Here is a 283,346-nt window from a genome sequence, read left to right on the forward strand (position 1 = left end):
GTTCCGCGAGGCGCGCGGGTGTCAGCTTGCAGCCGGGGCTCCTCCCTCCGGCCCCCCTGCCCAGCCCGGCGATCCCTCCTTCCTTCGCCGCTCGCCCCTCCCCGGCGGGCCAGGCGCTGGGACGCCCCGGCGGAGCAGGCGGCGGCGGCGAGTTGGGGAGCCCTGGGCTGGGCGCTGCCGGAGGGGCCCGAGCCGAGCCGCCCCCGCCCCGGCCCGGCCGCGCCGGCCCGCTTCCCGCGGGGCCACGCCCTGTCAAACTTTGTTGCTGCGGCCGCCGCGGCGGCGAGCCGAGCGGGCAGGCGAGCGGGAGGGAGGGAGGGGCGGGCGCCGGGCCGGGCCGGGCCGGGCGCGGGCGGCGAGGGGCTCGGAGAGCGGCGGCCCCGGCCCGCGGCCCCACCATGCCCCAGCTCGGCGGCGGCGGCGGCGGGGGAGGCGGCGGCGGCGGCGGCGGCTCGGGCGCCGGGGCGGCCGGCGGAGGGGACGACCTCGGGGCGAACGACGAGCTGATCCCCTTCCAAGACGAGGGGGGCGAGGAGCAGGAGCCGAGCAGCGACAGTGCCTCGGCGCAGCGGGACCTGGACGAGGTCAAGTCGTCCCTGGTCAACGAGTCGGAGAACCAGAGCAGCAGCTCGGACTCGGAGGTAAGGAGGCTCCCGGGGCCGACCCCGGGGGACCCCGGCCCCGCGCCCGCTCACCCGCCCTCGCCTTTGTGTCTCCTCCGCAGGCGGAGAGGCGCCCGCAGCCCGCCCGGGACGCCTTCCAGAAGCCGCGGGACTATTTCGCCGAAGGTACGTGCGGGTCTGGGCAGCCCCCACGCGCGGGCCCCGCTGCGCCCAGCGCCTCAGCTCAGGCCGCCCACGGTTCCCCTCGTCCCGTGGCCGTGCCCCTGCTCTCCGTCCCCCGCGGCCACAGCCGTCCTGGAGCGCGGTCCCCGCCCCGGGTCCCCTGCCGCTGCGCTGTCCCGGCGGCCCGGGCCTCACCCCCGCCTCGGTCTCACCCGCAGTGAGAAGGCCCCAGGACGGCGCGTTCTTTAAGGGCCCCCCGTACCCTGGGTACCCGTTCCTGATGATCCCGGACTTGAGCAGTCCGTACCTCTCCAACGGACCCCTGTCTCCGGGAGGAGCGCGCACGGTGAGTGCGGGTCGGGCCGCGCCAGGGCGGGTGGGGGGCCGGGCCGGCGGGATGCGCCCCCGGGCTCGGCGACGGGGTGGGGGATGGGGCCGTCTCGGGAGGATCCTGGGCAGAGCGAGTTTGCGGAGTTGAACTATTCTGTGGCTGCCGAGCGTTAGGCTGCGCTGGCCAGTGCTTGCAGGAAAGTAAAGTTCCTTTAAAATTTACCCTTCTACTGGGGAAGAGGCTTTGGGGTCCATTTCTGGGGGTCTTCCCTGGCCTCCAAAATTCTTTGCTGGTAGTAAAGGAGAACTTGGATTTGTGCCCGCTTTTGGACGGGGGTGGGGGGGGGGTGTCTCGCTTTCCTTCCTGGAAATCCGTCAGCTTTCCCTGGCAGTTGGGCAGTGGGCTGGGGGAGCTGGCTTGGCGACGTTGCCCCCGACTCCAGTTTCACTCGGCTGCTGCGAGTTCGTTCCTAAGAAACCCAGTATTCGTGGCGGATTATTCACACCCCCCTCCCTACCCCCAGCCGTCGAGCGGGGGCCTCAACTGTTCTGTGGAGCTTGGGATTTTAAACTCGCCTAGATGATTTCGAGGGTGACCCGAGGCATTCTTCAAGTTGAGGAACTTGGCTTTTTCCCCCTTTGTTGCCGGCTTTTCTCATTTAAAGCGAGCGCTGCGACACTTTAAACCTGTTAATGGGCGCGCATTGTGTGCTGTGCGCTGGCATTTAGAGCCGTGATTAAGCAAATTGACCGGGCCCCAGACGACGTGCAAATGAGGGCGGATTCCATCGCCCCCTCCCTGGCCCTAAACTCGCGCCCCCCGCGTCGCGAGGGGAGCTGCCCTGGGCAGGCAAGGCCTTTGTGTCCCCCGAGCCGCCGCCACCTCACCCCACCCCAGGGCCAGCTGCTCAGGTGCTAGGTCCGATAGCAGATTTTCGGTGAGCACCTACCTACTGAGACTGTGACTGTTGTCGGACTCTTGCGCGCCGCCGTCCCTTGGGCCCCACGAGCACCGTAGTGGCTCTCTTTGCTTGCCAGTGCACGCCAGTTCGTTCTTTTTTCGGGGGCGGGAGGTGTTGGCGCCTCAGGAGCAGGCCTGACAAACTCACTTTATGCTTAAGCTGTCCTTAAATACTGGTCATAATTAAAGGGCCGCCTGAGAAACGCTCTGTACTGAATGGGCGCTCCCTACTGTCATGGTACAGGGTCGATGGAGAGTGGAGGCGCTCTCCTGGCCGGAAGGGATGTGAGAGTGGAGGTGGGGGGCTCTGACCTGGGGAGAGGGGCGTGGGACCACACACCTTCATCTTTCTAGCCGGGAAAGCCCCGCAGCTTTGTCCCTTCTTTGGAGCACCCCGGGAAGTCCTGAGTATAAGCTGGATATGGGCGTCTGACTGGTGCCTTTTCTCATTCATATTGAAAGTGGGTAAAGTAAAAGTTGAGCAAAACAAGCTGCAGCGACTTGGTTTAGGTGTTCACTGATTCTCTTCCTTGTGCACCGATGTAGCTGAGTTCTAAAAGGGTTTTGGAAGCTCAGGTTTGCTAGGGTTCCTGTAACAAAGTCCCATTTTTCCATTTACCATTAGATGTCTAGAGAGAGGAGTCTGGGAGGCATTAACGGCTGTGAGTCAGCACTGATCCAAGTCCTGGTGCAGATCAAGTCACCAGAAGTGTCCCAAATATGACCAGTTTTTCCCTCAAGCAGCCTGTTCCTTCCACCTACCCGGTTCTCTTTGGGGTGCTTTGACTCTTCCTCTTTGAAGGAGAACTCTGACAACTGCCTGTCTTCATCTGTTGCTCCCCCCACCCCCACCCCAAGAGCCTCAGGGGGACTGGTTTTCTGTTTGTGTCGGTTCCCATCTTTCCACCATCTTCCACTGCCCTTCTTTCCTTCTTCCATCTTACATGTTCTTTTGCCTCAGAACTTCCACAGGCTGATTTCTTGCTGGTCCTGGGGATTCCTGATTACTAAATCCAGGCCTGCGTGGGAATTTTGGAGCCCTCCTTGGAGAAGCCAACCTTCTCCTCTGCATGTCTCTGACTGTCCCTGCTCATTCCTGCAGCTGTTCACTGCCCTGGCCCATGTCACTATCCTTCTTTTAAGCCTCCAGGGACACTCAAGTCCCTGTTGTCAACCTTTCCTAAAGATCTTAGTGTATCCTGTCCCACTCTCCTACATAATCTGGTCTCCCTGGTGAACTTCCCATATAGAAGTAAGTTCAATCTCCCTGTAGTTTCTGTGCCCCTTTTGTGCCTTTAATTGTGTTAGGCCTGCCTGGTTCAAAAGTTTATTGATATACTGGGGGAGTTTCCTGCAGTTAGATGAGCTCAATAGAACCTGCTAATTTTGACCCTATCCTTGAACATCATGGGCTTTTCAGAAAGCAAGTGAGGAAACACTTAAGCACTTGATTGTCTGGACTATAGGGTCAAGATGATGCTTTTCCTGTGGATGATTATATTAACGTAATTAATGTGATTTTCACAGTAGGCAAACTATAGGTGCAGACCAAGTGGTCCTCTTTTGGGGTCCAAGCCTGGTAAAATGAATGTACATAGATAAGGGTAGAAGAGGGGGGAGAGAGGTAACTGAAGCTGGACGCAGAGGGGTGCCTGGAATATATGATCTGCTCTCCCTTTTGGCATCCTGGGTCTTTTTTTGTTTTACTACTAGATTTCACAACCTTAGGCGTTCCTACTCTAAAGCCTCTAAGTAGTACAAAACTGGGTGACTTCAGTTCTCTGCTGTTCTCACACTTTCTGGAAATACCAAGCCACAAGCAAAAGTAGGGGTTGGCTGGAGGTTTTCAGGGTGTTAATTGGCCCTAGGAATAGCAAGCAAGAGGGCTGCCACACCCTCATGCACTGGCATAATTCCTGCTGGGATGACTGGGGGCTGGCCAGTCCCGCAGTTTGGACTTGTCTTCCCCATGCGTTACCTTTGCCCTCCACTCTGGTTTGGCTGGGAGGCTGGGAAGTGGCCTCTTCCTGAGGCTCTTTAGAGAAGAGGTCCCCTTAGCCTGGGGTGTGTGCCAAGCCTCCAAGCCATGATTCATTCTCCTCTGGAGCCCTGGGGACCCTGTGGCCTATGAAGAGATGAATAACTGCCACAAACCGTCTTTCACTCCCTCCAAAAGCCACCCTGAAATGACACATTCATTCATGAAAAGGCTTCACAAGTTTACTAAACCACCTTGGTGCTGTTGACTAGTTTTTTTGTTAGGAAAATGTAAGCCAACACAGAGGAAAGTGGATGTCAAAAATAGTGTAAGACTGGGGCGCCTGGGTGGCTCACTGGGTTAAGCATTCGACTTCAGCTCAGGTCATGACCTCTTGGTTCGTGGGTTCGAGCCCCACGTCGGGCTCTGTGCTGACAGCTCAGAGCCTGGAGCCTGCTTCAGATTCTGTGTCTCCCTCTCTCTCTCAAAAATAAATAAACATTAAAGAGTTAAAAAAAAAATAGTGTAAGGCTAATAAGAGCCAAAAAGAAAATGTTGAATGTGGTTCGGTGACTTAGCTATGAAATGGTAGAGGGTATTTTGACCGCGACATGTGTGCTAATGGCATTTTGGAAAAGAACACTTCTGGGTAAAGTTGTCAAGGGAGTCTATGGCTTGGGGTTCCAGTTCATGAATTTAAGAACCACTATCATGCAGCTCAAGCATCGCATTGCTGGCACCTTTCTTGGACCATCTCGACTCAGGCTTCTGTATGAAGTTGTTCTGTTCTCCAAACGTGTGCATGTTTTTCAGTCCTTCCTATCCTGTCGCTTCCCATGGGAGGTCTTGCAAGTATCCTGGATGCTCTTGTTTTCTGCCCGACATGAAGGAACCCAAGCAGAAATCTCTGTGTACAGATAGAGAAGTTGTCTGTCTTTAGAAGCTGTGTGTAAAAGCTGATAAGTAAATCTTTTTCTTCTGGAAGATCAGTATAAACATGCTGCTTTTGGTAAAATTCTTTAAAGCCATTTCATCTAAATATAACTTCTGTTCCATGTTTTTCTAAATATAACTCAGGGTTTAATGAGGGTTTTTTTTAAATGGAATGAGCTTTTGCAAGGGCCCTGCCTGTGTGGCGGAACTTTTGGCACTTGGATTGCTGGGACAAATGATGAGCAGCTCGGTGGAGGGGACTTGAACCCTGTCAGTCTTTTTTCTTTGAGTAGGTGGATCTGGCAGGGTTACCTGACTTGCTTTACTGTTGGAAAGTTATAGGCTGGTCTCATTCTTCATCGATCTCACTTCTTGGGATTCTTGAGGAGAAAGTAGGCTGGTACACTAACAAAAAGTAACCTTTAACATAGTGTTCCTGCCTTTATAGTGATGTGCAAAGTTACAAAATTGTGACCTAAAAAATGACATAATGATTAACTCATTGGAAGATGCAATAATCCAAATATATATGTAATGCAGATATCCTACTTATATTCCAATTTATTTATTTTTTAAAAATGTTTCATTTATGTATTTGAGAGCAAGAAAGAGAGGGAGCATGTGTGCACACGCGAATCAGGGTAGGGCGGAGAGAGAAGGAGGGAGAGAGAATCCCAAGCAGGCTCCATGCTGTCAGCGCAGAGCCCGACACAGGGCTTGAACCCACGAACCCACGAACTGTGAGATCATGACCTGAGCCAAAACCAAGAATTGGATGCTTAACCAACTGAGTCATCCAGGTGTCCAATATAGTCATTCCAATTTAGAGTCAACTTGACTTGCCAAACTGGGGAAATTTAGATTGGCATTCTTAAGATTAATTCATAATTCTTCAATTTCATCTGATATTTACTGAGGACCTATCATGGCAGTGGCTCAGGGATATGGGAGATATGATGAAGTAGATCCAGCTTTGCCCTAAAGGGCTTAAAAATTGAAGTAGTGTTGGGGCACCTGGGTGGCTCAGTGGGTTGAGTGTCTGACTTCAGCTCAGGTCATGATCTCACAGTCTGTGAGTTCGAGCCCCGCATCAGGCTCTGTGCTGACAGCTCCGAGCCTGGAGCCTGCTTCAGATTCTGTGCTTCCCTCTCTCTCTGCCCCTCTCCCGCTTATGCTCTCTCTCTCTCTGTCTGTCTGTCTGTCTGTCTCTCTCTCTCAAAAAGTAAATAAACATCAAAAAAAAAAATAAGCTTGTTGAAGAAAAGTTGTTTTGGGCTAACATGATCAAGGAACTTAGGGAGAAGAAATTGTTTGAAAGTAGTCCCTGAGGTGCCTGGTTAGCTGAGTTGGTAAAGCATGTGACTCCTTATCTTGGGGTTGTGAGTTCAAGTCCCACACTGGGTGTAGAGATTACTTAAAAAATAAAATCTTTAAAAACAAACAAACAACTAGTCCCTGAAACTCAGTCATTCTTTATTTTATTTATTTTTTAATGTTTATTTATTTTTGAGAGAGGGAGAGAGACAGAGCGTGAGCAGATGACAGGGATGCAGAGAGAGAGGGAGACATAGAATCCAAAGCAGGCTCCAGGTTCTGAGCTGTCAGCACAGATCCTGACACGGGGCTCGAACCCGTGAGCTGCGAGATCATGACCTGAGCCGAAGTTGGACACTTAACCGACTGAGCCACCCAGGCGCCCCAGTCATTCTTTAATTCAATGTAATTCTTGTTAATTATAAAAAAAAATTTAAACATGCAGGAGTGAGAAGTGTTAAGTCTTCCTTCACCCCAATCATGAGGTGGAAGCCAGCACTGGGAGAGCAAAGGCAAAAAGTTCAGGGCTGTCTGGGGTAATACAAGTTACTCCATTTGGCTGCATGATGAGGGGCCAGGGCATGGGATGCCTTGAATGTCATGAAAGAATCTGGGCTTACTCAGGAAGTGGCTGAGAACCATAGAAAATTACACTGGGAAGTGATGTGGCTAGTACGTTTGCCTAGACTATAGTGATTGGAGGGAGAAGATCTGAAAGGAGCTACAAGGGTTAGGAGACTCACAGGAGTCTGGGGTGATGTAAAAAGTGCTCCCAAGAGTAACTGGATGGAGAGGAAGGGTAGGATGGGAGAGACTGGAATGGTGACTTGAATTTATGCGGGGAGGGGAAGTAACCGGAGGCAGAAAGTGGCTGATGTCACACTTAACTCTTGATGTCTGAGCCTCGGTGCCTCCGAGGGAATGACTTCTTCCATGTGGGACCCTGGCATGCCATCTTTGCCCCCCCCCCCCCCCCCCCCCACACACACACACACTGAACGGATGCTCATTGACTACTTTGGCAACAGCAGAACTCACAGGCTGTGAGGGTCTTTTCATTTGGAGGAACTGCTAAGTTTCATTGGAGACACCTGGGGTGTGAGCAGGTGATGCGTGGATAGTTGAAACTGCAGCCTCGGGATGATGCAAGGGAGCCAGAGAAGAAGGGACAGGCTGCTCCGAGCAGAGAAAGAAGTCCCTGAGGCAGGATGGAAAGGAGCTTTTGCCAAGGTAAGAGGAGCACCCAGGTCCTGTGACATTATGGAAGCTGGTCCTCGCTGTCAGATGCCACAGAGAGAGGAGACAAGAAGATGGTGGAATGAAGAGGAGCTTTGGGAATTTAGCAACAGGAAGCTATTGGTGCCCACTGAGACCAGCAGTTCAGGCAATGGGAGTGATGAAGCCGGGGAGGCAGAGGTACTAGCTCAGCACTTCCCAGTCGGGTGCCCGGGTGCTGTGTTCTGGACTGGTCCCAGGTAGTGACCCGTCCCTCACTCAGTTGGAACCCCAGACCAGACTTCCCTCTCTACCCCTGTGTACCTTACACATTTCCTGTCTACTGTCACCTGGACAACCCATTTAAGATGTTTGACTATGACAAGTAGAGGGAAGGGAAGAGCCGTGGGTCTTGGAGAGGGTGTGTTTGGGATGTTGGCGTTGGAGCCTGTTTGTAGGGCAGTAGGCTAGGGTGGAAGATGAATGGAGAAGACGAGGGGGAAGGGGAAATGAGAATGGAACTGGGAAGAAGGCAGTCTTCTTTCATGGATGGAGGACGCTCAGCAGTAGACGTCCTTCCAGTTTTACAGACTCGCCCAAGAGTTGAAGATGGGGATGTATGTGCAGAGGTGGAGCTGGCCGAAATTGAGGGGCAGTGCCTTGGATGGTTGGATGGCTTTGTGTCCTCAAATCAGGGCAGGGTGGCTGGAGCGGGGGTCTTGGACATGTCGTCAGTACGGGCCCTTCCTCTTCACCCCACTGTAAAACCAAAAACGTTGGGACCCTTCTAGCTACATGTTAAATGATGAACCTTTGGGCATTGATTGGAAGATAGGACCCACCTGGTAAGTGTTTCCTCTTTTTAATGTCTGGGGCTGGCTAATTTTGAAGGATGATAAAGGTGGAATCAAAATACAACTCCTTTGCTGTCAGGAGCAGATACTGAGGTATGATAAATAATTGGGGCTGGAAAAGGACTGACTGCTTAAAAGCTTATAGAAAACTGCCCCCAATTGGCTAATCTGATCATGTATTTCAGGAGGAGGTTTTTAAATGTCTCACATGTTTATTATTATTTTTTAATGTTGATTTATTTTTGAGAGAGAGAGAGGGAGAGGGGCAGAGAGAGAGGGAAAGAGAGCATCCCAAGCAGGCTCCGCACTGTCAGTGCAGAGCCCAATGTGGGGCTCGATCTCACGAATCGAGATGAGATCATGACCTGAGCCAAAGTCAAGAGTCAGACGCTTAACCGACTGAGCCACCCAGGTGCCCCATTATATGTTCCATGTTTTATTGTTTTCTCCCAAACTGGATTGGATTTAAGGGACAGTGATATAAATGCAATTTCCCAACCCTCGGCATTCGGGGATGAAGGGAACACAGGGAAGTCAAGGGGGCTTGCCTTTTCCTCTCTACCACATGTGCTACTTAGTGAACAGCTCTGGGATGCTGTACAGTTTCTTTCTTAGACTCATAAGTTGTTAGAATGCTCTGAGTTAGCTCAGTTGACAGGTACCTTTAAGGTTCTAAAATACATTTCAGAATCTTAAATCTTTTCTTTTCATTATGTAGCCTACAGATTTTCATGGGAAGATGAACAGTTTGTTTAGAAATACATTTCAGAGTTTGAAAATAAAATCCTACAAATGTCTTCCTAAACATGGCCCTTTTCAGGACCTTTTGTGGAAGTGATAAGGGGTGCTAACTTTAGTTATCTGGAGTCCTCAGGACAGGAAATGAACTCACATTCATGCTTTCAAACTGTGCTATAGCATTTTGAAGTTGGTTTTTTTTTTTTTTTAAATGTTCATTTATTTATTTTGAGAGTGAAAGAGAGAGTGTGTGTGTGAGCAGGGGAGAGGGGCAGAGGGAGAGAGAAATCCCAAGCAGGCTCCACACTCAGCACAGAGCCCAGCATGGGGCTCCATCTCATGACCCTGGGATCATGCTCTGAGCCAAAATCAGGAGTCGGACGCTTAACCAACTGAGCCACCCATACGCCCCAGTACTATAGCATTTTAGAACTCTGTCTCATTCAAGAGGAACAAGGCGCCAAGTGTTCACCATAATTGTGGAAGGTAACCATAAAATAAATATAAACAAAGAATTCCCAAAAGAAGAAACTACAAATGACCACCACATATGTGAAACTGTGTTCAACCTCCCAGGTAGTCAAACAATGCTAGAAAAGAAAAGAATCTTTTTTGTTTTATTTTGTTTTGGTTTTTTGGCCCACCAAATTACCAGAGATTTTGTCTTAATGAGATTTTTAAATGCTGGCAAACGTATGGTAAAGTGGGTGCTCTCATTTGCTCTTCCTGAGGGGCGTTAAGAGCTCCACCCCATTTGGAAAGCGCTTGGCAGTAGCTGCTAAAACCTTAATATTTCTCATAGCTTCTGACCTGCTATGAAATAGATACTTATTCCTATTTTGCTGCTGTGCAGGCAGATTAGTAGAGGTCAAGTATCTTGTTCAAGGTCATGCTACTGATAATCGACCCGTGCAAAGATTTGAACTTGGTTGTGAGTTTAAAGTCTAGGTGTTCCCCGTTCCACCCTTGTGACTTTACCCACAGGCCTGATGTAACTAACTCTTCCTCTTGGGAGGACAGCTGACCTTTGTTTCGCAGTTCAGAAATCCTGATGTGAGTTACCAGTTGGGGTGGAGGGTGGCACATTTGTTCCGACTTTATGAACCAGACCTGGGAATGTGCCTTCCCAAATAGACGGTGTGTGAGTGAGTGGCTGGGGTTTGAGTTGTTCTATCACGACTGTGCTCCGGAAGACTTAAATAACCTTTAATGGGTGGCCCCCAGAGCTTTACCACCACTCATTACCCTCTTTGGGAGAAAAAAGTGGTTATCTACTAACATTGGAACTGTTTTGAACTTGGGACAGTTTTTCCTTGTTGAAGTGGGCGAGGGTTGGAAGATTACACAGTGTGTCTTTGGTGTGGAAGAAGGTGGGAGGCATAAACGTGCTTGCTACCCCTGCCTCTTGGATTACAACATAGTTTGGTTAATAAACCGAGCTCTGGTGAACCGCGCATGCAAATATTATTTCCCTGTTATTTATTTTATAAAATACTGTATAAATTGGTTGCCTTTTTAAAGCTAAGTTAAAAATCAGTCCCAGTCATTTATAACTATTACAGTAAATTGAGTATTAAAGAAATAAATAACTAAACATTTACACAGAATTATTTTAAGAATTGCAGAGAATGTATTAGTCTCCTCCTTACTCCCCTTTGTGTGTGTGTGTGTGTGTGTGTGTGTGTGTGTGTGTGTGTGTGTAAGATGGTTTGACATCAGGATTCAGGTAATTCAGTGCTTTTTCTTTCACTTCCCAAATTATCTTTAGGTGGTTTCTTTTTGAAAACAATAGCATGGTGGAAAGATTAATTAGAAGGGCTTCTGAGTATGGTTGATAGATGCTGGGGAAGCACTTGGGGTCCTAAGTAAGCCCTTCTTGAGATCTGGCTATTGTAAGACACTAAATCTTAGTGAGATAAATGTCTTAAACCTCATACAGTGAATGGGGTCATTATTTGTAGGAACGTCTATAAAAAAATGTGTGGAAAACAAAAAAACATAAATATGAGAGATAGAAACTGTGATTAAAAATTTTTTTTTTAATTTTTTTTTTTTAACGTTTATTTATTTTTGAGACAGAGAGAGACAGAGCATGAACAGGGGAGGAGCAGAGAGAGAGGGAGACACAGAATCTGAAACAGGCTCCAGGCTCCGAGCTGTCAGCACAGAGCCCGACGCGGGGCTCGAACCCACGGACCGTGAGATCATGACCTGAGCCGAAGTCGGATGCTTAACCAGCCAAGCCACCCAGGCGCCCCAAAAAATTTTTAAAAATAGATGGATCTAGGGCTGCCCAGCTGGCTCAGTGAGTGGAGCATGTGACTCTTGGTCTCAGGGTTGTGAGTTCAAGCTCCATACTGGGCATAGAGCTTACTTTTAAAAAAAAAAAAAAAAAAAAAAAAAAAAAGATGGATCTAACAATGAGGAAGAAAAAAGAAGTAGGAATCAATGGTGTGAAAAGCGGATCAGTTTACAAGTCCATATTTGTTGGCAGTAGTGATTTCTGATGTTTGGGACTGCATTCTTCTCCATAAATTGCAAAAAGTGTACATTGGGGTCACTAAGGTCAGATTTATAACACATACCTGCTAGGGTGGGTTGGGTGTTCTTCCCTCAGGTTCCTCTGCAAGGACCCTCTGCCTGGGTACCCTGTAGCCCTCTGAGCTGGAAGGGAGCATCCGGCCTGGCCCACCCCACCCATGAGGAGCATAAGCTCAGGATGATCGTGAACTTGCCTGGATCAAACAGTTACGAAGAATGGAAGCAGGACTAGGACTTGCTCAGCTGCATCACTGGGCTTTACTTTCTCCACTGCTCCGAGGGGTCTACAGCAAGCCCTGCAGAAAGCAGTGCTACAGGGAAAGCACACCTCAAAATACTTCTTTATTAAACTGCAACACCTGACTCATGAAAAGTGACTTACAGGGACACCTGGGTGGCTCATCGGTTTGGTGTCCAACTTCAGCTCAGGTCAGGATCTTGCAGTTCATGAGTTCGAGCCCTGTGTCAGGCTGTGTGCTGACAGCTCAGAACCTGGAACCTGCTTCAGATTCTGTGTTTCCCTCTCTCTCTGCCCCTCCCCCGCTTGCATTCTGTCTCCATCTCTCTCCCTCTCTCTCTCTCTCTCTCTCTCAAAAATTAAAACATTAAAAAAATTAAAAAAAAAGTGACTCACAGACATTTGTTGAATGTTGACAGCATGAATATTTAACATCAACATTTAAAAAAAACAGCCCTATAAGCACCTGCAGTGTTCCAGGGCACTATGTCACACTGTTTACAACCGTTACCACATGGGACACTTGCGTGACTGCTACCGGAAGCTCTCTTTTATCCCTGAGTAAGCTTCGATAGAGCCTAAGTGCGGGGCCAGGATCACCTGTGTGGGAAGTGTTAGGGCCATCATTCCAGCCACAGTCCTAGACTGTCCCTGTACTGAGAGTTGGCAACCAAGGTAATGTGAAAGTGCCATTTGGAACAATTCACAAAGCAGTAGTGTGTACAAGTAAGAGATGAGCGAGGAGTAACATCTCTGCATTTGTTCCTTTCGATGTCATTTCCAGCCCTATCACAGAGGAGGCACATTTTTTTTTTAATTTTTTTTTTTTTAACGTTTATTTATTTTTGAGACAGAGAGAGACAGAGCATGAACGGGGGAGGGGCAGAGAGAGAGGGAGACACAGAATCGGAAGCAGGCTCCAGACTCTGAGCCATCAGCCCAGAGCCCGACGCGGGGCTCGAACCCACGGACCGCGAGATCGTGACCTGAGCTGAAGTCGGACGCTCAACCGACTGAGCCACCCAGGCGCCCCGAGGAGGCACTTTTAATCCCTGCTTCTGCCTGGGATAGTCAGAACTTTAATGGCTGGTCTCTACAGTTTCAGAGATGGAGTTCATTGTTGTCTCCATCTTTCTTTGCCTTGCTCTGCGCTGCAGCTTTGCTTAATCTATTCCCTCCAATCCCCCTTGTGTTTTTCTTCTCACATCTTGAGGCAGTAAACTTGGTTCCTTAGGTACCATATATGTAAGGTCGTCATGTGCATCTGTTGACTTGGTCTGTGGTCTGTTGTCTGCTTCCTACTCCTGACCAGTACCACTTTCTTGCACATGTATGCATCTTTTCTTTCTTTCTTTTTTTTCTTTTTTTTTTTTTTTTTTAAGATTTTATTTTCAAGCAGCCTCTACACCCAACGTGGGACTCAAACCCACAACCGTGAGATGAAGAGTCACACGCTCCACCACCAACTGAGCCAGCCAGGCACCCCAGAGTATGATTTTCTGTGTATATTGGATAGAGTCTTTGCTTATCTATTTAACTGTTTTCTAGGAGGAATCCATGGAGGAGAGGTAGAGCATTAGAGCAGGAGTGTTAAAGATATGTGACACGAAAACACTTGACACCATAAGCTTTTGTGTTGTAAAATGCTTGTCAGGGAGGGAGATGCTGGTGCTGAAGCTTGGAGTTGGAAAGGGATCATGATAGCAGGGGTGTTCCCAGACCCTCCTAAGGAGAGTTAATGCAGGGAGGGGCTGGATGGTAAGAGAACCTGGAGTTTGGGAAAGCCTCTTAATGAGCAGTTGCTTTTGCTTGACATTGAAAGAAGAGAGAGGAACTTGTGTGGAGAGCAGTGCAAGGCCCGAGGGGTAGAGGAGCAAACTGACAGGCCGCTCCTTTTCCCTCTGGGAGGCAATCTGGCTAAAGGGTCTGAGACTTGAGTCTTGGCCTTGAATCTCAGCCCAGCCATGGTCTGGCTCTGTGCCCCTGTGGCCCTAGGGCACTCTTTGGCAAAATGGGGATAATGGTGTATTTGAAGGTTACTGGATTAAAATTTTGGCTATATAGACTGCATTTTAAAACCAGGGTTTGTACAAGGCTAAAACTAAATGCATCATAGAATCTCTGGGATATAAAAAGAAATGACTAATGTCATCAGAATAATTTATAGTATTATTACAACTTTATTAAGATGTTTAGTGGCCAAGACTTTTAGTCAATATCTTGATAAGTGGATGTTTTCTTGCACTATTTTAAAATATTTTTTTAAAGTTTATTTATTTATTTATTTATTTATTTATTTATTTATTTAGAAAGAGAGAGCACGAGGGAGAGAGAATCCCAAACAGGCTCTGTGCTGTGAGCGCGAAGCCTGATGCAGGGCTCTATCCCACTACTGAACCACCCAGGCACCCCTCGAAATATTTTTATAGGAAATGCTCAAATGGTATAGTCATGGGAGAACCAGGAATGCTTAAACAAAAGTAATTAGCACATCAACTTTCAATACTTAATGCAGATTTGGGGCTTACATGGTTACCAGTTGCCTTTGGAAAGAGTTACATATTACTGTAACAGAATTGCCAGTTTATGTGAATTATTAATTAGTTGTCAACAGAATGATATATACAATTAGTTCATATGTATGGAGTATATATGTTAATTAATTTTAACTTTTTATTTTGCGATAATTTCAGAAACAGAGAAAGTACAAGATAGTATGAGGAATTCCCATGTGTTTTCCTCTAGATTTCACCAAATGTTAACATTTGCTACATTTTATTTATCTTTCTTTCTATAACTTTTTCTTTGAACCATTTGGGAGTAAGTTGCAAATACAATGCTCCTTTACCCCTAGGCAACTTCATGTATAGGTCTAAAAGTGGATAAACATCACCACAATATAGTTATCAAAATCAGGAAATTTTGTCCTACTGTCTCATCTATAGACCTTATTCCAATTTTGCCGGTTGTCTTCCCAATGTCTTTTCTAGCAAAAGAAAATATTTAAAAGAATTTGGGGGCACCTGGCTGGCTCAGTGGGTGGAGCATTTGACTCTTGATCTTGGGGTTGTGAGTTCAAGACCCATGTTGGGTGTAGAGATTACTTAAGAATAAAATCTTAGGGGTGACCAGATGGCTCAGTCAAATAAGCATCCGACTCTTGATTTTGGCTCAGGTCATGATCTTGTGGTTCGTGGGAAGTAGCCCCTGGTCATATTGGGATTCTTTTTTTTCCTCTCTCTGTGCTCCTTCCCTGCTCTCTCTTTCTCTCTCTCAAAGTAAATAACATTTAAAAATAATAATAAATCCTTAAAAAAAAATTTTTGGGATGAGGTGTCCAGAATGAGCCAAGGTCATGTGGTATACTTGGTTGTGTGTCTTTAGACTCCTTCAATCTAGAACAACTCTTCAGTCTGTTTTGTGTCTCTCGTGTTCTTGACTTTTGGAGATTACAAGCCATTTATTTTCTAAAAGGACCTTGAATTCTGCTTTTCTTCAGATGTTTCTTCACGAGTAGGTTCAGGTTGTATATTTTGGGCATGAACCCTATGTAGTTGATAGCATGCCCTTCTCGGTGCTTCTCCTCATGAGACGCCATCTATTTTTCCCACTACAGTTGATGTTCCTTATGATCACTTGGTAAAAATTATGTCTGCCAGGTTTCTCCAAGGAAGTTACTATTTCTCCTCTTTGTAATTAGTAAGTGTCTTGCGGGAAGATAACTTTGTGACTATGTAAATAACCCATTTCTCATCAAACTTTCATCCATCGTTTTTAATATCCATTGGTGTTTCTTGCCAGAAATAATTATTACTCTGGTAGTGGCCAAATTGATGGTCACATTTTGAACGTTTGACATTGTAGTGGGAGAATAATAATTTCACAGCTCTGTAAGTGCCTAGATTGTTTCTGTGTTGCTGTACAGCATATTTGTGAATTCATGGTTTTGAAATCTTGTGAAATATTGAGGTAGCAACAGTGACATTCTTCTCTACATTCTTCATAGGATGTAAAGAACTTCCTAATTAGATTTTTAGGTTTTTATCTGATGACTCCTGTGGAGTTTTCTCACAGTCTGGATTTTGTTAAATGCAACCCCATGATATCCTATAACATGTTTTTCTGTCCTTCGTAATTCCTAAAAATTGTTAGCCGGATTTACATTTTTGTTTTAAAGTGAATTGGTTTTATTATTGAATTGAATTATTTATTTAGTGATTTTTGATTCAGGCAGCATCCCATCCAGCAAGTAGAGGGGAGTTGCCTAGATTTAGATTCTTGATCTGGATTTCTCTCCCTTTTTCTCCTTTTTAATTTGCAAGTCTCTTTCATAGATGTTGTCCTTATATCATGAGACACTTAATGTCTGGTTGTCTCTCTGTGAAATTAGCAGCCACCAATGATCAGTCACGTCCATTATTACTTCATTAGCAGGTTTGAAATGGTTATAGTCTGTGTCATTCCTTGTTCATCTGTCAGCTATACTATTTAAAAAATTTTTTTTAGTGTTTTATTTATTTTTGAGAGAGACGGGGGGGAGGGGCAGAGAGAGAGAGAGGGAGACAGAGGATCCAAAGCGGTTCTGCGCTAATGGCAGAGAGCCTGATGTGGGGGTTGGAACGCACAAACTGTGAGGTCATGACCTGAGCCAAAGTCAGATATTCAACTGGTTGAGCCACCCAGGTGCCCCTCAGCTATACTGTTTTTTAAAAGAGAAACTATCCCCGGGGGCACCTGGGTGGCTCAGTCGGTTGAGCATCCAACTTCAGCTCAGGTCATGATCTCACAGTCCATAAGTTCAAGCCCTGCGTCAGGCTCTGTGCTGACAGCTTGGAGCCTGGAGCCTGCTTCCGATTCTGTCTCCCTCTCTCTCTGCCCCTAACCCACTCACATTCTGTCTCTGTCTGTCTCAAAAATAAACATTAAAAAAAAGAGAGAGAGAGAAACTATCCCTTATAAACTATTAGTTAACTTAGATCAAAGGTCAGCAAACTACGGTTTACAGTCTAAATCCAGCCTGCTACTTATTTTTGTAAATAAAGTTTTATTAGAACACAGCCATGCTCGGGGCGCCTGGGTGGCGCAGTCCGACTTCAGCCAGGTCACGATCTCGCGGTCCGTGAGTTCGAGCCCCGCGTCAGGCTCTGGGCTGATGGCTCGGAGCCTGGAGCTTGTTTCCGATTCTGTCTCCCTCTCTCTCTGCCCCTCCCCCGTTCATGCTCTGTCTCTCTCTGTCCCAAAAAAAAAAAAAAAAAAAAAAAGTTGAAAAAAAAAAGAACACAGCCACGCTCATTTGTTTGCATATTGTCTATGACTGCTTTTCAATACAAGGGCTTAGGGGTGTAGTTGCCACTGAGACCATATGCAGCCCACAGAACTGAAAAGATCTATATAGCCCATTGTAGAACAAGTGTGCTGATCCCTATAGGTCATAAGGGGGAAGCAATTTACATGCTTTATTCTTTCCCTTTCTTTACTAGTTTTCCATTTGGTTTCTTATTACCTGCAAAGGTGACCAATGAAGTTATTTTTTAAAATATTATGAACTCATGGATTTCAACCTATTTCATGTATTTCAATCCATTTATAAATATTATTTTTATTGATTTCAAATTGTTCCATCTTTACCTGGTGGGAGCCTCTTCAAGTTGGCTCCAGAGTCCTTTTGATACAATTCTAGTGGTCTTTGATGTTTCCCTGTTTAGTGTTATGGCAGGATGTTCCAAGTTCATCTTGCACATTTCTCATCCCAGACCAGCTATTTCTAGAAGGAGCTCTGATTCCTTGTAGGGAAATATGTTGTTTAGACACCATAGTATGAATGCTAAGGGTGCTTATAGGTTCATTTTTTTTTAAGTTTATTTATTTTAAGAGAGAGAGAGAGAGAGAGAAAATCCCAAGCAGGCACCATACTGTCACTACAGAGCTCGACTTGGGGCTCGATCTCACGAACTGTGCATCATGACCTGGGTGGAGATCAAGAGTCGAATGCCTTACCAACTGTGCTATGCAGGTACCCTTAAGGGCGCACATATAGTTTCTGAACGTTATTCTACTTAAACTTTTTTTTTTTTTAAGTAGGCTCAATGCAGGTCTTCAACTCAAGACTCTGAGATCAAGACCTTAGCTGATATCAAGAGTCGGATACTTAACTGACTGAGCCACCCAGGTGCCCCCCTCCTTTTATAAAATTCTTAAAAATTTTTTTTGAATGTGTATTTATTTTTGAGAGAGAGTGTGTTTGTGTGCATGCGTGTGTGCGTGCATGAGCGGGGGAGGGGCAGAGAGAGAGGGAGATACAGAATCCAAAACAGGCTCCAGGCCCTGAACTGTCAGTACAGAGCCTGGTAGAGGGCTTGAACCCATGAACTGGGAGATCATGACCTGAGCTGAAGTCGGACGCTTAACTGACTGAGCCACCCAGGCACCCCTAAACTCTTTTTTTTTTTTTTTTTTTGAAGTTATTCTGTTTAATGTTACAAGCACACCAAGCAGTTCCATAGAGTTTAGAAGTAGAATGCCTATTGTAATTTAAAAACATTTATACGCACTTGTTCAGAAAGTATATACTGTTCTTTTTTTAAAAAAATTTTTTTAAGTTTATTTTGAGAGAGAGCAGAAGAGGGGCAGAGAGAGTGAGAGAAAGAGCCTGAATAGGGGCTTGAACCCATGAACTGTGAGATCATGACCTGAGCTGAAATCAAGAGTCGGACACTTAATCAACTGAGCCACCCAGGCACCCCTACTGTTCTCTTTTTTAATGTAATCTTAATGTTAGTAATGCAGTTAATTAATCCTATTTAATAATTGTAGGTGTACATTGTAATTGTTTTCTGTAAAAGATTAATATGTTTCATGCTTATATTTTATTCTTTCAATAAAAAATAACATAATTCTGCCAACAGATAACGTTTCAAGAGATAAAGCTCATAAGGAGATTTCCACTAAACTAAGCCTGTTTTTTGAACTAAGCATGTTCAGATAATGATGACGAATCCAAACATGCTTCATTTTTTTATTTTTCACCTTGTTACATTACTTAAATATGTTGGTCACCCCTGTCACCACATGATCATTGATCAGGCAGAAGTTCACCCTTCTGAAGATTGAAGCTGAAGCTAAGTAACATTTCCATTGAATGCTGAGGCCAAGGCCATATTTTGATATATTCCTAGGACCTACCTCATAGTTGCAAAGATTAATTAAGTTGTACACAAGCATGGAGAACAGTGTCTGGTACAATAAGGGCTTTGTTAAGGTAAACTCATTATTAGCATTAGCAGTTCTGAGATATTGTTAAAAAAAAACAACAACAACAAAACCACAAACTTCTTTTTAAAGTAAACTTTATGCCCAGGGTGGAGCCCAGCGCAGGGCTTGAACTCACGACCCTGAGATCAAGACCTGAGCTGAGATCAAGAGTCGGATGCTTAACCTACTGAGTCACTCAGGTGCCCATTAGCTCCTATAAAATTTAGTCTTTATACCACACCATTCGTTGGGCACTTACTGATACTCAGTTTTAGATTGCTACTTTTCTAGAATCCATATTCTTATGCACCCTGGCTGTCCTCTTTCCCTTTTGATCATTGTCACCCCTAGCACAGTACCTTGTATACAAAATCTGCACATGTGTATTTGTTATTTATTTACATTTCCTTCTTTATGCATCATGTATAATAAACAGCAAAATCTGTCTTCCTCCCGGACATTTTAGGCTAACAAGGGCTATCTTTGTTCACGCCTGGCATCTTTCAGGGTTTAATCTTTGTAAAGTTGATCATTGGTGGTTGATCATTTTTACTTTACATTTTTGAAAATTTTCTCAATTCATCCCAGTACCGAGGCTGTACATACATCTTTTCAAAAATAAAGCAGATGTCTGTGCTGGAGGTAGACCTTTGAATCTGGCCTGCTGGTTTCTAGCTGTGGATTTTCCTTCATCTGTGATACTGGGAGTGTGTCAGCAGTTGTGGAAGCCATATGTTTTTATAGGTCTGTGCCAAGGAAAATACTTTAGAATTACATTAGCAACTCCAAGGTATTTTGGCTGTTCTGAGAGGACACATAGTTTTCCAGTTCTATGAACAAGAGCTTTTGTTTTATACGGAAGGTTCTTGTAGGCTATGAGAACAATAGTGCCTCTATCAGCATTTCCCAGAGTAACATCCTTGGGATGTTAATAGGTAGGGCATGCTCAGCCTTATTTCTGCAGGACTTCTTGGGCCTTTAACATGCTGGTGTATACCATGAATCTCTTTATTTTTATTTTTATTTATTTATTTATTTTTAATTTTTGAGAGAGAGACAGAGCATGAGCTGGGAAGGTTCAGAGAGAGGGGGAGACACAGAATATGAAGCAAGCTCCAGGCTCTGAGCTGTCAGCACAGAGCCGGACATGGGGCTTGAACCCACGGACTGCGAGATCATGACCCGAGCCGAAGTCAGCCGAAGTCAGACGCCCAACCCACTGAGCCACCAGGCACCCCTACTCTCACAGGGGAGTGTATTATGCAGGATTCCTCCGGCCTTGTGTTTGGAATACTACACTCCCCCTCCCCCCACAAGCGTAAGTCTCCCCTCCTGCTCTCTGCCTCCCAGACTCAGATGTGGTTCCTTGCTGCATGTTTTCAACTCCCTGTGTATGAGCTCCCTTTACTGTTGGTAAATAGGTGGCCTAGTAATTATCTGATACTTGTCTCTGGATCCTAAACTTACTGAAGTCAGGGAGTGGCTCTGTTTTGTTCTTCATTGTAGTTATAGCACCAAGCATTTAGAAAACCCTCAATAAGTATTTGTTAGATGGGGGTACCTGGGTGGCTCAGTCGGTGAAGCGTCCAACTCTTGATTTTGCCTCTGGTCATGATCTCACAGTTCCTAAGATCCAGCCCTGTATTGGGCTCTGCACTGCGGAGCCTGCTTTGGATTCTCTCTCTCTTCTCTCTGCCCCTCCCACTCTCATTCTCCTTCTCTCTCTCTCACTCTCAAAATAAATAAATAAACTGAAAAAAGTATTTGTTGGATGGATGAAGGAATCACAGAATCCTTCATTTCCGTGTGGCATCTCCTGGGACTGGTGTTCCACAGAACCCATTTTAGGAACCCTGGATGGGTCTGTGCTATCATTATATTCTTGGTAACTTCATTTTCAGTGTGAATAACTGGAATTCTGCAGCTCTTCATAATTCTACCTAATTTACTCAGCGCACTCAGCTAGCAGGGAACTGTCAGCGTATTTAAAGTTACGAGGCTCCATACCTGGAATAGCTTGTCTCCGTGGCGCAGAAGTGAGTCCGCCAGGAGCGGGTCCTTAGTTTCCTGATACCTGTCTCAGGGCCCATTACCCACTTGCCCGGCTGCAGCCCTAGTCTAACAGTGTTCGTTACATAAATAGGAACTAGTGTTTCAGATTGTTAGGGGAGGGTGAAATCAGATGCCCCTTTGCACACTAATTAATGCAGGCAGAACAAGGTCCAGCTTGGTTTTCAAGTTCAAGTTTGGCTTATACGTGGTCCGGGGTGAAGATTATGATCGTGGGTAAATTAAAAACAAATGTTAAGTAAGTCATACTAAGGTAGAAAGAGAGTTCAGGATTCTTGTTTTTAAACACTCGGGGTAAACAGACCTCTCTCTAAGGTAGATACTTGCCTCCCCTCCTCCGCTTACCTCTCCATCTTCGTGATTATTCTTCCTTTGTACTTAGATTAGCAAGTGGGTAGGTACGTACGGATGGTCTCATGTCCGTGTACACAAGCCTTGTCTGCCACGTGGCTAGCTCTTCTGAACTGGGAAAATCGAAGTTTTGTCAAACCTGCTAACGCATGAAGTCGAAGGGAAGCATGCGTGTGGCAAGCTGCCCTCTTCCTTAAGAATGGTCCACAGCCATCTGCTGCCCCAAGGCAGCTTCCTTTTCCTCAAGTGTGCTCAAGGTGAGTGTGCAGGGAGTGAGCACACAGAACCCCCTGTGTTCTTCTCCCCGCCCAGGCCGAGTCCTGAGCACACTTTTGACTAGACCTGGGGAGCTTGCCCTGGCAAATTTATGCACTAAATAGGACTCTGTATGTGCAAGCCAAATTAAGTCTGCAGGCAATCTTTATGAGCACAGTAACTGTTTCACAGATGTAAAGACGCCCAAAAGTCCTGTGTGTGTGTGTAATCTCGGTCCCTGTAAAGTTTCCATGAACACATTACAGGGGCTGTACCTGCAAATGTGGTTCCTCTGTTCTCACCTTGCTTAACTCTTCACTATCAGCGTAGGCATCCTAGGATTCCATGTGTGTGCAAGTATGCACGTGTATCAGTGTGTTTGTGTGTACACAACTAGTTCTCAATCGGGGCAATTTTGACAAGGTCTGGAGACAGACCCTGTGGGTTGTTATGACTTGGGGGGATGCTCTTACCATCCAGTGGGTAGAGGCCGGGGCTGCTCCTTCACATCTTAAAATGTACTGATGGATGCTTCCTCACAACAAAAAATTACATTGTTCCCATGTCCTTGTGCTGTGCTTGAGAAGCTCTGGTGTACAGATACGTATTGTGTACATATAGGAAATAAACCATGTGAGTGAGAGAGTGTGTGTGTGTGTGTGTGTGTGTGTGTGTGTGCATGCGTGTGTTTTTAAGAATGGACCTTAGGGGCGTCTGGGTGGCTCAGTTGGTTGAGCGTCCGACTTCAGCTCAGGTCACGATCTCACGGTTCATGAGTTCAAGTCCCGTGTCAAGTTCTGTCCTGACAGCCTGTGCTGGAGCCTGCTTTGGGTTCCATGTTTTCCCACTCATTGCTTTGTCTCTCTCTCAAAATAAATAAACATTAAAAAAAAATTTAAGAATGGACCTTAGAGATGCTAGTTGGATTTTACTTGCAGCTAAAGAAACCGAGCCCAGAGGGGCAAAGAGAGTTGCTGATTTCATGGAGCTGGTGAGAAACACAGCAGGACTGGTCCTTGAGGCTCTCTTCTTCCGAATAGTGCTTCTTGCAGTGATAACAATTTTATTCTTTGAGTGTTCTCGGTGTCCCTGAGAATTGCATACATTCCCTCATTAATCCTCGGAATGACCCTGCGGGGACTGTGGTTATTCCTGCTTTATTCTAGAGGAAAGCAGACTTGTCTGAGGCCACCCAACAATCCAGGGGCAGGGACTGGCAGAGAACCCAGATTTGCCCAGCTCCTATTAAGTGGCACTGCCTCCCACTGGGCCTCACTTGATGGCTTGTGTGAATTTGAGGGACGTGGCATGTACAGGGAAGACGCTGAACTGGGTGACCCACAGAGTTCTTCCCAGGGGTTGCATTCAAAGGCTGCAGTTTGGAAATGGTCACCAGTGCCAGAGTTTTGTGTCCAAGAAGCCCTGAGCTGTAGAACCCTCAGCCCTGCTGAGGAGGCCTCTGGGTGGAGAGCCGGCCCCGCCTGCACCTGACCGGCCCAGGGCCCGTTGGGTGGGGCAGGATGGGAGAGACCCTGACTGGCTTTCCGGCCCTCCCCTCCTTTCTCCCTCCTTCCCTGCTCAGGGGAGGTCCTGGGGTTAGTAGGAGGTGAGGGGCAATTAGTGGGAATTACTCATCATTTGTATAGACACGGGGCCCAGCTTTAGAGCTGCCTCCTGGGACCAGAGAAGCCAGGGAACTTCTGTCAGAATGTTGCATGGAAGACCAAGAGGAAAGCAAGCCTTCTGTGGGAAGGAAGGAAGGTGAGGAGCCTTCTCCTAGGGAGGTCAACTTTAGATTCTCCCAGGTATGAGTGAGGAGCCAGCCACACAGCCGAGTGTGCACCGGCAGTGTGGGCAGAGGATGGGGACAGCGGCTGGGAGACTGGCAGGAAGCGGGGTCCAGTCCGTGACAGCGGCTCAGAGCCCTCCCTCAGCCTCGTCTGTGCAGCCGCACTGAGGAACTGACCAGTGGACAGACTTCATTTTCCTCCCTTATCCTTCTGGCAGGAGGTGCTTTAAACATAAGCCATCCGCTCCCCTCCAGGATCCCTCTGCTTTTTGGTTTGGTGTCCAGGAGACCCTCATATAGACGGAATCATATGGATTCCGTGTGAAGGTGAAACCTATCCAGAGCACCAAGATCCAGACTTTCCGTGGGCTGTTTTTGCACTTTACAGATGTGTTGTGAGGAGCTATGAGCCTGTTTAAAAATAATTTTTGACCAGGGGCGCCAGGGTGGCTCAATCGGTTAAGCATCCAACTTCGGCTCAGGTCATGATCTTGCTGTTCATGAGTTTGGGCCCTGCATCCGGCTCCACACTGACAGTGCTGAGCCTGCTTGGGATTCTCCCTCTTCTCCTCTCTCTCCACCCCTCTCCCACTTGTACACTCACTCTTTCTCTCTCTCTCTCTCTCAAAAATAAATAAATAAACTTAAAAAGAAATTCTGACCAAACTTTTTACTGAGAGAGGTTTGCGGGCTGAGAGAAGATCCATCCACATTGCAAGCCCTAAGAAAAATCATTGTGCTTTGAGTTGCCAAGATTACTGTTGTTTCAGCCAGAATAGTTCTGGGGATAATAGTTTTCCTATCTCTTTTTGGGAAAAAAACAAAAACAAAAAACAAAACAAAACAAGACTCTGGGGTTTTCTATCATTGATGTATCTTTCATCTGTGTGTCCTGCTTTAATAAAATGTTATTATGCCTCTCTGTAAGTGGATAGTTGAGCAGAATAGCAAGCTGATTTATCCCTCAGCCAGCCCTGCGATGGGGCCTGGTTCTTTGGAGATGGTCCAAAACCAAATAGCCACAGCTCACCTGCCGAAGGGCCTCCTGGCCCCGAGATGGGCTGGAGCCCCCACCCTGCCTTTCTGTCTGTCAGAAGGTTGTTCTCCATCCCAACAAAGATCTCTGTTATTGAAGAACCGTGCCTTTAAATCTGACTGTGTTTCCATCTCTGGTACAGACTGTCTTCCCTCAGGCAAGTTTCTGGCTCGGAGTTGGCTGCGAGGATGTGGAAGCACAATCGGGCTTTGTGGTGCAGGAGGGCTTTGCCGAGCCCTGCAAGGTGGGGTTCGGCCTTGTATAAATAAATAACAGCAAGCTAGCTTCAGGAAAAGGGGATTCCTGGAATGAGAGAGACTGGCGCTCGAGACAGGAAACTCTTCCTGGGGTTTCTGCAGCTTCTTGTAGCCTGTTGTCCTTTCTTAGGGCTTGCGGGAGGCCCTGGGGCCTGGTGTTCTCCTCCTGGAGCTGCCCTGACTCCCTGCATGCCTTGGACCAACCACTGACCTTCAGGAACCTGGCTTGGGCCCCTTTTGTGGTCCAAAGAGATGCACTTTGCCCCTTGCGTGGCCCAGCTGCAGCCTCGGTAGAGTGAGCTCTGGGTTACTCAGGAACAGTTAGGCAGATACCTGCCCTGTTTTGGCTTTTCTTCACTCCTTACATTTCGGTCGGTGATGTCCTCTCCAGAAGGAGCCCTGGAGACCAAGAAGGGCATACCTGGCTGCTTGCACTTTGGAAGCTCTGTTAGAGTACGAAGGGAGACCGGTTCAGGCATTCCTTCTGTTTTCCATACCATTGCCGGCCCTCTGGCTGGTTTTGAGTGTAAGCCTTTTGGCATCAGAGATGGGAGAAGCCCACAAGAAATTAAAGATCATATTTGGGCCTTCTTGGCTCAAGGCCCAGGGGCATGCTTAAGGAAAAGTGGGACATCTGGTTTCCCCCCTCACAGCAGGTCTGATCCTAGACCGAGTGTGCTGTTGGCCGAGCTGTCCCGGCAGCCTCCTCCTGCCATGGCCGGCAGTTTCCCTCTGTCCCTCACCAGGTCCTTCTTGGCCCGGTTTCTCCATCTATTGCGTAGGGGCCCAGTTTTTTCTCGAAGTGTGTCTCCTGCTCCCCGGTTGGCTCAGCTCACTCCTTTTCCCGTGGTGGTCCCTTGGTTCTCAGGTTTAAGAGCCCACCTGCCCAAAGGGCTTTCCCGAGCTGGCATACAGGCCCTGGTAGAGCCCTGCGACACTGTCACAAGAGGGAGGAAGGGCATTAGCTGCGTGTCCTATCTTCTGCCAAATCTTGCCTCCTTCTACCTAAAGACTAGGCTTGGGGGCGCCTGGGTGGCTCAGTCGGTTAAGCGTCTGACTTCAGCTCAGGTCACGATCTCGCGGCCCGTGGGTTCGAGCCCTGCGTCAGGCTCTGGGCTGATGGCTCGGAGCCTGCAGCCTGCTTCCGATTCTGTGTCTCCCTCTCTCTCTGCCCCTCCCCTGTTCATGCTCTGTCTCTCTCTGTGTCAAAAATAAATAAACGTTAAAAAAAAAAAATTAAAAAAAAAAAGACTAGGCTTGGTTTTCTTTTCAAATAAAAAAAAATTAATAAACAGGAAAATTGACTTCTTGGTATACAGTTTTATAAATTTTAACACATAAGGATTCCTGTGGCCACTACCGCAGTTCCAAATCCCTGAAAAGTCCTCGTGCTACCCCTCTGGAGGTGCCCTCCCATCCCTCTTTGCCCTGGCAACCACTGCTCTGTCTCCAGCACTCTTCCTAAGGATTTGTTGGCCAAGTTACGGGCATCTTCCCAGAAATTTCATTGGTCCATAGTGGTATAAGGGAGAAACATGAAAATCAAGTCCACTCTCTGGAAAGCACCCTAGCATCCTTTGTCCTTTTTATTCTGGCTGCACTGAGCTCTCACGCCTACTAGTGCTCCTTCAGTATGGACAAAACAGTGTTAACCCAACCTTCTTCCTCCTCAGCTGCGCCTACAGCATGACATTTTTTATCCGTTCCATCCCTGTTTCCCTGCTTATAATAAACACACCTCTCTTAGCCCAGTGCTTCAAAACTTTGATAAGAAGACACAGATGAATTCTAAGTGTAAGGAATGCCGTCAACAACAACAACCCGGAGCTAGAGATTGCCCAAGGAAGAAAGATGAGTTGAACAAAAGTACACGGGAAACTCTTGGCCGTGGATTTGAGCCCATGTTTTATTTTTGAAGTTTTGGTACATCTTGGAAACAAAAAAGTCAAAAGGCTTGCTTTTGTTCCCAAAGATCATGTGCAAACATTAGCGAGAACCTGTTTAGTTGGTGTAGGACAAGGGTGGTTGTCGAGGTCTGTCTGGGCTCCCCTTGCCTGTATGGAAGAATTAGGACCAGACGTATGATCCATCAGCCCGTAGACATGAATCCCCTTGCTGGGCTTGCTGTGGGGAATATGCCTGTGTCCTTCTAGCAAAGGATTTATCATCCCCCTTGCTCTCAGAAAAAAATCTTCCCCAACTTGCCCAAGTGCCCCTGTCTCCCTGCCCCCCTGCACTTGAACAGCTTCATCTCATGAGAGATGTTTCTCAGTTAGTGAAGTGTTGACTCCAGAATGTCCAGGATAAGTTGCAGGTGCCCAGTATCCTGGTAAAATTTCAGATTCTATGTCAGTCTGGGGACTTGAAGGAACTCAGGATACATTTTAGGGTACATAAAGTTTTTAAAATGGATTCACTCAAAGTGATTGGCCCTTGCAAGAAGGGAACAGAAGTCGGTGTGTAGTTTCCTTGCAGGTGGGGAGAGGCTGAGCTGTTAGGGAGGGGAGGTGCTCCTGAGTGGGCGGGGCCGGTCTCTCGAGCTCCAAGCCCTCCCTTGGTCCCCTCCTGCCTCCTGGCAGCAGAGGATGACCGCCTGGGGTGGTGGTCTCCAGTCTGGGGGGCCAGGTGAACATGTGAAGCACACAGGACATACAGAAGTCCCCATTCATACTCTTGTGCATATTCAGTCCATGTGAAAGGGTGAAAATGATTTTCCACACTGCGGGCTGAGCATCTGTGGTGATTAACTTATGGGGCCTGCACTCTGGGCTGACTCCTTGGCCAGATTGCGATCAAGACCCTGGCTTGAGAGTAGGAGCCAAAGCTGGAAGGGGGCCGGGCCTGGCAGTGCCCTTATAGGAACTCAAGCTTCTGGTGGCCAGCCTGAGCCTGGGCTGGGAGTCAGGTGAGCAGTCCCACGTGGGAGACAGAGGCCAAGGGTCTCACTAGGCGGGCCCGGCAAGGCAAGCTGGTGGTGGGCCATAGTCCTGGCAGACTGCCCTCAGAAACAGAAGTGTGGAGATCGAAGCTGTGAGGTACCCCAAAGGTTGAGAATTACTGGCCCACCAGAGTTCCCTGGAGCTCACCTCCTCACCCTTTTCTGAAAGTGCACATGCCCCGCCCCTGTGCCCAGAATCTCTAGGTCGTGGGACGCCGGAACTTGTATTTGTTAGAAGCTCCCCTTTAAAAGTCTGTGCATAGCTAGGTTGAGATGCCTTGCTTTGGGCAGCGGCAGGGTCGGCAGGCTGCTGTGTGGCTACAGGCGGAAGCCAGCCCCAGTCGGGAGGTCAGAGAGCAACAGAGTCAGACAGACCTCAGCTGGGCCACCCCTTGTTAAATACCAGATTCCCAAACCAGGGGTTCTCCTATTTTCTTGGTCTCTACAGATGGAGTGTCTCCTATATTTCTAGCTGAACAAAATCATTTCAGTCCATGGAGCAAGCCTTCCCGTGCTCTTTTGTTCTCACAGAAGACATTCTGGTTTCTCCTTTGAGATGATCTCTGCGGGCACTTTCTGTTGCTGTGGGGGTGGCTTGAGATCCCTGCCCCTGTGTGTACCTCAGTTGTGGTACTCCTCACTTTAATAGCTGTCAACTTGGTTCTGGATCATTTTTTGCGTTCCTGGCACGTAGGAGCTTCCTAACCAAATCTTATTAAATTTGATGTTTTAATGAAAGGCATTTTTTAACTCCCTGCCCTCTTTGCCACCATCCCCCCTGCTCATCAGAAGTATAGCTCCACTCTACCCAATAAAGGCCGCCATAGACTGGACCTGTAAGAAATCAGACCGAGGCCAGCCTCAGCACGCTCCTGAGAACCACTAAGATAAACACAAAATGCACTCTCGCCGAATTCTGAGAAGGAAAGGCCCTCAAAGGTCATAGGGTCCAGTGGCTCTCAACCCTGGCTACACATTAGAATCATCTGGGGAGCTTTTAAAAAATGTTCATGCCCAACCCCCACCCTCTGAGATTTTGATTCAGTTGGTCTGGGGTGGGGCTCAGGCTTGCGTGGAATTTTCTTAAAGCTCCCCAGGGGCTTCTAATGCACAGCCAAGTTTGTAAACCACTGCCCTAGGCCAAAACTCCTCATAGAATAGTTGAATGAAAGGATTAAAAAGATCTCTGCCTGCCGAGGTGATGGCCCCCCAGTAAGACCAGGGCTGGTGGTAGGTTGCCAGCAACGCACCCTTGGATTCCCTAAGCCCCTTATCCTCCACAAGACTTGGCCTTGGACCATCCCTCCTTCCCGGAGACCAGAAGCAGACTGAACAGAATCCAGTTTTAAACCGATTAGTGGTACATGTAAGGAGACATGGTGTGATGGGCTCTGAATTAAGAACTCCTTTTCCCAGGCCATATATTTGATTTCATATGTTGTATTAATTTGCTAGGGCTGCTGTGTCAACTGCCACAAACTGGGTGGCTTAGCACAACAGAAATGCCTTCTCTCACAGCTCTGGAGACTGAGAGTCTGAAATAAGGTGTCAGTTAGCAGGGTTAGTTCCCTCGGAGGGCTGTGAAGGAAGGCTCTGTTCTAGTCTGTCTCCTTTGCTTTCAGATGGCTGTCTTCTCTCTGTCTCTTCACATTGTCCTCCCTCTGGGTGTGTCTGTCCAAATTTCTCCATTTGATAAAGACTGCAGTCATATTGGGTTAGGGCCCACCGTGACTTCATTTTCACTTGGGTCCCTCAGTGAAAACCCTACGTCTAAGGTTACATTCTGAGGTACAGGGGGTGAGGGCTTTCACTATCTTTTTGGAGACATATACAGTTCTACCTATAACAAATATCATCCAAGCTTTCTCCTTTTTAAAAAGTTTTTATTTATGGGCACCTGGGTGGCTCAGTTGGTTAAGCAACCGACTTCGCCTCAGGTCATGATCTTGTGATTCATGAGTTCAAGCCCTGCATCGGGCTCTGTGCTGATAGCTCAGAGCCTGGAGCCTGCTTCGGGATTCTGTGTCTCCCTCTCTGTCTGCCCCTCCCCTAGTTGTGCTCTGTCTCTCTCTCAAAAATAAGTAAACATTTAAAAAAATAACAGAAAGTGTTTATTTATGTATTTGTTTCTTTTTTATTAACTTGTTTTACTTTTTATTTATTTTATTTAAAAACATTTTTTTTAATGTTTTTATTTTTACTTTTGAGACAGAGAGAGACAGAGCATGAGCAGGGGAGGGGGCCAGAGAGGGGGAGACACAGAATCTGAAACAGGCTCCAGGCTCTGAGCTGTCAGCACAGAGCCCGACGTGGGGCTTGAACTCACGGAGTGTGAGATCATGACCTGAGCTGAAGTTGGACACTTAACCGACTGAGCCACCCAGGTGCCCCTATTTTTTATTTTTTTAAGTTTACATCCAAATTAGCTAGCATATAGTGCAGCAATGATTTCAGGAGTAGATTCCTTAATGCCCCTTACCCGTTTAGCCCATCCCCCCTCTTACAACCCCTCCTGTAACCCTCAGTTTGTTCTCCATATTTATGAGTCTCTTCTGTTTTGTCCCCCTCCCTGTTTTTATATTATTTTTGTTTCCCTTCCCTTATGTTCATCTGTTTTGTCTCTTAAAGTCCTCATATGGGTGAAGTCATATGATTTTTGTCTTTCTCTGACTGACTAATTTCACTTAGCATAATACCCTCCAGTTCCATCCATGTAGTTGCAAATGTCAAGATTTCATTCTTTATGATTGCCGAGTAATACTCCATTGTGTGTGTGTGTGCGTGTGTGTGTATATATACACACACGCATATATATATGTGTGTATATATACACCACATTTTCTTTATCCATTCATCCATCAATGAACATTTGGGCTCTTTCCATACTTTGGCTATTGTTGATAGTGCTGCTGTAAAATGGCGGTGCATGTGTCCCTTCGAAACAGCACACCTGTATCCCGTGGATAAATGCCCAGTAGTGCAATTGCTGGGTCGTATGGTGGTTCCATTTTTAGTTTTTTGAGGAACCTCCATACTGTTTTCCAGAGTGGCTGCACCAGCTTGCATTCCCATATGTATTTATTTATTTAGAGCACATGAGTAGGGGAGGGCCAGAGAGAGGGAGAGAGAATCCTAAGATCATGACCTGAGCTGAAATCAAGAGTCAGACACTCAGCCGACTGAGCCACCCAGGCACCCCTCGTCCAAGCTTTCTACCTTAACTGCAGCCTTTACTGAGTAGAGCCACATATTTTTCTTTGCACCCTCAAATTGCTCAGAGCACAGAGCCCAGGGCTGGTTGGTTATCAGCATCCAGCATTAACTTGCTGACAGACTGACATCTGTTCTCCTGGTTTTGGGTATACCTGGAGGATGATAGCTTATGGTCAGGCTCCCCCAGAGATGGATAGAATTCCTCTGATTTCCTCACGGTGGCAGAAGCAGCTGAGAGCCTGAAAGGAGAGGTAAACTAATGAGGGGTGGGCCTCCCCTATCTAAGATAAAGGCCAGAGTCACACGCTGATGTTAAACAGCATTGAGTGGATGCATCTGTACTCTGGAGGAGAGTGATGGAGGTGATGCGATGGTAGGTCTTGGGAATGTACATACATTATCACTGGTAAACAGGTTAGGGAGTAACCAGCGTGTGGAGAGGAGGCAGCGTTTCATTCCCATGGAAATTCTACATCAACTGCTTACTCCAGAGGCTGTCCTTTGCATGAGCCACTGCGGACAGAATTCAGGGAGGCTTCAAACACTTGGATGGGGAAAAAAATTACATTTCATTTTCACCAACTGAAAATTTGTGTTTCCTTCGATGACGAATGGAGACAATAAACCATAGTGACCTGAGCAGTACCTGTGACTACCACCAATAGCAGCTGCAGAGATTTTTTTCCAATATGGTAGAGTTGTTGTAGATGTCTCTAAATATTGTTACCTTCATCGCTGCTTCAGAATTAAGGTGGTTATGAGGCTTATGGAAGAGTCTCACCTAATGTGTAATTAAATATTACCATGGCAAAAATTTTTAAATATTTTGATGACTGCAATTTATTGTAATTGGCTGCCTTTGTAACGTTATGTATTTCATTTGTGCATGTAATGCCATTCTACGGAAGGTCTGCAGGTTTCCCCAGGCTGCCAAGGGGTGGTCTGTGGCATTAAAGAGGTTAAGAAGCCTAGTTTTGTGTTTGTAATAACTCCTTCCTGTCCCCAGTGGGTAGGTAAATCCTATAAATGGAGATAATTCTAGATTACAGTCTTGACAGTCACTGATTTAGTTGATATTTGTATCTTTTATTTTGGGCTCCTTGGGGCTAAGCCATGTGTGTATGTGTGTGCATGTGCACTCACGTGGACTTACTTTCAAAGACGTCAAGGATTAAGTAAACATTTTAGAACAAGCCCGGCTTTAAATATGCCCTGCAGTGCTGTCGGGCCCTGTTTGGGAAAGCTGGTTCCTGCCTTCGCCAGCCAGTCTCCATTGAGCAAGTAGGGTACCACTTATTCCTCCCAGAGCCAAATGCACTGGGACATGCTCCCCTTGGTCACTCTGGAAATGTGCAAGCCTCGCACTAATGACTGAGCTGCCTGTGTTGGGACTTGAAACTTGGACTCACACAGCCAGTTCCAGGTGGCCCGGGACAATGCTGAGGGTGCCAGCTCCCAGGTCCTGGAGGGTGTGAAAATGGTCTGATGGCAAATGATTAGGTCTATGGGTTTTTTTGTGGAATTTTGTTTTTTACTTTCCTTTTGAAATAATTAGACTCACAGGTAGTTTTTAAAAATAGTATGTGAGAGTCCTGGGATCTCTCCCCAGTTTCCCCCAGTGGTGACATCTTCTGCAGCTCAAACTCAATATTAAAACCAGGTCATTGACAATGATACGTTGTTGTTACCGTCAGCTGGATTATAGACCTTAATCGGTTCTTACCATTGTTCACATGCCTTCACTTAGGTGTGTGTTTGTATAGTTCTGTGCAGTTTTATCCCATGCAGAGATTCATGTAGCTACCACCATAATCACAATACAGAACCATTTATAGAACATATTTTTAAAACTCAGTTGTGAGGCACGCAGTATAGTGAATTATTATCAGTTTTGTAAAAGCACAGCCCATCAGCCTCGAGGCTGGAGGTAGTGGTTTGATGCATCTCCAGGCCTGTGTAGCATTTGGACCCTGTGCTAGGTGTGTCTGCCATTTTCAAGGTCCAATCTGGACCTGGAGTCCATTCGGTGGAAGTTGTAGGAGGCAGTGGTGCTCGTGCTCCGTAGGCATAGCATTCTGCATCCCAGGTTTGGGATCAGGGTGTTTCTCTGAGCTGGGGAGTCGGGGGTACAGCAAAAAAGAGGCAGGACACAAGGGCAGCGTCCAACTCTTGGGGGTCCAGAGCTTCATAGGGGGTGAGAGGACAGTTAGGGAATAAAGAGATGCCCCGACTGGGTCTGGGTTGTAGGGAAAGGTCCTATCTTGGTGGGCATGGAGGTCCCCGGGAGCCCTCTCCTCCTACCCTGCATCCCTGAATTGACTGTGCTGCTGGGCGTCGCTTCCAGATGCAAAATGGGGATGATAGTTGCTCCACTGCCTGTGCCGTTGTGAGGTCTGATTACCATGGTAGAAGGGAGGACACTTGATAGAAATTCCAAGGCACCCTCCAAACTAAGGGGGTAGCTTTCTCCCAAAGCCATGTGTTTATTGTGCCTTTGGCATCGCTCCGTTTACCAGGACATCTGATTAAGTGGGAACACTCCATTCTCTAACCACATAGGATAACAATGCTTACCATGTCTGGGTTTTCTGGTTTTAGCCATTTGGGGATACTGGTGCACATGTATCTATTGTTATTTTTTTGTTTGCTGGTTTTTCCCAGTTTCTTTGGTTCAGGTTTTCAGCTAATTACATAACCTTTATGGTCAGCGGTAACACCTAGCTGTGTACCTGCAGTCACACATCCTACCCTGCTTTCCTCCTGGCTGATTCCAGCAACATGGGGCTGCCCGTGGTAAGAACTGGTACCTGGTACAAGTCCAGCTCTCGTGAGCCGGTGTTGGGACACTAGACTGAGCTACAGAGGGGCGTGGGGAAGGATGATTTAGTTAGGTAGGCCTTCTCCAGTGTCTGCAGGGGCTCAGTGAACCCAAGGAGATGTAATGCTAGTGCTGGGAAATTGGGGGAGCCTCACTGCTGCCGAGCGTGCATATCATCCACTGACTGTCTGGATGTAGACAGAGCTTAGGAGCTACAACCCTGGGCAGGTTATCAGGGGAGGGCCTCAAACCCATTTGTAAATATACTTTTTTTTAAAAGTTTATTTATTTATTTTTGAGAGAGAGAGAGAGAGACAAAGCATGAGCCAGGGAGGGACAGAGAGAGGGAGAGAGAAGAATCCCAAGCAGGCTCCGCACTGTCAGTGCAGAGCCCCACAAGGGGCTCAATCCCATGAAGCATGAGATCATGACCTGAGCTGCAACCAAGAGTCTGACGCTTAACTGACTGAGCCGCCCAAGCGCCCCTGTAAATACACTTTCCGAAACTAAGCGTGTAGCAGGAAGCCAAGGTTGCCACCATCGCAGGACAGAAATCTAATTGAAATAAAATCCTGTCTCCATTTCCGTCACTCACCTTACCCTGCCCATTATTATCCATCTTCCAAAGGCACCATCATCTTGTAACTTCATTTCTGGGAAAGCGGCAAACACCGTCTTTCACTTCACTCCCGGAGCCTGAACTTCAATGCCTGATTCTCCTGGCCTCCCACCTCTGACCTCACCTGGTCGGATCAAGCTCACTTCTGATCAGTCCTGAGCCGCACCTCTTCCCCGCACTTAGCGTGTTTCTGCTTCCCTTCCAGATGCCATCCCGCAGCCTTCGGTCCCTTTTCTAACAGTGTTGACTTGGACGACCCGAACTCCAGATTAGCCTGCTGTCACATTTTCTCCTGTGTACCTCACAGTCACACACAATTCGTTTGGCACATAATTGTATAGCCTTATGACTTGTTTTTTTATCTGTAAGTGATTAGTGAACAAGACAAAGCATATTGTGTTGTTCTCTTAATTGTTTCTGTGCTTAGTCTTCCTCTTCCTAACTAGGGGGAGGGCAGGGACCCTGTGCTACATTTTTGGTCTACTCTCGGGTACCCAGTGTGGCTGTGTGCATTCTCCATCATTGCTTGCTGAGTGAGGAATACAGCCAACTCCCATCACGAAGTGCCAGACGGCTCTAGTCTGGGTCCTTATTCTGCAGGCTCTTCCAAAGCAAACTGGGATTTATAACTATAGGCTCCCTGGTTAGTAGTCATTAGCTTGGAATGCAAGGGGCTGACAATCAGGATATTGTAGCCACTGGTTTAGTTCTACTTGAGCATGAGATAGTTAAACTCATTTTGAGAAAACTGAAAGATGAGAATTAAAAAAAGGAACAATATTGTAATTAAAAGTTGAGGTAGCTGAAACCTTACTGCCCACTTGAGCCTAGAGCACGACAAGGTAGACTTGAAAGGTAAGGACCTCAGAGGGAGGAAGATGAGGTCCCAAGGGCTAACAGCTAGCTAACTCCCTGGGAGGGCTCCCTCAGTCCCGCGAGTGGAGATGTTCCGTACCACCTTCCCTTCCGTGGGGAGACGAGCTGACTTTGCTCTCCCGAGCCGTCTTACGGTTGGGGCGGAGACCATGTGTTCCCTAAGTGGGCTTCATTTTTTAGAAGCATCAAGTCTGGCATTTTCAACAAAGTGAGCAATCTCTAACCATAGAATTGAGTCAGTTTGGGCAGGAGGTGGGCCTGTCCACCCTCCTGTATATTCATCAAAAGAAAATTGAGCAATATAAAAAAAAGAGAGAAAAAAATTTTGAGGAGCAAAAACCCGGCTCATGGTTTAGAGTGTCAATTCATGGGTCATTCCTGGCTGCCATAATACTGCTCTAAAGCAAGCCAGAATTTCTGATTACGTTTGGTAGCTCCTCTCGGTCACTTTTGCCACCGTCCTCGTGCCGCTATCCAAAGACTTATTGTAAAGGGCGAGAGTTCTCTCTGATTCTTCTTACCTCTCTGTCTGCTAACTTGAGCGACTTCTCTCTCATCCACATCTTAGCAATGAACATCCAAGAAAGTAAAACAGGGCCCAGGAAGCTCACCCAGAGTGGAGTTTTGAAAATTAGTTTTTCCCACCTACACAGGAAGCCTGGGCACAGGAGGTGTGAAAAGTCTTTCTTCTCTCCCCTGTAGTCACTCCCAGTCTGGAGCCTGAGCAGAACAATGGGCAGGCAGACTGTGGACAGAATTCCCTTGGGTTTTCTGCCTAGGAACATCTCAGAAAATGCACTCCTTGAAATTTTTTATTGGCGTTTGCCAAAGAATAGTGAGGCAGTGGGTTTTTCAGAGTTAGGGGAAGGATTGTATCAGAGTGATGTGGGGTGGGGCAGGGCAATTCTGGGTGATTCAGGTTGAGGTGGGGGGATTCTGTTTTAAAATGCAGATTCTTGGACCTCACCCTTGGATGTTCTGAGCCCGGACTGGGAATCTCTTAACTGTGACTCTGACAACAGCCAGGCCTGGAGACCTTGGGGTGTGTGCTCCCCCCTGACTGAGCCCAACAGTGGACTCATGAGAAGTTCTGCCCCCATCAAGAACCTTCAGAGCTTCTGTTGTGGGTAAATATTGGGGGTGCCAGGCCTCTCCGTATGGTCCATGGGAAATATCCCTTCTTGTAGTTCAAAAATAGTTGATGAACAGCAATCCCATGTGGTTAGACTGACAGACTCATGAAGTGGGGCTGACCGGGGCTTGTAGTTGAGCTCTCCTGTACGCTAGCTTTGCAGCTTTGGCCGAGCCATTTGGCCTTTCCAAATCTCCATCTTGTCATCTGTAGGGAGGGGATTGGGACATCACTATTGCAAGATTATCGTAATGCATGGAGATGAGACATGTCAAGTGTCTCTGGTACTCAGTAGCTGCTGTTTTTATCCTATAGGAAAAACCTTCCTTATCTCCCCCCACTCCACTTCTGGCTCCAAAACTCATCCTTTGTTACGGATTGAGTTCTGGTGGCACCTTGGAGAGACCAGTTTGTCAGTCTTCACTGCTCCTGTGTCTTCTCCTGAACCATCCAGTGAGATGGACAGTGCTATCCCTCAAGGCCTGTTTGAAATGTCTCCTTGATGTTGCCTCCAGAAGGCAGATTTTAGTCACATACCCACCATGAGACTCCCATGGTGCTTCCCATCTCAAGTCACATTCAGCTGTATGTCCAGCTAAGCACACCCAACAGAGTTGTAGGACAGGTAGGTCCCTGGTGAAATTGTTCTAGTAATGAAGTGACATTCAGGTAATAGTGAGGGCTCCTCACGTACTTTGTTCCATCCATACTTCTTGTTCCCAAACCCCGGGCACTTGCTTGTCTCAGGGCCGCTGTTCTGTGCTTCCTTCACTGAGAACATTTTTCCCCATAACCGTGTGGCTCTGGTTTAACAGTCACCTCCCCAGTTCTCTGACCACCTGTTTCAAACCACAGTACCCCTCCCCCAGCCTTTCTTATCTTCCTCCCTGGCTTTATCTTACTCTGTAACACCCACCACCATCATTTGCCTCATCGTCCACCCCATTCCCTAGGATGTCAAACCCATAAGGCTTGTTCACTGATCTGTCTTTGCACCTGAAGAGTGCTGGGCAGCGAGTAGGTGCCCAATAAACCATTTAAAATATTTTATTTATTTATTTTGAGAGAGAGAAAGAGTGTGCGGTGGGTGACAGGGGCGGAGAGAAAAGGAGAGAGAGAATCCCAAGCAGGCTTCGTGTGCTGACAGTATACAGCCCAACATGGGGCTCGATCCCACGAACCATGAGATCATAACCTGAGATGAAATCAAGAGCTGGACGCTTAACCAACTGAGCCGCCAGGCACCCCTTACCCTTTTTTTTAAAGTAACAATTTTTAATAAGTGGCAGCAGTATTTAAAAAGATTCAAATCTGCCCACTTTGCTCACACAAACCTTGTTTCCAGGGAAAAATTAAATTTGTCACGTAACTTGCCCTTTCAAAAGGAGAATGAAGATAACAAGGGGATATCTTGTTATCTTGTTATCTTGACTGGGTGGCTCAGTCGGTTGAGCGTCCACTCTTGGTTTCATCTCAGGTCATGATCCCAGGGTCATGGGATCGAGCCCTGTGTTGGGCTCTATGCTGAGCTTGGAGAATGCTTAAGATTCTCCCTCCCTCCCCCTCTCTCTCTGTCCCTCTCCCTTGTCCTCCCCCTACCTCTAAAATTAACAAAACAAGACAAAACAAAACAAGGTGATCTTCTTGGCACGTTTTTTTGCTCAGTCTCAGGAGAGGGGGCCTCACCCAGGTGCCTGATTGAAACGATGTGTTCTGAGCATTGACACAAGCACCAACCTGCACGTGCAAAGCTGAGGCGCAGTGGGGAGGAAGCACAACGATGGGGTGTTGCGTGATAGCCTGGCAGTGAGCATTGGAGGCAGGAGACAAACAAAAAAGGGCACCATACAGAGATATTGAGAAGCACTTCAGTGAGGGAGTATTATTTTTATTGTTTTATATGGTGCCCATCGGTTGACCATTGAAACAATGACTTTGAATTATTAATAAAGATTACGTTGAGTCAAATATGCTTGTATATGAGAATAGGGGAATAGCAAATACGTTGAAAAAAACTCCCATCAAGTCAGTTGTTTTTTTTTTTAATGTTCATTTTTATTTTTGAAAGAGAGAGTGCAAGCAGGGGAGGGGGAGAAAGAGGGGGACAGAGGATCCAAAGTGGGTTCTGCCCTTACAGCAGTGGGCCCAGTGTGGGGCTTGAACTCACGAACCATGAGATCATGACCTGAGCCGAAGTCAGACGCTTAACCAACTGAGCCACCCAGGCACCTTTCAAGTCAGTTTTTAAAAATAGCAGCTTCACTGAGATAGAATTCCTGTACCCTAAAATCTATCCTTTTGAGGGTACCACTCAGTGGCTTTTAGCATAGACACTGTTGTGCGACCATCACTACTATCCAAGTTTGGGACATTTTCATCACCCCATCAGCACTCACCGCCCATCCTCCTTTCCCCCCCCAGCCTCTGGCAACCACTAATCTGCTTCCTTTCTCTGTGTTAAGTGGAATAATTCAATATGCAGTCATCATGACTGACTTCTTTCACTTAGCATAATGTTTTCAAGGTCTGTCCATGTAGCATGTGTCAGTGCTTCTTTCCTTTTTATGGCCGAGTAATATTCCATTGCATGGATATGCCACCTTTTGTTTATCCATTCATGCGTTGATAAGCATTTGGGTTCTTCCTAGTGTTTGGCTACCCACTGAGCCATTTTTTTTTTTTTCCATGAAATTTATTGTCAAATTGGTTTCCATACCCCACTGAGCCATTTTGAAATGTAATGAAAGTCTTCGTGCTAATGGGGTTTCCTGGCTCCTAAAACGGAGGGGGTGCTGCCCAGGTGAGCACGAGGATCTGTAGTTGTGCAGACATCGCATCTAGCTGGCTGTTGTCCACTCTGAAAGTGGGCCTTCTCCACTGTGCTGGTGTATAATGTGTATGATTACCGAGTGTTCCTCTCCTTTGGCCAGTGAGTCACATCTGAACTCGGTGGCCTCCTTACCACCTCTCCATTCTCCACTCCTGCCCAGCTGGTTTCTTCACACTCTGCTCTTGAAGGCCTCCACCTTGCCCCCACTTTCATGTGTTCTCTCTTACAGGGGCAAAGGATTCTTCAGCAACCCCACTGTTCCTGCTCAGGACCCTTAGATTAGGCCAGCTCTTCAGGCCTTTTTAACATTACTACCCTGAACTGTGTTTAACTGTGTGTTTTCTTTTTTGTATGTGTGATTATTTTCTCCATCACTACCGCATGGCACAGACAGTGTCTTGTAATGCCCTCGTCCTTGGGCTGGCCTAGAGCGTCTCACAGTGGGCTCTCTGTGCATGCTGGCTGGTTTGGTGTCTGGGAGTTACGAGCCCTTTGCCATGTAACTGGAGAGGTGGAGGTGTGAATGGAGGCACCTGCTTAGTTGTATAATGGTCTTTGGAGCAGGGATCGGGTTTAAATCATTTCGAATCCTCTTTTCACCTCTCGTTGTTAATTCCTGGAAGTGCATGGCTGAACTAGCTGGAAAGTAACCTGAAGTTTGCTCAAAACTTAAACTATGGATTTTCTTTCTGACCATGCCTATCTGTGTATATTTCACAGAATAACAGCAGGTGCCCAGCCACCGTTCAGTGGGAACTTTGCTAACTCCCTCTCATTCCCTTTCCTGCTGGTCACAGTCTTGAGCATTTGCAGTTAGGATTGGGGGTGGGTGTGACTTGAGATAAGGAAATCAGTAACAATGAGGTGCGGCCCCATTCTGGGTGGACCTGTCATTCTCTGTTCTCCCGGTGGATCAGGTAATCTGACATGAGCAGGCACCTCGGTTGAGTGTTTTCACTGCTTCTCAGTTGTCTGTATTCATTGTCTGCTGAGATAATAGTGAACAGAGAAAGAAGAAAATTAAAATAGGAAGCTGGGAAGGGCAGGAAGAGAATCAGGAGGCCTGGTACACAAAAGTTGGCTGTAACATGAGCCAGGATATGGAAGTATGACCAAGTACTTTTGACCATCTGAGTGCAGGCCCTCCGCATTTTCATTTCGGTTGGCTTGTCTCCTTGCCTCACTGTTACCAGTCATGTTTAGCTTAGTCTTTGTTGTTGTTGTTTTTCTTTGGCTGTCATTCCTGAAGGAAAAGAAGATGGCCAGATGGATCTCTTGGAATCTGAGTTAGAGACTGGATGGGACAATGTCAACTTCCTTCTGATAAAAAATTTAGGAGTTTTTGTAGGAGACCCTCTCTTCTCTTTGCTGTAATGAGAGGTGCTCTCAGCCTTCCCCCTTTATGGGCAAGGGTGTAATATGGTGATGTTTGTAGGGCTTATTAGAGCAAATGAAAAGGCTGGAGGCAGCCAACCTTGGAGGTACTGAGAGTAGGATCTCGCTGACTGCCCCAGGCATATCCTGCCCCATTGTGGGGCCAGAAGCACCAACTGGATTGGAAGCTCTTGGTTAGCAGTCTAGGCTTTGAGATCTAGGTTTGAGGCTCCCATCCTCCACTGACCGTGTGTTTACCTCCCTTGCGGCACATAGTGCTAAGAAGTGAGATCTGGAAGCCCCTAAGCCCCACCAGTTCCTGCAGGTAGGTGTTTATTCAGTACCTCCCTCCCCGACATCTGCAGGGTCAGGAGACTGGGGGCTTGGCAGTTTCTTCCCCTGTTAGACAGCTCCACTGGTGGGGGGATTCCTCCTTCTGTTCAGCTGTTATCTTCTTCATTCCTCCCTCTGGAATCCCCCACCGTAGGTCTCACCGTCTTCCGTATTCCTGGCTGTCACGCCTTCCTGTCTCAGGGTAACTGGACCTTAGGTGGACTGTGCCCTTCTTACCTTTACATATCCTGGCGAAAATAGTGGCTTCTGCGAGTTGCATGTTCCAAAGGAGGATCAGTGGATCCTGGTAACCTGATATGTGTACCAAATACACACACACACACACACACACACACACACACACACACATATGTATATGTATATATACATATATATATGTATATATACATATATATTTTTTTAATTTGAATTCCAAAGTCCATATCCACCACATTATATTAAAAAAAACAATGGTAATCCTGTCACCTAACAAACCTGTTCTTAGTTGAGTGTTTCCTTTGTCTTTATTCTGATGAATCCATATTAATAGTTACACTCAGAGTGTGTACACAGAGTTTCGGTGGTTTCTTCATTCACTGTGCAGCCATTTGCCCCACAGCTCTTGGGCCTTTGTCTTGCCATGGCTAGAGGACAAACATCTCACAGTCATAGTAAGCACTGGGGTGACGGCGTCTCATTCTGTGGAACAGATAGAAAACCATTTATTAACCAGTGGCACAAACCAGTCAGTTCTGACTGGATCAATGATGTCGTGGTCCCCTACCCCTGAGAGGAAAGCAGGGCACGGTGTGGTGGGGGAGGGGAAGCGTGAGGTAGTGCCACATTCCAGTGTCCCAGGAACATGTCCATGTGTAGGACAATGAGCTCTTTAGAGAGGCAAGGAATACGTTTTTGAACTGTTTTAATCTTTCAGACAAAAAAAAAAAAAGAAAGAAAGAAAGAAAGAAAACAGTGCCCTTTTTACATACTTTTCAGAATTTCCTGTGTTTCATATTAGCCGGTTACTGTTTTGGCTTCCTTTCATGGTAGTAAACACAGTTTGTTTTGTTTAGCTATTTCCTTCCCCCTCAAATACCATCACTGATCAATCCTGCCTTTGCCAGAGTCACACATTCACGGGTCTCTTTCCTTCCACCTCTCACCCCTCAATTCACTCCATTTGTTGAGCTCCTGCTAAGCACTAAAGATTCCAGAAGGGGGTAGGGGGACTGGTTGTAGGAGGGCAGTGGGTGCTGGAATCCCAGCATCTGGATGCTTCCACCCACCCTTTCAGAGGGCTCACTCTCTCCAGGCCAGGAATGCTGACATTTAATGAGCACCTACTAGATAGTTATTTGTCGATTTTGTATCTAGGGAATTGAGGTCTAGTTGAGTCACTAGAATCAGGTTGGCATGGCCTGAACTAAAGCTCTGGCTTAGCTGTGGTTGCCATCACTATCCTGTTTGAGCTTTGAGAGCCATGGAGATAGTCAGGGCTACATTTTTCTTTTCTTTTCTTTTCTTTTCTTTTCTTTTCTTTTCTTTTCTTTTCTTTTAATTTGAGAGAGAGAGAGAGAGAGAGAGAGAAAATCTCAAGCAGTCTCCATCCTCAATGTGGAGCCCAACTTGGGGCTTGATCTCACAATGGTGAGGTCATGACCTGGGCCAAAGTCAAGAGTCAGATGCTTAACTGACTGAGCCACCCAGGAGCCCCTAGGGCTGCATTTTAAAACAGTTGTCTTAGATGTCTCAAGTTAGGGGTTGTAGTGGAGCCTCAGCCAGCCCTACTGGGCTTGGGCCTCCTGACTGCAGTCCTCTGTGGGTGAGTGGTGTTTGGGTGGAGGAGACCATCAAGAAGAGGGTGGATTGGAGGAGAAAGGGGCTGTTAACCCAGGATGAGAAAAAGTGGCCACCAGGAGTGTTAGGGCCTTTCAGAGTCCCCTCCTGGGAAGAGTACAGGTCCCGGATGGTTGAGATGATGTTAGTCGGACATTTTTGAGCTGCATTCTCTCCAAAGCCACCCACATTCTGCAGGCATTGTTTTCTTTTGCACCATAACAGTAAAAAGAGAATAGTTGCCTTTACTGCCACGTTAAAATCAATAGAGCCACTCACCTTGAACTCAACCCGATGTTGACCTTTCCAAAGAAATTGGGAACACCTGGAGTTTGTTTCCTCCCAGGTGGGCACAGAACAGTTTTTCATTTTCCATGGAATGAAACACAGTCTAAATGCTGGAGTAATGGTTCTCAAAAGCATCCGAATCACCTTGCTGGGCACTGCTCCCAGAGTGGGTGATGCAGTCGGTCCGGAGGGGGGCCTTGAAAAGTTCTCCAGGGATGATGGTGTTGCTGGTCCAGGACTGCACTCTGAACACCTGTCTCAGGTTTGGGCCTTGGTTCCTCCTCTTCACCTCCCAAAACCAACACAGTTAGTGTGGTAGAAAGCCATTGTCTGAAAGAGGATTTATTTGCCTTCAGCCTAGAGTAGTCAAGAGACTTTGGCTAAGCCCCAGAGCTAAGCTGTCCCCTGGCTCTGCCCCTCACCCCTACCCCCGGGGCTGACCCCCTCCCATTACCTGCCACCCAGTGAGGGGATTAGAACAGGGCCGAGTGAGCCACCCTGGTGCGGTGATGGGTTCCTCCTTTCAGCACGTGGAATTTAACAAGCTAAGTGTTTTCCATGGTAAGTGCGTAGAAAAGATTTCTTATCATTTTTTGAAAGAAAGAACTACAACTGTTCTCTTGAGTCATAACTGTTGTTAGATGTTGAATGAAAAAAAAAAGGCAGTTAATGTTCTTTTCTTCTAAACAAATTCTCTGACTTTCCTTAGCTCTCTAAGACCCCTAGAGTTAATTTTGAATGGTTTCAAGGATGTGGGGGATTCTCACTCTCCTGCTGAGCGTGTAGCTCAGCAAAGGCTCTGGGAATAGCTCCGAGCCCAAGTAACTGGCCAGGTGGGGCAGAGGGGCATCCACTGGGGAGAGGGTCAAGGACACCCCCTTTGGGGAAGTGGGGTAGAGACATGTGGCATGTGGCTGGAAATCCAATGTTGAGCCCCCAGGCTTTTGATCTGCAGAGTGCTCCTTTTGGTTAGCTTTGGGTTGGTGATGTGTTAGCCCAGAACCTGGCTGCCTATCGTGTCTGCTTGCGGGACCCTCGCCATCTCAGCCTCATATGGCCAGACTCAGGCTGTTATCATCCCCCGTCGAGTGTGCATTATAATCCCCACCCTAGTTAATCCTTGGTTGTCCATACTGCATTCCCCCTTGGCCCTCACTCCCAGTGACTCCCCAGCCTCTCAGGGTCACTGTTTCTGTTAACACCTCTGCCACCTGCTTAGTTTGCTCCTAAGTTTCTCACCTCAGCTATTACAGGAGTTCCCAGCCAGTCTCCAATCTATCCCCTTCCCAGTCTGTCCTTCCTCCCTCTGCCGTATCGCTATGCTAGCACCTGCTGAGCCCAGGCTGCTCCTCAAAGCCCTTGACAGTTTCCCATGGCCCATGAGAAAAATTTCTTGGCTTCAGAGCTTTCCCACCTGGGCCCATCCTGCCCGGCCAGAGTGAGAGCGCGGATGCGTGTGAGGGCCGTGACGGTCACGACAGCTCCTGAAAGGAGTGCGTTTGGCAAGCTGACGACTTGCCAGGGGACAGCCAGCAGTGAGAGGGTTTGCTGTTCTGGCCCCAAGCGTGAAGGGGGAAGAGTGTACCAGAGAACTGGGGGAAGAGGCTGTGTCACAGGCAGTGGGGGGAAGCCAGGGAGAAGAGCCCAGTCATAAGGAGCCTGGCTAAGAAAGGCCCCATTCCGGGCACTTGACTCTCCCTGGGGACAGCTAAATTGGCCTGGGGAGCCTCCCACATCTGCTTTTGATGGTGCTAGTTCAGGGCCCTTTGGAGCATTCTGGGATGCTAACCCTTAGGTTAACCCAGACTGCTGACAGCGTCTACAAGATTAGGTTTCAGAAGGAGTTGGGGCTTAAAAAACTTTGCCGAAGACAATAGATGGGCTTTTTAGTTTTGTTTTGAGTAAATAGAAAGGCAGTGTTCCTGATGCTTGGATCCATGATGTCTTTTTTTTTTTTTTTAACTTTTTTTTAAAGTTTATTTTTTTAGTATTCTGTACACCCAACATGGGGCTCGAACTCACGACCCTGAGATCAAGAGCCTCATGTTCTTCCCCCGGAGCAAGCAGGTGCCCTCATGTTGTCATTTTGATAGAGAAAATAGGAGCTTCCCAAAGCCTATCTCAGCTCTGTTGAGGAGTGGAATCTAAAACAACACAGAAGGGAACATGGTCTGAGTCTAGGAGGATTGTTGGAGGGGCTGCTAATGTGTTCTCCTGTCCCATCAGAGCACCTGGGTGAATATTGGGTCAATGCCATGACTCAGATGTTAAGAGAGAATTAGAACTACTGGAGCTTGCCCTGGGGGTTGGCGGGGGAGGGGGGGGCAGTGGTCAGGTCAGGGCACCCCGAGGTCCTGAGTCTTTTTTTTTCTTTTTTAAGTTTATTTATTTTGAGAGACAGAGAGAGAGCAAGCAGGGAAAGGGCAGACAGAGGGAGAGACAGAATCCCAAGCAGGCTCTGTGCTGTCAGCACAAAGCCCAGTGTGAGGCTCGAACTCACAAACTGTGAGATCATGACCTGAGCCGAGATCATGATTCAGATGCTTAACTGACTAAGCCACCCAGTGCCCTGAGGTCCTGAGTCTTACCAGAGGAGAAGACACTTTGCTGAGCTATGGAGGGAAGGAAGAGAGGGAGGGGATAGGAGCTGTGCTTTGAATAAGTTGAAGGGTGCCACAGGCTGAAAATTCAGCTCTTTAGAAGGGCAGATCTGTCTAAAGGTAGAATAAGAACCCAGCATCGATAATAATAGTTGCTTATTTTTTTATGGGACACTTTATAGTTTGCAAAGCATTCGCATGAGAGGCGGTAGGCCCTCCTTCTCTGGAGGGATTCAAGTCCGGGGAGTTATGGTGTTCAGGGCATTCCAGCCCTCCTGAGACTAAGATGGGTCCACATGGGTGTTTCCCAAATGTGTATCAGAATTGTGCTTTTAAAAATATCCAGTATCCTTCCTCTTCTCGTAAGTGGCCTGAGGCGATCTCTGTAAATGGTTGGCTATTCCCTTGACCCAGAAAACACTACAAAATCATGCAAATCAAGAGGTTCAAATCTTCATGTTCACTTTAAGAACACACATGAAACTGCCCAGGCCGCCAAGGGTATGCAGATCCGAAAAGCCATCAACTATCTGAAGGTTGTCTCTTTGCAGAGGCAATGTGTGCCATTCTGTGACTGCAATGGTGGAGCTGGTAGGTGTACCCAGGCCAAAAACTGGGGTGGGACACAGGGTCAGTGCCCCCCCCCCCCTCCAAAATAGTGCTGAAGTTTTACTGCACATGCTTAAAAATGCAGAGAGTAATGCTGAACTTAAGAGTTTAGAGGCGCCTGGTTGGCTCAATCGGTTAAGCGTACGACTCTTGATTTTGACTCAGGTCACAATCTCTGGATTGTGAGATAGAGACATGTGTTGTGCTCTGTGATGGACATTGGAACCTGCTTAAGAGTCTCTCCCTCTCCCTCTGCCCCTCTCCTGCTCTCTTTTGCTCGCTCTCTCTCTCTCTCTCTCTCTCTCTCTCAAATAAAAGGTGTTTAGGTGTAGATTCTCTGATCATTGAGCACATCCAGGTGAACAAAGTCCCCAAGATGCGGAATAGAATTTACAGAGCTCATGGTCAGATTAACGCGTACATGAGCTCTCCCTGCCACATTGAGATGATGCTTACCAAAAAAAGAGCGGATTGTTCTAAACCAGAAGGGGAGGTTGCATAGAAGAAAAACATGTCCCAGAAGAAACTGAAGAAACAAAAACTGATGGCCTGGCCGTAAATTCTGCATAAAATAAATGCAAATAAAAGTAAAAACAGAAGAAAAAAATCATTATCTTGGGGATTGCCAAGACTTGCTGAATTGGAGGGAGGGGCCTGGGAATCTGTATTGGGTACAGGTAGCTCGTTTGCCCAGCCTCCCTTGGAGAATGTCCACCACACGTGGCAGGTGGACACGTGCCTATCGTCTTCACCTCTGGATCCCCAGTGCCTGCCACACAGTAGGAGCTTGACAAATGTGTGCTGAGTCCCTGTGCTGACATTCGCCAACATGATTACCTTGATCTCTTCTGCTGCCTTCTATGTTGTCGATGGTGTGGCCGCACCAGACTCCTTCCTGCTCTTTAAACACACTGGAGGTGTGCACTCTGCCCGGCCTTTGCTCATACCACTTCCTCAGCCTGGATCTCTCTTCCACCTTTTCTGCTACAGAAGCCCCATGTTTTTGGTGCATGCGGCAATACGGTATGGTAGGCTGCATGCTAGATGTTGCTAACCTTCAAGCCAGCCCATGACATGTGCTGCCCCCCTTTCAACAGGTCTTCTTCAACCTTTTCTCCTGTGTCCCCACTAAGGAGAGAGGTCCTTGGAGCTTCTCTCAGATTGTAACATTTTTTTTTAGAGTTTATTTATTTTGAAGTGGAGGAGGAGCAGAGAGAGAGGGAAACAGAGAATCCGAAGCAGGCTCCGAACCATCAGTGCAGAGCCCGAGGCAGGGCTCCAACCCACGAACTGTGAGATTAAGAACTGAGCTGAAACCAGGAGTTGGATGCTTAACTGACTGAGCCACCCAGGTGCCCCCTAGATTGTAACATTCTTGATAGCACGTAGGTGCCCTCCCTGATGCTTATCAGTGAAAAAAAATTACTTTCCAGCTCAAAAATCTATGTATATGAATACACACACACACATCCATACATTTTTTCCCTGAAAACATAGAAATCCGCAGGATTGAAATGAATGTGTTTGAGTTTAATGCTGAATTAAATGGCTTCGCTATGTGAAGTTATCACCGCCCACTCAGTCCCTTACTCAGCTCAGGTCCTGGGTAAGGGATTTGAAAAGATGGAGCTCCACCCAGCATCATAATCCCAGAGTTTTTTGGATGCTCTTCTATGGAGGATATAGGCTAGGGAGCAGTTCTCTGGTGTGAGCACCCCTTTTTCCTTTATCTTCTGGCCCACACTGGTCTCATCTCCTTGCCTTTCACATTCTCCCAGAGGTTAGTGACCTTCTGAAGTGAGTCTTGAGGAAATAATAACCATAATAAGAGTACCAGCTGACCTCTTTGGAGTGTTTCCTATGCACCAGGAGCTGTTCCAAGTGTCTGTATGTATTCCCTCTTGGAATCTTCATAACAGCCCTAGGAGGTTAGCACCTATCAGCCCTATTAGCCCTGTTTTACAGGTAGCGAGACTGAGGTGCTGTGAAGTTTTATGATTTGCTTAACACCACGCGGCCAGCCTAGAACAAGTAGCTAGACTGCCTCCTCCCTTGCGGGTCTGGAGCACGTGATTCCCCAGGCGCAGCCCTAAGTCCCACCTTGCTAAGGGCTCATGACAGATGCTCACCTTGGAGCCACCCAGAAGAACTGCTATGGGGGGCGGTCAGCTGTTTCTCCTGCTAGAAAGCGAGAAAGGAGAGGAGGCCAGTGATTTAGGTTTCCTAAATTTCTAAGGCAGGCTGCCCTGGGGCCCCTCTGGACTTGGGGCTCTTGTAGGGAATTGGGAAGAGGGAAGTACGATGAGCAGGGGGCACCTGAGAGAGAGAGCTGGATCACCTGGTGAGCAGACCTGCCTAACAGGAGTGGCCGGCATGCTGGGGGGGTGGGGGAAGGGAGGCGAGAATGCATTCCTTGTTCAGTTTGGTGTGTGGCCAGAAATGAAGTGTAGGTAAGTAAGCCACATCCTTTAAAATTGCCCAGGAAAAGGCCCTGCTTTGGAAGGTTGAAGGAGGTCTGGGAGGCTCTCCGAGGAATGTGTGCTTCTGTGCTGGGCCCCGGGTCCTGCTTGTTGGCGGTAGCAGCAGAGGGAATAAATAGCCCGTGGGAACAAAGAATTATGTGATAGGGAGAGAGTCCACCATAGCAAGAGAATCCCGGGCAGCCCCCTGGGGCCCAGGAGAAGCATTCTCTTTGTGATGGAATAATCCTAGAGGAGCAAGAGACTGGAGGGGAAGGGAGGGAATCTGCTTGAAGGAGAAAGTTTGGGACTCAAGTGTGCCCCCAGCAAAGAGGACTGGTTTGCATCTTAAATCTAGGTTTATTGGTCCGGTGGTTATATGTACAGTGTCATCAGGGTATCACTGGTCCCCCCAGTACCTCACTCATTGATCACTAAGCAGGCATTTAGTGAGTGGCCTTTGCCTGGTGCCAAGACTGGGGGTACAGGGAAGGCATGCAAACATAGTCCCTACCCTCCAGAAGAACTGTCTCTTATGAGGAGACACAGAACTCTGGGTAACACAGCTAAACCGTGTTGGGTGAGCCCGGTGCTGTCTGAGGCCACACTGAGAGTCTCAGATATAAAATGCCTAAGGATACAGGAGAAGGGAACAGTCAGAGACACCTTGAGGAGTAAGTGGTATTTCATTTGGAAAGGAGAGGCATAGACGGCAAGGAGAGGCAAGGCCCTCAGAACTGAACTCGACTGTCACGGATGGCCAGGTGGACGTCCCAGCCTCTCAGGACAGCCTGGGACCTGCAGGAGCTACAGGCACAGGGGCCCTGATATTCGCTCTCTGTGAATTCGGGCCCAGATTTGGGCTCTGGATGCCCTTAAAAGACAAACAGGCCGCTGCTGGTCTGGGGTGGCAGGCGGCCTGTGGCAGGCAGGAGAGCCGGAGGGTGGCAGGAATGTGTTAACACCAGCAGCTGGCTGCTATCTGATCCTGGCCCTGCAGTGACTTCCGCTTCCCCCATTGTTAACATACCAGCCAGGCTCTGAACGAATGAATGAGTGGGTAGAAAGGGTTCCTGTGCGGGCTCTCACAGCCAGGATAAAATAACCCCAGCCTGCTGCTCTCCAGAGAACTTTCCCCTGGGGACCCCCAGGTGGGAAATGGCCCCAATGAGTAGAAGCCCAGTGATTATTAGTGTTTTTATTGGGACAGAATACCAGAATACATACTTTACAAAATAACCCCTCAAATGGCTTAAGTACTGCAAGTTACTTTTTATCTCCAGTGCAGGTCTGTAGCACCGTGCTTCATTCTGGGACCTAGATCTTTCCATCTAAAAGTTCTGCCATCTTTTGGAGCAGCGGTTCTCAACTTTGAGTGTGTATCAGAATCACCTTATTAAGACAGGTTGCCAGGCCTCATTTGCACGGGGTGGGCCTCAGAACCTGCATTTCTAACAAGTTCCAGCTGCTGCAGCTGCATAAACAGGGATTGCACTTTGAAAACGACTGTTCTGGGGCGCCTGGGTGGCTCAATTCGTTGGGCGTCCGACTCTTGGTTTCGGCTCAGGTCGTGGTCTCACGTTTTGTGAGTTCGGGCCCCACATCGGGCTCCATGCTGACAGTGCAGAGCCTGCTTGAGATGCTCTCTCTCCTCCTCTCTGTCTGCCCCTCCCCCACTCATTCTGTCTCTCTCGAAATGAATACACTTAAAAAAAAAGGAAAAAGACCATGAAGGAAGGAAGGAAACCATTGTTCTAGGGCTTCATGGTTCTTCACTGAAGAAGTTTCTACATCCAATCCTGGAGGAGGAATGAGAGAGCACAGAATTCAGTCATAGTGGTTCCACTTAATTCCAAGGAAGGCTGAGAAATGTAGTCTTTTTGTGGGCCCAGGAAGAAAATAAAATGGCATTGTCTCTGCCACAGCACGGGTCCTGATTGCACCTCATGTGTGCCTGAAATACTAAGTTTCAAAAAGCATTTTACATGAGTGGAGGAAGTCAACCAAGATAAGTATTTGCTCGTGGTATAAGTGCCTTTCAAGAAGACAGCATGTTCATGGAGGTCATTATTGAACTTCCAACTGGTCCCACCATGTTAGTATAGACGGGAGTCATTTGCGACTCAACTTCCTATGATGGTCCATGGTATCCCTAGTCCAACCTTTATGTCTCAGGCCTCAGGAGGAATGCTGCGCACAGTCGAGTAATTATTGTACACGATGGACTTTGTTTTGGATGATCCCAGTTCCTTCTTAGTGTCTCTTCTTCATCTCTGTTGCCTGCTGACTGTCAGACTGAAACCCCTGCTTGCTTGTATAGGGCAGAAAGTGTTATGTAGTCTGACTCTTAGGCGTGGCCGATAGGCATGTCTTTTAGTTCCAACCTGATTTGGGGTAAAATCGGTGGGTGAAGCAGTGGGTAGTTGCCACATGCCTGCCTGTGCCCAGCACTCTAGAAGATGCAAGAGGCCACGACCCCAGGCCACTTTCAGTGAACTTACCTGGTAATAGAGGCCAAAGTCAATCCAGATAGAAGGAGGGCTCGGTGAGGACAGCAAGTGTGTTTGTCAGTGGTCGCATGAGAGAGCCCAGCTCAAGGTAGAGAACGGCCCCAACAACTCTGTACAGCAGGCTTAGTTCTGGGGGCTTCAGTTTCAGCAGGTCTTAGACAAACAAATGATAGTGAGGGGTCTGTGGGAGGCCTGGGTCTGGAGAAAATGGAAGGTGATACTGCACGTTGGCCACCATGACCTTTTTGTAACGTTGTGGGAAGGGGTGTGATATAACGAGTAGTCCCAGCGGGAGGACGAGGGGAAGATGAGGTCAGAGTGGAAGCCAGATGGAGTGAGGTGGGTCTCTGACTCAAGTGTAGAAGGAGAGCTTTTGGACCACTGTCGCAGTCCAAGAGCACGGCACACTGCTACCTCGCACAGCACCAGAACGGTTCATGTGGAGTTTGGCAGACTCCATCTTAAGGCTGTGTCTTTGGGAGAGAAATTGGATTAGGAGAAAAATGAAGTGTCTGTGAGGGCTAGAAATCTGTAAGGATCTTTCTGTGGAGTAGGTCTTCAGCCAAGCTATGAAGGCCAGTCAGGACCTGGGTGGATAGAAGGGGGAGAGGGTTTCATAGCACATACACAATTAAATCATTACATTGTATACCTTAAACTTACACAATGTAATGTGTCAATTATATCTCAATAAATCTGCAAAAAAAGGAGGGGAAGGCATTCTAGTCAGCAGAAGAACCCTAAAAGTAGGGCACAGAAAGGGGCCTGAGGAATGGGCTGAGGTGGCCTTGACCACCAGGAGGAGGGGCTGGACCAGGCCTGGCAGAGGCAAAGTTACTGAAAGTAGAGTCTGGCTGAGGATCATGGGATAAATATTCCAGGGGAAGGTGACCTGAAGGTGATTTTAGAAAACTGGTGGCGAGTGCCAAGAAAACTGGGGCTAGAAAACTGGTGTTGGAGGGGAATGAAGGGACAAGGGGCACATTTAAGAGTCAGCCTGGGGGTGCCTGGGGGCTCAGTGGGTTGAGCGTCTGACTTCGGCTCGGGTCATGATCTCGCGGTCTGTGAGTTCAAGCCCCGCATCGGGCTCTGTGCTGACAGCTCAGAGCCTGGAGCCTGCTTCGGATTCTGTGTCTCATTCTCTCTGCCCCTCGCCCACTTGTGCTCAGTCTCTCTCTGTCTCTCAAAAATAAAATAAATGTAAAAAATTAAATTAAAAAAAGAGCCAGCCTGCAGGAAAAAGGTCTATATAAGTCTTTGGTAGTTCTGGCATCTTCATGATGGTGGTTATGAAGAGGCTTCCTTACAACCCCAGCCCTCAGAGTGTGAAGGTAGGAGGTCAGCTTCCTTACTTGGAGAGCCCAGTGGAGGATGATCTCATTCGTCCGTCCTTTCCTGGCCCATCCTTGCCAGGCGTAAGCACAGGGCTGCAGTTCTGGTCCTCTCCCAGTGATACCCTGTGCTTGCTCTTGAGATGGGGGTGGGATGGGGCAAGGCAGGCTCTCAGCAGCTGTGCTTCCCTCTGTTTGAGAGCCCGGTCCTCCGCTGCTCTGCCTGGGCCCACCCATGTCATCAGGAAGCGGGCTTTTGCCGGTCGACTTGGCCCAAGAGCTCCTGTTATGGCCAGTTGTGAGGTCTCTCGCGTGAGCCCTCCCTGCTGATCCCCACAGCGAGGTGAAGACTCTTATCATCTCAGAGAGGTCAAGGGCCTGTTCCAGATGTCACAGCAAAGTTGAGTGACAGGGTCTGCCTGTGTCTCAGTTCTCTGAGTCCACATTTAGAGCTCACGCCAGCACTCAGAATCTTTCTTAGGCTTGGACGAAGAATTTCACGTTCCTTAAGACTGTGACTACCTAGGCAGGGAGCAGGAGACGCCTGGGAAATCAGCTTTAGGTGAGTGTGCATTAGGAACAAGACAGATGATCATAATACTTAGCCTGCACTGAGGACCCCCTCTGCCAGGCCGGCGTACTGACTCATGAATCCACGTCGCAGCATTTCACAGCTGAGGCAGCTGAGGCAGAGAAGTCTGAGTGAGTTGCCCAGTCCCAAGCAGGAGTCAGCCCCAACATTTAACCTCGGGGCTGCTCGGGCTCCTCACAGAAGCTCACTTGGCTCAGGGTGGCCTTTGGTCCCCAGAGGGACCCCCAGAATGTGTCCAAGCCTGAGGTGCTACACTGCGCTTAGACTGTGGCAGCTCATGGCCGATGGTGGCTTTTTGTGACTAGCTGGTAGAAGGGAACATGGTCAGAACTAAGAGGGCCCTCACTGTATGTGTCACTTCCATCGGTTGAAGCCCTGCCTCCTGGTCTGTTTGTGTTCTCTGCTGCCTCATTTTGACTTGAGCGTCATATTCTCTGAGCAGCCTGACTAGGAGATGAGGGTTTCCTTCCCAGTCAGGAGAGAGTACAGGGAAGATGTTTTCAGGGTCCCTCCAAAGTGATACGGAAAAGCTGAGGGCTTGCTCCAACCTGCTGTGACTCCTCCTTGCCCTCAGGGGGTGCTGTGGAGACTTGATGCCTCCTCTCTGAACACTCTTCCCACGTGGATGGGGAAAACAAGCAACGATAGCCTTAGATCTCATGGAACCACGCTTTCTGGATTTAACATGTTCATTTCTGTTGTTTCTATGATGCTTATTCTTTAGGTTGTATGATACAAATTGATGGTTTGATAAATATGGTTACAAGACCATACGACATCCATTGTGCCTCCTGAATAAGCATAGGTGAAAATTTTGATTCTACAGAATTTAGGGTTAAAAGCTCTTGATTGTTTTTGATTCTTTTTATATGTCCAATGCGTTTGTATCTAGGATACTCCAAGAGCAAGTCCCCCAAAAGGCATTTGCCTGAGTAATTCTATAAAACATCCACAGAAAAGAAATAATAAATCCAGGAAGGAAAATGCTGGATAAGTAATGAATACATCATCCATACTGTTATCTTATTTGAATAGAAATCATTTGTTTTGTGCTAGATTTGTACTATACTGAGGAAACATCCACAACCCCCTACCCTCTTATACCTATGTACACTTTCTTTTCTCTGCATGTAAGTTGGTGCACACCCTGTATGAGTGTCTGCTCATGTTGGGTGAGTGTAGTTTGGTGAAAACGCATCCCCAGCACCACTGTCACCAATGACTGTGAACCAGATGGGATTTTGGAAGGACTGACCTTGGTATTGTCAGGTAGATGGAACGTGTCAGAAGGTCATCTTTTTCCTCTGACTCCTTTCTAATGTCCTCTATTCCCATAAGTATTTAGTGTTGTTTTTTTAAAATTTTCCTTCTTTATAGAGCCTCCTGTCAGCTGTCAACTGGAGAGCTCTTGAAATTTGACTCACCCCAAGATTTAAAGCTCATATCTTATCTCTCCCAAAGGAATTTTATGGAAGAGCCCCTAAGCCAAAGGTATGACTGTCTAATAGTGGAATTTCAATCACATGGGACACATCAGAGAAGATGTGTTAAGAGGCTCTTCCTGCTGTCCTGTGAGTTACAGAAACTTAAGTTATCTCCCTGAGTCCTGTTTGTTTTTCCCCCTAAAAGTTTTATAGTTGTATGTTTCACATTTAAGTCTAGGGTCCATTTTTAGTTACCTTTTGTATAAAGTGTGAAATTGAAGTTGATGTTGATGTTATTTGGTATCCAGTTGCTCCAGTACTGTTTGTTGAAAAAGCCACACGTTCTTCATTGAATTCACTGTGCTGTTATCAAAAATCACCTGGGCATATTTGTGTGGGGCTGATTGTGTGTTCTCTCTTTTGTCCCAATTGATCTGTGTGTATTTTTCTCTACCTCCATGCTGTCACAATTACTGTAGCAGTATAGTCATCCTTCACGTTGGGAAGAAAGATTCCTTTATTCTTATTCAAAAATTTTTAGACTCTTTTAGGGCCTTTCTCTCATGTTCACAGAGCAACTTACACGTGCATGTTCATAGCACCATTACTCAAAATAGCCACACACTGGAAACTACCCAGATATCCTTCAATGATGGATAGTTGCACAAACTTTGGTACATCTATACCGTGGAACGCTTGCTCAACAACAAGAAGGAACAAATCACCAAGACACGCAACAATGTGGACGGACCTCGAGGACATGACACTGTGTAAAAAAAGCCAGTCTCCAACGCCTACAGACCGCACTGCTTATTCCATTTGTAGCACATTCTTGAAGTAATAAAATTAGAGATGGGAACGGTTAAGTGGTTGTCAGGAGTTAGAGATGGGGTAGGTGAATGGTGTCGCCATGAAGAGGGTAGCCAGAGGGAGTCTTGGAGGGAGAGTATAGTTTAGTATTTTGATGTTGTGCTTACACAAAGCTACACATGAAAGTTGCACGGACCCCACCGCCACACACACGAGTGCTTGTGAAACTGGTAAAATCTGAGTAAGCTCTATGGGTTGTGCCACTGTTGCTCTCCTGGTTTTGATCATGTGCTGTAATTATTTATGCAGGATGTTCACGCTGGGGGAGTCTGTGAAGGGTGCGTGGGATCTCCCTACTCACTGCTTTTCAGTTTCCTGTCCGTCTTTAATTATTTCAAACTAAAAATTAGGAAAAAACACACGACAATGTTATGGTCTGTTTATGTTGCGTCAGTAATGGCAAATCTGTAAAAACACGGACACGTTGCCTCTGCAGAAGGAGGCAAGTGGCTTCTTCTGGTTCTTTAACGTTTTATTTCTTTAAAAAAAAAAGAAAAGAAAAGAAACCAGCAAATATGACAAAATGCTAACAATTGTGAATTTGGGTTTTGTGGGTTTATTGGTTTTTATGTTTCTCTCTGTCCTTTTTTTTTTTATATGTTTGAATTATTCTATAATTTAAAAAGTGAAATCGGTGCCTGTCTCCATGTTATCTTGGTCTGTTCACAGAATTTGTCTGAACATTTAATATTTCTTTAGTAAAACTGCTACTCAGTCACAGACTTCTTCCTTCTCTCCATGAATTTACTAACTCTGGGTCGGGAAGCCTAAGAATGCAATCCATCTTTTTTACTATGACAAGCTAATTTAATTTTAATTGCTCTTTATAGTATTGCATTATGAGGAGGAACTATCTTTAATTATCTTTTTGGGGGGTTGTTTCTAAAGTAATGTGATCTCGGGAGCTGAGAATCACCCTTTCCAGAGTAGCCACCTGACTGTGAGCGTAAAATATTTGTGTGCAACAGTGTAAATAGACTTCTCTGCTCCTCTGACTGGCAGAGCCTGCCCCTCCCTTGAAGCAATTAAAAGAATTCCAGGTGGGTGGTTCTCCCCTTCCTGGTCCTATTTAAACACACAAATGTCGTTTCAGAGATTTTTCCCCCCCTCTCTTGAAAACGCTGAGTGGCACAAGAATGGGACCAGGTTTCTCCAATCCTCATTTAAATATTGGCTGCTCCCTTTCGAGATCATTTTTCTTGGTGACATGTTAAACAATCTCAGGTCAGCCAGAGTCCTTAAAGGTCACCGTGGGTGTCAGGAATGCAGCCCTAACCAATGTACAAGATAGGCACACGGAGGCGCCCTTCAGCGACTCTGGCCCAGAGCCCTATCTTGCTATGAAAGAAAAGGGTATTCTGTTTATTTGTTGTTTGTTGGATTTTCGTTTCTACCTCTACCGCCTCAGCTTTCTCCTTGCATTGCCATCGTCTGCTGCTGTTACCCACTTCGAGGTTGGTGGGGGTGGGGGCGGGTACTGTGTAGTTGGCGCCCAGAGATGCCATTGAAAGTGTAGAGAAGTCTTCACACTGCTCTTTGTGGAGTGGTGGCCTCCCTTCCCGTGGGCAAACCCCGGGGCTGGAGCCCTCCCGGCTGCCCAGTGGCTTTTGTGTGTGTGCAGCTTTCAGCTCCTGTCCATCAGTTTGAATGGGCCCATTCAAGGGCATTCATGCGCCTCGGAGACCCCGGCCGCCTGGACACAATCAGCTGAGAAGGGCGCTGTGGGCCCTGCACATGAGAATGCGCCTGCTCGGCCTGCCTCCAGAAGCCCTGATTGTTCGGCGGAGCCCGGGGCCCAGGAGTGAGCCCAGAGGGGTGACGCTGGACTGCCATTTGGGGCTCATTCACTCTGTGCACTTGGGGGCTCAGGGAGGGCGGGGTGGGAATACCTTGCAGCAAAGGAGGAATGTACAAGCTTGGACCTGCTTGAGCTTATCTTTGGCTCTGACCTTCAGCTTTTATCTTTGTGTATCACCCATCTGATCCCCTGCTTAAGAACGGAGACCTTGCCTTTTTTTTTTTATCTTCGTAGTCTTCTGTACCGAGGCAGTCAGCAAGTGCTGGTTGAATGAATGAACTAGGCTGATGCTCCTTCCATTTAGGCCTAGGATACATGGATGGAAAGGTACTTCACTGTTCTTTAATGAGACTACAGTGTCCTCTGTTCCTGGGGTATGGACAACCTTCTGAAAGAACTCGATCGTCTCCTATTTGGAGGGACAGTAGAATTGAGACGCTGAAGGGACAAAAGGACATTTTCAAGGTCACAAGTGGCCATGGAGAAGGATCTTGTGGCAGCCAGGGACCTGCCTTTAGAATCTGGAAGCTCAGCCATAGGCTGGTTTGCAGGAAGGGGCAGTACCTTGGGCCGACTTGGAACCCGTTGGTGGTAAATGTGGATTTGGGAGCATGGACTTAATTGACTCCTTGTGGCTTGTGCCATTTGGCAGCCAGAGCCCTGGAAACCTCTGGCTCTTAGCTCTGGCTTGTGTCCTTACTGTGGTTTGGGCACCCTAGGGCCATGCTGAGAACAGCGGGGGTGGGGGGGGATAGGAGGCACAGATTGAAATGCCAAGGGGCCCTTGTGTTCCCCAGAGTTGCAAAATTGTGTGTGGTGATCACAGCAGCAGGAGTGGTATTAGCAGAAGAAATAGTGTCTTCCATTTTTTGGGAACTTACTGGGTACGTGCTTTCTGTGTAATACTTCATTTGACTCAAGCTATTTTACACACACACACACACACACACACACACGTAAAATATATGCATTATAAGGGCTTTAAGCCCTTTGAGGTAGGAAAGATTATTATTCCCGTTTACAGATGGAATAGCTGAGGCTCAGAAGTATTAAGTGGCTACAGAGCTTCAGAGGAGCCAAGGGCTCAGGCTCATCACAGCCAAGGTGAGGGCTGGTGCAGAGAACCACGTGATTGTCATAATTTCTACTTCAGTAGAAACTAAGTTTAAAGAACAAAGGAGAAAAGGAAACACACACCTTTATTGGGGCCATGCCATTAAAAAAATAGAAATCGTAAGAAGTCTTTCAGAGCGTCACGATTTAGCTGGGAAATGTTACAACATTTACAAACTGCTGGCAGCCAGAGACACAGCAGCATCTGTGCTGAGGTCAGGAAGAGAAGAACTTTCCTACATGTCACATAGCCTGGGAAGGTGGTCACAAATCCACTGGGACAAATGCACGGCCTTTCCTCCTGGGGAAGGAGTTGATTTGCCCTATAGCTAATGGAAGGATATGGATCCACTTAACATGATGCCTGTTTCAAAACATCTGGTCCCAACAGCTTCTCTTGTAAGGCGCCAGCACTATGTAAGGACTTACAGACGTCTGTCCTGTGCCGGCTCAGACCAGGGCGGGTCGTGGAACTGGCTGTCAAATGGGATAGCACCCTCATAGGCTTAGCCAGCACTTGATGCAGAAATGTGTGCCTGGTACTCTTCTAGTGAGTGCATTAAAGGTTGATTATTTCACTGGATGTGGCCAGTTTCCTACAGAGGGACTTCATATTCAGCTGCATAGGGCAGAGCTATGCATAGGGAGGGGACAAAAATTCAACTTCAGGCCACAAGGAGAGATTGTTTTGCAGCATGGAACTTGGTGTAGTTCTGTTTTCACTGTGGTCCCAGAATCCACTTCTCCTCTGCCTCGGGAACTGTGTGCTGCTTTTGACCAGAGCGTTCTTTTGCTATGCAGCTGTGCAACCACCCTGTGTCTGGTGGCCACTGCAGCTTCGGTGGTCTCTCTTTAGAGACCTGCCTCCCTCTCACCTAGCAGGCTATTTCAATCTAGCGAAGGTTGGTCAGACTGCAAATGACAAGGCATGTTTTCTTCCATCCTTGTTTCTAATTCTGTAAGCATTGGAAAGGTCTTCAGCAAGTTACTCAACCACCACGAGCTCAATTTTTTCATCTGCAAAATGGGGATGACCATAGAAACAGTTGGGTTTAGATGAGATGGTACATGTGAGATATGCATATAATGATCTAGTAAAGTAATGACCTAGTAATGACCCAAAGCCTGGAGGAAGCTGAAGGTTATCATAGTCATTGTGGCCCCACTGACTGATCACTTATATACAAGGATTACAATGCCCTTGGCTTCTCTGCCCTTTTATCCTCATAGTTTATGGAGGGTGGAGCCCAGAGAGGATAGTGACTTGTCCAGTCTGGATGGACAGGTCTAGAAATTGAGAAGTTTCGTTCTAAGCAGTGTTTAGCCTGGACTGAATCCTGGACCATGGGTTTGTTCTTTGTTTCCTCTCTCTCTCTCTCTCTCTCTCTCTCTCTCTCTCTCTCTCTGTGTGTGTGTGTGTGTGTGTGTGTCTGAAAGACATCACTGGGACAGTTGGCAACAGTTGAATAAAGTCTGTAGATTAGATGATAGTATTGTATCAATGCTAACTTCCTGATTAGGCAAATAAACTGGTAATGCAAGAGAATGTCTTTTTTAGGCAATGTACACTGAAGTGTTTAGAGGGGTATCTTGTGTGCAACTTAGTCTCAAATGTTTCAGAGAAAAAAACTATATGGAGAGAGGACAGATTAAATATACACATTTGGGGTCTTTAGTAGGTGGCGTCCATTGTACTCATGTAACTTTTCAGTAGGTTTGAAACTATTTCAAAATAAAAAGTAAAAACAAAAACAAAAAACAACCCTCATCTGGTTAGGGCCCGTGTGAAATAATAGCCCTTGGGTGTTAGAGTTATTGCAGAGCAGACCTGTGATCAACGTGGTGTTTCTAGCAACTCCTGCCCTTGTGTGGTAGTGGGGGGTTTGTGTGAAAGGGTGCAGGTGGCCCTCAGGAGTTCAGTAAGATAGACTATCAAGTGAAGAAAGGAGAAGAGGGTGGATAAACTAAGAAGTGGCCCGTGAACATGGTACCCTTCCACCAGCAAAGGAGGCATTACTCGGAAATGATGTGTGCAGGGAATAGGAGAAACCGAGGCTGGCAGGAGAATTAGCTCTGATTTGGGCCTTAGCAAGTGAATTGGGTTCGGATGACAGGGCAGTAGATGGGAGGGTCAGAAGCTCTAGGAGGGGGACTGGGACCACGTGGTGCTTTAAGACCAAACTTGAGGAGTGGGGTGTTGGAGGTGGGTTGCCAGGTGCCCTTGAACCCAGAGCTTGTGTGATCTACACAACTAGCCTCTACCTGTGTGCCACATCACAGTAGACACCTTGGGCATGGGTTGTCACAGAACCAGGAGGAAACCCCTGGCATGAGGTGTGGCACTGAATCCTCCTCGGGTCCTTGGGAGGTGGCAGCAGGGGGCTACTGCAGGCAGTGGAGTCTCCGTTGCCAGGGCCTTTGGTGTGCAGGTACCCTAGTTCAAGTTTAATCGCTCCACAATGCTGCTTTATCTGAAAGTAGCACGTGAATGGTTCCTGTTGTAAAAGATTTAAACTGGACAGAAGGAACACACCCACGGCCTCCTCCAACCCGACCCCCCTCCCCCTTCCCAGTCCCGTCCCAGAGGTAACAGGTGTAGACAGCTCCTGCAGTCAGTCCTTCTTCAGAGTATCTGTGGAATCGTGTTTGCCGAACGGCTGGGACTGTGGGCTCTGGAGCCAGACTTCCCGCATTCTCGAACCACCTACAAACTAGCTGCAAACTTCGTAACTTTGGGCACGTTACCTACCCTCTTCGAAGCCTGTGTTCCCTCATCTGTAAAATGAGATTCTTCATACAGACCTAACAGGGTTGTTGTGGACACTAAGTGAGTTGGCACCTGAAAAGTATTTAGAACAGGGCCTGGTATGTAGTAACTGTCTCAAGAAATGTTAGCCGTCCTTATCTATCGATCTATAAAGGCCAATTTTTTTTGGTTAAAAAACAAAAAGTGCTAATGTGAACATTTTCATCAGTAGGGTTCTTAGTTGCAAACAGTAGCTCTCGGCTGGCTGATAGTGACGGAAATTTCTTTAAAAGACATCAGGGTGGTCCCCAGTCTTGCTGTGGGCCCAGACTGTGGACACCAGGCAGCAGCCCAGACCACGGCCACCATTATGCCCCGAAACCAGGCTGATAGCATCGCTGCAGTTAATGTTACTGGTGGCATTTGCAGGCCCCAGTGAGAGGTGGACCCGGCCCCCACCAGGACTTGAAGAAGGCAAGGATTCCTAGATAGGAGGGAGTTCAGATGCCAGGCGCCCAGCATCTCCCGGAATAGCATGTTATTCACCCGAGCTGTCAGTGTTCACAGACACACACTGACTCAACCTTTTTCGTGGTTGCATAGTATTCCCAAGACGGACACTGATGTGCCTGAGCCTTCACCTAGCGATGAACCTGTAGGTTGTTGATGCTTTTTGCCCTGTTGCAATGTGCCCCACTGAGCACACTTGTACATGTATCTTTACGGCAAAGTGGCTTTTCTGTTGGATAGATTCTTAGACCTGGAAAAGTATAAGTGTATTCATTATTGTTCAAGTTAATATTTTTTGTATTCTGTGGACATCGAAGGACATTCTGAATATGAGTAAACCACGTTTTAAGCAGTTTTTTAAAAATTGTGATAAAATATATGTAGCCTAAAATGTACTATCTTAACCGTTCTTAAGTGAACGGTTAAGTACTTTCACACTGTTGTGCAGCCATCACCACCATCCGTCTCCAGGACTTTCTTCATCTTCCCCCACTGAAATTCGGTCCCCACTGAACAGCTGTCAGTTCCCTCTCCCCATGGCAGCTCCCTTTCTACCTTGTGTCTTTGTGGATTTGACTGTTATGCGGTTGTTAGAGCTTTATCACAAAAGTCATCTGTATGGGAGTGATTGCTGGAGGGCTGTGGGATGATTTCGATTGGGAACTTGGGCATTTTTGGAGAGGGTGGGAGTGAGGCCTGGAGATCCCTCTGTTGGTAACAGCTCAGAACTTTTGAGCACTTGCAGCGTGCCCAGCATCCTGGCCTTCTCTGATGCTTCCTCCTGCAGCTGTACCTCAGTGTCGCTGAGGGAGCTTTAACAATGCGGGAGGCCTGGGCTAGGCCCAGCAGTGGACCCCACACGTCAGCACTTTACAAGGCTCCAGGTGGTTCCATTGTACAGGCGAGGTCAAGAACCCCTGCTCTAGAGGATAGCTGCACTGAGTCACTACCCCCATCTGGGGTAGGGATTAGGATTATTCCTAATCTGGGGTGCCTGAGTGGCTCAGTCGGTTAAGCGTTTGACCTCGGCTCAGGTCATGATCTCACAGTTCACGAGTTCGAGCCCCGCATCAGGCTCTCTGTTGTCAGCACAGAGCCCTTGCAGATCCTCTGTCTCCCTCTCTCTCTGCCCCGCCCCCACACTCTCAAAAATAAACATAAAAAAAAAAATCCCAAATAGTGAAGTCTCTCCCATTAAAAAAAAAAAAAAAAAAAAAGGATTATTCCTAATGTACAGGTAGGAAACCAGGTCTGAGAAAGTGTTACACAGCCAGTGAAGGCAGACCCGCCTCCTGGCTCAGACCCCTAACTGCAGTGATTTTTACTGCTGTCCACCCACAGATGGAGAGGGGAAGAAAGCCCTCCGCCCTCATAATGGAGGAGACTCCTGCCTCTTCCTCTTCCTCAGTCTCATCCACCTGCTTTCAGATTGCCCAAATGCCACATCTCTGGTCTCCCTGCTTGGGGTTCACTCTGCCTAGAATGTTGTTACCCTCACTCCTCAGATAGTTTTGCTCACCTGCCCCGACTCTAAATTAGGCCTCCTGTTCTTTTTCTTTCAGAATGCTAGAAACAGTAAGTGATGATGTATTTATCTGCCTTGATTCCCCAGCTGCTGGCATACAGTAAGTTAGAGATGCATGGATGGGAAGAAAGCAGTAAGGACCAGGAGCACATGCACAGGTGGAAAGTCAAGAGAACTCCCTGCTCACTCAATCATGGCGCCTAAGAACACACATGAGAGTCGCCTGCTTTTCTGGGGCAGGTGAGGGGCTTGGACCAGCTGGCTATGACTTGCTCAGAGTTAGGGTTACCTTCTGAAAGTAGGGACGACAGACAGCTCTCAGGTGCCTTACACGTCGGGGTCACAGGGGGGCCCGACACCTAGGGCTGCTGGGCCCAGCCCCAGACTTGGACTGAACTGGTGTGGGCATGGGTCTTTGGTGGGAGGCGAGGGTGTGGCTGAGTGACGTGGGCTGGAAGGTCGGGGGAGTGGGGGGAGAGGTGTGATGCCCCAGCAGGAGCTGGGTGGGGAATATGGTGCAGGAGGCTGGGTTGAAGCTGTCCCAGCTTGTATAAGCAGGCACCCTCAGCCAGACCAGAGGGCCCTGGAAGGTTATCAGGTGATTTCAGAGTCTGTGCTATGGCTCAGTGCTATGGGGGTTTCTCAAATGTTGGGCTTGACTTTTTTTTTTTTTTTAATTCTCTTTTCACCACATAAAAATGTGCAACCGAAATAAAATATGTCTGATTAAATACCCCACATTTCAACATACTGGAGCCCAACCGATGCACTAACTAGAACTGCCAGGGTGGCTCACATTGGGGCAAATAAGTCCCCTGCCTTTTTGTCTGTGTTGGAATTCTTAGAAGTGAGGTATTAGGAAGCTTGTAGGTAGCCCCAGGTTTGTTAAATATTCAAGCATGCATAGAACGCTCGCGTGCTATTGTGCAGATACTCACCTGTGCTCTTGGTGGGCCCGGCTTGGGGTGTCTTCATAGCTCAGTGGCCAGTTTAATAATGTATGATGTGTCACTTTGTGGAAGTGTCTCACGATGGTTGGTTATAGGCTTATTGTTGGGTTTGGGTGCATCGTTTGATTTCTAAATTTGTGATTAGGACACAAGCAGTTGTTTCGTATTGTGGGAGACCAGTATTGCCTAGTGGTTAGGGTGTGGAGTCTGGTCTTGATTCCCACCTCTGCTGCCCGCTACCTGTGTGGCCTTGGGTAAGTCACCTGACCTCTCTGTGCCTCCTTTTCTTCATCTATTAAACGAGGATAATAATAGTATTATGAGCTTATGTAAGTACAGGTCAAGTGCTTAGAATAGTGTCTAGCAACTAATCATTATTGTCTAAGAATTTTCCATTGTTTCCAGTTTTGCCATCATTTTTAGTAATTATACTTTGAAAAAAAAATAAGTCTACCACTATTTCAAGCCTTGGAGCAATTGAACTCCTGTGTTCTCAACCAGAGTAGTATTGCCTCCAAGGGGACAAAAAAAAATCTAGCTATGACAGTGGTGCACAGCCCTCCGAAGGGTCACTATACATAAAGAGATACACAGTATATCTATGGTGTTAAGATTTCATGGAGGAAGGAGAGCACAATTAGGAAAAAATGTCTACCAAGGCTCCTTAAGGGGGGGTGATAATGAAAGAAAGGTTGAGAAACTCTGATTTACCTTAAAGACTATCCTAAGATCAAAAGGCAGCCTCCTGAAAGCCTGTTAGCATTAGCTACTACTTATCTGTGGAAATCGAGATTTTCCCCCGTTCTCTGCAATTAAAAACAAAATTCAGAAAGAAATTACCAGTGTGGCTCAACTGCAACCTTGAATTTCAGGCTGCAGCAAAACACCTTTGTTCTTCTCCTTGACTTCTCTGATGTTTATGGTGAGGATTTGCATACTCATAACAAAAGTACCGCCCCGTGTGAGGGTTCCAGCAGCCTCCTGGTTGCGCAGGGTGGTCACTGTGGTGACTCTCTGGTCAGGTTAGGTGGCAGGTAAGGCCTGTCTGTGACCGGGGAGGTGAGGCAGCTGCTTTCCTGAGCCCCGGGCGAGGTAGCAGACACGGAGAGGGGCGTGCAGGGGTCCTGGAGTGTTGTGAGCTGTCTGCGGGACTCCTCAGAAAGGTTCAGGGCCCACGTGCAGTGTGACAAAAGACAAAGACCCTCTTTATTGCCACAAAGGTGGGTGGGGGGCTGAAGCCCCCAGATGGGGTACAGGCTTGAAAACCAAATCAAGTTGACCAACAACCTTAGGTTACAGTCACGTGGCATCTCCATTACTCCTGAATTTCCCGTTTGGGGTTTTATTAGCTTGTAGTCAAAGGCGACATTGTGAAGAAACCCAGATTAGAATTCAGCTTATAAAACAGCTGAGAGAGGGAGGAGGGTGGGATGGAAGAGCCAGGAACTGCGCAGAAAGTCGTCGAGAGGTTACTCAACAAAATCAGAACCCAAACGACCACTGTCTGTGTGTGTTCCTTGCGAGTAGGGAAGGAGCTCCGAGCAGGAACCCAGGGAGAGGCACAGGTAGCTCCTCATTTCTGTCCTCAGGCCTGGAGGGTCCTCCGATCTGGGAGGAATTTCCCACGGCCGGTGACTGGGTTGGGGCCTGGACAGCCTCCCACAAATATACTAATGAACAACACACCCTGGCCATGACTTTGCCAATTGGAAACAGCTTTGGGGCTCCGACATGAATGTGGAGCCTAATGCAGACCTGACGGGGGTTTCACCAGCTTGTGGGAAAATAATGAATATCAGATAAGCAGTGTTCCCAATAAGTGAGCACTTTGGGGTAGCTTACCTGAGATGAGGAGGTGAAATGAACCTCTTCTTCCCAGCCCTGTAAGGAAAACAGGTTTGTTTTGGGGAGGGGTGGGTGCAGAAGAGGGGTGGTTCTATTTTACCAAATCAGAAGGTGAAGACAGCAGACTTGAGAGTTTGCGGTTTTCCCAGACTGAGGCTCCATCCAGCCTTCCTGCCTCTGGTGCCAGTGCCCAGTGCTGCCTGTCCCTGCCAGCCGTGCTGAGTGGCTGTTCCTCCTGGTTCAAGTTAGAGTCGTAGGTTCCCAAGGACGAAATTGTAATCCGATCCCCACCCCAACTCACTATGGTGACCTCAGTATGTGTCTTAGCCATTTTGTACTTCAGATTCTCTGTCTACAAAATGGCAACCTGCTGATCTTTTTTTTTTTAATGTGGAAGAGACAATAAAATGAAATCCCAGTTCTAACAGCCAGAAACTGTGAGCCATTTAAAATTTTGTCTGTCTTATGTTTATGAGAAAGGATAAAATAGCAGATACCTAAACCAACACCAGGGACTCCTTTAAAAGCTCAAATTCTAGGGCAGTGGTTCTTAATTCTGGCTGCACATTAGCGTCAACTGGGGAGATTGTGAGAAACACTAGTCCCTGAGCCCCACCCCAGACCAATTAAATTATAATCTCTGGGAAGGGAAGTCTAAGCATCTCTGTGTTTTGAAAGGCTCTCTCTGGGACAGTCTAATGGGCAGCCCTGGTTGGGAACCATTGTTTGGAGTATGCCAGTGGATGTAAAGCTTTCAGGCTTTATTTCCAGAAATACTGGGTAAGATCGTTTTTCCCTTTATCTCTTTATGTAATTAATGGCTTAAAAATACATCCTATGTATTTATTTAATTGAGATAAAATTTATGTACTCTAAAATTCACCCTCTTATGAAAGTGAACAATTTGGTGGTTTTATTATACTCACAGAATTGTGTAATCATCAACACTACCTTGCTCTAGAACATTTTCATCACCCCAAAAAGAAACTCTTATCTGTTAACATTCCCTCCCTCTTATCTTCTTCCTCCAACCCTGGCAAGCACTAATCTATATTTTGTCTCTCTGGAGTTGCCAGTTCTGAACATTTCATATAAATGGTGTCATAGAGGGGCGCCTGGGTGGCTCAGTCAGTTAAGTGTCCAACTTCAGCTCAGGTCATGATCTCACAGTTCGTGGATTCAAGCCCCGCCTCGGGCTCTGTGCTGGCAGTTTGGAGCCTGGAACCTGCTTCAGATTCTGTGTCTCTCTCTCTCTCTCTCTGTCCCTCCCCAGCTTGTGTTCTCTCTCTCTCTCTCTCTCTCTCTCTCTCTCTCTCTCAAAAATAAACATTATAAAAAAAATTTTTTAATAATAAAATAAATGGAGTCACAGAACGTGTATCCTTTTGTGATTGGCTTCTTTAACGTAACATAATTTTTTCAAGGTTTATTCATATTATAGGATGAATCAGTACACATTCCTTTTTTATGGCCCAATAGTATTCTGTTGCATGGCTATACCACGTTTTGTTTATCCACTCATCTTTTTTAAAAAAACTTTTTTAATGTTTATTTTTGATAAAGAGAGAAACAGAGTGTGAATGGGGGAGAGGCAGAGAGAGAGGGAGACACAGAATCCGAAGCAGGCTCCGGGCTCTGAGCTGTCAGCACAGAGCCCGACAGGGCTTGAACTCTAGAACTGTGAGATCATGATCTGAGCCAAAGTTGAACGCTTATCTGCTTAACAGACTGAGCCACCCAGGTGCCTCCATCCAATCATCTGTTGATATATGTTTGTGGTATCCCCACTTTTTGACTATTATGAACAGTGTTGTTATGAATATTGTGTACAAGTTTTTGTATGAAAATAGACATGCATTTTCAATTCTTTTGGGTATATAGCTAGGAGTGGAAGTGCTGGGTCATACAGGAACTCTATGTTTAAACATTTGAGGAATTGCCAGCCTTTTTTCGATGTAGCTTACCAATTTACACTGCCTCTAGTAGCATGTAAAGAGTAGTTTACTGTCACTATTTTTCTCTCAGGTCTAGAGCTGAAGGCATCTGATAAAGTGTGTATTGAAAGTCTTTGTTGGGGTGCCTGGGTGGTTCAGTTGGTTAAGCGTCCGACTTCGGCTCAGGTCATGATCTCGCAGTTGATGGGTTCAATCCCCATGTCAGGCTCTGTGCTAACAGCTCAGAGCCTGGAGCCTGTTTCAGATTCTGTGTCTCCCTCTTTCTCTGACCCTCCCCTGTTCATGCTCTCTCTCTCTGTCTCAAAAATAAATAAATGTTAAAAAAAAAAAAATTAAAAAAAAAGAAAGTCTTTGTTTTCCCGCAACAGAGGTACTACACCTCTGTTGGACCTATTGTCAACTAAAGACTGAGTATTTTTTAAGTCTTGAAGTGATAGATTTGCATGCAGGTATATTGTATGCACCTGCACTCTGGGGGAATTGATATTTTAATTTAAATTTAAATTAAATTTAATTTAATTTAATTTTAGAGAGAGAGCATGTACAAGTGGGAGAGAGGGGCAGAGGGAGAGAGACAGAGAGAAAGAGAGAGAATTCCTAGCAGGCTCAGCGTGGAGCCTTATGTGGGGCTTGATCCCACGACCTTGGGATCATGACCTGAGCCAAAATCAGGAATCAGATGCTCAACCAACTGAGCCACCCAGGTGCCCCAGGATTGATATATTTATAGAAGCCTTTGGAGGCAGCAGGCAGGAGTGCTTCTCAGCTCATGTCCTTTATTCTAGTTTGTTCATATAAAGATTTCCAGGTGGTTTCTCCACTCTTGTACATTTTTAAAACAGTGGACATTATGTAAAAATTAAATTACCACTGCAGTTGGACCCTGGGGATTGATAAGTCGCTGATAAGGACTGTCATCCACTTGGATGCTTTTTTTTAGAGCCCTGTTACTAAGAACTGACCAGCATTTCTTTCCTTGGCTTGACTCCCATCTGTAATTCACAGCTGACCTTTTATTATTGAGAAAGAAAGATAGTTCCAAATGAAGGTATAGCCATTTAGGAACATTAACTCTCACCTGTCGGGCTCCTGCATCCTGCCTGGAGGGGCTTGGGGCAGCGGCCATGGTGGAAGGTGAGGGCGTGTGTCCCTAGGGCTGGCCCTGTGACTTGTCCGTTGGGATTCCATCCACCTTGTTGGGAAGTTAGTGGCTGTTCATCTACCGACACAACACTGATCTTGCCTTGTTGGTGGCCCTTTTATCCCTGAGACCATTTGTGTTGGTTTTTGACCAGACAGGCTCTGCAGTCCTCCTGGGCCCTGTGGACTGTGACCACAGAATGTGTCAATGGGTTAGTGGTTTTGTGACATGTTCAGATTCTGATAGAAGATGGTTAAGGTCATAATGCAAAAGCTGTATGAATATCTTGGTTCTCCTTGCATATTAGGGACAAAACAACAATCCTTCTTACTGATTAACCTGTCTGTTGATTAACTGCCACGTCCTGGGCTTCAGGATAGGTACTCTTCATAAGTTACTGTTTCATTTAATTTTCTGAAAAAGTCAATTCCAGAGCCTGTGATCGCTCAGCTAGCATGCGGCCCATACTGAATCGAGAGTGGGGTTTGTGCTAAACCAGACTAGCAAAATCTTGGCGAACTGAGGCCCTTTGATCTCATTAGACTTGTTTTAAAGGATTTTTTATGGGTTGAGAACTGTTCTTGGTGATAGAAATCCAGAGATAATGCCTCCCTTCAAAGAGCTTATAGTTGAGTAGGGGGGCCATCATTTATCTCATGCAACATAAAATTGTTGCATGTATTATAATTGTAGTAGGAGAAAATGAACCCAGGACACAAACTGATATCAGCTATTTGGTTCCAGCAGAAAAGGAAACACAGTCTTTTAAGTATTTGTTGTCAACACCGTGTACATTAAATCCAGTCTCCTAAATGTGAACAGTGGCTCCACTCCCTGGTCAGAGATGCCATTTGGGGCGACGCTGAGAAGGAGCTGCATGATATGCTATCACCAAAAAATGTCTTAGCTACGTTTATTTCTTCTACCAAGGTTTTCTCAGATATTTAAGAAGCATCCTTACTGATGCAGAAACAAATAGGGATTTCAACCGATTATTTTAAAAGTAAATCTCGTCCTCTTTTATAATTGGTATGGGAAGAAACATTTCAGGATTGTTTATTCCTTGCTTCTCTAAATCTCATAAGCAGAGTTGATGCCCTATTGTCTCCAACTGATTCAGGTCCAGGTTAGCACCTGCCTGCCTGACATGTGCACCTTGGTGATGGGAGGCCAGGAGTGGTCTGACTCCTTCTTGTCTCCTTTGTGCTGTTTTCTTCCTTGTTCCCAGCCACCGAGCTCTTCCCACTTTGAACCTTCCCTGTGCTTCCCATTCCCCACACTCTTCATCTGGGTAACCCCCTATCAGCTTCTGGGTCGCTTTCTTGGGAGGACTTCCCTGGTCCCATAACTTTAAAAAAGCTGTCACCTTTTTCTTTCTCACAGCTTCCTGCCCATTCTCCTTGTCTCAAACATAGGTGCACCTGCCAGGTATTTTGAATACCCACAGCTGCCAGGTATCTGTCTCTCTAGGAGCAAAACCCATGTTTAGTCTTTACCCTCATTTACAGAACATCCATCATGGCGTCTAGGCCATGGTTGGCCTAAGTGGGCCATGTACCTAGCACATGGTTGGTACTAAGTGGGTAGATATCTGGGAGAATGGATGGACTAGTGAATAGATTGGCAGGTGGCTGGGTTCCTTCCCGGAACAGATACTTGAGTGCAGTGACATGGCAGGCACTTTCAAGGTACTGGGCATGTAGCAGTGAATAAAATGTCAGTTCTCAAGTTGCTTACCTTCTGGTTGGGGAGAGAGACAATGAACAAATACACAATGCGTCAGGTGGCGATAAAGAAAAGAAAGCAGAGTAAGGCACGTAGAGGCTAAAGGTCAGGATGCTGTTGCACATGGGTGTTAGGAAAGGTCTTGCAGAGGTGATGTTTGGGCAGAGACCTGAAGGAAGTGAGGGAGTGAGCCAGATCTAATTCATCACGGAAAAGCTAAATTCTTACCATTCCTTGTTTTCAGAGTGATTTCTAGGTATGTGTTTATCTTGTCACACAAGCAGTTTTAGTTTTTGCCACAAGTCTGGAGCTGAATACTCGAAGTCCAGTGCAGGGGGAGCCTCTGGAATGGTAGCAGCTACCTTTTTTGGTGGAAGAAGCAGTTCCAGAAAGGAAAAAAAAGTTGTTTATGGACTACATTTAAAATTTTCATTTACATTTTTTATTTTTGACAGAGAGAAAGAACACGAGCAGGAGGAGGGGGGAAGGGCGGGGCTTGATCCCATGACCCTGGGATCATGACCTGAGCTGAAATGAAGAGTTGGATGCTCAACTGACTAAGCCACTCAGGTGCCCTTGGTCCCCAATTTTTTACCTTCAGTTTGTTTTTTATTATCTTGAGGAAGTGATAGATCATGAAATTTTGATTTTATTTTTTCTTTTTCCCCTTGGGAGTCAATATGAAATTTATAAGAGCAAGGTTAGTTTTCAAAATATTCTGGGCTTTGCAGGTCCAGAAGCATTTGTATGTCATTGATTTCTTTTTCCTCCATATCTTTGATAGAATTTTACAGTAGTCACCGAATAATAGGGTCAGATATTTCTCTTAATCTAAAAAGTGCCACATTAAAACAGGTGCGTAGTTAGGAGAGTTTTCTCCAGTGGGGACAGATGAATGTACGCATCTAGTGAGAAAGCCGACAAGCCATGCAGGGAGGGCCTAGGTGGTGAATAAGGCCATAGATCCCTAGGCAGCATCCCAAGGAGGAAGGTGGTTGGGACTCACATGGAAACCCAAGTGACATCTTCACCTTCCTTTGCTCAAGCCTGTGGACACGGTTACACATGAGGTCACTGGCACTTGTCCTGTTTGGGTACATGAATGAGACAGGAAGACTCAGCTGGATGTTCTGTGGCCCCTTCCATGTCCCATCGTTTGGGAATGGGGCTGCGGTGCCAGGAGTTGCTGGCCAGCCTGCTTCTTTTCCTGTGATCTGCCCATTGTCCGTGCTCCTGGGAGGATCTGCTTGGACCCTGAATATTTGAAGGGACTTATTGGGTCAGAAGAGGGAGTAGAGAACTATAGGGAGGATGCTCAGAGGCATCAGACCTGCAGAACCATCAGGACAGTGATTCTCAAAGTATGGTCCATGGACCTCTGCTTCAGAATTATCCCGGGTGCTTATTGAAATGCGAGTTCCTGTGTCTTCCCAAGGTACAGCATTGACACTGACAAGCTATCTCTCAGGGCTGGCTTGGGGAGTGCACCCTGGTAATAGGGAGCAACACCTTTGCATGGAAGCCTACTGCTGCAAATACTGCATTTTCAAATTATAAGATGACTCCCCCCACTTCCCAAAATGTATCCTACATGCACATTCCCCAGGAGTCCAGTGGAGCAGACGGGGAAATCAGTTAGAATGTTAATGAACTAGGAGTGCCTGGGTGGCTTAGTCTGTTAAGCGCCCAACTCTTGATTTCAGCTCAGGTCATGATCCCAGGTTCGTGAGGTCAAGCCTCACATCAGGCTCTGTGCTGTCAGCACAGATTCTCTCTTGGGATTCTCTCTCCCTCTCTCTCTGCCCCTCCTCAGTTCGTGCTGGCTTGCTCTCTCAAAAATAAACATTAAAAAAAAAAAGGATGTTAATATATTAGGAAACTGTCTACCTTCTTTGAAAGGAACTCCTTTTGAGATATGGAGGTCTCTTGGTAAGAAAAGACAGGATTTGAGGGATGCCTGGGTGGCTCAGTCGGTTAAGCATCTGACTCTTGATCTGTGCTCAGGTCATGATCTCAAGGTTCATGAGTTTGAGCCCCTTATCAAGCTCTGTGCTGATGGTGCGGAGCTGGCTTGGGATTCTCTCTCTCTCTCTCTCTCTCTCTCTCTCTCTCTCTCTCTCTCTCAAAATAAATAAATAAACAAAAAGGAAGGAAGGAAGGAAGAGAAAGAAAGAAAGAAAGAAAGAAAGAAAGAAAGAAAGAAAGAAAAAAAAAGAAAAAGAAAAGAAAAAGAAAAAGAAAAAGAAAAAGAAAGGAAAGATAGCATTTGAATCTCCATATACCTAAAATCCTAGAGAAGGGGAGGATCTGGGAGGGTCTGTCTTAGGCTGCGCCCATGGGGACAGGACATAATCTTCACAGGTCAGTGCTGATTCACCAGTACTTGAGTCCCAGCCCTGTGTCAGGCCTCATGGGGGGCACTCTTCGTGATATGGCCATTACTCGCTCCTTATGGTGACCTCAGCTCTGCCTCTCCCTTGCCTCCCAGGCCCCCTGTCTTGCCTGGCTCTTTCCCACACATACTGAATGTCCCCATCTTCATTCCAGATTCTCCTGGGAACTGTGTAGCCTGTTGGGGAGGTCTTGGGCCTGTCATGGCTGCAGTCCCTCACTGGCACCCTGAAGTTTCTCCCGATGGCCGGGATCTCTAGCAGTGTGTCAGGGTCATTGCCAGGTAGACAAGACGGATAAGAAGTGCAAGGGCCAGGGAGGGAGAGAACAGGGTTGCATTGGTACAGTAGCCAAGACAATAAAGACTGGAAAGCCAGAGGGAAAACAACCACTGTTTATAGAATGTCTACCTGGGAAACCCAAGAGGATCAAGCAAAACCCACCATAAACAATGGGGCATAGCCAAGACCGTCCAAGGCAGGAAGTTTTCAGTAAGCCACTGAAGGAAGCGTCAGATGACAGTGTGGAGGGTTGGGTGCTTCCGGGTTGTTCCCGACCCTTTGTCCTTGTCTGGTGGGACATCTCCCTTCCATGGGAGATGACAAAGGAGCAGCAACTTGAGGTTCTGAACAATAACACGGCTCCTGGAGTTCTGCCATGTGCCAGACCCGGTTCTAAACATGGATTTCAAATAATTTAATCCTCACACCGGTCCTGGGAGGTAGGGATCCCTAGTGAGCATCGTCCTCATCTTCCCATTTTCAGGTAGGGAAAGTGAAGTGTGGGGAAGCAAGGAAACTGTCCCAGGGGTCACACTGCTCAGGAGTGCTAGAGCCCAGGGGCCGCACCAGGCTTCACCCACATGGTGCTGCCTCTTGCTACACAGCGTGATGGGTCTATTCCTGGAGACAGCTTTGCTTTTTCACTTTGAGAACAACCCCCACGTAGTGGGGGTTTGGCAACACTGCTGAATAAGCTCGGACAGTGTTCAGGCTTCAAGGCAGACAACATGGTCCTGAGAGCTCAGGGAATTTCGTTATCCAGGGATCCAAGTACTTTATTATTTACTGAGAGCCATTAAAACATAAACAATTCCCTCACTAATTAATTTGGGAATTGATTTCCCTGCCTGGAACCACCAAGATAGAGCATCTCAGCGGTTACCTATGTCTGTTCCGTGAGCTGGCAGGAGCATGCGTGGTGTGGCCACTAAAGTCTGTGACTTTAGGAAAGAGACTAAGCCCCTCTGAGCGTCACAATCTTCATTCATGTAAAAGGAAAAGGCTGGGGGGGCACCTGGGTGGTTTAGTCGGTTGAGCGTCCAACTCTTGATTTTGGCTCAGGTCATGATCCCAGGGTCATGGGTTTGAGCCCCTTGTTGGGCTCTGCACTGAGCATGGAGCCTGCTTAAGATTCTCTCTCTCTCTACCTCTGCCCCTCTCCCCCACTCTTGCTCTTTCTCTCTCTCTCTCTCTCTAAAATAAATTTTTTCAGGGGCATCTGGGTGGCTCACTTGGTTAAGTGCCCGACTTTGGCTCAGGTCATGATCTCGTCATTCATGGGTTCAAGCCCTGCATCAGGGTCTGTGCTGATGGCTCAGGGCCTGGAACCTGCTTTGGATTCTTTGTCTCCCTCCCTCTCTCTCTCTCTCTCTCTCTGCCTTCCCCTGCTCTTGCTCTGTCTGTCTGTCTCTCTTAAAAATAAATCAACATTAGAAAAAATTAAAAAAAAATTTTTTTTAAAGAAAAGGCAGGGCACCTGTGTGGCCCAGTTGAATGTCCAACTCTTGATTTAGGGTTCAGGTCATGATCTCACGGTTGTGAGATTGAGCCCCACATTAGGCTCCACACTGAGCATGGAGCCTGCTTGGAGTTCTCTCTCCCTCTCTCTCTCTCTCTCTCTCTCTCTCTGTCTCCAAAAAGAAAAAAAAAAGCGCCTACATTGATATTACTGAACTCAACAGGTCATTATGGGGATTAAATGAGCTGGTGCATGGAAGGGTCTAGAACAGTGCTGGCACATAGTGGGGTCTCTGTGTAGGTAAGTCTCTCCTCTGTTCTACCCAGGAGGTCATGAGGCTGTGAAGGGTTTCACAAACCATGATGAATGAGAAGACCTGCTCCTTGTCCTCCATTAGCTTATAATGTCAGTAAGAAGAGCTATCTGAAACCACAAACATTTAAATCATAATTCCAGGCGTGGGAAGAGAGACCTCACATAGCAGTGCCCGGGCAGCTGCACGATGCAGTGTTCAGAGCAGGCATGACCCGTGCCCGCTGTCCCAGTCTCCTTTCGGATATGGCCTGGGGCTGGAACTTTTTACAGAATTAAAGAATGTCACGTAAAAGGCCATATTTCCAGCACCTCTTGAAACAAGAGAGGTATAGAGGGTCTCAGAAGTGTCACAGCACAAGGCTCGCACTCCTGCAGGGTAACAGCAGCACCCCTCTGATGGGCTGTACCCACCCCTCCCTCAGAGCCGAGTTGTCTGGGCTAAAGCCTGGGCCGGGCTCAAACGCTAGCCCCACCACTTAGCAGTGGGCATGACCTGGTCTCTCTCTACATCTGGGTAGTGATGTGCCTCCTAAGTCTTGTGGGCGTTCAATGGTTAGTTCAGGTAAAAGGCGGGGCGCAGGGCCTGCCTCCTAGGACACACCCGATAATTATTATTGTGGCTGCTGTTACTGTCGGTACTGCACTCTGCCTGGCCCTGGGAAGCACTCGCATGTTCGACCTGTGGTTCTGGGGAAGGAAGGCTCACGAAGCCTGGGGTCTTGACGGTTTTTTCCAAGAGCTGTGTGTTGAAGAGCCGTACTTGGGCGAGGGAGGAGAGAAGATGGAGCAGGGGGACCCGCAAGAGTAAAGTTTGGAGTGGGAAAGTGTGCAGTACCCAGTTGCTGCAGATGCGTGCGGTCTTCCTACTGTTGAGAGTTTTCTCATGTTTCCGTGCAGGTGCACGTCAGTATCTTCAGTCCTTGAGGAGGGACGTCCTCAGTCACAAGCTGGGTGTGCACGGTCCTCGGTACAGCAACACCGACCCGCTGAGCCGGCTCTGGTCGGGGCCATGGTGGGGTCCAGACAGTCATGGGAAGGGCAGAGGACCCTCCTGTGTCGGCTACAGGATTAGGCAGTAGACCAGCCTTTTGAAGCTCCCCTGAGACTAGAACCAGACACAACCCGTCCCCCCAGCAGAAGAGGCTGTTTGAATGGAGGAGTCCTGGAAGTGGGTGGGGTAGGCGATGAGATGAAAGGGAGGTGCGCAGGCTGAGTCTGGGGAGATGAGGTGACCCGAGGGAAGCCCAGAAGGTGGAGGGGAGAACAAAGAGAAGGAAGGAGAAACCTCCAGTTGTCCTGTGTGCTGGGGGCAATGGAGGTCTTTTAGGGCTGGATGTGGGAACGGACTGTAGCCTTTTTTGGATCCTGAACGGCTGCAACAGGAGACTGCTTTGGGCTTCAAAATGCTGAACTTGGGAGCGGCCTTTGTCTACCTCAGTTTCAGGTTCTGAAATTGTCTAATGGTCTTCCTCACGGACAATCAGACGTATCCCCACAAATCAAGAATATGCTGTGATTCTACTCTTTCTCCATCCAAGTGACACCTCCAAAAATATCCCTCGTGAAATCCCATGCCCTGATGTTTTATTTGGAAGGTAGGGTCACTGTATTTATGTGTCAGCCATAAATACTTGGATGAGAGTATGAATTCCTAAGGGTCTGCCACTTCCGGCTGGTAGTATTAGATCCTTTGGAAGTGTCCTGTGTCGTAATATGCCAACAGATTTAGAATTTTAAGCAGTCATGGAAACAAACAGGTGTTCAGTGCAGCTAAAAATAAGTACCCTGGGAAGTGAAATTGGGGCCATGCCAAGGAGTTAAGGTGAGCAGCACTGTGCTTTAGGAGGTGGTCAAGACTGTGGGGAGAAAGCCAAGAAAAGAAAACCCTGCCCCCTCTCAGCGCTCAGGTGTGTTCGCCTTTCTCAGAATCTCTTGTCTGTCGTATTGGCCGTTTTCATCCTCTCAACTGGAATTTCTTGCGACCCCAACCCCACACGGAGCTTTCCTGCCTAGATTTCCCGGTGAGAGGCCCAACCCAGCAGGGGCAGCTCCTGTGTGGGGACGGTGAGTGGGTGGCCTCCTCTTGTCCTAGGCGAGTGCGTCCCGCCGAGAGTCTCCTGGGGTGATGAGCGGTGTGAGGGTGACTGGGAGCGCTTTGCCTCAGCAGCCCGAACCTGGAGAGGACTTGGAGCCCAGACATTCCAGACCATTTAATCCTTCCCCTCCCGGGAAGGGCCTCAGCCACATCCTTCATGCCCTGTTGCCCTTCCTGAGGAGTGAAGGGTGGTGGCTGTCAGGGTGTCAAGGATGGAGAGTGACAAGTGGGGTAAACACAGCTTGTTACTACCAGATTCAGTTACCGGCAGTGCTTGAGGCTCAATGGCCAGGGACTTGTCCACCCCTTGAGGACAGGGCATCTTAGACACCACCAGCAGGGTTCTGGGAAGAGGGGTTACAAGTGTCATGGGATAGTCTCATGAAGCTGATGTAGCAGGCAGAACTAATTATGTTATCTCAGCCTTTCATTGCTGGTAACTCTGAATCCGGAACCTTGCTTTGACCCTGACAATAACCAAAGCTCTACAGAAGACCTGTCTTTACGCCAAAGGCGCGATGTGTGATTCTGTTTGTTCAAAAACAAGCAAAAGTATATATGGTGATAGAGGGTAGAACAGTGGCTACCTTGGGGGCAGAGGAATGCTGACTGGGAAAGGGACATGCGAAAAACCTTGTAAAACGGGTTCTAGAAGCTTCCATCTCTTCATCTGGCGGTGGTTACATGGGTTTATACATACAAAAAAGTAAGTTGAGCTGTACCTTTAAGATGTGTGCACATTACTGTATGTATATCTCAATAAATAAGAAAATGAAGGAAAAAGTGCATAAAAAGGAGGTCTGTTAAGAGAAACACCTTGGCAACATTTGGTAGCCTAGCTTTTTTCTTTTTTTTACCACCCTCGGAGTTTGCTGTTTCGTGGCCCCAGGTCCTAAAATCTGACTTGGTTCAGCCAAGAAATCTAAAACACCAGCCACCTATGGAGAAATAAAGTAACCACAAGTCTCTTCCAAGTTTGACAGTCAAGAGAGTAACTCAGAAAGTGCCAGCCCTGCATCCTGAATGAGTCTCTCCATCATTCCACAGTTTAACAAAGTTATTGGGGCATCACGGTCAAGCTGACCCAACTTTAACTTGCTGCTCTGCCACTCAGTCGCCCTGGGACCTTCTAGAAAACTGTCGCCCTCTCTAAGGCTCAGTTTCTTCATCTGTGAATTGAATGTTCCTCAGTGAGGAGGGTAGCTGCAAAGTACTCAGCTCAGTGCTCAGTGCTTCGCCAGTGATGGGTGAAAGTCAATGCTGCCACCACCTGCAGTCAGCTGCTGCTGATTGTCACTGTGGCCCTCATCGCCGAATCGTGCAGGCTTGGAGGGCCTTCCGGGACCCGCACTGCTCTCCAGGGAGATGCTTTGCATCTCTGCAGTCGCTCTCCCAAACGCTTCCCACATGACCCAACTGTTCATACAGTTGGGGCTGCTCCAGGGCGCAGAGGCCCCCTCTGGCTTGGCAGGATGCTTTGGCTGGAGCCTCTGCTGGTTCTCAGAGCAGGAGCGTGGTCGAGTCGGACAACAGTGTACCCACGTTGAAGCAGCTGTGGCGAACATCTGGCTCTGATTATCTGGCTGGGAATGGCTGGGGGTGGGAGCGCCGTGATTTATAGATTGCTCCTCTGGCTGTAAATCCCATCTCTAATTGTGACTTCTCTGTCCCTAATTGTTTGCAGAGAAGAGAGGAGCTCAATGGCTTACAATCCCTGGCAGGGCCGGAGGCTGCTGGGGGGTGAGGTTTGTTGCTAGGACACCACCGTCTTTGTTTTGGTCCCTGCTCAGCAGTGTTTTTAAGGCCCTGTATACATTTCTCTGTATTGTTAATGTAATTTGTTCAGGCAGTGAACAGCCAAGTTCAGCCGAAGGAATCCGATACTCATAACAGAAACACCAGAGGCCAGGTTTTTGTGGTCAAATTAGGGTTTTGAGGCCTAGGAAGAGAATGAAATGTTTGAGCTGGGCCAGGGGGACAATCTCCCTTTCTCCTCTGTGCTAACGCTGGCCTGGGTTCAGCCTCCTTGCGGAGCTTGGCTTGGGGGGCACCACGTCCACCACATTCAGGGCTGTGTTAGGTGGGGAGCAGGGCTGCCCTTCTCCCAGAAAAGGAATGCAGATTTTATTCCAAAGGGATGAAAGGAGGCTCACAAAGTGTGGGTAAGTTGGGGCCCTCTCTGCCCAGCCTTCTCCTCACCCTGGCTCCAGGCACCTTTTATCTACCACTCCCGCCCCTGAATTACTGGACTGGTGCAGAAATCATAGTTGGGATCTGTCGAGAAGGTATGTAACTGTGCAAAATGCAATTGGCCCCTTTCCGTTGCCTGTGAAGACTCGATACCCCACTTACCACCTGGGAACTTCGCGCTCTGCTGTGCTTGGAGTTTTCCGGAATGATGGATTCCAAACAACTTTCAGTGAGTGGTTAGCGATGTTAACTCGGTTCATCCTACCTTCTTCATTTTGCCTCAAAACAAAACAAAACAAAACAAACATATCAGTCCACATTTTCCGCGCTTTCTTTTGCTTCTAGAATGCGTCCCTGTTGTGAAATTAATCAGGCCAACATTTCCAACCCCCTTCCTGCCTGCATGCCTGCCTGCCTGCTTTGGAAGGATGCCTGGTGTGCACGCATCCGTCCATCCATTTAACAATTACTGAACACCTTCTGTGGTTACCAAGTAGAATATGATAGGGTCCTGGCCCTCAGGAGCTTAAAATGCAGGGGAACAAACAGGAAGACCAGTCTTTACAAAACATGTGACAAGTGGCTGGCAAAACAGAGTGGACCATCACCTGGAATACCTTCAGATTCTCTGTCTCCTCCCCTTCTCAAAATAAACATTAAAAAGAATTTTTTTTTTTTAAATGAAAAAGGACTACTCAAGCCTGGAGGAGTGAGGGGGAGGCCCTGGTGAGGAGGTGTTCAGGCTGCGCCTCACAAGGGAACACTTAGCACTGGCTCTCGTCGTGGCCTGGAGCTCACTCTCCTTCCTTCCCTCTGTCCAGGGGCTGGAAGGACCCTGGGGAGGGGAGAGAGATGTCTTCTTGATGACCTCATTATCCCTAGAATGCTGGTGATTGGCCAGAAGTTTTCACAGGCTAACCATCTTCCATTCAGAAGGTGAATTGCATGTGTGTTGAGATTGACTCCTGGTGTAGACACCTCTTGCCCTCACTGTGTCTGGACTCTAACATCTTCAACTAAGAACACCCTTCTGCATGATGGGCATCTTCACTGAGCCTAAGTGTTCATAAATCACTTGACCAGATCATCCAGTGAACTATACTATTCTTGATCATGGCGAACACGAAATAGGCAGGATTGAAACCAACCAGGCAAATTATACCGACTTTCACCTGAAAAACGTAACCTGCTGTCTTAGCAAGATATTTGATTTTCATAAAACTAATTGTTCACAGAAGAGGAAAGTTAGGGTGTTCTATACTCTTAATTTCCAGGATCCTCATTTAAAGTGAAATGAGTCTAAAGGAGGGAAGCCACTTTCTGTTTCACTTTCTGTTCACCCTTGATGTCACGACTGGTGTCAGAGCTTCATGGCTTCTGGGCCCGTGTCCCAGCACCATGCTCTGAAGCCGTGTGACTTGCAACGTTCTACCACTTACTAGTCTGTGCCTGCGTGCTTACCACTGCTTCTCGGGGTTCTGTTGGCATCGTTTACTCTTGGAGCAGTTTCTTGACACCTCCTACCCACCACTGACTTAGAAATTCCTTGCCCGATTGACTTCTGTACCCTTTCCCCCAATAATACCCTACACTAGCATTAAAGTAGCACTAGTTTATATTAAACCTGTTGTTTTCTCCTTTGCCTCCTCCATTAGATAATGAATTCCTTGGGATCAGAAATGGTGTCTTTCTCTCCCATGCCTGGAAGAGTACCTGCGAGGTGTTCACTGTGTATTTATGGGCTAAAAATTTCATATATGTGTCTTTTATCCATTAAGAAATTTGGCTTTCCAGACGATAAATGCTCCCTCGTCAAAACGCTAAAATTAACTTTAGCCGTTTCAGTGGAAGTATTCTAAAATGCATCCTACACTTTTCTAACTTCTTAAATTACGAAGAGGGAATCTTTTTTGTTGCATTTTGTTTTGTTTTCGATGACTCAGGATCAGCTTTACGAACCCCAGTTTTATGCAGGGCTGAAGGGAAATGAATTTTTCACAGGCTTTTATGGTATTGTAAAACCATTATGTTTGAGTTGAAAGAACAAAAACTTTAAGCCATCTAGTTTATCTTATTTTACAGACCAGGAAAATGAGCTGGAGCCAGCAGCTAGGTCTTCTGAACTTCCTAACTGGGTGTATTTCGCATCATCTCACACCCCCGCCCACCTCTTCTTTCTGCCCTTCCCCCTCCCAAGTAATTGAAATGAGGCTGCTCTGTGTTCCCTGCAATTGACTGCCTCAAGCTGGGAGGCTGTACATCTTTCTGGAAAGGTGAGGTGCTGAGATCTCTAACCTCTGTCTTGTCCATTTTTTGCTAATTCCCAGAGTTGGGAGTTAGCGCCTCTCATCTAAATATTACACTTCTAGTGGATTAAGCTTCTATCATATAATCAAGAACTAAGAAGTGTTTAGTTTCACTGAAAAACTGACATAGTGTCCTTTACTCGAGTTCTTGCTCTTTTGTCTATGGGAGGGGTCCCTGGATCTTTACCTAAGGTTTACTAACTTGGTTAAAGAACAGTACTTGGTTTTTAGACAGCCTGATCGTTTGTAGATTAAGTGCAGGTGACCATCTAGGCAAAGGGAAACACTGAAGTAATAATACGGAAACGTACTTTGTAATGGAGGGTAATGATGATGATATAAGATGTTCAGAAAAGGTTAAATGTGTTCTTTTTAAAAAAAAAAACATATGTTGTTTACTTTCTGTTTAAAGAAAGATGCAGGATCAGAGAAAGGCAAAATTAAAACCATAATGAGGTGCCAAATATTAAATTATGAGAATGCAGGTGTCAGCAAGGATATACATTAATAAATGATGCTTAAATCATTATAAATACTTTGAGGAATATTTTGGCAATATCTAGTAATTGAAGATGCACAGGGATGCCTGGGTGGCTCAGTCAGTTAAACATCCGACTCTTGATTTCAGCTCAGGTCATGATTTCACAGTTGCATGAGTTTGAGCCCCACATAGGGCCCTGCACTGACCATGCAGAGCCTGCTTGGGATTCTCTCTCACTCTCTGTCTCTCTCAAAAGAAATAAACTTAAAAAAAAGTTGAAGATGCACATATCTTATGACCCAGCAGATCTCTCACATGTGGCACAAGAGACATGAACAAGAATAGCCATTGTTGCACTGTATCTAATAGCCTAAACTAGAACAACATAGCAGCTATTGATATAGAAAATAAATAGACACATAAACAGCCATATAGTAGAATACAGGGAATTAACCAGATCTACACGTACTAACACACGAACAAATTCCAAAAGTCTAATGTTAATTAGAAAAAGCAAGTTGCCAAAGAATACCTAAACTGTGCTGCCATTTATATGAATGTTTAAAACTCCCAAGAGAATGATAATCATATTGTGGTTATGTAGGAGAATTGTCCTGGTGCTTAGGAGATCCATGCTGAGGTATATTGGAGGATAAGGTATCACAATGTCTATAAGTTGCTTTCAAGTGGCTCAGCAAAATAAAAGTATGTGTGTGTACATGTATAGGGGAGAAAGGTAAACCTAAGGCAAATTTGGGAACATGTTAATGATGGTAAATCTGGTTGCAGGAAAGATGGGGTTTCATTATATTTCTCCTACAACGTTCCCATAAATTTGGAGTTTTTCAAAATAAAAAGTTGGAGAAAACCCCTAAATTGAGCCTGTAAATTGTAGGTCGTGCATATGTAATGAAAGTATTAAAACATGCAGAGCGATGCTAAACAGCATGTTTGGAAAATAGTTATGTCTGGGGAAATGTATGGCTGAGACTGGGGGCTTTAGCTGTATTAGTATCACTTTATTTCTTTTTTCAAAAAAGTTAGGTGATGGGGTACCTGGGTGGCTCAGTTAGTTAAGCCTCAGACTCTTGATTTCGGCTCAGTTCATGATCACATGGTTCGTGGGTTCCAGCCCTGAGTCGGGCTCTGCACTGACAGCATGGAGCCCGGTTGGGATTCTCTCTCTTCCTCTCTCTGCCCCTCCCCCGCTCATGCACACACACGCGCACATGTGCGCGCGCTCTCTCTCAAAAATAATTAATTAAAAAAATAAGGTGAGAATTCTAAGATCAACATAGGAAAATGTTACACTGTTTAATTTAGGTAATGGATATGTTAGTGTTTCTTTTTTGTCTCTTTACATTAGATATCATTTTATTTACAGAGAGATGGTTCCTAACTGGAAATAACACTTTTTAAAACTACAATTAGGTAAATGAGTTAGTTTCATTTTTTAAATTAAAAATTATTGTTAGATAACTGATACCAAAACCCTGATACCAGACAAGGACACCATGAGAAAAGAAAATCACAGGCCAATGTTCCTGGTGAATATAGTTGCAAAAATCTTCAAAACAATATTAGCAGACTGAATTCAACAATACATTAAAAGGGTCAAGTGGGATTTATTCCAGGAATGTAAGCATGGTTCAACATTTGCAAATCAGTGAGTATGATATACCACATTAGCAAAATAAAGGATAAAAAAATCATATGATTGTCTCACTAGATGCAGAAAAAGCATTTGACAAAATTATGACTCAAAAAAACCCTCTTTGGGTGTCGAGGAACATACCTCAAATAAAGGCCGTATATGACAAGCTCACACCTAACATTATACTGAATGGCAAAAAGCTGAAAGTATTTCCTCTAAGATCAGGAAAAGGAAGGAGTAAAACTGTCACTGTTTGCAAGTGACATTGTGTATAGAATACCCTGAAGATTCCATCAAAAAACTGTTAGAACTACTAAAGAAATTTCAGTAAAATCAATACAAAGATCAATACAGAGAAATCGGTTTATATTTCCATACACCAATAATGAATTATCAGAAAGAAAAAATTTTTTCGGCCAGTTAAGTGTCCAACTTCAACTCAGGTCATGATCTCGCGGTTCGTGAGTTCGAGCCCCGTGTCGGGCTCTGTGCTGACAGCTCGGAGCCTGGAGCCTGCTTCGGATTCTGTGTCTCCCCCTCTGTCTGCCCCTCCCCGGCTCACGCTCTGTGTCTCTCTGTCTCAGTAATAAATAAGATGTGAGGGTGCGGGTATCCCCAGCTCCAACTGGATTTAGATGTGCTGAGAACAGCAAGGAGGGAGAAGAAGGAAGCCACGCCCAGGGAAAAGTGCACAGGGGACCACGGACGGTGAAGTACAGCAGACCGCAATTTAACATTGCGTGGCCTGCACTTGCTAAGTCTTCACAACGAACTTATTCTTTAGCCCTCAAAGCAACCCCCTGTGATGTGTGTGCTGGTCTTTATCTCTGCTGAACACTTGATGACACAGAGGCACAGATAAATGACTTCGCGGAGGTTGCCTGTTCGCAAGTGGCAAGGGCAGGATTTGACGCCGGGCAGACCTAGAGTCAGGGTTCTCGACACTGAGCTCTGCTGCCCTTCATGTCCGTGCCGCTTCCATGTTTTGGTGGAAATCTAAGGCTGTAAGAGTTTGTCCCCCCAACTTCTCTATCCTACCTGCCTTCCCATTCTCCTGATCACCTAAGGCGGCAGTCTTCAGTTCCTCTTGTGTCCCATAATCATCATTCAGTCCCCAGGACCTGTTGAGTCTCTGCCACTGTCCTCCAATCCCAGAATCAACTCCAGCCCTTCCCTTTTTTTTTTTTATCCTCATTGTTTTTTAACCTGCTGCCGCACCCTTTCTTCATACCACTGTCCTGCCTGCAACCCTCCAGAGCATCCGCACTGACCATACAATGAACACAGGGTCTCACTTCTAAGGCAGGGAGCAGAAAGTGGACTTGGGTTCACATACCACCTCTGCCGCTTTCTTACCCTGCAACTAATGCATGGTGTCCTCTGCAAGATGGGGACTTTGAGATGGTCAGATGTAGGAAAAAACATGCATAGAGTGCTTGGGACAAGACAAGCGTTTGGGCCCAGAGTGAGTTAGTGCTGAGTCTTCTCTCCTATGTGGTTTTACTGTTTTTCTAGTATCTGCCTAAGAAAGCAAACTACAAAAGCCTTGCCTACTGAATATCTTTGGATTCCTCTTGGTCCCACGCCGGTGCGCTTTGAGCTCTCATTACTGGTTTGGTCTGCTCTCTGCTTACAAAATCAAAACCACTCCTAGGACTCGACTCAAAGAGGGTCTCCCTGAGGCACTGGGGATCCGTTCCTCCCATAAACTACTAGAGCATTGGCCACCGGGACCCCACTTCTGGGTCTCCCAGACCATCCAAATTTCAGAAAACTTGGGTAAGGAGAGGGGTTGGCAGAACAACACCAGCTATAGCATTTGTACCAAGTGAAGAGACTAATAGAAAAAACTACCCTCTACTATCTCCGTAACTTCATTTCAAAAAGAAAAATTTAGTAACAATAATCAAGAAAAGGAGGGGCGCCCGGGTGGCTCAGGTCATGATCTCCTGGCTTGTAGATTCAAGCCCAGTGTTGGGCTCTGTGCTCAGAGCCTGGAGCCTGCTTCGGGCTCTGTGTCTCCTCTTCTCTCTGCCCCTCCCCCACTCACGCGCTATCTCTGTCTCAAAAATAAACAAATGTAAAAAAAAAAAACAATTTTTATTTTTTAAAGAAAAGGCGGCGGCGGGGGTGGTGGGTGAGGAGAGAAAAGAAATCTACCCAACCATGCAGAACGGTGCTGTAGGCTCTGTAAATGTAGCTTCAGGAAAAACTTTACCCTTAGTCCCTATTTCTACCATTTTGACAGGAACCACCGGTGTTGGCTACATCTTTGAATTCGTCTATGTCTTATTTCCCATCCTCGTTATAAGGTTTTGGGGTTCATGGCATTTGTCTTCACTGAGAAGTTTCTCAAATACTTAAGACATTTGATTGGCTTACAATCAGCCATAAACCATTTGGTGGTATTGGGTATTTGTTTTTTATTCAGTCATCATTGAGTAGCTGCTAGCAGTCTGGGGGTGTCTTAGGGACGCAGTTATAAGACAAGATCAGGTCCCCAGCCTGGCGGGACTGTATTTCAAGCGAGGGAGTGTCCAGTTATGGGTGAGGATGTGGTGCTGGGCAAGGAACAGCCTATGTGAGTATGGAACACAGACTGACTCCTAGGGAAGCCTTGAGGGAAGGCAGGGAAGAGTGGGTCGGGGCTCTCTCCAAGGTGTGCACCTGACTCAGGGTCCCCAAGGAGTTCTCAATGGTTTGGATTTAGTCAGGAAGCAAGGAAGCAGATGTTGAGATATGGGCTGCTGAGGTAACAGAGTTCTTAGAAATTAGGGCCTTGTTTTGAAGGAAGCTGGGGAACTATTGGAAAAAGTGTGATATAATTCTAATTTTATAAAAGAAAGAAAAAAGAGAAAGAAAAGAAGGAAAGGAAGGAAGGCAGAAAAAGATGTGACCATCCGCATACATGTATGTTTATATGTGGGCGTACATTCTAGAAAGGAGATGGGGAAGTTTCACACCGGTCTGGGGAGAAGCATGTACAGGGGGAATATTTCCTTGTGTTAATTGAGCTACTGTTAATTGAGCTGTATATTAAAGAAAACTTGGATATTAAGGAAAGGTTTTTTTTTCTTTTTTTCTTTTTCTTTTTTTCTTTTTCTTTTCCTTTTCCTTTTCCTTTTCCTTTTCCACATCACTTAGTAATCCTGTCACTCAAACATAATCATTCAAATATATTGGTCCAGCTTCTGGCAGACCTTTCTTGTGGTGTGTAAGTTTTATACTCCTTTCTTTAAGGGTCTTTGTTTCCTCTTTCTTTCTTTCTTTCTTTCTTTCTTTCTTTCTCTCTCTTTCTTTCTCTTTCTTTCTCTCTCTTTCTTTCTTTCTTTCTTTCTTCCTTTCTTTCTCTTTTTTTTTTTTTTTTGTGAGAGTGAGCACAAGCAGGGGAGGGGCAGAGAGAGAAGGAGACAGAATCCCAAGCAGGCTCCAGACTGTCAGTGCAGAGCCTGAGGAGGGGCTCAGACCCACGAACCGTGAGCTCATGACCTGAGCCAAAATCAAGAGTCAGATGCTTAACCGACTGAGTCACCCAGGCTCCCCTAGACTTCTTTCTTTTTAACCATCAGTGTCTTCTTACTGAGGTGTAATTTGGAATCTTGCTTTTTTCGTGTGATATTCTCCCATAACATGTCCAACTGACACATTTAACCATTCCTCTATTTTTAGAAATTTGTAGTTTTCTGGTATTTTACTGTCATAAATAATAATGCAGGGCGTGTCTATTATGTACAAAGCTTTTTTTCTGAATTTGGCATTATTACCCTAGATTCCCAGACATGGGCTTACGAGAGTAAAAAGCTAGGAACGTTTATACAGCTCTTCGTTGCTGAATTTCCTTGCAATGGGCTGACCCTGTTTATACCTCGGTCTCCCACAGAGTACCCATTCCTTCTGTACCTCTACACGGCACTCTCATTTTTGTGGGGCACAGTCAAACGGATTATAAGTCTTTAAAAAAAAGTAATAGCTTCAAGTTTTCACTGTTTTTCCTTGGCCCTATACTGTGTACAGTTGGCTTGATTGTGTTGCCAGAGGAAAAGCCTGAGGGGGTGGGTGGATATAGCCTTCTAATTAGCTGTTAGTTTGTGTAAAGGAACAAATGTCTTAAGCTTTCCAAAACGTAGTCTAAGCTTGGATAGATCCCTTGACTTTTAAATGTCTGTTCCCTCAGGATTAGTGCTCTCTTCAGGGGGGAAGAACATATAAATGTTCCCAGAAACGTTATAGGGCACGTTGAAAATACTTTGAAACTGCAGGAATCTTGTTGACGGATGAGGTTGCTAAGCTAGCCCGAAGGAACAGCTCCTTTCTGTCACTGATGGTCAGCGCCCTTGGGAAATCAGGTCTGTTAGGATGCCTCCGACCCCAGGACTGTAGTCCTGGTCCAGCCACAGAAGAACATCTCTTCTCGGCGGGCTGATGCTTCCTCCCAGCAGCCTTGTTTGTATTTCTTCTTTGAGTTGTAAGTGGGTTTTTCCATTCCTCAATTGCTCTTGGAGACCTGAGAATCACTTCGCATCTGAGAATAATTAATCACTAGCTGAGATCACAGGGCTATCTGGTCCAACAATTTGTTGTCTGGCCTCTGCCTGGACACCTGCAGTGATGGGGGCAGCCCAGAGCAGATTGAATTCCTCCTTGTCCACGTGACGGCCTTTCACTCTTCAGAAGACAGCCTTCTCCTGTTGTCTTCTCTTCACACTGAACATCTCTAGACAACATAGTTTTGAACATCTTCAGCCTGCTGCTCTAATCTGGATCTCCTGGAAGGGGGTGTATTTGAAAAGCAGAACACCATTCCTTAGGCACCATTGGAGGATGTCCACCATTCAAGGAGCTTCCTGTTTCAGGCACCCGTGGGGCAGAATTGACTCCCCCAAAGTTATTGTCACATGTGTAGCTGTGACATGTGCTGTCAGTTCAGTCATATCCCACTTCTATACCCTCGGTGGTGGGAGGTCTGTGGTTATAGTACTTTGTCTCTGTTAACTGTTGTCATGGATTTGCCCCCATTTTTCCATAACCTTTAGGGGTTATGTGTGCAGGGGTTACTGTCAGGTCAGGATGGATTCAGATCCTACCCTGAGCTACTCAGGTAGCTTCCCTGTGCCTGTTTTCTCATATGTAAAATGGTACTCTGACCGCCCCACCTGAGATGGTCATTGTAAGGATTAACTGAGTTCATATTAGCACAGTACTTGGAACAGTGCCTGGACATTGAAAGACAATAGACAAGTTAACTATCTGTCACTGTCACCCTGTTGAGATTCTTTGGTGTCTTCATTGTGTTCTCTTTAGGGCCAGCCAGGGAGCCTCCCAGATCAGCCAACATGGCTCACGCCCCAGGGCTGAGAGGCTTAGAGCTGGAGAATTACGGCTCTTGTGCCTTTCCTTCTGGCCTGCCTGCCTTCTGTTTTTTTTATTTTGAGGTTTATTTTGGTTTTGTTTTGTGCTTTATGTGTGTTTGGTTTTGTAATTGTTATTTTATTATTTTTTTAATGTTTTTTTATTTTATTTTTGAGAGAGAGAGAGAGCAAGATTGCATAAGCAGGGGAGGGGCAGAGACAGGGAGACAGAGGATCCAAAGCAGGCTCCACACTGACAGCAGAGAGTCACTGCGGGGCTCGAACTCATGAACAGTGAGATCATGACCTGAGCCGAAGTTGGACCCTTAACCGACTGAGCCAGCCAGGCGACCCTGTAATTGTAATTTAAGATCTCAGGGGACTTAATAATACTGAACTTGACCCAATGGTGTGTGTAAATCCACCATGTCTTTCTTCACCGTTTCTCTTGAATCAGATTTTCTCCTCCGAGTTTCTGCCCTCACTCATTCATTACTCAACCAATACTGACTGTGCACCTTCGGTGGGGACCGTACTGTTCTGGACACAGGCCACAGGAGCGATCTGAGTGTCCTGGTGAAACTGTCATTTCAGGGTTATGGGTAGACATCAGGGATATGGGATATGGCCTCTGTGAGGTTGCGTTCACCCTTTGCATGAAGACCTTGAATTTGATCACTCCTGTTCAACATATGGCCATGAACCCACTTGAGATCATAACTGCTGTCCTTTCACCCTTCTTTCCACTGTTTTCTCTCCTACCCACTAAGGAGCATCTCCTCCACTATTATTTTTCCTCAGTTGGCATACTCACAAAGAGCAACGTCTCAAAAAATATAAATCTTGATGTTCCCCACCCAGTCGTAGGTGTCCTTAGAGTAGTTGTGATCATCCATCCAGCGCTTCAGATCTTGAATATGTTCATCTTTACCTCAACCTGGTTAGAGATCACAGCAACAGAGATTTAAAAGAGTGGGCTGTACTTAGAGCTTGGCCGATATGATGTAGGAGAACAAAGCAGATTTGTTATTTTATCCTGGCCTGCAGAGTCAGCACACTGTTTTCTTGCTTGTTCTCTAACGGGCTAAATTTAGATCTTATTTACTTATTTACTTACTTATTACTTTATTTATTTTTTACATACTGTGAAATTCACTCTTTGTGGAGTACATTTCTATAGGTTTTAACAAATTGTACTACCACACTTACGATCTAGAACAAGTCCACTCCACCCCCCACCCCCCAAGTCCCTCTTGGCAACCCCATTCAGTCAACACCTCCCCTACAGTTAGTCTCAAACCCCGGCAACCACTGTCTAGTCTCTATAGTTTTGCCTTTTCCAGAATGACATCTAAGTGGATTCATACAGTGAGTAGTCTTTTGAGTCTGGCTTCATTCGTGTAGTCAAATGTATTTGAGACTCATTCACGTTGCTACTTAAATCAGTAGCTCCTGTTCGTTACTGATTGGTATTCCATTGTGTGGATGAACCTGTGTTTGCTGATCCATTCACCTGTTGAAGGACATTTGGATTCTTTCCAGTTTTTGGTGGTTCTGTATAAAACATTCACCTAAAATTTTTATGTGAGAGGATAATCTTTTAATAAGGCTTTTTGCCTTTGTGCTGATTTTACTTTTTACCTCTCTTGTTTAAAGGCTGCAGAAATTTTGGTAGAATGTTTGATAAATTACAGATGGCAGTGCAACTTTGAAAGGAATGCCTCCATTCTTGCAAAAAAAGAGATCTCAAGAATTCCCAAACAAATGCCGAAGACTCTCTCATCTCTAAGAAGTACGGGTTTTGAACCACATTCACCATCCACTGGAATTCATTTTATGCCTGAAGTGGATTGTCTACTTAAATTTTCGTTCTTTGTTTTTGGGTTGATGTCTTTTTAAGTCACAAATGCACCACAATGCTGAGCAAATGATACAGATGCCAAAAGTCCAGGAATCACAGAACAAGGGTTTATCCTCTCAACTTTGGACATGTGGGAAGAAGGGTAAGGTGAGCCAGAGTGTGTAGACACTGGCATTATTCTAGCACAAGGGGAGAGTGTGGGGAATGGGATGAGACCTGGGGATTTAACTTGTTTCTGAAGGGCATTCCCAAATCCTGCTCTGGAATAATTCCCCAACTACCATTTAATCAGCTCCATTAAACCCTGCCCTGTCTAGTGCACTGTGCTCCAGACACAGCTCTCCTGGGCTCTCAGTAATAGCTCAATTGTGTGTAAGTGACTGTGAAGAGGCTCTGTGTGCTGGATGAATAGCCCCCGTCTCCATGGAAACCAGTGCTGGCTGAGGGGCTGACCTTTGACCCACTTGTTGCCACCATACTGTTAACCACTGGTGCCTCTTGGGTGGAGAAAGAAAGCAAGGAAATGGCTGTCAAAGTTGTTTTTATTTTCCTTCAGTTGAAGCCTGGATCCACACTAAGTAGAAATAACACACCAATATTAGCTCAAAGCACTTGGATGTTCTGAGTTTAATTTACTTCTGGATTCTGCCTGTCCTCCCCTCCTCTCCCCCAAGCCTTTTCCGTATCTTACAGTGCAGAACTCAGCCATGGGTGGCGGTATTGGTTTATTATCACTCTCTGGAGATGCCTGGGAGTATAGTTCCTAAGGGGCAGGGTGGAAAAGGAGCAGGTCCCCATACTGGGAGTCACCGTGGTGTGGCCATGGACACATTTCCTCTTTTGTACAATGGAGTGAATACTCTCTCTCAACCCAGACCCTCGAGGAACTTAGCTGAGATGTGGCTGAAGCATTACAACTGTAAGACTCACCATTAACCAAGGCATTAGGACCTTAAGGGCAAGGGTAAACCTTGTACCTTTTTAGTGATGATAAAAACCAAAAGCTTGGCCGCACAACAACCTGACAGGTCTGGCCAAGATGACTTCAGCAACGCTGAAATGATTCCTCAGCTCAGGCCCTCTGTGTCAGCAAGTATTTTAGTCCCCGTGACACTTGCTGCACATAAGCAGGTTTCTTCTGGGCTCCATCCTTTGCTCTGAGCTAACTTGGGTCATCATGGTTGTCCTGGGCCCCTTGAAGACATCATAGACAGAATCAGGTCTGTCATTCCCAGGATTCCTTGCAGAGGGGTCTCTGACCTGGGTCAGACCCTGAGGGCTCCCCTCCTAGGGGTGTGTGTCTGGTTTGTATGGCGCGAACATGCTACTGTGTCCCTGGTGCCCAGAGGGAGGATTTCAAGAGAAGGTGTGTCAAGAGACTGGCAGGTGCTGGGCTTGTCAGGTTTCGGGCTAGAGCCACCCCGTAAGACAAGTCAGGTAATGTCTTGGAAAGGAACATTTTTCCTTCTGTAAGTGGAAAAGGAAACGACCCTTGGTTCCTACAGTACAGATTCCTTACTGAGGGTCGTTGGTGGTATGTATCTATCCCTAGGACAGTGTGTCATCCAGGGGCAAGTGGGAACACAAGAGCTAACAAGAACCCCAGTCTGAGTTCCTTGAAGGAAGTTAGTCAGAATGCAAAGTGACAGTTCCTCTTTTAGAGACAGAAGTCTCAAAACGTCCATGACTTTCCAGGAATTATGGAGTGAGAGGGTTGGAAGGAGAACAGGGGACACTGGCCGTGATTGAGATTTCCCAACGCTTTGTTCCCTAAACCTGTCAAGGATCATGGAGGTGTCAGGGCACCAGCTTCATCCTATATGTTATTTTTCGGACCTGAAGTCACTGTCGTGAGTTCTTTTATTAGGACTCTGATCTTGTAAAATCCACCTTACTTGGGGATACCACCATTACTACCGTAGGCTAATAAAGTAATGCTTTCTGTGTCTGCTTCCTCCCATCTTGCCTGACGTATGGTTGAGGAGGTCATTCTTTGAAGTAAAGTCTTAGGATGGAGAAGCCTAAAATACTTTCAGGGTCTTTAGTTACAGTTCTCAGATATTTATTAGAATTGGATAGTTTGTCAAGTGGAGATTTTTCTTTTTTTTTAATTTCCTGCAACTTACCGCCAATACTTGGTCAAGCCTTGGACTCTACCATAGCCAAATCAAGGATGGGATGCCCATCCCTAGTTCCTGGTTGGAACCGTATTCACCCGGAGGTCTGCAGTATGGCCACCTCTCAGTTCCTTACGTAATGGGGCTTTCATGGTGTGGAACAGCTGCTCTGTCTTGGGCTGCAGAAAGTCTGCGTGCACCCTGTTGTAGGCACCCACAAGACCGTTTGCTGAAAGCAGTTTAGCGCTCTTTGCCATCCCCCGAAAGTACAATTATCAGCGTATGGACTATTTACAGGAGATCGGGTTGGGTTAGCATTCCCATTGCCCCAAGTTGTAGGGAGCCGGAAATACACATGCATTAACCCTGGGCCGGGGGTGGCGGGGAGAAATGAAAGTCCCTTCATTCTGCAGCTGTGTAAACAGTCCAGGGGGAGACAGCCTGCAGCTAAGGATAATGGGGAGGAAGGAGGGGTGCCGTGTGCAGGGGCTGACCAATCAGGGGGCCTCCATGGGGGCCCTCCAGGACTCTGAACATGATGGGGGAGGGGCTGGCACCATCAGGAGGCATGGGGGGTGCACAAGCTCCCAGATTTTTCACACGCAGAAGGCATACTCATGGAAGTAGGGGTGATGCTAAGCGATGAAAAGTGTAAACAGTCTGGGCCTACCTGACTGAAGGAAAGTGGAATGAGAGGAAGGTGATGCGGGAAGCCTGGGGAAGGGGGTGGCCTTCCAGATGAGTGCCTCTTCCCCCTGGACAGGCACTGCACCCCTGGGGGCAACATGAGGAGAGGCTCTCCTTGACTCAGGAGTGGGACATGAGCCCCATTCACAGAGTCCCTAAGCCGGTGGGGAGGAAAGGCCAGCACACCACCCTTTGTGTCCCAGGAGGAGTTTTGGAGGAAGAGGCAGAGAGCACCTGCGGTGGGAGGAGGGCCGAGGGCTTAGCTGGGGTATGTCTTCTAGATACTTAGGGAAGGGCCAGAGCAAACCGGCTAGAAATGGCAGCAACGGAGGGAGGAGACAGTGAAGCCAGACCCCAGGTGGAACCCCAGCCCTCACCAGGCCCTGCGTGCTCCCGGCTCCTCCATTTCCTCTGACACACAGGTCACTGTGGCAGCTCCCAGGGCGGCAAGTTAGGTGCAGCCTCTGTCCTGCAACCGGGGTCGCCACGCACTGCAGGGGCCACCACTTGGGTTCCTTCGTTCACTCTTCATTCCAGCACTCATTTACAGATTGCCTTCTGCGTGCCAGTCCCTGTCCCAGGATCCGAGGTCAGGGCAGAAAAGCAGACAGTCCAGGGGCTGTGCTAGTGGGCCAGGGGCTACTTTAAACGGGAGGACTTTGCAGTGCCTATTTGGAGGTGCGTGCAACCTCCCTGCTCTACTGGCCCAGCAGGCAGGCCAAGGACCCCTTGCTGCTCCGGTGCAGGCTCCCATCCAGGCAGGCACTGGGGCCTCGTACCCATTCCTTGTACCCATGGGTCCTTGTACCCATTCCCCCTGCTGCCATGAGGGCTGGAGCCCTGCTCTGCCATGGACACAGCCGGACAGGCAGATTCTGCCCCTCCTTTCCGGGCACAGGGCAGACCAGTTTTTCTCTTTATGCAAAGCTCTTCCCAGTTCCTCAGGAACTCTGTGACCCCAAATACAGTGGGAGCAGTGGTTAGCCCAGGTCCGTCCCTGGCCCTCTGGATGACTTTTCATTGATCCCTCTAGGGCAACACTATCCAATAACAATATAACTTGAGCCGTAGAGGTAATTTAAAATTTTCTAGTAGCCTCCTTAAAAAAAAAAAAAAAAATTAAAAGGAAACTACTAAATTTTTATTTTAAAAAACTTTCTTAAGTTTGTTTATTTTGAGAAAGGGAGGAGCAAAGAGAGAGAGAGAAAGAGAGAGAGAGAGAGAGAGAGAGAGAGAATCCCAGGCAGGCACTGCAGTCAGAGAAGAGCTTGATTCAGGGCTCGAACCCACGAACTGTGAGGTCATGGCCGGAGCTGAAATCAAGAGTGGGACGCTCAGCTGACTGAGCCACCCAGACACCCACCCCCTAAATTATTCCGGTTCATTTACAATATTATCATTTCAACATATAATCAATATAAAAATAATTACTAAGGTCACTCATGTTCGTTTTCCATACGGTGTCTTTGATGTGTGTTTTACGTGTACCACACATCATTTTAAGCGCTGCAGTCACACGCGGCTTCCTGGGACAGCTCCGGGAGACTGCCTTTCCTCATGGGCAGGATGGAGGGGATGCTGTCCCTTCACCTCCTCCCCTCTTGAATACAAACGAGTGGGAGAGTGGGAGCATTAGGAGGCAGCGGAGATGTAGGATGTTATAACCTTTAGTCTGTCATCCCTGAAGGTGTGAATGGGAAAACCCAAAGGACTGATGCGGGAATTTCCCTCCTGATGGTGACAGTCACCATGTCACAAATGAGAGAGATAACTGAGAAACCCATATGGACAATTAAAGCCATAAATGGCCTAAAATGGTGCATATGCTTATGGGCTAAGTTATTCAGGGGCAGAATTTAATGTCTCGCTGAAATTTGAGAAAGTAATCTTGCAGTTTAAAAAAAAAGGAGAGAGGGAAATGTGTTTTTTCCCTAAACCACGGTAACTGTAAAAACGTGTGACGCTTTCTGTTAAGCTGTATTTTAATAGAAATATTAAGTCTGTGGCTTTTGTTTTTGTTTTCAAGGAAATGGAGAAAGGAAGGAAACTGGAAGGTTTAAATTCGTTATGCTAGCTTTGGATTCTGCAAAATCAGGAAATCAGAAAGTACAAGTTCTCAGAGCAGTGACATTTAACTCCATTGGGAAGGGCACACCCAAGGTCACCCTTTTAAAGGGTTTGTCTTCCTTTTCAACGTTTTTATACAGCATGCCCTTTGGAGCTCAGCATTTTCCAGTGTGGGAACAGAAGTGGGAACACTAGGGTTTTCTCATCTGACTCTGAGAGTGCCCCATCCTCAGTGCCTTCTACATGATAGCACTGAATAGAAATTTGTTGACAGACTCACAGACTGTGGCTTGAGGAGGACACCCAGAGGATTGGATGCATTTTTAAGCAGTCCTAGTTCCTGTGAGATAATTCAGGCCCCCAGGTATATTTTTAAATTTGTTGGTGACTTTAGAAACTTTTAAAATAAATTAAATATAGGCACTGTTTATTTTTAGTATTTTAACTAAACTCTCTATTAGGACTTTATTTGGGCTTTAGGACCTGGACAACTACCTGGCTCTAGGAATAGCTTGTTTCTGTTTCTCTGTAAATAGTCCTTTTCAAGTTTCTTTTTGGTTTCTTTCTTTTTTATGGCGAGGAAAGTTTTTGAATTATGCAGAGTCTAAAAACATCAGGCTATAAGAAGGTGATGAGAACTTCTTCCACTGTCTGGATCAGTTCAAATCCAACTAATCATTTACCTACAGGACCCCAGCAGGAGGGAGACTTACATGTTACCCAGCAGGCCTTCCCCATCTCTGATCCTTTATGCTCCCTTAATCTGATCCCTTAATGCTCCCATGGGTACCCTGAGGTTGGTAGCCTTATGGCTGCTGGCTTCCCTGGGGCATTCCTCCTAGCCCAGGGCTACCAACCGCCAGTGTGGAACCCATGTCAGATAAAGCCCCGACCCAGTAAAATGCCAGCATCCAGCCAAATCCACACTTGTCCATTTGTGAACACATAGCACTCAAGAGTTTCCTCCCCTTCTTTTTCTGTGCGACGCCTCAAATAATGACAAGAATGGCCCTACACTGCCTTGAGGATTTTTTAGCTTCACTTCCTCATCCAAACCTGACACCGCGGCCATTATGACAATATGACCTCCGAAGCTGCACTCTGTCGGCTCCACATCTACTCTTACTCTAGGGGGCAGTCGCTGAGTTATGTCTCCTGCCTTCCTCCTCCCCAAATGGAGCTCACCAGATGGCTCTCCGTTGCCATTTGTGGTGAGTGGGAAGGCCAGCACTGGTCCCCAGTCTCATGCTACTTGAAGACATTTCCCCCTGAGCCTTTTGCTCGTGGGACCTACTCAGGTTTCTCCTTTTCTGTGCGGGATGTGTTGCTTGCATTTTTTCTCCTTGCGAATTTCTTTTTTTTTTTTTTAATTTTTTATTTATTTTTGAGAGAGAGAGAGCACAAGCGGGAGGGGGAGTTGTCAGAGAGAGTGGGGAACAGAAGATTGAACGCGGGCTCTGCGCTGGCAGTGGTGAGCCCGATGCGGGGCTCGAACTTACAAACCGGGGGTTCATGACCGAGCCGAAGTCCGACGCTTAACCGACTGAGCCACCCAGGTGCCCCCTCTTTGCAAATTTCTAGTTTTCTGTCTCCTTCAAGAAATCTTCCCGAACACTCCTCTCTCCCTTCTTTCTCTGCCTCTCTATTGTTAGAAGCAGCTATTTTGCCTCAGACTTCCCTGGTATGCTGCTGCATTTTAAAAAAAAAAACTCTTGAATGAAAGGGCATGGATTTTTTTTTTTTTTTTTTCCTTTCCCCATTTAGATTACAGACCTCTCGAGTGGAGCCTCCTACAAGTCTTACAGACCTCAATGCAGCCAAGTGTCAGCACGCAGTAGTTATTCAACAATGAGTAACTTGAATTGGCTTCCACTTGAACCTCAGGTACCTTGGTAACATGTGCAAGACTGGTATGCGCTCAGCTGAAGCTTTTCCACCCTCAGTGTTTTTGTCATTTATTAATAATCATTTGGCATGGTGCTTCAAAAGAACTAATTCCAGAATGTGTTATGGCTACAGCTTGGCGTCATTATGTGCTTGAGATTCCCATGCTGTCTTTATGTGTTTTGATGAGAAGGGAGTACCGTGGTGTCTCCAGCTATCATTCAGAGGCGTGGACAAAACATGTGGCAATTTTAGCTTATTTCCAGGAATGGTGAAGCCAAATGGAGGCTTTTCAATAACTCAGATAGAGCTTCCACACTTAGTTTTGAGTCCCTAAGGAGCCATTTTGTACCTCACTCGTGAGGAGGCATTATGGGACATCTGTACTGGGTTGGAGGGGAAAGGGACTGTGGGGACATGCCCAGTGACGCTACATGGGGAATCTGTGTGTAGCCACTATTTACAGGGGATCCATATTTTCGAAACTAAATAGCCCATTTCTCCTGTGAAACCACCGTCTGTGTCTGAACAGCACAAGAGGTACTGGAAGGTCAGCAAGGAAAGAGAGGGAGCAAACCGGGGGCGAGGTGCCTGGACTGTGAGGTGGGGAGATGAGAGTCACCTGGCTAAAGAGGCAGTCCCAAGGCAGGGGTCTGGGGGTCCAAGAGAACAGGATTCTCGTTCAGTGTGAAAGGTGAGCCAGGGTTTTTGGTTCATTCATTCAGTAGGTATATTCTGGGCCATCCCCTCTATATGCCCTGCTCTATATGAGGAGCCAAGTATGCGTATTTTGACACACAAGATACGTGGTGCCTGTTCTCATGGGCAGTGCCAGCTTGCAGATTGGCCTTTAGAGTCAGACCCCTGCCGTCATGGACCACACGGTGGACAGCACCCCCTGGAGGTGTGAGACGTGGTGGGCAGAGGGTTCAGGATCCAGCCCCAGGGAAAGAACTAATGAGAGGGCAAACTGGAGTCCCAGCCCCCTAGTGAGGGTTCAGGGGGAAGCCACCCGTTAGTTCATTTGTTCGTTCATTCTTCTAACAACTATTTATCGAAGGCCTTCCCGGGGGCGTGACTTTTCAGTAAGGACTGAAATGAGCCAACTGTCTAGCCACACAGGGAAAGAACATTCCAGGGAGAGGGGATGGTGAATGTGAAGGTCCTCAGGCAGGATCATGATGGGCTTGTTTGAGGAAGCAAGGGAACCAGTGTGGCCGCAGCAGAGTGCACAGGGGTTAGCAGGGGTGCATTGAAGGCGGTGTAGTCAGAAAGGGAACTGAGGGCCAGTCGTGGGATTTTATAGGACACGGTGAGGACTTGGGTCATTTGCTTTGAGCAAGATGTGAAGCGTTAGAGGTGTGAGCAGAGAGGTGATGTGATCTCATCGATGTTTTAACGGAGCTCCCAGGCTGCTGTGATAAAAGTAGACTGAAGGGGGAGGTAAGTGTAATTAGCAGGTCAGGGTAGTTCAGATGGTGGCAGTAGAGATGGGAGTGGGAAGAGTTGTCCGACTGTGGATGCATTTTGAAAGAGAAGTGATGCAGGATTTTCTTGCTGAGGAAGAAAAGAGTCAAGAATACCTCCTGAGCAACAAACAGGAAGGATGGAAATGCCGTTAACCGAAACGGGGAAGCCAGGGACCAGCAGATCTGGGAGCAGGGGGATAACCAGGAGCTCTGTTTAGGACATGTTGCTTTTGAGCATTTTGGTCATCCAGTGGGGAAGGTGATGGGCAGTGGGTGAGTGAGTCTAGATTTCAGGGAGGAGGTCTGCCTTGGTGAAAGAGACTTTAGGGTCATCAGCAAATTGATGGCACCAAAAGCGTGAGACTGGAGGAGATCCCTGGGGGTTGAGGGCTGAGTCCTGGGCACCACAGCTTTCACACACTGGAGAGGAGAGCAGGAACTGGTGACAGAGATTGAGGAGCAGCCAGAGAGATAGGAGGAGAATTTATGGGGATCAGAGACCCTGGAGCCAAGGAAGAGAGTGAGTATATGAAAGAAGAGGGAGGGATCACCTGAGTCAGGTGCTGCTAAGAGCCAAGTAAGGTGAGAGTTTGACAAAGGGAGGTCATTGCTATCCTCAAAAGAGCTATGGCAATGGAGTTCCCAAGATGGCCTAGGCACTCTGCTGGGTAGCAGGACAGATTCCAGAGCAGGGAATCAAGGCAGATACTGGGCAAAGCAGGCCCCTTTCCAAAATTCTAGGCATGCCGGGCCACTGAGGAGCCTCAGGAGAGTCCTTGGAACTCTGCACTGCAGGTTTCTGTGGCGAACAGGGCTGAGGCTCACTAGGGCCCAGGACTGGTTTCAGAGCATGAGACCTATGGGTTCCTCCTCAGAGTGCAAGGTGAAGGCAGGCCTCCTTCACCAGGCCTGTTACCATTCCTTCTGCCATCTTAGGTGGGGCAAGTAGGTGAAGAGCCTTGTGCTGGCCACAGTGCAGACACAGAGCCCTGGACTGGCAACTAGCAACCATATGATGTAAGCTTGAGCTCTGAGATCAGGCCCAAGACCTCTGTTTGTCATATAGAAACTGTTAGGGGGGCGCCTGGGTGGCTCGTTCGGTTAAGCATCCAACTTCGGCTCAGGTCATGATCTCACAGTCCGTGGGTTCGAGCCCCGTGTTGAGCTAGCTCTGTGCTGACAGCTCAGAGCCTGGTGCCTACTTCTGTGTCTCCGTCTGATGCCTGCTTTTGTGTCTCCATCTCTCTTTGCCCCTCCCCCCCACTCTCTCTCTCTCTCAAAAATAAATAATAAACATTAAAAAAATTAAAGAAACTGTTAGAGGATGGCCTTGCCCCACGTGGGTATCAAGTGACTGGCCAGCTGTCCTTCCCACAAGACTGTCTGCATCTAAATGGCAGCCAGGTGTTCCTTCTGACTAGTGGCTTAGGGCAGAACCGTCCACATCCAGTGCTGACTCCATGCAATGGTGTTATTTATTGCTGCCGCTCGTGGTGGAGGCTGGCGTGGTTCTGGTCTCCAGATGTAACAGAGCCATCTCGAGAGCTTAAATCATACATCGGAAAGGAATTGATGATGGACATCTCAACACAAGTTGAGTGGGGTGGAGTCATACCTTCCAATTACGCATAAGCTTCACAGGTTTAAAGGAACCTTAAGCTGCTCTCAAAGGAAACCCAATTAGATCAAAATGGATTTAATTGCTTAATGAATTCTGAATGTGTTAAAATGTAAAGGCAAACCTGTTTGGGGGCCAGAGAGGGGAAAGTACTACGATTGTCACATGCCTTTTTGTGACAGTGAAGAAGGAAGCTCACCCCTTAACACACCCAGCCTCTCACCCACGGATGTCCCAAATTATATCATATATGCTTGGCTGATTGACAGACCTAGGGACTAACATCCATTATCTCATTTGAGCCTCAACATAGTTCTAAGAATTAAGTGAAGCTGGTGTAATCACTCCTGTTTAATAGACGATGAGCTGAGGCTTATCGGGGTGACAGAATTGCCCCTGGCAGGACCAGGCTGTCAACCCAGGTCTCCTGATTTCCACATCTGTCCGCTGCCTGGTGGGGGAGGGGATGTGGAAGTAGCCCCCTTGACAAGTGTATTCACGGATATTGCCACCGGCGTTTATTAATAACAGATGGGCCAAGGATTCAGCAGAACTGCAATTCTAACGACTCCCAAGCATTTAACTCTCACGACATTTTTAATCTTGTGAAATTATGCCAGCAAGTCATTATCTGATACGTGCATCCCAAGAAGGGTTTCCTGTGCATCGGCTTGGTAGATGAGGATGACTAATAACCTTCCTTCCCTCCCGGACACTTGTAGGACCAGACCTTGTCACCACAGGTCCTGGCTACTCACCTGTTCTCTGTAAAGTGCGAATGCCAACAACTTTCAATGAGGTGTAAGCCATCTGAGTGGGAGGATTTTGTAGCTATTTTCTTCATAACTGAGACAGTTAATTGATTATGCTGTCACGGAGTTCTGTTTGCCCCTACCGGGGCTGCATCCCTACAGGGGCCCCTTCTGTCTTTATGCAGATGCTTGAGCAAGTACACAGACACCATATTCCTGGAGAAAATGATGAAAGTGAACAAAGCTTCCCGGGACCTTGTCTCCCCAAAGACGGCCAAATTCACACAATACCTGTTGTTATTATAGTATATTACATATTACATATATTCTGGTATAAGTAGTTTGTTACCAATGTGTAGTACTATTACCATTGTTACTAATAGCCTCTCCCTCCTACACACACATTCATTCCTATACATCCTATTTCAGAAGATTTGTCTTTTTATTTCTTTTTAAAAGCTTATATACTTGGAGCATTTTACTTAAGAGTGAAAACAGGTATAGGAGACTGGAAAGCAACAGCAAAGCTCCAGTTTAGTCTTTAAATTCCAGTGCCTTATTAGAAGAAATCTCTTCCAAAGATGAGACCGTTTTTGTTTTTTTTTTTTCCTGTGCCAATGTGAATATTTTGAGAAACTTCGGATCAAACCTATTCAGATATTTTGTGTTTAATTTGCAAAACTTAAACAAATGGACCTTTTCAATTCCATTGTTTCAGGATTCACAGGAAAAAACTAAAATAAAATCCAGTCTCCTTTTCAAGCAGCTAAATTTAAGTTTAAGCCAAAATTGTGAGGGTTTGAAAATCGGCTTTAAATTTAGAGCAAGCCCATGGTGAGGTTGTTCGTGTGTCCTATGGCTCTGTAGAATTAGGCATTAATGTTGCAGCTGGATTCTATTCCTTTGTGAACATGCAAATTAACATCTTCAGTGGCTCCCTCCGCCTGCATACTTCTATACCAGGCTCCAAATGTGTTATTTGTTATTAAAATCACCATATTTATGTGTGGGGGTTTGCGGTGACTTCCCCAGATTCGCTGACCCTAATTGTAACCATACAGGTTATTCAAACATACTTGGTTATTTAAAACAGAAGAGAATCTAGGCCAGCGTGCACTGTTGAGTGAAATGCAGAAGTGGAAGGAAGCTTTGTGGCACACTGCATTCAGTGCTGTTATGCTCTAAGAATGTGCCTTCCTCTGTTGGTTACATGAATGTGTAATTGACCTGGATCTTTCCAGGTGACTTATTTTTAAACCAGGAGTCATAATATAGTTACAAATCTTTAGGCTTTACTAATATTTGTTTTTTGTGAACGGAAAGTCTTGGGAACCTGCTAACTGGTTCCTGCAGTATGGAGGACAGGTGTTCCCCAAATGGGACTTCGGGGGAGTCTATGGGGTTTAATAACAAACAGTTGCCTGGTTATCTGGACTGTTGCTTGTCAAACTTGCAGGTGCGTGGGAACCACCTGAGGAGCTTGCTGAAATGCAGATTTCGATTCCCTAGGGCAGGAGAGGACCTGAGACTCTGCATTGCTAACGTACTCCCAGGTGCCGCTGTCTCTGCTTTGTGGAGCACACTTTGGGAAGCAAGGCCCTGGAGCCAAGCAAATAGGATCCAGTTTCCTAACCAGAGAGGGTCAGGCCCCCAAAAGACTGTTTCCATTGGTCCTAGATTTTTCTAGCCTCCTCCTCCAGCTCACACACATTTACATTTGCAGAAGAGAAAATGGTGAACATCTGACATTTGTTGAACTAATTCTGATCGTTCTGGGGCCCTTTGGGAGTTGAGGGAAGAGGAGCATCTCAGCCAATCCCCAATCCCCACCCCCAAAACCGTCAAGATTGTGAGCATTGTGCTTGTATTTTTCCAAAAATGTGCATGATCATGGCGGATCCACCCACTCTGGCCTTATGATAACAGAGGCCACTCAGCCAAAAGTGAGTGATTGGCCCAGAATAAACCCACCCAGGGTGGCAGTCAGTTCTTACTGCCCTGTTTAGACCTGGCCTGAGGATTGACATTTCCTTTTACTGTCTCAAGTGAGAACTATCCTGGGCTTCTTCCAGCAACCCGTGTCTCCTCCCAGACTCTGCAATCCTGTGGGCGCTCCATAAATATTTGTTGACTGACTTGACTCATTCCCTGGACAAAAAAAAAAAAAAAAAAAAAGAGGAAGTAGGGAAAAGGGGAGTGGACTTGATTTTCTATCTCTCCTAAGTATCATAAGGAAAGGCCCAGCCTAATGTCTGATTGTTCGCAGGATATAACTATTTTCATCGTATGAAGCAGCATTAAGACATTTAATTTTGGTTATTCATTAATTGCAGTTTCTTTCTTTGGATGCTGAAGGCAGAAAGCTGTTCCCTCCAGAATTTCCAACTGGGAATCCAGGAGAATCAGCCACTATGCCTGCATGACTGCTGGGAAAAAGTGGCCCCTCTCTGTCCCATGATGTGCCCTGTTTCTTGTGCAGTTACCCTTGCAAGGGTGAGCAGAGGCTCTTCGGGGTGTTCGACATCCAGCTTCTTGCTGGTTTGAGGGCTGGGTTTTTCCCTGGTTGGTTTGCTGTGAGAATCTAAGGATGTATTTGTTCTCTCATAATTGTACACTGTGCCTCCTTTCTTTTCTCCCCTCCAGAAGTGGAAGGGGGTTCCCTGGCTTTGACAGAGTGTGCCAGGAGAAGGGGGTTTGTTACAAGGAGCCCATGTAAAAACCCCTCTTCCTTAAGCTGGCCTGAACTGCCACTTAACAGTGTTCCCTGGGGTCTCTAGAACCCTCCTCAGAGTTTACGTAATTTTTGTCACTTCCAAGAACCCTTCCTGAAACAAAGCTTCCATGAAATGATTTGCTCCTGAGTCTGAACTCTGGTGGAGTGTTTTCTTCAGTGTTTTGCACATGGGCCTCCACCCAGGCCTTTTCAGAGGACAGTAGGAAACTCACGGGGTGGGGAAGAGCCCTCAGTTTCCTCAACTGTGAAAAGGAGATGATAATAGTTCTCTTGGGTATGAGGATTAAGCGAGTTTGCATGTGTAAAGACAGGGCAGTGCTAGACAGAGGAGAAAGTTAAATGTTACTGTTGTTTTTATGTGGTGGAACGTGTCCTGATGTGTAGTGTTCATCGATTTCCCGTTTTCCATGGTGTAAACACCCCCACCGTGACCAATTTCGAGCTATGGCGGCAGCGCTGAACAGAGTTAGGAACCGCTAATATACCAGTGCTGGCTGTCTCTAGCCCACCTTCAGGAGACGCCTGTGATAGCGGGGAGGCCGTCTCCCCCTACCTCACAGAGGAACTAGTAATTGGGCCTTTTTAAAAAGAACGCAGTGAGAAGATCCTGAACATAGACTGGTTCAAAATCAGGGCTTTTAATAAACCTGTGTAATTTGTATTACACTGTTTTGTACAAGCCCCCAAGTTGTGTTGTCCCCTCCAAGGGAAATCCTGAATGCAGGGAATCAGGCACGTCTAGGGAACAGATAAAGAACCTTTGAGGGGCACCTGGTTGGCTGTGTTAAGCTTCTGACTCTTGATTTCGGCTCAGGTCATGACCTCACGGTTTGTGGGTTCGAGCCCTCCTCTAGGTTCCATTCTGCGAATGGAGCCTGCTTGGGATTCTCCTCACTCCCCACCCTCCCCTGATTGTGCTTTCTCTCTCTCTCTCAAAATAAATAAACATTAAGGGAAAAAAAAGAATTATTGAAAGAGTTTTTGGGAAAAGGAAAGTAGAAACGAGAGGCTCCGGAGGATAGTTTGAGTTCCGATGGAGCAACGGGAAGGCGGTAAAGAAATAACGAACAGCCCGATTCTCAAGAGCAGCTAAATTAGGGACCAAATGCCAAGAACATGGCCTGAGGCCACCGGTAGGGGGAGAGAGCTCAACCAGCCCCACTGCAGGAGTGAGACAGATGTTAGTTAGCATCAGGGTCCTGCTTTGTGTGTAGGAGGTTGGTGTGGTTTGTTTGTTTTGGGGTTTTGGTCTAATTTAACAATTTAGGAGTGGAAAGAAAAATTAAGCAATTATTATGCTGCCTGAATAATGTTTTGAAATAACCAAGAATAGGTCAGTGTATCAAGTGGGTAGGTCATTGCCCCCCTTAATGACCCATATCTGGGTATTGTCTAGAGGGATAACCAGTACTGTTCTCCGTACACAAAGAGAGGTCTTGTAGGAAAGAAAAAGCCTCTGCATTTTACTGTGCACAGTATATAATATAAACAGTGGGTGCTTAATACATGATTGTTTCAGTAAAGGCTTTTTTAGCAGCTGTACTCAATGAGGGGCCGGACCTGCCTAAGGTCACACAGCCGGTTGGGTGAAGTGACCAAGCCCAAGTCTCTGGGCCCGGCCTCAGCACTCATAAGGGACCAGCCAGACAGAAAGGTTAGTGAGGAGAGGATCAGACAACAGCTGTGTGTTAGATCCCCCTCCCTCATATCTAAGATCACTCTTGTGAGTCTCTGCTTCTTGACGGCTCCCTGTTTCAGAAAATGTCACGATAAGGAGCTATGTTCTGCTACTCCTTAAACCAGCTGACCGTTTCTCATTCTCATTCAGATTGCATTTGAGAGAGACTCTAGCAGCTTCCCTGTTGGAGATGTTGTGTACCTGTTCAGAGGGGAAAGGGAGGGAGAAACAGGAAGGCTGAAGAGGTAGGTATAACAGAATGGACTGAGGGACCACACGGTCACCCAGGAGCCCCAGGTCTGTCCTCCCACAACACATACAGATTCCCCTGCACCTCTGGCTTCCCAGTGGTTCTCAGCTGAGAAACACTCAATCCTTCTGTTGAGGCTGTAGCCACGGACCTGAACTGGCAGCTGTGGGGACTGGCCCCTGAGCGGTGTCAGGACTCATAGACAATTCGCATACGCTATTGCAGGCAGTTAAACCCATTTCATAACGTGAAGACAGCTCTCCTGCACACAACACAAATGCCTGTGTGCTCCCAGTCTCCTTCCCGTTACACCTTAATCCAAGCCTCGGTGTGGCGCCTTGGCACGAACCTTCCAAAAGAGGCCAATGCCACGTACTTCTCTTCCCTGGGAGCATGGGGAGTCCCTGGCTCCAGGAAGGGATAGGCTGAACCGAACCAAGAGGAAGAAGTCCATGGAAGAGTGTTGTGTGTAATGGAGAGGAGTTCCAGAAACATCTGCATACAAACAGTGTCATCTGAATAAGCGTGTGGTTCCCGAGCAGCCCACACCAGAAGCTCCGCCCGGAACCCTGGGCCTTTGCCCAGGCCCACCCCTACCTGGGGAGCCCTAGCCTGGACTCAGCCGCTCATACCCAGCTTCATGGTGAGGCTCGTCCCAGAGCTTAGTCCCACCGCTCTTGGGGCCCAAAGTGCAGGCTAACCTTCTAGGGTTGAAGAGATGAGAGCCCAAGGGAGCAGTACTTTCTGATTTTAAAACCTCAGAAAACGTAAAAACTTGATCTTCATCACATAACTATAGGAGATTAAGGCTGGGGAAACAGCACAGCAGTTTTTCATAAGGCCTAAAATTAGAGCTACGCCACCCCCCCCAAGAGAGATCATAACTGTCATGGCCTGGAAGGGGTGGTCCCTGACCTCATGACCAATTTCCTTAAAAACAAGGTAGGACGTATGGACAGTGCAGTGAGACTGTTGAACAGCACACTCTGAGCCTGTGTCACATTGAGTATAAACATGAGGGATCATGTTTCCAAAGAAGAATCAGAAGGCCCCCAAAACCGCAGGGGTTTGAGATTACTCATTGTGTGGCAGACATACGGTGTAGTGTTTCATTAAAAAAAAAAAAAAAAAAGTGGGGGAGGGGGGGTGTTGGTGGTCATTTTCATGAGGAGTTTGGCACCAGGTCAGAAATGTAATTCCTGTTTTACCATTGTTCCTGAGGACAGAAACGGAACCTACTTACGATGGGTGGGAGGCTGGTTTGCACTGTCAGTGGACCCACCTGGTGTGGCATCCATGCTTTGTCCTGTGTTGGTGAGTTCATGTGGAAAATCAGTGCACATACCAACCAGGTTCCTATGGATTGCCAGCATTGGGTTGAGCATCACAGGAGATTCAAAGATAAGTAAGGGGGCGCCTGGGTGGCGCAGTCGGTTAAGCGTCCGACTTCAACCAGGTCACGATCTCGCGGTCCGTGAGTTCGAGCCCCGCGTCAGGCTCTGGGCTGATGGCTCGGAGCCTGGAGCCTATTTCCGATTCTGTGTCTCCCTCTCTCTCTGCCCCTCCCCCGTTCATGCTCTGTCTCTCTCTGTCCCAAAAATAAAAAAAAATAAAAAAAAAAAAACAAAGATAAGTAAGACCATGACTTACTCCGTGGGGGAGCTTTCTGTCTGCCAGGCCAGTATCAAGGGAACTAGACTAGTAGCTGAACGGACTGTCGGGCAGAGAAAAGTCAGTGTCTCAAGAGAGACATCTCTGAAAGAAGGAAGAGTGTTAGGGGCGCCTGGGTGGCTCAGTCAGTTGAGCATCCGACTTTGGCTCAGGTCATGATCTTGCAGTTTGTGAGTACAAGCCCCACGTCGGGCTCTGTGCTGACAGCTCAGAGCCTGGAGCCTGCTTCAGAATCTGTGTCTCTCTCTCTCTCTGCTCCTCCTCTACTCATGCTCTGTCTCTCAAAAATAAATAAACATTTTTTAAAAATTTTTTTAAAAAAAGGAGGGGTGTTAGACCATCTCTACTGCCTTAAGAAATGTCCTCTTTTTAAGGGACATTAAAGAGGGGACCTAGTCCCCTCTTTAGGGACTGGACTAGGTAGGCCATTGTAAGGGCCTACCTAGTCCAGTCCCTATACTTGCTAAACATTAACCCAGTTAAACCTCAATACAGCCTTATGAACTAAGTAATACTAATACCTTTTTCACAAGTGGGAACTGAGACTCAAAAAGGGTAACTTTTTTTTTTTTTTTTAAAGTAGTCTCCACACCACCATGGGGCTTGTACTGTATTCACAACCCTGAGATCAGACTTGCATGCTCTACTCCCTGAGCCAGCCAAGCACCCCGACGGGGTAACTTTAGATCGAGGTAACACAACTAATAAGAGGTATGGTCAGGATTCAGTCCTAGCTAGGCCAGACCCTTCTGTAGTCTATGACCTTCTGGGGTTTGGGGCAGGGAATAGCAGTAAGAACCCTTGAGTCTTTGGGACAGTTTAGACATTAGAAACACTAGGTCCAGCAAAGGGCAGAAAGCCCCACTGAGCACAGGGCAGTGGGACGAGTGCTTTATTTGAGGTTGTTGGTTTGTTTTTGTTTTTATTTTTAGTGTTTATTCATTTTTGAGAGAGAGAGACAGAGCACGAGCAGGGAGAGGCAGAGAGAGAAGGAGACACAAAATCCGAAGCAGGCTCCAGGCTCCAAGCTGTCAGCACAGACCCCAGCCTGAGGCTCGAACTCACAAATTGTGAGATCATGACCTGAGCCAAATGACCATGACTGGATGCTTAACTGACTGAGCCACCCAGGCGCCCCTTGAGGTTGTTCTTATATCATCTCGTTGGAGATCATCATTTGTAGATTTGCTGCCACTGCAGACCGTAAGCCCTGCTCAAATCTCCTCTGCAGCAATGACCGTGAAGAGATTCCCTTAACAGCACAGGGGCCCCCAGGGTGCTGTCTGGAAACACAGCTAATTCAGACTTGGAGTGGGTGTCAGTGTAAACGAGGAGGCTTCTGAATAATAAAACCTTTCTGAAGGAGCACAGGTAGGTTGCATCTGAACTTCACCAGGAATTAAAGCCAGCCTGGCCAAGGCTGTCTGAGCAAAGACCTGTGTGTGTCCATTACAGGTCAGCTGTGTTGTCGCCCGCATCTGGAATGCACAGCCTTGTAAATATCCCCATTGCAGTCTTTGTTGGCTTAATTTGTCCTATATGTAAAGAAAGGGTTTGTCCAGTAAAGGTAAACTCCAGCACCCCACCCAACCCACACTCTAATGAGTTTTGCTTGTGTAAACCGTATTAATTGTGGTTGTTGCTTTTTAATTGTCCTTAAGTTTCTTGGATGTTAACTCCTCAGGGCTGGAACTCTGGTTTCTGTTTCCACTGGGGGCTTTATTCCCAGCCCTGCCCCCAATAGCCTTACCAGTTTGCATCCTGCCCCCACCCACTCCCTGTTTGGTATTAGTTCTGTGAATAAAATGAGGATCAGAGAAATGGTCTTATCGGCCCAGACTAGGAGGGAAAAACAGGAGGGGAAACCAGAAAGTTTTCTTGTAGCTCAAGAGAAGAGGGACTGAGAGGGAGAAGAGGGATTGTGGTTTGGGGGATGTGGAGGGGGAGGGGTCCTATCAATATAAGGAAGGACTCCAACAGAGGTGTGGACAGCTAGGACTAGCTGCCTTGAGAGAAGAGTTGACACTGAAGAGTATCCAGAGGGTTCGGCCTCCTGATGAATGTGCTGGGTCTAGTGCCTAGCGCACAAACTTGGTCCTCGACCCAGAGCTTGTTAGAAATGCAGCATCTAAGGCCCCATCCCAGACCTCTTGACTCAGAATCTGCATTTTAACAAGATCCAGGCTGATTCATACGAACATTCACTTTGAGAGGCTCTGTTTTAGGACAAAGTTGCATTAGAATCACCTGGAGGAGATTTGTAAAATACTAATGTCCAGGCCTTTATCCTGCAGCCCAGCTGGGGCTGAGAAGGCAGTGGTTTAGGATGTTAAAGGACCATTTCCATACCAGATACTTCCTGTTCTCTCCTCTTCCCCTTCTGACCTGCTGCTGCCTTTCCAGGTTCATGCACATGCGTGTACACCTGCACACGAGGGTAAGAAAATGGCATCGACGCAGAGTCACATCTGAAAGTTGCTTCAGTCAGGACTTGCCAAGAGAACCGGCAGCTTTCCCAGGAAGCCTCAGGGTCAGGGCCAGAGGCATCTGTGTCCTGCTGTATCCCCTGAGAGCTCAGTTTTACCTGGAGAAAGGAGGAAATCTAACTTGGGGGGCTGGGTCTGCCAGGCCTGCCCAAAGGCACCCCATCCTAGCACATTAGCCCCTGGTCCCTGCAGGCCTGAATGCAGTCACCGCAGGGCCATGACATCCAGATTCGACCCAGTGGGGATCCTTTCCCCATTCCTTAGGCCCTTGCTAGGGAAGTGCACTCAGCCCTCAGTAGTCCTGCATGGGGAAGAGTCTGGGAGCCCCTGCCCTTGTGGGCAGTGATTGACTGGGCCTGGCGCCTGGAGCCTTTGTCTGAGCCCCTTGCATCCCTCCCCGGAGACCATTGTCTGGGTTGGTGGGTGTTAATCCACAGCCCCTGAGCCGCTGCCTGGCAAATGGGAGGTTAATGTGCAAACAGCAGGGAGCATTGTCAGCAAGTGAAGCTGGACAGCAAGTAGGAGGGAAATAGTTAAAATCCTATTCATGGTCTAGGAGTGGAGGGAGGGGTGGGCTCAGGAGCAGGCCCAGGCCTTGTGCTAATCTTGCTGGAATGTAACCAGTTTGGGCAGTTTCTGGCTTCGGTGTGCCCCTGCCTCAGGAGCTGGGCGTCCCTACAGTCCTCTACCTTGTGTAGGCCCAGCAGCCCAGGCACCTGAAGGTCACTCTTTATTTGAGCCAGCCAATCTTTAGGGGGTCGGAATTAGTTTAAATTGAGAGAATGGAGAGAGCTCCCTGCAACCCTAACTTGGCCCGCAGCACTCCTCATGGGGAAGCGTACTATCCGCAGCGGGAGTGGGGGTGCAAATCTACAGGCCCTTTATCTGTTGCAGGAATTGGATGGGGGTAGGGGGTGGGCAGAAGAGAATGTTTGAGGAGAAAGACCCCAAACCTGTTTGGTCAGGCTGCCTCTCTGCCTGAAGGCCTGGGAATGCTGAGGGGGAAGCCCCAGCTTCCCGACACACAGAATTGTAACAGTGGGGCCTTGTGTGCCTATGGGAGTTACTAGTAGAGGGGGTCAAAAGGGGGGTCAGCTCACATGTCCTGTATTAATGCTTCACAAAGAGAATGTGTTCATGTGTCACATCTTCAATTTATAATCAATTTTTAAAACGTTCTCTATCTTGGAGCGCCTGGCTAGCTCATACATTAGAGTATGGAACTTTTGATCTCCAGGTTGGGAGTTCGAGATCTCCAGGTTGGGAGTTCGAGCCCCGCATTGGGCATAGAGTTTTTTTAAAAGAGTCTGTATCTTGGTCTGGGTGGTAGTTAAGTAATATGTACGTATTAAAAGTTTACTGGGCTATGTACAGGATTTGTGTACTTGTATATAAATTTTATACCTCCATTTAAAATTTTTTTTTTAATGCTTATTTTTGAGAGAGAGGGAGACATTTAAATTTTTTTTTTTTAATGCTTATTTTTGAGAGAGAGGGAGACACAGAATCTGAAGCAGGCTCCAGGCTCTGAACTGTCAGCACAGAGCCCGACATGGGGCTTGAAACCGTGGGTCATGACCTGAGCTGAAGTCGGACGCTTAACCGACTGAGCCACCCAGGCACCACAAAAAGTGTTGTTGTTGTTTTTTTTTTATCAAAATTTTAAAAAGAAAGAAAAAAGATTCCCTTCCAGCCCTTCAAGGCCTGGCCTGTGGGCCTCTCTGACTGCCCTGGGTGGCATGGGTGTCCGAGCTCCTGCCCTGTTGTTTGGAAACAGAATGAAGTCGCCCTCAGCCAGACTCTGGGGCTTCCCCACCGCCATGGGCCACTTTGCTCTTGGGATTTGGAGGAAACACCAAAGGCAGCAGCTATAGGAAACAGCTCCCAGGGCCCTGTTTGGAGTGAGGTCACCTTCCCAGCCACACATGCCCTGGCCACCTGCCCAGCCCCAAGTGGCTTCCCCCGGAGCTGGAGCCTGCTGTGCGGTGGGAATGGCTCTCGGCAGGCAGGACAAACCCTGGATTCCTCCTCGGCTGCTGTCCACCAGCAAATCACCATTGGGAAGATTTGACATAATGAATTTCATGGTTCCTTCTGCCTCTGATTCCATGATTCACGATCAGGAAATATTTTCCTGAGAATTTTTCAGCCACGAGACTCAGTATAGCATTCAAATCCCGGCTCTTCCACTCCTAGCTGGGTGGCCTTGGTTAAATTAAAACCTCTCTAATCTCAGTTTCCTCATATGTGAAATGGGAACAATAACACTGAGCTCATAGGCTTGACAAGAAGATTAAGTGAAAACTAATCGCATGTTGTATTCATCATCTGGGATAAAGGTTAGCCTCCAGCATCATCGTATTCAAAGCCACACGACACTGTGCCTCACAGTCTGGGGGACCCAGTCCTTCTCTGTACACAGTGTCCCCCTTAGGCCTGAGCTAGAGGAGCCTCTGCATGGACCCCCGCTTTACCAAGCCGGCTCTTTCACCCTCCTTCTTCTCTTCCCCTCAGACTAGAGCATCCATGGGGCCCAGAAGCCGAGAAGTGGGATTTTTGAGACTGCCTCTGGTCCGTCCTGCTGGGTGTGAGCTGAGCCCCTGGTGTGCACATCCTAGACTGAGGGGGGCCTAGGGGCTCTTTGTTTGTCTGGGGCTGAGGTGTCCTGGGCATTCCCATGTGTGGTCCCAAGACCTCATGATACAGGATGGAACTGAGGACAGGGCAGAAAGGAGAGGGTGCCAGGGCAGACTCTCCCACCGGCACCACTTTCTGGTCTGGAACTCGGAACTCTAGGAATTCTTAATTTGAGACTAGGGGCTCAATACACTGGGAAGGTATTTGTCAAGGTAGGAAGGTAGAATGCATATAAAATTTTGTTAGCTTGAGCTATAACTTTTATTTATTTATTTTAAGTTTATTTTATTTTATTGAGAGCACAAGCTTGAGTGAGCACGAGTTGGGGAGGGGCAGAGATAGAGGGAGAGAGAGAATCCCAAGCAGGCTCTGTGCTATCAGTGCAGAATCTGACGTGGGGCTCAGTCCCATGAACTGGGAGATCATGACCTGTGCTGAAATTGAGTTAGACACTTAACCGACTGAGCCACCCAGATACCCCTATAACTTTTAAATATGTCAGCATATGGGCTTCCATCTATATCTTGTCCTGGGCCTCACAGATTGTAGGGGTGGGCCACCCTGTGTGCCTGCCCGTCTTTTCCCAAAGGGTAACGACCACTGACCTGTGAGACTTCCTCCATATTGTCTTTAGGAACACATTGCCCTAGATCCTTTCGGTTCAGAACTTTTGCTTATTTATTAATACATTAGTCTAGAATAGAGCCCTGCTCTGTGTAAATTGTCCAGGTGGCAATTTGATCTCCATTCTTCAAAGTCTAGGTCACATCCTACCTCTTAGCCCTTCACTACCCACTAGCACACTCCATAGCATTCATCACTTGGGGCGCAAGTCCTCTCTTCCCTACTGGGCTGTGGCCCCCTCCCAAACCACATTGGCTTTGTGTCCCCCACATCACCTCGCGCAGGGCTTGAGCACGCTAGATGCACAGCGAGTATTTGTGGAATGAGGGGTGAGCTCACTGCAGACTAATTAGTGTCCTGTGGGCCTGTGTTGATTTTCCTGAACTGCTGTGTCAGTCAGGGCCCCCCCCCCCCCCACTCCTTTCCATATAAACCTTTTCAGGCCCTGAAGAAAATTAGGCAGCCAGCCTCTAACAAGCCCAGCAAACCCCACGCTCATTTTTATTATCTTTGGGGTGGGTTTGCTTGGGAATTTGTAGAAAAACTTGTGTTTGCTGCTGCAAGGTGAATTTTTTGCATTCATGTATTCTTTCAGTGGTTTGGCCCCATGAAGCAGAAGGCCAGCCTGAGGGGAAATTGTGAAAGAATCCCAGTTTGTCTGTGGTGGTAGGAATTAAACAGCTTCTCTAGGCCTTGCCCTCAAACTTCAGCCCAGTTTACTATTGAAAATTGCGTCTCAAGGGGGTAAAGAGAGCCGTGGGATAATGGAGACTAAAGATTTGTGAGCTTTAGCCATTTTGTTTTCTTTTTTCCTTGGACAATAATCTTTTGGGGGGAAAAAAAAAACTTGGATGGAGACCCTTAGAACCACACAATTTTTCAAGATGAATCCAAGTCAAGTCGAAGCTTGATTCATTCTTTCTGAACAATGGACAGGCGGTGTGGGATGTTGACCGGGGATGAAAGGGGAGGGCAGAGAGTGCCCCTGAGCACCGCACGCGCCGTGGGGGGAGCGTGAGGGAGGGGGCTCACAGAGGACCGGTGCACCCCTGCAGACCTCTCAGGGCTCACCCAAATGGCAGGATTATCTCGCTTCTCCACTCCGGGACCACACGTGGAACTAAGACGTCCCCGGAGGGCAGGCCTTGCAAACTCATCCTCGTTCATTAAGGCCATCACTGCTCTGTCCACAGTGTGATAATAGGATAAACAAGAAGAAATGATGGTAATGGCTAATGACTCTCTAGATAATGGCTAATGACTCTCTAGTGCTTACGAGGAATCAGCACTGCCGTGTGCAGTAGCCTGGAATTTAAACAGAAGAGAGATTGATGTTTCTGATTCATCATTTTTTTGTTAAAGCTTATTTATTTATTTTGAGAGAGAGAATGTGTGTGAGCAGGGGAGGAGCAGGGAGAGGGGGGGAGAGAGAGAGAGACAGAGAGAGAGACAGAGAGAGAGACAGAGAGAGAGACAGAGAATCCCAAGCAGGCTCTGCACTGTCAGCACAGAGCCTGACACAGGGCTCGAACTCATGAACCATGAGATCATGACCTGAGCCAAAACTGAGAATCTGATGCTCAACCCACTGAGCCATCCAGACACCCCCTGATTCATCATTTAAAGAAACCTTGTCTCTGAAGTTCAGATTAGGGCCTGGCCGTTTGTTAACACCTGTTTGAAAGACATTTTAGTGGTCATGTAACAAACAGATGCAAATAATGTGCTGTGTGATCTGTTCCACAGATACAGATGTAAAAGTAATAATCATCTGTCTTGCCTTCAGGAGGCTCAGGATCACCTCAGCCTTTGCTGGGTAGAACAAGTCCATCCAAATGGCAGACCGTCCTCCATGCTAAGGATGTAGAAGTAGTTCTGCTGGGATTTGGGGGTTTTATTGTAATTTCTGCGCTTTTGCTCACCCTCAGTTATCACATCTACTGTGACAGGCCCCCAACAGGTCTGCTGAGATCTTCCCTGCCAATAACCTTTCTGCCATTTCTAATCAGTCTCTTTGTGGTTTACTTTTACAGTTACTGTGTAGTAGCTGAACATACACTCGAGAGCATTATTTTGGTTTTCAACTACTTACAGAATTATTTCTGGGGTGTGTGTGTGTGTTTTCCAAAGCCAAAACTTATAAAATTTACTTCTAATAATATCAGTAGAATTGTTTAAGCCCCTAAAACCCACCATAAAAGCGAACTGTAATACCAGAAGGCCCTCGGGCGAACCCTCTGGATTCCCCACGCCTGTGGCCACTCAGTGCAAGCATTAAAGCAAAGAGCATGTTCTGTGCGTTTGTGATTATGGAGCACATGAGCTTGGGCCACAGAGCCAACCTGCTGAAGAGTCTGCCATTGATACCTCCCTGGTTGGTACGAGAGGCCATTGTAAAGTGGGGGACAAATGACTCCACCGGTACCCATGTGTCTTGACAGAGGTCCTAAGTACCGGAAGATAGGCTTTGGCTGTAACCAAAAAGCAGCCTAAGCGATCAGGGTGAGTAGAAGCGGTTGTTGTCAAACCTAAGAAGGCTGTGCTGTGGGCTCAGGACTTCCTCTCCTAAGCCACTCCATCCGTTCCCCTGGGCCTCCAACGAGCTGCATGGCGGGAGGGAGAAAGCAGTCCGCAGGGTCAGAAGCTGTGGCTTGGAAGACCTTGTGTGCCTCGGTCTCCGGTACAGATGCAGGTGGTTCCAGGGCACTTCCCTCAAGGACTTGTTAAAGATCCAGGCTCGAAGTCTCCCAGAAAGATTTTTCCCCCAAGATGTTGCCAAAAGCAACAGAGAACAAACTGCAGAAGAATACATGGGTGACACGTGGCCACCCTAGGGTTTCCCAGGGACCCTGAAAGCAGAGAGCAGGAGTATGGAGATTGTGCCTGAGGCTGTCCTTGAGCAAGTCCTCTGGCAGGTTCCCTTTGGATACCCCTTGGGGACTGAGGAGCGGCCTAATCACTTGCTACTGCTTGCTGTGGCTTCGGATACCCTGCCCTTGCCCTGGATCTCCAGAAATAGCAGAGGCCACTATAAGGGTCTTAGCGTCTGTCTCTCTTATGCACACTGTGATGGCTGTACAGCCTCCAGATGCACCTGGGGAGAGCGGAGGCCCCTTAGGACTGCCTGGCCAGCATAGGCCACTAGCCAAAGGTGCCCAGGATGGTGTTCCAGCCCCGGGCAAAAGCAGCCTTTTGCCAAAAGCTCAGAGGTGTGAACAGTGAGACACTCGGAATAATGTGGGGTGACTGGCACGTGGAGGGAGGGTTTTATTGGCAGCTGGGGGCAGGTGGCTGGAGATGGCAAGAGCAGGCCAGGGCCTTAATGCCCACTGAGCAGACAGGTTTTGTTCTGCAAGCATTGGGGAGCCACCAGAGCTTTTGATGACACCATCAGTAGCGTGAAGGATGGGCTGGACTGAGGAAGGGTTGAGGTAGGAGGTCAGTTAAGGGTCTCTGTAGAGGTCCAGGGCAGCAATGAGGAGAACAGACTAGGGCAGCGATTTGAGATATGAGTCAGAGTTAGGATGACAGGCCTTGGTTCCTCCATCAGATTTGAAGGTGAGGGAAGGAAAGAAGAAACCAAAACTATCCCCAGGTTTTGTAGAATAGTCATGGTGACCATATTCATGGTCTACATTGGTTGTCTGGTATATTAGGGTTCTCCAGAGAAACAGAACCAATAAGGTGTGTGTGTGTGTGTGTGTGTGTGTGTGTGTGTGTGTGTGGACACATGATTATGGAGGCGGGTGAGTCAACAAGCTGGAGAACCAGGAGAGCCAGCGCTGTTGTTTCCATGCAAAGGCTGACAGACTCAAGCCCCCAGAAGAGCTGTTGTTTCATTCTGAGTCCAAAGTCAGGAAGAAAGCCTGTGTCCCACTCCAAAGGTCATCCGGCAGGAAGGATTTTTCTCACTGGCCTTTTTGTTCTATTTAGGCCTTCAACTGATTGGATAGGGCCCACCTAATTGAGGGAAGGCAATCTGCTCTACTCAGATCTACCAATTCAAATGTTAATCTCATCCCCAAACACCCAGAATAATAATGTTGAGCAAATATTTGGGAACCCAATGCCCTAGGCAAGTTGACACTTAAAATTAACCATCACATCCAATATAATTGTTAAAAGTGTTCCCTTTCACTTGCAAAAGAATGCTGCTATGTAGGATATTAGGAAACTGGAGCGGTGCTGGGTTTTGATGAGTATGTGTGGGATGGGGCTGCCTGTGGCAAGATGTAGAGGAGGCAGCTGGAAATGAGGGGCAAGGGGTTCAGGAGAAACATTGAGGGTAACCACAGAGATGAGAGTGATCACCATGTGGCTGCCGACCAGCCTGGGGGGTGGGTGAGAGAACATCAGTGGTAGGAGGGGGAAGTATAAAAACTAGCAGAAAGGGGGGAGGGCAGAATGTAAGGGTTTGTGAGGGAAGACACCTGAGACACGACATTGGATTTGGTTAAGAGGCCAGCGGCAACCTTAACAACAGCAGTGTCAATGTTACGGAAGCCAGATTGCACTGGGCCAAGGAGTCAGAAGGAGTGGAAGGGACAAGAGTTCAGTGTCTTTGGTTTTTATAAGAAGACTATAGGGAAGAAGAGAGGTAGCAGCAGCAGGGACCCACCCAACTGTGGGACTGACCAACTGCACTGGTCTTCTTTCTTTGGAAGGAAAAACGGAAATCAAGAAGGAAGAAATTAATGACTTTGAGTCATGACTCAAACCATGACTTTGAGTTTAATTCAGTATTGTGTTTGAGTGACTCTGAATGAGTATGCCTGACCCCAAGGAATTGATAAGTAGTGTGGGACGTTTAAGAATACAGAAGAGAAGGGGCACCTGGGTGGCTCAGTTGGTTAAGTGTCCGACTTCAACTCATGTTGTGATCTCACGGCTCATGGGTTCGAGCCCTGAGTCGGGCTCTGCTTTGGTGGCAGAGAGCCTGCTTGGGAATCTCTCTTTCTCCCTCCCGCACCCCCCCCCCCCGCCTTTGCCCCTTCCCCACTTGTGTGCTCGCTCGCTCTCTCTCTCTCAAAATAAATAAATAAACAAACATAAAAAAAAATAAAAGAATGCAACAGAGAAAACCAAGGTGAATCAAATAGAGAATTTGGCCAATTAACTGAGGGGGAAAAAAGCATTTGGATGAACCACACTTACCCAGTCTGGCTCTGTGTGCATGATGGGTCTTTGGACCTAGAGATGATATTGTCACCCAGTTCGGTGTTTGCCTTTCAGAGCCAGCATATGGGAACCAGAGCCTCAGGAAGGAAGTGGCAGGGATATGGAAGCTTGGGGTCATCAGACGCAGGCCCTGAACAAGGCCTGACCATCTCCCAGCCCAGCTCCCCAAACAGCTGTGAGAGAGTCAAGTTCTGTAACCAGCCTCATGCACCGGCTGTGCCTAGAGTTGGTGTGCTCCCAGGTCACTTGGGAAATGACATGAGATTCGAGAAATGCTTTAGGGCTTCTGTGCTCTGAAATGTACCCCCTTCCCCAATCCAACTAGCCTAGCCTGGATATTTGAAATTCCATAAAGACCAAGCCCTCAATTTGGTTGGAGAGATTGGGGAATGTGACACAGCCCCTCTCCCAACCCAGAAATGAGGCATGTAATGTGCTGACGCCATTAGGAATGTTCAAGGAATATGGTGAATTTGCCCAGTAATATCAGCAGGATTCACGGTTGCAGGCATTTCCCATCTAACCGCCCAAGCAAGGGCCGCTCTCAGGTTTTGGATACTCCGTATTTACCAGAAACTTCCTCTTGGAGCATTATCCATATGATCGTTCTTCTGTAATAAAGATACTATTCTGGGCAAGGATTTAGGCAGGGGTGAGACCTAGGTACCTGGCATACAGGAGCACTAAAAAGGTTGGTGGATGCTTGCTCTGGAGGAGAAGGAGAGTGGACAAGGGACAGGACCACAGATCCATGGATGCCATCTTTGGAAGAGAAGCCCAGGGTGTAGAACTGCAGAAAGTTATGCGGGGTGGGGGCAGTAGGAGGAGGTGTTGTTAGCATCTGGAGAAAAGCTCACAATAGCATCACCTGGAGAGCTTTAAAAACAAACAAAGGGATGCTTAGGCCCTACAAGAACAGTTAGACCATAATGGGGATGAGGGATAGGAATTCATTTTTGGGTGTTTTTTTTTTTTTAATGTTTATTTTTGAGAAAGAGAGAGAGAGAGAGAGGGACCGATCACGAGTGGGGGGCAGGGTGGGCAGAGAGAGGAAAACACAGAATCTGAAGCAGGCTTCAGGCTCTGGACTGTCAGCACGGATGCCGATGCAGCGCTCGAACTCACAAACTGTATGATCGTGACCTGAGCTGAAGTCGATGCTTAACTGACTGAGCCACCCAGGAGCCCCAGGAATCCGTTTTTTAGAGCTCCTCCAGGCAGCTCTGATGCCCAGTGAGGTCCGAGCTCTCTAGCACATTGGCTTATCTCTACAGCTCTTCCCCTCTGAGGAGAATGGCACTCCAATCTTCCCCTTTGGGGGCTCCCTTCTGTGTTCAGGGAAGGGAAAGAGCAAGAGGAGAGCACCGAAGTGCAGGGCCAGCAGAGCGGACCCTTCCTCAACTGAGGACGGACGGGCCTGTGCAGCTGGCGGTCACAGCACCGCGGGCCCAGCAAGCACATCTTGTCCTGGGAGCAGTGGAGATTCCTAAGTGGCTGAGATCACCCTTTTTCAGGCCCGAATGGGGATGGTTAGAAAGAATTGTCCGGGGCAGGATACTACTGTTCAAGGGGAAATAGCACGTGCAAGTTCAGAAATGTGAGACTGGAGGTTTGGATATAGATTCTACTGCTGTTGTTTTTTCGGATTGGTTTTGTCGGTCTTTAAAACGTCTAAGCAAAATGATTTTCATTGCATGCATTCGTTGTCACATTTAAAATTTTTTTTTTTAACGTTTTATTTATTTTTGAGACAGAGAGAGACAGAGCATGAACGGGGGAGGGGCAGAGAGAGAGGGAGACACAGAATCGGAAGCAGGCTCCAGGCTCTGAGCCATCAGCCCAGAGCCCGACGCGGGGCTCGAACTCACGGACCGCGAGATCGTGACCTGAGCCGAAGTCGGACACTTAACCGACTGAGCCACCCAGGCGCCCCCTCGTTGTCACATTTTAAAAGCAGCGCAGGTTTAGTCAAAAGAAGAAAAGAAAAATCACCCATAATTTTGTCATCCAGAGAAGTTCAGTTCACCTTTTAGAGTGATCTCTCTTCAAATCTCTCTCATCAAAACATATACAAAGATGCATATTTTTTAAAAGTAGAATCAACACGTGTTTTGTATACTGCTCTTTCACTTAACAGGCTATAGTAAACACCTTTCTTTGTCTGTAAATGCTCGCCTACTTCATAAATTCCGATAGCATAATTGCAGCATAATGTACTTAATATCTTTCGGCTATTATAAACAACACTTCAGCGAACTTTCTTACAGTTACATTTTGCTCACATCCTTAATTATTTCCTTAAGATACATTCCTGCGGGTGGTAGACCTTCGGAAGACTTGGTACATATCTCCAAATTGCACAAGAAAGGTTTACTAATTTACTCTCCCACCAAGGTATGAAAAGTGCCCATGGTAATTAAAAAGGAGGAAAGCCTCTGCCAATTTGACGGACTAAATATTTAACTCATTACTGAGTTCATAACATCTTAATCTCAAATTCTCAAAATCTCAAGAGGATCTTTTCTGTCAATCCCCCTAGGTTTCTGTCAACCCCCCTGGGTTTTCTAAGGCCGTTCCCTGATGTGGTTTTCAATTTGACATGGTTTTGTTGTTGTTGTTATTTTGTTTTGTTTTTTGGTTTTTTTTTTGGGGGGGGTGCAGGTGAGGGAGGGACAGAGAGAGAGAGAGAGAGAGAGGAGAGAAGTGGGGGCTCAAGATCACAGGATCAATATGGCATGTATCCTTATCCAGAGCCTTTGTTCCCCCTTGTCATTGGCCTAGCCTGCTTCCTGTGTTTGCATGGGAACCACCAGGGGGCAGTGTGGAACTGTGACCACACTCCATAGTGAAATCTTGATTAATACAATCATTCCTTTGTTGTGTGTTATATTACTTCTGCTGGTTGGCATTCATAATGTTGATTTACTAAGAGAAATATTTTATCCCATTCCAATTATTTTTATATTTTCCCCTGTAGTTTATATGTTGGTTGCAAAAAATAACCTGATCTGGTGTGCCTGGGTGGCTTAGTCGGTTGAGTGTCTAACTCTTGATTTCAGCTCAGGTCATGATCTCACGGTTTGTGATTCTCTCTCTCCTCTCTCTCTGCCCCTCCCCTGCTTGCCGGCATGCGCACACATGCTCGCTGTCTCTCTCTCTCTCTCAAAAATAAATAAATAAACTTTAAAAAATAACAATAACCTGATCCATACAAGCCCCAAGCTAAACTAATCACAGCTCTGCCAGTAGCCTGAGTGCCCTTATGTGACAAATGCCAGGATGGGCTGGAGGAGTGTTGCACTTACGTTCTCCTCCAACACTAGTATAAACGAAAGTGCTAACAAGATGACAGGGCTTGGGCGGGTTACGTAAATTCTCAATACCTTAATCTCTTCATCGGTTAAGTAGGGAAAATAATAGCATCAGCCTATGAGGCTGAGAGGGTTAAACGAAATAACACATGGAAATAGCTTGGTACAGTGCCTGGCACAAGATAACTAATCAGTAAATATTATCTTTAAAGAAATCTGTTTGCTCTTCTACACAGTTTGCTGTCCTTGGCTCTTGCACTTACTTATCTGATTACCTGAAATGATACTAATATCAAACAATATGATTTCACCGAGCAACACAATTCCATTGCCATGGCCCCCACTACAGAAGACCTAAGATGCATCAAGTTATATTTTATAATCAACATGTACACTATAGGGGAAAATACAAAAACAGTTGGAAGCAGATTTGATATCAGCGAATGTTTGATTTCATCAGTCTTACTGTATGAAGTAAATGGAATCTTGATTAGCTAATAGATTCCCATTGGCAGTAGACAGTCAGACCCATTCACTCTGCCGTAGTCTTCCCAAAAGGCTGTGGCTACCACTGCTCTCACCCTGGGCCACCAAGACTAGGGTCTCTGGCAACAACCCCAGGAGCATGGCCACTGATGGTCTTTGGCTTTTGAATATATTTCTCCCCTGGAACTGGCTGGGAAGCAACACTTGGAGGGAGAGACACTTGAGTCCCTAATTAACTCTAAAACACGCTGCAGTAGTTACCAGGCACCTCTCACAAATGATGTACTGTGCCACGGGCCATGGTGATCCAAGGGACAATTGAATTCTGGTTCCTGTGCCCAAGAAGCTTAGGAGGAGGTAACACAGGATCCAAGAGTCTGGCTATGGGGCAGCAGAGTATGTGAATGACTGGGAGGAGGGACTGAGCCAAGGCAAGGAGTGGTCAGGAAGCCATTGCAAAGGCAGGGGTGTTAGAAATGGACAAAATCCTGTGTCAGCCAATGGACAGGACTTAGTGACTGGCTAGCCAGCAAATAGTGAGGCAGAGGCAGGAGGGAAAGATTTCTAAGGTCTTGACTTGGGAGTGCACTAGCACTCTGAGTGGGTCTGAGTGAGAAGCATTTGGGAAGAAGATAGTGATGCGTCTTGGCACATGGTGACATTTCGATCCGCGTGCAGAACCTCTTCTGGTTCCTAGGGATATGGGGATATCCTCACCCATAATTTGCGCTAGCCTCCACACGGCCGTAAACACGTGATTCTATAACAGTGTCCTTGAATGGCGCCCATACGCCACATGGCATCTATGTTATTTACCTAATGTTTTTCTTTGAGTTGACTCACTTTTTCCCCACTTTTTAAAAATGGAGCTTCAATTGGGGCACCTGAGTGGCTCAGCCAGTTAAGCAGCGGACTCCCAATTTCGGCTCAGGTAGTGACCTCACAGTTCGTGGGATCCAGCCCCACTACTAGTGCAGAGCCTGCTTCTGATCCTCTCTCTGCCTCTCTCTGTCCCTCCCTGGCTCGCGCTCACTCTGTCGCAAAATAAAGATATAAACTTTAAAAAAATGAAGAATGGAGCTTCATTTAAAACAAGAGTGTTCAAGACATGGGTTTTCCTTTTTTATATATAAAATACGTATGTATTTTAATGCCTGTTAGAACGAATAGTTTAAATACTGAAACAAAAATGGGTATCATTTAATAGAATTGAAATGGGAACTGGGAAAGAGGTGCCAGACCCTCTCGGGAAGTGAGGAGGAGGAGGAGGAGGAGGAGGAGGAGGAGGAGGAGGAGGAGGAGGAGACGTGTGAGTTTGGTGCCATGGTAAGATGTTTAAAGTATATATATACAGTCTACTCATAATAAATGTTCATTTCTTACAGCCCTTCCACTATCCTATCCTAATTTCGGTGCCCTCACTTCAGTACAAATGCAGAGTCATTTTGTAATGCCCTATAAGTGACCAACCCACTTGTGTCCACCTACTGCGCGCACACCAGGATGGGACGCGGGAATCTATACTTCAGGCTCCTTTATTAGGAGTGATGGTCCTGTGTGGAGATGGCCGGCATGGCCTTATTCTTAGCATCCTCTCTCGCCAGTAGGGTCAGAGAGCTCTCCCAGAACTGCACACCTATTGAGCGCCCTCCCCAGACATGTCCCACTTCCTGGTGCCCGGGAGTTGTTGACTTTGGCCAGCCGCCGGCTGCAGGAGTGCTGGAGAAGGCTTCTGGAGAGAGGCCCTTGCAGCTCCGTGCGCTGAGAGGCGGCTCCAGGCCGCCTGGCTGTTCTTTTGTGTTGTGTGTTTTACTGGCCTACGATAAGCACTTCCTGTGCCCCATTGATTATACACAGATCCTGCTTCCTTTCTCCTCAATACCTGGGATGCTTTCCAGCTTCTCCTCCCACAGGGGAAAATCCATAAACTTCAGAATTCCCAGGCCTGCTCTTTGGTCAATGGGCTTCATGCAAGTCATCACTCTTTTTGCTATCCAGTCACATTCTTTGTGGTTCCTCCACCTCTGTCTGGAAACTTGAGTTCCTCAATGTGCCAGCCTGGAGACAAATGTTCCTGAGGCCTGGCCTTCCCCCACTCCCCCACCCCCCCGGCCCCCATCTTACTAGCCAAGATATCTACATCGACCTTCAGGCTTAAATCAGACAGAATAAATAGACTGCACCTCCCAGATCAACTTGAATCAATTGTTAGTGGCTGCCTGGTGTACTGGGTTGAACGTTCTGAGGTCTTCACATACACAGGGAAGAACACCATGATCTATTAGCAGTGTCCACCATGGGCACAAGAGGGGGTTGTAGCGGCATTCATGATCTGTATTTGCTACCCTAAGATTCCAAGGTGAGACTGAAGCTTCTAGGTGACCAGAAACATGCTCTTGCACCTTTGGGTCATACCGTAACAGTCCGAAGCTCTGTATTCTAGTGCCAACTGGACATCAACGAGTTCATGACCATGGGAAATCCTAAATCCAGGAGCTTCCGGCAGGCTCGTCTCCCCCGCTTTTAAAATGAAGATGATGGGGGCGCCTGGATAGCTCAGCTGGTTAAGCATCTGACTTCAGCTCAGGCCATAATCTCCCGGTCTGTGGGTTCGAGCCCCACGTCGGGCTCTGTGCTGACAGCTCAGAGCCTGGAGCCTGCTTCAGATTCTGTGTCTCCTTCTCTCTCTCTGCCCCTCCCCCACTCATGCTCTGTCTCTCAAAAATGAATAAACGTCAAAAAAATTAAACATAAATAGATAAAATGAGGATGATAATACTGGCCTTATCTATCTATATCTAACAGTCATTAAGATGAAATGAGGTAATTAATATAAAATGCTTTAAGAAGTATGGGGCGCCTGGGTGGCTCAGTCAATTAAGCATCTGACTCTCGATCTCGGTTCAGGTCGTGATCTCACGATTTGTGAGTTTAAGCTCCGCGTCGGGCTCTGGGCTGACAGCTCAGAGCCTGCTTGAAATTCTCTCTCTCTCACTGTCTCAAGAAATAAATAAATAAACTTTTTAAAGAATGCTTTAAGAAGTAAAATAGCTACAGAAGTGTATCTTGCCTGTGTGACCCAGCTCTTGTGCCACCTCCTGGATGAAGTCTTCCAGTCTTTCCATGAGAATCCTGCTCACCGTAACCCCTCTCTTCTGTGAACCTGTCATTTGCTGACTTACATTCTAGTTATTTAAGCACTCAAAGAAAACCTCCCCCATGGCACCTCACGCACCTGAACAGCCACCGTGTGTAGAAGGTGCCCATGTGACATTTATGGAGTGCTCTGTACAGACTTGCCATTGCCTCTCGACCAGTTCTATCAGGAGACAGTTCTGTAAGAATGGGAAGCCACGTGCCATCTTGAAATAGCTTAGTTTTTATATTTTACAAAGCTATTTGTAGGGACAAGTGATGGGTGGACTGGGAGAGATAGGGAGGGAGACAGAAGCAGTGGTGCCACTATGGAGGAGGATTTGGGACACCTTCATCTCCATCCAACACCCTGTTCTTTGATGTAGACACCAGATGTTTTGTCCGTGTGAGACAAAGTGACCCGCACCACCACCCCCTTCAGACCGGCTTGCAGCCTCCTAGATAGAGTCTGGAGCAGAACTGAACCAGAGCCAGGAGATCAGAAGCAGACAGAAGGCTGCTGCAGCAGCCCCGCCGTGAAATAAGGAGGACCTGAATCCCTAGAATCTAGAAAGAGGCCTCGAATCCATGGAACTTATTGGCCAACAGGAGGCGGGGAAAGCAAAGACGTGAAGGCGGATTCTGAGATTTCCCGCTGGAAAAACTGAAGGCATGGACTGGACAAAGAAAATTAATCTGGGATTAATTTTAATAGCTTTGCTTATTCTTGTTATGATATAGGACACGGTCATTGTAAAGATTTCTAATGAATAAGAAAAGCACCAAGAAAAAAGGAAATTTGCCTGAGTGCTGAAACCCAGTGGTGACATTGTGGTGACTGTCCTTACAGGTTCTTTAATTGGCTTTTCTCCCTGAACAGTTTGTCCAAGACATTTATTCAGGGCAATGCTGGTAAATCAACCAGAGGGTACGAGGAGCCTGAAACCATAGGAGACCGGGGGGGGGGGGGGGGGGGGGGCTTCCGTGCAGGAAACGTGTTTCCCCAGAGCTTCCAAATATGATGAGGCCTGAAGGACACCCACGGGATTTGGTAGGTACTAGGCCACTTCCCTTTCTCGGGTCCTCAGTGTCCTTGCAGGGACAGAGACAGGAGAGTTGCTGGAACAGAAGCCAGACTGGAAGGGGAGGAGGGAAAGTGTAGCCGTGCACCGGCCCCCGTGCTCACCCAGCTCGGAGCAGCAGCGGCTTCCTGGGCTCTCCTCTTCCCCTCCCACAGTCATCCACCCCGTGAGCTGTGTCCTCGGCTCCTGTCAGTCAGATCTGCCCTTTCTTCCCCCTGAGTGAAGGTCACGTGCACTGAAGGTTGCACAGAGCTTTGTAACTCGTGAGAAGCCACAGAGACCCCTCTCCTGCACAGCTCACCCAGCCTTCCATTATACCTGCAGATGCCATACCCATTCCATCCCTCCCCGCCACCTCATACCCCCACCTCATAAGCCTGCTTCCTCTTGTCTACGCACATCTCGTCTAGCCCTCAAATCGCTACTTACACATGTGGCAGTTCCCAGCCTCACTTGCAGCAAGAGAAATGCAAATTGGAAATAAGGAGCTACTTACTGTTTTCCACCTGTCCGTTTGGTGTCGATCAGTTAAGTTTGAGGACACTGGGCAAGGGTCTAAGCTCTCTTCTATGTTACTGGTGGCAGTGTAGACAGAGAAGTTCGATAATACTTCTCAAAACCTAAATGGACGTACCTTTGACCTAGCAGTTCCCCTCCCAGCTGGAAACGTATCCTGCAGCTGTTTTCATACGTGAGCGTAATGATGAGTGTTCGAGGATGTTCATTGCAGCAAAAGACCAGGAGGCACTTACATGTCTGTGAATATGGACTGTGTATTAGAGTATGGCCTTTCTGTACAGTGGATACCATGGAGCCATTACACGGAATTGAATCGGCTCTAATATGTTGCTACATGATCAAGATGGGGGTGCATATGTGCAGGCCAGAGAACAGGGCACAAAGCTGTGCCACGGCAGAGGTTCTCTTGGCCGAATCCGAGCCCACGGTGGGGGCCAGGACAGATGATCTTACGCGGAGGGAGGGGAGTGCTGCCATCATGCACCAGACAGGGCCATGACAAGACCCGAGGCAGAAGGGAGAGGAGGAGGGGTCAGGCAGGGTTCGACGCAGGGAAAGGAGGGCCAGGCGTCCAAGGTCAGTTCCTACAAAGAAGCTTCTCTGTGTGGGTACATTGTCAGGCACCGAGCACGGAAGCTGCCCGGGCCCAGCAAACCCCAAGATCACAGCCAATGTGAGAGGCCACAGAGACTGAGGAGGCCTATAGCTCTAGGCTTCAGAAATGATGACCCAAAAGCAGTTTGTTTCACTTTGACTAGTTTTTTTGAATGCCCAGTGCTCTGGGGACAGATGTTCCCTGCTCCTTCTAAAAGGAGCATGCAGCTGCCAGAAAGATCTGCCTGGCTAAGTGTCCGACTCTGCATCAAGACCTTGGGCCCACTTCAGCCGAGGGCCACGTGTATGAGAGCCTTCCAGCCGTCTGTGGGCAGAACCAGAAGCCCCTGTCAGCCAGGGCCTCTCAGCACCTGTCCGCAGGCAGTGGGTGATAGAGCCTGCTGCTACCTAGGGAGCCATTAGCTTCTCTTCCCATCCCTGCCATCAGGGACTCACCATGGTATCTTGACATCAGCCATAGTGGGAATATTTACACTTGTGGGTGGATCCCAGCAAATGCTACAAAGCTAGGTTTGTGTTTGTGTTTTTGTTTTTGCTTAGAGAGCTGGCTGTCACACATTTACTAACACACCACTGAGCAGGACCTCTCTGCGTGAAGCACCATGAGAGGAGTGAATGGTCCAACTCTATGTTACTTAGCTCTTCCTTGACCCTGGGTAAAATGCAGGTAATAGTCTCGTTGAACAAAAGGAAATTTAAGTTCTGGGGACTAAACACCTGTTTCCTAAGAGCTCTCCACGTGCTCAGCCCTTTGGTTAGTCCTTTCACAAGTGACTGCTGCACTAAATTAAAAAGAATTCTGCCAGATGGTAGGTGCTATTATTCCCATGTCACAGGTGAGAAACCAGAGGTTCTGAAGGGTGAGGTCGCTTCCTCAGGTACACAGCTTGTAAATGGGGACCAGCGAGGACTCCTGAGTCTATTTATTGAGTACCTCAACGCAGTCTCCACTCCCAGGAACCCACTGTGTTTTAATCAGACATTTCATTTTTTTTCTTCCAGATGGAAGGCCATCTGGTCCAAGTCCCTGCCTTCAGGCCAGTAAAATACTCCCATTTTAAAGGTGAAATGATCGAGTCCAGAGAGGTTAGAACAAGCCTGGGACTCTGGTCTCTACTTTCCATGCTGTATGCTTCCAACGCTGGGAATTGGCCTCTGCAGGGAGCCAGTTTTCATTTTTTATTTTTTTAGAAATATTTGTAAGTTTGTTTATTTTTGAGAGACAGAAAGAGACTGAGCACCAGCAGGGCAGGGGCAGAGAGAGAGAGAGGGAAACACAGAATCCAAGAAGCAGGCTCCAGGCTCTGAGCTGTCAGCACAGAGCCCGATATGGGGCTCAAACCCACAAACGGTGATATCATGACCTGGGCCAAAGTCAGACACCCAACCAACTGAGCCACCCAGGTGCCCCTGTTTTTAAAAACCAACCTTTGGTCAAGTCTGGTATGCAGAATTGCCAGATTCTCTGAGTTGGAAGAGGAAGAGAATGGTTTAAGGCCATCCGGGAAAGAAAGGGGATTATTTGAGGGTATGGGCAGGGAATAGGTGTTTATGGGAAAACTGAAACCCATCCAACCCACTCTTGAGTTTACTCTTCAGTCATGAAATATTTTTAGAGCCCCCCCCACTGCCAGTACAAAGGAGGGGCTCCAAAAATATTTGCTGACCTAAATGCTGTGACAGGTGCCTCAAGAAAAAAGTCATTTCATTGGTTTAAAACATTGCAAAAATGTGGTTCTAAATAACTTTTCCAAGGAAAATTGTGTGTTGTATTATATGAAAAAAGGAGCTTGTATTAAGACATTTGGATTTATTTGTAACAACTCACCTATTAACAGAAACTTAAGAAGGAACCCCACCTTCTGCCCATGAGTAAAACAAAATCGTGATTGTGTTTGGGATTTAGTGCCATCCACAGAACGAAGCAAATGCAGAAACTACTCATCTTGAGAAAAGAAAATAAGGGAGAGGAGTGTAAACTTTGCTTTTTATACTTTCACTCTTGGAACTTTGTCTAATCCATCATGTTTGGAAACCAGTTCTCCTAAATACTTTCATTTTATCTTGTTCAGTGATTTCCTGAAATGAAACATTTGTTCTTAGTTGGGAGAGCGGTTCTGTCTCCCCACTAATGAGCCCATTGCTCAATGTTGGTAGACTTTCAAATTGAGATCAACTTATGTCCATTCTGACAGAAGACAGAGGATCTTAAACAGGCCTCCAGGAACTGGCAGGGTTGGGTATCAGAGCCTCCAAGCTGCGTTTACAGATTCTTGGCAATAGTAGGCCAATTAACCTAAGAACCAATCACTCAAGAGTGAAAAGAAACTCCGTTAAATGCGCTCCACATCTCCAAAGGATTCAGGAAGAGGCTGGACAACCCAGTGTTACAGATGTGGAAACTAGGGCTTAGGAGTTTGATAAGCGCTTAAGCTCAAAGTGAGACAGGGTCTGGAAGCATGAATGCTGGCTTCTGGGCGAGGAACTGGGGATGTGGATGTGACCCTTGAGGAGCTTACAGTCCAAGAGACAGACAGAATTTGCAAGTGGATAACAGCCACACAGCATGACGAGTGCCATGGGAACGCCAAGCTGGCACAGAGGTGAGAGTGACTGGCTCCTGTGGGGAGCTGCAGAAGGCTTGTCTGGGAAGGTGACCTTGGGAGAGGGTTTTGAAGAAGAGGTTAGAGATTCCTGCTGGTAAAGGATACTCCAGGCTGCGGAGCAGCTGATCAAATGGCACAGGATATTGTAGGAACTTGAGTGCGGTTGGCGTCGGTGGGTGATGGAGGAGCAGGGGAGCCCTGAGGGATGAAGGCTGGAAAGATAGGTTGGCACCGGATTGCTGAGGACTTTGGGGGGCCCAGCAACCAACTAGGAAAGGATTTTTTAAGCAAGGAAGATATCTGATGAGTTAGGTGTTTTTGTTGTTGTTGTTGTTTTAAGTAGGCTCCACACCCATTGTGGGTCTCGATCTCACAACCCTGAGGTTAAGGGTCGCATGCTCTACTGCCTGAGACAGCCAGGTGCCCCCTGATGAGTTAGGTTTTAGAAGATAAACTCGCGTTGAATTCGGGAAGCCACTGCAGTGGTCCTGATTCTATCCCCATCCCCAATTGTGGCAGAATGGAGAGTAAAGAGAAACTGATCACTGGTTCACATGTTTTTAGAATACAATTCTTCATGTTAAAAAAAAAAATTGCATTTTGCACAATGTCCTTGTCACTCTGTGGTGGACAGCCTGCGGGGTTGGGTTTCTGTTTTGCTGGGTGGCTGCACCATGCAGTTTCCTAAGAGGGCGGTCTGGGGAAGAAAGCCCTCTTCTCTGTTCCAGGGGCCCTGGCCTTGGGGTCCCAGAGTGTCTGTTTATCACTGGGGACCAGAGATGCAGGAAAGATTGGTCATCTCCACTGACAAGGTTCTGCTACTGAAGGGTAAAACCTGTGAGACGGTAAAGCCAGGGGGAAGAGCTCAAGAAGTGGAAGGAATTCTGTGGAATGGCGTGTTCTCACCTGGGAAACTTTTGGAGAGGACTTCTTTCCTCGCTTCCAACTGTAGTGCACTTCGGCGAGCTCTGCTCTTGGCTTCTGTAACATGAAGCTTTGCTTCCTCTCTTGCCTGGGCCCTGCCTAAAGGGTTTTCTGTGAGAACCTGTGAATGGGAAGACTGTGGGCGGTACCCAGAGTCCTGTAGAGTCCTGTCCACGCCAAAGCAAGCTTGGAACAGGGGCAGATATGGCTGGGCGGGGGGAGGGGGGGGGCCCTACCTTCTGGGAGGTGGAGGGTTAATCTCCATAGCTCATTGGCAGTTCTGCCTCCGTACGGGGCATGCTGGGATTTCCTCCCAGCTGTTTTACATCATGAAGATTTGTATGTTGGGGAAATTCCAGGGCACAGCTGCAATTAATCTGCTGCACAGTCTTCAAGCTAAGCAGGGATCCTGTAGGACCGATTCTCTGCCTCCCTGCAGGAAAGGAGGTTCTGGCTCTTTGGTGAGAGCGCCCTTCAGAGGGACCCTTCCCTGGGGCCAAGTCGAATGGAAATAGCCCACCTGGCCAAGTATTCACCGCAAGGAGGGCACTAAGGGCACTAAAGAGGGGCCCCAGAAGCAGAAAGGGACCCAGAGCATAAAGAAAAAGAGGTACAGCCCCCTTTATAAAGAGTAAAGCCAAAATAACACTGATAGCAGCACTTGAGAAAAATACCACAAAAAAAACTTTTTGTTCACTCTCCCTTAGGAATGTTGAAGTCAAAATCTTAAGAGACTCATAGTTCGCATTCCACAATACAGTACAAGAACGAACAAGCCACCATGACCAAATAGGGTTTACCTGGGGCATGCAAGGATGCTTTCGTGTAAGAAAATCTATCACTATGTATACATCTCACAACTGAGTCAGTACAGTAAAGACAGGTTCTAAACCACAGCCTCAGTCTACCTAACTGTGAACCATAAGTTCCCCAAGTGTGTTCTATGGAACCCCAATCCCCAGAAAGAGTTTCCCAAATTCAGTAAGATCAGGAAACTGCATATCTGTCCTGTCTCAGAGAGTCACAACATACGGTAGCATATTAAGCAGCATGAGTAAATCGAGAGTGGTAGTACTCACCATTTGAGTCTAGTTTTCTCTTTCTCTTTTTGAGTGCCAGAAGAGAATACTTACCTCCTAGTCAGCATCCCATGTGTGGTGGCCGTTGCTATCACTTGGCAGTCAGTTGCACTGGTGCCACACAGCTTCCATGGTCTACATTCCAAAGAGCATCCCCAGCAGGGAGGTAGCCCGCCGGCCCATCCTCACTGCCTTACAGCCTGTGCATGATAACACTGGTCAGGAGCCGGTTGTGGTCAGTTGGATGGAAAACCTAGACTAGGCTTGGAGAAACCTAGCATTTTTAATTTGCCCACATGCCATTACCATACAAAGAATCTGGGCTCAGCCACATGTCTCTTACTCCCCAGATAACTGATTAGCCCCAGGGTGATTGTGGGCTGGCTTCAGATGAGAATTGCAGCCAAAGAGAGTTTTATTGCCCCTGAATATTGGGGTACGCCTGACCCAGGAATTCAGAACTGCCCGGCTACCTCCACAGATCTGGTGCTGAGGTGGGAGAGGCTTACAGAGGTGCTGCCGCAGGTCCCTGCTGCCCTGATCTGTGGTTCTGGGAGGCTCAGCTGTCCCTTTCGAATGCTCCTTTCTTCAGAATTGCGATCCAGGGGAGTTTGATGGCAAAGCTGCAGTGGGCCCCTGCGTCTTTTTATAGGTCTTTCCCCACCACCCTGCATCACGTGTCTCAAAATCTTAAAAAGGCAGAAAAGTAGAAAGGGGGAAGGGACAATCCTCTATTTCTTTATCAAATGAATCCTTCCTTATACACATGCACACCCACACCACCACCACCCCCCACCCCCCAGATTTCCTGGAGCGGGAAAGGTCCTGGGCCAGATGTCCACCATTGCCAAAACCACTCTCCCCACCTGTCTGACAGATCTCTATGGGGCCAGGCTTCGGTCGTGGACAAGGCTAAAGATTTTTACACACTTCTAAGCTTCCAGGTCTCAGTTAAAGTCATTGAGTGAGAGGGAACCCTACAGAGATATGAGGACAGTGTGGTCTCTTCCTCCCCCTGGAAGTCCAGGCAGTGGGTAGGTAAGACACCAAGCATGTGATGGACAACCAAACACAGTAGCTATTACTAAAAGCACTTGCTCTGAGTGTGTGTGTGTGTGTGTGTGTGTGTGTCCATATGTATATTTGTGCCTTGATAGCCCCAGCATGAAGGCAGACCCTCATGGAGTGCATAGTAGAGCAGTGGCTCCCATTGGGGGACGGTTTTCCCACTCCCAGAGACATTTGGCAAAGTCTGGAGACCTTTTTGGTTTTTTTCAACGTTTTTTTTTTTTTTTTTTTTTTGGGGGGGGGACAGAGAGAGACAGAGCATGAACAGGGGAGGGGCAGAGAGAGAGGGAGACACAGAATCGGAAACAGGCTCCAGGCTCCGAGCCATCAGCCCAGAGCCCGACGCGGGGCTCGAACTCACGGACCGCGAGATCGTGACCTGGCTGAAGTCGGACGCTTAACCGACTGCGCCACCCAGGCGCCCCAATGGAGACCTTTTTGGTTATCACAAATGGGCAGGAGAATGGGAGCTACTGGCTTTTGGTAGGCAGAGGCCAGGGATGCCGCTAAATATCCTGCAGTGCACAGGACAGCCCCCACAATATCCCAAAATGTCACTAGTGCCATGGTTGAGAAGCCCTGAACTAGACTCCTACAAGCCTGCTCTGCCTAACAACTCAAAAGGTCCACTAATAATGTTCTTTCCCAAACTAGGATTCAGATGGATTCCTATTTGATCTAAGAACATCCCTGGCCAACAAGAATGAGGAGTGTTCAGCGTGTGTCTTTATGACGTCAATTAGGGAACTAGATGCTGGTAGAGTCGGTGGGTTCCAGGAGCCCCTTCTACTATGTTTCATATTGGGGTGGATTTGGGATACTTCTTTTCGCACGTGATAGTTGTGATTGTAGTTCAACTTCAAGAAAAACAGATAAATGCTCAGGTTGTTGCTTCTAGAGAAACAGTGTGATGAACGGTGTAAGTTTGGGTCACCTCAAGCGTCACTACAGGAGAATTGGTGTGTATATATTCATTCAGCTCTGAGGTTGCCAGCCCTGGGCGAGACAGAAAGGGAGGGAGAAAAACCCTTGGGAGCCAAGAAAAGGCTGGGGGGAGGGGGGGGTGGGTTCAAGAAGGTGATGTGATGACTGCTGTCGCAGTGAACAGCATGGAGTTGAAGCCAAGAGACTTCAACTTCAGTTCCCATCATAAAGTTGGGCTAGTCACTCACCCTGTGTTTACCTCCATTAGCTCATCTGAAAATTTGGGACAGTCACCCCTACTTGCAATAGCAGCGTTGTTGTGAAGAGGAAACTGGTTTATGTGTGTGGAAATGCTTTGGAAACTGCCAGTATGGCACAGATGTTATTCACTGAGGAAATGAGGGCTTTTTTTTAAATGTTTATTTATTTATTTATTTTTGAGAGCCTGCATGAGAGTGCGCATGCACACGCGAGCAAGCAGGGGAGGACCGGAGAGAGAGAATCCCAAGCAGGCTCCCAGCTGTCTGTGCAGAGCCCGCCTCGGGGCTCACACTCACAATCTGCGATCATGACCTGAGCCAAAATCAAGATTCAGGCGCTTAACCTACTGAGCCACCCAGGCACCCCAGGAAATGAGTTTTAACTCATGATTCCAGTATTTGTCCAGTGTTTTTAATTTGCCAAAGGCATTGAAATCCCAGTTAGTTTATCTACAAAGCATAGGCTCTGGGTAAGGAAGAAGACAGGTGGGGGTGGGATGGATCAGCAGAATGCAGGGACAGGGATGATACTCGGTGTGGCCTCATGGATGGAGGGGCAGGCAACAGAAGGCCCAGAGTAAAGACTGCCCTCACTTATAGCACCCCCACAACTCCCTTTTGTTCCCCCCTCCCAAGCCTCCCACAGCCAGGCCTGATTGGTCCATCCCACCTGCTGTCTGTGCTACTCACTGGCCCTTTGTAGATGTGTCCTAGGGCCATTATCCTTGCCTGTGGACATTGTTTTGAAAGCCCAGACCCTGCCCACTCAGTCCATATTTGTGGACTCTTTGATGGAAAGAAAAGGGGCACGGCCCATCCTAGTTTTCTGATCCTGTGCACATAGCTCAAGGCCAACTCACGATTTCTTTTTCCCTGAAACTGAGGGACCAGAGCAAGGGATAACTCAGAAACTCATTTCTGTCTATGAAACTCTTCCTGGAGCCATCATTTCCTATTGGAGGTGTAATTTCCAAAGTAACCTCAAGAATTTTGCAAAGAGTCTGCATAGCTGGTCTGCTGCCCAGAAACACCATGTCAGTGTTGACACTAAGACAACATGTGTGCTTTGCCCTTGGCAAAGACTAACGGTTTGCTTACGAAAATACTAGCTGCCATTTATCAAATGTCTCCCACGTGCGAAGCATTGTGTTCAATACTTGACATTGTCCCTAATCCTTCTAACAACTTATAAAGTTATTGAGAGTAGCCTTGCCTTACAGATGCAGAAGCTGAGACTCAGAGTTGTTAAGATGCTTGTCCAGAGTTGCACAGCCTACACTGGCAGAGTGAGACCCTGAACCCATGAGCATTTGACTCCGGACCCCAGGCGGGCTCACCCAGTGCCCCTCACAGCCTCTCCACTCATTCCTTTCCAGGCCCTTGCCAAAGACTGCCATGCCAGGGTTGAGGAGAGGCTTTTTTAAATTATTTTATTTTTTATCTTAGGGAGAGAGAGCACGTGAGCAGGGGATAGGGGCAGAAGGAGGGAGAGAGAGAGAAAGTCTCTAGCAGACTTCATGCTCAGCTCAGAGCCCAGTGCAAGCTCTCAATCCCTTGACCCTGAGATCATGACCTGAGCCAAAATCAAGTTAGTTGCTCAAATGACAGAGCTACCCAGGTGCCCCAAGAAGAAGTTTTTTGTTTAAAGAAAGTATGTGCATGTGTACGTTGAGGGTTTACTGTTTGGTTTGGATTTTCTGCAACAATACAGGGTAAGGTACTGGATAATCTTTTCAAGGCTGAGAAACACTATAGCTAGAAGTTAAATCAGCATCGTTGAGTATGGACAGATATTACCCATGACCCTGCGAGTGTCGGGCAGATGGTTTTTATTCATTCCTTCACCAAATATTTCTGGAGGCTATTTCTTAGGGAGTATTGTGTGTGATGCTGTTAAGTCGTGGGAATGAATGGGGCAGGATCACCATGTGGGAGCCCTTGGTCCCTAGATGTGCCCTTCTTGTCCCATGACTAGAGCAGGGAGAGCTTGACCCTCAGCGATATAGGTTCTTTGGACACTTTGGCTGGTTGTCCTGTTGTGTGTCCCCCACAACATGACAGAGGGGGCAGGTGATGGTAGTGGTGATTCTGAGTGTGTGCTCTCCCCTGAGATAATCATCTGGACACTGAGCAGGAAGGAGCATGTGCGGTCACGGAGAACCAGCAGCAGCCTACCTGCACAGCTCCTCCTCTGCTCACTTGGGGGTGCTCGCAAGGCCTCATCTCACCAGATGCCTTGTGTTTTCTATCCCCTGTGCAGTACCTACAGATGAAATGGCCCCTCCTCGATGTCCCATCCAGTGCCACAGTCAAGGACACCAGGTCACCATCTCCGGCACACTTGGTAAGTCTGTTTCCCCTTCAAGTGCCAAAGGGATCTTCTCGCTCCCCTCACCCCATGTCGTTGCATCCCATCCACCATCCTGAAGCTGATGGGGTCTGACGGTATTGCCCCAAGTGTGTGTCTCAGGAGAAGAGCTGAGCAGTTGGGGTGTGGCCGTGTTACCTGTACGCTTTTCCACCCCTTCCACCTCAACACACACGCACATACCAGCTGTGATGTCGTATGATTAGAAATGCCGGCACCGACCCTGGCTGGTTCCCTGGTCCTTGCCGCTTCCCTAAGAATCCCTCTGCCCCCTCCACCTGGGCAGCAGTGTTCCTTCTCTCTTTTGGAGCTCGTTCTACATTGCTGCCACTTCTCATTGCTGCTGGCAGCAACAGTGGAAGAGGCCCTGTGCAAACGAAAACTCCAGTGGGGCAGCTGAGACCTTTGTGCCAAACCTTGTGACAACTCAGGTCCCAAAGGAAGATCTGGATGGTCCTGGGAGGCGGGAGCAATGAGGTCCAAGCAGGTCTCGCCTCCTCAGGGCTTGCGGTGGACTGAAATTGACAAGAGATGGTCCTGGGACATTGCATTCCAGGACTTTTCTTAGGAGCTTGGGGCCTCCCTAGCCTTAAGACCCACACACCCCTCAAGCTAACTGGTGTTATGCATTGTACAGTGAGCCTCTGAGTCCTAGAGGGTGCAGCTAGAAGGAACCCCACTGGCATGACCTATACATTTTATAGACAAGGAGACCTGGGAAACATAGTGTTTTTAGAAACATTATTATGGAAAATTTCACCTGTTCCCTTTCACCCACACACCTCCTCCTACTACACTGGGTTGCTTTAAAATAAATCCCAGACATATTATTTCATCTCATTCAGGACATCTTAAGATACCCTGACAGTCCTTTTTCATTTAAAAGCTGAGAGTCTAGATATACAGAGAAGATAATTCGGGCTCAGCGAGCCTGTATGATTTCCAGTACATGTGAGAGCAGTTTACAGTGACAGAGCCCTTGGAAGTTTATAAAGCAGTGTCCTGTGTAGTTGTCAGATGACTGTCGCTGCCATCCACTGGGGAGACAAGTGGGGAGAGCTGGTTTCCACCATCTCTAGGAGAGACCAGTGACTGTGTAGGGAACGGTGAGCAGCCAGCCATCTGGTTCAGGCTGCCCCTGAGAGGCTCTGTGGCCGCCCTAGGAACAGGCCGGGGTCACGTCTCTGGTCCCCCAGAGTCCTGTGTGGGATGGCGTAGCGCGAGGTCCCGATGCCCTCTAGTGGTCGGTCCCGGTGGAGGACACAGCTTCCCACATCTACCCTGCCACAGACCTGGCTTGTCCCCTCTAGGCACAGCTGTCTCTCTTTAACTGTTTCAAATCTTTGCTCACCCCCCCCCCACCTATCCTGTGGCATCCCCCAGCCCACTGCAGTGGACCCCGAGATGGCAGGGCCCTCTCTCTTCTCTTCCCTCCACATATTCTCTCTGCATATTGTCTAAAATCTCCCCTACTTTTTTAGTAAGTTTTTATTTGTTTGTTTGTTTGTTTATTTTGAGAGAGAGAGAGAGAGAGCAGGGGAGGAGCAGAGAGAGAGGGAGAGAGAAGATCCCAAGCAAGCTCCATGTTGTCAGTACAGAGCCCAACGTGAGGTTCGAACACCCGAACCGTGAGGTCATGACTTGAGCTGAAATCAAGAGTTGGATGCCCAACAGACTGAGCCACCCAGGCGTCCCTCCATCTACTTTAGAGGAAGTGAGTTCCCTTTAAAACTAGCATGGGGACTCATTGAGCTTCCCATCCTTCCTGCTGCGCAGAGCAATCTGTCTCTGGAAAATAAAACGAAAAGCCTGTGTCCAGACCTCCTCCTGCTGCGAGCTTTATCTGATTTCCCATGTGGTGTCCACCACTGGCTTCTCCCACAAGAGCAGGACTTCCACCTCTGCCTCTGCATCATTCTTTCTGCCAACCCACCGTAGCCGGGCTCGGCCCGGCTCGGCAACTGCGTCACATGCCTCAGTCCAAGCGTTTCCCCTGCTTTTCCTCAACACAGGTGGCATCGGACAGTGTTTGCAGCGCTCTGCTTCCTGGACTCGGGCTTTCGTGACTCCAGGGGCCTGTATGCACACACGCTAACAGTTCCGGGCCCTCTCTACACCTACATTCTCTTTCTGGACTATTTTCTTCAAATAAGTCAAGGTCCCCATTCTCACTTATTACCTCCATGTGAGTGACCTAAAGATACATGAAATCGCTAACCTCTCAGCAAGGTTCTGTGCCCATGGCTCCACCAGCCAGGCAGACGCCCATCCCCTGCAGGTAGTGCTCTGCAGAAACTAATCCAGCTTGGCGGTAGAACAGGGGCCCCTAATTTGTCAGCGTGGAGAAGCATGAACAGTGGCTACGTTACACCATAGGTAACAAAATGGCTAATTTTCTAGTAAGTTGTGTATTATCGCACTGTATATTCTGCTATAGTAAAGCAGGGGCGCCTGGGTGGCTCTGTGGGTTGAGTGTCCAACTCTTGAATTCAGCTCAGGCCACGATCTCCGGGTCGTGGGCTTGAGCCCTGCATTGGGCTCTGCCCTCAGCATGGAGCCTGCTTAAGATTCTCTCTCTCTCTCTCTCTCTCTCTCTCTCTCTTTGTCCCTCCAGCACACCCCCCGCTCAAGTTAAAAAAAAAAAAAAGCAGAGGGGAGCCTGACTGGCTCAGTCGGTTGAGTGTCCGACTCTTAAATTCAGCTCATGATCCCAGAGTCATGGGCTCAGCACTGAGCATGGAACCTGCTTAAGATATTCCCTCTCTCTCTCTCTCTCTCTCTCTCTCTGTCTCTCTGCCCCTCCCACCCCCGTCTCAAGTTTAAAAAAAAGAAGAAAAAAAGCAGAAGGGAGCCTGACTGGCTCAGTCAGTGGAGCATCTTAATCTCAGCGTTGTAAGTTGAAGCCCCATATTAAGTGTAGAGATGACTTAAAAATAAAAAATTTTAAAAAGGCATAAACGGGCCTCAAAAGCTCAAGGAAGGAACATTTATGGGCAAAAACCTTAACATTAACTTGAAATCCTACAGTTTGGGAGAAGACACCCCCCCCCCTTCTCAATTTTCGGGTTGGAGCGTCTCATTCCAACTTCTGAGATACATGTATGTGTGGGAGCAAAGCCTGACAAACCTGGGGGGGACCATCTATGTGCCAGAGAATGTATAACACCGTGGGTGTGAATCCCAGTTCCTCCTCTTCCTATCGGTACAGCTTTAGCCACATTTCCTCATCTCTCATTGCTTTGGTTTCCTCGTCTATAAAATGGGAATAGAAGAGGGCTCGATCTCGAGTCGTGTGCAAATGAACCAGTGCATTGTAATGATTTTAGAATTGTGCCTGACACGAAGTAAGCCCTCAGTAACTGTCACTGTGGGTGCCACCCCCACTTACCGTTGCTGTTATTAAGACAAGGAAAGAGCAATTAAAATACTGTTTAATTAGCAGATGAAAAGGTGATGAGGGCCTGCGGTAGGTGCCAGTTCAGGTGGACAGATCACGAGCGTAAGAGAGATAATGAGCTTATAGAATCTCACAATTACTCTCCCAAGGATATGATTTAATTGGTCTGAGGCAGTGTTGGTATCTTAGTTTTTTAAGTTCACCCAGGAGGTTCTAAGGGGCAGCCAGAATGGAGAATCATTGCCCTAATCACAAATCAGAGGCTAAAGGGAAGGAGCTAGAGACAACCCCAGTTTGCTAGGTGCCGGCTTCTCTAGGCTGGAGGTGTAAGCAGGACTTGGAGGTTCCCGGAAGTAGTTGTGGAGGTTTGGACACTGGTGTTTTTATTAGAAAGTTGAAAACACTTGCTTATGAAGTTGCATTTAGAATCACGAGCAGAATATTTTAAGATGAGGTTGGCCCCGGGAGAAGGGCAAGTGAAGGAAACTGCCTGCGTACTTGGCAGAGATTTAGTGAGTCGTGTCAAAGCTGCCTGTCAAGGAAATGTGTATAAACAAGCCATAACTGAGCCAGGGTGGGGATGGAGTTAAGTGTTATTACTGCTTGGATTTTATGCCTTAAAAACAAGCTCTAAAAACCGAATAGCTGTGATATTTTCTATGTAACGATTTGTAATATCTGATCACTGTAATCTCCTTGCACGTAGACTGTTACCCAGACCCAGACCGTTACCGTGGCCCCATGTGCCTGGCCCCCGTCTTTTCCCTCTTCTCTCCCTGGAGCACTGTGCCCAGCCACACAAAACAAATCTATGCACTTCCGGAACATAACCAACTCGAAGATAGGAATCCCATCTGCTTTGGTCACATTCATTCACCCAGTGCTTATTGTTAACATCCAACACAGAGTAGGTACTTGTAGAACATTTGTGAATGAATGGAAGAATAAATGATGGGGGAAAGGTTGATACCCCGTCTAAAGCCCTCTCTCCTTCTTGCTCCATTCCCTCTTCTCCTACAGGACTTTTTTTTTTTAACTGAATCTGTTTTTGAACCCGTAAACATAATGCCCGTGTTGTGTAAAACACTTGGGAAGATGCAAAGTGCACAGAAAGAGCCCCGTAATCCCACAACCCACACACGTTTTGTTATACAGCATTTCGTTCTCTTCTGTGTTTGTGTGTGGGTGTGTGTGCATGCACCTGTAACTTGCTTTCTAGAAGATGACCAAAATGTTTCCTTTAAATAGTAAGCTCCCCATTCTGCCGTTAAATATTGGGCCGCTCTCAGAAGCAACTGTCGGATTGTCAGGCCAGTGCCTGGAAGCCCTCCTTTGAAGAACAGCCGCCTCGCTGCTTCGCCTTCGAGCTGAGAAGCCTGACTTTGCTTAACATGCCAGTTCTCAATTTAAAACATTTATCGAGGGGGCGCCTGGCTGGGTCAGTCTGTTAAGCATCCGACTCTTGATTTCTATTCAGGTCACGATCTCACAGTTAATGAGATCAAGCCTCACATCGGGTTCTGCACTGACACTATGGAGCCTGCTTGGGATTCTTTCTCTTTCTCTCTCTCTCTCTCTCTCTCTCTCTCTCTCCCCCTCCCCCACTTGCACACTTGCACCCGTGTGCTCTCTCTCAAAAATGAATAAACAAAAAAAATTATTGAGGTTTCCCTTTAAAAAAATTTTTTTAATGTTTTTATTTATTTTTGAGACAGAGAGTGACAGAGCATGAGAGGGGGAGACACAGAATCTGAAGCAGGCTCCAGGCTCCGAGCTGTCAGCACAGAGCCTGATGCGGGGCTCGAACTCACAGAGTGTGAGATCGTGACCTGAGCTGAAGTCGGTCGCTCAACCAACTGAACCACCCAGGCGCCCCTAGGTTTCCCTTTTTAAATTGTGCATAGTTTCTCCATATTCTTACTGGTATACCTGCTATGGACCCAAAACACTTCAAAACTCACCACATAGCTTGTTGCTGCTTTGGTTTGCCTCCAATACTGATTTCAGTTCTTATTGTGCAGTAGTAATTCTTTATTTGGGTATAATTTTAAACTTTCAGAAATATTACAAGAATAATACAAGGACTCCCATATTTTTTTTTTTTTTTAATTTTGAGAGCGAGCAAGAAGGGGAGGGGCAGAGAGAGAGAATCCCAAGCAGGCTCTGAGCTGTCAGTACAGAGCCCACTGTGGGGCCCAAACTCACAAACCACAAGATCATGACCTGAGCCGAAATCAGGAGTTGGACACTTAACCTACTGAACCACCCAGGCACCGTAGGAACTCCCATATACATGTATCCAGATTCAGAAATTTTTGTCCCATGCTTTGTCCCTCTCTCTTTGTGTGTGTGTGTGTGTACATGCATATATACACATGTACATATATGTACAGATTTTTTTAACAATTTGAGAGTAAGTTGGAGACACTATGCCCCTTTATCCCTGGATACTTGGGATGTATCTCCTAAGAACAAAGATACTGCCTTACAATGACTGCAGTACAGTTCAAGAAGTGAACATTTCACATTACTCTCTAACCCATGGTATATATTCAAACTTTGGCAAATGTCCCAATGGTATCCATTACAACCATGTGCTTTTCCCTGGCCAGAGTTCAATCCAGGATCACACGTGGCATTTACCTGCCATGTCCCTTGTCTCCTTTTATCTAGCAGGGTTCCTCAGCTTTTGTCTTTCCTGACCTTGATGTTTTTTGAGAAGTACTGAGCAGCTATTTTGTAGAATGTCCTCCCTCTAGGGTTTGTCTGTTTCCTCCTGGTTAGGCTCCAGTCATGTGTCTTCAGCAAGAACACTACTGCACTGATGTTGTGTCCTCCTCAGTGCCTCACATTGGGGGGGGGCAGGCTCCCGGTGTCCATCTGTCCCCATAGTGGAGATGTCAGCTTTAATCATTCGGTTAAGTTGGTGTCTGCCGTGTGTTTCCACTGTGAAGTGGCTCTTTCTCCGTTTGTAACTAATAAGTACTCTCTGTAGGGAGACGCTTTGCAGCCGTGTGCGTGTCCTGCTTTTCATCAGACTTTCACCCTCTAGTTTGGGCAGTCATTGGGGATTACCTGCCTCCATCCCTTTACTAGTTTCTGCTATGGAGAAGTTAGCTTTGGGAGATTCTTACTCTGTCTCCCAGCTCATGAATCTTACTGTAGAGCAGCAGAGGAGTCATTGTGACAAGTCCAGTCTGTGCACCGAAAACACTCTGGAAAAGATGACAAGGTGTAGAAGACAGAAGCTATGAAAACAGTCAACAGATGTGTTCCTGCAAAAGAGACCGAGCCAATGAAAACGACAAAAGGCAGTGAGAGAGGTGAAGCCGGGCTTTAGAAACAAACACTTGAATTTATAGATCAGAAGAGTTCACCTGAATTCTCCAAAGTAAATGAAAATGGACATTCACCTGTGTACATCCTGACAATGATTTGAAATGTGAGGGTTTAATCTTTTTTTCCTACAAGCATACGTGCAGGGGAGGAAAAAAGGACAGTATCAAAGAAACAAAAATAAAGGGTTTATTTTGTCGTTTTCTTTTTTTTTTCTTTTTAAAGTTTTTGTTTGTTTTGTGTTTTTTGTTTGTTTTTGGCTTGGTTTGGTTTTTGGGGTTTTTTGTTTTGTTTTGAGAGAGGTGGGAGTGGGGAGAGAGAATCCCAAGCAGGCTTCGCACTGTCAGTGCAGAGCCCAATGTGGGGCTCGAACTCACAAATCATGATATCATGACCTGAGCCGAAATCAAGAGTTGAATTCTTAACCGACTGAGCCACCCAGGAGCCCCTCTTTTGCCATTTTCAATGCCAGCAAACACAAGGGCAGAGAAGGAGAGTTTTGATAAGGAAAAAGATTTATCTCAAGAATCTTATGCACAGTCCACTTTGCGAGGACCTCAAAAATGTGACACTGCTTAGAAGGGCCTGAAACACATTCCAGGTCTCTAAACATGGTCTCACCCGTTGCCCCACAGAGACTCTTGGTTTATCTCTACATCTTCTGTCCTGCAGCACAACTGCTTGCCGCGGATGAGGAGCCCAGAAAGCATTTGTTAATACAGTCACATGGAGCCCCGTGTCCTCATTTCTTCTTTCTGCTCCAGTCCACTGGCCTCCCTGTGGTTCTTCAAACATGCTGAGCACACTGCCCCACCTCAAAGCCACTGCACTGGTGTTCCTTCTGCCAAAGTGCTCTTCCCCTGTCTATCCACACATCTAGCACCCCACTTCCTTTAGGTATTTATTCAAAAGTCGTTTTCTGCTTGAGGCTTTCCCTGTTCAACCTGTGTCACAACCCACACTCCCTTCGCCCTTGACTTAGTTTTTCTCCTTAGCATTTCTCACTATTATTGCGCGGTTTATGTTACTTATTTTCCATCTCTCCAATTAGAATATAAGTACCATGAGAATAGATATTTCTGCCTAAATAGATGAGTCTCTAGTGCATTCACAAGACCTAGAGCAAGCAACTGCTGGCATATAGTAGGTACAATATAAATACTTGTTGCTATTTTCTCTCTCTCTCTCTCTCTCTTTTTTTTTTTTTTTTTTTTTTTTTGGTAGTGAAACAAGAAAGGAATTTATCCTACTGCTTTTATTGTTGAGATCAGTATTTTCTGCAGAGCCAGGCAGTTAAGCAATCCATCTATGTCATCAGAGACCCCGATTCTTCCGTCTCTGCTCTATCAGCCTCCAGCCCTTTGGCTGCCCAACTCAGTGCCTACGGTACAGACAGTCTCCACAAACATTTACCCAATACATAAAAGTGTGGATTTCCATTTCTCTCAGTAGAGGAAAAATCCATATAGGAGACGCATAACTTCAGACTTCCTTCCCTTAATAGGATACAACGACAGAATGGCAAAAAGCTTACATTTTGCCTTTCAAGTAGTATTTGTTAGAGGTGTGTGTGTGTGTGTGTGTGTGTGCGCGCGCGCGCGTGTGCACGCAGAGAGAGAATTGAGGTTTTTTCCCCCCACCAACTTTGATTAGGTTCCTATGTGGCCCCGGTTCTATTATATATAAATCTTTCAATCTTAGTTTCTGCACTACCAACTGGCCAACTCCCTTTGGGATATTTTACTAATTTTAAGAAAGACATGGGGCTAATTTAGAGACAGGTGGCCAGAAAACAGTGAGGAGTCCAGAGACTGTGGCATATGAGGGAAACAGAAGACCTCAGAGAACAAGGTGTTTGTCTTCCAATGCTTGATGAGTTCTCGTCAGAGAGAGGGAATACTGATTTTATTAAGTGATATGCCCATCTATAGGGCTAGGAAAGAAACACGTAAGGAATTTAAGGAAAGAGTTCCTAGGGCCTGAAATAGGGTACATGCAAAGAAAGTTGTTCTCTCTCCAAGCTTGAGTGAATCCAGTTGGTTGTCTCCAAAAAGTTGTGCACACACAGGATGTTCCATTGAGGTACAGATCAGAGGTAAAAACACTCACTAAAATCATTAGGAAGAAGTTCATCGTTACTGTATGGAATGTGAGGGGGGATCAATAGCATGAACTTCACCTACTTGTTGGTTCTCAGCAAATGACAGTTTACCTGAGCCCAGCTACATCGATTTTCAATTTGCCGAGTTTTTTTTTTTTTTTTAAGTTTATTTATGTATTTTGAGAGAGAGAGAGCACGGGTTGGGTAGGGGCAGAGAGAGAGGAAGAGAGGATTCCAAGCAGGCTCCGTGCTGTCAGCAGAGCCCAACACGGGGCTCGACTCACCAACTGTGAGATCGTGACCTGAGCTGAGATCAAGAGTCAGATGCTTAATGAACTGAGCCACCCAGGCGCCCCACAAATTACCTAGTTTTAAGTAAAATAACCCATGAGGAAATGGACAAGTAGCTTTGAAAGATTCCTGCAATAAACTTAGATTGAAAATACTACTAAGAACACAAACCAAAGGAACAAATAAACAAACAAACAAAACATGGTAGAACTGACACTTTTTATTAAGTTGTGTGGTCAAAAAAAATTTAGAGACCCCTGGCCCAACTGATCGTCTGTCACTGTTAGAATTGGAGTTAACATTGAACTTTGTAGCGGGGGCCAGCAAGTCCTTGGAAATCCTCTTTCTTTGGCAGTCAACTGTTCTCAGCAGATAGCCCTGCGTTGGGAGAAACCAGTCCTCTTCTGGCCTTCATGACCACTTCAGACCCTCTTCCTCCCTACGGGCATTACAACGCTGTGAATAGGCTGATACTTTAGCAATTATTCCGGTTTCTTTCCCCCCACCCCCCTGAGCCCTGTGGTTAAGCATAGTCTCTTGAACACAGTTCCAGCCCCCACAGAGAAGGTTGTTTCCATCAGTAAACAGACAAATGGATGTAGATAGAATAGAGTTTTTAAATACATAAAATCAGATACAGTTAGCAACCTATTGGAACTCTCAGTATCTTTCCTGGGCAGTCTGTTGGCCAGTCTGTGCTGCTTTATGAGTGGTACCACAAAGCCAAGACTCATCTTTGCCTGATCTAAGAAACCTTATCCTTTTGATCTCTGAAATCAGGATCAGGAAGAAAAGACAATAGTGAATGAACAATAGGAGCCAGGAGGCTTTGTGGACGTCTCCAATGACCAGTTGAAGGAGAGGGGCCTTGTGGAGGGATGGTCTCTCTGGCTGTGCTAGAGCTGTGTGGCGTTAGCTTTACTTTAAACTTGAAATTAAATCTTTAATGGTGGGAGAGGAGGCATTGCTTCCTCAGGGACCCGGAGTTTAAGGAACTTTGGCTTGGACCAACTCTAGAAACAGATTAAAACATTCAAGAAGGACTTGAACTGGAAACGGGTTGGGTCTACGTGACTGCAGAAGGATTCAGGTCCTTCTGAATGGCTGTGAGATGCTCTTCCTCAGGTAAATCTGGACTCAGCTACTGTGCTAAGTGAACCCCATGGCTTCGCCTGTGCTCATTATTTGTACTGAGGTTTCCCATTGGGAGGTGCAGAGTGGTTCCTGATATTCCTACACTTGGCCTGAGTTTATGCCGTGGACATCCTGCCACTGAGGGCGGCTGAGAGGAGAAAAGAGTGGGAACTTTTACTGGAACAGTAGCCTCTAAGGAGAACCTTCCCTGGGGAGGCACTTCTCAATTATCAGGCCCAGAGGCCACATCTTCCAGACTGATCAAGGAAAAGTTTACCCTCCTTTCTCTTTCTGTGAACCCACCACCACCCAGTCCATTTTCTGGACAATGATGCCACCTAATGGGAACCAGTAATAACTTTCAGAGCATTTAAGTGAGGATGCCTACCTTTTTAATATAACTCACATTTCTCTGCTTTGTACTTTGCTACCTATTCAGTGCTGTTTGCAAGCTTCTGGTGAGGTCAGGCTCACCAGTACATAGGCAGTCAGGATTTCACAATACTGTTAAGTATTTTTAGATGGCCATAAATACATATATCAAAGAATCATACTGTACACTTCAAATAGATTTCAGTTTTATTTGTCAATTATACCTCAGAAAAGCTGAAAAAAACATTAATTAAAAAAAATTGGTGGGGCACCTGGGTGGCCAGGTCATGACCTCACAGTCTGAGTTCAAGCTCCGCGTCAGGCTCTGTGCTGACAGCTCAGAGCCTGGAGCCTGCTTCGGATTCTGTGTCTCCCTCTCTCTGCCTCTCCCCCACTCGTTCTCTCTCTCTCTCTCTCCCTCCCTCTATCTCTCTCTCTCTCAAAAATAAACATTCAAAAAATTTTTTAAAAATTGGTACAAATGTGGGGCGCCTGGGTGGCGCAGTCGGTTAAGCGTCCGACTTCAGCCAGGTCACGATCTCACGGTCCGCGGTCCGTGAGTTCGAGCCCCGCGTCAGGCTCTGGGCTGATGGCTCGGAGCCTGGAGCCTGTTTCCGATTCTGTGTCTCCCTCTCTCTCTGCCCCTCCCCTGTTCATGCTCTGTCTCTCTCTGTCCCAAAAATAAATAAAACAAAACAAAACAAAACAAAACAAAATTTGGTACAAATGATGTAAATTAATGTAAATAAAAAACCAGATGTACACAAAGTAGAAATGAATGGAGATATACCAAAATGATAATAGGGGCTGGATTAGGCTAGTGTGGTTGTGTTTTCTAAATGCTTTATAATACAATTTGTGTTGGTTTTTTTTTGATTCATCATAAGTGTACTTTTTTATATAGAGAGTAATTGCAGTTGGAAAATACAGAAATAGAAACAAGAAAAACAAAATCACCCATAACTCCACCACTCAGACATACCTACTGCTTACATTTTGGTGGGTTTCTTGTCTTTTTTTTTTTTTTTTTTTTTTTTTTAACATAGCGTTTATGTATTTTTTTTTAATTGTAATCATTCTGTGTGATTCTTTTATCATTTACTATTACTTTAGTAATCATTCTGTTGCTTTTATGATACCAAAAATCATCCTTTAGACAAAGCTGTTTCCAGGAAACCCTAATGCACAATTTAAATACATTAGGTTCCAAGAAATCTGACCTTAAAATAATTCTTATACTCTTATTTGTGCTATTTGTTCGTGTACATAGAGATACCTTCAAAAGCCAGTCAGGGAACAGGAAAAAAAGTAAGGAAATGATTTTAGAATTTATAGGCAATGTCAACCGACCCCACTGGGATTGAGAGGTGATAGGAAGTGGTTCCAGACCCACAGCACCTGGTCATGTGCCAGCGCCACCTAGTGGTGTGGGTTATGAACAGTCTGAACTCTCTGCATCGCATGGGCGGGTCTGGGAGCTGGACTCTCCTGGTTGGGGACCTTGCTCCAGTATTCTGCCTCTTATCTCTGCTTAGCCTACTGAAAATAGAGCAAGACTACCTGTCAGCACACGGATATATAGACATACGGATCTAGATTTGCATTAGGAGCACCAAATGGGCACTGTGAGAAAGAAAAAAAGGGCTCCCAGAGTCTATGAAATGAAAAATTCAAATGGAAAGACAGCAGTTTGGAAACGTAGCCCTTGGGCTGCCTCCAGATCATCCTCCATATTGCAGATCTCTTTTCGGAGCAAATCTCTTCTCCACTTGTATGTAATTCATTTACCTTATTATTATGCAGGAAAATGTATGTCAGTCCTTTCTCTCTGGCAGATATACGTTTGGGCTCTTGGGGAGGCAGGTAGGACCAGAGAAAACACTCTGGTTTGTTAAAGCTCTAAACGGCCGACATGAATCCAGTTCTGCCATTTAGTAGCTCTGTGTCCTTGGCTATGGCTAAGCCACTTAATCTTTCTGAGCTGTTTCTTCATCCCTGGAATGGGGTCATCACAGCTTCTTTGCTAGGTTATAAGGAATAGATGTATTGCCTAGCCCTGTGCTTGTAGTGAAGGGCTCAATAAATTGTAGCTCTTTTTTTTTTTTTATAATAAAACCCTGATTGTTAACTCAGATTGGATTAAAACAATTTAATTCAGTTCACCAATTCTAGGACTTACAGGTTTTTCCCACTTTAAATCTCAGAAATCAGGATGTGTCAGTGGCATGCCAGTGGTTTCTTTCCTTCTTAACAGTTCTATAAAATAATGGTACTTCTTGCATTTGCTGGTGTTTTCAAGGAAATGTGGTAATTAGGTTAGCTGTGTTTGAAGTGCTACAGGGAGACCTGTTTTAAGTGCTCTTGGATTGTGTCTGTAAAGCCTGAACCTGACAGCTGGTTCCATGAGGTCTCATGGTGACAATTCCCCACTGGTCTGTTTCCCAGCCTCAGACTTGAGCTTGTGAGCTACAATTTCTATGAAATTTATTTGGAAAGGGTGTGTTGAACCTTTTAAACTTCACTGAGATTACACAGAGCGCAGATGATAACTCAATCACCTATATATAGCATTTTGTACTGCACAGCATACATGGAGTAAATATATGTTGTTTTAAAGAGTAGGTATGTGGGAGGGTGGGTGTAATCCCTCCTCTAATTCTGTTGGTTCTTTCCCTGCTGTGTAGACTGCTACTTTCTTTCCAGGGCTGTCTGAGGACTGGATGGGCTATTGCATGGAAAATACCTGGCACATATTGGACACAGTAAATAACAGCGGATTGTATTCTCTGTCTCCTTGGTAACTATGCCTAGTCTTTTTCTCTCTTTCAGTCTAATAAAGTTCCTGTTGTTCAGCCCCCGCATCACATGCACCCGTTGACGCCCCTCATCACCTACAGCAACGACCACTTCTCCCCTGGCTCCCCTCCCACACATCTCTCCCCAGAGATTGATCCAAAGACAGGTGAGTCATCTGCCACCCAGGCTGGCCCCCGTGCAGAGAGCTCCAGTGGGGCAGGCTTGTCTTCTCAGGGAACATAATGACCCTGGAATCGGCAGCCCTGGGTTCGGGTCATGTCTTCAACTCCCAAGAGCCCATAACCCTGCCCACTGACATTAGCCCTTTCAGTGTTTTCATCCACACCTCCTGTGTCCCTTCCACATCATCGAGGCATTGTGAGGATTAAAGGAAATTCTATGAGGCAATGTCAGGGCCTGGCTCCACAGTAAGGAGATGGCACTCTTCTGCCATAGATTCTTTACTTTAGATTCTTTACTTTATTTAGACTCTCTTAATACTTTGGGGTGCAATGAGCTGGAAGTGGGGGTGGGTGGGAATCTTTTTCACTGACCTTGAACTCTAGCCCGGCTAGAGGCTATGCCTTCCTAAATCAAGACCTTTGCCTTACACTGAACATTTTCAAATAGAGTTACCAATCTAGCCAGACTTCTAAGTATAGCTTTAAAGCGGTAAGGCCGAGCTGGATTTTTCTTTTTCTTTTTTCTTTTCTTTTTTCTCTTTTTTTTGAGTTGCTCACCAGAACTGTCCATCTTAGGGAAACATAGCTTCATCAAATTCCCAGAGTTGCAGTGGCTCAAAGTATTTTTGGAACCCCTCTTTAAGGAAATCAAAGTTACTGTAAGTTACAAATAATGAGGAGGACAAAAGTGGAATAGAAATCCAAAGTTTACTTCTCCATGAATGAGGCAGGTTTTCTAAAGGGGTAGTTAGCTGATGACTCTGGAGAATGTCTTGGGTCTCTCAGTCCAAGATTTCTGGACCCTTTCTTCGATGACTCCTATGTAAGCAGCTGGAAGTTACTCCTGCTGATAGGTGGGATCCATGTAGCCAGAGAGAAGCTGTGTTTGTCCTGCCTTCCTTGAATATGTCCTTGACTCACCGGCCAGCAGAGCTGGAGAGATGACAGAAGGCAAGGACAATGAAAGGCCTTCCGTGCTCCAGCACACTTGGGGACATGGGGCAAGGGACTTCCCATTTGGTGTTATTTTAAGGTGCTTTGGTAGGGCCAGGGAACAGTCTGACACATGTCTCTTTGAAGCAGGAATCCCCCGGCCCCCTCACCCATCTGAGCTGTCTCCATATTACCCACTGTCTCCTGGAGCTGTCGGACAAATCCCTCATCCTCTCGGCTGGCTCGTCCCACAGTAAGGAAACTAGCAGACTTTCTTACCCTCCTTCCTTCCTCATGCTGTGCTCGGCCTCCTGTACCTCCAGCGTGCTCTGGGATCTGTGTGCAGCACCCCCACCTCCCACAGTGGAGCTCTCTCATCAAAGCCCACGGCTCAGACCTCCCTGCTCTCCCTCGGGCAGCTAGCTCCCCACTCTTACTTCCTACTTCCTGTCCTCTGTCTTTCATCCTTTCTTCCAGCCCCCTCTCCTTCCCTGTCCTGAACAGTCCCATTGTAACCAGTATGCTGACCAGATTTCCGTGCTCCCGGCCCTTATAGGCAAGGACAGCCCATGTACTCCCTTCCTCCTGGTGGCTTCCGGCACCCCTACCCTGCCCTCGCCATGAACGCCTCAATGTCCAGGTGAGTCCCGGGACTGGGGGCTGTGAGCATGAAGTTCCCTTGCAGAGAACGGTCCTCTACTCGTGTCCTTGTCATTTGTGACCATGAAAAGCTTTCTCTTGGCCCTAAACTGGGAGGCACGGGCTCACCTTTTCTCCCCACCCCTCTTTGCTGAGGCGCCTCCTCGTACATACTGTACGGTCGGAATGGAGACCACAGACTCGGCTCGTTCTTTGCCCATCTCTCTAAGGGAAGAATTTCAAAGCCCTAGTACTCAGCATCCCCACACGTCCCCCCACCTGCTGGGCTTTGTGGCACTGAAGCCAGAGACTGGAGATGATTAGTGTTTCCTGAAGTGATGTCAGGAGAGGGAACAGCAAAGGGGGCTCCTGTCCCAGGGGCCGGATCTACCTGACAATGGTACCTGTGGTCACAAAGGAAGTGGAACCCACGGCATATGGTGTGGTTCCCCATTGCGGACACTGGCCTCTGACCTGCCACACCTTCTTTTGGATTTTCATCCTACCTGCGTCCAGTATGAAATACAGGAGTCCTGTGCGTTTGTGTGGGAAGGGGAGGTTTGTTGGGTGTTTCCCAAACCTGGTTCTGTCGAGGTCAGTGAATGGGCTTCCATTCCTCAAAGTCTGCCGTGGCAGAGGTATTTACCCAGCTCTGCCATGAAGGCAGGCAGCCACCGGGTCCTCTGCCGGGTGACAAGCATTCAGCCTGAACCCTCGTGTTGTCACTTGTTTCCCCCCTGATACACAGCCTGGTTTCCAGTCGGTTCTCTCCTCACATGGTGGCTCCGGCCCATCCTGGTCTGCCCACCTCAGGGATTCCCCACCCCGCCATCGTCTCCCCCATTGTCAAGCAGGAGCCAGCACCCCCCAGCCTGAGCCCCGCCGTGAGCGCGTGAGTATCAGGCAGCCTGGATGGGACAGTGGCCAGTCTCCGAGCGGCAGATGCCATTTATTTTTCTCCCTGGTGGCATTTAGCAGGCAGCCAGCAGCCTCCCTCAGCCATACCCTTTCTCCTAGGAATTGCTCCCTTTGACTCTCTGTGTCCCCATCCGCTCAGACATCTTTTCTCACAGTGAGGAGAGTTTTACAGACAGGATTTAGAGGCTGAAAGAGGACCTGAGAATGCTTTTGGCTTCCTTCCCCCTCTCCCTTATGCATGAAAACATGAGCCCTTAAGGGAGGATTTTCTCCGGGTCCATAGCTGACCGGTAGCGAAGTTGAGACTACCAGCAAGGCCTGTGCTGTGTCCACTGAGCCATGAAGACAGCAGGAAAGCCAAAGTCTGCGCCTCATGGCGGGGAGACTCCCTCTTGCTTCTGCCCAAAGCGCCCTGCCCCCTTTCCTCTCTATCACCTGTGACAGGGGGCTCTCACCAGCTCCTCTGCTCCTTCTTCAGGAGACTTTCATAGACTATGGCCTGAAGTCATCCCAAGGCTGAGGGCTGCTTGTGGAAGACACTCGGGGGCTGTAAGCAGCCGTGGCAACTTGAATGGATGACAGCCGGTCATCCCTCCTCCCCGCAGGCACTCATGAGGGGCATGGATTGCAGGTCGGGTGACAGGGTGACCACTGACTCTTGCTAACCGACAGCTTTGTGACTCCCCAGGAAATCACCAGTCACGGTGAAAAAGGAGGAAGAAAAGAAACCCCACGTGAAGAAGCCTCTTAATGCCTTCATGTTATATATGAAGGAGATGAGGGCCAAGGTGGTGGCCGAGTGCACCCTGAAGGAGAGCGCGGCCATTAACCAAATCCTGGGAAGAAAGGTAGGATCCGCTGTTCCCCTCCAGGCTGTGCGGGTCAGCGACCCCCGCATTTCTGCTCCCCGTCATCTCTGACCCTCTCTCCGCAGTGGCACAACTTGTCCCGAGAAGAACAGGCCAAGTACTATGAACTGGCCCGGAAGGAGCGGCAACTTCACTCCCAGCTCTACCCAACCTGGTCAGCCCGGGACAACTACGTACGTGCCCCCTCTGGCCCCGACGGCAGCATCTGCGAGAGGAAGCGGGGAGGGGGATGTGGCTGGATTTATAGAGGACACTTAAGGGCAGGGAGAAGGCTCTATTTCTCTAGAAATAAGGAAGACATTTTAATTCTCAGGAGGTCAACAAGGACATGGTGTTGACGTCCTATGGACCGAGGTAAATCTGTACCCTCTCGTTTGAGGTGGATTCAGCCTTCGAGTCCATAAGTCAAGGTGCAGTGCGAGCTATGTTCTGGCTCTGGTGGCAAGGGTGTCACCAGCCAAGGGTTCTGAACCTGGGGCTTGGAGAACAATGTATGAGCCTCAGCTGGCATTTTTTTTTAAATGTTTATTTTTAAAAGAGAGAGTGCAAGCAGGGGAAGGGCAGAGAGAGAGGGAGACAGAGAATCCAAAGCAGGCTCTGCTCTGTCAGCCCAAAGCCCGACGTGGGACTCGAACCCATGAGCCATGAGATCATGACCTGAGCCAAAGTTGAACGCTCAACCGACTGAGCCACCTCAGCTGGCATTTCTAATAACTCTTCGAAACAAGACAGATTTTTGTATGTCTGTTCTTATTTGCTTTTTTTTTTTTTCTTTCTGGTGAGAGGCCTCAGAGCTGCCTTAGATTTTCAGTGGGGCCTGAGTCCCCTCAAAAATGATCGAGAATCACACTGGAGCAGTGCCCAAGGGCACTGAAGGGTGAGGCCTTCCAAGGAGGCCAGGACACTGGGTTGGAGGGGGAAGAATCGAATGGGGAAGGGAAGGCACATTCCAGGAAGGCTCCTCAGAGGCTTCTGTGGAGAGTGTGACCTGAGTGACTCCCCTCCACCCCCAGCTTCTCACCCAGGGTCAAGGGCAGTATGGGCAGTATCTTCTGTCCCCCTAAAGAGCTGTCCCTGGTTACCCCTTTCTTTGGCCATAATTTTCAGGGTAAGAAAAAGAAGAGGAAGAGAGAAAAGCAGCTGTCACAGACACAGTCCCAGCAGCAAGTCCAAGAGGCAGAGGGTGAGTCCTAAGGAGGGCGCTGGCTCTTCTTCCCGCCGTCACAGTCGCACCTGCCTGTGGGTTGTTCCTGGCTCTCTGAAGGGTACAGCGACAGCGCTGTTTCATAATAGCTGCCATTTTCAGGGCCTCTGCCTCTTGGGAGCCTCTTGCATACCCAGGTGGGTGTTATTATTATCCCCTTTTTAGAGATGGCAGATTAAGAGGCTCAGAGAAGTTGGATCTTCCCAGTCATTCCGCTTGTTAAATGGCGGAGGCAGGATTTGATCCCAGCACTTTCCCACTTCAAAGCCTAGGCATTCAGTTCAGTGTAGTTGCATCTTATTTGAGGGTTCTCAAATAAATGTATAAGGTAAAAATTGGAGATATTTGAAATGACCTCTGGAATTCAGTCGGGAAGGGGGCGCAGTAGAGACCGACTTGCCACCTATTTGTGAATCCAATAGAAGCAGGTTTCCTGCAAGGTTTGGTTGGTCGAACCCCGAACGAGTTTGCTTGGTATGGGGACCGCTTTGTGCCAAAATGATGTGCTCTGTCTTTTCACACTGCGGTCACACCTGGCACGGAGATGCTCATGCGGTGACAGGTGTTAGGTCATGCACCTCACCTTGTGCCCCTCACCTCGTGCGCATCTCTGGACAAGTGTAGAGTAGCTGGTACCAACATGCTGTTAGTCTCTCTTCTTTCTCCCTTTCTCTTTCTTTTCTTTCGTCTGTATAATCTGTACATTCGTTTACGTATGAGGACACATAAGTAAAGTGTGTACGTGCTGCCCAACCCACCGTATACCTCCCTGCTTAGCAGGTGCTGTGCCCTCTCTGATAGCACCCTAAGGCAGAGATTTTAAGGCACATTGAATGGAGATCTGTCTCCCGCAGTGGTAAGATTTAGGCAAGGAAGGTGACGGTGTGATAGACCGAGCTGTTTTCCCTGCTATCAGATGCTGAATAGGTCTTTGTCACTTTGACGTTGCCCCTTCTCCATGCTCTAGGTGTCCCTGAATGCAGCTTCCTAGTCTTGAAAGCCTCAGATGTAATTTCAGGCCCTCCTTCCCCTCCCACTGAGCGTCCTTGTGTTCCACCTCAGCAACAGCCACTAGCTGCTCAGCCTTTCGTGTATCTTTTTTCCCCCGTAGGTGCTCTGGCCTCCAAGAGCAAGAAGCCATGTGTTCAGTACCTGCCCCCCGAGAAGTCGTGTGACAGCCCTGCCTCTTCCCACGGCAGCATGCTCGACTCCCCGGCCACCCCCTCCGCGGCCTTGGCGTCGCCTGCTGCCCCTGCTGCAACCCACTCGGAGCAAGCCCAGCCCCTCTCCCTCACCACCAAGCCGGAGAGCCGGGCCCAGCTGGCTCTACACTCGGCCGCCTTCCTGTCCGCTAAGGCGACAGCCACCTCCTCTGGCCAGATGGGCAGCCAGCCCCCACTCCTCTCCCGGCCCCTCCCCCTCGGGTCCCTGCCCACAGCTCTGCTGACTTCCCCCCCTTCCTTCCCCACCACGCTCCATGCCCACCAGGCCCTCCCGGTCCTCCAGGCCCAGCCTCTTTCCTTGGTTACCAAGTCTGCCCACTGAGCTGCCCCCTGACCTATGCAGGCTGTCAAGTGACTCGTCGAGTAGTAATGATTCAGAAGAAACAACGGGAAAAAAAAAAAAAAAAAAAGGAAACTTTATTGGTCAATATTTGACCACTCTGGACTGTTCTGTAAAGTGACTGGTAACAACAGCACTTTACATTTTGTAGATGTAACCAGTAGCTGATCTTAAGGCTTTTTTAAAAAACAAAACAAAACAAAACAAAAAAAATCTTTAAAAGAAAGAGAACTGAAAAGTAGCGTGTTATTCTTCCGGTATGTGCAGTGGTGGATGGGCCTGGGCAGAAGACCCCCTTCTCTCTACCTCTTTCACTTTCTGCCCTGCTCCCTGTTCTCATCGCTCCCGCGTGCCCCCCTCCCTTCCCAGTCCACATGTTGGCCATCGCTGGGCCTCTAGCCTGCTGCCTCTTCATCTAGATGGCGCTCCTGGACATTTTCTTTTCCCTCACCAAGTTTTTCTCCTTTGCTGAGCTCCGTGGGTTCTTGCCTTCATCTCCGTCCTCTGCCCAGGGTAAGGCTGTCATCACGTGAGAAGCCACCTTTGCCTGATTTGTCTCCACCAGCATCCCTTTGTCCTCAGTGGGCCCTAACCCAACAACCTCCAGCTTTTGGTGGGAAGAGAGGTCCTCCAAAATGGTTCTTCCCCCACATTTAAAGGGATTCGAGGTGCCTGCCACTTCCTCGGTGAAGAAGTCTCTGTGCCACCCCCTCACCAGTCCAGACCTCTTCTCCTGGTCCCAGAGTGGCAGACGAGACCTGGCCCCCAGGCCTGGCTCTTGTCCCCTGGGTCAGTGCTAGCACAATCTGCCAAAGGTCGAAACTCCCTCCTCCCTCCCCCCATCACCTCACATGCTTCTTCTGTGTGTATTTCTTTTTGTTTTTATGGGGTTTTTTGGAGCAATTTAAACTTCCAGTTGTTTATTTTCACAAAAGAAAATAAAATTGCAGTTGCAAGACCTTTTCTGAGTATTTTAGTCCTTCTGTTGAATCGAGCCCCCATCTTCATACCAAGCCCTGTGCTAGATTTTTGTGGGGCCCGGGGAGGGGAGAATATGAAAACATGCCTGACGGAAAAATGCAACCCAACGTTCAGCCTCAAATGTACAGAGACCAGTCAGCATCAATGACTGAGATCCAAAGAGAGGAATCTTTATTTTCATTTATCTTATAATTGCCAAGATATAAGGGGGGCCTTTGTCATTTTGCATGGTACCTAGCACCACCATTAATTTCTTGTCTAACAGCTTTATTGAGCTATAATTCACATAACATGCGATTTACCCATTTGAAGTATACAATTCACTGGGTTTTGTATGTTCAAACTTGTACATCCATCATCACAGTCAATTTTAAGACATTTTCACTGCCTCAAAAAGGAACCGCAAACCCTTTAGAAGACATCCCTAATTCCTCCCCTCAACCCCCACAGTCCCAGGCGACCACAAATCTATTTTCTGTCTCTGGATTTGTCTATTATGGACACGTCATTTTTTTTTTTTAAAGCTTGTTTATTGAGAGAGAGGGAGAGCACAAGCCGGTGAGGCACAGAGAGAAGGAAAGACAGAATCCCAAGCAGGCTCCACGCCATCAACACAGAGCCCAATGTATAGCTCAAACTTGCAAACTGTGAGATCATGACCTGAGCCGAGATCAACAGTTCGATGCTTAACTGAGCCACCAAGGCACCCCTGCACATGTCATTTAAATGGGACCATGCGGGGGCTGGCTCAGTCAGAAGATCATGTGCCTCCTGATCTCAGGGACGTGAGTTCAGTCCCCATGTTGGGTGTAGAGATCACTTAAATAAATAACAGTTTTTAAAAAATAATAAATGGGATCATACAACACATGGTCCTTTTTCATTGACTTCTTTCAGCCTATGATTTTCAAGGTTCATCCATGTTGTAGCATGTCTCAGTACTTCATTCCCTTTTCTACTTGTGATGGTACAACATACGTAATATAAAATTTGCCATTTTAAGGGTGCCTGGGTGGCTCATGTCAGTTAAGCGTCAACTCTTGATTTCAGCTCAGGTCATGATCTCATGGTTCATGGGTTTGAACCCCGCATCAGGTCCAGACTGACTGTGCCAGAGCCTGCTTGGGATTCTCTCTCCCTCTGTGCTCCTCCTCTGCTCACACACACACTCTCCCTCCCTCCCTCTCTTATAAAATAAACATTTTAAAAATCTGTGGTTTTGTATTTAAAAGTTTTTTTAATTAAAAAAAATTTGCCATTTTAACTATTTGTAAATGTACTCAGTGGTACTCATTACATTCACAATGTTGTGTCACCACCAACACTATTTGCAAAACTTCATCACCCCAAACAGAATCTACATAACCATTAAGCAATAACCCCCCTCCATCCCACTCCCCACCCCACCCCAGCCCCTGGTAAACTCTAATCTACTTTCCATCAAATTTCCTTGAATTTGCCTATTCCAAATAGTCTATGTAAGTGGAATCATCAAACATTCATCCTTTTGTGCCTGGCTTATTCGACTTAAATCAATGTTCTCCAGGCCATCCACTTTGTAGCATGTATCCAAATGTTTCCTTTTTTATTTTTTTGAGCTTTGCTAAAATACTTCAGTCTTCCTTTACCTTTTTGAGTACTTGCCAGGTTTTTTTTGTTTTGTTTTGTTTTTTTGTTTTGTTTTACCCTACTCAGACATAGCTTTTTTTTAATTATAAATGTATATAATATAAAATTTACCATTTTAACTTAAAAAAATGTTTAATGTTTATTTTTGAGAGAGACAGAGCATGAGCGGGGAAGGGGCAGAGAGAGAAGGAGACACAGAATCCGAAGCAGGCTCTAGGTTCTGAGCTGTTAGCACACACAGAGCCCGACGCAGGGGTCACCCCAGGAACTGTGAGATCATGACCCGAGCCGAAATCAAGAGTCAGACACCTAACCAACTGAGCCACCCAGGCGCCCCTTTTTTAACTTTTTAAATGGACAGTTTAATGGTGTTAAGTACATTCACAACATCATGCACCATAACCACTGTCAATTTCCAGAACTATTTCATCATCCAAAACACAAACTACTCATGAAACATTAACTTCCCACTCCCCCTGACCCCAGACTTCACGAACCTCTAATCTTTCTATTTATGAATTTTCCTATTCTCAGTATCTCCTATAAGTAGAATCCTACAATATTTAATATTTGTCTTTTTGTGTCTGGCTTATTTCACTTAGCACAATGCTTTTAAGATTCATCTACATTGTGGCACGTATCAAAATTTGATTCCCTTTTACAGCTAAATCCATTATGTATACAAGCCATTGTTTATCTGCTCATCTATTGATGAGTACATGGAGTTTTTTTATACCTTTTGGCTATTGTGAACTGCTTTGAACATATGAGTATGTTTGAGTCCCTGTGTTCAATTCTTTAGGGTGTATATCTAGGAGTGGAATGGCCGGGTCATATGGTTAACTATGTGTCAACTTTTTGAGGAATTGCCAAACTGTTTTCCATAGCAGCTGCACCATTTTACATTCCAACCAGCAATATATGAGGGTCCAATTTCTCCACATCCTTACCAACACAGTTTTTCTTTCTTTCTTTGTTTATTATAGCTATCCTGGTAGGTATGAAGTGGTATCTCAGTGTGATTCTGATATGTATGTAATACTAATAATGTTGAGCATCTCTTCACATGCTTATTAGACAGTTTTCCCAGACTATTCTATTTGTTGAAAAGACTTCTGTCTTAGCACACCCTAACTGGAAATCAGCTGACCATAAATGTAGAGGCTGATTTCTGGACTCTATTGAATTCTCCAACTCATCTATATGTCTTTATGCCAGTACCACGCTGTCCTAACTACTGTAGCTCTGTAGTAAGTTTTATTTTTAAAAAAATGTTTATTTTTGAGGGGGGGGAGGGGTAGATTACTTAAATAAAAACTTTTTTTAAAAATCTTTAAAAAAAAAAAGATTCATCAATTCACTTCTTTTAGCGAGAACAGTCACAGTTCTGAAATAATTTGGTAAAAGATTTCTCACTTCTCTGTGATTCTTATTCTCTCCTCAGTAATGAGTGTGTGTGTGAGAGAGAGATTTCTTACAACAGGAAAACATTGAGAAGCATGTTAAAGGGTTTTTAAATAACAAAGTACTTGGTCCTGAAAACTATATTCACGCCACGTACTGTTCCTTGAAATTCTGAAGACTTTCAACTGACTAGAACTACATGGCATGTAACCTAAAGATTGTACTCAACAGACTATTATAGAGTAGTGTTATTTCCCCTGGTGGTTGTAGTTATTTTTTGGTAGGATTACATTTCAACCTTAGTTAACTGGAATATTTTCTGATGTACTTTTGTGTCTCACAAAGACTTATGTCCTGGACAACATCATTTACTCCTAATCTGGCTCTACTCTAGCCTCATCACCTGCCATTTTCCTTATTGTCTGTTATCTGGCAATCCTGTCCTCGTCTTTAAGACCTACATGAAATGTCATGTTCCCACCTGCCTCCAGACCTTTGCACACACTGTGCACTCAGCCAGGAGAGCTCACCTTTTCCCCTCAACTTCACCTGGGAAATACACTCTTTGGCTCTCAGCCCAAAAGTCCCTTTCTCAGCAGAGATCACAGTTTCGGCATTTTGCTTTCTTGGCATTTCTTAGAATGCATACTCACACACACAATTTCCATAAATAATTAATATTTGTATTATCCACTAGATTACATGCTCCATTAAGTTAGCTCGCCTGGCAAATGTTTATAAAAGGATTTCAAGCGGTAATTAATGTATAAACAACAGCACTTTAAACAGTGGGATACAAAACTATTTACCCAATAATATCAACTTGGAGGAAAGTGGATATGCATAGAAAAAATACACCAATTAAGACAGAAAAGAAAATGAATGCTTTTGTATTTGTTTAAAAAAAACTCACGCTAGATGGGAACACAACAAAGGTAAGTGGTAACCTGTAGAATGGTAGGGAGCAAGAACTTTCTAATGTATACCTCTTTTTTTTTTTTTTTTTGTATACCTCTTTTTTAATATCCCATTTTGATTTCTGAACCATTAGAATATATTACCTAATCAAAAATATTAAATGTTTGCAAGACAGAAAATACACTAAAACTTTAATAGTGATTATCCTGGAAGAGTGGGACAACGATTTTGTTTTCTATTTCTACAGGTTCACTAAATTTTCTACAGTGAATATGAGTAACTTCCATGACCAGAAAAAGGATGTATTTTTTAGAAAAGATCTCTGGGGACCTCGGAGAGCAGTTTCTGTGGGGTCGGGAAAGAGAGGAGCTGGGATGGGAAGACTCCCGCTACAAAGGTGGCAGGATGGGTGTCTGTTTCAAGATAGGAGACACCAGAGTACAGCACGTTTGTGTGCTACAGCGAAAGAACCACGAGAAAGGGAGAAGTTAAAAATGTGAGCACAGGTTGGAGCCAAGAGGGGCCGAACCCCAGTGACGTCACTCCCATGGGATCACCCGCGGACCAGGGAGCTCCTGTTCGACCTGTATCGTCTCGGAAGTACAAGGAGAGAGAAGGAAAAGGAGAGTGATGTTTGTAGCGGCTGCTATGCAGGGAAGAAACCTGGAAAAGGAGGAGACTGTTAGATGCCTGCCCTGAAGAACGGAACCACAGTACAGGGTAAGGGAGGAACCACCAGACACTCCGGCCTTTTCCTAAGCTCCTCCCTTCGCCTAATCGTGCGGCGGAAGACGCACGCAGGAAGGGGCGGAGCCAAGAGCACTAAGAGCGCGCACGCGCGGGTCTCGCGAGAGCAGTAGAGGGCGGAAGCACAGTTATTGCAGGATGCGGTTCCTGGTTGCGTTGATCCTGCTGAGCGTCGTAGTGGCGGGTAAGACCCCCCCACTCCCACCCCAAATAATCCCACTCTCACCCCTAGGCCCACCATCCTCACCGCCCCGGGTCGCTCTCTGAGCTCGGTACTTCTCTGCCGTAGTCACCCCTCCGCTTGCCATCACCCACCTCCCCCGTTTGCCAGTTGCCTCGGTTTCATCTAGCTTTGAGGGCTCCCTTCTCTTGGCCTCCCTCTCTTCAGGGCCAACTGGTTTCTCTGTTTCAGTAGACCTACCGCTAGAAAACTCTAGCCAGTCGCAGCCTCAGGCCACGGGAGACGGCTCTAGCAAGGGGAAGTCCCAGGTGCAGTCCACAGAAGATGACTCTAACAAGGAGAAGCCCCAGCTACAGTCCACGGGAGATAACTCTAACAAGGAGAAATCTCAAGTGCAGTCCTCGGGAGACGGCTCTAGCAAGGTGAATCCCCAGCCACAGTCCACGGGAGACGGCTCTAGCAAGGTGGATCCCCAGCCACAGTCCCCGGGAGACGGCTCTAGCAAGGTGGATCCCCAGCCACAGTCCACGGGAGACGGCTCTAGCAAGGTGAATCCCCAGCCACAGTCCACGGGAGACGGCTCTAGCAAGGTGGATCCCCAGCCACAGTCCACGGGAGACGGCTCTCGCAAGGTGGATCCCCAGCCACAGTCCAAGGGAGATGGCTCTAGCAAGGTGAATACTCAGCCACAGTCCGCAGGGGATGGTTCTAGCAAAGTGAATACCCAGCCACAGTCCACAGGAGACAGCTCTCGCAAGGTGAATACCCAGCCGCAGTCCACGGGAGACAGCTCTAGCAAGGTTGATCCCCAGCCACAGTCCTCAGGAGAGGGCTCTAGCAAGGTGAATACCCAGCCACAGTCCGCAGGGGATGGTTCTAGCAAAGTGAATACCCAGCCACAGTCCACAGGAGACAGCTCTCGCAAGGTGAATACCCAGCCGCAGTCCACGGGAGACGGCTCTAGCAAGGTTGATCCCCAGCCACAGTCCTCAGGAGAGGGCTCTAGCAAGGTGAATACCCAGCCACAGTCCTCAGGAGACGGCTCTAGCAAGGTGAATACCCAGCCACAGTCCACAGGAGACAGCTCTGGCAAGGTGAATACCCAGCCGCAGTCCTCCGGAGATGGCTCTCGCAAGGTGAATACCCAGCCACAGTCTACGCAAGATGGCTCTAGCAAGGTGAATACCCAGCCACAGTCCACAGAAGATGGCTCTAGCAAGGTGGAGTCTCAGCCACAGTCCGTGGGAGACAGCCCTAGTAAGGTAAAGCCCCAACCGCAGTCCACAGGACAGGGCTCCAGCAAGCAGAAGCCCCAGCCCCAGCCCACGGGAGATGACCCTAGCAAGGAGAAGCTGCAGCAGCAGTCCTTGAACTCCAACAAGCTGGTCTCCAACCCCTCCTCTGATAACAAGGAACCCACCAATCCTGACTTAAACATACCAGCTGACAAAGATACCTCTCTGCATGCTTCTAGAGGTGAATCTGGGGAGACAGTATTACTGGACTCTGACACCACTTCTCCACAGCAGGAGAGAGAAGGTAAGTCTTCAGAGCTTACAGAAGATGTGGAGCCCAAGAAGGCTGAGGAAGGCGATACAGAGCCTGAAGGTTCACCGCCCCAAGAAGAGAAAGGGATGCCCGGCCTTGCCTCCAGTGAGAACCGTGAAGGAACACTTTTGGATTCCATGGGTAGGGAGAATGATGACCTTTATAAAGACAGTCTTGGAAGTGCCAGTGCAGAGAGCAGCCACTTCTTTGCATATCTGGTGACTGCAGCCATACTTGTTGCTGTCCTCTATATTGCCTATCACAACAAGCGGAAGGTAAGTCAAGAGTTGCCTTAAGAAGAGGAATGGGATTTCCTCCACCCTGAAAGTTTGGTGTGTGGGCCGGTATCTATCACTCATCTGCCTATGAGCACTGGGGATTTTAAGACAAACTTCAGTTTATCCTCAGATTCTGCTACGGCTCTCTACTCTCATTTTATAAATGATTTGTTTTCATGTCAGATACCTTTGAGTGCCCTCTGCTGCTGTATTAGGTGCTAAGTAAGGACATTATTGTGATCTGACCTGAATTGGGGATTCCTCCCATAATCTTAAACTTAGGTCCTTTACAGCCTTAGAGAACCTGAGTACCTGACAGTTCGTAAATACAGTACTCTGAAGATGGTGAATGATTTCTAGTTTCCTTTCCCAAGCTTTTACCTTCCGTCTGCAATGGCAGAAAGAGTGGTTACATAGTCTTTGACATCAACAGCAGAGCCCAGGGACTGTCTTCTACAGTCAGTTGAGTTTCTGATTAGAAGAATGGCCAGAAATTGCATGGAGACACTCATCTTTTACTACTTTAGCAGTGTTTGGTGTAGAGTAATATCTGTTGCTTAGCAACCACTCTGATGACAAAATGATTGCATTTCGTATTGAGTCCTAAGAATTTAGTAGTTTCTACAGCCTGGTTAAAATTGGAGCGTTCAATTTGTCAATATGCCTATGACTGTAAGGAATGAGGGAAGACGTTTAACAAAAAGGTGTTCCTTATTCTACATCCAGAAAGTAACCGTAGATGTGAAAGTGGTAAGGTTAAAGTGGAGCAAGTGTGGGGTGAAAAAGTACATTTGCAGATAAGCAATAATTATTGCTTGTGAGTAAAAAAGGAGTGTCTTATCCTAGAGCTTTCTGGGGAGGAGTTGGCAGATCTTTGTACTCTTGAGTAAATCATATAGACTCCCACAAGCCAAAGCCCAGAACAGTCTTCTTCCCATCTGTTACTTCATACTTAGTAGTATAAAAGATTCTGAGGTGACTGGAGGCCCTGTCCTCCTTAAAATTGTCATAACTTAAAAAGGTCTCTTTGTGGGTGTACTACTCTTTCACTGTCAGGGTCCTTAACAAATGTACTACCAGGTGATTACCTCTGATTTCAGAGACTGAGATATGTCATTGTAGAGTCACTTGTTAATTTCATTTTCCTTTCCCCAGATTATTGCTTTTGTGCTAGAAGGAAAAAGATCTAAAGTTACTCGACGGCCAAAGGCCAGTGATTACCAGCGTTTGGACCAGAAGGTAAGGAAAGAAGCCCCAGGTCTGTGGGAGGGATAGGCAGTCTCAGATAGGCCCAGCAGAGCACTTACATTTGACACGATGGCCATTGCCCCACCCTTTGCGGACCACAAAGTAGAGATGTACGTGTCTGCAGTGTGAGAGCTAGAAGAGACCTCCACATGCTGTAAGTCAGCTCCCTCCCTTGACAGAATAGGAAATTCAGGCCCAGAAACCTGATTCCTCCTCCCCGCCCCCGAACCGAAGTTCCCACTACAAATTTGTGTCACAATCAAGACCTGATGGCAACCCCCTAGGCACCCATCCTGTGCTTTTTGCACCGAACCAACACTTCACAAATTTTAGTAGGCACATGAATCACCCTGGGAATTGTGATGAAAAGTCTGACTGATTACATATGGGTGGAATCTCTGCTTCTACGTTTCTAGGAAGTTCCCAGGTGACATCACATGCTGTGGAGCCATGCTTTAGATAGCAGAGCATTTGACTACACTCCCCGAATACCAGTGAGTCCAGAAACATCTAGGCCTCCAACTCTAGAGATCAGCCCTACTAAACTGTGGACTCGATTTCCTAAGTGCAGCCAACTCACACCTGCCAGAAAGCAAAGCATTCCTTCCACCCCACAGAGTAGGAGCTGAGCAGGATTCTCCCCAAAAGCAGCCTGAGTGGGAACAGGGTATTTCCACTGCCTTGCCAGCACACACCCCTCCTTTCCCCTTCTATGTAAGGACAGTCAGGACATTGGTAAATAGTACTTGGTGGCTTGACTGTAAGTTTTCCTAAGACTCCCTACAGGTAACACAGTTCACATGTATAGCCCATACCAGCAACAGAATAAGCCACTCAGCTCCAAACACCTTTGCTAACTAGCCCAGTAGGTCAACTTCACAATTTAGCCTTGGCCTAGTACTTTTCCGGATAATTGACTTTAAGGATTCATTTCCCTTTCCTAATTAAAATGCACATGTAAACAATTCAAAACAACACAGAAATACTACAAAGCAGAGACCAGGATTTCCATATTCCTTTCACCAAGTGTGTATCTTTCTAGTATATGTTTGATTTCAAACTGACTTTAAAAATAATTTTATGTGCTTTTATTTTACCGATTGCTCTTTGTATGTTGGAGCGGCAGCTTATCTTAATTCTGAATTTTTTCCCTGAACTGCAACTCCTGTAGGATCTTGTATTCCCCTAGATTCATAGCAGTGAGGTGTATTCCCCTGGAAGGAGATTAATGTCACAAATGAATTGTGTTGCTCTCGTTTCAGATTTGATTTCTCTGTTCTTGAGAACTTTGTCCTCCCTGCTGATTTGTTTTTAAATCAAGAGAAATGAAGAAAAAAAAGTACTGTGACCTAAGAGACACCCCCTCCTCTAGGGTTTGGTGGCAAATCTGGCCTGGCAGAGGCGGGGGGTATTGCTTAGCTTTTTGCACCTGCACTTTGGTGACCTTGTACTCCTGTGTCCCCATCACCGATGCTGGTGTCTTCCATCCTTTCCTCCTCTGAGTGTGAGTAGAGGGAGCATGTGGGAAGCCAGCTATGACCAAAGGGAGACCTCAGCCCCAGGCAGGCTACTGCTGCTGACTGCCTTCCCTTCGGCCTTGGCCCTTTCGTAGTTGCCCCTTGAAAACAGCATTGCACCCACCACAAGTTATCTTTGCAGACCTAGGAGAAAACTAGGTTGAAAAGTCAACCTAGGAGAAAACTCACCTGCAGGTTGAGGTGCTTCTATACCAAGGCCTCATCTGGAGGGATGTGCCCTACAAAAGATGTAGAAGGTGAATGCTGACGGGCAAAGGGCTACTTTGAATACGTAATTCTCTTCAAAGGCTTCAGCAGCAAACCAAAACAGCTTTTAAAAAGTGCTTTATTGCCTGCAGTCCAACCTGTCTAGTGTAAGTTCTTCACATTTTCCTGATATTTTCGTATTACTTAAGACAAAGTGTGTCAACTTCCATTTGGTTGTACTGAGCATAAACTGAACTTGGGGATTCTGAAAGTAAAGCTGTAAAGCCACGGTTCCCGTCACAGATTTTTAAAAATATAGTTATGATTATTGAAAATACTGTGTTTGGCTATACTCATAATTGTAACAGGAACTTTTTAAAATAGGGTGAGCTCATACTTTGCAGCAGAAAATGTGCAGGAGGGTTTGGTTTTGATCTGCATTATTTTCCTAGGGTTTTATGAAAGGTTTCCCATAAACTCTGTTTGACATTTGTTGCCTAAAATAGACAAATTAGACTTGTAGTCAGAAACTAACTGTACTGTCTCTTTTACCTTAATCTAGTTAATGGTTCTCTATCTGATATAGGATGTCAAGGGTAATTAGTAAAAACTCTCCTTCCATTCCATGTGAGAGGTTGTTAAAACTTAAGAAATTCAGAGAGTTCCCCTGGGGTAACTGAGGGTAGTGTTTTGGATCATGCTGTGGTTTGAAGTTTTACTTAAGTCCGTTCTAGCTGTGCTACCTATTATAGAGAGCCTAGAGAGAGTTGTTCTGCAGAGAAAAAATGGAATTAGAATAGCTGATTTCAGGGAAATACAAAGAATGTGGGAAGTGAGGGGTGGGATGAATTCTGTGCTGCTGAAGTCATTCTGCAGAAAGGACCATCCTGTTGGCACATTACCTTGCACCTCACTTAAAACAGCATGGCTTTGAGTTGAGATTTATGGAGACAAGGAATAAATGAATGCTCTCGGCATCATGCCCTCTTCCTGTGCATCAGTCTTATAACACTTTCCTCTGAGGAATTTTCTGTCCGGCTCTCCTAGCATTCTATAAAACCACAGTTCCCCTTTGCCTACCTTTCCTTCTCCCCTCTGTTTTCTGTTTCTCCGTCTACACTAGCACCTTACCTTTATGCATGCCCAGATTTCCCGTTCCCATCCATCCTGTTTGTTACTCCTTCCCTTCGTAACCTTTGTACGCTCATGTCAGTCCCTGTCTTCCTACTAGTAGTGTTTTTCCTGAGGTTCAGATTGCCAAAGGTAATGGCTTATTCTCAAAGCTTAGTCTTGTTCTGGATAGAACTGAACATTATTGACCATCCAAATTGAAATTCCCCCCTTCTGGTTTCTCTGACTGACTGTCCTGGCTTCTAAGAACTTTGCTTTACCCTGTGCTGGTGGGGGAAGAGAGCCCTCAAAGGCTGGTTTCTCTCTTCCTTCATCTTCCCAGAAATTCATCCATCCCTCATCCTCTGAGTGAGTGACTCCCAAGTATTTATCCTTGGCCTGGTTCCCAAAGAACCAAATCCTGTTGTGCGCTGTTAGTTTGCTCTGTTGGCACTAAAAACTGAAGTTCTCTCTAATACCCATTAAGCTGCCCATCTCAGCTGCCCATTTTATTTGTCTCAGCTCCAAACTATGTGGTCTTTTACCGTTTTTATCTGTTACAACAGACCTATCCATTAACAACAACAACAAAGTCTCCAGTATAATCTTTCCTTCCATTTTCCTTGCTTTCCTGTTGCACCCCCACCACTTCACTTCTCTCCTGAATTCCCAACCCGCCCAAGAGCCATCCTAACTGGTCCTCCTGTCCATCTTCTCTCATGTACAGATTGATCTGTCCAAAATCCTTGCCCTGATCTAAAGCTTCTGTCTACCTCTCATGGCTTAGAGAATCTAGCTTTATAGACTGTAGTGTTCAGGACTCTGCAGATGGGCACTTTCTTGCCAGGTTTTCTCTGCATCCTGCCCAGGCTCTTGTCAGGCCCATCTAGGCCTCTGTGCCTTTTTGTTGTTGCTGTGCCCTCCATTCCCTGGCTTCCGTGGTTGTTCTTCAGTCAGGGCACGCTCCTTTCTCTTCTTTCACTTGCCTCCCCAGATGTTTCTTCAGGCCCCAGCTCAGGTTTTTCCATGCACCTTCTTAACTCCTCCACCACGTGATTGTTGGCTCTTTCCATTCTATTCTAATAACTCTTAATAATGCCAATCACAAATTTTGTAACTCCAGCAAAAAAGAGCAGACTTATCTGATGTCTGTATCTGGTGTCTCCTCCCCAAAACGAAGCTACTTGCAGGAGTGCCCTTGGCACCACCTGCATAGCTGCCTAGTGTAGTGACATCCCCTAGGTACTTCAGGAGTTCAGTGTCTTCTTGCAGAGACATTTTCCTTGTTCAGGACGTCTGAATGTGACTTACCTGACGTCTCATACAGCTCTTCCTGGCTACTGGTTGCTGTCCCTTACTGATAGACTTTGCTTGTAAGGAGGGTGAGCAGAAAGAAAGATTGGTTTCAGGAACCAAGAGGGTTGGCACCAAGTGGATGCATAAGGATTCTGTGGAGTCCGCATAGTTCCATTTTTTGAGCATCCGAGAAGTATTGTTTCTTGTGCTAAAAGAGTACAATAGAATTTAAGCTTCACTGTAGAAATTACACTGAAGGAACTCTCTCACACCAGCGGAAAACTTTTCTCAGTAGTTGTCCTTTTGAAGATAAACTATTGATAGCATGTTTTTCTAGAGGTGGTGTGGATGAGGGTGAGCTGGCTTGAGGCATCTCTCAAGGTGGGGGCGGGGGGGGCGGGGAAGGGTAGGGGTGGGCAGGTAAGTCCCTGGAGCCACGAGAAGCACCGCTATGTAGACAGCTATGTCTTTCCTGCCCCAGCCTTTGGTTGAAAATTGATTTCTAGTAGGAGGAATCTGTGTTTCAGTCATGGATGTCAGTAGAGGGGTTTCGTTTCTTGCTACAGATTACTGAGTAGAATTATTTAAAGATGCTCTTCTGGACTCTGGGGGAACGAAGGCCAGTCTATCTAGAAAGGCTACAACAACTCGGAAAGACCTGACAATGAGCTATATGTATGCTGACGTTTCTTTTCCCATAATGGCTTTTAATGAAACGTTTGGTGATAGAATTATAAACCTCTAGAATTCCCCTGATGGTGATTCTCATTTTTTTCTCTACTTCATGTCATCTAAATCAAAAAAGGAAGCCTGCTTCTTGTTTTTACAAGGTAACTTGATACATAATGCTGTTATGTATGTGTGATGAAAGCTAGCACACTTCGCACATGTTCTGAATCACTTGAACGGGGAAGAGAGTATCTTGTACACCAGACACCAGATCCTGGTGTCCTTCCAGCTGTTTTCTGAAGTCTTGCTGAGAAGATTGCCTTTGACATTGCCTTGCTTAAGGAAGAATCCTGGGAAGAGATTTCCAGGTTCCATTTAACTATTCATCCAGAGAAAGACTGAATCTCAACTCACCTAGTTCCTCAAGACACCTGTGAATTTCCTAAATGTCCCAGTTGAGAAACTCCTCCGTAATAGTGTTGGGTCTGAGCTGTGAAGCTACAAGCTGCCAACAAAAGCAGCCTCCTCACACTTAGATATTCCTTTAATTCAGAAGTTTCTCATGTTAAATAAATGATTGTTGAAGTTGTCTCCCTGTTTTGTTTACCGGATTAGTAGAGTGCCACTGTTTTTGCAATGTTTTATATTTTCAGCTTTTTTTAAATTAACTATATGATTACTTAATTTTATTTTTTTAAAGCTTATTTGGTCTAATGATAAGTATTTTTCAGTACGTAATGTTTTCCTGAGCTTCTCTGAATGCCGTTTCAATGTAGTTTTGTATCACTGCACAGAAACCAAAATAAATTTCAAATATTAAAGCTATAAAAACATTAAATTTATTAAAATGGCAATCAAATTGATAGAAATAAGGCCTAATACAAGTGAAAGGTCATTAAAAAAAAAAAACTTCATCCTTTGTTCACCTTTCCATCCAGTACCCCCCGTATGTACCAATAAATGGGAACACCATCCCTGACCTTTGTACACTCGTTACGTAGCTTTCCACATTCTGATCCTGACTGATTTCCAGCCCCACTCCTCCTCGCCAGGCAGCCCATGTTCTAGGTCTAGGAGGCGGCTGGGTTATTTGTCTTACAATCAGTTACCTCTGTGGTTGTCATCTGCTGTAACCTTGGCCTGGGACGTTCTTTCAGTCTGCTTCAACCCCCATGAACTCATCTTTCCAGTCCAGTGTCGTAACTGCTAACATCACCCTTTGCTGTGGATTTTTGGAAGATAAACTTTTGAGGCTCAGGTACTGAGCTCCATGAGGGTATCTTGGTGCTGACCCAGTGGAGACCCAATGTTACTGTGAAAATAAGGAAGACAAACCTAGGGCCTGGCTGCATGTGAATTGGACATTTCAATATATACTTCGCTAACGTCTTTACCCCCAACTCCCACAACCACATTGAGACTACCCTAGGTGTTTCCCCACCCTCTGAAAGACCCACTGGAACCAACAAAAACGGGCTCTCTGGGGGCCTCTGAACCCACGGAACTACAACCAAAACCATGCCCAGGTTTTGACAAAAACCTCTCTAGGCACCCTTTTCCAACAGCAGTATGGAACTCCTTCGGTGCAGCAAGGAGAATGAAGGAAGAGAAGCCTCAGGACATCTGGCCCAATCTGCTTCAGCTGACCAAGACTATGGAGGGTTCTGTCCACCTGACCAAAAGAATACTCAGTTGGACTCTTCTGGGTTGGGAGGCGATGGGAGCGCAGTGTGCAAAGCACTGCTTGACCAAACAGGCTGCCCAAGTCACTGGGCCACCCTGGGCCTTTTACCAGGGATAGCAGTGTTAGCTCTGAGCAATCACCTGCCCAGCTGGAAGAGGTGCAGCTTGAGAACTGTGATTGAAGAACTGTGACCTGTGTGTCAGACCTCTTCAGAAATCAAAAACAGGTTAGAGTGCCTTCTGTGAGGAAAGAACGAGTACAGGAAGACATTATGGCTAAGTCCAGGGCTGTGCCATAGCACCAGCCAAATTCCTCAGACTCCACTCTGGACTAATTCTTCTGAGCCTGGATCCTTGAGTTGAGATTCTTAAGGTCTAGGTACAAGTTCCGCTTCAGGATGGTGCTGCTGCACAGTAGGGCCCCTTGCAAGGCCCCCACCAAGCCACAGGTGAAGACATCCTGGCCTAGGAGACAAGAGCACAGGCCCATGAGCATCTTCCCCAAGCGGGGGGACAGGGAGCAAAGGCTCTCATGTTCATCCCTCCAAGCTAGGCCACCCACAGATGGCTTTACATCAGGACCAGGGTCCATAGCCTGCTGGGGTAGCCCATCCCCATGTGGAAGGCTGCAGGGGACAGTAGGATCTGCAGACAGAACAGAGTACTTTGGGTGACCGGGAGGCCCGGGGTTGTAGGCCCTAGAGAAATGGGGCAGTGTACCTGTCAAGTAGAGGTTGGGAATGGGGCTTTGGGCCCTCATGGAGGTCATCACATGAGGATGTAGGCGGTCCAGGTCATGGCTGGCCCCATAGCAGGCACCCCAGGGAGCAGCCAGATAGAACTGGTAGGTCAGCGGGGACCCTCCAACCACACTCTCCACCTGAGGAGACAAAAGGCAGCAGAGTGGGAGTGGGGCCTTGTGAGATCCTCGTTTCCTCCCTTTTCTGTCCTCCTCAACTGAACTGTATGCCTGCATGGGTTCCCTGCCCTTCCCTGGAGCTTAGTTATTTCAGGGCTTTATTTCCCTCCCCAAAAGAAAGAGCAGAAATGGCACCGAGAGGTTTGTTGTCACTACCACATGGTCTGCCCGCCTACCTTCCCCTCCAGCTGTGGGAACAGCCTCATCACAACCGACAGAGAGGCTTCAACAAAGGAGTTTTTGAGTGTCTCATAGTCGCTGTTACGCTTTCCCTCTGCCTTCTCCTGCCACTCTTCAAACCACTCATAGCAGGTGGGCACCAGTACGATCATCGTGGACCGGTCTGGGGACACAGCTGGGGTTACTAATGCCAGGCCCCTTCCCTGCTCCGGCCCCCGTGCCGCCCCCGACCGAAAGGCCCACCTGGAAACCGGTCCTCCCAAGTGGGATCCTTGGCTGAGGAGGAGGTAATGAAGAGGATGGGCAAGTGCTCTGCAGCCTTTTCCCTGGGCATCGAGACGTAGTGCTCCATCCTGAGGGCGAGGGCTGTGGCTGCCGATGTCAGGCCTTGGCTCCTCACTGCCACTGCCCCAAGGACAGGCCAGCCCCCGGGACCCCCCACAGGGATGAAGCTGAGGCCCACTCCATAACTGCTGCGGATTCTCCAGCATCAGGGGAGGAGGCAAGAGCCCCGTGGGCTGTGGGCCCCAGCTGACACCCTCCCCCCCCCCCCCCCACATGCACACACACGCCTTACGCCTTGTCGAAGTCTGTGTCAAAATACACAAAGTAGTTGGTGGACCGCAGCCCCAGGTCCTCCTTGGTGCCTCGTAGGCCGATGAAAACACAGAAGGCGCTCAAGCCAGGCCGCACCATCTCCAGCTGCTGCCTCACACCTGCCAAAGTGGAGGTGAGGGCCGTGTGAACACAGCCGGCAGGGGGAGCCACTCCCTGCCCCAGAAGAACTTGCTTGCTTTATCCACAGCCTCACCCTCGGTGACCAGCCTAGCATCTGGCCATCTTCACAACTCTTTTTTTTTTTTTTTTAACATTTATTTATTTTTGAGACAGAGAGAGACAGAGCATGAACAGGGGAGGGTCAGAGAGAGGGAGACACAGAATCGGAAGCAGGCTTCAGGCTCTGAGCTGTCAGCACAGAGCCCGATGCGGGGCTCGAACCCGTGGACCGTGAGATCATGACCTGAGCCGAAGTCGGCCGCTCAACTGACTGAGCCACCCAGGCGCCCCCATCTTCACAACTCTTATTTTAACACTAAAATAACAGTGTTGACAGGGGCCTGCTCTTCTCTGTCTTCTGCCTGGTAAGAACACACCCCCGGGCTCCCACTCCTCTGCCCACCCCCCACTTCTGCTCTAAGCCCCTTTGAAGGCCCAGGAGGCCCAGCTTCTCTAAGCTGGCTCAGTGCCTGCAATCTTCCCTATTGGCTTTAAGTTATGAGCAGATTACTGGGCTCCACACTATACAGACCATACATACGAACAGTAGTTTGTTATAAGCCTTGATTTCCATATTACATTGAATACAAGCCATCTAGGGGCACCTGGGTGACTCAGCTGGTTAAGCATCTGACTTCGGCTCAGGTCATGATCTCACGGTTTGTGAGTTTGAGCCCCGTGTCGGGCACTGTGCTGACAGCTCAGAGCCTGGAGCCTGCTTTGGATTCTGTGTCTCCCTCTCTCTCTGCCCCTCTCCTGCGCGTGCGCTCTCTCTCTCTCTCTCTCTCTCTCTCTCTCTCTCTCTCTCTCTCCCTCCCTTAAAATAAGCATTAAAAAAAAGAAAATGTAGGGACGCCTGGTTAGCTCAGTTGAGTGTCTGACTTCGGCTCAGGTCATGATCTCACAGTTCGTGGGTTCAAGCCCCACGTCAGGTTCTGTGCTGACAGCTCAAGCCTGGAGACTGCTTTGGATTCTGTGTCTCCTTCTCTCTGCCCCTCCCCTGCTCACACTCTGTCTCCCTCTGTCTCTGAAAAATAAAATAAATGTTAAAAACAATTTTTAAAAATACCACCCCTCCTGAAATAGGTGTTCAAATAGTAACTATAAAGGAACAACCAGATTCACCATTAAAACAACAACAACAAAATGAAGATTTCAAAATTAAAAAAGCATTAAAAAACATACAAGCCATCTAATGAGCAAATATACATAATTCCTAATGTGCTAAACAGGCTGAACAAGACTTCAAAATGGTAAGCAACGCAGATGAACAAATGCCAACACTGTTCCTGCCAGCTGGCATTTTAGGTTCAGGTAGGGGAGGAGGGAAGAGCACTGTAGAAGCAGGCAAGAGCCTCTGTGAGAGCCATCTGATGTCCCCTGGAGCTAAGCAGCTGGGCTCCCCCACCTCTCAACAAATGACCTCAGACCAGCCTTCTGGAAATGGCTCCCACAAAGTCTTACCTTTGTTCCCATTCCCAGGACCACCACCTGCCTGAGGGGTAACTGGGCCACTGGCTACTGTGCTTAATTTGTTAAACAAGCACTTGTTGAGGACCTAAAATGTGCTGAATCCTCTGCTAGGCTTTGGGGACACTACAAGGAATCAGATATGATGCCTGTCTCCTGGAAAAGAGGCTTTCCTGAAAGAAGTTGGCTTTCCTAATAGAGGCTACAAAGAGCTGAGTGCTATGTGTAGGGTGACCATAGGATTTATCATCCAAAACAGGCTTTTGAGAGTGAAAGGAGGCGGGATAGCAATTCCAGTAGGACCACAAGTAAGAGAATGACAGACCACTAGGCCATGGGGGTGCAATCAGGACAGAAGGGGAATGTGGGTTTCCACCGCCACAGGGAGGGATGGCGGGCTGCCCTGGGGCCGTAGGAGCACCTTCTCACCCGGGTTCCAGCATCTGGGGCTAATCTCACTGCTGGCTCCCCCTCTCCAGGTGGGATGGGGGTGATCATGGAGAAAACAGGGGGCCCAGGAGTGAAACCATCTAGGTCTCCAGAGGCCCTTAAGAACAGTAACTACCCCACCTAGCCCTTCCTTTTCCTTTTTCTCCCAACTAGAAGGATGGGGTCCAGGAACCACATACCTGGCAGAAAAATAGAACCTTGGGTCCCAAATAAGGCACACAATTATATCCAGGCTTTTTTCTCCATGCCAGCCTCAGCTTCCCTTACTGATACTGTCTGACGAGTCTTCCCCACTCAAACAACTTCCTCTCCAAACCATCTCCAGGAACCTCCTGAAGGCCCAGCAGTGGACTTAAGAAAAGTGCTCCTATTCACAGAGGCTCCCTCTGCCTGACCACCCCACCTCCACACGACTCCAGCCAGCACTGCCTGCCCCAAAGGCCACCAGACATCTGGTTCTCAACTCTGAGAGGTAGATAGACCCATGAGAACCCCCACCCCCAAAGCAGGTGGAAACAAAGGAGTCCCAGCACCTGGGGGTCTCCTGAGTTAAGCACCTTGGCTGCCACTGCCTGAAACGCTCTCAAACGGGGATTCATCTGAGACAACATCCAACTGCTCCTCCTAAGGGGGCAAATGGTTTTTCAGCCAGTTGGGGCTTGTGCCATTAGATTAGATACATAAAAGCAGTAAACACTGTAACTAGCTAAGGGAGGGCAAGCTAAACTTGTAACTCCTGACAAGGCGCCCTGGGGAGGAGGCAAGCAGGGGGAGGGGCACTGGGACCCATCAGAGCCAGGGTTCAGGGGTCCTGGGAGGCAGGGAGGCAGGAAGTGCCAAACGCAAAGTCTGCCAGCTGCCCTGCCACCGGCCAGTCTGCCACACCCCACGCAGCGTGAGGGAGGACAGGCCTTCTCTGGCAACAGACGCCAGTTGAGGCCCAGCTGAGTGAAGCTCCACATTTCTCAGTCCGGACGGGGCCAAGGACCCAGGCTTTCAAGTCAGAACCACCAGTGTTCTCATCTCAGCTTTGCTGCTTTCACCCGGGTGGCCTTGGGAAGTCACTTCACCCATATGGGTCTCACTTCTCCTCCGGCCCCATAAACATTAGGATGATGACATCTGTCTCCCAGGTGGCAGTGAGGATCACGTGCCACGACAAAGGTAAAGCCTCTCACACAGACTTACCGAGAAAGGGCTCACCCACAGATATGCCTACTGCCCCTCACCCCCCCAAAACCAGGCTTTTATTATGTTTGGACACAGCCTATCAGAAGAGAAGGCTGCATTGAGGGTTATTTCTGTCCGGGCCCCAGATTTCAAGCATAAGCCCAGAGCTCAAGGGACAGAAGAAAGCCAGAAGGGTACTCCCGCAGCTTCAGCCCCAGCAAGTAGCTGGTTCTTGAAAGAGGCAAAAAAAAAAAAAAAAAAAAAAAAAAAAATAGAACCTTGGGTCCCAAATAAAGCACACAACAATTATAGCAAGACTTTCTTCTCCATGCCGGCCTTAGCTTCCTTTACTGATGTCAGACCAGGCTTTCCCACTCAAAGTAAGTGAAGAATTCAGGGGAAAAAGTAGGATTCATACCACAAACCCAAGAAGCGTTCCTTTAGGACGCTACCCACCATCATGAACTATTAGCTCTAAGATCTGGGGAAGCTGAAAACAGGCAACAGACTTGAAAGAGAAGAGGGCAAAGCGGGTGAGGTTATAGGGGATAAGGGGTAAACAGGCCAAGGACGGAATGAGAGATAAGGACCAAGGGGTCTGTGGGGGTGATTCAATACAAAGAAAGCTGCTTCCCAACCCCTAAACACAGAGGTCTTGCTGGGAACAGATGCTAAAGATGGTGTGCTCTTGCTCGCCTGTTCTGCTTAAGGATGGTCACAGGGCAGTCAAGAGGAGCAAGAACACCAGCCTGGCTGGGCAGGCTAGCCCCAGAGGGGGCCCTGCTAGGAGCTTCGCAGAGCAAAGTAGCCCAGTCTTTTACCTGGCAGACAGCGGGCATTCTCTGGCAGTAGGTACTTGTAGGTATTGAAGAGTCCTGCGTTGGAGATCACGATGGGGCAATAGATGTTCACCAGCTCCTGACCCTTCTTCACAGTGACACCTGCAGGCACAAGAGCTTGGCTGAGGTTCTTTGCACTCCAGACTTTACACAGATCTCTCCCAGCCTACACTTTATCTTCTTAGACCTGGGCATCCAGCCCAGCTATGGTCAGGCAGGCAGGCTCCAGGCAAAACTGCAAAGCAAGTGAAACATCCTCAAGCATTCTCCGCCTAACCCCACGGTCGCTTGTGCACTTACCTTCCCTGGCTCTCTCCCCACACCATGTGGGCACCCTTTTCTGTAGCCAAACCTCCACACTAACCGTGACAAAGTTCATGGGCTGAAGCCCTTCCACTGGAATCCCAGGCCCGTCTTCACTGCTGCCAGACTTCTATTTCCAAAATACTCTGAGACCCTCCAATGACACCACAACCTCTGTAAGATAAACTCCAAAGTCTTGTACCAGCCTTCCAAGATCTGGTCCCTTCTGTGTCTCCAGCCTTGTCTCTGGCCACACGCACTAAACTATTAGGTGGCACCATATCAAACAGCTGATATTCAACCACTTTGACCTATAAAAACAGTAGCATCTTTGGGTTCAACCTACTTCCAGACGCCTAAAAATAGTCAGCTCTTTCATGCATCCGTGCCTTCGCACATTCTGTTCCCCCTGCCTGGAACATCCCAAAAGCTCGGGCTAGCTTCTTCTCACCCTTTATGACCTGCCTCAAGCACCTCTGCGCTCCTTCCTCCATCCTTAGTCTGTACCTCTGTATGACACTTTACATCTCAATGATCTTCCCTATGATTAGAAACTTCTTGAATTGCAGATTTTCTTTATAGCCATCTCATCTTTTTATCTCCATCTTTTATCACCTAGCACCTGAAAAATACGAATAATATTCTGAACTGAATTTAATTGAACTGATAAACCCACCTTGCTTCAAGGACCTCTTCTGGCTGGAAGAGGAACTTGCTTGTGGACATCAGAGAAAAATCTCACACAACCAACCACCTCTCCGGTCTCACCCAGCAACTTCCTAGTCTCTTCTACAAATGTATTCTCAGAGATCGCTGATGACCTTTTCTCCCTTGATTTTTTTGTGCAGTGGGCCATCCACACACCTCCTCCTTGAAAGACTCCTCTGGTGAATTCACTGTCACACCAGCCCTCTTCTTTCAGGTCTCTCTCTGTCTCCTTCCCTGATGTTTCTTTAAGCACCCCCTAATCATGGATGGCCTGTTCTGTTTACCAGAGTCCTTCCCTGCACACGCCCTCTCCTCATAGAATTCATCCACGGTGGAATTCTGATGCTCTGGGCAGGTGGCAGTAAAGACCCAAGCCAGGATAACGAGATTCTAGGCTCCACTCTGCCATTTACAGGTTGAGGACAGAGCATCTCGCTGGCCTCCACAATGCCCTTTCAAGTGCCCAGGTTATTTATTCATCCCACCAATCACTAAACAAACATGTATGGAGCCTCTATTATGTGGTAAGATCTACAGGCATAAAGACACAGCCCCCAGGGCACCCGGATGGCTCAGTCAGTTAAGCATCTGGCTCTTGACTTTGGCTCAGGTCATGATCTCACAGTTTGTGGGTTCGAGCTCCACGTCAGGCTGTATGCTGGTGGTGCACAGCCTGCTTGGGTTCTCTTCCTCTCCGTCTCTCTCTGCCCCTCCCCTATTGGTGTGCGCTCTCTCTCTCTCTCTCTCTCAAAATAAATAAACTTAAAAAAAAAAAGGCACAGCCCCTACATTCAAGGGGATCTTGGATTACTGGATCCCTATTTTTACCTATGGAATAAATGATCAAATACTGGTCTTTGGGGACCATGCAATCCTTTATCCTTCCTGCGTCCTTTCTAATCGCTTTCCCTGAGCCCCTGCTCTGGGCAATTTTAGCCCTGAACTCCCCGTGAGGAGGTCGGTTTTTCTATACCTTGTGCTTGTTTCTCTCTGCACCCCACTTCTCTCCCACCCCAGGAGCCATGAAGCACGATGCGGGGCTCTCACCACAGGCTTTCCCAGTGGAGTCCAGCAACACACTCTGCACAGTAGCGCTGGTCAGGACAGCGCCCCCGGCCCGCTGAATCACAGGGATGGTGTGGAAAGCGATCTCACTGGTACCCCCTCGGGGATAAAAGGCCCCTTCCATGTAGTGGTTCGTCACCAGAGCGTGCATGGAGAAGGCACTGTGCCTGGGGGTCACACCTACAGAAGGAAGGAAGGGGCGATGAGGCAAGAGCAGGTGGCAGCAGCATTTAAAGAGGAAGACAGATTCCTGTCAAAAAGCACGCAAGCCTCCGTCTGCCCACCCCAGGATCCAAATGATCCCCAGGGCTAAGGGCAGCCAGAGGGCCTATCTATTGCCATCCAAACACAGGGTACCTTATAGATCCGGGGGCCAGTGGGAATGTCCTCCCTCAGAGTGACATGCTGCTGAGACGAGGGAGGACACGGTTGGCTGAAAAGGAAAAGCATCCAGGGCATGGCGCAGGGAATGTGTGCCAGGGAGTCCAGCAGGTAGGTGGACAGACTTCTCACCCAAGAGCTCCAGAGGGCCTTGGGTTTATCCTGCTCCACTTCAGTCAGTCAGGCAGGTTCAGGAAGAAAGACTGAGAGCCAAGAGGGCAACACCTCCTCCTCCAGGAGCCGCCCAGGACTCCAGGCCAGTACCCACCGTAAGTGGGGAAGATGTAGCTGAGCACCGCCCGGAGCTCCGGGGAGGCCGGCAGCTGCCGCAGGACCTCATCCAGGCTCTGGGTGGAAGCACGAAGAAAGGCAGAGAAATGGGTGAGCGGCCCCCACTTGCTGAGCAGCTGAGCTATGCGCAATGGGAGGGTCTTCAACAAGATGGCCAGGACGACTCCGTGGGACACCGCCTGAGGAAAAAAATAAGCAGCGAGGAGCCACTGTAACGGAATCACCATTCCAATAGCCTGCGCACCAGCCCAGCACCGGGGCCCAGCAACATTTAGCCCTGGCCGAACTTGGATTTTTAAAAATCTGTACTCTGTGAATTTTTCCCATTCCACATTCAGATGAGTCCTTTTCTGCATTTCGGTTTCCTGCCCAAATTCCTTTCGAAAAATCCCATCTGGTCTCAGATGAAGTAAAAACAGGTGTGATCTGACCACACAGAAGCCAGCTTAGTCCAAAAGGAGAACACGGTTCCTGTCCTCCCCCCAACCCCTCCTGCCAGAGGCCAAAGTGAGAGTGGCTGCTGTCAAGTCCAGCCTCCAGAGAAAGGGCCCAGCTGGGCAGAGGCCAACTAGGGTAGGGCTAAGTTCAGGGCAGACTTGACCGGTCCTCCCTTTCTGCCTCGCCCACCGGTCACTGCACTAATGAAGGTCAGCCTTGTCGGGAATAAACGGGGGGTGGGGGTGGGGGGTCCTCAGCACATCCATGTTACCTTAACCAGCTTTATATATTTGTCAATGGCAGCTTCCTCCTGGGGAAACTTCTCCTTGAGGCCCTGAATGTAAGCTTTCTTCCCACTGTACATGGGGAACTCTTTTCGGCCGTTGGGTCCTTCTAGTACCATGATGTCAAACGGAGAAGACAAGGCGACCCATTCCAGCTGCCCCTCAGTGATCTGGTCCAGGATAAGACGGCTACTCTTGCCCTCTTGCATGAGCCCGACATAATGGATTCCTGTTGGGAGACGGAAGAACAAGGTGTCATAGGGATAAGGGAGCCGATCCCTGGAACGGTAGATAAAAGAAGCGAAAGGAAAGAGGTAGTCCTGCATGGCTGAGTCCGTGCCCGGAGAGTGCTACCCACAACTTTCTGTGGGGAGGTGCTGCAGCAGAAACCACCAGATCTCCACCCAGTTCAGCTCCCTGCGATGATGGCTGTCAGACAAAGAAAGTGGTGCCCAGAGAGAAGCTGGGGCCTCCAGAACAACAGAAACGTCCAGTGTCATCCCACAGTGGCTGCTCCAAGCCTCCTAAAGATACAGCCATGTTCCCAACCCCTTCCCACACAAGCCTTACCTGTGTCAAATTCCAGGCCATTCTTTCCAAAAGTATGACAACAGCCTCCTGCCTTGGTATGTTGTTCCAGTACCAGAACTCGCTTGCCAGCTTTGGCTAGAATCGCAGCTGCAGCCAGGCCCCCAAAGCCACTGCCGATCACCACTGCATCCAGCTTCTTTGGCACTCGGCTGACTGAGAAAGCTGCAGCAGAGGGAAGAGTTGGAGGGTGAGCTTCTCAGGCAGGGGCAGCAAAAGAGCAAAGACACGGAAACCAAGGAAGGCTCTGCTAGCTTATACAATGCAAGAAAACTCCAGTGCAGTTTGGCATGGAGCAACCGACTAAAATATCTCAAACATTGCACCTGGGAAATACTCAGGACCAGCCAGGCAGATTAAAGACAGTGATTTGGTTTTACTGGAGCCGATTTAACTAAAACCAGTATGTACCTGGGGATTTTACCTACTTTAAAGAAAGCAAACAAATCACAAACAGAAATAGAAAGCTGACAATAATAATACAGGCTGAGAAACTTAAGTGCAGATAGAGAGCTAGGGAAGAAAGAAACAAGGAAACGGGGGACACAGGAGAGTGCTGTGGGCAGACTGTGGCTCTTGGAATTGTCCATTCACAAGTCGGTTATCTTTGAAAAATACAGGGTCTGTAGGCACCAGTGGAACAGCCTGGTCCTATGATGGTTCTTCAAGATCCTGAAGCAGAGGCTTGAGCAGGACAGAGCTGAGAAATCATTGCACCACCCTTTCATATCAGAGAAGTCTGGAGGCAGAACTAAGGGATCAGCACCTAAGCAAGATAAAAGGACAGCACATGGTGCCACGTGGGCACTTCAACACATGATCTGTTCTTTAAAGATCATTCTTGAAGAACTGAGATTTGGAATTTTTCCAAGCTGCAAGAGAACTTGGGAAACTTTTAACTTTTCAAACATTTTTAGAAAAACGTCTAGGGCGCCTGGGTAGCTCAGTCGGTTAAGTGTCGACTTCAGCTCAGGTCATGATCTCGCAGTCCCTGAGTTCGAGCCCCGAGTCGGGCTCTGTGCTGACAGCTCAGAGCCTGGAGCCTGCTTCGGATTCTGTGTCTCCCTCTCTCTCTGCCCCTCTCCTGCTCACACTCTGTCTCTCTCTCTCTCAAAAATAAACATTAAAAAAAGAAAAACGTCTAGTGAAAAACACATTTTATATCACAATTCAGAATACAAATAAGTATATAATCTAAATAACGGGAGTTGAAGTTTCACAATAACTGAAATAGAAGTATTACAGAACTATGTATGATGACTCTGATATTTTCTGTTCTACTACATTTTGAAATACAACCTACTAAATCCAGTTCATGATCCACTAATAGATCACACAACCTGGCTGGAAAAAGTTACATCAGTCATCTCATTTTTATTTTTTTTTAAATTTTTTTTAATGTTTATTCATTTTTTGATAGAGAGAGTGCGGGTGGGAGAGGGGCAGAGAGAGAGGGAGACACAGAATCTGAAGCAGGCTCCAGGCTCTGAACTGACAGCACAGAGCCCGACGTGGGGCTTGAACTCATGGACCGTGAGATCATGACCTGAGCTGAAGTCAGACGCTCAACCAGCTGAGCCATCCAGGTGCCCCAGTCATCTCACTTCTAGACCAACCCGAGAGAAGTGGAGTAATTTGCTAATAATGGCTATGCAGTAAATTAATGACAGAATCCAAGCTAAAACCCTCATCTCAGAAGTTCAGACTAACAGTCTTTCCACTTAAAACAGTATTGTCTCGGCCCGTGTCACAAGATGTGTCACACAGAATTCTAAAATTTACAAGTGGGAGGGACCTTGGAGATCAAAGAGGAGATCTAACTTTTTTTTCTTAAAGCAGCACAACCCTTTCTTTAAACCTTATGAGGAACCCCAAAGTATGTTCTAAAGATGATAGTGGAGATACTCTGGTTGACCAAAGAGCAGCTCTCAGCCTGAGGCACCCTGTTGAGCCTCTCCCAAAGTTTTAGAACCAACCATAAGAGTTGGGACGAGGCATAGCCACTCAAATCACTTGATGGGCGAAATACAATTTCCCACATGGGTTGGAAGAGATGTGCAGCTCCTCCATGCCCTTGAACCATGGGGGAGAGTAAGGGGAAAAGTTAAGGTCTTATAACCAAGTGGGGGAAAGGTCTCTTCTTGTCTATCCTGCGGGTGGTGGACCTGTTCCTGGCTATGCCATTGGTGAGGGAGCATGAGGCAGGCTGAGGGGCAAAACACAATCTAGTACCCCCCCACACACACACCCAACTCCAGGTGGGATCTGTGTGATAATCCTTGGACACTCCTGGCTACCCAAGAACAAAGGAAAAGGGTTTAAGTGCTTGCCATGTTGATGTGGGAAACTAAGGCAAATGAAAAATTAAATTCCCTTACTGCCTACAGCCCATTGACGAGTCCTTGAAACTGGTAGAGTGACCTCCTTGTCGGAGCTTAGCTGTTTCAATGATCGCACTTTGCTAGGGGCAAAAGAGAACCTGAGCTTAGCATTGTCACAACCTTGAGGACCCATCTTGTAAGTCTACTTCCTTTATCTCAATTACCCCAAAATATATGTTGGCAATCATACTCCAAGCGTATGGCCTCCCAATATACATCTATGTACAGATGTAATAGAACCTCTCATGACTGAGGTTCTGTTAAACGGTAATTGGTGTTTCCCTAGCAACAGCTCGCCCCTCAAGGTCCTAGAAACCTTGCTTCCAAAATACCTTAGCGACTTACTCTATCCCTGACCCCCTCCCAACCTGAGGGTATATAATGAGTTAACTGTCACAACCTCAGTGCAGCTCTTCCTGCCCATGGGTCCCGTCCCTGTGCTTTAATAAAATCACCTTTTGGCACCAAGAATTTTTTCTTGGCCCCAGGCTCAGGACCACCCCACCATCACCCCCAAAACTTCATCGCCATGACCTCAGCAAGCGGAGGACAGGACCCCCGCCCGTGGGGCCACTATGGCCTGGGGGCCTGCTTGGGCAAAGTCTGTCACCGGTAGGAGACACGAAAGCGGGGCGCCTCCACTTTCAAGGAAGCCCTCCCAGCACTTTACATATGGGGAAACTGAGGCCCAGGTGGGCAGCGGATCGCCGTGTTGGAATCGGAACGCAAACCTGAGAGGCCGCCCAAGTACAGCCTTGGAGCCCTTTTCGCTGACCTTGCTTGAGAACCTTTTTCCTGGCCTCTTTGTCGGTCACCAGCGGCGCGGAGGGCCGCCTGACGTCCTCGGAGAAGGGGTTCGGGGAGCTGCCTGCGAACGGCCGCAGGTGCCCTTTGCAGAGGACCGCCAACAGCGGCACAACCAGCAGCAGCAGCAGCAGCAGCGAAAGCCACATAGCGCCGGCGGGGCCCAAGGACGGGGTCCGCAGCCACGACCCCCAGCCTGTACTGCTGCGCCTCCGCCGCTCGTATTTATCCTTCCCAGCCAGGAGGCGGAGGCAATATCGACCTTTGATCAGCCAGAACCTTTCCGGCCTGGAGCCAGGAGTCCGGCGCGGACTGGCCCTCCGGGCGGCTCGTACTCCTGCAGCTCCAAGTTTCCCAGGCTGCCGGGAGGCGGGGCTCTCCGGGCCCGGAGGCTGAGCCGGGACGCCGTGCGCACGCGCGGGGCGGCCGGGGGCTGACGGAGACTGGGAAGGCCCGGGAGCCTTGGTCGCGGCCCGCGAGCCCCCAACTCTGCGGAGGACGCGTGAAGTGGAGATGGTCGTCCCGGACCTAGACAAGCCTGGGAGCTGCAGGCCCGAGAGAGAATCCCGTCCGGGACCCAGGATGCCTGGGTTCTGGTCCGCGCTCTGCCGAGGGCTCGCCGAATGACCCGAGGCAAGTTGCTTACCTGTTTTCAGTACCTAGTGGCGAGGAGGTTTCCGTCCGGAATCCACACAGCCCCAGTCTGGCGGGGTTTCTTGATGGAGTGAGATTCCTGCTGAGATCGCGAGTCACAGCCGGCGAGCACCTAGCCCTGTGCCGCCCCCCCCCCATCCCGCGATGGCCAAACGTTCCGCCCTCGACCGCGGCGGCCCAGTGGATGGCGTTGCCTGCGGCGGGCCCCAAGCCGCAGGTTGGGGCCCCACGGCACCTACCCTCCTTCCGTGGGGTAGTGAGGGTCGGGGAGCTGCCAGTGACAAGCCTGATGAAAGGATTAAAGAAGGACTGTCAGACCTACGTGGTCATTTGTATTTAACGTATGGACCCAGTTTCTGTATTAAATACCTATTCAGAGAGTGAAAGCTCCAGCAGGAAGTTTGAAAATCATATCCCTTAATGTAGCTCCTTGCCTAAAGTGGGTGCACCATAAATCCTTAATTTGGTAAAGGATCCGTCCTTAGAGGAAGGCCATTTCCTTGGGCCCAACTATAAGGAACTAGCCTAATGTTGCTGGGAGTGACTTCTTGCATTACTTGCTTATTTGACAGAATTTTTGCTCTTTTCTATCTCTGATACAGATACTAACTGTACCTGTTGAAGCCCCCAGAGTTCCAGCCAGACCTGAGGCACTAGCAGGTGTGTAAAGCTGGTCATACTTCTACGCTGCTTGATTCATTTCATACACAGAAACAGAAGAGGCTTCTTGATGTCGCTCTTACCATACCTGCCTGTCACCTTCCCAGCGTTGGCTAATGTGTGAGTGTTTTGTTATATGGTGTCATGGAGGTCAAGGAGAAGGGAAAGGAAAGGGAACCAGATGCTGAGACCCTGGAGGATACAGTGAGAGAGAGCTAATTCCTGAGGTACCATGACCACCGAACACTGTCCTCCCCCCTAAATTACAGTTACCCAAACGTCCAGCCTAATAGCCAGGAAATATTCCCATTCTTGGTGCTAGGAATCAGTGCATCTTGGCAAAGATTCTAGTTTGTTACTGGCAGCCAGTTCTTAGGGAATCCGGATCATGTTCCCACAGTGGGGAGCTGACTTCAAAGAGAGGCCACCCTCCTTCCTAAGTTACCCACATCTGTGAAGCGTGATTGTCAGTCAGTGGTGGACTGTCTGCCCACCTATGATCCAGATTGTTGTAACAGGCATCCATGATGTCTAGCTCCTCCATGGTAGGTTATGGGCCTGTCCAGCCCCCTTCCCAAGGCGGGCTTGTAGGATGACTGCCTTAGAGTTAGCCACACTGGCTAACATGTACCATATTGGTGTTCACTGACAAGGCAACGTGTTGGATTTTGATTTTCTATCATCATAGGAACCAGGCCTAGTATTCTAAGCCCCCAGACCCAACCCGTGTCTGAGACTTAAGCAAAGCCTAAGCATTTCAGCTAAGACCACCCACCGGGATGCCACCCTTTGATAAGTTGCCCCCAAATCCCAGTGACTTCAGGTTAGAACTGACCCTACCACTTAACAGCAGTGCTTCTGCCTTCTGGACACTTGAGAATCCAACCCTCAGACTCCTACACCATCCCCTTCTTGTCATCGGGTGGCATGGATAGTAAGAGTTAGGATTTGGCTAAAGCAGCTGATTTATTCAGAATAAGTTTCTTGCTTAAAAATTTTTAAAGTCAATTTTTCTTAACAGAGGCTTTACCGAATGATGAAACTAGCTTTCTTTTTTTTCTTTTTTCTTTCTTTCTTTTTTTTTTTTTAACAGTGCTGAGACTTCAGAGACTTCAGGGACTTCTTTCAGTACTTGCAGAAACCTCCCACACCCTGGTGATGGCACACAGGGACTGTTTTCCTACTCTTAGTCTGAATGACTGCCAAGAAGGAAGGCAAAGGCGGAACAGTTGGGTGTCAGGCTTTCTCCATACTTCTAATCCTTATTAAACTCCTTTCTGAGCCCAAGGACAAAGCTCACTTAACAAATGACTTTGAATCATGAATGAAAACTCTTGCTCTTTCCATGAGAAAGAAATAAGAGATGGACAGGTAAGCAAGTACTTCGATTTAGGGAAGAAGGTGTTGGTTGGGGATATATTGTTAATAGTGGTAACACAGAGGATATATCACTAGAATGTAGAACTTTAGAAATGTTACAGGAAAACTTTCATTATAATGTTCTTTGTTCTATTAGGAGAAGCTTCTATTCATTCACCTCTGGGTCAGTTGCCTTTGCTGGTAGCTTATGTTCTAAGTGGGTCATGGGATTTTGTTTTGGATTTGCTTGGGTGAGAGAAGAAGTTCAATGAGGAATCCCCCAAGGTATTTGTGACTCATCAGCTTGTTACTGTATTGACCCTTTGCCACACATATGCTTTGGCTTGATTAGCCTCAGGACTCGGAGTCCAGGGTAATGACTTGTGAGTCTGGGAGCTGACTCTACCTCCCTTTCTCCCTCCCTTGTCCAGAAATGGTCTTACAGGGACCCTGTGGGATTTATTAGCCTCTGGGATAAAGCCTTTGCTTTGGGAGTCCAGGAAGGTTTTCTCTACTCTACTACAGAGAGAAGCCTTTGGCCACTGGAAGGGACTGAATTGGAGAGGGAAAGGAAGGATGAAATGAATCCTGAGTACACAGATCCCTACAGGGAGTTGTTCAGCATAATGAATCATCACATATTTTTGAGAATGCATTTTGTGCCAAATACTCTGCTAATGGGTGTCAGAAACAGGAAAGAAGTATAAGAGAAGATTCCTCCACTCAAAGCAGCAGAGTGTGATTTAAAGATAGACTGTGTTGGGGGGAAGTAAAAATTCTAGGTACCGGCCACCTGGGTGGCTCAGTCGGTTGAATGTCTGACTTCAGATCAGGTCATGATCTCACGGTTTGTGAATTCAGGCCCTGCATTGGACTCGCTGCTGTCAGCACGGAGCCTGCTTCAGATCCTCTGTCCCCCTCTCTCTCTGCCCTTGTCCCACTTGTACTCTTTCAAAAATAAATAAACATTAAAACAAGAAAAAAACTCTAGGTACAATTTCAGCATACTCACAAAGAAGGAGTCACAAGACTTACTACTTACAGACCCCAGAAACGCGGCAGGGGTGAATGTGCAGAGGGGGCAGGGAGCTGAGGTAAGGGTGGTCCTCAGTACCAGATCATGAGCAAGTACCCCTATTGCTCATAAGGTGGAGGTCACTGACTTCTCTTGGGCTCAACTCTAAGTGATTATTTTCAAAGATGCCCCAGAAAAAGCAAAGCAGGCACTCGTAGCAGGAATCCTAAGCCCGGGTTCCTGTCTAAATGTCCAGACTCTGGCTGTAAGCAGGTTCGTCGTACTGTCAGCCCTGAGGAAGCAACTCAGAAAAGCTGTTTCCTCATCACACGGGCCTTTGGCAGGGAGCTTGTGCCGCCCACAGGACTGGCTGCAGGGCTGAGAGAAGGGGAGAGACCCTTGTAGTGTGGCCCCAGTGGGTAAGGCGGGCCACCTTGAGGAGATGCAACTGATCTTAAAGGGACCGGAGGACACAAGAGGTGGCGGTAGGGGCGTATTCTGGAGGAAAACCACACAACCAGAGGGATGGAGGCGAGAGGAACTACAGCAAGCGTGTTCACAGGGGCGAAGTGGGCAATAGCAGTGAGAAGGCATCGGAGTACCTGTGTGGCTCAGTTGGTTGAGGAGCTGACTCTTGATTTCGGCCCAGGTCATGATCTCACGGTTCATGGGGTGGAGTCCTGTGTCGGGGCTGGGCTGACCTGCTTGAGATTCTCTCCCTCTTTCTCTGCCCCTCTCCTGTCTTTAAAAATAAATAAGTAAACGCTGTCAAAAAAAAATTCATGAGGGAGCATCATGAGGCCAGCGACGGAAGAGTTTTTTCAGCCATGGTGTGTTTCGGCAGCCATTCCTGTGTCCTCGTCATAAAGGAATCAAAGCTCTGTTTAAGGAGTAGTAGTTGGCAAATGTATGTGAGAAGGATTAGAGTAATAGAATAAGCTGGAATTCTGCAGCTTTGACAAAAGCACTGATTTTTTTTTTTTACTAGTTTTAATTAGTTTCTTGTGTTTATTTAAAAAAAATGTTTAACGTCTATTTATTTTTGAGAGAGAGAGACAACGCTAGTGGGGGAGGGCAGAGAGTGAGGGAAACAGAATCCGAAGCAGGCTGCAGGCTCCAGGCTGTCAGCACAGAGCCCGACGCAGGGCTCGAACTCACAAACCGCGAGATCATGACCTGAGCCAAAGTCAGACACTTAACCGACTGAGCCACCCAGGCGCCCCTCTTTTATTTATTTTAGAGAAAATAACACATTCACATGGTTCAGACTCCAAAAAGCACAGAGGATGTATCTATAGTAAAAAAACTGCCTTCTACTCTTGTGCCCCGGCCACCCAGTTTTCTTCTGGAGGCCAAGTCACTGCTTCTTTGGGTGTAATTCTGGACAACGTCTTAGCAGAGCGAAGCAAATGTATTTGTGTATTTTCTGAAAATACACATGGTAAAATAGCATATATACTCTGCCCTTTGCTTTTTTCACTTGATATATCACATGGATCGTTCCATATTGTCCACAAAGTACTTTCTTATTCATTTTCTTTATGGCTATGTTGGATCTCGTTGAGTTAATGTGCTTTCATTTGTTTAGCTAGTCCTTTAGTGGGCATTTGGGGTTTTTCTAGCCTTTTGCCATTACAAACAGTGCTACTGTGAACAGTGCTATAAGCATGTCATTTTGCACACGGACAAATATATCTATTGGGTAAATTCCTAGAATGCAGTTACAGACCCAAAATGCACAAAGTGTATCTGATTCTGTCAGATATTATCAAGCTGTAGGGATGGAAACAGTTTACCCTTCAGAGTGTTCTAACACTTAGTTCGCTAGCCGACACAGTGTGTTATCACACTTTTTGATATTTGCTAATATGATAAGTGAAAAATATTATCTCAGAGTAGATTTTTAAAAATTTTTTTGTTTTAATGTTTATTTATTTATTTTTATTTTTTATTTAAAAAAAAATTTTTTTCTTAATGTTTTTATTTATTTTTGAGACAGAGAAAGACAGAGCATGAGCGGGGGGGGGGGGGGGGGGGCGGGCAGAGAGAGAGGGAGACACAGAATCCGAAGCAGGCTCCAGGCTCTGAGCCGTCAGCACAGAGCCTGATGCGGGGCTGGAACTCACAGACTGTGAGATCATGACCGGAGCCGAAGGCGGACGCTCAACCGACTGAGCCACCCAGGCGCCCCAATGTTTATTTATTTTTGAGAGAGACAATGTGCGAGCAGGGGAGGGGCAGAGAGACAGAGACAGAATCCGAAGCAGGCTCCAGGCTCTGAGCTGTCAGTACAGAGCCTGATGCGGGGCTTGAACTCATGAACTGTGAGATCATGACTTGAGCTGAGGTCGGACATTTAACCCAGGCACCCCAATCTCAGAGTAGTTTTATTTGACATTTCTCATATTTTTTTTAAGTTTATTTATTTATTCTGAGAGAGAGAACAAGAGAACAAGCAGGGGAGGGACAGAGAGATGGGGGAAAGAGAATCCCAAGCAAGCTCTGCTCATGAACCATCAGATCATGACCTGAGCTGAAATCAAGAGTCGGTTGCTTAACTGACTGAGCCGCCCACGCGCCCCTGACCTTTCTCTTATGAGTGCGGTTGAGCATTTTTTTTGTATGTTTCAGAACTATTCGTGTTTCCTTTTCTGTAAGCTGTCCATATCCATGCCTGTCTTTCTACTGGGTCGGGTTTCTTTCCCTAACTGATTTGTAGGATTTTATTTCCAACATTATTAGTAAAATTAGCCCTGTATTGGTAATCTGAATTGCAAAAGTTGGTCAAGTGGTTTTTTTTACACTCTGATGGGGCAAGGTTTAGCCAAAGGTAAGGGAACTGCCTGACTGAGCTTTACTTACTCAGAGCCCTGAGATGTTTCACGGAGCCAAGAAATCTGAGATAGCATTAACTAAGCTTTTTGCAGTTTTTCTTAAGACCAGATTAAGCAGGGGCGCCTGGGTGGCTCCGTTGGTTGAGCGTCCGGCTTCAGCTCAGGTCATGATCTCGCAGTTTGCGAGTTTGAGCCCTGCATCGGGCTCTGTGCTGTCAGTTCAGAGCCTGGAGCCTGCTTCAGATTCTGTGTCTCCCTCTCTCTCTGCCCCTCCCCCACTCACTCTCTGTCTCTCTCTGTCTCTCAAAAAATGAATAAACGTTAAAAAAAAATTTTTTTTTAAAACCAAAAAACCAGATGAAGCAGAAGTTTTCCCTTACAGTGTTCCTTGTAGTTGACTTCTCGGGAGTTCAGCCATTTTTGTGTGTGTGGTGTTGCGAAAAAGTGTGACATTTAAGCTGTCAACTTTGGAGGACCTATATGTGCCCAAGAGGTTGATCCTGCTTTGTCTTCCAGGTTGAAAGTGTGTGTGCTGTGTGTCCTCCACCATATGACAAGGAAAACAGTGTTCTTCAGGCTTTCAGAGGAATTCCTGTACGTATCACCCAACTCCAGTACCTCCTGCCAATACAGGCTTTTGTTGCCAGTTTGTGGTGCCGGGCACACAGCACGGCACAGACCTTGCTTCCAGGAACTCACACTTGGGAGCAGAGGTGTGGGGCACAAACTTGCAAAACAACCTCTAGCCAGTAAGATAATTGCGCTAGTGAAGCAGACTGTAAAGTGCAGTGGGAATACCAAAGGCACACCACAGTCTCAATGGAGTGACGTGAAGTTTTATTTACTCTTCAAGGAGAGCACATGCTTGTCCCCACATCACGCAACTTGTACCTCAGAGCGGGAGTTTTCCATGTGCTTCTCTTTTAAGATTGGCTTTAATCAACCCATCCTTCTGGTCTCCAGTTCCAAGGGTGGGAATTGGTTATGTGGACGGAGGGGTGTGGATTCGCCCTCACACTAAAGGTCAGCTGCCCCTACAGATCTCAGAGTTGAAGAACCATGGCATCCTCCGGGCCCTGACAGCAGAAGCGAATGGATGGGAGCCAGGTGGTAAGGTCCCCTTCAGGGCCCTTGGAGCCTGGGTGGGACCCAAGTCAGAGCTCCCCACGTCTATTCTTCATCATTTGTACTTCTTTCACTACTTGTCCTATACAACTTGATAGATTTATCGTTCTTCAAGGAAAATTAGAATCAACTCTGGATTAGGAGTCAAAAGGCTTGAGTCCTGATCTAGCTCTGCTCGTGGCTTACTGTGTACTTTTAGGCAAGTCATATCATCTTTGTGTCTGCAGTGGGGATATCAATGCCTCCTTTATCCTCAGAGGGATACTGTGACAATAAAATGATTTCAGTGCATGTGAAAAGCCTTAGAGAAAGTATCCTATTTTATCGGCTTTATGATTCTCTCATGTACTATATTTAAAGCTCATTTCGCTTGCTGATTTATGACACAGAAATGCCCACTCATAGTTGAGAAACACCAATTCTGGAATCCCATGTCTCTGGGTTAAGTGCTGCTTCTGCCCACCAGCTATAGGATCATGAGCCACGTTTCTTAACCTTCTAACCTTTACTTACTTCATCTATGAAGCTGGGCGTGCATCAGACAGAATTGCCGTGTAACAGGAATTGTGTAAGGAATAAGTGAGCTAAGTAAGGTAAAGTGCTTAGCACACAAACTATAAATCTGTAGTAAGTGCTCATTGTATTGTCATCTTTAAATTCCGCAAACTGAAAATATAATCTCCAGAAATATGGGACTTGCTAAAAATATTCTAATGTAGAAAAACTATTTGGAGATCTATGAAGTTTCTTCTAATAGAATTTTAACGGGGCACCTGGGTGGCTCAGTCAGTTGAGCATCTGACTTCGGCTCAGGTATTGATCTTGTGGTTCATGAGTTTGAGTGCACTTTGGATCTTCTGTCCCCCACTTTCTGCACCTGCCCCACTCGTGCTGTCTTTTAAAAATAAATAAACATTTAAAAAAGAAAAAGAATTTTGGGGTGCCTAGTTGGCTGAGCTGGTTAAGCGTCTGACTTCAGCTCAGGTCATGATCTCATGGTTTGTGAGTTTGAGCCCCATGTCGGGCTCTGTGCTGACAGCTCAGAACCTAGAGCCTGCTTCGGATTCTGTGTCTCCTTCTCTCTCTCTGCCCCTCCCCCACTCACACTCTGTCTCTCTCTCTCTCTCTCTCTGTCCCTCTCTCCCTCTCTCTCAAAAACAAACATTTAAAAAAAAACAGAATTTTATCTTCACTGTGTGATGACAAACCTAACATTTATTAGACATCTTGCTTTAAATGCTAAAATATTTTATATTTCAGTACAACTGGCAGCTATATGCCAGATATTTTTAATCGTATTGAATGATTACACTTTTCTTCCAGATTGCTCTCAGCTCATTTAAATTGATAGGCTTATGAGGCACCTGGCTGGCTCAGACATAGTGTGCGACTCTTGATCTTGAGGTCATGAGTTCGAGCCTCACGTATAGAGATTACTTTAAAAAAATAAAATTTTGGGGACGCCTGGGTGGCTCAGTTATGTGTCCGATTTAGACTTAGGTCATGATCTTGCAGTTTGTGAGTTCGAGCCCCACGTCAGTCTCTCTGCTGTCAGCGTGGAGCCTGCTTCAGATCCTCTGTCTCCCTCTCTCTCTGCCCCTCCCTCTCTCTCTCTCAAAAATAAACATTTAGGGGCGCCTGGGTGGCTCAGTCAGTTAAGCGCCCGACTCTTGATTTCAGGTCAGGGCATGATCTCACGTTCTGTGAGTTCAGGTCCGTGTTGGGCTCTGTGCTGAGTGCAGAGCCTGCTTGGGATTCTCCCTCTTTCATTGCCCCTCCCCCACTTGCACACGTGCTCTCTCTCTCTCAAAATAAATTTTAAAAAATAAATAAACTTAAAAAGACAGAAACTTCTTAAAATAAATAAATAAACATTGAAAAAATAAAATCTTTAAAAATTAGGTAGATAGATAGATAGATAGATAGATAAGCAAGCTTACTAACTCAGCAATGCTGTTTCCTGTGTAAGTGAAAGAGAGCCCAAATAAAGGAGGCAGTTGAAAGAGGAAGAAAGATAAAGACCTGTGCTAATGTGAGCTGCATTCTCTATCCTGAAGATTTGTGTTTTGCCTCCACTTTTTTCTGTTAATGAGGGGGGCATTAGTATTTAATGTCAGGATCATCTTTGGATGGAGGAGGAGTCTCCCTGGTTCCAAGAGGAAGGGGAGGAGATGCTCTTGCGTGCCTTGGACATTTGTCCCCAGTGTTTAGGCACCGGAGTGCAGTTGCTGGCTGGGACCTTATATTTCCTGTTGACCAACCTGCAATCTCAGCAGATTCGTACACCTTCCTGGTGAGGTTTCTCCTCCTGACTCACAAGCTTCTGGCAAGTTCTTGGTAGGTGAGGGTATATGGGGTGAAAAGTTGACCAAGTTGCTTGGAACGAGGGCCTGTAGTGTGAAGAGTCCGTGAAGCTGGGCGTTGGTGAGGGTGAGGGGTGACGAGGCCCTCGTCAGCACCATAATGAGCAGTCCCCACTGCCACTCCACTCTTCTCTTTGTTCAACCGCTTTCTCCCTCCTTTGCATCTCCCTGGGGTCCAGCATGCTGGAAGGAAATTTTATTTTTTTCACCATCCAAGGTCAGGCACTGTATCCTGGTGAAGTGATCTAGCTTGGGAGCCCGGAGGTTCGGGGTCCCAGTCCACTCCAGACGGGGGCTGGCAAGATTGAATTTCCTAGAAATCCAGACCCATGTCCCCTGCTGCCACTACCCACTGCTCCCCTGGACCTGAACCCAGGACTGTCAGTAATACTAGCTGACACATACTGAGTACCCATCTTTGGGCCACATTCTGCCCTGAGAAGCTAAGGAGTCACGCCCCTCCTTGTGGCAGTGAGTGATGGCACATAGTCCGTGCCTCGCCCACGGAAGCACCGCTGGGGAGCGGCAGAGGGAAAGTGCCCACCGGCACTTGGCTCTGGAGTGTGCTGGCAGTAACAGCCCTCCATGGCTTCCCAGCAGCTCTCTCTTCCTCGATATCTGTTAGTGGTTTGAGTTTCTGGTAGCATTTTATTGATTTTATTTTATTAGCAAGTGTATTTTCAAAACAGTTAATTGTCCTGTACTATCCTCAGTCAAGACTGCATGGCCGAGAGGAGCTGCCCCCTCACTTTTACCACTGGAGGTAGAGGCTGGAGGGGTCGTGATTTGGGGTCTTGGACTCAAGTGTCTCTGTTTTCTCCATTATTTGTTGATTTCCTCTCTCGCAAATAGGAAAAGCCCGCGACAGGACGTGCCACCAGCAGTCTGGGCTAAAGAGTGACAGCTGTGGTTTGGAGAAAGGGCTGGGTGGTGGCTATAGAGAACCTATCTTGCTGCTTGTTTTCTCCTGCTTTTCCAGTGCTTTCATTCATTTAGCAAACATTTGTTGAACACCTGCCCTGGGTCAGGCACTGAGCTAGGTTCTGGAGAACCCGGTCCTCATGTAGCTCCCAGTGTAGTGGGAGAGACCATTCCAGCACTGACGAGCACTGGGTGTCAGGAGTTTACAGAGGAGTGACTCCCAATCCAGATTTAATGAAGTCAAAGAAGGTGTGTGGGTGAGGGCCGACATCAGAGTTAACTGGGGTGCTGACTTTGCGGTGGCAGAACCGTCTGTGCAGAGGCACCGAAGGTGGGAGGTGTGGAGGGATTCTGCATGCCCTACGGGACAGCTAGAGATGCAAGAGAGACCCAGACTGTGAACGTATTTAGATGCTGTGCTGAAGAGTTTGGGTTTTATCTTGAGAATTATGGAGAATCCCTGGAGGGTTTTGAGCAGGGGGCTGACATCAAAGGGGGCTGCCTTTTTGAACGTTCACGCTGGCAGCCGTGTGGAGAGGGTACCTGAGGGCAATGAGATCCAAGACAGGCAACCAAGGCGGGGGCTGCAGCAGCGATCCAGACATACCTAGATCTCAGAGGGTCTCCCTTTCTCACTGTTACAGCTGTGAGTGTGGAGGTGCTCAGAGCCCAAGAAGAATGGGAAGCTGTGGACAACATCCGGACGGAGACAGGTAACCGCAGGAACGGCACTGTCTCCACACAGCCCAGCTGCTAGGAAGGGTGCCATCCACATGTGTGGCTAACATTTTTGTGACTCTGAGATTAGGAGACAATTACTGAGCATTTTCATTTTAGCCCTTTGACATAGAATAAAATATCTTCCCAAATCCAGAGATGATGACATTCTGCCTCTGGAGGAAATGGGAACGAATGCCATGGGGAAAGGGCTGCCATCCACTCACACCTGAGAGAAGACAGGGAGGACCTTGGTCAGGGTCAGCTTCTGCAGGGTGATGAGATTGGGCAGAAGGATGGAGGCCAGCAGCCAGGGTCCCTGCCTAAAGTTGTTCACTGTACCGGGAGGTCTCTGGAGATAGGGGCTGAAGCCATCTGCTGGACGGCTCCGAGGGCTGGGTGAAAATGGTCTCACTTCCTTTTTTGACAGGTTTGGATGGAGCTATAAGAGGGTAGAACTGGGACCCATACCTGGCTTGAGCTTCCCTGGGGCTCCTGAAAAGCCATTACAATGGACTGTATCAGTCATCACCTATATTTGCTAACTGATAATTAATTCCCTGTGGACAGTACCAAAGGACAGAAAGGGGGTCATTCACATACAGGGTGTGAGAAGGGGCAAAGTAGCAGTTAGGAAAGGCCCCTAAACAGACCTTGGCATGCTCCCACAGGGGCACCTACTCCAGTCAGTGAGTTGCCTCCTCACAGATGAGTGGAATTTAGGGACACCCCCCCCCCCCCCGCCCCCGCAGGTCAGATCTGTCCCTACTCAGCTGCAGAGATCAGCCTAGCAAGCCTCTGAACAGCCTGGTCTTAAAAGGGAGCTGGCCCAGCAGATAATGGTAGCCCCTTGAAAAAGAATTGGTTTTAGCTGTAGGTATCTGACGTTTGCAACTGAAGGCCAGCGTTTGGCTTAGAGGTGACAACCAGAGGGCCCTCAGTAAATGTTCGCCGATGGAATGACTACTGTTATAAATCCTGGAGTGTCTTCCCCTTTGCTATAGGTCAGGCCAGCTCAGACCAGCCTGGGCAGCTAATCTCCTTCAATGAAGCCCTGCAGCATTTCCAGACTGTGGACCTCTCTTCCTTCAAGGTATGAAAGTACTTTTGGGGTCTCAGGCAAAGCACCTTCTTCCCAGGGGCCAGGTTTCTATCCCACACTGGGCAAGCTAGATTGAAGCTTCCAGTTGAGGACCCTACCTCACCTAAGAAATCTTAGAGCACAGAATCAGGGGTAGCTAAGGACCCATGCTTCATACAGGACCCCAGTGGCCTTTTTGGGACTGTGCCCCAGAGTTCTTATGGCCCTGTCATACAGAGGTCTGTGTTGCGGCTCCCTGTTCTTCCTCTGGAATCAAATGCTAGATAGCTCCTTAGGGAAGCAAGGCATCCTGTCTAGAAAGCTGAGTAATCCATGGCCATAGTAGGAAAATCTTCTGTTCCCTCGGAACCAGAAGTGATTTGAGAATTTTAAAAATATGTGAGGATTTTAAAACATTGAGGAGAATTTTATTTTAAAAAAAATTTTTTTTTAACGTTTGTTTTTTATTTTTGAGACAGAGAGAGACAGAGCATGAACGGGGGAGGGGCAGAGAGAGAGGGAGACACAGAATCGGAAGCAGGCTCCAGGCTCTGAGCCATCAGCCCAGAGCCCGACGCGGGGCTCGAACTCACGGACTGCGAGATCGTGACCTGAGCCGAAGTCGGACGCTTAACCGACTGAGCCACCCAGGCGCCCCGAGGAGAATTTTAAAAACATTGAGGAGAATAAAAGCTCGAGGGCTTTCTGGGGCATCTTGAGTGATTACGAGTAATTTTAGAGGATTGTGATTGCAGATCTTCAACCTAAAACCAGGTTTAAGAAAGGCTGCAAAGAGGGGTGCCTGGGTGGCTCAGTCGGTTAAGCGTCCGACTTCAGCTCAGGTCATGATCTTGCGGTCCGTGAGTTCGAGCCCCGCGTCGGGCTCTGGGCTGATGGCTCAGAGCCTGGAGTCTGCTTCTGATTCTGTGTCTCCCTCTCTCTCTGCCCTTCCCCTGTTCGTGCTCTGTCTCTCTCTGTCTCAAAAATGAATAAACGTTAAAAAAAAAAAAAAAAAAAAAAGAAAGGCTGCAAAGATAAGAATCAGGTTGGTTTTTAGGACCCAGAGAGGCAGAAGCTACCAAAACCAGAAAATTCTAATACCTGCTGCAGTGGCCCTTGAGGCATAAGTCAGCACGACCTGGTTTAGGAGGTGCTGGTTGTGCTGGTTGTGGTATGGACAGAATGCTCCAGCTACCCCTCAGGTATCCGGCTCCAAAAAAGCCCCCACTAAACACGCCTCCCCACTGGCTCCCTCACCCTGGAAGTTGAGAGGACCTGCGAGACTTTATAATTTATGTCCTTTCCAGAAAGAGATAGACCTACAAAAGGGAAAGCGGCCCTGCCGGGAAACCTGGCCTGGCTTCTGTCAGACCAAAGCGGGGGTCCCCGCGTCAGCCATCTCTAGCCTCCTTGGCAGTCGGTGGAATAGGTAGCTCTGGAGAAACCCGGAGGAGCAAATGCAGACAACGGGCTAATAATGCCTATATCTCTTTCCTACTCACAAAAATCCTGGGGGCCAGAAGAGCCTGTCTCCAGAGATTGAGCAGGTGTTTCACAGCTTCGACCCCCTTTCCCTGGCCCACAGCTCAGCCAGGTCGTTGGGGGAGCTACTTCTTTCTGCAAGAACAGTCCCTGTACTGATCCTAAAGGTCAGTTTATTAAGGCAGGTGAACTCAGAGGGGCTCCTGGGTGGCTCAGTTGGTTGAGCGTCCGTCTCTTCATTTCGTCTCAGATCATGACCCTCAGATCATGTGGAATCGAGCCCTGCATCGGGCTCTGCACTGAGCATGGAGCCTGCTTGGGATTCTGTCTTTCCCTCTGCCCCTCTCCCCTGCTCATGCTATCCCTCTCTCTCCCTAAAATTAAAAAAATAAAAAAATAAAAATAAATAAATAAACAAACAAGCAGGTGAACTCAGCCCTCTGCTCATGGCCTGCGATTTCCTCCCCAGAAAAAAATTCAGCCAACTATTCGAAGGACTGGGCTCGCTGCCCTCCGGCACTGCCTCTTCGGGCCTCCAAAGCTCCACCAGGGCCTCCGTGAAGAAAGGGACTTGGTCCTGACCATTGCTCAGTGTGAGTGCACGGGTGCTGTATCTGTGGTCAGGCAGAGAACACTGTTTGCCCACCTGTTATTGAGGCTAAGCCAGAGGTCTTTCATGTACCATGTTGTGGGGGAGAGCGGGAGCCGCGGGATGAAAATGTGGGAGAACACAGTGACGAGTACAGTCCAGATCTACCTTGTGTCAACCATTTTCTGAGAAACACTTCAGTCATCCCTTCAGAGGCCAGCAATCCGACGGGGGGGTGGGATGTGTTTTTGGGTAGGTGGCCTGGATAACCAAGACCCAATGCATGGCCGAGTCCTCCAGACCATCTATAAGAAGCTGACTGGCTCCAAGTTTGACTGTGCCCTCTACGGAGACCACTGGGAAGATCTGGGCTTTCAGGGTAAGAGACAGGAATGGTTCATCTTTTCCTTGACCCCTGATTCCACCACTAGAGCAAGAGCCCAGACAGTCTTCTTCCTATCATGCCAACACCCTGAGACTGGATATCTTGGGGGGAAGCATTCCAGGAAGAGGGTATGGGAAATGCAAAGGCCCTGAGGTGAGCATGTTCACTATGCTTGAGAAATGGCAAGGAGTGTGGCTGAAGTGAAAAGATCACTTGTGGCCTTACAGGCCATTGTCAAACATTTACTCTAAGTGAGACAGAAAGCATCAGAGTGATAGGATTTGGAATCTAGTGTTTTCTTTTTCCTCATTCCTTTAACACAGATAAAAATTTTGCTTTATACTATTTTATTTTTTGAGTGAAACAAAATGATTTCAGCTGTTTTGGGATTATACAACTCTTTTTTCAAAATCGTATCAAGTTACATTTATATAGAATAGGAAAATGTCTTCATTTAAAAAGGAAGTTTTAGGGGCACTTGGGTGGCTCAGTCAGTTAAACATCCCTGCTCTTGATTTTAGATCAGGTCATTATCTCACGGTTCGTGGGTTCAAGCCCTTGGGATTCTCTTTCCCGGTCTCTCTGTCCCTTGCCCACTTGTGTGTGCACATGCTCGCTCTCTCTCTCTCTCTCTCTCTCTGAAAATAAAATAAATAGGAAATTTTAAGTACCTATAACTAATTGTTCCATTGGCATTGCCAACATGTTTAAATTCCTTTATCCTCCCTCATCTATAATATAATTATCTTAAAATTTTCCTCCATATGCAATGAAAATCATGTCAGTGTTACGATTTTTGTTTTAACCATCAAACAATTTTAAAAACTCAAGAGGAGGAGCAAAGTCTGCTGTATTTGCCCGTATGTTTACTCTTTGCATTGCTCTGTCTTCCTTTTTGATATTCTGAGATTTCTTCTTTTATCATTTCCTTTCATTTTCAAGAACTTCCTTTAGCCATTTTCTAAAGTAGTCCTGCTGGTGATAAATTAGTTTCAGGTGTATAATAATAGTGTTTCAACAATTCCATCTAGTACTCAGTGCTCATCAAGATAAATATACTCTTTTTTTCTTTAAGTTTATTTATTTATTTTGAGAGAGACAGAGACAGCGTGAGTAGGGGAGGGGCAGAGAGAGAGAGCGCCCGAGAGAGACAGACAGAGAGAATCCCAAGCAGGTTCCTTGCTGGCAGTGCGGAACCTCTCATGGGGCTCAAACTCACTCATGGAACCGTGAAATCATAACCTGAGCTGAAACCAAGAGTCGGACACTGAACCGACTGAGCCACCCAGGCACCCTGTTCGGCCTCCGCTGATGCCACTGGCTAAGAGGGGCACAGGTACCAAATTACATGACTCATTACAGGAATCCCATGTAGACTTCATTGACATCGCAAGGGTATGGGGGCTCACTCCCAGGTCCCAGTTTGCTGAAACTACCTTGGTGGAACTAAGGGGTACCTTGTTACAGTCAGGCAGGGATGGAAGTCCAGACTCCCCACTTGGCCTGTAGCAAAGGTAATCAAGTCCTTGAAGCCCACGGGAGGAGGGACTTCATTTGGCATTGCTCGCCGTCACCCTCCATGTCCTCATCTCTGTTGCAGGAGCGAATCCGGCCACAGACCTGAGAGGAGCAGGCTTCCTTGCCCTCCTGCACCTGCTGTACCTGGTGATGGACTCGAAGACTTTGCTGATGGCCCAGGAGATTTTCCGCCTGTCTCGTCACCATATCCAGGTGGGGCTTTGCTGGGAAGCCAGAGAAAGGGCTGTGGACCCAGGATCCGGGTGCATGGTGCTCCTGAGCTATCAGGAGAGCCTCACGGGGGGCTGTCTCTAGTGGTTGAAGCCTCTCAGGACAACTGGGGCCAAACCAGGACCAGGCTTCCCCCGCCAGCCTGACCTGCGCTGGAATCTGAGCTCTACCACTAGTTAGCCTATGTCTCAAGCAAGTGCTTTAACTCCTCAGAGCCGTGGTTTTTTTTCATCCATAGAATGGAAATCACGAACACTTCAGCTGGATAGTTGGGAAAATTAAATGAGATTGTATATGGAAGCACTAGGCGTAGCTGGTAGCTGTGATATTAACGTGTCAACTCATTGTCCTCCCTGAGGAAATCCCTTCAACAGTATTAGTAGGTTCTCCTGACCCTAAAGGAGAAGAGTTAGCCTTTATGTGCCCCAGAGGAGGAGATTTGCCTGTGAGGGTCAGGTGACAGACACATGGTCTTACTGACAGGCCAGAAGTGGCTTCCTGTAGCCCTCGGTCTGTCCAAGCCTTCTTTGGAGTTAGGTTTCACGTTTTTCCCAGGTAGTAAAAGGTGGTAGTTCTACCATTTTGTTTTGTTTTGTTTTGTTTATTTTTTTTTTAAATAATCTCTACCCCCAATTTGGGGCTCGAATTCACAACCCCAATATCAAGACTAGCATGCTCCATGAACTGAGCCATCCAGGTGCCCCATCCCACCATTTTAGAAAATAAATTTGAGGGGCGCCTGGGTGGCTTGGTCGGTTAAGCATCCGACTTCGGCTCAGGTCATGATCTCACGGTCTGTGAGTTCAAGCCCCACGTCGGGCTCTGTGCTGACAGCTCAGAGCCTGGAGCCTGTTTCAGATTCTGTGTCTCCCTCTCTCTCTGCCCCTCCCCTGTTCATGCTCTGTCTCTCTCTGTCTCAAAAATAAATAAACGTTAAAAAAAAGTTAAAAAAAAAGTTGAATTAGAAAATAAATTTGACCTGTTTCCTGCCATTCATCTATGCCAGATGCATGGAACATGGAATTTATCCACTATACAAGAAATTTTAAGTTACTTATTTATTTATGTATTTATTTTGAGAGAGACTGAGCAGGAGAAAGGCAGAGGGAGAGGGAGAGGGAAAATCTTAAGCAGGCTCTGTGCTGTCAGTGAAGAACTTGACTCGGGGCTCGAATTCACAAACTGTGAGATCATGACCTGAGCCGAAATCAAGACTCAGACACTCCACTGACTGAGCTTAACTGACTGGGGCCCCCACGAAACAAATTTTTATTCAGCATTCCCTATGCTACTTATTGTGCTTAGTGCTTGGGATACATCAGAGAACAAAGCAAAGATCCTTCTAGCACAGAAGACAAGGCAGTGAGACTAACATGTAAATGAATGATCAAGTATGCCCAAAGGTGGTAAGTGCTAAGCGGAAAGAACAAGTAGGGTAAGGTTAGGGTGCTCAAGGTAGCTCTCATGAGAGGGAGGGACTTAAACTAGACCTTGAAGGAGGTGAAGGTGTTGGCCCTTCACCTGGGGGAGGACACTCCACGCAGAGGGAGTGACAAGAGCAAAGGTGCTGAGGAAGGAGTATGTCTGGCATGTGAAGGGGTAGTAGGGAACCAGTTGGAGTGGAAGGAGCCCAGGAGAACAGTCGGGAGGGAGGTCATACGGCTAACGGGGACCAGATGGCAGAGGGCCTGGTAGGTTATGATGAGGACTTTTGATTTTACTCTAAATAAAGTGAGGGTTTTCAGCAGCCTGGAGTACATGATCCAACTCAACATTTTTAAATGTATCCTCTCAGTGGCTAGGTTGAGAATAGTCTGTAGGGAGGGCTTTTATAATCCAGTCAGAGATGATGGGTGTTTTCAGAGGAGGTGTTGTGAAGTAGTCAGATTCTGGATATGGGATCTGGAGCGTATGGGCTTAAGAAAGTAGAGCTAGTTGGGGTGCCTGGATGGCTCAGTTGGAAGGGCATGTGACTCTTGGTCTTGGGGTTATGAGTTCAAGGCCCAGGTTGGAGGGAGAGTTTGCTTTAAAAAAAAAAAGGAAAGGAAGAAAGAAAGAAAGAAAAAGAAAGAAAGTAGAACCAGCATATTTTTCTGATGGATTGATTATGGGTGTGAGAAAAAAAGATTTTTAGTCTGAGCAACTGGAAAGATAGAGTGGCCATCAACTGGAATAGAAAAGAAAGAGCAAGGTTGGGGGGTTCAGTCTGCCATACAAATTTTATTTTACTTTTGAAGTGTCCATTCACTTATTTTGAGAGAGAGCACAAGTGCAGGAGAGGCGGAGAGGGAGGGAGAGAGAGAATCCTAAGCAGGCTCCATGCTCAGCACAGAGCCTGACACGGGGCTCAATCTCACAAGTCGTGAGATCATGACCCGAGCCAAAATCAAGAGTCAGACACAACTGACTGAGCCACCCAGACGCTCCGCCATACAAATTTTATATTGAGGTTATGCATTTTTGGTAAGAGCACCACAAAAGAGCAGTGGCCTTCTCTGTGCCTCAGGTCAGGAGCACGTAACGCCAACATGTCTTACTGCTGGTAAGGTTAACCTTGATTGTGTGGTTAAGGTGTCTGCCAGGTTTCTACGCTGTAGAGTTATTATTTTTCCCCTTTGTAATTAGTAACTGTCTTGGGGAAGATACTTTGAGACTGCGCAAATACTCTGTTTTTATATCAGTGTATATAGATATTTATCTTTTTCTATGGGTTATAACCCAATAGTATCGTTACTTATTTTGTTGCTCACATTATTTCAAGGTCTTTGGCCATTTTCGGAGCTCTTTCAGGTGGGCACCTGTGCCCTTACAGTGTGCCCTTTTCTGAGCGCTATTTAGCTTTCTGGACTGCAGAAAATGCTCTGGTCTCATCTTGTATTTTCCCCATATGATTTCCAGGCCTGGAATCACCCACTTCTCTAAGGAGCTCTTGCTCTTTTAGTTGGAGAATGACATTTAGAAAGCAAGCGCTGAGGGCCAGGTGTTCTCACTGCTAGTAAGTTCTGACCCTTCCAGGCCCTCTCTGTGGACAGAGCCTGGAATACACACATGTGCTACAGGTTCGCTCCCAGCCCTGATAGGGGAGGTCTACGGAGGCGAGTATACCTGTCCCAGCACTGGTGCAGGAAGGTGGTGTGCTTTGGTACTGCCTGAGGGAGGGGAGCCCAAGAACAGTGGCTGAGCATCAGACCTGCAACACTTGCATCAGATCATCTTATCCTAGAGGGTTGGAGGTGGGCAGGCCTGAGTTGCCAAAACAGACCGTTGCAGTAACAGTGTGGCTGGCCATGTTTTGTAGTTCTCAGAATCTCAATTTCTTCCTTCTTGTCAAATGAGAAAGTAATTCCAACCCTGCAGAATTATTCTAAGTTAGAGATAAACTATGTAAAGTCCCAAGCACATTAGCCATTCAGTGAGTGTTTGTTATCAAAGTAACTTAAAAAAATTTTTGTGGAAGTTTATTTATTTTGAGACAGAGCAAGCAAGGAAGGGCAGAGAGAGAGGGAGAGAGAATCCTAAGCAGGCTCTGCACTGTTAGCGTGGAGCCTGACACGGGGCTTGATCTCATGGTTTGTGAGATCATGACCTGAGCCAAAATCAAGAATCGGACACTTAACAGACTGAGTCACCCAAGTGCCCCTCAATGTAATTGATTTCCGTGAGTAAAAATACACTTTATACATCTTATGTGTAATAATACATAAATAAATACATCTTATGTTTTTAAAGTCAGTTGAATACATATCTGTGTGTGCATGAGGGCACACATACACATACACACGCACAACTGTTAGTAAAGTAGATGCCTTTTTAATTTTTAATTTATTTTATTTTAGTGTGTGTATATGTGTGTCTTAGGTGGATCCCTTTTTTAATCTAAAACTTCTTGAATACAAAACAAGTTATCATATGGTTCCTGCCACTGGGACACTTTTTCTTTCTTTCTTTTTTTTTTTTTAATTGTTTATTTATTTATTTGGAGAGAGAGAGTGAGAGTGAGTGTGTGTGTGTGTGTGTGTGTGTGTGAGCGAGCGGGGAGGGGCAGAGGAGACAGAGAGAGAAAGAGAATCCCAAGCAGGCTCCACACTGTCAGCACAGAACCTGAGGCAAACTGTATGATCATGACCTGAGTCAATATCAAGAGTCCGATACTTAGCCAACTGAGCCACCCACGCGCCCCTGGGGCAGTTTTACATTTCTGATGTCTACTCATTATCTCTGTATCTTTGGGAGGAAAAGCACCCATTAAATTTTAAGGCTTCACTTATGCCTGTCTGTTCCAGGAAACACTGGAAGAGGCAAGAGTGGGACTTCACAAGTATCTGGTCTTGAGATATATCGGGGGCCCCACAGGGTAAGAATGTGGGCATGTTCTGTGGTCTTCACAATGCAGGGAGGTAATGTCTGGGTTAAGTTTGAGAACCGTACCTGGTAGCTTATGCCGTGGTCCCCTCTCTTGAAGTTGAGGAATACCTCAGCAATCCAGCCCCTCATTTTAGAGGCATGGAAATGGAGACCCAGAGAAACCAAATGACTTGCTGAAGGTCCCACGGCTAATTGGTATTTCCTATGAGTTATCTCTGACCTCATTGTCTCCCTTCTTGTGATGTACGAAAGCTCTGTTGTAAGAGCTGCCTACAGGAAAATGGATGCCAGGGTGGAGGGTATTGCCAACTCCGAACACCTCATTTGTTTTTAAGGACAGGCTTGAGGGAGGTGAGGGAGCAAGCCATCCAGATGTCTATGGGAGGGACATCCCAGGCAGAGGGAGCAGCAGGATGAGAGAGAGAGTACTGGGTACTTGATCTGCACGGACCCAGACTGACTGCTTTGACCAGTCCATTTCTCATCCCTTCGCCGGCTGGCCTTTATGGAACTTCCTGGGGATTTATGTTTACTCCACAATATGCATGTTGGCCAGTAAGATGGAACAGCAGTTTAACCTAATAAGAGGGCTGGTATAGGCGTCAGGAAGCTAGATCCTGGCTCCATCTGCAGTATTATTATGGGGCTATGATGTAAGTCACTTAACCTCTCCGGGCCTTAGCCTGCTCTTCTATGAAATAAGGGGCTTGGCCTAAACAATTCTAAGGTCCCTCCCAGATTTATTTTAAAATTCCTTGAAGTAAAAGCAATGCCAAGATTTTAAAGTAAAGCTTGACCTCAAGCCCGTATGAACCTTGAAAACACCGTTTTCCAGGAGGTGTGTGCGAGATCAGAGTAACAGCTGGGGGCCAAAGCTCTGCCAGCAGCTGGTCCTGTTCTCTCCTGAGGGGAAACGTAAAGCCCCACGTACCCACGGTACATCCTGCTAAAGGGGAACTGGCAAAAAAGTACACATGCCGGCGTAGGGGGGCAGACTCCCACGAATCCCAGCAGTATGGAAGTGTTTAGCCCACACCATGCGGAGAAGGGGTTCTGTCACAGACACCGAGGGGTGCAGGGCACATCGGGCTACTTGCTGGCAGGCGAGGAAACACCTTATGGTAATGCTTGCTCACATACACACTTTAATAGCCTTCCGCGCACTTTCCATGCCTTGTTTCATTCCGCCAACATGACAGGCCTGCGAAGAGGTAGCTTCCTCCGCTGTCTTTCAGTCAGTTCCTCAACACAGCCTCAGTGTAGTATTTTAGCTCTAGGCAACACTTGTCAGGGGCCAAGGAACTGCTGAAGAAAAGGAGGCATTTAGATCTGAATTCCAGTTTTTCACTGCTTTTTAGTAAGTGGGCTCGGTAACAGTGTTCTCAAGAGTGAGCAAACACTGGGTTTCGATCCTCTGTTAATTATGTTGCTACCATATTCTTGTTCCCGTGTTTATTTTTAGACTGAAAAAAGTCTAGGGAGGGAGCAATCTTATACGAGTATATATGGTAATTAAGTAGGCAATACATGAAGGTATAAATGCATTGCTGCTGACCTCAGCTACTCATGTTGAGGAAAGGATAATTATGAACATTTGTTAACACTTCCTTAGGCCGGCACTGTGCTTAGTATTTTGCATATGCGATCTAATTGCTCGTGACGATAACTCTGTGAGTAGGTTGTGGAATAGATAATAGAAAATGTGAACTGTAGGTAATAAAACCGATCTCATAACGTTTTTGTAATGAATAGTGACTCGACTCCACCCAGCATGGCCCTTTTGTCAAGGTCCCCAGGACCACCCCCAGGTTCGATGATTGACTGGGAAGATTCACAGGACTTGGCCTATAGTCACACTGATAGCTATGATTTAGTCTAACAATAGGAAAATCAGCAAAGGGAAGGAGTGCGTGGGACAAATCCGCAGGAAATCGGGCGTGAGCTTCCTTCCAAGAGTCTTCTTCCGGTAGAACCACACAGGAAACACTTAATTCCTCCAGTATCGAATCATGCAGCACAGGAAATGTTGCCAGCCAGGGCAGCTCTCTAGAGATTCAGTACCCAAGGTTTTATGGGGGCAGTCGTGCACACACCCTCTGTGTAGCACACACCAAAATTCCAGAGTCAGAGAAAAAGCAGATATTCAGCATAAACCACATTGTTTGTACAGTTAAGGCACATGAGTCATCCTGAGGGGATGGTGGAAACCCTCCCAAAATCCAAGTTCCCAGGTGCCAGCCAAAGGCCACCCTTGCAGGCAGGTCTTTCTCAGGACAGCAGTCTCAGGTCTGGTGCGTTAACTCTTTCCTGTGCAGTCCTCAATGTTATTTCCTTTTTGGTTTTAAGAAACGGGAAAGCTAAGTCTCATAGAGTTCGGGTGGCCTTCCTAAGGACACACAGCCAGCAGGCGTCGAGGCCAAGATCTGGAGCCCAGATGTCATGAAGACCCCAAGAAAAATCTTTGTGGAGCCAGAAGACCCTCTACGGTTCAGTGCTGTCAGATAGAACTTTCCGCAATGAAGGGAGTGTTCTTTATTGGCACTGCTCAATACAGTAGCTAGCTACTCAGCACAGATGGCTACTGAGCACTCTATATATAACGAATAGAACGAAGGACTTCAGTTTTGTTTTTCAAAAAATGTTTAAGTTTACTTATTTATTTTGAGAGCGAGAGAATAGGGGAGGGGCAGAGGGAGAGGGAGAGAGAGAATTCCAACCAGGCTCCCCGCTGTCAGCGCCGAGCCCCACTCGGGGCTTCATCTCATAACTGTGAAATCATGACCTGAGCCGAGATCAAGAATCAGATGCTTCACTGATTGAGACCCTCGGGCGTCACAGGAGTTCAGTTTTTTTTTTTCAACTAAGGAGTTGAATTTTTGTTTATGTTTGTTTGTTTGTTTGTTTGTTTATTTTGAAAGAGAGAGAACCAGCAGGGGGAGCAGAGAGAGAGAGAGGGAGACAGAGGATCTGAAGCAGGCTCTGTGCTGACAGCATAGAGCTTAATATGGGGCTCAAACTCATGAACCATGAGATCATGACCTGAGTCGAAGTCGGACACTTAACCAGCTAAGCCACCCAGGTGTTCCGAGGAGTCGGATTTTTAGTTTTGCTTAATTTTTAACTAATTTACATAAGTTTTAAGTTTATTTACTTATTTAGAGAGAGCACAAGTGGGGCAGGGGTAGAGAGAGAGAGAGAGAGAGAGAGAATCCCAAGCTCAATGGGATGAGATTGGGAGAGCCCGATGCGGGGCTGGAACTCACAAACTGTGAGGTCATGACTTGAGCTGAAGTCGGACGCTTAGCCGACTGAGCCACCCAGGTGCCCCTAATTTTTAACTAATTTAAGTCGCTCTTGGTGGCTACTTGCTACCATACTGGACAGCACAGTTCTGTATCATAATGTAATGGCTTTTTCTTAGGGGAAGCAGATGGAATAAAGAGACTTTGGCTCTTGTTTCCAACTAAGGAGTGTACTGATCTGTGTGTGCCCCTCAGGGGGTGTCCTTGGGTATGTGCAACGGTAGAAACTAACATGTAAAGAGCCGGGCTGCCACTGACCCTGTGCCCGCTCCATTCCAGCAATTCCCCTTCTGTTTGATGTCCGTGAATATCACCCGCATCGCAATCCAGGCCTTAAGGGAGGAATGTCTCTCCAGGTGAGTCCCCACGCTGGTCAACCCCAGCCAGCTGATGAAAGCGACCCAGCAGAACCTGGTTCCCTCCCACCCCCTGCCCCATTCTCCCAGCCCCTCTCCCAGAGCCCCAACAGAGTCCAGTCCCAGCAGAGTCCAACCCTACCCTGAGGTGAAGGCTGCCTGAGGAAAGGCTCCCTGGGGGAATAGAGGGCAGGAGGCACCGGGCTGTCAGCTTGTCTGCTGCGGGGCGGGTCACCCCCCCCCCCCCGCCCCCCGCCCTTGTGCTGTAGGGAGTGCAACCGGCAGCAAAAGGTGATCCCGGTGGTGAACAGCTTCTACGCCGCCACCTTCCTCCGCCTCGCACACGTTTGGAGGACTCAGCAGAAGACCATCGCAGACTCCGGCTTTGTCCTCAAAGGTGTGCTCTTTTGTCTTGACCTAGGGGGTCTGAACTCCTAGGGTCCCCAGGTTCAGGGACCCCAGGATAGTTGCTAGACTGGTTTGGGTTACAGTTCGCTCCCCCTCCTCCCCCCTCCCCCCCATTCACACTTTCTCAAACTCCAGCTTCCCAAAGTGTCCATCAGCCCACCCTCTGGAGCCTGCCACCTCTCCTCCCTTTCTGACCTCAGATCATATTTACTGAATCAAAAGCTGGGTCCATCGGGTGGACTGACCATTCAAAGTCGAGACTGCCCTGGTCAAGGTAGAATGTGCAGTTCCTTGTGGCTTCCCTGGTCCGTCAGCCTCCCTGTCTGGAGAGCTCTCCACCTTGGACCCTTTCACCCTTCTCTCCACAGGGTCTGGGTTGGGGGGTGCCCCCAGAGCTGCTAGGCCTGGACTGGTGTGCAGCCCAAAGCCCCCTCAAGCCTTTTGTTCTCCATTCCTCTGTTCCAGACTTGGAGGTGTTGGCCAAGAAGAGCCCGAGGCGGCTGCTCAAGACCCTGGAAATCTACCTGGCTGGAGTGTCAAAGGGACAGGCCTCATTGTTGGGAACACAGAAGTGCTGTGGGCCACAAGCCTCTCACTCCAAGGATCTCACCTTCACAGGCGTGTGTGACCTGCCACCACATTCATCCAAAGGCACGCGGCTGATCTGACCAACCGGAGGCTGACAGAAAGACCCAGCTGCTGGGCCACGGGGGCTTTGGAAGGGCACTTGGCGCATTATGCCAAGTGCATGCCGGCTGGACCTCCTTGGCGAATCCAAGGACCCTCACCCGTGTGAGACATTAGGGACAGTTAGACTCATCCCATTCCCCACAGACCTGCCTCCAGAGCGATGAACTTGCCATAATTGGAATTGAGCTACTTTAGAGTTGGTTTCCAGGTAATCCCACTGAGTGAATGGATCATGAGGCGGGAAAGCCCTACCTGGATGTTCTACATATCTGCACATCGAAAGATATGCCCACACAGAGGTGCCAGAATTCTGACTCCCTGGGCGGCAGGCTCTCAGGCCCCGGGTGCCCGCAGGACAGGGACCCTGTGGCTAGAATTCGAAGGGAGGAGCAGTGGCAGCAGCCAACAGGGGACAGCACGAACCAGAGCAACAGGTCTTCCTCTCCTTCCTCCACCAGGCTGATATGGGGCCCCTCTGGGGTTTCTGGCCTCGCACTCACCCCACCCTCACATCTCCCCATGCCTCAGCCCCGCTGTTGAGGATACAGAATCGGCTTTCGGCTGAGTGTCTCCACTGCCGCCCATCCCCACTGCCCACCAGCTGGGCACCCCACTACTGCACAAACCCCACCCCATGAAGGTGTGCGGTTGCCACCAGGGATGGTTTTCTGGCCTGGATGAAGGAGGAGGTTCACACATTGGCAGTTTTTGAATAAAAGAATTGTCCTAGGCCAAGGGCCCCAGGTGTTTTCCTCCAGCCTGGTAGAGCCACGTGCTCCAGCCCAGTGACGGCACCGGTCCCGGGCTCCAGGAGAGAAGGGTGCTCTGCCCTGGCCAGGCCCCTGCTGAGGGCATAGATATCCATTTGTACTTACAGGCCCAGAGACTCCTTGCACACTCTAGCCAGTGGGCAAGGTGGCCCTGGCTCTTGTGAAGATTGCTGTGAGGCATCCACAGGTTTTCCTATATGTGCTTCTGGGGAAGCTCGTAGCTCCGTTGTGCCATTCCTCCAGGCCAGGGTTTCCTTCGCTGGGCAGCAGGGGGCAGCTGAGACCCCACTACACTGCTCTCCTGTCCTCTGTACTCCCTCCAGTAGACCCACTGAAGACCACTGTCCAGGCCTTGCAGGCCTCACTAAGTCTAACCCCCTGGAGCTGGGGTCCATCACAGAGGTGGGGATGGTAGCTAGCCACCGAGGCAGGAAACGGCAGGGACCTCCCCACTGCTGTCAGCAGGATGCCTCGACTCTGCAGTTTGCCTCGCACAGCACCATCTTGGCCAGACCTGAACTAATCCTTCATCTGCTTTTCTTCCTCCAGTCTGGGTGCTTAGCTGGCCTGCAGGGGTGGCAGGGAGCTTTGTTAGGCTTGGTGGAGCCGGAACACGGAAAGGCTACAGCTCAGCCCCCACTTCAGAGTCAGGTTCCATAGTTCCCTTCCTGCAGATTCCTTCCCCTGGCTCTCAGACCGGAAGCCTAACTCAGCAGACCCGGTGGTGAATGCCCAGGCTGCAGCGTGCTCAGGGAGCAGTCCGCATGGGCCTCTAGCTGAAGGGGAGGCAGTCCTTTATAATCAAGTCACTCCCCGTGTAATGCTCTCCAGGGCACTCAGCTTCAGACCTTGGGACATTACCAACAACACAATCCAGGGATTAAGTTGTGGTTCTGTTGAGGAAGGGTGAGGGGGGGCTGAAACACTCTGAAAGTGGATGCAAAAGTCTTAACCTGTGCTTTTTTCTTGGGAGGGGCCTACCTAGACCTTCCATGGGAGACAAAATGCTTCGCCGCCCTAAAAACGTCGGAGCCATGGATTTGGTGCAGCCCTCACTCTCTCCTTTGCAAATCATCCCTGCACATGCTGTCTGTATAGGCTGACAGCTCCACCGAGGGCAGGCTGGGGGTGCTATGCAGGGGAGGTGATTTTTCTGTGCTGCTTTGCATGAAATCAACAAGATGAACTTGGTCAGAATTTGTTTGGGATGGAAGAATCCAGCAGGTCAGAGCTCAGAAGCCACAGAACCCTTGGAGCCCAGGGGTGAGGGCAGGTCAGGATAGTCACAGCCCTGCCTGGCCTCATTAACTCGAGTCCAGGCTTACCCATCTGTGCTCTTTCCCACCCTAGATCCTGCCCCCCAGGGTGGGGCCACATTGGGTGACTGTGTTCTCCTCCTATTTAGCTATCTAGGCTCTTTGATATTCCAGCCATCACACCATTGCACAAGAGAATGAACTAAGGTCTGTCTTTTCCTAGACAAGGAAAAGCAACTTGCCCAGGATGAAATAGAGGCAGAGTGTAAACCAGAACCCGTGACTCTCCACACTAGTGTGGGGCTCTCCCCCAGCCCTACAGGGGCCCTATGCTCATTGGCCTAACATCATACAATGTGCCTATGAGGTGACAGGCCAGACTTCTGCACAGCAGTGAGAAGCAAGCCTCTTGATCGGCAAGCATGTCGTTTGGAAGCCGCCTCACCATGGTTAATTACAGCAGCTGAGGAAAGACTGGCTTGAAGAGAAATGTATCCCAAGCCCGTTGCCACAACCTTGTCCCAGTGGGGAATGCGTGACTGAACTGAACCCTTGGCTGAAAGCTATCCTGAGGCCTGGTGCTGTGCCGCTTCTCTACTGGGTTCACAGCACTACCTGCCCAGAGGGAATCCTGGCCCCTCTGCCTCAATCATGCAAAGTCAGAGGGTAGGGAGATCGTCACTGGGTCGGTCCTCCTCTGCCCCAGTGTGTGGGTAAGCCCTGGTGGACGGGTGGGGAGTGAGAATTAGCTGACAGCAGAGAGCTGGGGAGGCACTTGTCTCCTTTATTGAACGTCCTCACGGGCACCTCAGCACTGACCAGGCAGCCAGAGCAGGAGAAAGCGGGTAGGAGGCCAGGGGCAGGGAGATGCCCACTCTCATTTCCAGTCCTTGAAGAATTGCTTGAAGATGGGACTCTCGCGGCCCTGGGGCAGAATCTCCACCTGCAGGAAGAACAGGGGAGAAGGATAGCCCACAAGGTTCCACCCTGGCCTCCACCAGGCAAGGACAAAGCCACGGAGGTGGGTGCTGGGCCCCAGCCCTGAGTCCACATTGGTCTCCGGGCCAGGAATACTTCTCCAGGTAAGCCAAGAGATGAGAAAGAAGATTACGGGGACATGAGCTGAGAGAACATCGCCTCAAGAACTCGTGTGTGCAGTTTGATAGACGCACTAGTCACAGATGAGCCTTCGGAAAGACTCATGGAGTCCTATTGCTGGCGCAACGGGGTGTACGGGCCAGGGACAATGGCCCAGAGGAGACACACAAGCTCTGCGAAGGCACACCCGCTCTCTGGGCTGCCAGGGAGGGCCTGCCCAGCATCCTCTTGCTTTTAAATGTTGAAGGATTAAGAGGGGCTTTCCCACTGGATGGTAGGGAGGTCAGACTGCTCCTGACTGTGCTCGAGGATTTCCTGCCCTCTTCCCCCAGTCTTTGGGGCAAGACGCCATGAGAAGAGTCCCAGGAGGGGGAGTTGGGGCACAAGGCGCCTCCTCACCTGAGTGTTGGGGGCATAGCGCATGCGAGAGATGAAGTCCTCTGCCACCTGGAGAGCTGCCTGCCGCTCCTTCTCGTTAGCTTTTCGCCCTGGATCAATAGGAAGGGGATTTTTTGTTTTTTAAGAGCAGGGATTCTCTCTAGTTCACATCCCATTTTCTCAAGGAAATTTAAGGGGAGGTCCATAGAACAGCCAGCCACTTTTTAAACGGACCAGGAGGGTTGCAAGACCCTGAGGAGGTCTTTGGAGCCGTGAGGTCAACCTCTTGAGACTTTTCTCAACCCAGCAGCTCCAAGTGATATGAAAGCTGCTCTTTCCACCTCCTCTAATCAAAACCTTCTGCTCGGACCGGGGGCCCACAGATATTCAGAGAGAGAGCTAGTGTTCCTGTGGCATGAGACCCTAAATCTAGAGCCCCGCCTCAGGACACCTCACCTCTGGAGCCTATCAACTGTACCGCTGACAAGTATCAACAAGTATCAAGCCTTTTGTGTAAAACTAAATAGGACAAAGGGTGTGATTTATTAGTCTTCCTCCCACAATGCCAGATAGCCGACCTCAGCCTAATGGTACGTAGGCCATTAGGTAGGCCACCAAAGACCTTATAAAAAGGAAGAGCATCCAGTTATCCATTTCCTCCTGTGGGCAGTTCCTTTAATGCAAGCTATACTCCAGCTTAAGGCAAAGTACTTCTCTTCTTGGCTCCCAGCGTTCTTATTTGTTTGTTTTCTTCTCCGGTTTCTCTTTCCAGAATGGTTCGGTTCTTTGCTTGGGGTTAAATTCCCTTCCGTGGGTATCTGGGAACCTCTCATGCCTGGAACTGGTCCCATGGGAAAGGGACCCCGTGGCAGCCCCAGTGCACAATCTCCACCCATCCCCGCCCAACTCGTAGAAAGCCGCCATGCTGTCGGCCGCTCTGGCCCTTCCCCGAAGCAGGAGTATTACTGGCTAGTAGCAGCTATCCTTGGAACACCTTATCCTTCCTCATCTTCCTTCCTAGGGCCGGGGGTTTCTCTTGGCTTCGGTTGTCCCCACAAATATCTATTGAGCAAATGCTATTTAGTCACGACACTAGAGATGATACGGTTCCTGCTTTCGGGAAACGTATAATCTGGTCAGGGAGGTAAGACACGCTCAAGAAAAGGCAAGCATGGAGAAGTAAAGAGGCCCCCAGGGTCACTCAGAGGCTCCGAGTTTTGTTTCAACATTTTCAGAGTTAAACCAAGTGGACAAGTTTACACACAACAGTGTTTCTATCCCCAGCCAATACAATCTCCTGGAAAAACAAGTTCTACTAGTTCATTTCCCAGTGCATAAAGTGGGATTTAATTTACCTAAAATCTCTCTGTCGCACCCCATGGGCAGAATGGCAAGATTGGGATCCCAGCAGCCCTCAAGGGCCTAGGAGTGTTCTAGAACAGTGGTCCTCAAAATGTGCTCCTGGACCAGCAGCAAGGCCTGGGAACCGGTTAGATATCCAAACTCGGGGTGGAGGCGGGTAGCCATCTGTTTTAAGAGGCCCTCCAGTGATTCTAAAGCATGCTTGAGTTTCAGAACCATTGCCTGGAATTTAGGGGGGCCGAGAACAGCACAGAGAAAGCCCTCAGGGCCTCCCTGGGCTGGTTTTGAAAGCAGTCAGGCAGGCCGAGCCCTCCAACGGGAAGCGTGCCCAGCTCAGAGCAGCTGCAGCGGTGTTGGGCTAGCATGGAGAAGCCACACGTACCCTTCCAAATGTAGATCTTGCCACAGAGCCCATTGTCCAGCACGAAGCAGTCATCAGACAGCAGCAGATCGAGGGCAAAGGGACTGGAGTCGGCCACCTTGGTCAGGTTCATCTGTCCAGTGGCGTCGGAGACCTGGGGGAGGATGGGCAGTGCCAGATCCCACCCCCTGCTCCCAACACACAGCCTTAAGCTCCACCCCTGCACCACGGCCCCAGCCTGAGGACTCGGGGCAGATAGCACTGATGGGCAAATCGTAGGCACCCCACCCCTCACATCAGCCTCAATCACTGTAGCACCGAGGCCCCGCCTCCACTTAGGTGGATTCCAAATTACAAATGAATGCAAAGAATCCGAAAAAGTAAAGCTCAGCTTTGGCTTCACACCTCCTTCTCCAACAATGGGCCACAAGTGAAGTGGCTTTTATCTCCTCCGGAGGGCCAGACATCTGTCCATTTCCCATCCTCACCTCACACCAAGCCCTGAATAAACCACCGTGCTGCCAGGCTCAACCTTCCCGGGGCTTTCTCTTCTCCCTGCAGCAGCCCCTGCCTGGGCACAGCGCAGGCCCACAGTGCCCACCTTATACAGAGCCGCGGCCTGGGCGTTTGTCCGGTCAGCTGTCAGGTCTTCCTCAGGGTTCCCCTCCTTCAGAGCAGGCTTGGGACCCAGGACCTACAGGGGCCAGGGCAGGCCAGGTTTCCAGGGATTCCTGGGCACCTGCCCCAAACCTTCCCAACCCATCATGCCCAAGGCCACCACCTCTGGCAGGGGACTAACTGCCTCCTGCACAAGGACACCCGGCAGAGGTGAGTGAGGCCACTGGTCCATCCGCCCAGAGGGATACATTACTCTGAGTCACACGAGGGCACCCAGTGAGCTAGCCACAGCCCTAAGCAGTACCCCAGACCGCCCACCCCTACCCCTGCCATCCTCTACTGACCACCCTCCTCACTGCTTCTCCCGGCTGCCCACTCTAATGTCCCCCGACCTGGATCATCTCAGCAGGCTCTTCCCCATCAGTGACAATCTCCACCTGGGCCTTGCCCTGTCGTTCACTGTCCCTGATGGCCAGGGCAAGGTCTCGTGCCTTATTGCGCTCCAGGATGTTGGATTTTCCACCACACCAGGCGAAGATGTTCTGGAGGGAAATACAGAGGCTCAGCTGCTTGCATCCATCCTGTTGACTGGATGGGGGGGGGGGGGGGGAGTGGTGCTGGGGGGTGGGGAGTGGTTCCTGATGAACTGCCCCCTGAAGCGACACTCTTGGCAAGAGTAATTCTCCGCCCAGCCCCCATTCCTTCCTGATTTATGTTTCTCCACATTGCTTATCCGCATATACTTAAAGGTCTTTATCTCGTTTGTAATCTAGCTCCCCTGGCTAGAAAGTAAGCTTCATTAGGGCATGGGTGTTTTGTTTTGTTTTGCTTTGCTTTGTTCACTGCTGCATGCCCAGGACTAAAACAGAGACTGGCATGTATTTAGGCAGAAAATAAGTATTGAATGAACGAATGAATGAATGAGTGAATGGGTCAATGCCATCTTTGAGCCCAGTGTCTCACACTGCTACCTGCACCCTGCTGAGCTGGTCCCCTCCCTCTAGCTCACGGCTGCCGACACTCCTAACCGCTTCTGGGTTGGCTTCCTGCCTCAAACCTTCAGCACAAGATGTGGTCCAGACTCCTCAGACAGTCTCCTGACCTATGTCTCAGGCAACTTAACAATTTTTGCTCCCATTGCGCCTGTCCCCACTCAGGGTTCCAGTCAAGCTAGACCCTTCCCTGCTGTCAGCATGCCTGCACCTTCCCCCACCTCAATGCCTCAGCCTCAGCTCACCTGTCCTTTCACCTCAAAAGGTATTTCCCCGTCCGTAAAGGTCTAGTCAAATGGCACCTTCCTGGGACAAGGGCTTCAGCTCAAGCTAGAGGGACGTCTCCCTGCCCCAAACTCCCTCAGCACATGCCCCTGCCTCTCTTAGAGCCCTCATCACATCCTACCGTACAATACAAGTGACAAGCCTGTCTCGGCAGCCTCCCAAGGGCAGACAATTTGTAGTCCCCACGCTGGCTCAGGGTGGGCATCACAGACTCGCTGAGTGAACAACATTAACGAATGGTGTGGCTGGCAGCTAACTCAGAACTACAAAGGCTCCACGAGAAGAAGAGAGTAGCTTCCAGTGTTAGACACCATGGCTGGATGGCAGAGGGAAGTTTCTGTCCTTTGGAATATAAGATGTTTGCTAATGGCCGGAGCTGCTGCTCCCCTTCTCCCCGGCCTCCTGGTCCCTGCCCCCTTATGCCGATACAGTGCTCAGCCCCACCCCGCCTGCCCACCTGGCCCAAGTCCAGGATGAAGCAGTCCCCGGTGTTGAAGCTGTCCCAGCTCAGCGGCCGCTCGGTGGCACGGATGTTCTTCTTCCCCTTCACCTGGTACAGTTTCTTGATGGCAGCTGGAGTGGCCCCCGGAGAGGTCTTGTGAAACGCTGACTCCACTCCACCTTCCTGCAGCCCAGATGGGACGACCTGAGAGCACTGACAGGAGGCCCGCAGCCCGCTGCACCCACTCCCGGCAGGAGATGGGCAGATAGGTGGGGGAGGACCCAGGCCGGAGGGCACCTGGGCTTTTTTGCAGGGTGAGAACCGGCTGGAAGGAGGAGGGGCTCTGAGAGGAGCCACAGGGTAAGGGTGCTGGGAGGCGGGCTCTGACCTGGTACTTGAGGCCACGCGGGAAGTAGCTCATGAAGAGGTCGGACTCATTGCCCTGCACCTCTCGGTGCTGCACGGGTCGCTCCCCGAGCAGGGTGTTGAGATGCACTGCTAACACGGCACAGGCCCCCTGCTCATCCCGGGATGACTGCTGGCCTGGGGTGGGTGGGAAGTGGCAGAGCCAGGCCCATGAGACCCATGCCCGACTCCGGGCCAGGCCACACCCCCAACTCGTCCCCCAGCTCCCTTACCTATCCACAGGTGCAGGTGGGAGAGCTCCTCCGGGCCGTTGTGCAGCACTAGGTAGGAGTCCCCCGAGAAGAAGATGCCCTGATTCTCACGTGCCACCGGCACTGGCTTCAGCTTCTCCACCCGCCATACGTGCAGGCCAGGATCCTGCACCGAGGCTGGGAACGGAGAGCCGCTGCAGGAGGGAAGAGGGTTGGCAGTGCTGGCCAGGGCCCATGAGGAGTGGACCCAAGCAGAGAGAGCTGGGCAGACCTGGGTGGGCCAAGGGGCTGTGGTGTGGGGGTGAGGGGAGCTGTGAGGAGCCCTTGGGGGCGAAGCAGGGGAGCGATGAGAGGGGAGGGGGCACAGCCTACCTCTGGGGGAGGTGCGTATACATGCTGTTTCCGGTTCTGAAAAGACAGAAGAAGCCATTATGATTACAAATGTTATGACAACCACCCTTCACATTGGTCTGGGGGGGCATTCCAGGTGTCACATACAATCATATACATTAACTACTTCATCTCCAATAGCACAAGAGGAGATTACCCTGGCTCCATTATGCAGGCAAAGAAACTGAGGCTTAGAAAGTCTGAAGTTCAAAGTCACAAAGCTTATGAATGGCTAATGAAAACTAGGTCTCTGGGGCATCCGGGTGGCTCAGTCAGTTGAGCATCTGACTCTTGATTTCAGCTCAGGTCAAGATCCCAAGGTCATGGGATCGAGCCCTGAGTCGAGCTCTGCATGGAGCGTGGAGCCTGCTTGGGATTCTGTCTCTCTCTCTCTCTCTCTCTCTCTTCCTCTGCCCTGCTCCCCTGCTCACGCACTCACACTCTCTTTCTCTCTGTCTTTAAAAAACGAAAACAAAAAACTAGGTCTCTGACTCCTGGGCCAACTGGCCAGTGTCTTCCCCTTGCTGTGACCTCTCAGCCATGCCTCTCTTCTGCTTCCAGCCCCTAACTCTGGGTGTTGCATGAGGCGACATACGGCTCTCTAAGCAATTACTGCTTATATTAGAAAAGTCTAAAATCAATAACTTAAGTTATAGAAACACCATAGAAACACCAAAGAAGGAAAAGCAAATTAAACACGAAATAATCAGAAGACAGTAAATAATAAAAGTAAGAGCAGAAATTAATAGAAATAAAAAAGAGAGAAAGTCAATGAAGCTGGTTTTTGGGAAAAAAATCAATAATATTGATCAACCTTTAGACAAATTAGGAAGATGACACAAATTTACAATTCGTAAATAAGAGAGGTAACCCACTGCAGATTCTACAAATTTAAAAGGATAAAGAGAATATTACAAAAACTTATGCCAATATATTCAACAACATACATGAAATGGGCAAATTCCTTAAAGGATACAAATTATGAAAGTTCACTCATGAAAAAATAGATGACCTGAATAGTTCTAATATATATTAAAGAAGTTGCATTTGTACTCAAGCCACCTGTCCCCACACCCCCCAATTCCAGTCCTGGTACATTCTACCAACAATTTAAGGAAGACGTAATACCAATTCTACACAAACTTTTGCAGAAAATAGGAGAGATACTTCCCAGTTCATCCTATGCCACCAACATTAACCTGATATAACAAACCAGATAAATATGTTATAAAAGAAAAGGCTAGACCAATGTCCTTCATGAACATAGACATAAAAAATACTAACAAAATACGGGGCACCTGGGTGGCTCAGTCGGTTGAGCAGCCAACTTCAGCTCAGGTCATGATCTCACCATTTGTGAGTTCAAGCCCCACGTTGGGCTCTGTGCTGACAGCTCAGAGCCTGGATCCTGCTTGGGATTCTTTCTCCTGCTCTCTCTGCCCCTCCCCCACTCACGCTCTGTCTCTCAATACTGAATAAAAGTTAAAAAAAATTTTTTTTTAAATATATTAACAAAATTTTAGCATATGGGGGCACCTGGGTGGCTCAGTCTGCTTAGCAGACAACTTCGGCCCAGGTCATGATCTCAAGGTTTGTGAGTTTGGGCCCCACATCAGGCTCTGTGCTAACAGCTCAGAGCTTCGAGGCTGCTTCAGAGTCTGTGTCTCCCTCTCTCTCTGCCCCTCCCCCACTCTCTCTCTTTCTCTCTCTCTCTCTCTGAAAAATAAACATTAAAAAAATTTACAAAAAAATTTTTAGCATATGCAAATCGATAATATATAAAAAGTATAAGTCACCATGATTAAATGGGGTTTATCCCCAGAATGCAAAGTTGGCTTAACATCTGAAAATAAACGGTGCCTGAGTGGCTCAGTCAGTTAAGCATCCAACCTTGGCTGGGGTCATGATCTCCTGGTTCAAGAGTGCGAGCTGCACCCGCCCCCCCCCCCACCCCCACCCCCATCATCCCCGTCAGGCTCTGCACTGGTGCTGAGCCTGCTTGGGATTCTCTCCCTTCCTCTCTTACTACCCTTTCCCCACATTCTCTCTCTCTCTCAAAATAAATACATAAACTTAAAAAAAGTTTTGTTTAAAAGTTTAAAAAATAAAAAATAATAAAATTAAATACGATTTTTAAAAATCTGAAAATCAATATAATTCACCTTATTAATTATATATATATATGAAAAAAAACCTCTAAAAACCTGATATACAAAGGAAGCCATTTTCGATTTCTCTCTTTTTTTTATGTCTATTTGTTTATTTTGAAAGAGAGAAAGAAGGCAAGCAGGGGAGGGTCAGAGAGAGGGAGAGAGAGAATCCCAAGCAGGCTCTACACTCAGCACAGAGCCAGCCACAGGGCTCGAACCCATGAAACCATGAAATCATGACCTGAGCCAAAAACAAGTCAGATACTTACTTAACTGACTCAGCCACCCGGTGAGCCCCAGAACCATGAGTTTTAATGTTAAGGAATGCAGGAAGTAGGAGAATTGATTGATATCATAAGGGCAAGATGTCTCCCTTTATTTATTTTTTTTATTTTTTAATGTTTATTTTTGAGAGAGAGAGAGATAGAGACAGAGTGTCAGCAGGAGAGGGGCAGAGAGAGAGGGAGACACAGAATCTGAAGCAGGCTCCAGGCTCTGAGCTGTCAGCACAGAGCCGGACACAGGGCTCAAACCCACAGACCACAAGATCATGACCTGAGCTAAAGTCAGACGCCTAAACAACTGAGCCACCCAGGTGCCCCAAGAGGGTTTCCTTTAGGCTACTCATTTATAAGGCAGGTGTACAGTGTATGGGTGAGCCATAAATCAGACCTTTGGGTTTTGTTTTGTTTTTTTGTTTACTTTTCTTTTTTAATTTCAAATTTCTATTTAAATGCTAGTTAGTTACCATATGGTAAAATTGACTTCAGGAGTAGAATTTAGTGATTCATTACTTACAAAGAACACCCAATGCTCATCACAAGTACCCTCCTTAATACCCATCACCCATTTATACCATCCCTCTGCCCCACCTCCCCTCCAGCAACCCTGAGTTTGTTCTCTATAGTTAAGAGTCTCTTACGGTTTGCTGCTCTCCCTCTCTCTCTTCCCCTTCCCCTATGTTCATCTGTTTTGTTTATTAAATTTCACATATGAGTGAAATCATACAATATTTGTCTTTCTCTGACTTATTTCACTTACAGGTTTTTGGTTTAAACAAAGTTTACGTATAGTCATGCTGACTTAGAAAGAAATCTGGGGGCATCTGGGTGGCTGAGTCGGTCACTCAACCGTCTGACTCACTCGGGATTCTGTGTCTCCCTCTCTCTCTGACCCTCCCCCACTCACTGTCTCTGTCTCTCCCAAAATAAACTTAAAAAAAATAATTATCTGAAAAAAACCTCATGGTTCCTGCCTATATGTTAATCTCTAATCTCTTGAGCTTTTGCAAGATATAGAAAAGTATATAATCCTGTAAAAACTGTTCATTCTCTGGAGCACTTTCTTCCCTGTGAAGAGTGTCTCCAGGGTAGCTGTCCAGCTGTCCTAACTTGAGCTGAAATAAAACTCTCTTTCTTTCTTTTAGAGATTCTAAAAGGTTTGTTCATTTTGTATCGACAATATGTACATGTATATATGTATGTATATGTATATACATATGTATGTATACATATGTATGTTGCATTGACAATATATACGTGTGTGTGCATGTATATAACCATCTCAATAGATTCAGAAAAAGCATTTACTAAAATTTGACATCAATTCCTGACTTAAAAACCAAAACCGGGGCACCTGGGTGGCTCAGTCAGTTAAGCCTCCAACTTCGGCTCAGGTCATGATCTTATAGTTTGTGAGTTTGAGCCCCGTGTTGGGCTCTGTGCTGACAGCTCAGAGCCTGGAGCCTGCTTCAGATTCTGTGTCTCCTTCTCTCTCTCTCCCCCTCCTCAACTCGTGCTCTGTCTCTCTCTCTCTCTCTCTCTCTCAGAAGTAAATAAACATTTAAAAAATTTTTTAAAAAAGCTGTTGGAAGCAGTACAAAGGCCAAAAACATATTTAAAAAACAAAACAAAACAAAACAAAACAACTTTCACCAAACTAGGAATAAAAAGGAACTTCCTCAACCTGATAAAAGGCACCTACCAAAAACAAACACAGAAACACAAAATCTTTCTAGAGCTAACACTTAGTTCCTTCCCTAATTCTCAACTCTCCCTGGGGAATCCCACCCATTCCCAGGCATCAACTCTCACTTCTGTATGCCCAGCTTCCCCTCAAATGCTTCTCTGCAAGGGCCAAGTGCAGGCCATTCCAAGATGGGCCACTTTGGTATGAACATTATTTTTGAGTTAAAAGCAACCAAAACACAACCAATTCAGGAAAAGTGGTTTATCTCTCCCTTATCTGCCTGCTTACACCAGGAAGAGAGCCTTTAACAGATTTTTCTTGACCTAAGAAACTTACCTACATCATAGGGTGACCTTGGTTTTCCAAGCATCTCCCTTCACCTTCCTGCTAATGGTCTTTCTCCCCTTTGTATCCTTAAACTCTACCCCTCTCCTTAGTTCCTCAGTCGTGTTGCTCCCCTGTGTTTGGAATTTCCATGTCTGTGTGGATTCCCCCATATGTACACTATTAAATTTGATTTTCTCCTGTTAATATGTCTCATGTCCATATGATTCTAAGTCCAGCTAGAAGGACCTTGAGGGGCAGAGGAAATTTTTCTTCCCCAACCCCTAAACATCATGTTTCTTCTATAGGTTCAATGAGAGCAACCTTTTTTGGACAGCTTACCCAGGAAAAAAAAAGAATGGTAAAGGCAAACACAAAATATATTTTTTTAATTCGGCAAATGCAGTAACTTCAGCTCCACTCACTGTCTCTTTCCTATATTCCCATTACTAGAGAGTTTCTTTTTCTTCTTTTTCTTTTTTCTTTTTTTTGGCTTAAAATGCACAGCCCACGGGGCGCCTGGGTGGCTCAGTCGGTTGAGCGTCCGACTTCGGCTCAGGTCATGATCTCGCGGTCTGTGAGTTCGAGCCCCGCATCAGGCTCTGTGCTGACGGCTCAGAGCCTGGAGCCTGCTTCGGATTCTGTGTCTCCCTCTCTCTCTGACCCTCCCCCGCTCATGCTCTGTCTCTCTCTCTCTGTCAAAAATAAGTAAAACATTAAAAAAATAATTAAAATGCACAGCCCACACTACCAACTACTGCAACACAATTCACACTGTGCACGTGAACAGCACTTTTGTAAGGTGAGCCTCTGTGACACAGGGTAAGGGCCTGGGGGATTTCAAGGAGGAGGCAAACTGGCACCATAGGGAGATTCTTAGGGCCAAGGAAGCGGGAGGGGCCAAGAGCCCTCTTTAGAGGGGGTTGAGTCTGAGTGGAAAACAGAACAGAAACAGGAGCAGTGGTAATGGATGTAAGATGCCAGGTGAATCATGACTTCTTTTCCATTCCTAACTAACAACATTGCTGGAGGCGTTTTTTCAGAACCGCACTTTCCCAAAGCAGAAGGCAGTGAGGGGGTAGGTAGTTTGGGGAAGGAACCCTTAATGTTTCTCCATTCACAGGTCACATGCCATGCCCACATCCCCTACAGCAGGCTGCTCAGCCTGTGACTCAGGTCCCAAGCAGGGAAGCGGCTGCCCTACCCCCCACGCACCACGCCCCAGCCAGTGGAGAGAGCTGGGGAACAGAGATGGTGTGACAGACAAGACAAGAGGGTCAACTGTTAGCTTTACTATTTTTCCTTCTGTGCTACCGATCTGAGAGCTCGGGCCATAACTCAAAAGCAGGTAGCCCATGGGCGGGACTACAGGCCTCCCAGAGCCACTGCAGGGTTTTGACGAAAGGGGCTTGGCCGCCTGCTTCTTCATCACCCTGGCAGCCTGTTCAAGTTACCCTGGGATCCTATAAAAACACAGATGCTCCAGTTCCAGGCCTGGAGATTTTGATTCCACAGGTCTGGAGAGGGGCCTGTGCATCTGCATTTTGAACATATGTTCCAGGTGATTCTGTGCTGCCAGTTAACTGTCCAGAAAGGCATCTCACCCCTGCCCGTATGTTAGAATCATCAAGCTCAAAAAAATCCCAATGTCCAGGCCACACACCAGACAAGTTAAAATCAGACTCTCTGGGATGCAGCCTGGACATCGTGTTTGAGAAGTCCCAGGTGACTCACTCAGGGCTGAAACTCCTGCTGTCCCATCGGATCCCTGCCCCCCCCCCCCCCCCCCCCCCCCCCCCGGCTCCCGGCTCTCCCAGGTAAGGGGCCCCCTGACACGAGGCCTTCTCACTCCTCTCCCTTCCAGCCGCTCTGCCCAAGGCCACAGCTCCTTGAGCTTTCTCAGTAGCACATCCACCCCTCGTCCATCAACGCCACACCACCCTCCAGGCCCGTACCAAACCCCAGCTGTCCAAGGAGCCTTCCAGGACATTCGGTAGCCTCAGCCTTCTGGGACTTCTCCCAGCAGCCCCCTCACTCAGAAGCGTGTACTTCAGTCTCTGTTTGCAGGTGTCTTATAGCTTCACGCCTCAGCCAGAGCAGCAGACTTGCCTGACCCTCCTGCATTCCTCCTGTGGCCCACAACAGGGTCTATTCAATTCCACACAAAGTCTACCCTGGGAACATGGCACTGGGCACAATGAGGGTGGTGAGAATGGTAGGGGCACAGAAATGAGGAAGAACCATCCATGTCTCATGGTCTAACTGGAGGGGGCAGGCAAGGAGGGAGCCGTCACACCCAGCGGGGCCACAGACAAACTTTCTCTAGGTGGAGAATGTCACAGAATCACAGATGTCAGCATCAGAAGGAGCCTAAATGCTCTGCATCTGCCTCCCAACACATGCCCATACACACACAGTGCAAGAATCCCTTCTATGGCATCCCTCACCATCCTCCTCTTGAACACTTCTGGTGATGGGGAACTCACCACCTCACAAGGCAGCCTCCTCCATATATACCTTTTAGGTTAAAACCTTTGCTTCCTCCCATTTTGCCATAGTGCACTAAGTTATGGATCTGCCAGCCTCCCCCACTAGACTGTAAAGGCCTTTTGAGCAGAGACTGTATTTTGCCTCTCTAGCTGGAACCTGAAGGGGAGTAAAATATACCGCCCCAAAATAAGCCTCTTTGGCCCGATGATTATATTTTAAACTGGCTAGTTTTCTTTCTTTCTTTTTCTTTTAAAATGACTATTTTTAAGAAGCTGCAGATAAAGGTGAAGTTCTGAAAACCAAGTAGAAGTTGCCCTATGTAGGAGATGTTTACATTTATAAGGAAATCTCCATAGGTGAGGGTATCTCCCCACTAGATCAGGAAGGGAGACCCTGGTGGCCAGCCCTCACTGGCCTACGAGGGTCCCAGCCAACAAGTCCCAGGGGCCGACTTTCCCTCACCCACCTCGCCACTTTCACCTTTCCGCAGCTCTCCTTCCTCCCACTTCTGCTTTTCAGGCTCCAGTGCCTCCCTGCCAGCCCCACCCAGCTTCTCACTTATCAAAGGAGAAAGCAGCCGTGTAAACCTGCATAACAATCTTGCCCTTGTTTACCACGCCCTTCCCGGTAACCTCCCGTAACAGACCCCCAGCATCTCTTGTCTTTAGCAGAGATGGTTATTTAAGGTGATGGCTTCATTTCAGGGAGTTTTCCTGGGTCTCTCCCAAGTATTCAAGAGGTATATACATTATTAAACTTTTGGTTTTCTCCTATTAATCTGTCTTATATCAATTCAATAGACTGGCCAAACTCCTTAGACGGGAAGAAGGGAAAACTTTCCCACTGCTGCAAGCCCCACCCTGTGCCTGGCACCCTGCAGGCGCTCAGAGGGTGCATCAGAGGCACAGGACCTGTGGGGGCTCACTAGAGCAGCTGGAGCCAGAGAGAGAGAAAGAGAGAGAGAGAGAGAGAGAGAGAGATTTCACAGGCTGGGACAGGCTGCAGCCCCGGAGGCAGAAAGCAGAGGCTAGGGAATCCAGTGAGACGGTCAAGGGGCCAGGGGTTGGGCAGGATGCACACGGAGCATCCACAACCCGGACTTAGGAAAGGACTTGCCTTTGAGGACACCCTGGGGGACCTGCGGGGGCGAGGTGTCACCATGATGCGTACTTTTAAGGCAATGCTTGACAACTGTCAGAGCGACAGCAGTCCCCCGGTGATCTCTCTGCCCTCCTCAGACGCTGACTCTGTTGATCGCTACAAGTCCCTTCACCTCACAGTCCATTTGCCCCTAGTTATAAAATGAAACAGCCCCTACCCCTCTCCCCAAGAGAAGGTAGAAGGGTGAGTGTCAACTCTAGAAACGGCAACAAGTCTTTCCAGCCTGGGATGGAGCATTCAGGAAAGGAGCTGGGTCCAGAGGCCTCGCCTGGGGACTCCTTGGCCAGTGCTCTTTCCCCTGACACCAAGTGGGATCCCTCCTCCACCTTCCCCTCCCTTCTTCTCCCCTTCCCCTACCCCAGGCCAAGGACCAGACCCCAGCAAAAGTCTTGCTGAATTTGCAAAACAGTGCGCTGTGCTACAGTTTGAATTCCTGCTGGGAAGGAAGTCCTGCTCTCCCCCTCCCCCCACCACTGCAGTCCACCAGTCTACGGTCGGGCCAGCCCTGTCTTAGGGACAGGCATCCTCAAATCTGGCAGGAGGTCGGGCACCACCTCTCCCACCAGCCCGGACACGCCTGACCCTGGAGTTGTTTGTCTGTATCCCGAGCCCAACCCGCCTTCCTCCGGGGCAGCCGTGGGGCTCCAGACAGACAATACATGTACCTGGAGCCTGGCACAAAGCTGCCAGGAAAGCGGGCTGGGGGACCAGAAGTCCTGGACAAAGCGGCTTCCAGAAATGCGAGTCTCTGTTTCCAGACCCTGGCGGCCAGCCCTCACCCCTCTAAGAGGGTCCCAGCTAGCAAGTCCCAGGGGCCCACTCTCCCTCCAGCCACCTTGCCACTTTCACCTTTCCGCAGCTCTCCTTCCTCCCTCTTCTGCTTTTCATGCTCTTCTGCCTCCCGCCCCGCCTCACCCAGCTTCTCACTTCACGAGGTCCCCTCCCTGGCTGCCCCGCCCACATGCTCCCCGCCCCCCCCCTTCTGCCCCCACCCTGCAGACCCTTGTCCCCTCCCTCGCGGGGGACAGTGCTGAGGGGCTGGCCTCTCTGCACGGAGAGCCCCGGGAAAACTACCACACTCACCAGCCTCCGGCATTCGTGTCTGCCTGCCCCCGGCCTCTGTAGGTTAGTCACATTTCCTGGGTGGGGTCACTGCCTCTGCAGGACTTTTTCCTCCTCCCCCAGACTTGTCTTTCTCCTTGCCCAGAAAGCATCCATTTGATTTGGTTGGTTTTTTTTTTTTAAGCTCACTAATGAGGGAGTGTCTGGGGTCTAGGAAACATTCTTTGCTGTGTCCTGCAGGCCAAATACCTCTCGAGTCTACCTTGGGTCGTTCTTCTTGTTCACCAGATGTTTACTGACACAGTCTGGGCACTGGGCGCTCTGAGGGTCAGCCATAAAATGAAGGGTGGTTCGGGGCGCCTGGTTGGCTCACTCGGTACAGCATGTGACTCATGATCTTGGGATTGTGAGTTCGAGCCCCACATTGAGCATAGAGCCTACTTTAAAAAATGAAAAACATAAAAAGAAGGGTGGTTCTGGCTCAACCCAGGGGCATCTTGCCTACATCACATCATAGGACCCTAGAGCTAGTCTTGTCCAGCTTGCTCGCACACTTTCTAAAGGAGGATACCGAGGCCCTGAGAGCACAGGTGGCTTGCACAGGGATGGGACTCAGGTCACATAGGAACGGGAAGTAGGGGCAGTATAAGGGAAGCTTCCATTTCCTTCTGAATCCTTGTAGAGGCATGAAGCAGAGTCTGTGTGTGCCCCAGGAGAAGGTGGGCACCCAGTTAGCCACACTTGTGCTCCTCAGCCTAGGACTCTGGTCTGTCTGTCCTGGACACAGGTCTACCCTGGCCCAGGGCTGGTCCACAGGCTCATTAGAGATAAGGCTCAGGCTTTAGGGTCAAGGCCCCACCCAGGAGGCAGCAAGTCGGGCAGTGGAACTAAGTCAATACACGTGTTAAAATTTCTGGACCAGAGCAAGATGGGATGTTTTCTTCAGAGAATGCAGACTAGCAGGCATCTGAGTGTCTCCATGGCCAAACTGCTGGCCTTAAAAATAGGGTAATCTGGGTTGTAATATCAGCAAGCGCCTTGTCCTCACAAGAATCAGAGACTGGGCAGATAACCTGGCAGAATGGAAAGAGTTGAACAGTTTGGCTACTTACTGGCTGTATTTAGTCTCCTAGAGCCTCACTGTGCCCGATCTGTAAAATGGGCATAAAGATAAATGCAAAGATTGAGATCATAAAATTAATTAGCAAATAGATACTCAGTCAACCTAGACTTCTTTTTCTTCCCCCCAAAGAGAATTTACTAGGGGACCCCAATACATGTGCCAGGCACCTCAGGAAGTAGTCCCCCCCCCAACCCCCACCTCCCACCATGAACTCATGGTGGAGCTGGCAGGGGCATGGGAAGTTAAACCACACATCACCACCCTTTGTCCAGCCTTCTCTCCCACCCTAGCAAGGTTTACCCACTCTAGTCTGCACTGGCACATAACCAGGGTGGCTTTTAGGTTCTGGACTCTGTGCATGACCAAGGACACAAGGACAACTGGGAGTCACTGTTCTCCACATTTGAGCCTCACTTGGCTAAATTTGACCCCATCACCACAAAAATCAAAAGAGGCTTGCAAATTAACAATGAAACAAGAGCAGATCACTCAACCTGGGAATCCCAAGCACCTTGGAACTCAAACAATGCTAAAGACATTATCTGGTAACCAGACTCTAAAACTTCTTTTTTTTGTTTTTTTGGTTTGTTTGTGTGTGTGTGTGTGTGTGTGTGTGTGTGTGTGTGTGTGTGTGTTTTTAAACCAGACTCACATTTTTCCTCTCCCTTCAGTCTCCCGCAGCAGGAATGCTCAGTTTGTCCCAGATGGAGTAAAATAAAACATTTCTTTAGCAAGCGCCCGCCCTCTCCCACCCCTCCTTTCGGGAAGTGGGAAGACACAGTTAGGCAAGCGGGTGTGCCCCAAAGAGGAGAGGGAGGAGAGGGCACCCCGAGGAGGCGGCCCTGGGCCAGCTGAGCCACTCTGACTTCTATAGGGGAACTGGGCGCTGGCGGTCAGACCTTGGAATGCTACTTGCCTAACAGCACCTTGCTTGGTAGCTTGGGGCCCTCCCCCCACATGGGAATCAGAGAGGGGCCCAGCTTGGGGGGGGGGGGGGGGGTTGCTGCTGAGCCTGCCGCATCCAAGTGGACCTAGAATTGAGGTGGGTACTGGGGAGGCTAACAACAGCTATGCAGTGCAGAAAATTCTGCCAGGGGATTGCAGTGTCCAGATCCTTGGTCTCAATCAAGCTCTAACTACTGTTATCTGTCCCTGCTGCTGTCTGACCCGTGAGTGCCTGCTATGTACTCAGTGCTTTATTGTTATTATTATTAGTTTTTAGAAAGAGAGAGGGAATCCCTAGCAGGCTCCACGCTCAGCGCAGAGCCGGCTGCAGGGCTCAATCCAATGACCCCGGGATCATGACCTGAGCCGAAATCAAGAGTTCCATACACAACCTGCTGAGCCACCCAGGCCCCCTGTACTCAGTGCTACTGCCACTACTATAGGAGGTGGTTCTGTCCTCAGGCCTACTACCATCATAATTATGCATAATTATGCTTAATGGACAGAGAAGTGTCCGGGAGGCTCAGAGGAGGTGACTTGTCCAGGGTCACACTGCCAGTTCAGTAGCAGAAGCAGGATTCTAGCCCAGGCTGGTCTAGCTTCAAAGCTGATGTTAGACCTACAATACCTCACCCTTCTCTTTTTCTTTTTTCTTTTTTTTTTTAATTTTAATTTTAATTTTTGAGAGAGAGAGAGACAGAGTGTGAGCGGGAGAGGGGCAGAGAGAGGGAGTCACAGAATCTGAAGCAGGCTTCAGGCTCTGAGCTGTCAGCACAGAGTTGGATCATCTCCTGGTCCTGAGTTCAAGCCCCACATTGGGAGTAGAGTTTACTTTTAAAAAATAAATAGGGGCACCTGGGTGGCTCAGTCGGTTAAGTGTCAGACTCTTGATTTAGGTTCAGGTCATGATCTCGAGGTTCCTGGGTTCGAGCCCCACATCGGACTCTGTGCTGAAATTGCACAGCCTGCTTGGGATTCTCTCTCTCCCTCTCTCTCTCTCTCTCTGCCCCTCCCCGGATTGCTCTCTATCGATAAATAAATAAATAAACATTAAAAAACTGTTAAAAATTAATTAATTAAATTTATTTAAAAAAAAAAATCCAACCAGCTTGAATTTCACTGAGGTCCACTGATGGGGTTAGAGAAGCAGTTGAAAGCTTGGTTCTACCCCTTTCCATCTAGGTCATGCTGGGCAACCACACTTCACTGAGCAGTGCTTAGAAACCTCCACTTGTCCACCGTCCTCGGACAACTGCTCACCCTGCAGACTCAGCTGAAATATCTGTCCCCTGAAATGTGCAGCAATCCCTGCCTCCCTCCTCTGTGGTCCCTAGTACTCTGAGCGTCAAGGCCTCTGGATTATCTGGGTGCACAGCTTCCATGGGAAAACTTTTCAACCATACCCCACTAGCAAAGGTGGAATTGTATCCACAGGTGATTGAGTTGCCCCTGGCCCGCTTCCCAACAATTGTGCCCTGCCAAAGCCCAGCTAGGCATAGTCTTCCCAGAGCATTCCCATTTTCTACATTTTTTAGGTAAAATTGACAGTGAAATGCACAAATCATAATCATATAGCTCAATGAGTTTTGGCATATGCAAACACCCAAGTAAACCAACATCCTACCAAGATATAAAGCACTTCCACCCCCGTAGAGAGTTCCCTTGCCACCACTTTTTATCATCTACTCCATGTGTGCCTCTCCCAACACACCGTTGGCTCTTCCAGCCCAGGAGCTATGTCAGGTTATCCTTGTGAACTAAAGTGTCCAAGGGCAAGCCATCTTAAGATGGGCCACTTTGCCACAAGGATTATATTGAGTTAAAAAGCAAGAGGAACCTGGACGGGTCACTCGGTTAAGCATCTGGCTCTTGATTCTGGCTCAGGTTATGATCTCATGGTTTGGGAGTTTAAGCCTTGCATTGGGCTCTACACTGACAGTGCAATACTTGCTTGGGGTTCTCTCTCTCTCTCTCTCTGCCCCTCTCCTCCTCTAAATAATCATTTTAAAAAAAGCAATCAAAACCTAGCAGATTCAGGAAAACCTCTTTACTCCCTTTCCCTGCCAGATGCCTAAAAAGAATTTAGATAGAGGGCCTGCTCCAGAAAGACAGCTATCACTATGAATAACTACATTATACTATGAACTAGATATAGTAGATAGGAAGGAACCTAACAAGGCCTGTTTGAGCAAAGTCCTGTATATCCCATTGTTTCTGAGTGGCCTAGAAAACATTTACCAAACGTTTACTCTTTTTCATCATCCTGTGAGTTGCATTCTTTCCCTTTGAAGCCCCAGAGCCCTATCACCTTCTCCTTAATTCAGAATGACATATATATATCTCATTTTGCCTGTCTCTGGAATTTCCATGTCTGTGTGGGTTCCCCATATGTACGCTACGAAATATGATTTTCTCTTGTTAATCTGTCTCATGTCAATTTGATTTTTAGTCCCACTAGAAGGATCTTGAAGGGGACAAGAAATACTTGCTCCCCCACAGACCCTGGCACCCTGTAACACATCTAGCAGGTAACAGACACTCAAAAAAATTATTATTATTATTATTATTTTTACTAAATGTATTAACAGATTAGAGAGCAAAATTCCCACATTCTTGAATGGCCCCAAGGTACTGTCACCTTGGGAAAGTCACTTAAGCCTTCTGAGCCAAGATTCCTCGACTGTGAAGGGAAGACAATAACCCAGCCATCCTACCTTAGGGGATTGTGGGTATCCAGTAAGATGACCCATGGGAGGTTCTTTGAAAAGAATAAAGGCCTAGACACATGCAAGCTGCTGTTACCATTATTATTAATAAACTCCTACTTCCAGGACAAACATCTGGCTGAAGGAAACCAGGAGCGAGGCATCCAACACTGACTTCCGGGTTTGGCTACTTGGGCTCCGGCCAATGTCTGGAGCCACCCAAGCTGCCCAGCTCTCTGCTTCTGTGTTCATGGACCCAGGCTTATGGATTGATTTCCAGGGCTAAGAATTTCCTGAAATTGCAAAGGATTCTCCCTAATTGAGTTCCCAACCTGGCTTCTAACTACCCTGCCATATGGTCCTCTCCTAGTCTGTTTCCCATCTGTAAAATGCAGGCACCAGACAAGGAGTCCCTTCTGAGCCCTCTGACTCCAATCCAGAGGCACAGCTCAGGCTGAGATGTTGCATTTCCTCAGCCTGGGAAGCTGGCAGAGATCTGTTGCAACACTTAAAATTCCAACAATCAAAATTCCCCCAAAAATTCCTTTGAAGGCATTGACTCAGGATGGGTCTAGCCTTTAAATTTGATCTGTAATAAATTTTTCTAGATCATTTCAACCAGCTCTGAGGAACGGCCAGGGGTCTGGGCTACCATATTTTCTTTTTCTTTTTTTTCTTTAAGTTTTCTTATTTACTTTGAGAGAGACAGAGCGTATGCCTGTGCACACAAGCAGGAGGAGGGGCAGAGAGAGAGGTGAGAGTGCAAGCAAGCTCTGTACTCAGCACAGAGCCCGATGTGGGGCTCAGTCCCACGAGTAGTAAGATCATGACCTGAACTGAAATCAAGAGTCAAATGCTTAAGTGACTTAGCCACCCAGGTGTCCCATGAACTGCCATATTATCTTTTAAAAGTTATTTTTTAATTTTTTAATATTTATTTATTTTTGAGAGAGAGACAGAGCATGAGTGCGGAAGAGGCAGAGGGAGACACAGAATCTGAAGCAGGCTCCAGACTCTGAGCTGTCAGCACAGAGCCCCACGTGGGGCTCGAACTCACAAACCACGAGATCATGACCTGAGCCAATGTCAGATTGCTTAACCAACTGAGCCACCCAGGGACCCCATGCCATATTTTCTGAATAAAGCTGTTGAGTGCTCAGAGACATTCTGGGCAGTGACATGCTGGAATTCCTTGGTGACCTCTTGGAAAGTGGGACTGTCCAGTACAGCATGAATGAGTGGGTCAGGAGGAGATCCGGTGGAGCACTGTGGTGGCAAGGAGGGCACCAGGCAACTGGGGCAGGAAGGGAAGGAAGGAAGGAAGGAAGGAAGGAAGGAAGGAAGGAAGAAAGAAAGGGAGAAAGGAAGGAAGGAAGGAAGAAAGAAAGAAGAGAAAGAGAAAGATTTATTTCAAAATAATAATAGACTCACAAGAACTTGCAAAAAACACTATGGAGTTCGGATACATGCTACAACCTGGATAAACTTTAAAAAATTTAAAACATCATGCTAAGTGAAAGAATCCCATCACAAAAAACGATGTATTATATGATTTCATGAAATGTCCAGAATAAACAAATCTGTGGAAATAAATAGTAGATTAATGGTTGCCTAGGGCTGGAGGGGATAAGGTGGTTTAGGGGGTGCCTGCTAATAGGTACAGGCTACTTTTTGGGGTGATGAAAATGTTCTGAAATTAAATTGTGGTGATAGTTGCACAAGTCTGTGAATATACTAAAAAACGTTGAATTCTACACTCAATAAAGCAGTCAACAAACACCCAAAGGGCTTTGTAACCTTTGAGCGGTAAGGCCATCCTTGACCCGTTTGCACCCCACTTTAAAAATATAGTATAGACAGGGGTGCCTGGGTGGCTCAGTCGGTTAAGCGCTGACTTCGGCTCAGGTCATGATCTCGCGGTCTGTGAGTTTGGGCCCGTGTCAGGCTCTGTGCTGACTGCTCAGAGCCTGGAGCCTGCTTCGGATTCTGTGTCTCCCTCTCTCTCTGCCCCTCCCCCACTCATGCTTGTCTCTCTCTCTCTCTCTCTCTCTCTGTCAAAAATAAATAAACATTAAAAAAAATATATATATATATATATAGTATAGACAGGTCCCATGTGTCTACCACCCAGCTTCTCCTGATGGAGACATCTTACATAATTATAGTAAGTGTACCACCTTCCCCTTTAAAATGAAACTCCTGAAGGCCCAAAGCCTTTTCTCCAGTGTCTCAGGTTCAAATTCTCATGATAGTAACTCCTCACCCATGCCCTGAACTTTATACTTTGCAAAACACTCCCACCCCCAGATGGTAACTATATTTAGTGATAGCTATATACTTAATGGTAATAAACATTTCCTAATATATATAATTGTCAGTTGTACACCTGAGACTAATATAATTGTCTAATACAATTGACTAATAATTGTATGTCACTATACTTCAAAAAAAAAAACCTCCAAAAAACCGACCTCCAAACCCCATTTATGTGAACTGCAAAGTGTGAAACATGGTTAGCCAATTTCTTGGTTTTCTTCTTCACAAGAAACCTCATCCCTCCCTGAGTTCCTTCCCTCTGTAAGGCTGCCAAATTTGGCAAATAAGAATTTTACCTGTCAACCCTATGAGGCAGTCAGCTCTAACATTTGCTCAGCCAGTGCCGGAGGATCTGTTCTTCATTTTGAGAGAGTTCGCAGACTCTTTCAAGAACTGAAAGGGTCCTTGGACCTCCCCTTGCCCAGCGTGGTCCACAGGCCTGGGCTGGGTCTCCCAGGCCGAGTCCTCACTCTGGCCTTTCCTTTCCCAAGTTTACACTCAGCCTGGCTCTGCCTGACACCAGGGCTGACTGCAGCCAGAAGCTTCAGCTCTTGGTGCCTCAGTTTGCCCATCTAGAGGCTGGTCTTGCAGGGGCCGCTGAGGCCATGGAAAGGGCCACAGGGATCCCGGTCGGAGCTGCGAGTCCCGCGCCAGGACTACTGTCCAGATCCAGGACAATGAAAAATTAGGATGGCAACACGCCAGACTCGGCTGGGGTGGGACACGCCACCCCCGGCCCCATCCAGGCCGGAACCCCAGTCCGAACTACAAGTTCCGGTAGGAGTGGGCCACGGGGCGGGGCCTCGGGAGCTGTGGTCTGCGACTTCAGTGCCAATCCCCAGGCGAGTGAGCCCTCAGGCATGAGTCACGAGGACCGGGACAGCACATTAGACCTCTGGACGCACAGACTCCAGCACTCGCAGGCCGTGCCAGCCCGCCCCCCGCGAACTACAAATCCCAGCAGGCAGTGGGCTGCGGGGCGGGGCCTCGGAGACCAGGACGCTCAGGACCGGAAGAGAGTGACCGGCGTGATGGGATCTTCCATCGTTGGATGGGGGCTGCCCCGGTACGGAGGAGAGGATCTTCTCTCCCGCCAGCCCAGCTCCCCGCCGCCCCTGCACACACTGCTCGACCACGGCGTCGCGGGTCCGAGCCCTCCTCCGCTAACCGGAGCCCGGACCCGCCTTCCCCGCGAGCCTGGGCTGCTACGGAAAGGGAATATGTGTTGGCCCCTCGGCGGTAGGGGGATGCAGAGTTCGCCTCCCTGACCTCTCCTCCATCTCCTAGAACGAACTCCCTTTCCCAGGAGGGAAGAGCAGCCCGGACCCTGAGACGGGACTAAGCCTTTTAGGGTCCTTGTACGGGCTGCAAGTCTCTTGGAGAAGCTCCGGGAAGGCCTGGGTTCTCCCGGTCCTGGATGTATGTCCGGATGTTCGGGGCCTGGTTTCGGACCACTGTCAGTGCCTGCGCCCAGGCATTAGCTTTACATGGCAGAGTTTGATAAGGCTGAGGGGGCTGCCAGGAAGTTATAAGCAGGGCAGTCTCATTCAGTAGGTTTCTCTCAAAATGGTCTGCTTACGGCTCGGGGTCAAGGGCCAGACTCTTGTCCTAACTTCCTGGTTATCCAAGGATCGTCTGAGGCATTACAGAAGAGACTTACCCAATCCCTTCAGTACAAGTCAGGAACTCAGTCCAGTCTGCTCAGTACGATGAGCTCACTTCATCCACCCTCCAGAGCCAAGGCAGTGTCTCTCCAGAGGCCTCTTCTCAGCTGATTTCTGGCTCCCAAGTGGGGATTCAGGTTACACCTGTATCGGGAGCAGTGACACCACAGTGGCCAGCAACACATTGGACTTTCTGTCTCCAGCCCTATTTTCAGCTTATACACTTTCTGATCTGATCATGTACTGCTGTGTCCCTGATCATCAAGGTTGATAGGAAAATATCTAAGGTATAGCCACAACCCTGTAATATCAGTGAGATTTTATTCTTCTGTAGTTAGGTCGAACGAGCTGTTTCCTAGAAACGTTTCATTTAATCTTGGGATAGTTAGAAACCACTCCAGAAAGGATATTCAAAGTAGATTGCCCAGGTTCCCTTGGTAACAGGAGTGGGGGTCATATTAATTAGTCAAGTGGTCTCTAAGCATGCCCATTTCTGTCTGGGAAATTCTCAAAGGCTCGGTTTTCCAAGTCTTTTTGTTAAGACAACAAGTCGTTTGTTACATAGCCCCTCTGCCCCTAGAGACGAGAGATAGATACCATGGAAACTTGGAGACAACCTTGCCCCAGTCCCTGGACTCTTTAATAAGACTCTCCTGTGATAGCGAACTTCTGCATTCCTGGGCTGAGCACTGGACTCTGGAGTCAGAGCCTGTGTCACTTGCCTGCCATATACCAAAAGCCATTTTATGCCTATCCCTGTTTCCTGAAGATCCAGCCTACAGGGCGCAGGTAAAGTCACAGGGCAGTGTCAATTAGGTCATCACAGGGAATGTGGCTAAGGGTAAGGTGCAACAAAAGTTGGATTCTTTCCCCTTCAGAGCCATGGGAGCGACTCAGGAACATACCTATTCTGTACATGAAAGTACCTGCACCTACTGCTTATACATCCTGATGCAACTGCAAGATTCCCATGTGCCCATATTCTTGGCACATGAATGTTTTAAATAAAAGTTTGTTAAAACCGTCATTTAAAGCACAGAGGGGCACCTGGTCGGCTTAGTCAGTACAGCATGTAGCTCTTGGTCTCGGGGTTGTAAGTTCAAGCCCCAGGTTGGGTGTGCAGATTACTTAAAAATAAAATCTTAAAAAAAAAATAATAAAATCATAAACAAAACTCATTGTCTTAATAACACCTTCTATCTTGTTTGCACATGTTTTTAAAGTCTTCCGTTTGTGTAGAGCGTCACAGATTTCTGCAAGGTCCTGGCATCAACAGCAGGTGGTAATTAACCTGGGTTGGTGGTCCTGCAGGCCACGCCCCTTCATCTGTCTGCCCATCCTCAGGATAAGGACAGGCAGCCACGCTTCTCTTCACCACCAGGGGCCGCCCTTTCCCGTAGAACGTCTGCGGACCTGTAGCGGACCGGGCCGGGGTGAGGGGATCGAGGGCTCTAGTCCCGCGTGTAAGATTGGATGTCCCTGGCCCAAGGCCCAGCATCCACCTCTGCTTGAGTCTCAATTTTTCCGTTGGTAAAGGTGGGGAGGGTGACCTCAGGGCCCTCCACACCCATCAAGGAAGGATGTGGGGATGGAGACACATCCGCTAGCGGCAGTGCCTGGTCTCTCCGAAGGGGGAGTAAAAGGCCAGGCCGGTTTTCCGTAATCTCTGTGTTCACCAGTCCTAGGAGAAAGAAACAAGGAAGCAGCGGGAGTAGCAGATATCTGGCTCACTGGCTCTGAGCTGAAGAGGGAAACCTAGGCAGGGCCATATTACATCTGTCCAGGGAGATAGGGGGTGGAGGAATGAGGGGGTAGAGTGCAGAGAGGGAGGGGAGAGGAGTAGATGCCCTCCCCCCACCCCCCACACAGGAAGGTAAATAGAGGAAAAGAACCAGTAGGGTAAGGGCACAGTCAGTCACGGATACCCAGAGAAGAGTCCTTGGTAATCCATCTGTATTTAGGGAAGAGAGTTGTTTGCAGGGAAACAGGAAAAGGGTCTCCGGACACTGTGCTTAATGGAGGCCTAGTGGTTGGTGTCCAATGGGCAGTAAAGGAGCAAGCTATGGCTTTAGGAAGAGAGAGACCAAAGATGTTTGCAGAGAGGCAGACTTTTTCTTTTTTTTAAATTCTTACTTACATGTCCCTCTCTCCTTATAAAATGCAGGCTCCAGAGGTCAGGGATTTTTTTTCTGCCATTCTGTGCAGTCTTTCCAGTGTCCAGGCTAATGCCCAGCACATAGTAGGTGCTCACAGAGAGGCAGGCTTTGAGTGAGATTTGAGTATGTAGCTCAAATATTTGTTGAGAGCCTGTTATGTGCCAAGCTGTGGGCTGGGCACTTGGAATTTGGCTGTGAACTGAACGGATACAGTCGCTACCCATTTACAGGGCTTCCAGTCGAGTGGGAGTCCCTAGTGTAGCTCTGAAATAAACCTCTAGATCTAATTATGGGGGGAGCCGCAAGAGAGGGTGTATTGTAAGGGAGAGACAGACTGCCCTGGTCTGGGACCCCTGCTGAGGGTCACATAAGCTGTGGCCTGAAGGAAAAGGGAGGAAAGGGGACAGAGTGTTCCAGCAAAAGAATAGCAAGTGTGCAGCCTCTAGAAAAGGCTAGAAAGGGATGAAAGAAGCCATGTAACATTATAAGCATTTGCAGCCACCCTGCCCCCTACCCCCACCTTATCCAGGCTTCCCAAACCCTGGGACACTGCCTGGGCTCTCTATCCAGGTGCTTCTTTGTAGAATCTGGGCAGTGGGCTAATGGATCAAGTTTTAAAATAGCTGAAGAAGTTATGGTGATCTTCATAATCAGGCCCAGGTGGAGGGGAGAGGGCTGGGGTCTGGCGAAGGCGTGTGTGCTTCCACCATCTGTGAAGAGAGCATTGCCAGTTGCAGAGCTGAGCTGAGGAAAGCGGTGCCGGGTGGGGGTGGGGTAAGAGTTTTTGAACTATTACATACACAGAGCAGAGTCCTTTTTTCCTTTTTACTGTCTGTTGCTATACATTAAGCGTGCTTTCCCTCTTTGTTATATTCTCTAAGGACTGAATAAAGATCTAAATTTCTTCCAACTGGAATTTCCTGAAGTCAGCAGGGTGCAGAATGGGCCCTCCCCCCACCTGCATCCTGTATTCACCTCAAAGAGAAGTTGAGTGTGAGTCCATGGGGAAAATGGAGGGGCTAGGGCAGGAGAAGCAGGTAGGGGCCTGATCTTACAAGGCGACAGAGACATTTGGTCTTTATTCAAGGAGCCATGGTGTGTCCCTTATGGGTTTTAGGCAGAGCTGGGACATGACCAAATCTGCTATGAGCAAAGGCTCAGGGACAGGGAAGGGCAGGGTGTGTGGGATGGAGGCAGGTGGAAGGTGGTACCGGCTAGTGCTCTTTACCCTGGAGACCTAGAAAGCTGGCATCAACTGTCAGGCCCCACCCTAACCCTTGGAAAATCTGAAGGAAAATAGTGTTCCGGCCTCCAGAAAAATACAGAGACATGCTACACACCAAGCTTTGTATCACTTTCAGGGAGATAGAGGGAGGGTCCCTGAGATTAACTTTAACCCAACCACACAGTTCAATTGGACTCAGGCTCCACCTGCTCAGGTAAAAATATCTTGAGAATTCCTTCTCCCTGACTCCTCACAGGACCTTGTTTATAACTTCCAGGTCTCCCCTCCCCAGCCCTGCAGTTCAGGCTTGTCCCATGCCACTGACTTGGCCCTAGCCTCATGTTCAGAAACTTCTACGATCTATCCCACCCTTTCCACTTGCCTCTATGGATTCCTGTTCCCCTGGGAGAAGAATTCCTGTATTATCAACACCCTCTGGGTTTTTTTTTCCCCACCTTTCCCAGTACTTTCCTGGCTAAGGAAAAGCTGGCTGTGGGTAGCGCTGCACCCTGACAACCTCCCCTGGGCCACCTCCAGGGCCCTGCTTCTCCCTAATGCATCCTTCCCCCCGTGCTTCCTCACATTTGAAATCCAGGTTATCTCCTTCTCCTTCCCTTGCTTCTTTCTTCTTCTGTTGTTGCCGTTGTTGTTTACATTTGTATTGACTGATTTTTTTAATTGTAAAAATAATTAATATTTGTCATAAACACAGTCTCAAGAGGATAGAAATATAAAGCTATGACACTTCTTTCTACCCGGTCTGACCTTTGTAGGAGACACCCACTATGCCTGGCCTCAGAGTTGGAGCTTCTGTGGTCTCAACTCTGGAGTTCTTAACTGAAAGTAAGACAAACCCACCCTAGCTAGTTTAGGCGGAAAAACAATTTATTAAAGATATTCTGTAGCTCACAGCATCTCCTGGAGGACCAGAAAAACAGCCAGAAACAATGGTTCAAAAGTCAAGGCCAAGTTGGCCTGGTGGAGGCACCTCTGGGCATAGACAAAACTATTGCCAATACCACTCACCTGGGCCCTGGTGGTCCCAAGGGGGTCTCAACCTCCTCAGCCTCCAGAAGTAGGGTACAGAGGTCATCCCCTCCCCAGGGCGGCTTCCTCTTGGTGCCTGCTTCAGACACAAAGTCTAACACGGGGGCATGTGACTGGCCGAATGCCTGCATCCCAGCTGCAAAGGAGGCTGGGAAGACGTCGCTGGGCTCCTGTGGATGGAATCAGGATTTATAAGGTGGAGAATGCCCCAAATGCAGGACATGCTCACTGGCCAGAAAGAATGGCTCAGGTCCCCTTCTATTCTCTAGGAGTCCAGCTGCCCCCATCTCCTGCTCCGCATGCTCACCCCTGAGAACTCTGGCCACAGCCGGCTCGCCTTCCCCCCGCCCTCCTCCTTCTCACAGTGCTTCCCACTTTGCTACACCGGGGATCCCGGTTAGACCGCACCACCCACCGTGTCCGCTGGTAACATCTATGTGAAGCAGGACACCGCTGTCTCAGGGAAAGCTGATATTTATTTTGTGGGTGCTGTGTGTTTCTTGTGCCATCACCTCATTTGACCCTCAGAAGCTCCCTCACTAAAAGGAACCCCTACTGACATCCCCATTTACACAAGAGGAAACTCAAGCCCAGAGATTGAACATCTTGGGTGTGCCCTCTCCATCACTTGTAGTGGCCCCTTGAGAGCAGGGTCTGTGTCACGTTCTTTCCCTGCTGGGGACCGCTGTGTTCCAGACAAGCAAAAGTCCATATGTGATTCTAAAAATGTCCTAGAAGTTACAGGTTCTCAGACTGTTTCCTATATAACAGTTTCCCAAACTTGACTGATCATAAGATTGATCTATGATGTTTATTTGTTAAAAAATAATATAGATTCCTGGGGCACCTGGGTGGCTCAGTCGGTGATCTTCGGCTCAGGTCGTGATCTCACCGTTCGTGGGTTGAGGCCCAAGTCAGGCTCTGTGCTGACAGCTCAGAGCCTGGAGCCAGCTTTGGATTCTGTCTGCCTCTCTCTCTGTCCCTACCCAGCTCATGCTCTGTCTCTGTCTCAAAACTAAATATATATATATATATATATATATATATATATATATATATATTCCCAATTCCCTCCTGGAGCATCCAATCCATAAGATCTCAGGTAAGTGGGGAGGGTGCCTGGGTGGCTCAGTTGCTTAAGTGTCCACCTCTTGGTTTCAGCTCAGGTCATGATCTTACGAATCATGAGTTCTATCCCCTGCTTGGGATTCTCTATCTTCCTCTCTCTCAGCCCTCCCCCACTCGTGCTCTCTGTCTCGGTCTCTCTCAAAAATAAATAAATATATTTTAAAAAAAGATCTCATGGAAGGTCTGAGAATCTAAGACTTTTAACAAGTTCTCTAGCGATTCTTGTGATCATGCAAATAAGGGAAACAGTGCTCTGGAGAGCTGTTTTCTTAGGGTGGATTTAGACTATTCTGGACCTACAAATTACAGCCTGTTCCCATTAGAGATCAGTAACCGAGGTCTGGAAAATGTGGAGAATCACCGCGTGCTATGCAAGAGCCTTAGAACAGGCACTGGGTGCTACCAGACAATGGGGCATTGCAACCAAAATGTGACCTTCCAGCAATACCACTTCTAGGAATTCATGCTGAGGGAATAGCTATGGTTATGCACAAAGCAGTCCTGTGCCAGAGGAGAAAGAAGTTGTCCAAATCTGCCTGTGTAATTAGTAAGAAGCACAGTCCTCACCGCACAGGGCTGGCCAGTGTGAGACAAAGCCACGAGGCAGGCCTCCTTCCACCCCCTTCTTCCTAATCTGTCCAGGCCAATGCCCCCACCCAGATGGCACGATTCCATCCTCTATGCCTGTGACCCTTTCACTCACCCCGCTCATGGCATTTGCCTATGCAAAGCCCCAAACAGAAGGGGGGGCGTGGCTGAGGCAAGGGGGGTACTTACTGGGAAACCCACTCAGTTTGGGTTGGCGGTGGGGCTGGTATCTAGAGCCTCCTGCTGTAGACTTTGATCTGCTGACTTTGTCCCATAGAGAGTCCCCTTCATGAGGGAGGTTGCCCCCTGCAATAGGGTCCAAATGTGGAACAAAGGTCAATTGGAGAGTGGAGGTTAGGGAGGAGACCCCTGTCCCTGACCCAGACCTGGATTGTTTCTTTATTTTTGTTCTCTCAGTTTTTCCCACTGTACCGCATGGGCTCCCTGTTAAGCCACCCCAGTGATTTTTCATAGCTTCTTAAAGTGCCCTTTGGCCTGTAGGTCCCAGGAGTCATCTGGTCTTCCTCTCTGAAGGTTGTGGCCAGCTCAGCCCTGGGGTTCTCTCCCTGGTGTCTCTAGCCCCATGGCCTCCAAAGATGTAAGCACGTGACCTTCACTTTTTTGTGCCAACAGCCAGGACATCACCAAAATAATAAACAGGCAAGTTACAGTGCCCTAGAAAAGTCTTACATTCATGATCCTCATCTGTGTTTCCTCAGTCCCTGGTTTAAACAAAGTCAGACGCCAGGCCCTTCTTTTTGTCCCAACACTTCTCAGATATTAATGTTCTAAAATTCACTCAAGTAACAGAACACCTGAAAGTCATGGGCTCCTTAAGGAAGCCGTGTTTACCGCTGTATCTAATTCCCTCACAGGAAAGGAGGGTAAGAATTCAGGCCTAGATGAGATGCAGGATTGCCCGGTGGTTAGTGCACAGGCAAAGCTTGGGTTGAATCTCACCTCCAATACTTACTAATTGTCAACCTTGGGAAAGCCACCCAATTTCTCAAAGCCTCTGAGCTATGTGGACTGAACTGTACCCCTTCTTCATTCAACTATTGAAGCCCTGGCCGCCAGTGTGGCTATATTTGAAGACAGGATCTTTAGGGAGGTAATTAAAGTTAAATGAGGTCATAAGGGTAGAGCCCTGATTCGATAAGACTGGTGTCCTTATAAGAGATCAGAAGATAGCTCTCTCTATGCACGCAGAGAGCATAGGCCAGAAGTTGTCTGTCTGCAAGGCAGGAAGAGAACTCTCATCAGAAACCAACTCTGGGGGCGCCTGAGTGGCTCAGTTGGTTGAGCGTCTGACTTTGGCTCAGGTCACGATCTCACAGTTTGTGGATTTGAGCCCTGTGTCAGGCTCTGTGCTGACAGCTCAGAGCCTGGAGCCTGCTTTGGATTCTGTGTCTCCCTCTCTCTCTGCCCCTCCCCCACTTGTGCTCTGTCTCTGTCTCTCTCTCTCTCTCTCAAAAATAAACATTAAAATTTTAAAAAAAAGAAAAAAGAAACCAACTCTGATGGCACACTGATCTTGGGCATTTAGCTTCCAGAACAGTGACAAAATAAATTTCTCTAGTTCAAGCCACCTCATCTGTGGTATTCTGTGATGGCAGCCTGATCTAATACACTCAGTTTCCTCTTCTGAAAAACAGGGATTAAACTAGCATTTGCATCATGAGGCTATTGTAAGAATCCAATAGGAAATACACATGCCTGCTTATTCAGTTTTCCTATAACATCTTTAGCACCTAAATAGTGCCTGGCAGATAATGAATGTTCAATAAATACTTATTCAGTGAATGAATACATCCATCCATAAAGGAAGCTGTCATACTAAATACGTATGCATATTTCTGAGCTTTTCATTAACCTCTACTTCTGTGATCATTGATGACCAGTCACCAGGAAAGGACAGCAAGCATAAAGCGTTTAAGAAAAGTGCAAGGCTGGTCTCTCATTTTCAACTGGATCTGCCTATTAATGTCATATCTTCTGTGAGGTGGGAAAGGCCAGTCTGGATGATCCTTCGATGAGCTTCTGGGAGGAGGACGCATTGCAGGGAGCTGCAGTAGGCCTCTGAGCCCTGGTCTAGCCTTGTGGGCCTGAGGCCCTGGGGCAGAGGAGAGAGCCCTTCCTCCTGTGGAGCAGAAGGGCTGGAGACTGGGGAGCACAGCACGGGAAGGCAATGTGGGGGAGGTTATGGGAACCTCTGGGGCAACTTGGTCTAGGGTTAGAGGACACAGCAGGCCCACCTTCCTGGTGCTTGCGAGATGCAAATGATGAGAACAATAGGGCCTCTGTCCCCAGGCCATTTGTGGCAGAACCTCTGCTCAAGGGAGGCATTGCTGCTTCTGCTGGGCCATGGTGAGAGTTAGTTCTGGGGCAGCCGGAGGTGCACAGACCTGCCCACCCCTTGGGGCCCAGGAATCTTCCCAGGGAGAGGCATCCCAGCTGCACTGACTACCCCCTTATGCCCCTCTCTCTTTGCAGGACAAGCTCAGGGGGAGCAAGCCCCGGTGAGTACTCAGCTCCGCTCTTTCCTCTGCCTCCTCTCTGATCTCTACCTCGCTGCCCCTTTCCTGGGCACGGCCCTACCTGCCCAGTAAGACCATTCATGTACTTCTACCCCGCTGTGAGCGCTAGGGCTCCCCCACTACCAGCTTCACTGGGGCACCAACTCATCCAGCTGTGTACCCACCGGGCACTGGCTCTGCCCCCGGGACTGTTCTTCCTGCTGTCCCGATCCCAGGCCAGTGCCACACAACTCCAGGGGGCGCCATTCACATAGTCATGGATGTGAATGTCCTGGAAATTTTGCAGTGTCTGGCTGACACAAACTCAAGGGCCTCTTGGGCAGAGTTGACTAGAGTCTGATTGCAGGTTGGGGCCACCCCTTCCATCTCCCAGATGTGGAGGTAAGTGACAGTGGGCAAGAGGGGCCCCCTGCAAGCAGAATGGGGTCCCCTGCAAGTACAGTCTCTTCTGAATGGCTCCGGACCCCTCCTGCCCATTGTAGTCCAGCACTACTAAGTCACCGGGGCCTAGCCTTTCCATCTGTCTTGCTCAGAATTTGGGGTGCATGGGGTAGGGGACTGTCATAGCTGGAACTTAGCTGGGAGGCCCCCTTATTTTCAAAAGGCCTACCTCACTGGCCCTGCTGCAGTGTTGGAAAGGTTGGTCATGAATGGTTCCTTTGAGTTGAGTGAATCACTGAGGCCCTACTGTAAAAGTGCAGATGGTTTATTATATTGGGGACAGAGAGTAAGTCATTGTGGGATGGGGGTGGGGGTGCTGGGAGATAAGGCCAGTCTCATCAGTCCCCTGTCCAGATTCCCCAGCTTGGAAAAAAGATGTCCCCAGCCCATGTCCTCTGCCTGCCTCTGGGACCTGGAGACACACAGTAAGTATAGCTGCTGAGACTAGAGGGGAGGGAGGTGGGACACAGCAGCTACCACTGGTCCTGCTCCTCTTCTAGCCCTTCCAGAAAGCCCAGGAGGAGGAGGAAGAGGAGGAAGATAAATATGAGCTGCCCCCCTGTGAGGCTCTACCCCTCAGTCTTGTCCCTGCCCACCTTCCTGGCACCGAGGAGGACTCTTTGTACTTGGGTAGGGGTTGGGAAGGTGAGGAAGGGAGTTGGGTGGTCAGGCAGGACAGAGGGTCCCCACAAGAAAAGAGGGTACAGACCTTGCCTCTTCTCCCTTTGTATGTGCTGGGCCATGGAAGGGGAGGGTTGGGGGTGAGGCCTCAGCTGGCAGTTGCTGAAGCCTCTGGGCTAGGCAGAGAGAGAGGATGGAGGAGAGGAGGAGGCAGGGGGGAGAAAGGCAGGAGAGAGAGTGGGAAGGGGAGAGCCTGGAGGGGCACTGTAACCAAGGCAACGGTGGGAAAGCAGGAGGCCCCACAGGGTCCCTGGGGCCTCCTCTGAGATCCCGCGCACTTCTGGAGCCAGGGTAGGGATGCCAGGAGAGCCGGGGCTGCCGCTGGCATCCCACCCCCAGGGCTCCTTGACTCGGTGGGGGTAGGAAAACTGGCTGCCTCCAGTTGCCATGGAGATGGGGCTGTGGGGAAGCCAGTGAGGGGGAGGGGGAGGAGGAAATAAAGGCTAGGTAGGGGGTGGGAGGAAAACAGGAACCTGTGTGGGAGGAACCCACGCACCCACAATGCTTGGGGCCTTTTCCAGATCACCCTGGCCCCCCGGGCCCATGCAAGTCACCGCCACCGCCACCGCGACCGCAGCCCCAGCCCACAACGGTGAATAACACCCCCTCAAGTGCCTCCTTCCCCCCGCCCCCCCACCTCACCCCAGGCTACCATTTCCCAGTGAGTAAATCTAAGAGGCAACTCATCCGCAAGATTCCCCCACATCTGCATTCTGGAAGTCCCTGAAAAATTAGATGTGTCAGAAGCAGATCCCTGTTACCAGCCGCTGCTCCCTTCCCCTCCCCCTTCCCGGTCATTCCCCCCACCCCCACCAGTCAGCGTCCAGGGACTCACCCTTCCGGTGGAGCTGGGAGGGCTGGAAGGCCAGGCTGCCCCTCCCTGGACCCTGGAGCCTGAGGACCCCTCCCTGCCTAGAGAGTGAAGAAATCCCTCACTTGGCTGCCATCACGGCCAGCTGGAAAGGCCCACTGGGCTTGAGAAAAGCTTATGGGCTTGGAAGTTACCACTTTCATCATATATTTTATTGGAATAAAAAGAAAAAAAAACAGGGAGAGATTCACAACAAAGAGCACAAAGCAGAGGCAAAGAGTTACCTCTGTACATGAGTTCTTGTACTGCAGTGGTTTTAAGGCCGCGCAGATATACTTAACCCCACTGCATCCCACCCCACCATGTTGCCCTTCCCATGCCCCAGTTCCTCTCCCTTCTCCCACCCCTAACCCTGCTCTCCCTCCCGTCCCATTGTGCCCACAGCTGAAGGCAATACTGAGCCTGCAGGAGGCTAGGAAGCAGGGACAGCCCTTTGGGAAGCAAGGTAATGAGGACTTCCTATCTCTTTTAGAGGCCCACTCACTCCCTACCCTGAGATGGGGCGTCCTGGCCCCCTCAGGGCAGACTAGCGTTCGGGTTACTTGGGCTCATGCTTTGCCTGGTCACTGCACTCCTCCAGCTGTTCCTCATTTTTACCTGAGGAAAAATTCCCCATCCCCACTAAGGCTGGCAGTTCAGGAGGACCCTAAGGTCTGGAGACCAGAAATGCTTTGGCTGAGATCCCAAAAAAGCAGAGTCCCCGACTTCCAGGTGCTGTTCTGCACCTGCTGTGCTTTCTGGGTCCGGCAAGGGACACTCCAGGATGAAGAGATCTGAGGGCAGCTTCCCCTGCCTGGGGGACCCTCACTATTGAAACACATCTGAGTGTCATGTCCCTGTCGAAGTGGCTCTTTGGCCACCTGTCTCTGACCCCATCCATGTCATTATTGCTACCACTGTCCAGAGACTTTGCCTGTGATAAGTGCCCCAAGGCCTGTGAACCCAGAACCCTGGGATATCAGGACAGTGAGGGACCTCAGTCAGCACATTTTTGTCTGAAGATGGCCCAAGAAGAGCAGTCTCCTGCCTAAGGTCAAACAGCTAACTTGAGGCACGTTCACATTTACTGTGCTCAGTGGTTGGTAAACCTTCGTGACCTTGAGGGTGGTTTCGACTTGGGGAACAGCCCGAAGTCGTTTGGAGCAAGCCTGGCAAATCATTTGGGAGGTCAAGCCAGGCAGCACCACCGGGGGGTGTGAAGTAGGGTGATCGGAGCTTAGGGTGGCTTTCTCCTGGAGCTTCAAAGCTGACTCTGAGAATCCCTTCAGATAAGTTCCAAAGATACTCCATCCTTCCAGCCTAAGTTTCACTGAATTCTTTTCTCCCTGTGCTCATGACTGGTGGTTTCTCCTTTACCTCCAGAGTTGGCTACACCGGCCAGAATGGTGAGTGACCCCTCTTTCAGTCCCCACTCATCCTCTAGGGTTCTGGCTAGGAAGTTGGCAAAGTTGGGGTAGGGGGCCTTGGGAGGGCCAGGAAATAGCCCTAAAACCAAGGGTAAAGGTCCAGAGCAGAGTCGCTCCTGTTTGCCACAGGCCCCTGACAAGGTGTAAGCCAGCTGTCGTATGCCGCCCAAGGCTACTGGGGAAGCCTGGCCTCTGGGCTCCTCCTGGACACCCACATTCTATGAGAGCTGGGGCCTATAAGCACCTCTGAAGGGGAAGGTGCTCGTGGGTGCCCCCTCCCAGGCAAAGGAGCAACTTTAATCATTCTAGCTAGCTCTCAGAAAGAGGTCCAGCTTGTGGTGGTGGGGGGGGGGGGAGGTGTCCATAGTCCCCCCACCCCAAGTGATGGCTTCACCCTCCCTCCCATTTGCTGGTCAAACTCTTAGGTGCCAAGCCCTCCAAAGAAATCTGATGAGAACCTCTACCTGGAATGTGAGCCCAGTCCAGGTGAACACCTCCCTCTACCCCAGATCCATCTTGCCTGAAGCCCTCAGCTGCTCACAACAGGACACATTCTGGCTCTGTCTTCTTCCCTTGTCTTCCCCACTACCCCACCAATACACATTTGCTTTTGGACACCCACATGGACACCCACGCTTCGGCCTTTGGTCCAGGTTGACCCCTACTGTGCATACTAGAGGGGGAACCCCCTTAAAGCAAGGGTTGCATGGGCTTCCCCACTGGTTGGAAGGACTCCCTGAGAGCCCAGGCTGCTGAGAGACAGCAGGCCTGCAGGCATCTGTACCCCTCCCTGGTCGGTGTGGATTTCCTTGCCTGGTACCCAGTCTCCAGCCCAGCCTGCTTTCACTGTTTTAGTCCTGGCCTTGACTCGAACTCTGAGCTCTCAAGTCCTGATGCCCCCAGACCCTCTTCCAAGGACATCAGTGGTGCCCAGGTGAGTGCCCACCAGGGATGTGTGTGTGTACATGAGAGATGGCCAACTCAAGCTTCCCCAGCTCTGACCCTGGGATCTCTGGGTTCACTGGGTTCTTTCTCTTAAAGAAGATAAAATCCTGAGCTTTCTTCCCCAACTTGCTCCCCACAGGTCCACCGTAGCCCCCCAGGAAGCTTGGAATGTAAGAGGCTAGTAGCCAGGGGAGAAGTAACCTGGGGCGGGGGGAGCTCAGGGAGGGACTACAGGCCCAGGGGGTGGGCCTACAGGACTGAGACTTTCTGACCAGCCCTCCTGTGTCCCAGGGAGCAGCGAACGTCACTTCTAAAGGTGAGTAGAGGCGTCTTCAGCATGAACCCCAGGCAGTCCTTCCAAGGCCCACCTTTCCAGCCTCTCATGCCCCACTTGGCTGTGGGAGTCCTCACAGCTCTGACTTCAGCTGGGAGCAGGCCTGAGGGGATCCCACTGTGCATTTGCCAGGGTCTGCACCAAAGCAGGAAGCTCCTAGCCTGTACCTCAAGATCATCCCTCATTTGGAGGTCACTCCTGGCCTAGCTGGTAGGTCCTACCAGAGCCCAAGACGTGGAGAGGAGGGATGAAGCACCGGGTGCTCTGCTTGGGGCTTCAGGCCTATGTGCGCCACCCTCTAACCTCGCCCACCTCTGCAGCTGGGCCCAAAGCCTTCTTTGCCTAATCCCCAACCAGCCTCAGCTCTACAATCTGCTTCTTCCAGCAGGAAGGAGATCCTCTCTTTCCTGCATAGCACCCACCCGGAGCACCTCAGCCGCTGAGGTGAGGAGGGGCAGGGAGAAGGCTCTGGAGGAGGCCTGCAGGGCCTCTTGGCGGCAGGTGGGGTGGGTGCAGCTCACCATTGTGAGGATCATGTTTTGAACATGTGTGTGCAGCACCCTGCTGGGCACCACACAGACACATCTCTGTTCTGCTTGTGCAGATTCAGTCTAGGGAACTGAGATGTGAACACGACCGCAGGGCAGGGTTCTCTGCTCCCCAGCCCCTCTCCACTGTCGTGGCACATCTGTGAATGGCTGCTTGTGTGTGTATACAGGACAGCAGCCTTCTGGGTCAGCCTTGGTACTCAGGGAACTGTGACCGCCATGCTGTTGAGAGTGCCCTGCTCCAATTCCGAAAGGTGGGCAACTGCAGCCCCCCTGGGCTTTCTAGGAAACCCTTCTGCTCACCAGCTGTGGCTGGCTGAGCAGGTGGGGATGGGAAGGCAAGGGGGGTGCTGGCCATTTGCGGGCCAGGGCTGCAGGCAGACAGTTGGGAGACGAGGTTGATGGATGGGGTCTCCTCCACAGGATGGGGCCTACACTGTGCGCCCCAGCTCAGAGCCTCATGGCTCACAGCCCCTTACCCTGGCAGTGCTTCTCCATGGCCGGGTCTTCAACATTCCCATCCGGCGGCTGGATGGTGGGAGCCACTATGCCCTGGGCCGGGAGGGCAGGAACCACGAGGAGGTGGGTGCTGGAGGAGGATGGGGGCTACAAAGCAAGGAGGGCACAGCACAGTCACATGCTGGGCCCTGCCAGGAGCATTTGCCCAGGGGAAAACCCACATTTTGCATTTTTTTTCTGGATTGGGTGGAAATGAGAGTGGCCAGTGACTTGAATTCCTTCCCAGAGGTCTGCCTTCCTCTGGGGGAGGCACCCCTCTTGTAGGGCTCCATCTGCCCAAGGCCCGGTGGGGGGCATTGGGCCTGCCATGAACCCAGTTAGGAGGAGGGCAGGGCCCGGGTAGTCCAGGTTCCTGCCCATCCCAAGGACTTAACTTTGTGCCTGGCACTTGCGGAGGCTTACGTGCTGGAGGACCTGGGCAGAGGCATGGCCCCAAAATTATTTCTACCCGGCCTGGGAAATATGAGCCTGGCTAACAACATGCCCATGGGTGCAGTTGCAAGAAAGTTGTGCGGGGCCTGGAACCGGGCAGCAGAACGGCAGTGGCGCTTCATGGGGCAAACAAGAAGGAAAATATTTATAAAAATGTCAACAAACCCCCTCCCCAGAGCCCCTCAGTTCCTTCAGGAAGTTTCTCCCAGCATGAGGCTCAGGGGACTAACTGATGCCCCTCATTCCTGTCCAGCTGTTCTCCTCCGTGGCTGCCATGGTCCGGCACTACACACAGCACCCGCTGCCCCTTGTGGACAGACACAGCGGTAGCCGTCAGCTCACCTGCCTGCTCTTCCCCACCAAGCCCTGACGCCATGACGGACTGTACACAGCCACCTCTGGCCCCGTAGTTTGCTCCTTGCCGGGGCCATCCTGGGCTGTCTCCCTCTTGCCTCTCCCAAGTCTCTACCCTTCCAGACCCTCCCCACCCCCTTGCCCCAGTCCCTGCAGGCCTGGATGAGAGGCTTTGGGAAAGGTTGCCCAGAGGCAGCAAGAGCCCCTGAGACCCCACCCCATGTTCACCTGGAGCCTAGCACTGCCCTGCCCTGCTGCATCTCCAAGGATTGGAAGCAGGCATCACGCAGTGTCCCCATTCCCAGGCCCCAGGCATGGCTGTGTCTGCACTGTTTACTAGAGCCTCCCAAACTGCTTTGAATGAAAGCCTCCCTGGGGAAGCTGAGCCTCAGGGAAACAGCCCGGGGTACTGCTTGGACACAAAGAGAATCCTTTCACATTCTTTCGGGGACTTAACACAGGGCTGGCATCTTTGCTTACACTGTACATGGTCCGCTTTCAATAAATATTTGTTGAATGAATTCTTGAATCTGCTGAGTGAAGCAGAGGCAGCCTCTGTGAAGCCTCCATGAGGTTTCAAGGTTCTTAAGTGTCCCAGGGCACAGACTGGGCCTGGGAGTGATGGAGCCGTGGTGGCCAGGCCAGGGCAAGAAGGGCCAGCCCCGTTTCTGCCCCTGATTGGGTCTTTTGCCCTTAGCCGGTCAGTGGAGGCCAGCCCGGGGTGGCTGATTTTTGTTTTATTTTGTTTGTGGAGGTCAGAGTGGAGAAGGGGTAGGAAACGCTTGGCGCTGTCTCTGCCGCCCCATTAAATGATGAGCACGGACTTAGTTAAGTACTTGTCCACCACTATTTGCCGTATCGTGTTCCCCCAGGGAGGAATGAGCCTGACTTTGCTCACTCGGTGTTGTCTAGAGTAGGGGAAACAGGAGTACCCCAGGAAGCAAATGGGTAATTGACATGTCAGTGCTAAGATCAAAAGCTACGGAAAGCCCAAGGGTGGAGTTCAGAGAAGGCAAGAGGCCGAGTGCAAAGCCGCCTGCGTGCCTGGCGGGAAGGTCGGCCGCCGCTCAGGGACCCTGGAGGGTCCGAGAATGACGCGCGGCCCGCAGGCGGGCGGGGCGGAGGCAGCGCTGGGCTGGGGGCGCCGCCGGGCCCTGGCGCAGCGCCCGGAACACCCCGTGCCGGAAGCGCCATGTGACCGTGACTGCGCAGAAGCCGTGAGCGCCGCGAAACAAAGGGCGTCTCTAAGGCCGCCTGGCGCTCAGGCTGGCACGGAGGGCCGGACCTCCTACCCCCCGGCCGGGCCCCCGGACTCTGGCGGGCAGGGAGGCCCCGGATCGCGCCCAGGCCCTGGCGGGAGCGCGGGGAGATGGCAGAGGAGTGCCCCGGGGCACCGTGAGATGCAAGTGCGATATCGGGGCCAAGGTCGTGGGGCGTTGGCGGTTTTCTCCGTCACTGGTCACTGCCGGTGACAGATTACCCGCTCCTTAATGTCTGTAACAGAGGCGGCGATAATTGTCCCTACGCAATTATCCTAGGGGGAGGAGGCTTAGGTAAGGCGCTCTCTGGAAAGCGGGGAGGACAGTGCAGGCGTCCCCTGGTGGGGAGGGCCATAGCGCCTCTCTCCCAGACGAACACACACGGGAGTTCGGGTCAGTGACTGCCACTTTCAAGTCCCAGCAGGGATGTAGTTTCTGGCCAGGCCACCTGGAAGAGGAGCAGCATGTGGCAGGTGGCACAGGGCCAGGTGAGGGTGGGCACAGCTGTGTGGTGTGGGGAGGGGATTAGCAGCTGGAGACGCCCGCAGAAGCAGGGGGACAGGAGGTCCAAGGACGGCTTCCCTGGCTTTGTTAGTCAGCCCTGGCTCCCTCTGGGCCTTCCCCTACCTGACCAGGTGGGAACTCAGGGGCTGGAGAGGGTGGAGAGCCCAACTTCCGGGTGGGCCTTAAGGTACAATCAGATTCTGGCATCTCCCACCAGATTCTCAGCTTTGACTTTTCTTGAGGAGCTCTCTCCCCTAGGGCCGGCTTTTTCTAGCCCTGAATTCGCCTAGCCCAAAGCCAGCTGGCCCATGGGGGTAGCAGAGACCACAGCACAGAGCTCTTGAGTTGGTGACCTGACAGAGACTCTGCTTGGTTCCAGTTAGAAAACTAACTTTCAGGAACTAGCCTCACCCCTTCCCTCCCTGGGGAAAAAGAGAGGCGGTTCAGTCCAAGCAGTGGAAACAGCCTGTGATGAGGGCCATTGAGGGCCAAAAAGGAGCTTGGTCTAGAGAGTGACTCAGTTTAGCTAGTACCTCCTCACCCTGCACGTCACACGTGGATGTCCCCTGTTCCAGGAAGCCTTCCCAGATCCCCAAACCTGGGCTCAGGCATTTAGGACACCTTCTAGCAACTGCCTTTTCACTCCCAGGAAAGGACCAAGCTACTACTGCCCATTATTGTGTATTCAGGACCTGGAATACAATAGATGCCAAAATCTGTTGAGAGTCGCTGAATAGGTCAAGTCTACCCTCAATTCCTCTAAAGCTGTTTGTTAATATTCCTTAATCAGATCTTCCTTTGTGAGAGAAAAGTCCAACCTAGTTCTGTCCAGTAGAACTTTCTGTGGTGATAGGAACATTCTAGATCTACATTGTCCAGTATGGTAGCCACAAGCACAAGAGGTTATTGAGCACTTGAAAAGTGACTAGTGTGACTGGGGAACTGAATTTTTAACTATAATTCAATAAATTTTAATTCATTTAAATGTAAATAGCCTCATATGGTTTGTTGCTATCCTGGTGTTGCATGTATTTTGCATTCCGGAGTGTTAGGGGCAGTGATAAAAGAGAACGTTGGAGAAGTTGGTGTGTGGGGGAGAGTGGTGGTCCAGGGGAGCCTGAGAAGCCTCCATAATGAATGTGGGCAAAGGGAAGCCATCGAGATTCAGAGCAAGGGTGGGTGCAGGAGGGGTAGTATTTCAGGAGGGTCTCTCTAGCTGTGAAGTGCTGAGTGGTTTGGAGAGGCAGCACAGGGGTAGGGAGAATAATCAGGGCCTGCAGATATTTCTGTGACTTAGGTGAGAGGTGACATCCTTTTGTTTTTTGCCATGCCAGTGTCCATCCATACCCCATCCCATTTCTTCTCACCTAACAGGCCAGACTCTAGAAATTTCCAGGCAGAGTCACTAACTGGGGGACCAAGTCTGGGAGAAATACCATTTGGTATCCATTTGGTGAAGAAGCCCATGTATTACCATGAGCGGTTTGCCTGTCTCCATCTGCCATGAAGGGCCTGTAGGACAGGGGACAAAGGAAGTATGCAGCCAGGAAATGCATGAAAGTCGTGGCTACCCACCCTGGCAAGACCACACCTGCTGGGGCTGGGAGTGTGCTCTCTGCCACCATTCAGCAAGCTTTCAGCTTTGGTTTCTAAAGCAGCGACCTGACCTTGGGCAAAAAACATGGGCTCTGTAGTCTAAAGGACCCAAGTTTGCACATGGCTCAGTTACTCATGGCCTGTGTGACCTTAACTTCTGTCTCTTTTACTTTTAAAATGAGGCTAGGGGTGCCCATGGTTTAGTTGGTTCAGTGTGTCTGACTCTTGACTTTGCCTCAGGTCATCTCACCATTGGTGAGCCCTGCATCAGGCTCTGCCCTGACAGCCTGGCATCTCGTAGCGGGCTTGGGATTCTCTCTCCCTCTCTCTCTGCTGCTCCAGTGAGTATGCATGCTCTCTGTCTCTCTCAAAATAAATAAACTTAAAAAAAAAAAAAAAACTTTAAAATGAAGCTAATAATATCCACTTCTTAGGGTTACTGTGAGAATGAGAAATAATGTATGTAATATATACTTAGCTTAATGCAGAGCCTGACATGTAGTGCAGCCAAATGATTCGTACCTAATAATCCTGTGAATAGGCCAAGCCTGGTTCTGGTCCCACTTACATGATCCCTTTTCTTTTTTTTCTTTTTCTTTTTAATTTTTTTAAATGTTTTTATTTTATTTTTGAGAGAGAGAGACAGAGAGACAGAGAGACAGAGTGCAAGCAGCGGAGGGGCACACACAGAATCTAAAACAGTCTCCAGGCTCTGAGCCATCAGCACAGGGCCTGACGCTAGCTCGCACCCATGAACCACAGGATCATGACCTGAGCCAAAGTATGACGCTTAAACGACAGCAACCCAGGCGCCCCAGCATGATCCCTTTTCATGGGCTCTTTCTTTCTTTCTTTCTTTCTTTCTTTCTTTCTTCTTTCTTCTTTCTTCTTTCTTCTTTCTTCTTTCTTTTTCTTTCTTTCTTTCTTTCTTTCTTTCTTTCTTATCAGAGGTTTTTTTGTTTTGTTTTTTAATGTTTATTTTTGAGAGAGAGAGAGAGAGAAACAAAGCATGAATGGGGGAGGAGCAGAGAGAGAGGGAGACACAGAATCCAAAGCAGGCTCCAGGCTCTGAGCTGTCAGCACAGAGCCTGACACAGGGCTTGAACTCATGAACCGTGAGATCATGACCTGAGCCAAAGTCAGACGCTTAACTGACTGAGCCACCCAGGCACTCTAACAGGCTCTTTCAGACTTGGGCTTCCCCAATACACACACACACACACACACACACACACACACACACACACGCATAAACACACACACATACATGCAACCTTTAGGTATTGTAGGTACTATGATTATTGTTTTGTCTGCCCACCTGGCTTTCCCATCCCCCCTCCTCCTGGTAATGCCATCTAGTTCCCTCACCATAGGACCAGGCATGTGACCTAGGTCTGGCTAGGACCAAAGCAGGCCCAATCAAAGCCTTCTCTGAGATAGATATATTGATGTTGAGAGAGAGAGAAGCCCTTTTTCTAAGCCTGAGTTTGGGCTGCAAATGGCTGGCGTCCCCACCACATGGACAGAACCTATCTGCAAAAGTTAGGCAAAGACAAAGAGCAAGTATCTTGGAGACACTGGGTTCTGCCCCAAGGTCACAGCTTTTGCTATTGTGTCCCTCCCAGCTATGTGAGCTAGAAACCCTTTTTGGTTTAAGCTGGTGGGAGTATGGCTTCTGATATTTGTAAAGAAGACTCCTGCCTGCCACAGGCACTTGTGTCCTTGAAGTTTGGGGGCATCAGAGGTTTTTCTGAGCAGTTAGTTGTAAAACCAGAGTTTAGACTTGTCCGACAGGCTCTGGATCTACCATAAATTATGTCACACATCCCACACATCAATCACAGGTATTTACAGAGTGCATATTATATGGCAGGCAACAAACTAGCATCTCGTTCTCCCTCCACAGCTACTAAAGGACTTCTTCTCCCCACTTTCACTCCCAATCTCTAAAGATCCTTGAGTTAAGAGGACATAAAAAACAGCTGTCTCCACCAGTCTGGGAGAACACATTCACCGTCTTTCCAGAATCAATACTCCCAGAATCCTCCTCATGTGCCAAAGATGTGAGAGGAACCAGCTAGCTACCTACCTATTTACCTACCTACCTACCTACCTACCTACCGTGGTCTGCTCAGCATGGAGTTAAGTCCGATTCCTGGTCCAGAGCCCTGTGACAGAGTTTCTGCCTGCACCCTACTCTGAGCGACAGGTTTCTGCTTCCTTTACAGCTACAGTGACCATTTATAGGGATACTGAGGTCGTTTTAAAAGTGTTTTTTTTTTTTTAAATCTAGATTGACCCCAGATGTCTCCTTTGTTTAGTTTGCAAGTCTTGTTGAAGAGACAGAGGGATGTTGGGAACAGAAGGACTTCAGGACAGTGGTTTCCAAATCTGGTCCTCAGAACACCCATGGACCATGATGATGACATCACCAGTTGTTGACAAAAAAGGAGAAAAACGCAATTCCCAGAATGAGCTCTTCCTGAAGCAAAATTATTCCATTTAAAGGACCATCTTTTAAAGGGAAATCAAGTTCTTCCTCCTTTTTTGGTATTAAATTATACTTTCTTTTAGGTCACTTGATTTTGCTAGGCCCCATCTTTAAAATGGAGTCGGAAAAAGGAACGCCTGGGTGGCTCAGTCAGCTAAGTGTCCGGCTTCGGCCCAGGTCATGATCTCACGGTTTGTAAGTTCAAACCCTGCATCAGTCTCTCTGCTGTCAGCACAGAGCCCATTTGGATCCTCTGTCCCCCCCACCCCCCGCCCCTTCCCCAGCCGCGCGTACGCACTCTCCTATCTCTCTCAAAAAAATTAAACAATTAATGAAGTAAAATGGAATAGGAAAGGCAGGGAAAAATAAAATAAAATGCAATAGGAGGGGCAGGGTGCTTGGCTTAAGTAACCTCCAAGGGCCTTTCCAACCTCGATATCTTCAGGGCCTGGGGCTAATTGCATGCTGCCTGGGACTGTGTGTCTTTCACAGCCTGGCCTACCTCCTTCTATGTTCTCTACTTCTCTACCCCCCCAATCCCCTCCAGTCCTCCCTGCTCAGCCTCACAAGGTTTGCCCTCTCAGCTGAGATCTCTTACGCGCTCCTTGCGGAGAAGCACCCCCTCCACAGAGCGTTTTGGATTAAATGAAAACCCAGGAGATATAGCTTATAAAAGGCAAATGTAGGTTTGGAATAGTCTAATGTTTGTCCTGAGATAATGAGTGGATCAGCCCAGTCTCCATTAAAGCCTGGAAGTTAGGGCAGAGGGTCTGAGACCAGGAGCGAAAACCCAAGAACAAACACCGAGGCAGGGGCTGCATGGAGGGGAGAGAACTGAAAGAGAAAGTTCTAGCAGAAGAATGCTGTCATGGACTCCTACAGCACCTGAGCTGGGGAACCATCTTATCCATCTTGTCCTGTCTCCTCATGTTGCAGATGAGGAAATTAAGGCCCAGGAAGGGGACAGGAGTCTGTGATTGGTTGGGGGTGGGGGTGTGTACATTTTTTCTCTAGCAGCACAAGTCTGGGTAAGGCCTGGACATGGGGACCAGCTGAGGAAGACTTGGAAACTGAGTCCAGGAGAAGCTGGAAGCACTAGGTTAGGGCTGACCCAGGCCTCCCATGAACCCCTGTGTCCCTGCCCCCCAGTCTGCCTTCTCTGCTCTAGCCCTGCAGGGTCTCCTTTCCTTTGCCCATTGTTCTCAACTCAGCTCTCAGGACATCACAGATAGCAGGCCCGGTGTGCTTGGAGCAGGACACTGGCAAGAGGGAGCGCTGGCAGTAGAGTGAGGAGGACTGATAGGTGCCTTCCAGAATCCCCAGAAACTCCACATGCCCCTTTGAGAAGCTCCAGGCAGAAGGGAGCTGGTATGGCACTGACACTGAGAACATGCACTGTTGTGCCCCAGGAGGAGTCAGGGACACAGGAGCTGCGGGGCAGTTCTCACCGATTCTATAAATCCCACACACTGGGGAGAATAACGGAAGGGGAATCCCTCTGTGAACCACTTGTCACATTCAACCCTGAGGTGAATCATTAATAAATCAAGGGTGAGATGAAAGGCTACAATGAAAGTCTCCATGATACACATCTGGCCCACATCTGTAGCACCTGCTCCTATTGGTAGAGGGTCATTTTTAGTGGTAAAGTGGTGATATCAGGGGGCACCTGGGTGGCTCAGTCAGTTGAGCATCTGACTTTGGCTCAGGTCATGATCTCTTGGTTCGTGAGTTCGAGCCCCGTATCGGGCTCTGTGCTGACAGCTTGGAGCCTGGAGCCTGCTTTGGATTCTGTGTCTCCCTCTCTCTCTGCTCCTCCCTTGCTCATGCTCTGTCTCTCTCTCAAAAATAAAGATTGGGGCGCCTGGGTGGCTCAGTCGGTTAAGCGGCCGACTTCAGCTCGGGTCATGATCTCACGGTCCATGAGTTCGAGCCCCGCGTCGGGCTCTGTGCTGACAGCTCAGAGCCTGGAGCCTGTTTCAGATTCTGTGTCTCCCTCTCTCTGACCCTCCCCCGTTCATGCTCTGTCTCTCTCTGTCTCAAAAATAAAAAACGTTAAAAAAAAAATTTTTTTTTTTAATAAATAAATAAAGATTAAAAAAAATTTTTTTTAAGTGGTGATATCAGGGGCCAGAGAGGAACCAGCTCCAAAGTCCCCACATTTACCTGGGAGATACCGCCAACTTTAGGAAGGCTTCCAGCAAGGAGACCTTGGGCAGGTTGGGTGACCTCCCAGGGCCCTCAGCTGTGCCTGTCCTTGATCACACAGGCCATATGCTGCCCAGGAAGCTGGGAATTGGGGCAGCTGGCTGACCTGGAAATGGAGAGTCTGTGGAGCCCCGGGCTTGCCAGCTCCTCCTTGCCACCCTCTCCCCAAGAGCAAGAAGCAAGGTTAGAAGGCTCCTGGGAGCTTCCTGCCTAATTCCCAGGGCCTGGCAGCCAGCTGTGCAGCTGATGCAAGGCCAGAGGTGGGTGAGCTCAGCCTGCCTCCAGGACATGGAGCTTCTTGTACCCCTCCGCACTCTAAAAAACATACCCATTCACTCCCTTCTGCCTTGGCCTACTGGGTCTGTAGTTCCATTCCTTCTGGAAGCAGAGCAGGGTCACCTGAAGATCTGGGAGCAGTTGCTGCATGGAGCTGGGGTAGTGCTGAGCATTTCTGAGTCAGTCCAGCTCCCCTGCAAGGGCAGCCTGTGAACAGAGCTGGGCCCTAGAGCCCCGCTCCCAGGGGACCTGTTCAAAGAGGGCCTGGGCACCTGTTGGCCCTCAGGTTCTGTCAAACACTGGCCCAATTGCCCTCCTCGGGGAGGTCAGACCCTCTTATCCTGTTAGAGGGTAGACTTACCCCCACCGGCCCTCACCCTCACTTTCGATGCCCAGGCTGAAGGTAGGAATGCCAAGGCCACCCTCCTGAGTCATCATCAGCTCAAGACGAAGATTCATTCAGCATCAGTTTACTAAGAGCTCAGTGATATAACAAGACGTGTAATAACAACACGGATAATGTGTGCCACATTTTACAAAGTGCTTTCATGATTAATTAGTGCTTCAAGGGATGGTGCCGTGATGTAGGGAAGCCCCAGACGAAGCAGCTAAGGCCCAGAGAGTTCTCCTGGCAGAACCAGGAGTCACGTCCACAGGGTCTTCCCGTGTCCTCACGCTGCCTTCATTCTGACCCCCAGGCACACATCTGAGCAACAGGCAGCCTTCCGCAAGCAGACTGGGTCACTGGGACCCTGCCGAGGCTGACAAACTTTTCTCAGGGGTGCCGGGGATCCGGTGGAGGAGGCTGGGAGGACAAGTTGTGGATTTGGGGGCGGGGTACGCCGGGAGCCATGCCTGTCTGAGAAGGCTTGGAGACATTCTGGGAGCACAGAGATGGGAGGAGGGTGCTCGGAGCATTCACGTGGCAGCCCCTGTGTGTCAGCTGCTCCCACAGACCAAGGCTCACAGGCCACACCAACCTCAAGCTGCCACCAGCTGGGTTGGGGTCGCTGCCTGGGGGTTGAAGCAGGCTTCAGGACCGGCCCCTGCATTCTGGCTCAGGACCCGTGAGAGTGGCCACTGCTGGCCTCCCTGTCCATGCCAGGGTTGAACGAGGCCTTCCTTGTCATCTACCTCCATGCTATTTGGGCCTGACCTTTGCCCTCAGCTGTGCCTCAGCCATACGCACATCCTCATGACCCTTGCCCACCTTTCCAGCACTGCTTGTCGCTGATGAAACTTGTGAGGCTGCTGAGCTCAGGCCCCCCGGGCTTGCAGGCCGGTGAGCACACGGTGCCCTGCGCCAGAGGGGACGGCCTGTGCCGACTGCGCCCCCCCAACCCCGACTCCACCAGCCTCCCAGGCCTGGTGGAAAGCTCTGTGCCAGAGCTGGAGGCAAAGAGAGAGGCAGGTGTGCCCTTCTCATTGGAAGGACGCGGACATGAGACACCCGGGTCCAGCTGCCACACCAGGCCCGGCCTGCAGGGCACTCCAAGCCCTTAGGTCTGCTCTCATCTCCCTTCACCGGCCCCTCAAGCTCAGAAAAAGGGTATCTGAGGGAGGAAACCCAACGCAAAGCCAGCTCCTGGCTCTGTCCCAACCTCGAACCGATTCCCAGAACCACTTTTCAGTTGGAATTATATTTATTGTTAGATATTATAATCACAGGTCATTCAATTAAAAAGCCATGAAGGAGTATTTAGTACAGAGAAAGATGGTGTCCCTCCCGTACCTTTTGCTCAGCTGCTCTGTTCTCCTCTCCAGAGAAAAGCAGTGTTACTGGTTTCTTGTGTATCTTTCCAGAGATAAGCTAGATTAACCATGGGATTTTTATTATCAGAGCTTGCATAGCAAGGTCACATCTTGCTCAACTTTTCTGCCTGAGATGAGGAAGGATAAACTCCCCTGCTTCGAACATTCCCTGAGAATGGACAGGAAGTGACCAGAGATTAACCTCCCCGACAGGCCCACGGTCCGGGTTCTCTCCCCTTCACTACCCTCCACCTGTTACTTTGCCAGATGCCCAAGGCGAGAGTGAAGGACAGATGGCACTGGCCTCGTTTCTTAGGGAAGCTGAGGAGCCAAGATGTTAAGAAGCCTTGAGGTCTCACGCTTCAGGCTAGAGCACCCTGGTTTTCCCATGACATTCCCTTCACCTTCTAAATGACCCTGAGTTCTTAAATATCTTTTTTTTTTTTTAAATGGTTTTTTTTTTTATTTTTTTTTAAATTTTTTTTTTTTTTAACATTTATTTATTTTTGACACAGAGAGAGACAGAGCATGAACGGGGGAGGGGCAGAGAGAGAGGGAGACACAGAATCGGAAGCAGGCTCCAGGCTCTGGGCCATCAGCCCAGAGCCCGACGCGGGGCTCGAACTCACAGACCGTGAGATCGTGACCTGAGCCGAAGTCGGACGCCCAACCGACTGAGCCACCCAGGCGCCCCTTAAATATCTTTTTACCCCAGCCAGACTACGGACATTTCAAGGGCAGGGTCAAGGACCCTTCTGCCACCCTCTCAGAGCTGGACTCTGAGCTGGGCCCTGTGGGGCACCCCAGCAGTGGTAAACAACGTTGGCTGGATCAAATGAGAGAAGCAGGGGACATGCTCTCCTTCCAGGGGCATCCCGTGACCCTGAAGTTTGCTACCTAGACGCACGCACATCCCTGACCACCAAACTCCCTGAGCCACAGGCCTGTGCCTTATTAGTTCTTTTCTTGCGTAGTTGGCTCAGTTAATGGCCCTTCTCAGAAGGCCAAGGCCGTGGGTTGGCTCCTCAGGGGTGGAATCATCCTGTGGCGAAACATTCTGTTCCTTGCCCGTGAACTATATAGAGTGTTGCAAATTACAACTGGATGACAAAAAGAGATTGTCCCTCCATGAAATGCAAAGTGTACAGTTGTCTAGCTGAAGGGGGTGACCTCCTTTGTGATCCCCACCTCCTCCCCACCCCCCACCCCCACTATGATCCCTGGGGTTACTCTGGGGTGAGTCCTGGTGCATCCTCCTGTTCTGTCTTATATGTAAAGTCTCACTTCAGTAAAGCAGGTCTCTCTGAAGGTTGTAATGTGCCCAGAATGATTAGGCTCTGAGAAAACAGAGTAATAAGAAGGGACAGTGGCTTCAAAAAGTATGAGCTGTACCTGTTTAGTGATGCAGGAACAAGAGGGAGACTTTATCGATTTCAGGGAACAGAAAGTTTCGGCGGTGGCTGTTGTGTGAATTCAGGCTCAGTTCTACAGTGGGGTGGGGGGCCCTGGGGAGGGAGGGCCGGCAGGGAGGCCGGTGACCATGACCAGAGGGGGTGCTGACTTGAGAGGATCGAAGGCCGTGCTGCTGGAGGGGCAAGAACAGATGACGGTCAGGGGCTACATCAGAGGGGATACCTGTGTATGGAGAAGGGTGAGGGAATGGCAACTCTAAGGTGCGGCAGGTCAGGGGTCACAGAAAAGGAAGCTGGGGCTCCACCAGATGCCAGAACATCTATGTACATACACGAGAACGCATCTCTTCCAACAACTGACTCCTCTTCCTGCTTCCTCATTCTGCTTAGGGTGTCACCATGTTGATGGACCAGGACACCGGGTCTGGGCCCAGGACCTCCCCTGACTCTCACAAGGCTCCCCGGAGACCAAATCTCTATTGTGGGATCTCAGGCCCCATCTGTGTTCCTGGAATTCCAAATGTGGCCTCCTTCTGAGCCCTGCCCCCCACCCTCACCCCCACCCCGCCCCCACCATTGCCTTGTTCCCGCTGGATTTCCATCACAGGTGGCTGTGTGAGGTCAGGATAAACCTAATTTGGAGTGCAAGATGACTGTTGCATTCACTTGGATGGAATTCATTTGTTGAACAATTGGTCATTGAAAATGGTGGTGGCCTTTCTTTAATATAGCCATAATACCACTCCTCCAGAGAAACTGTTGACAAAGTAGTCATACATCACCTACGTGTAGGCTGAACCCAGTCTGTCAATAACACTAGCAGCAACAACACCTCACCTGGCCTCTGGGCCTCCACTCTTCCTTGGTTCCCTTCTTTTTCACTGGCCCCTCCTTCACCATATATCTTTTTGGTTCTTCTTCATCTTCCTGGTGCCTAACATTGGAGCGCCCCAGGACTCAGTCATTCTTTTTTATCTATCCTTGCTCAAACTAGATGACCTCATCCCTGAAATGAGGTCCATCTCTCTAGGCTGACTGCAACTATGTTTTTGCTTTTAAATGTTTACTCATGTAGAGAGAGAGAGAGAGAGAGAGAGGGAGAGGAAGAGAGAGCACAAGAGGAGGACAGGCAGAGAGAGAGGGAGAGAGAGAGAGAATCCCAAGCAGGCTCTGCCCTATCAGCGCAGAGCCTGATGCAGGGCTCAAACCCATGAACTGTGAGATCATGACCTGAGCTGAAACCACGAGTTGGACGCTTAACCGACTGAGCCCCCAGGTGCCCCTGACAGCAACTATGTTTATATCTCCAGCCCTGGCCTGTCCCCTGAACTCTAGGCTTGAATACTCAACTGTCTGCTCAATGCCTTGACCTGGACATCTAATAGACATGGCCGACACACTATCCAAAATCAAACCCTATTATTGTGTCCCTAAACCTGCTCCTTCCACAGTCTTCTTGTAGTGGAAACTCTGGCAGATGATCTTCCTTTTTGTAATGCAAGTTGTAACGCAACTTAAGCTTTGATTGCCAAGGTATCACTTCCAAGAGGCATCTACTTCTCCTAGCAAGCGACAGGACTGGACAAAGAACTGGGCCGCTCCCTGGACCGAGGCTCCTTTATTTCAGAGATTTTGGTTGATTTTGATAACTGATCATTTTGGGCCACTTGCCTTTTCTCATCCCATGCTTTAAATTCCCACTTTTGTGTTTTAAAGTCACCAAGACAGGGGCGCCTGGGTGGCTCAGTCGGTTAAGCGTCTGACTTCAGCTCAGGTCACGATCTCACGGTCTGTGGGTTCGAGCCCCGCATCGGGCTCTGGGCTGATGATGGCTCAGAGCCTGGAGCCTGCTTCTGATTCTGTGTCTCCCTCTCTCTCTGACCCTCCCCCGTTCGTGCTCTGTCTCTCTCTGTCTCAAAAATAAATAAACGTTAAAAAAAAAAAAAAAAGTCACCAAGACAGAGGGAGTCCATGAAACCCTAGGCCTCCACCCTTGACCCCAGGCCTGCATGTACATTCTCTCGCTCTCTCCCTCTCTCTCTTTCTCTCTCTCTCCCCCGTGACCTCACTGTGTGGCCCCAATTATGCTATGTAACTTCCAGGTCCTGTAAGTAAAAAACCTTTATTTATTTTTTTAAATTTCCTGATGATTATTGCTGAAGAATGTCTTGCAATCATTGTAAGAACTACAAGGGCTGGTCCCACCACAGCATTGGTTATTGAGAGGCTGAAATAGGCACACAGAACTTCCCTAGCTCAGTAAATTGTGGCACTATGTGGCACTTCATTCTTCTGATGCTCAGATCAAAATTGGTTCCAGGACTCTTTCTTGACGTGTTTCTTCGTGGTCAATATATCAGCAATGTATCTTCATGGTCAGTATATCAGCATATCCCACTGGCTCCGCCTTCAAAATATATCCACCATCGCCCCTCTTGCCAGTATTCTTAGGCTTTGACCATGGCCTACCAGGCTCTCATCATCTGGTCTGCCTCCACGTCCCTGGCTTCATCTCTTGCCGCTCCCCCTACTTGGCTCCTGCCACACAGGCCTTCTGGCCACTCCTCAGACCCGCAGCCCACTCCTGCCCGGAGGCCTTGGCACTGCTGTCCTCTTGGCTTGGAATTCACTCCCCGGGCACCCGCAGGGCTGGCTCTCTCATTCCTTTTGGTCTCTGTTTAAATGTCACCTCCTCAGTGAGACCTCCCTGAACCACCCTATTTAAGATTGCAAACTTTCCCACATTCCAGTCTCTAGACTCCTCTTTACTCTCTTCATAGCACTTAACCACCACATGGGATATCATATATGTGTTTGTGTGTGCACATATCAACATTGAAGATATTACATCTTTCTGGGGCACCTGGATGGCTCAGTCGGTTGAGCATCTGACTCCTGGTTTCAACTCAGGTCATGATCTCACAGTTGGGGAGTTTGAGCCCCTCATTGGGCTCTGAGCTGACAGAGCCTGCTTGGGATTCTCTTTCTCCCTCTCTCTCTGCCCCTCCCGCCACTCTCTCACTCTCTCAAAATAAATAAACTTAAGAAAAAGCATTTAAGAAAAGATATTACATCTTTCTTGGTTGTTTACTATCTGCCTCTCCCCTGTAGAGACTCCGCGAGGGTGGAGAATTTGTCTGAATTGTGTACAGCTAGACTCCAGCATCCAGAACCATTCCTGGCACATAGTTCCATAGTCATTAAAGTTGTTAAATGAATCATCAGGCTTAGAGAGGCTAAATTCGTTCCCCAAGGCCACACCACTAGCATATGTAGAAACTCAGAGGGTTAACTAACTTGCCCAGGGTCAGAGAGTGAGGTGCAAAGTTGAGATCCAAGCCCAGGTCTGAATTAACTACCGTGCTTTCTACCTCTCCGCCCTCCCAAGGCCAACTACCTGGATTCACCCAACTGCCGCCTTCCTGAACAGCAGCCTTTCTCTGGCTGCAATTCATGCTTAGAAAGCATAATAGTTTATGTACTTTGTTTAATTATAGTGTACTACATGGTTGCCCTAGAAAAAAGGAAAATATTTTTTAAAAATTAGAAAGAAAAAAAATTACCAATTGCCCAGAATCCAGAGACCACCACGGTTACTACATTGCTGTTTAATTCCAGTCTTTTCTATGACAATTGTGCATAACAAGGATCATCATTATAATCCTGGCCACAAATGCTTGGTTCTAATCTCAACAAAAAAGAAGCAAAAGCATATAATGGGCATAGAAAGACAAGCAGGCTTTGGATAGAGGACATATGGACACGAAGTCTCCCCAGGTAGGGTCGGACAAGCAGGAATGGACACGAGGGATCTGAGGGAGGGGAGGGCAGGAACGATGGGGATGGCTGTCTCAATAGGAGCACTGAGGAAAGTGAGAGACGTGGCCAAGTGGGAGGAAGGTGTGGAGAGCTGAGAACCGCAGCTCAGGCTGCGGAATTTGGACCCAACGAAAGAAGCCTCCAACAATTCCCGAGTGTGGGGTGGAGATACTAGAAGGAGGGAGACATTGTGAGATAAAATGTGTTCTCATCAGAGATAATTCAGACAGAAGCAGTTGAACTAAATGTCAAGGTCACAAGAAGGGGAGGAGTCAGAAATCACTCCCAAGGTGAGTGGCGGAGTGACCGGGTGAAGAGCGGTGGCTTTATCAAGACTCAGAAAGCAGGGAAGGGGCCTGATGGACCCAGTTCTGGTTGTTGAGAATTGGCAGGGAGCAGTTCTACAAGCTGCAACGTCTCAAGGGGGTTGTAAGCACAGGTGTTTCCCTGAGAAGAGGAGACTGGTGAGGGAAACAAAGGCTGGAGAAGTAGGCACCAGAACATTCTCTAGCCCAGGCTCTCTGAAGGCACTGCCTGCCTGACCGAACCTGCACTCACTTGCCTGGTCTGCAGGGCCCAGCACACCCCGGCCCAGTGGCATCCTCCTGCCTTCCTTCTCCTGCCCCCAGGAGGGCCCTCCACTGCCGCTGGACCAGCAGCTTCTCCAGCACTCAGCTTGCTTCCAGGTGCTGGGTCGCAGTCCTCCCGCATTGGCTCCTGTGTCTTGCTCCCCAAACACACCCTCAGCTCCCCGGCCTCTTTGCTATGTATGCTTGGGGCCATAGCAGCAGGCACCCAGCAGAAGCTCCACAAATGCCCCTTGACTTGACTTCTCTTTCTCTTCTCTCTCCATCTAATCCCTGGCTCTGTCAGCTTAACTCCCCACCGATGGCCAGCGGTCAGTGTTGACTCTAAGAGCTGCAGGTAACCTTGGGGTATTTGTGTCCGCCATCGCTGACCGCAGCTGACTTAGCCCTGTAAGGCTGCTTTCTAGTACAGACTCCTAGAACAACTACTCAGGCCAACTTTAACATGCCAGTGATCCCCCGCGGGGTTCGGGTTCAGATGCAGATTCTGGTTCAGTGGCCTGGGGTGAGCCCGAGATCCTGCTGTTGTTTCTAACAACTTCCAGCAGATGCTGCTGGGCGATACCTGGAGTCCTAGGGACCTGGGTGACTTCTGGTAGTCACTTTAATCCCTCTGGCCCCAGTGTTCTCATCTGCTGAATAGGGCTCTGACCACTTCACTGGGTTACCCAGTGGTCAAATGAGTTAGTGCTTGTGAAAATAAAATAGAAACCAAAGTCACCGAACAAATGTCAGATGTCACCATCTATCTCCAGTGTTGCTGTCGGGATGAATGTGATAAAATACACAAAAGGCCTTAGCAGGTGTGCAATAGATATTAGTAGCTCCCCTCCAGAGACTGCAGGGTTGCAGATAGAGATGCTTTCTCAAAGTCAAGGCAAATAAGGAGTCACTCTGGGCTGGAGTGAGGCAGGGGGGTGGAGAAGAGGAAATGTGTTAAGGATACACAGCTCCATGACGCCTGGCCACGGCACAGCTAAGAAAGCACAGGCCTGGGCCTCTCCAAGAGTCCCTACTCACTGCCCCCTCCACCCCCCGCAAAGCAAAACTCTGTCCCTAGAATCCAGTCACAGTGTCCATGCTCTGTCCTACGAGCCCAAACCAGCTCAGTTCCCAGGTCTGCTCTGGCTCTTGACTTTAATTCTTATACTTGCCCTGCTTGTCTGACCCCTCTTAGCCTGGGGAATCTGGCGCTGACCTTGACCACATCTCTTCATCTTACCCCATTGCCCATGACTCCTGTTACAGCTTCTGCTGTTAGTGACAGATTGCCATACTGATGCCAGCCTGTTCCAGGCGGGGTCCCATTCTGCCTGATCTGTATGATAGGTTGGACACCCACGGCAATCTCACAGCCATTTACAATGGGATGAGTGTGAAAGCCGTTACCAGCAGTGGGTGACTATGCGTGGTGACTAATGGGTTACCTGTGCCAAGGGAGTGGTAGGAGTTGCAAATAATTCTAGGTTTCAGGTCCAGGAGGTGGAATGATGAGCTCAACTAGGAGCGTTGAGCTTGGGGGCCAGCACGGGTGAGGCAGCAAAGCGGAACTTTCTCTCCGGAAGTTGGAAGTGTGGGACTGGAGATACCAGAGAGGTCAGGCGAAGTGGGGGCTTAGAGACACCCATACAGATGTAATTGTTGAATCTGTGTAGAGATAAAAGAGACTGAGGATCAGACGTTGGGGAACATTGCTGTCCACCCATAGAGCCAAAATTAATTCTCAGGACAGGGTCATGCTGACCAGGTCTCTCAAACAGACTGTGTTCTCTCTCAGGCCCCAGATGGCTCCCCTCCAGGTCCTTTCATGGAGGTGGGTATTGGGTGGCTGGCAGGAAGGCAGTCAGGCTCCAGTCTCACTTTTACAACAGGTCTCAGATTTAGACTTTTGATGTTTTTTCCAAATAGGATTATAGATACAGTCAACAGAGTAGCCCTGCAAGAAATGAAAGAAAGACACTGATGAATCAGATTTAAATGTGTGGCTTAGTGACTGGCCTTGCTGCCTGTAACACACAATGGATTCATATTTCTTTAAAATCCTGTGAAAAGTACAATTATACCTTATTGTACCTTTTATGTTAAAGCATTAATTACAGGTGAACATTTACATTTTTTTAAATGTTTGTATTAATTTATTTTTGAGACAGAGACAGAGCATGAGCAGGGGAGGGACAGAGAGAGAGGGAGACACAGAATCCGAAGCAGGCTCCAGGCTCTGAGCTGACAGCACAGGGCCCGACACGGGGCTTGAACTCACGGAGCGTGAGATCATGACCTAAGCTGAAGTAGGACGCTCAACTGACTGAGCCACCCAGGTGCCCCATACAGGTGAACATCTGAAGTATACCACAATGTTCTAATCCTAACCTGGTACTCTTCATCGTTTCAGAGAGCAGCCCCCCAAATCGGAAGTGGGCAGGACTGTCTGCTTCTGCTTCGAACCCAGATAGCCCAGAAGTCCAGCTCCCGTGGTCTTCAGGGATTTCACCATCCAGCCTGAGTTACCAGCTCATGTCCGCAGCTACTTAGGAAGTCATCTGTCCCGGAGTCTGGATTCACCTGGACTCGAATTATTATCATTTTTTTAATTTTAGAAAGAGAGAGCACAGGCAAACAGGGAGGGTAAAGAGAGAGAGAGAGAGAGAGAGAGAGACTCTTAAGCAGGATCCATGCTCAGTGTGGAACCCACGACCCTGGGGTCATGACCTGAGCTGAAATTAAGACTGGGATGCTCACCTGACTGAGCCACCCAGGCGCCCCTCAAAATATTTTTTTAATTTCACTTCCCACCTCAAGCTTAAATTAACCTTTACAAAAAAATTTTCCATTACTCAAAAAAGCTTCATTTTTATTTATCTTATTTTATTTTTTAATTTACATCCAAGTTAGTTAGCATATAGTGAAAAAAGCTTCGTTTTTAAATTTAGTTTTCTGACTCTGTGCTTGTATTCTGTCCTTCAAAACTTTCCAAGATTTTCTGCTCCTCAGTGAGGAAGCACACTCAGTCCCCTCACGGACACAGCAGGCACAGAACCGCCAAAGGCCCTGCTGACATGTTTGTTCATTTGAGACAACCTCATAGGAAGGTGAGGTCTCACAGCACCAACTCCTCGATGCCGGCCTGGGCACAGCCACACGCACATTTTGGTGCTTTCCTAACCTTCTTGGTATAAAGGTCAACAATTCTACTACCAGGGACAGCCTAGTTTCCTTAGAGGCTGTGTCGTGGACCCACCTGAGACGGTATTTCAGACACTGGACCATTCTAAATGGCTCCAGACACTGTCCCCAGAAAATTAAAAAAAAAAAAAAATTAGTTTTGGTAAAATACATGTAACATAAAATTTACCATCTTAGCCCCTTTTAGGTATAGGGTTGAGCAATGTGAAGCACATTCACGTTGTTGTGCAACCAAATTCTAGAATTGTTTTCATCTTACAAAACTGAAATTCTGCATCTGTTAAATAACAACGCCCCCTTCCCCCCACCCCAGCCCCAGGTGGGGCTGCATACATTGCATGCATCTATCTCCCTTATTATGTTTATCCATTTATCTATTGATGGACACTTGGGATGCTTCCACCTTTTGGCTATTGTAAATAATGCCGCTATGAACGTGGGGGTAGAAACACCTCTTCAAGACTCTGCTTTCAATTCTTTGGGATGTGTAGCCAGAGATGGAATTGCCAGATCATATAATAATTCTAGTTTTAATATTTTGAGAGACCACGACACTGCTTTCCATAGTGGCTGCACCGTTTCACATTCTCACCAATAATGTATGAGTCTCCTATTTCCCCAAAGCCTCACCAACACTTATTCTCTGTTTGTTTGTTTGTTTTTATAGTTGCCACCCTAATGGGTATGAATTGATATCTCCTTGTGATTTTGATTCACATTTCCCTAATGATTAGTGATATTGAGTTATTGAACATCTTTTCGTGTGCTTATAGGCCATTTGTATATCTTCTTTGGAGAAATGTCTACTCAAGTCCTCCACCTATTTTTTTTTTTTAAGTTTATTTATTTTTGAGAGAAAGAGAAAGCAAGCGCAGGGGTGGGGGCGGGGGGGGGGGCGGATACAGAGGATCCGAAGCGGGCTCTGTGCTGACAGCAAAGAGGCCGACGTGGGGCTTGAACCCACAAACAGCAAGATCATGATCTGGACCGAAGTCAGACACTTACCCGACTGAGCCATCCAGGTGCCCCTTTACCCATTTTTTAATGGAGTCATTTGTTTTCTATTTTGTTGTCCAGTGTAGTTCTTTATATACTGGATCTTAATCCCTTATCTGATGTAAGATTTGCCCATATTTTTCCCATTTCATAGTTTGCCTTTTCACACTGTGATGTCTTCTGATGCACAGAAGTTTTTCATTTTGAGGGAGTCTAATTTATATATTTTTACTTCTGTTGTTTATACATTCAGTGTCACATGTAAGAAACTGTTACCAAATCTAATGTCATGAAGCTTTTCCCCTGTGTTTACTTTTAAGAGTTTTATAATAATCTTTAAAAGAAATTTTTTTTAATGTTTATTTATTTTTGAGAGAGATAGAGAGTGAGTAGGGGAGGGGCAGAAAGAGAGGGAGACACAGAATGCAGAGTAGGCTCCAGGCTCTGGGCTGTCAGCACAGAGCCCAACGTGGGTCTTGAACTCACGAACCGTGAGATCATGAACTGAGCCAAAGTTGGACGTTTAACTGACTGAGCCACCCAGGTGCCCCAGTATAATAATCTTTTATTTATTTATTTATTTATTTATTTAGAGCACGGTGGGGGGGGGGGGCATATAATTTTCTGGAGACAGTGTGGGGGGGGAGGGTGGGGGAGGGAGAGAGGGAAAGAGAATCCCAATGTTTAATGTTTGTTTATTTTTTAGGGAGAGAGAGAGAGAGATGGAGTGCGAGCAGGAGAGGGGCAGAGAGAGAGGGAGACACAGAATCCAAAGCAGGCTCCAGGCTCCTGGAGCCTGACGTGTGGCTCGAACTCACGGACTGCAAGATCATGACCTAAGCTGAAGTCGGATGCTTAAGTGACTGAGCACCCACGCATCCTACCCAGGTACCCCTTCTAAGAGTTTTATAGTTTCAGCTCTTATGTTTACATCTTTCACCCATTTTGAGTTAATTTTGTATATGATATAAGGTGAGGCCTCTTTTGTTCTTAAAACATTTTTTTTCTGACTATAAAATTAACCCATGTTCATTGTAGAAAACTTGGAAAAGTATAGCCAAATAAAAACCATCCCTAATCAGTCATGTGCTGACAAAACCACTTGATTTATAGTATTTATTGACTTCTGTGACATAAATACCCCCACCGTTGTCAATTTTGACCAACTTCAAACCAACAATGTGACATCACTAAATGCAGGAAGGAAAGAGGTGTGTGCAGCTGGCTCTCACACCACTGCCACCGACTCACCACTTGCCCACAGCGACAGTTTGTGTATGTGGCAGTCACTTACAGTCCGCTATCCAATGGCCATTTCCTTCCCCTTCTCGTTTAGCCGCTTCCATGACAGCATGGGATGTCGTGTGATCTACTGACTTAGTGCCCGCCAATGAGATTGAGAATAAGGCTTTTTAGGGGAATTGGAGAAAGAATTTTCCTCTCTGATGAATTTAAAGAAGCATGCTAAAAAGGTCCTTCTCTGCCCCCCTGCTGTTCTCTTGTTTCCTGCCTTTGGATGGGATTTTGTGAGTACTAGTGCTTCAAGCCGATGCAGCCATCTTGTGACTATGAGGCAAGACTGGGAGAATTTTAGATATGTCACCTTAGCACCTAGACTTTGTGGAACCACTGAACTAAACCTTGGAAATGCCTTATTTTCAGATTTCTTAAGGAAATAACAGATTTGTTACGGTTTAAGCCAGGGATCAGCGCTTCTTTTCTGTAAAGAACCAGACAGTAAATATTTTAGACTTTGCGAACACACAATGTCTATCTCAACTACTTAACTCTGCTGCTGGAGCATGCAAACAGCCATGCATGATGCATAACGGAAAGAGCATGGCTGTGCTCCAGTAAAACTTCCTTATGGACACTGAGCCTTGAATTTCATAGAATCTTAACATGTCACAAAATCTCATCCTTCTTTTGATTTCTGTTCAATCATTAAAAAATTTTAAAACCATTCTTGGCTCATGTGCTCTACAAAAACAGGTGACAGTCCGGATTTGGCTTGTGGGCCAGTTGGCTCACTCCAGGCATAAGCCCCCACTAGTTGGGTATTCTGTTACCACAGAAAGCAATGGTAGTCCTGCTTTATAAAGGACTGTCCTTAAACACACATGCGCGGAGTCTCACCCACTTTTAATCCCAGGAGTCAGAGGGGCAGAGCTTACGTGCCTCTTAGGTGAATTTCCCCAACGTTAATCAATGTGTGCCGGAAAACGTATCGAACGTGTTGAGACTAGGATAACATAATTTGGGGCATAAATTGAGGCCTGGATATGCAAGACTGTGTCTGGCAGCTGATTTGCCTGAATGACTGAGCAGACTTCTCGGAAAGCTCTCATCCCAAAGGCATGACCAGCTTGGCCCAGAAAAGAGTTGTTGGAGGAGAGTCATGGCTGTTGGAGGAGAGAGGCCCAGTGTGTCAGGTTGGAAATACAAAAAGCGAAAACCCTTTTATTCTTCAAATTGGTGTGGCCGCAGGTGGCTTTAGGCCCCTCCAACAAGTGTAACACAAAAGAGATGAACCAAGTCTTTTCCCATTTTGCAATAGAACAACGTGCCATGTTGGCATCACAACATGCCAGTATCTCCCAGAACCTGGTGGTGCCCAGAAGATACCCAGTGGGAGACTTGAGGCAGCCCTAATGCCAGAGAGGAGCCCATGTATTCCCAAGTCCTTGTGAACCACCCCTGAAAGATTCCCAAATTCTTGAGGAGCACTTTGCTGGGCAACCTTCTTACTTAAGTACGTCAGTGTTTCTCCCACGGTCTTCCCATTCAGTGCCCTCCTGGAGACTTGCCCACTGTCCCTCTGCCTGCTCCAGCTTTTGCGTGTACACTATCTTCTCCCTCACCTAATCCAATAGCATCATAGACTCAGAAGTTTCCTGTGGACACCAGCTCCTACCCCAGGAGCAGTGATGACTACTTTTTCGTCCTGTCCCCTCCCTCTCATTTCTGCCCTTATGATGACCAACAAGATGGGGAGAATAAAAAGAGCCCCAGATTTCAATCTCCTCTTTCCTAGCTGTGGTAGATCCTAAGGGACTATTCATCTCCTTTCCTAGGGACTGCCCTTCCCCATCTCTATGACCATGGGAGCTGCCATGTTAGTAAAACATGACTCTACCCCCATCACACTATTGGACCCTCTCACGCCAGCCATGGCCTCTACTCTCTTTGCCAAAGTTAATTGGCTTAGGAGGGACACTTGACTCAAACTGGACTAATGCTCACTTCGTAGCATTAAAAGCTGAATCCTAGGGGCGCCTGGGTGTCTCAGTTGGTTAAGCGGCCGACTTCGGCTCAGGTCATGATCTCGCGGTCCGTGAGTTCGAGCCCCGCGTTGGGCTCTGTGCTGACAGCTCACAGCCTGGAGCCTGTTTCAGATTCTGTGTCTCCCTCTCTCTGACCCTCCCCGTTCATGCTCTGTCTCTCTCTGTCTCAAAAATAAATAAACGTTTAAAAAAAAAAAAAAAAAAGAAAGCTGAATCCTAGACCGGCTATGCAAAAAAAAACAAACAAAAACCAAAAAACAAGATACTCCCCTGTTTACACCATGGAGCCCCCAGGAACTTGAGGTAGGAGGCAGCAGGTACTACTCACTTGGAGTAAGGTTAAAACTGGGCATAAAAACAAGACGACTAATTAAATGTGGATTTAAGAAGCCATTAGACTCCTTAACTCCTCCCCCACTGCCCTTAGTGAGTGGCGGTCCCTCCTCTACCCCAGCAGGAGACACTAGAGACTTCCATTAGGAAAGGATAAAATCAGTTTTCTGGACTGAGAGACATCAGTCACAGTTGGGGGCCCAGGTGGCATATTGGAAACAGGAGGTTTAAGCATGGACATCCTACATACAAAATGAGGAGACCACCGCCTCTCTTCCCCCATTCCACAGTCAGAACACTGGCAGGCTTCTTCCTTCTGAGCATGAGACTGGCAGAAACTTTTCTGGCAAATTTGACCAAGCCCGAGAAAAAAGACCTAGAGATACTGGCATCAGAGGTTTCCCAATGAACTGGCCCAGCCAGATCACTGTGCAATCAAGTCCCCATTGGCAAGCCCCACATATGTACATGGGGCTTCTAATTCACTTTTCTGTGCCCCACTCTTAAATATGTGTGCAGACAAGACATCCCCAGGATGCTGGTCAGGTGAGATGCCATGACCACCCCACATATCAGTCCTGAAGAGCAGTCCACACAAGACAGGACCAGGTCCGGGAGCCTGGATGGCTCAGTCGGTTAAACGTCCGACTTCAGCTCAGGTCATGATCTCACGGTTTGTGGGTTCAAGCCCCACATACAGCTCTGTGCTGACAGCTCAGAGCCTGGAACCTGCTTCAGATTCTGTGTCTCTTTCTCTCTCTTTGCCCCTCCCCTGCACACACTCTGTCTCTCTCTCTCTCTCTCTCTCTCTCAAAAATAAATAAACATTAAAAAAAAAAAAAAAGACAGGACCAGGTCAAAGGCACTGGGAGAGATTTCTTCAAGATGATGAAATTGATGGAGATCCATTGCATCTGAACATGTTGAGAACTCCTGTCATTCTGGGGGCAGGGAGGAGTTTGGGACTGAATTAACAAGAAGTGCATAGAAAACCAGGCAACTGAAAAAACAAGACGCTTAGTGACTCTGCGGAAAATAGAATTGCGAAGGAACGGGAACATAAGCCACCGGGATGATGAAGAGGTGTGTGTGAGGGGGTGACGGGGTGTGGTCTGTGGGAAGTCAGTCCTCACCCTCCATAATGAGAAGTCAATTTATAGCACCTGAAACTCTTCCATGGCTGCCAGGGGCAACACCACTAGCTTTCTAATCAATTCTCCCTTTTCGCTTAAACTTGTCAGAGTTGTCTTTTCCTGCTGAAAACAGAAAGAATCACAGCTAAAATGTTACCCAAAAGATATTTGCTAGTCACTTCCTATTCCTGGGCTGGGGGCTCCCCACCCATATAACAAGATCGTATTCTTTGATTCTGCGCACCTTTTAATCGTCAACCTTCCTCATCTCCTCTCCTCCTACTCAGCCTTTCTACCAGCCATCTGCCACATCCACTTACCAAAACTGAACTTCCTTTGAGGGGGTGTGCCCTGGCCCACATTGTGTCACAGTGAAAGATGTTGACAAACCCTGCATGGAGGACAGCCTGCTGAGGCAATCCCTGGGGGAAGGGCTGGGGGGGAAGAACAGAGTTTCCAGTATGTGGGTGTGGTTCTACCGCTCCCCAGTCCTGGGCTTTTAGTTTTGATTGCCTACACTTTAAGTTGCGAGTGGATTTATTTATAATTTTTATCTCATCTGCATTTTAGACACATTTGAATCGACTTTACAAAACTAATAAAATATAGGCAAAGACAATTACAAAATACAGATCTAGGGGCTCCTGGGTGGCTCAGTCGGTTGAGCATCCAACTTCGGCTCAGGTCATGATCTCACAGCTCGTGGGTTCAAGCCCCACGTCGGGCTCTATGCTGACACCTCAGAGCCTGGAGCCTGCTTTGGATTGTGTCTCCTTCTCTCTCTGCCCCTCCCCTGCTCATGCTCTGTCTCTCAAAAATAAATAAATGTTAAAAAAAAATTTTTTTAAATACAGACCTAAAGTCCAATAAAAAGTGCAGACAAATGAATGTCTCAAGAAAACTGTGATGATGCACTGATATAATGAAGTGGTAAATCTTGTTCCAAGTCCATTGGTAGGTAAGACGCAATAAAAGTTACAAAATTTTGGAGTCACTCCGCTTTCAAAACACATTTATTGACTACTAAATCAGTCTCGTTTATGTTCGGCTACACATAACAGAAAAGAAGCTAACAACTGTTTCTTTTGAGGGTGAAAGAAGTCTGGAAGTAGAGAAAACAGGGTTAGTACGATGCCTTTCTGGTCATTGGGAAGCCAAGATCCCTTATTATTCAACATGGCTCGTCAAGTCACAGCTATCACAATTGCATTTCAGGTAGAAGTAAAGATGAAGAGTGAGGAAGGTATCTCCCTTCTGTTTTAAGGATGCTTCCAGAAAGTCCCACAGAATACTTCCACTAACATTTAGTGTACTGAATGTAATCACACAGACAAACCTGGCTACAAAGGAATCTAGAAAATGTCTTTTGGGTGGGCGTAACACTACCCCAAATGAAATCACTAATGAATACTGACGTAGCAGTTTCTGCTACTAACAATACAAAGATGGGGTCGTCTGGGTGGCTCGGTAGGTTAAATGTCTGACTGTTGATTTTGGCTCAGGTCATGATCTCACAGTTCATGAATTCCAGCCCTGCATTGGGCTCTGCACTAATGGTGCAGAGCCTGCTTGGGATTCTCCGTTTCCCTCGCTTTCTGTCCCTCATTTGCTCTCTCTCTCTCTCATAAGTAAATAAATAAACATAAAAAAAAAAAACCAACAAAAAAAAACAAGGGTGAAGACAACACAGTCCTCACCCTTAAGGAATTCACAAATTTTAGGAAATCACTAATCATCAACTGAATATTATTACCATTAGAAACAACGTTTTGTAAAGATGTGAATAAAGAATGGTGGGAGGAGAAATGAGGTAGCGACGAGTTGTCCAGAGAGACAGGGAAAAATTCATAGTGACAGTGACACCAGAACTGGACCTTCAACAGAAGAGCAGTTCAGAGAGGAGAAAGCATTCTGGATGCAGGAAAGAGTGTGCACAAAGGAAAGAGTTAAGACAGGTGGGTTCTTCCGGGGCCGGGATTAGGATTCGTTTTGTATGTCTTTAAAATAGAGTCATCAGAGTCCTGGTGGAAGATAAGGCCAAAAGAAGGTGGTAAAGGGCCAAAACCTTCTATTGAAAGGATTCTGGAGGGAACGGGAAGCCCTGAAGGTTTATAAGCAGAGATTTCATGGGGTCAGGTCCTTATGTTCAAAAGAGAACCACGGAATAGAGAAATAATGAACTAAGAAGGACAGGGGAAGCAGGGCGACCAGCTAAAGGGTAAGCTAATTGTTTAAGTGATATGCATTAAAGACCTGAACCAGTCAGGGCAGCACACGGGTTTGGAAAGGGAATGGTTCTAAGAAACAAAAGTTGGCTTATCCCAGGCTATAGGGAGAGCGAGGAAGAGGCAGAGACTAGAGGACTCTGCGGTGTCTAGTTAACCGGTCAGGTGCTGCCACGTGTCTGGTACTGCTCCGGGCACTGGAAATTCAGTGGTGGCTGAGGCAGATGTGCTTCCTGCCCTCAGGGAACTCATGTCTGGGAGGGAGGGGTACCAATGAACTGAGCAATTTAAACACAATGTGGTGTCAAGTACAAGCGTGCCCAGTGCAGTTGGGGCAGGGTGGGGATCAGAGATGAAGGACAATCAAAGCCTGGGAATTAGGGCGAGATCTGTCCATTCGGATGTAACCACCTTGGACGCTGGCTTGCACTAAGGCTTCTTTAGATGCCGATGCCCTGCCCCCACCGGCCAGTCCCTAGGGGCATGCACGATCGTTTAAGTCTTCCGGTAGTGAGGGCGTTTCCCCAGGCACCTGAGAAGAAAGTTCAGAGTCCCTCTGGCCTAGAATAATACCCCATGACAGTGAGGGCATGGGAAGGGATGAACTCTCTTTCCTGAAGCGCAGGTGGGAATGTGTAACTAGCTAGAGCTTTCGGGAAGGCAACTTGGCAATCAATTTAAAATACCTTGGGAATATACATTCCCTTGACCCAGTGATTCTTCTAGGAATCTATCTCAGAGAAATCATTGAGGAGGTATGCAAGCAGTTTATATTAGCAAAAAACTGGAAATGACCTTATTGTCTAACGATTGAGAATTTGCCAAGTAAATTCATCTGATTGCATCCTATGTACCCATTAACATCCACCGCAGTCATTTTTGTTTTTTGGTTTTTTTTTTTAAGATTCTATTTTGGTCATCTCCACACCCAACGTGGGCCTCAAATTCATGACCTCTAAATCAAGAGTCACCTGCCTTACTGCCTGAGCCAGCCAGGTACCCCGACTGTAGTCATTTTAATATATATTTTGAGTGGGTGTGTGAATGAGTGAATTTTCTTTTTATTATGAAGTAAACTGTTTTGGTTCAGTTTTGAACAACACAAGTATTTACGTTAAATTCTTGTATATACTGCGAAAACTCTGGATAGGAAATTTCAGTTTAAGTTACAAATACAGTTGGTTTCTAAATTATTTATAAATACACTTCTTCAAAGATAGAGGCTGTGCTGCATACAAATTTCCTGCAAGGAATTATTTCACTTCAAATCATTTCCATTCAGGTAGTACATCTAGTGTAATATATTTGAAAGTTTATTTATTTATTTGGGGGGACGGGGCAAAGAGAGAGGGAAAGAGAGAATCCCAAGCAGGCTTCATGCTCGGCACACCGACCCCGACTCAGGGTTCAATACCATAACTGTGAGCCAAAATCAAGAGTCAGTCACTTAACCAACTGAGTCACCTAGGCACCCCTGTAATATATCTAATTATATCTGCATTATATATTGTATTTTCAGGGATTGAATTACTAGTGTGCTTTAACCATAGTTGATTATATTTCTTAATTTTATTTTTTTATTTTGAAGAGATGGAGAAAGCACAAACAAGGGAGAGGGGCAGAGGGAGAGAGAGAGAATCCTAAGCAGGCTCCACACTAAGCATGGAGCCTGACGCTTGGAATCTTGGGATCATGACCTGAGCTGAAAGCAAGATCTGGTCTCAACTGACTGAGCTACCCTGCCCCATGGTGGATTATTTTCCTAATATAATTAATCTAGAATGTATTATTTTAGTATATGGGTTACTTAAATCATTATATTTTTAAGGTGGAAAACAGATTAATGAAGTACATTACAAATACATTTATGAAAGTGTGATACCTTAGAATAGCAATAGACAAATACCTAGGAAATCTAACAGTCCAGAATTTCTAATTATCTGGCGTGTTCCAAGTCTGATCTATTCTTGGTTACTGAACTTCTAGTGGATTACAAAAATTTGAAGCATGCCAAAAATTGTCAAGAATAAAAGTAAAAAACAAAAATACATTTGCTCCCAATTCCACCATTCAGAGACAATTAACTATTGACTGGGGACCATTATTCCAGATGTTTCTATCTGCAAATACACAGATAAGAATGAGAATAAAAGAAAGTGTGTGTTTGTGTCTCTGTTGGTGAAAACAAGAAATAGTTTTAAAGAGAAAGGAAATACCCACAATAGCATTACCAAAAAAATGGGATCATATTTTTCTTTTAAACAAAAGCATGACATTTATCAGGAGGAAAAACTTGAAGGAATTCATGAACTCCAGAAAATAATTCTTGACACCAGCTTCCTAAAAATAACCCTTTAAATTTAAAAAAAATGATAACATTAAGAGCTTTGAGTTATTTTTAAAAGCATGTTTCACCTTTAGGCATTATCAATTGACTTCCAGCCAACAAACATGAGGAAATTAACACACTTCTACTTTCTCCCATTTCCTCTTCCGCTGCCCCCTCCTGATTTTTTGGTTTGTCATTTTCACATAAGAAAGGTTAATAATATTTACATTCCATTCTTTTACCACAATTCCCACAGTTGTCTGTTTGTCTCTGTGTATAAATGGCACTGGTGTTCATTATTGTTCTTTTTCCATGACTTCTCCATTCCTATGTTTGGAGTCATCCCTTCACTGGTGGGATTTTGTCATCAAGTAGTCTTTTTTTTATATAGGTCTTGTGGATTCTTGCATGCTTTAAAGGGTCTGTGTCATTATACTTAAAGGGCAAATTGAAGAAAAATTCTTGGGTTATTCTTTCCCTCAAATCTTTTTAGACATTGCTCCTTTGTCTTCTTACAATGAATGTTGCTTTGGGGAAAGCCAAAGGCTAA

The 283,346-nt window shown here is 48.0% G+C and overlaps 6 protein-coding genes and 1 pseudogene across 16 annotated transcripts; 5 read left to right on the forward strand and 2 right to left on the reverse strand.

Annotated features, from left to right (window-relative positions):
• The first annotated feature begins 398 nt into the window (after nucleotides 1-398).
• Nucleotides 399-158,161, forward strand: TCF7L1 (transcription factor 7 like 1). 2 transcript variants are annotated; one of them, XM_042932850.1, is made up of 12 exons: nucleotides 399-641; nucleotides 725-788; nucleotides 1,004-1,131; nucleotides 137,359-137,442; nucleotides 150,927-151,059; nucleotides 152,156-152,261; nucleotides 152,565-152,648; nucleotides 153,396-153,539; nucleotides 154,254-154,413; nucleotides 154,500-154,607; nucleotides 155,542-155,617; nucleotides 156,750-158,161. In XM_042932850.1, exons 1-12 carry the CDS (start codon nucleotides 399-401, stop codon nucleotides 157,181-157,183), a joined length of 1,764 nt encoding a protein of 587 aa, XP_042788784.1. In that variant the 3' UTR covers nucleotides 157,184-158,161. The 2 variants fall into 2 exon arrangements, with proteins under 2 accessions (XP_042788784.1, XP_042788785.1); XM_042932851.1 differs by having other exon boundaries at nucleotides 152,159-152,261.
• Nucleotides 46,143-46,884, forward strand: LOC122216265 (annotated as a pseudogene).
• A 4,803-nt stretch (nucleotides 158,162-162,964) lies between the features above and the next one.
• On the forward strand, nucleotides 162,965-171,591 carry TGOLN2 (trans-golgi network protein 2). 3 transcript variants are annotated; one of them, XM_042932859.1, is made up of 5 exons: nucleotides 162,971-163,064; nucleotides 163,293-164,239; nucleotides 164,591-164,884; nucleotides 166,043-166,126; nucleotides 167,398-171,591. In XM_042932859.1, the coding sequence occupies exons 1-5, from the start codon at nucleotides 163,019-163,021 to the stop codon at nucleotides 167,401-167,403; spliced, it is 1,377 nt and encodes a 458-aa protein (XP_042788793.1). In that variant the 5' UTR covers nucleotides 162,971-163,018; the 3' UTR covers nucleotides 167,404-171,591. The 3 variants fall into 3 exon arrangements, with proteins under 3 accessions (XP_042788792.1, XP_042788793.1, XP_042788791.1); XM_042932858.1 differs by having other exon boundaries at nucleotides 162,965-163,064; nucleotides 163,296-164,884; XM_042932857.1 differs by having other exon boundaries at nucleotides 163,293-164,884.
• Nucleotides 171,592-171,750: 159 nt separating this feature from the next.
• RETSAT (retinol saturase) lies at nucleotides 171,751-185,817 on the reverse strand. Of its 3 annotated transcripts, none has more exons than XM_042932855.1 (11): nucleotides 185,637-185,817; nucleotides 182,463-182,645; nucleotides 181,880-182,121; nucleotides 181,148-181,349; nucleotides 180,481-180,678; nucleotides 178,405-178,524; nucleotides 174,294-174,432; nucleotides 173,960-174,069; nucleotides 173,713-173,879; nucleotides 173,338-173,497; nucleotides 171,751-172,606 (listed from the first exon to the last, which is right to left on the reverse strand). In XM_042932855.1, the coding sequence occupies exons 1-11, from the start codon at nucleotides 185,812-185,814 to the stop codon at nucleotides 172,587-172,589; spliced, it is 1,719 nt and encodes a 572-aa protein (XP_042788789.1). In that variant the 5' UTR covers nucleotides 185,815-185,817; the 3' UTR covers nucleotides 171,751-172,586. The 3 variants fall into 3 exon arrangements, with proteins under 3 accessions (XP_042788789.1, XP_042788788.1, XP_042788787.1); XM_042932854.1 differs by having other exon boundaries at nucleotides 171,751-173,082; XM_042932853.1 differs by having other exon boundaries at nucleotides 171,751-173,497.
• A 1,102-nt stretch (nucleotides 185,818-186,919) lies between these two features.
• Nucleotides 186,920-212,451, forward strand: ELMOD3 (ELMO domain containing 3). 2 transcript variants are annotated; one of them, XM_042932861.1, is made up of 12 exons: nucleotides 186,920-186,979; nucleotides 188,073-188,350; nucleotides 192,704-192,781; nucleotides 193,228-193,297; nucleotides 197,241-197,309; nucleotides 198,318-198,406; nucleotides 200,346-200,469; nucleotides 200,722-200,844; nucleotides 202,451-202,581; nucleotides 210,546-210,622; nucleotides 210,892-211,019; nucleotides 211,496-212,451. In XM_042932861.1, the coding sequence occupies exons 2-12, from the start codon at nucleotides 188,300-188,302 to the stop codon at nucleotides 211,696-211,698; spliced, it is 1,143 nt and encodes a 380-aa protein (XP_042788795.1). In that variant the 5' UTR covers nucleotides 186,920-186,979; nucleotides 188,073-188,299; the 3' UTR covers nucleotides 211,699-212,451. The 2 variants fall into 2 exon arrangements, with proteins under 2 accessions (XP_042788795.1, XP_042788794.1); XM_042932860.1 differs by having other exon boundaries at nucleotides 186,926-187,099.
• A 2,059-nt stretch (nucleotides 212,452-214,510) lies between these two features.
• Nucleotides 214,511-229,521, reverse strand: CAPG (capping actin protein, gelsolin like). 5 transcript variants are annotated; one of them, XM_042932864.1, is made up of 10 exons: nucleotides 229,466-229,521; nucleotides 220,272-220,307; nucleotides 219,921-220,093; nucleotides 219,671-219,825; nucleotides 219,298-219,465; nucleotides 217,956-218,105; nucleotides 217,547-217,639; nucleotides 216,967-217,099; nucleotides 215,244-215,332; nucleotides 214,511-214,689 (listed from the first exon to the last, which is right to left on the reverse strand). In XM_042932864.1, exons 2-10 carry the CDS (start codon nucleotides 220,292-220,294, stop codon nucleotides 214,624-214,626), a joined length of 1,050 nt encoding a protein of 349 aa, XP_042788798.1. In that variant the 5' UTR covers nucleotides 220,295-220,307; nucleotides 229,466-229,521; the 3' UTR covers nucleotides 214,511-214,623. The 5 variants fall into 5 exon arrangements, with proteins under 5 accessions (XP_042788798.1, XP_042788797.1, XP_042788796.1 ...); XM_042932863.1 differs by lacking the exon at nucleotides 229,466-229,521 and adding an exon at nucleotides 229,232-229,287; XM_042932862.1 differs by lacking the exon at nucleotides 229,466-229,521 and adding an exon at nucleotides 229,218-229,276.
• A 17,076-nt stretch (nucleotides 229,522-246,597) lies between these two features.
• SH2D6 (SH2 domain containing 6) lies at nucleotides 246,598-254,518 on the forward strand. Its single transcript, XM_042930329.1, has 16 exons — nucleotides 246,598-246,708; nucleotides 246,835-246,860; nucleotides 247,225-247,259; nucleotides 247,674-247,744; nucleotides 247,820-247,949; nucleotides 248,522-248,592; nucleotides 249,256-249,316; nucleotides 250,234-250,256; nucleotides 250,703-250,763; nucleotides 251,133-251,211; nucleotides 251,362-251,392; nucleotides 251,514-251,538; nucleotides 251,942-252,000; nucleotides 252,275-252,358; nucleotides 252,528-252,686; nucleotides 253,309-254,518. Exons 1-16 carry the CDS (start codon nucleotides 246,706-246,708, stop codon nucleotides 253,423-253,425), a joined length of 1,035 nt encoding a protein of 344 aa, XP_042786263.1. The 5' UTR covers nucleotides 246,598-246,705; the 3' UTR covers nucleotides 253,426-254,518.
• The last annotated feature ends 28,828 nt before the right edge of the window (nucleotides 254,519-283,346 follow it).

Source organism: Panthera leo, chromosome A3 (assembly GCF_018350215.1).
Source record: "Panthera leo isolate Ple1 chromosome A3, P.leo_Ple1_pat1.1, whole genome shotgun sequence".
Taxonomy (NCBI): domain Eukaryota; kingdom Metazoa; phylum Chordata; class Mammalia; order Carnivora; family Felidae; genus Panthera; species Panthera leo.

Bases quoted from the DNA above. Each gene is read 5' to 3' on its own strand.
- ELMOD3 (XM_042932861.1), top strand. From the start codon at position 188,300: ATGAATGAAAACTCTTGCTCTTTCCATGAGAAAGAAATAAGAGATGGA. The intron at 198,407-200,345 runs GTATGAAAGTAC...TTTCCTCCCCAG, and splicing joins TGGACCTCTCTTCCTTCAAG to AAAAAAATTCAGCCAACTAT. The intron at 211,020-211,495 runs GTGTGCTCTTTT...CCTCTGTTCCAG, and splicing joins CTCCGGCTTTGTCCTCAAAG to ACTTGGAGGTGTTGGCCAAG.
- RETSAT (XM_042932853.1), bottom strand. From the start codon at position 185,814: ATGTGGCTTTCGCTGCTGCTGCTGCTGCTGCTGGTTGTGCCGCTGTTG. The intron at 174,433-178,404 runs GTAAAAGACTGG...CCACTTTGGCAG, and splicing joins GAATGCCCGCTGTCTGCCAG to GTGTGAGGCAGCAGCTGGAG. The intron at 174,070-174,293 runs GTAAGGCGTGTG...CCTCGCCCTCAG, and splicing joins GACACAGACTTCGACAAGGC to GATGGAGCACTACGTCTCGA.
- SH2D6 (XM_042930329.1), top strand. The intron at 247,950-248,521 runs GTAGGGGTTGGG...GGCCTTTTCCAG, and splicing joins GGAGGACTCTTTGTACTTGG to ATCACCCTGGCCCCCCGGGC. The intron at 252,001-252,274 runs GTGAGGAGGGGC...GTGTGTATACAG, and splicing joins GGAGCACCTCAGCCGCTGAG to GACAGCAGCCTTCTGGGTCA.
- TGOLN2 (XM_042932857.1), top strand. From the start codon at position 163,019: ATGCGGTTCCTGGTTGCGTTGATCCTGCTGAGCGTCGTAGTGGCGG. The intron at 163,065-163,292 runs GTAAGACCCCCC...TCTCTGTTTCAG, and splicing joins GCTGAGCGTCGTAGTGGCGG to TAGACCTACCGCTAGAAAAC. The intron at 164,885-166,042 runs GTAAGTCAAGAG...TCCTTTCCCCAG, and splicing joins CCTATCACAACAAGCGGAAG to ATTATTGCTTTTGTGCTAGA.
- CAPG (XM_042932862.1), bottom strand. From the start codon at position 229,270: ATGAAAAGCAGAAGAGGGAGGAAGGAGAGCTGCGGAAAGGTGAAAGTG. The intron at 215,333-216,966 runs GTACGTGTGGCT...CTATTGATCCAG, and splicing joins CAAGATCTACATTTGGAAGG to GGCGAAAAGCTAACGAGAAG. The intron at 214,690-215,243 runs GTGAGGAGGCGC...TTCTTCCTGCAG, and splicing joins GCTATGCCCCCAACACTCAG to GTGGAGATTCTGCCCCAGGG.
- TCF7L1 (XM_042932850.1), top strand. From the start codon at position 399: ATGCCCCAGCTCGGCGGCGGCGGCGGCGGGGGAGGCGGCGGCGGCGGC. The intron at 789-1,003 runs GTACGTGCGGGT...TCTCACCCGCAG, and splicing joins GCGGGACTATTTCGCCGAAG to TGAGAAGGCCCCAGGACGGC. The intron at 152,262-152,564 runs GTAAGGAAACTA...CGGCCCTTATAG, and splicing joins CTCGGCTGGCTCGTCCCACA to GCAAGGACAGCCCATGTACT.